The sequence below is a fragment of the Clarias gariepinus genome, chromosome 19 (assembly GCF_024256425.1).
Source record: "Clarias gariepinus isolate MV-2021 ecotype Netherlands chromosome 19, CGAR_prim_01v2, whole genome shotgun sequence".
NCBI classification, from domain to species: Eukaryota; Metazoa; Chordata; class Actinopteri; order Siluriformes; family Clariidae; genus Clarias; species Clarias gariepinus.
In genome coordinates, this window is record NC_071118.1 from 3,909,812 (window position 1) to 4,198,169 (window position 288,358).

The following is a 288,358-nucleotide window of genomic DNA, read 5'->3' on the forward strand; positions in this document are numbered from 1 at the left end:
CATTTTTAAAATCTTAAGGGGTTTGAGACCTTTTAAGCATTTTGAAGGTTAAAATAAACAGTTGGAAAATTTTGTTTTAATAATATTTGTTTACATTTTTTTTTTTCCTTTTCTTTCTTTTTTTAAATAGTACTGGGGTACAACAGCCAAGCAGGCATACAAATAACTACTAAAGTATTTCCCATTCCAGGGCTTAAACAACGCAAGAATATACATTAAATATAGTAATGCACTTTAATTAATTATATTATTAAGCCTATTTAATTAAGCTAATAAAATAGGAACTAATACATTTTCAATGTTTCGACAGTGAACAGCTTCCAAAGAGCAACTTGTTAATATCCAGTGTCCAGTAGATGGCAGTAGATCCTCTTGAGGCAGGCCATAAGCAGGCTGAAATCCCCAAATCAGTTAATGCTTACAGTATATTACTCAAACAAAGAATCTTGTAGTCAGTTTTCTGGTAAAAGTGATTAAAATATTGCTTATTCAAACATACTTCTTTATTTGGTCCCGATAATGAGCTCTAGAAGGATCCCTTAGATCATAAAACTTCATAAACAGGATCTATGTTAAACTTTTAAGGTTGTAAAGATTCTAGATTTCACTTTTTTTTTAATTTTATTTAAATGTGCACATCATCAGAGCACACATGAACAATAATTCATGAGAATTACTGCAGAAGTGCGGAAAAGCGTGCTGTTTGTGTAAGTGATCCTTCACCAGAATTATCGAATATTTCCAGGGCCATTTTTGTAAGTCCCGGGACAGTATGCTTACATTTGTTTTTACAGTGACTCAGGAAACAGAGCCAGCTACTAAGTGTCATGTGCAATCCAGTGCACCCAATTTAATATTTAATTACCATTGCGTTAGAACAGTACTTTTATTTTAGTAAATCTGTATGAAATGATGTATGACATCATTTGTTGCACCAATAATAACTTGCTGATTAAATAAGAGCTAATGATTTCTATGACCACAGCAAAAATATACAGCGGGTGATTTGTCTCAGAAGGGCTTTGTCAGCAGTGCAAGTGCAGCATGCATGGCCTTGTATTGTCTTCAGAATTGAATTGGCAGCCAGCCACCCTCCTGTGTTTCTGAGGCATCCCCGCAGTGCAGGACATATAGCAAAGCAGATTATCACAATCACCTTCCAGAGCTACTCACTAGCTGCATTTAGCAGTGGCGTTACGCCAGGATACAAGTCTGCAGCTGCTTTATCTGCCACCAGCTTCGGGGAAGTGGGTCAAAGGAGCTGCCATCTAAATTAATAGAATAAATTTTTGGCGAGGAGTCAGCAGAATGACATGCAGCGAACATGCAGGATCTAACCCCAAAGGGGTGGAATTGGTTCTCGGAAAGACCATCTCTCCTTTAGAGGCGTGTTGATATGGTGAAATGCACTCTGTGGTATTGTTCCTATAAAAGATTATGCCAGTAACTTATTAATTTTTCACCACACATACCTACACCTTCCAGTTTTTTATTCTTACAATCTGGCACTGAAATTAGCTTAATTAAATCATATGCCATAACTCTTTACAACATAGCCCATGACACTGAACTGGAAGGAAAAAAATCTTTTTAAAAAAATTATCAATAAAAAGGTAAATGTTGTGATTGCATAAATATACCATATCCTGTTGGTCTAAAACCCCTTAAATATTTCTGGCATTACCATTTGCTATCATAAATGTAATTATTTGCATAGAGTTTTATGATTTGTTAGAGATTCCATAGTTTGCTAGAGATCATACCAGGACAAAGTTATCTATGGGGCTGAGCTCAGATGCTCACTATGGTGAGAGTAATGTAAAATAAATACAAGGTGGACTTCCATATGCCCTTTATGTAAACATAATGTAAACATAGCTCATATTTCAATAATTATTTAATCTATTAAATAAATAATTAATTATGAAAATAGAAAAATATATGTCACTACAAAAGTCTTTCAACTGAATATTTTTTTAAGAGTGCCATAGTAACTCTGCAGTAGTGGAGATTACGAATCTTTGGGAAAACACCATCCAATCTGACCAGGTTTGAGCAATTTTTTCATAAAGACCACAAAAAATATCAGGATACAAAATCTGCGAAAAGAGATATATCTGAGAAGGAGATATATCTGAGAAGGGTGTATTTCTTAATCTTAACCTTAACCCTTTAATTCTAATCCCAACCCTAACTGTAAAACTAATCCTAACTTCTAACGCCAATTCCAACCCTAACACATAACCTCATAATAACCTAACCCATACCGTAGCCCCTAGCTCCAAACCCAACTCTAACCCTAATCCTACTGTACCACATAACCCCAATCCTAACCCTAATCTTCACCCTTAACCCCATTTCCAACCCTATCCCTATCCTCTAACACTAACCTAACCCCTAACCCCAAATATAACCACTAATATAACCACTAAATAAGAAACTTAAAAAAAAAAATTAATTACATTTCCAGGTTGTAATACTGCAAAATGTAAAAAAGTTCAAAGGAGGTCAATGAACTTATGCAAGGTACTGCTACCGTCAATCTGTTCTATGTGATCTCAAACCTTGTCAGTTGATTTATTATTGCTGACACCCAAATAGTGACTGAACAGTTATGTAATGGAGGGATGACAATAACCATTAATAATCGATAGCCTAAAAGCCCGCAACAGTAGTGATATCCAAAAAAGTAATGACAGAGTGTTGTCATACATGTCAACTTGCTTCTTCCAGGAAGCTAGAAAACCACCAATCAACATGTCAGCTTTCTAGGAACTGTGTTGGGAATTTTAAAGGGAAAAAAGAAGAAGGATGTTGATGTTGATATGAAAACTCGGTTTAGCTACTGGTAATAACTTAACTACAGTACATGAGAGATGGCTTCAAAGATATGGATTTGACTGTGACCCTCAATAAATTTAAATTAGCTAGATGATTTACGTAATGATAGAGACTGGTGTGAAAATTTGGTCCGTGCTTGAGCTCATATTTCAGCTGCCATAGCACTCAAATGGAGCCAGAGAAATGACGACCACAAACATTTCTTAACACCTTGTGCCAGTTCTCATTTGTAGGTTACACGCCCCTTTGTTTTCAGAACCACAAATCATGACATTTGGGTTTCCAGGAAACAAACAAAACCTGGAATGAGGGACTGAGGCAGGCATTAGATTGGCATTATTAACAGCTCAGTAGCACTGATTCTCATTTCGTCCATCATGAGTACGTCGGACGTGGTCTTAGAAGTTATGCTGCTGGGTCAGAGTCAGAGAAGGGCTGCTGTTCATATTAAATATCATATCGTCATATTGACAGATTTATTCTTTGAGGAATGTTGAGCTGATATGTAATCCTGCTATGTGTGCCTGCCTTTGTGCTAGGCCGTTCAAGTTTGCTCTAAAGTGTTCATTGTGTGTATTTGTGGGACCTGTGGCATCTTGATTTATGAGGTGTCAGTACTAGCATGCCTTTCCCAGGCAGCTGTACTGAATAAGTAGTGGATTTCTAAGGGTCTGCGGTTGTGCAGCGTATTTGGGTTCCATGAACACACTGCCGGAGCATGCACAAAACCTTACCTCCCTTCTGTGGGTAATGTCCTTTCAGTAGTGGTGGCATTCCATTGACAAGATAGTGACACAGAGAGAAGATGACAACGCTGCAGGGTGGATTTATTACCCCTGATTTAAGTAAGTATAAACGTAACTAGTTATGTAATCATGGGTGACATTGGTGGTGCAATGGTTAGCACTGCCACATCTCAACTTCAGGGTTCAATCCAAAGTTCAGGGTAGGGTCTGTGTGCATATTCTGTGCATATACCTCCCATATCAAGAGTTTCTTCCAGTTTCCTTTAATTTCTCGAAAAACCTGCCAGTATAGGTGGGTTGATAAAATTGCTCCAAGGTGTGACTGAATTGCCATTTTATAAAGAGCATCTTCCAATGTTACTGAGATCCAGATGCAACAAGACCTTAGTGCAGCAAGTGCTTACTGAAAGTATTGAATAGATATAAAATGATATAAGATTTAACTGACAGGTTTATAACCAGACTCTGATTTCATGTAAGATGGTTTAAGTATCAATATCCATGCCGATTCTTCCTCCCCACTGGGAACAAGCATATGTGGCATGGGGCATTCAGGCCATGGTCAAACTGATTGTCTTTCAACCCCCCCCCCCCCCCCCCTTCTCTCCTTGCTGTTTTTTTCCCCCAGCAGAGTCTCAGCTGCTGGAGCTGATGAAACATCCTCTCAGTTGTTAGATGACCAAGGGCGACAGGTTAATGAGTGGCGGGGTAGTTCAACACAACATACAACACAGAGGAATCCAATTAGGAGTGTGAGTAGAGCAACAATGTCAGTCAGCACTTATGCAGATCTCATTCATTAAGGGAGAGAACGCATGGCATCACTCATAATAATAATGGTTAACCTTACTTCTTTATTATAAGTTGACACTCTTGGTGTGTCTTTCCCTGTCATGAAATTTGGCCCCAAATTGTTGTTTTACACCTCTTGACACATGTCTTTCAACCAGATTGAGGATACGCACAGACACATACAGGTTTGTCAAACAAACCATGCAAGGACCTTCAATTGATATTAATACTATGCTAGATCAAATAAAATCATCAAATAAAATGTCCCTACAAGGTCAAAACTCTCCTGGTTAACCGAAAATATTGGCATCGTAGCATACACGCCATCATTCATCTTTAGCATAGGTAAACCTAAAACCAGCACTTAGTAAATGCTTTTTATTTAGCATCATAGATAACATGCTAATTTTCATAAAAACAGTTGCTTATACCAGCATCCCACAAATGTACATTTATTTATTAAACTGCAGGCTAACTGTTTAATTAGCATGCCTTTTAAAAGCAACTGCTTTCATAGCATGAATGCTTGTTATTTAGCTTGCTAAATAAGGAAACAACGTTTGTGGGTTATTTTAATATGGTACCAATAGTGATTGGTAAATGAATTGATATCACAAGTTGTTCAAATGAAGTACATTTTGTTTAAATAAACACTTTTTTAAGCTAACAGTTTTAGTTTACTCTACTGCCAGTTGTGTACTTAGGCTTCCCATCTTTTTCGACAAATCTTGTCTTCTGTATTAGACCCTTTACCAGTGGGCCCTTGAGCAAGGCCTTTAACCCCTAACTGCTCAGATGTATGAGATAAAAATGTAAGTAGCTCTGGATAAGGGTGTTTGCTGAAATGCCATAAATGTAAATGTGAATGCATTGTGATTGGTTAGATACTTTACTACATCTGAAATGCAAGCCAATCATTCAAAGGCTAAGTGTATTAAAGTCACTTGGCCAGTAAAGACAGGTGGGAGACAGTTGTTCTCATGGAGTTTACCGATTGGAAACGGAAAAAAAAATGTCCTTTCCATTAACTCATCATGTCATAGGTTCCTCTCTCCGCATGGGGAACACAGAAAGAATATATTTATTTCAAAAAAAGGGGAGAAATAATCAGATCAATGTTAACATGGCTAATATTAACCTACTAAACAGATTCTAAAAGATTTACACACTCATTCCAATTAAAAATTAATTCCATTCGGGCCAGATTGGGTCAGAATGTCCCGATAGAGGTGTTTACATAATGCGTTTTTATTCAGATTTGGCTATTGTTCTGATTATTAAAAACTTTTATTACTATTATTAGGTTATTATTAGTTCCATGCAAATGCACCCTAATGGGAGACACCGACAGAAGGTTGAAATTCCGGTATTGTATTGTCTCCAGAGTCTGTGACAGTTCCTCAGCCGCATCTACTGTATACAGTACATCACTCCAGAAGTGAGATTTCTTTGCTCTTTCCAGTTAATGTTTTTTTTTCTGTTTGGTTGTATATGTGTTCTGTTTTTGACAGTTTCAACATGATTTTTTTTTATAGAAATCTCACAAAGTTTCATATTGCAAATGAGTGACACAGAAGACACTCAGACTGACACTGTTTCATCAAAGCTTCTTATTCTTTTTGCACCACATTAGGTTGCATATTTTAAACCTTTAGAGAGGATATGCTGAATGCGAGCATGCTTTTGTGTGTCTGTTTGTGATTGTTTGTGTATGTATGTGTGTGTGTGTGCATGTGCGTGGGTGTGTGTGTCGGCGGCTGGAAGTGATTTGTTTGTGTATGGTCTGTGTAACAGTGGTGACCTCCAGAGCAGAGGGATTTCGACAGGTGGGTTATGTTGGTCAGAAATAATGGTGCTAATCTAATGCCTGCAAATGGAGATCTAAGCATCTAGCATCCTATCAACACCAATCGTTTTAGGCGCTGCCAATGGACACATACAAAAACACATACACACACATAGCGGTGTATAAACACATGCAACTCTGGCGGTCAAAGTTCAAGACTGTTAAAATAAGATACAATTTTAGAATTAATGAAGCCTTCTATACCAAATGTGACAAGTCAGAGGGAGATTTAAGTCAATCCCACACTAATTATCACTCATGTAACGCAGTAGTATACCAGAGAATTTCTCTGTCTTGTTCTTACACACTCTTTCTCTTTCTGTTGGCTTATCAGCTTAGCACAGTTCAGTAAGGTACGGTTCAGTCGACTCAATTAGAACGTAACAGATAGAGCAAGTTTAAATGCAAGGATAAGGACTTAATTGATGTAATTGTACTATTTCTACAGAGGTTTTTGTTTTTAGTAATACATGACGGAACATTTCAAGTAAGAGGAAGAGGAAATTGTTTCATTTAAATCATCTTTAATTCACAAGAACTAAGTCTCTGTTGGTTTCAGGTGTGTTCAACTTCCTTGGAATTGGATCAAATTTATTTACAACCATTAGACTTAAATAACAAAATTTCTAAAAAAAAAGGTTCAGAATCACCCTATTTTAGAGTGATGAGTGCATTAGGGTATAATGGAAAGCCTGTGAACCAATGCACCCATCATGCATAGTGTCCACTGTACAAGTCTCTGGATGCAGGGTTATGATCTCAGGTTGCTTCAGTTGCTCAGGTCTAGACTTAGCAATAATATAAAGTCAGCTGATGACCTGAATGTACTGAATGACCAGTTTATCACATTTATTAATTTTTCATTTTGCCTTTGGAATAAAATTGGACAGAAATTGTGAAAGAGTGGTTCTAGGAGCACAAGGAATCTCTCTTTTTACACATGGACCGGCCACCACATTATATTCTATGATTATAAAAGTTATAAGCAGTTGAATAAAAAGTGTAAAAAAAAAAAAAAGTGCATGAACAGTAAGCAGGTTGTCACACTAATTATGACATACATAAGTGTGAACCTGATGTCATGTTTGCTCTCACTTTCTGGTGAAAACGACTTAACTAAATTTTTGTGGTTTTCACATTTTCCATGTATGAAAAATGGGCCAAAACGTCATTGCTGACATTTAAAGACAACAAGAAAGCTGATAGATGATGTGATATGTCTATTATTTTAATGAAAGTAAATCAATAAAATTAAATAAAAATGGTAAAATTAATTTTTTTTTAATTACTATGTTTTTTGTTTTTTTTACATTGTTTTATTTTTACGTGCTGTCTGCTAATTTAGATACTTCTTAACTAACACTGGGGAAGCACTGTGTCATATTGAACCTTTTTCCATGACGCAAATCGAAACCTTTTATATGTGCATACAGCGCAGGATTGTTTGCATGAACAAATCTTGAGTTTCTTGAGTTTATTAACTGCTAATGAGCTTTGTGAGGATCTTATGTGTTTACCTTGTACAGATGAATGGGAAATAGGTAGCTTTATGGAAATGGAAAGCTTAAATAATTTCATTTAGTTTGGTAAAGTGAGATAAAAAAATCAGGCAATACCTCTAGTTTAATGCAAGAAGGTATAGATATGATGAAATATGAGATATATACCGTTGCATATAAGCGTTATACTGTAAGTCATGCAAAGTTTAATGCTAATTTCTTCTGAGAAATATCTTTCCTAACAGAAATTTGTTTATCGTGAGTATGTGATGTATAGCTAAACCGAAACCTGCTATTGAAAAGTCAACTTGTGCGTATATACACATATTAGAACAGTGCGTATCTAAATATATATATATGCGTTAACCAGGCTGGCTTTGACAGGAAGTCGTAATATTTGTCAAAACATACTGTATATTCATAGCATGTTTTAGAAATATAAAAAGAGAATCCGTTATGAGCCACTGAAATCTAGAAAAGCATCTTTGCTATATACAATCCATATATAAGTCTATTTTAGTATAAACACCTTTAAATAATGTATTATATTTCTATATATTTTTTAAAAAGTCTTATTTGTAATATTGGATTTATTTTCTTTTCAGTAAGAGCCTGAGAGTTTTAGGGTAAGGATCTTCAAAGGAAGTGCATATAGCAGAGTTTGAGTTTTTTCTTTTTCATTTTGTTTTTCAAGGCTGGAAATTACAATCCATCCTTATTAAAATTAATCTGCTGCTGATCGAGTTGTTATCATATACTTCCTGATTGGTCGCTCGAACCAATTGATTTTAATCTAAACCACAGAAACACAAAAATAAGTAATCCTTCTTTGAGCTGAAACCCTGCAAGTACCCCTATTCACGTGGTAATCACTCCAAAGTGTGTGTTCGAGTGCTTCAGCTGATTGGCTTGCTGCTGCTGATTCTGAACGACTGGCCGTTCAATAAACAGACATTGTTTATGATTCTTTCAAATTCCAGGGAGAAAAGTGTATTTATTGTACTTATAATAATGTTGGTTTAAAACTGTACTTTGTGTGTTTATGCTTTTCTCCACTATTTGAATTTTTTTAAGTAAATGAATCAAAATTCAGAAGACTCAAATCCGCATATGTGGTGGATGTTATGCAGATCTGTTAGGGTCAAAGTTGATCTGAATTGGAGTCGTTGGCTACCTGGGGGGTTTATTAGGAACCTGGATATGTCAAATGACAGCAAGGACCTTTTTGTCACCTTATTGCTGTGTGAGAAGCTCGCTCTCACTCACTCACTCATTGTTTATAGCGCTTATCCTATACAGGGTCACGGTGGCCTAGAGCCTATCCCAGGGCACTCGGGGCACAAGGCAGGGTACACCCTGGATCCATTGCATTGCCTTATCTGAATGTTTTTGGAATTTAAAATGATAAAGGGTAACCATTAAGGACAGAGAGAACATGCAAACATACTCAGACAAACTCTTAACCATGAAGGTGCAAAGTCACAGTGCTAACCACTATGCCACTGTGGCACCCTGTGGAAAAGTTGTGCAAAGTTCAGACTTTTAACTATTTTTAACTGAATAGCATCTGTATACCATGAGTATCTAGTTTGTTTGTTTTTTATTATTATTATACTGAGCTAATAAGTCCTGCATTAGCCCTAATTGATATAAATTACATTTTTGGACATTACACATCTCTACTGGTCCTGTTTTTTCTTCATGCAGATACCCGGAATATACCTAATGTGGTTCACCATGCACCAGTGCATCAGCACATCGGTGGCATCACACCATTAACTAGTCAGGTACAATGTACAGTATGTCTTAAAGTGGCTACAACATCATCTGAGGATTTCTGAAATGTACAACAAATTGTCACCACAGTTTCATAACTTTATTCTCAAGCTGCTTTAAACTTCATTTCAACATAAACTTGCTTTATTCCATTCTATTCCATTCTATTCTAAAGCTTCATTAGATTCAAAGAAATACTTCACAATGTTATTATACATACAACAGTGTCTTTACAAACCTGAGACTGACCTCTCTAATAGACCAAAAACAGATATATATCTCAGAAAACGTAAATGAACTTATATATGAATTAACAACTTTAAATCTTAGCAAGGCCTCATTTTCTAATTTAAACTAATAATTGAAATAGCTCTTTATTTTTGAGTTGTTAAAGTATTTTACAATAGCATCTTCTTAAGCCAAATTTCAGAGAAAAAGATTTTATTCTACTCTAACAGCAAAGGCAGTCGTACCCAAGTATTACTATGGTCAAGCCATCAAAAAAAAAAAAAAAATTGGAGTGATCTAAAAGCTGTAGGTGTATATTAACTCAGGATTTAACAGCGGTTGCCATGGCGTTTAACACATTAGAGCAATTACGGGTGTTCTACAGCTGGGGCAGATGAGTGGTGGGGAAATTGGACATGGGGAGAAAGTAATGATCTCAGTTGAATAGAAGGGCAGGTGGCTGAATAGATAGAATGTGATAAAGAAGATGACAGGCGAAGGCTTATTTTAATAGGAAATTGAAACTTTAAACAACTGTACACGCTAAAAAAAAAAAAAAACAATTCTTTGGTTGATTCTACTACCAAAAAGGGCAGGTTCCACGTAAGAACACCTTTTTCACAAGCCTAAATGATCTATATATCCAGAAAGTGGTGAAAGATGCTTTGAAAAAAGAAAGAAAGTGAGATTAATTGTTGGAAGATTTACCAATAAATTCATAAAAGCTTATAAAAAAAAATACTTACAACACTGCAATCCCTTTTCATGATCAAATAAAAAAAAGTTCAGATACTTACAGTGTAATAATTTATTTAAATCAATGTTTAGATCAATACAATTTTGCTTGATAGACAAGACATGATGTTCAAACGAACGTGGATCATTTTTCAAAATAGCTGACGGTGCAATGTCCAAAGCTTTAGTGAGAGCACCTGAGCTGCAACCAACTAGGTCAGGTATGAGTGTGAATTTTTTTAGAAAATACAGACAGCAAAGAAAGAATATATTTTTGCTTGTTTGCCCTGAATAAGCTTTGGTGTGAAGCATGGCACGCTCGTTAGGTTAAATGGGCTGGAATGCATTGCAGGCCTGCCTCCGTTCAGTGCATTAGATGCTGACTGGGGCAATTATGCAATTCTGGAGCTATTTTCTCACAATGAGCTGACAGGTGCTTGTTTTTTTCTCCGTCTTCACTCTGAAGACAGAGAAGAACCGAGTACAATTTTACTGTATGCCAGTATATAAACATGAGGCAGAGTTAAATGTCAATTTTAAAAAACATACTTGTGGGCAGCTTGAAAGATGCAAAAGCTGTTTCAGAGACCAATTTTGTTGAGACATTTGTCATCCATATGATTTGACGTCGATTGAATTTGCTACCGATTTGCATTTCCGAAAGCAAGCTCCATTTTGAAGTTGCATCTGCACTTATTTTTGACTTCCTGTAAAATCCAGTCACATTCATGAATTTTTAATGTCATCATAAAAGCAAACTCCATGAAAATTCCCCTACTGACTTGACACTATCCTTGGTCCCGACTTGTTCTGAGCTAAAGCAGAACAGAGTAGCGTGTTAAGTAACCTTGCCCGAGCTGGGACCCCTAACCCTGCAAATTCCCCATTCACGGGGTAATCACTCTAGAGTGTGTTTGAGTGCTCCAGCTGATTGACTTGCTGCTGCTGATTCTGAAAGACTGGCAATCGCTTTCGAAATGATTCCATCTCGGTGAAATGGTGTCATTTGTTACAATGGAGACTGATTTAAAAAAAAAGAGATTGAGATTGAGAGGAAAAGGCAAGAGAGTGTGAGTTGAGGGCTTGGTTGCTCTTGGTCCCTGCATGTAACGGTTTCACAAAGGTGACAAGGTGCTGACATTTAACCTGTAGAACGGCCAATAGAAAAATAGTTAGGTGAGGGTGAGAACCAGACACTTGTAAGTGGGGAACCTTTATAATACCTATATAAAGAGCAGAAACCATTTGAAACAACTGATGTACTGTAGATGCTCAATCAGTAATAGAAGAATAGAGTCAAGTCGTGTTTCAACTACTACTTGGAGTAAAAGCAGATTTAAATGTGAGCAGGAAACAGACTTTTTTTGTTAACTTGATTAGTTAGAATTAGTTTCCAGTCTTGTATGCCATTCAGATATAACAGTAAAGCCACCAGTCTTATGTTTAGTAGGTCTCCATTGTGCCACCAAAACAGCTGTGAGATGTACAGGCTGGGACTCCACAAGACCTTTGAAGGTGTGCTGTGGTATCTGGCACCGAGATGTTCCCAGCAGATCCTTAACGTTCCATGTGAGGTGGAGTCTTAATTTGTTTGATCAGCGCATCTCACAGATGCTCAATCATTTATGAGATCAAGGAAATTTGGATGGCAACACAACCTTCTGGACTATTTGTTATGTTCCTCAAAACATCCATAAATGATGTGTCTCAGGGCATATTATCCCGCTGAAAGAGACCACTGCCATCAGGGAATATCATTGTAATGATGTTTGTCTGCAACAATGTTTAGGTAGTTGGTACGTGCCAAAGTGACATCCGGATGAATGTCAAGACCCAATGTGTCCAGCTGTCCACGTGATAATCACTAATTGTGATTTTTTTTTTTTACAATATATTTTTAACCCAAAGGTGATTCAAGAGAGTAGGTTTAGCTGACCAGCATGACCAGGCCACTTTATTTCATTGCTCCATGTTCCAGTTTTTGTCGGAGTGCCCATGCTGGCCCCTTTACACCACCATAAGGACATACAATGGGCACTCTGACCGGTCTGCAGCAATGCAGACCCATATGATGCACTGTGTGTTCTGATGCCTTACTATTATAGTCAGCATAAACTTTATTAGTCTTTACTATGTTGCATGTCCTGTGCATTTTGATCATTGATAAGCACATAAGTAAGCCTTGGGTGCCCATGATACCAGGTCACCTGTTGTTCTTCCTTGGATCACTTTTGATACTGTAGGTAGGTATTAACCATTGCATACCAGGAACACCGCACCAGACATGCTGTTTTGGACATCTTCTGGTCCAGACATCTAGCTATTACAATTCAGCCCTCTGTAAAATTGGAAAATTTTTATTTCTGCTTTCAACACAATTTAAAGATCTGACTGTTTACTTGCGCTAGCTAATATTGTATATGTCACCTCTTGACAGGTTCCACTGTAATAAAATATACAATTTCATTAAAGTAATCTGTCAGTGGTTTTAGTATTATTGCTAATTTGTGTATTCTGTCATCACAACATAGTTTTTTGAGGTCAAAAGAATCTAATCAGAGCTAAACTTAAAACTGTGATCTCAAATACGCACATCATATACACTAAACCTAATCATTCTGAGACTATTTTTATAGTCTTATCTTTTTTTGAAAGGTCTTACCAATCTTTGGTACGAAATTGAAGAAGAGATGATGGTGAATGATTGTGAGCGTTGTATGCTATTACCTCCTGGAATGCTTGAAATGCAGCATGGGTCAAATCAGTAACAAAATGTGGTTTAGAAGATTGACTGAGTTAGAGGAAAGCAACAGAGAGATAGTGAGAAGAAAAAGTAATTGCTGTAGAAAAATACCAAGGTAATTTAGATTTTTGACTGAAGTCACTCAAGGTCCAGTATTAGAACATTATCAGGAAGAAAAGGTTCAACAATGAACAGTGCTCATTACAGTGAGACACTTATTGAATAGCTGAAGTCTCAACTTCTGATTGAATGCAGGAGACTGCTACCCAAGGGTGTCGTGATCTTGCATGACAATGTACGTCCACACACTTCTTCCCACATTGTTGACACTCTAAAAAAAACTTTGTTTTGAGTTGTTAAAGCACCCTACCCTCAAGTCCTGATCTCGATCCATAGGACTTCGGCCTGTTTGGTCCCGTGAAAGCAGTCCTATGAGGACGAAGTTTTATTCTGATTAAGAAATCAAGACACATGATGGTTTGTTAGCTTAGTTTAGCTTACTCTCTTGAATCACCTTTGGGTTAAAAATATATTGTAATGCAAAAGGACTTGAGAATGATCAGATACATCAGTGTACACTGTGTATAGGACTACTCCAGGGGGATTTACACTTCATGCTGTGTTTCAAATGATCTTCTCGATAATGTCTGCAGCCTGCTGCTGGGGAAATACTGGTGCAATTTTACATGTAGATCAGCTTTGAATTGTGTTGTCCGAATCTCGTAGAAAAACTCAATCACAATCCGATCAACACAATCTGGTCCTTTCTCCTCTCCATCGCTCTCTTTCCCCCCCTCTCTCTCTCTTTTTCTGAATCTACATATACAAAATATGATGTATGAGGTATAAAAGATGCAGTCATCAGAACAATATATATGTACATATGGATCAGATGTCTAAAGTATATGTGAGATTGACTCAGATAAATGTGTAAAGTTTATTTATTCATACATCTTAAAGCTTTATTCAAGTCCGGGTCGCGGTGGATCCGTATTCTATCCTGGAAACACAAGGGTTTGAACATACACCTGAATGCAACCCCAGTCCATCACAGGGCATCATTTACACACACTTTCACATGCTTACCTATTCACACTCAGTCTAGATGCAATTTAGAGTATCCAGTCCAAACATCCTAGCAGGAGGGAAGATCAAACCAGGAACCCTGGAGCTCGGATGCTCATTCATTCTGTCAACACAACACTGTCATTCCCTTTTTTCATTCATTTATTTGTTTTTTTTAGTAACCACTTTATCCTGGTCAGGGTCTTGTTCTTGGTCTGTGTGTGTTCATAAATGTAGATATGAAGTGATAGGTTTTCGTACGTGCACATGAACACATGAGCGCATACTCTCAGGAGGTCAGAAAGCAAATCATGATGTCATTGAACACTGAAGAAAGGGATGAAAAGTTTGCTGATCTAACGCTAATAATTTTTTTTTTTTTTTTTTTTTAAGTAACAAAGTAAGACATAGAGAAAAAAGTCTCAGGAGTCAGTGCTTTTTAACAGTTCACTACTGACATCCTTAATGGACAATAAGAGAAAAGTACTGAAACACAAAGCAGAGACAATCAAGACATATCAGGCTTTGAAAAAACAATTCATCGAAGAAAACAATATTTTATATGTTTTTGTCTCTGTTTTGGTTACAAGACTTTGATCTCATCTATTATTGGTTAAAAGCCTTAGCAGGACTCGAAATCCTCAGAAGTATATAAGTCACTCTGGGTTTAGCAAGATCTTGTAATAAAATGGGCAGCACTGTGACATAATGGTTAACACTGTGACCTCGCCCCGACAAAGTCAAGGGTTTGATTCCCGCCTCAGAGTCTGTGTGCGTGGAGTTTGCATGTTCTCCACTGTGCTTGGTGGGTTTCCTCCCACAGTTTAAATTGCGCTCCGTTTTGTGTGTGTGTATATATGCCCTGTGATGGAATGGAACCCTGTCTAGCCTCGTGCTCAAAGTCTCCTGTGATAGTCCCCTTATGACTCTGTACAGAATACATGGTATAGAAATTGACCTGTCTATAAAACCTTTCTGTACAGTCTGTAGTTTATATATATATATATATATATATATATATATATTATTCTACTTATATCTGATTATATTGTATTATTAATTAATTAATTAATTAATTAATTAATTAATTAATTAATTTTCCCCCTATTGTATTTGTATCTTTTTAAATATGCTGCCACTGGAAAAACAATTTCCTTCGGGATTAATAAAGACCTATCTTATCTTATCTTATTTTATCTTATCTTATCTTATCTTATCTTAAACTCTTAAAAACTTTTTTTCTTTCGATGTATTTTTTTCCCTTTTATGTTCCTTTAGGTGCGCCGTAGTTTACCAAGTCTCCAGGATAGGGCAGTTTGTGTCTTTTTCGTTCTAGATAACATAATGAAGTTGCATTTGTTTTATTAACTTCAAGAAAGAGGAAATGGAAGAACATTATCTGCTATATTGTTTACACTTCAGGGTGGTAATAGAGACACTGCCTTGTATTATGACCTACTCCTTGAGCTTGTTGTTAATTAGTTTCATATTACAGCATGTCCCATTATGTTTTTGATCGGGTTTTTACTAAAGAGTTTTATAAAAGCAAATGGATATAATAATACTGCCTTTTAAAACTGCTGTTTTAAAATTAAATGCATAATTAAATAAAATCCTATAAGAACCATCACAATAAATTTCTGTATTACATTTATATTAATTTGATAGATAGATAGAGGCATCTGTATTACATTTATATTAATTTGATAGATTGATAGAGGTTTAGAGGATTCAACTTAAATGTTGAATAACTTGCTTAATTCATCTGTGAGTTGTATTTCTCTTTACAATTTAGATTAATATTTAAATCTTTACTAAAAAAAACAGAGTACAAGTGGAATTTACACCTGGCCATTTTTTGGGACTTCTACACACGCAAGTCTCAACTGGTGCAGAAATCTCAGTGTCCATTTGATTTCAGTTATTCCGGTTCAAAGGAGCTGTGATTTACAAATATACTTAAGTCGAATTACGACAGGAATTTGCACCGTCTAAACCGTGTGTGGTTAAAAGGGGCGATTAGGGGCTATGCAGGCTGGGGCTGAATAGGCGCGAGCACTCTTAAAAGCACTCGATTATCTCTGATTGCTCCTCTTCACAAGGCAAGCAAACAGAGAGATACCTGTTAGTGCTGTCATTTGGACAAGAATTAACACGCTGCAAAGGAAACAATAATGGAGAATAGTGAGAAATCGATACGAGAGAGTGAAAGAGAAAGAGAGAGGGAGGACAGAAGGATATGGATAGAAAGCTTCAACAAATGGGGTCAGTATAACAGATTAGAGATGTTTTAGAAGAGCATTGTGAAAAGCATTGGGACAACAAAACAAGCTGTTAAACCATTCTTTTGATGTTTTCAAAAGAATGGTTTAAAAATACATTTTGTCGTATAGTACATAGATATATTAAAAATGAACATTTTGCAGTATCTCTTATCTTATCTTAAATATTGAAGTTGATTATTTATACTCATTAAAAGTTTTTTCCCCCTTTTAACTGCTATTTTAATCAAAGCTGATGTTTTTTTGTCATAAGAACAAAACAAAAAAATCATTGTTTAAGCTGAAAAAATCCACAAAAAGCAGGTCTTTGCTTGTTTATTTATGACATATTGTTATATTACATTGATGATCTGCAGTTCTTTTATGGTTGCTGATTTTTTTTTTTTCAGTAACTGCATCCATAGATGTATTAAAACCTTTATTACACAATCTTGGACAAAGCCGGTAATTCTTCACAAACCCACTCTTCATCCCTTTTTTAAACTCGAAAGAGCTCAACATCTCTTTAGCCAGGTAGTTATGTTATCTGAATTATATACAGTATGAATTTCCACCACATATCAGACAAAATAATATGAATTCTTCACCCAGGCCTAAACGTGTTGACTGACTGCTACCAGGCCTCAGTTCATCGAAACCTCTCCCTAAGCCTTTACACTCTGTTGTGCTCATTGTGTACCGAGACTTAAACAGAGAGACACCTGCGCTGAGCCATAATACCTTCACCATAACTCATCAGGCCTTTTTTCTCACCAGCAATATCCTGCCTCTGAAAATGTCCATTTCCAGAGAGCTTTAAGTTGATCACCCAAACAGATTAGTTCGATTCATTTGATTATGTTAATCTCTGCACCTTTTCACGAGCCTTACCCTGAATAGTGTGTGGGACAAAAGATTGTGTAAGACCTCTTTTCATAGGGAATTAGTATTTATCAGTTTCCTATTATTCATTGCATTGTAGAGGAGTGCGGCAGAAAAGAAGGTAGTTAGTGATAGAAATCCGCTTCGGTGACAAAACGCTTCTCTTGTCCTCTGAACTGAAATCTATGAAATGACAAATCACTTGATACACCGAACTAATTGGATGATGACTTAAGTGTGGAAGAATTACGTCGGTCCTGGCTTACAAGCGAGGGCCATTCATTCCGATAGCCACCTTTTGAAAGGGACAAAGCAACACCGGAGAAGAAAATAAGCTTCTTAATGTGTATGTGTGTGTGTGTGAGTTTAATTTAGACTATTTAGACTACATGGATGTCAGAGGAGGTTCTGAGCCTGGCACACATCATAAATAACATCACACTTTATTAAAATGCTTTAAACCTGCACAATGGGACTTCTTACACCATGTAGGGTTTAATGCTTTTCCTAATTCCACGGATACATATAATTCAAACGAAATAATATTAAAGCAATGAAAGGTGCAAAAGTATGCTTTTGGCATATTTGGACTTCCACTCTGCCTGTTTAAATTGTAAGACAGCACAAAACGTCACTTCACAGTTTTATTTTCATTATTTTCACACGTTTGGCTCATTCAGCAGTTAAATAGTGAAGTGCAGGTTTGTTTTTCCCTGAACTAAGTTTCTGGCTCACAAGATCTTTTAAAAAAGCATATGAAAGGTTTTTTTTATTATTATTTAAGAAGACTATTCATTAAAGCTTTTTCTTCTTCCCCACATACTGTATATTCTGTCTATCAATGTAATTGATAAATGCAGAATTGTGAAATACTGTACTGTATACACAACTCTATAGCTGATCAAATCCTTTGGCCTTTGATTCCATCGATTAAAGCCATCATGAAGCTTTTGTAGTCATAGAGCTTTTGAGGATTGTTTTGAGGTTTCTTCATGCTGTACTGCACTTTAGCTTTGGTCTCATGTCTTGAGTGTAACAAGTGAGGCATCAGGCCTGTTTTTCAGCCGTGCTAGCTGTGAGGACGCTGAGTTGGCCGATGTGAGCCGAGTGCTCCTTGGCTTTGAGACGCAGAGCCGCGATGCTGGATGCACGACGATCCACGGGCACAGAAGATGAACAGAGTCCAGATGAAGATGACGAAGGGGGATCAGGAATGTGAAGGGGAGGCAGAATTGGATTCTCTGTGGTGGGAACAGGCAGTCTTTGGAGTGCCAGTGGAGTGAAGAATCTGGCAAGATTTTGAAATGTTGTTGGTTAAGAAGAAGCACAAGTCAATGAGACCAAGAATATATAAATATATAACCCTATACCCCTATAACCCTCAGTTTATTTTTATATTAAAATGTCAATGTTAGCAAGTATCTAGCCAGCTAACTGTGATGAGTGATGTATAGTTTAAGCAAACTCTAGTGAGTTTTATATATTAACAAACAAAATGCCTTTATATTGGTTAATAATCATTGTGGAAATTGTAAGCTTTGATATTTGATGTGCTGAAAATTAGAAGACCTAAAAAGAGTTCTTTTTTTGTTGTCAGAGGTCATAAAATCATATTTACAAGTTTAACTAAACACAAAATATCATAGGAAGTCTCACCTGCCAAAGGAGGGGCTGATAAGGGCAGGGTGTCTGAGCATTGCTGCACCAAGCAGAGAGCAGATACGGTGTGGAGGTCCAGGGTTTGGGATGGGATGGGTAAATCTGTGGAGGGAAACAGGCCACCCTGACTCGATGCCTGGGTGCAGGCTGGGGCTAAATGCACCCCCACCCAGATAATGGCATAGAGGCTGTGCTGCAGTGATGGGTCCAGGAAATGGAAGACCTAGATGGTGAGCTTGAACCCCTGTCTTTTCTCGTTTTCTCCATTTTGCACGTCGGTTCTGGAACCAGACCTAAAGGGGACAAGGGTTAAATTTGGTATTATTTACTGAATTATTTGGGAAACTGTATATGGAAAAGAAACTTGGGAAAATTCAGGAATATTAACACACCCAAATGTGTGAGTAAATATTCCCAAACAGAGCATTGTCTACTGTTTTTTTCTTCTTCTAATTTTAGTAAGCTGTAAGTGTAAGATTTTGTCCTTAAAAGTCAATCTATCCCATTATCATAAGGTTACTTTCTAAAATGCAGGGGGAAACTGGCACATTTTTACCCTTTTCTTCATCCTTTTTGTTAGTTTCATTAACAACAATTCAAACATTATATAATATGTTAGATGCATTTCAGGAGCAGTATCTGCTGCAACCGATTCCAAAGCATTTAACTTTTATTTTAGACTTTAAATATATTTAATATGCACTGTTGCTTTTTTTGTGCAGAATTATAGCCTATTAAATACTCTGTGTTAAAGAAAGTGTTTTTGGCTAGGAACTAAGTAGCTTGATTATCACAAACACTTAAGTTAAAAATGGAAAAATTAGGCAAAGAGGAAATCAGGACAGCAACAGGACACGAAACCTACCAGAAACTAGAATTTGTAGTCTAATTTATACAATCTTTTAATTAGGACTGTCTTATTAAACTTGACAGTAACATTATGCACTCTTGTATCTCTTGTAAAATATTTTTATAACTATATGTAAAAATGTCTCAGAAAAACAATAAGTCAACATTTATTAACAAAATAAAAATAAAATTGCTTTATTAAATTATATTGAATATAAAAAACTTCCAGATTAAAAAGACTTTGTTTTATTTTATTTTATTTGATGTCATTATAAAACATTATATATTTATATATAAACCTTAATGCACTTACTTGAACGCGCGCTTCTGTCAGATCGAGCCTCATGGCTAATTCCTCCCTGAAAAATAAATGAAAATGAAAGAAAATTGTTATAAAGATTTAATTATTAGCCACCTTACAACACTGACTATCTCTTTTTCGACTGTTGGATTAATTTGTTTTTTTACTTCCACACTGATGGATTAATTGTGCATTTTGGTTACAAAACGTTTGTTTATTTATTTATTAATTGGGATGGAGAGAAATCAGTTTATTAGTTAAACCCATTAAAATGGAATAATACGGGCCATGATGCTGTAATGTCTAACTACATTAGCATTTTACGATTTACACCTATTTATTACAATTATTCACTGGGCACAAATTTGTAATGAAACATGGAGATGCGTAAATATTGAGTTCGTACCGTAATTTTTACAGAAAATAATGATCATAAGTCGACTCATTTAAGACTCGTATTATGCTTTTATAAAGCATAAAAGTTTCAAATTAAACTCAATTATAAGTACAATAATACAATTGTATTATTTAATTCTGTTTTTTCTTCATCATTTTCACATGTCTAGCTGGACCTTAGATTTGATAAATTATCTATGTTTATTTATTTTAATAATTAATAGATCAGTGAAAGTTTGCTGGCTTGGAGAGATCCATGCAGCTGTAGTTAAATCAGTTCCACAGTACCTCGTAAACACATCAGGATAGTGCGTCTTATGGAAAGCCCTCTCCAGTTCATCTAGCTGATAGCTTGTGAATGTTGTTCTGTATCTCCTCTGTTTACGTCTCTGTGTCCCATCTTCAGCATCACTACTCGGTGATACATACACACCGTCCTCGGTGTCCTTCGTGCATGCGTTTTTCTCTCTCAGTCCGTCCTCAGGTCCCGGTGAGACACGTGCGTCCCCGTGCGCTCCGCTCATATCCGCCTCTACTTTATCCTGAGCAACGCTGCTCTTTAGGGAACTGATGAGTGCTTGTTCAGGGTAGCAGGAATTCAGACCAGCTCTGAGCTCCAGCGCGTCTCCCTGTGCGCTCTTAGATTCAGCTCTCTGTGCGCTTTCTGGTTTATATCCTTGTGCGCGTTTGGGTTCATCTCCTTGTGCGCTCTCCAGCTCGTCTCCCTGACTGGGACTCAACGGGCGCCGCAGTTTGGATGGCAGGTGCAGGTCCGTGTGAGGAGGAAAATTTGACCCAGCTACACATAGATAAAAAAAATGTTAAAATTATTTTAACAAATAAAAACTGTGCCAACGTTGTTGTTTTTTTTTTTGTTTTTTTTTGCTGGATGTGTAATATTTTCAACACAACTGTGTGCATAGCACATTACAAAACGAAAGGTTAATTTTTTGTTTTAAATAGCATCTTATCAGACCAATTCAAATAAAATTAGGCACAAAGCACAAGAATTCCGTCCAGTACACTTGATGGACGTCAGTCCACCACAGGGCACCATGCGCAAACGTTTAGGCACAATTTAGCATAACCAGTCCACATACAGGATCGTGTTTTTGGACACTTGGAGGAAACTGGGGAACACAGAGGAAGCCATATAAACACTGGGTGGAACATGCAGAACATACTCCTCAAGATTGATCCAGGCACCCTGTTACAGTTTATAGGCTACATAATGTGTAATATTAATCAAAAAGTCAAGCATTCTTCTCTGTGTGTAAAAGTTTGACATAATAACTTTAACAGAGTTATTTATTTACAGTAGGCCAAGGACGTATTCATATTTCATCCAGTGTTCCCAGGCTGGACTCCAGGATCCAATTGTTTTTGAAGAAGGAAGAAAAAATGAATGATGCTATCTATGTAGAAGTCTGGTTAATTCGTTGCTCTGACATGATTAAAATAATTTAATAGCGATATGTATTTTTTTACACTTAAAACATATTTTATACATGCAGGGTTAAAGCTCCAAACCTCTCAATATATACCAGAAATATTTTTTTTGTTCTTATTTTTTGCAAATTATCATCTACATTATTGCAATTTCTTCCCCAAAAATGATGAACATCTGGTGTTAAGTGTTAACACATCTGGTATTATGCATGTAACTGCACTTTACACGAATTCCTATAAAATCAGTTGGTGCTGTATTTTTTCCTGCTACACCATGATAATTAGTATGGGATAGATAGATAGATAGATAGATAGATAGATAGATAGATAGATAGATAGATACTCAACAAGTTAGCAGAGCTTTGACAAGTGGGGAGTTTTTCCCACGCTTAGGTACATTACGGTAATTTTACGACGGTCCCTAACTCCGTAGCTGGCCATCTAAAGTTACTGATGGACTTAGTTAATTTCTTTAAAAATAAAAAATAAAAAACACGATCTTTACAGGAAAAACGCGGGAAAAATCTGCACGTGTGGTCTGTCATTTTTTAATTAGTGAAACCGCATTTTTAATGTAAATGACAGGTTACATTTTGTCAATTTATGGAGCAGAACACAGCGTCACATCAGCGGTGGTTAAAGCGAGTGTTTAATCAGCTGTACTGCAATGATACACACCTTGACGTTCCTCTGACCGAAGTGCTGCTGTCAGACTTTGCATCCCGAGGAGTCTGACTTTGAGAGGACTTCTGCTCAGAATGCTTTCAATACAGTAAGAAGAGAATAAAGTAGGCGACTTGCACTTGCAGTTGGCTCGGATTCCCTCTTCAGCCTGAGTGCTCATGTCTGGACCTCTGGACCTCTCATGGACGGGATGTTTCTGGTCTTTGAATCTCTCTCTCTCTCTCTCTCTCTCTCTCTGGTGCACTCACTCACATATGTAGGCTACTGATGTTTCAGCTTCCCGCTGCTCTTCCTCTGATTGGCCACCGAGAGAAAGGCTCGAGCTCGATTTCAGTCATCACATTCATGAGGATAATAGACAGCAGTGTCTGTCTGTGTGTGCGCATATGTGAGCGTATGTGACAGGTCTGTCTAAAAAACAGGAAAATAATAATCTATGCCAACGACACCACTGGGCGTTCCAACACTTTCTAATTATTTGCAACTGACGCTTGAAAACTCCATCATACCTTCCCCGCATTCATTAATTCTTTACAATAAAATAGTTTTGTCCTTTCAACTTTATACCTTTAATAGACTATGTGTGTTATTTTTTTCAACTAAAAATCTGATAAAAAAGCAACTAAATTAATAAAATGTAATAATAATAATAATAATAATAATCATGATGATGATGATGATGATGATGATGATTCTGTAATTACCTTTTAGATTAGATTTAAATCACCTTTCTAGATAAATATAAGCTAAATGTAAATAAAGGTGTACTCCTGTTTGATATGTTACCCTTCTGACAAGAAACCTTTAGTTCTCTTCATTTCTGAAAGATGATGATGATGATGATGATTAATTCATAAAAACAAGTGAACTAGTAAGGTAAATCAAAGTTGTATAAATAGGTTTATCTTGTCTCAGGTATCTATCTATCTATCTATCTATCTATCTATCTATCTATCTATAATAATAATAATAATAATGAATCAGAATTTTATTGTATTACAGTATCAAGATGTTTTATGTTCACAAAATTTCATTTGTAATAGCTGTTTCTGTATATGAATTTGTGCATGCAACTAATTTCAAAACAGTGACAATTTTCGTAGACTGTTACAACACACACACACACACACACACACACACACACACACACACACACACACACACACACACACACACACACACACACAGAGAGAGACAGTGCAAGATGCAAATATGGAAGACAGAAAAAGGAAACAGAGGGGAAGGGTACTTTTAAATTATGCAGTGTCAGGTATGACTCGAGAAAAAAGTTGCACCGTGCACACAAAGTGGAGCATTGCTTATACAAATTTTTTAAACAATTATATTTTACATCATTTTATTGCACAAAACAAAGTTACACATAAATATCTTACTCTGTCACAAATGTATTAAACTAAACAACAAATCATATGTCGCTACTATGGTAATCATAAACTTATTTGATGAAACATTTCAATAGTTCTGATTAAATTAGTTTATTTATTTTGAATGGGTGAAGTTTTGGTTAGCTGTTCTACTTGTTAGACGAGTAAAGGTTTCACTGGCGTTAGATTATGATTTGACTGTAAATGTGATTGATTTAATAAACACATGAAAACCGTGGTGAAATTGGTAAGTGTGGTGTGTGAGCGCCCCCTTTTGGTTAAATTGTCCCCACCTCCTTCAGGTCAAATAAGGAATGAGCTACACAGTAATATTATGAGTCTCCCAAAAATAGGAAAAGGATATGAATCTTAGGTTGTGCTTCAGATGAATTTATTTATACAGAATTATACAGCTGAAGTGACACACCCAGGCATATAGAAAAAAACTAAACAAAACAGAACAGATAAGTCATGGAAGAAAAGGATGCACATAAATGTTGTAATAAAATGTGTAAATAAAATGTTTTTTTATATGGAAATATCAATGTATAGATGTATAGATACTGTAGATATTTTTATATATAAAACATTTTATTTAAAAAACACACATCAATTATTTTTTATGCTATATATTTTTTTTCTTCTACAAAACATATGCTTTATCTAATTAATAATAAAAAGGTATGCTAACAAATAATAATATTTTCAATGGAATTTAGCATAACATTCTCACTATATGCACAAAACCACTGACTTTGCACAATAATATATAGGCCTACTTTTTAAAGGAACTTTTACCTATTTTTATTTATTTAGTATTTTTATTTATTTATTTTGTTTTTTTATGTATGTGAATTTCCCCATGGGGATGAATAAATGATCTATCTATTTATCTATCTATCTATTTTTTTTATACACTGGTTACCGTAAACGCCAGTTTATACGCGCCGTCTAGTTTAGATTACACTCATGACGATCATATTATCATATCGAATTGTTATGTACTAATATCTGTCATTAAAAAACGTCTAAAAATACCCATGATTCCTTGTGGGGGGAAACATTTGAGGGATTAAACAGCTATAAGTCTTTTCAGGGAAACACGTTTGATACAGACGACTTAAGTTGCACATAAACGGTCATTTAAACGTCTTTAAAATTTTAAATCCTTGTACGATAAATGGAAATGACGTCAGTTAAGGTTACGACAACCCCGTGGTCTCCGAGCAGGTGTCTCCATGGTGACAATACACAAAGGCGCGAAACAAACGGGGAAGCGCTGACGGTGTAAAAGTGACAAAATGGCAGAAAAACACGATACAGAATCAGTCGATGCGCCGTATTATCTGGAGAAAGTGTCCATTCCAGACGACTCGGAAGATGGATTTGAGTACGAAGAGATCAGTGTTGAGGAGGAGAGTGTGCTCGACGATGAAGATTTGGAAGCTGCCGCTGAAATCCTGCGCACCCGCACTAGTGACTCTGGGTTTGCGCCAGAGCGGCTGCCGTCCTCATCCCAAAATCTCAGGAGCCCCGTCCCTGAAGTGGTGGACGATTTTCTGCGCAACTTCCTTGCAAAAATGGGTATGACCAGAACATTAGGCTGCTTCCAGACCGAATGGTTCGAGATGCTTCACAAAGGCATGCTCAAAACAACCCAGGTGGGATTCGTGCCCGACATCTACACACACAACCAGCAGCTGGACACTGAGCTGAAAAACGTCCAAAGTGAGAGAGACAGCTACAAGCAGGCTGCCTTTCAAGCTGGAGAGACAATTGTGAAGCTTCAGAAGGAACGAGACTTCCACCGGCTGCAGCATAAGCGTGTGGTTCAAGAGAAAAACAAGCTGGTTGAGGAAATCCGAAGGCTAAAGAAGCACTATGAGGGTTATGGACCCGCATTGAAACAGCTGAACGAGAAGTACCAGACAGCTCTCAGGCAAAAGATGTTGGTTAGTATTGAGAAAGACAGAGTCTCCAGTCAGTTTCATACCCTAGAGAGTGCACTGTGTAATGCACGCTCTACCCCAGGTACCCAGAAGTTTGTGAAAGAAAATGAGTTTCACAATGGGCGCAGTCCAGAGCGAGGTACCAAACCATCAGCTGATGATGCGATGACTTATGATCCTGCCAAAGATCCAACCAAAAGCACTGGTACCCAACATTCAAAAGATTCAGAGTTCCCAGCTAGTACACGGGTAAATCCCTTCCTGCCTCAAATAAAAGCCTTATCAACTCAAAGTACAACAATATTTGAATTTGTAGTGACCAAGTCTATCCAGGCCCACACTATGGCTGTGAGTGATCTTGCTCTTCATCCACGCAAACTGCTCGTAGCTTCTGCAAGTGATGATAACCTCTGGAGGCTTTGGGGGATGAGAGAAGGGGAGATGCTCATGACTGGTGAGGGTCATACTGACTGGCTGTCTTCCTGTAGCTTCCACCCCAGTGGACAGTGTCTGGCCACCACCAGCGGAGACACCACAGTGAAAATCTGGGACTTTGCAAAATCCTGCTGCGTTCTGACCCTGGAGGGCCACACCCACGCCACCTGGGGTTGTTCCTTCCACTCCTGCGGGGACTTTGTAGCCTCTTGTTCCATGGACAACACAGCCAAAGTGTGGGACCTAAACAGTGAGCGCTGTCGCTGTACGCTGCGCGGCCACACCGACGCAGTTAACAGTATTAGCTTTGTGCCCTTCTCTAACATTCTGCTCACCTGCTCTGCTGATAAAACCATTTCTTTGTGGGATGCTCGTACCGGACTCTGTGCTCAGACATTCTATGGACACAGGCATTCGTGCAACAGTGCAATCTTTAACTCCATGGGAGACATTGTTGCTTCCTGTGATTCCTACGGCATTGTAAAATTATGGGATGTAAGGAACATATCAGCCCTGATTACGGTAGACAACGGACCACACCCAAGCAACCAAGTGGCCTTTAGTCCAAATGGACAGGTGCTAGCAATCGCAAGTAACGATCATGAGGTGAAGCTGGTGGAGGTTGCAACCTCATACATGTCCAGTCTTTTAGGACATAACGATGCTGTTCAGAGCGTCATATTTGACCATAAAGGAGAACACCTATTATCTGCTGGATATGATGGTGAAATTCTAATCTGGTCATAATACTACAAAGTAATATTGTAAGGTTCTGTAATATAAGTAGGTTCATGAAACATATATAATCTAAAAATATTGTGTGCGGTCTAAGGAATGTACTAATGTCTCACCAGGCACAGAAAAAGTGTCCATATGGAGTTTTTATATAATAAAAACCTACTGACATAAGCAACTCTTTTAAATTCACCTTAAAATAATCAACTTACATTAAGTATATTTAATATAAAATTTTGAAAAACTTAAAAAATTGAATTACTTAACCAAATTATTACTTATAGTGTCTTGATTTTTTCTATATTTTATGTGGATGGTGTAATGGGTCATCTAATCATAATTCCTTTTACTAATAATTCAGGCAGTTCAAAACCAAATCTTTCAAAAAAAATTTTAATGATGGCTTTGTATTCATTTAGCGCCAAGAGCATTAGAGAGGTCAAGCAAGAGAGATCACATGAAGAGACCTAAAGTGCAGAAAGTAATTTCCTGGAGTGCGGAAATTATGCGAAAGGATGTTTGTTAAGGATAAAATCGTGGCTCTGTGCAGGACATTTGAGTTCTTCTATCCCAAACTTAACACACTGTGTTTTCATGGAGCGTGGATTGTTGTCATGCTGGAACAAGTTTGAGCCTCTTAGCTCTAGCGAAAAGAAATAAAAATGCCAAGCAAATAAAGCCATAATATATAATTGTGTAATGGGATCTTTTACCGATTCCACCTTTGTGGCAGGATGGGAAAGAATCATATAAGTGTAAGATGGTCAGCTTTCCACAAACATTTGGCCATATGGTGTATCTTTAGCACATTTTGTTAGCAATCATAAGCATGTGTTAATTGGTCTATCTTATTATTATCATTATTATTATTACAATTTACGGCATTGGGAAGACGGCCTCCCTTATCAAGAGCAACTTACATTTTTTTCTCATTACATCTGAGCAGTTAAGGGGTTGAGGGCCTTGCTAAAGGGCCCAACAGTTGCAACTGGATGGTTTGCCCATTTTGCCTTCTGGAGTAATACCAGAGACTAGCTTTAGTTTTGCTGAGTTTTTCAATTCATATTATGGTCCTTAAAATGATTTTACTGTAATTTAGATTCTAGATTTATTAAGTGGACCAGATTAGATTAGAAGCTTTAAAACAGGTCCGGATTTGAGGTTTTGTATTTGACATACAGTACAATGATCAGCCATGACATTATGATTATCTGCCTATTATTGAATAGGTCCCCCTTTTGCAACCAAAACGACACACTGTATGTGTGTATGTCTGTGTGTATTCTGACACCTTTCTATAAAAACCTGCAATTTAACCTTTTCAGCAAATTGAGCTACAGTAGCTCTTCTATTTGATCAAACTACACGCCCTCGATCAAACCATGCTCCCATCAAATCCAAATGTTTGCAGGGAGGTTATATATATAACAACATTAAGCTAAAAGCCAAAGTAACATCTATACATGCATTTTTAGGAAAGGTTCTGGGTCGCATTTTTACCAATTTAAGCCATCCTACCACAACTGTTTTTGGCCAGGGACACAATGTTGCCGTCGGACCAATGTTTGCTGGGTGTAGCTACAGTCCAATTCAATTATTTCAATTCAATTTTATTTGTATAGCGCTTTTAACAATTGGCATTGCCCCAAAGCAGCTTTACACAATCAAAAGAATTATTTCTAATTATAATTATTATAATTATAAGTTTGTATGGAATTTGAATGTGTATGAAGTGACAGTGACAAGGGCCAAACTGTGATGGCTTGACAACTGGGTCAGAGCAACTGACTCTTGTGGGATGGTTCTGGTCTGCAGTGGTCAGGACATACCAAAGGTGATCCAAGGAAGAAAAACTGGTGAACCATGACAGTGCGATAGGTAACCTACTCAATATTGGGTGGGTGGTCATAATAATCGGTGTATGGGTGCTGTATTGTTCTCCAAATCGCTAGATGGCGCACTTGTTCGGGTAGATGAGCATTTCATAGACGGAGGGAATGCGAAAGCAAAACACACCTCCATGAAAAATCGCGGGAGCAGAGGTTCTACTGCGTAGAGTTCATATTTTGTAAACTTATTGACAGTTTTTAAACAGGCTTGACATGAAAGGGATATTTTGTTTCTGAGGAATTCTTTGCGCTTTCCGTTTTGTTCAGTAATTGCGCAGCAGGCTTTGTCGTTAGTGCCTGCGTATTAACTAAAGAGGCGTCCATTTTTATTTTGACGAAGGCGATCAGAGCCTCCTTATTGCTGCGGCTATGAAAGGCATAGGCATGCAGCGCAAGCGCGCGCCTTTCGTGTCGCGCATCGACAGGAGCAAGACGCGCGTGAACGCGCTCGAGCAGATGCTCGACGACAGCGACGAAGGGTCGTACTGCAGCACGACGACCAGCGACAGCGAGTACCAGGAGGAGTCGGATGACGCCAGCGACAGCGACTCGGATGTTCCTGCGACCAAACGCGAGGACACACAAGTTGTTGATGATGATGATGATGATGATGGCGGCGGGACGGACGACGAGCAGTGCAAGGTCTCGCGCAGACGCCGGAAGCGATCGGCCAGCGCGACCGGTCTAGACGACGGCACGAGCGACGAGTCCTCGGACAGCGACGTGGGAGCCGAACCTGTCCGGAAAGCGTCGGGGAAGAAACGACTGAAGCTTTCTGATTCCGAGGGTGAGAAGGAAGGAGAAGCGGAGGCGAAGGAGGCTGCTGCGAAGAGGAGAGAGAGGAAGAAGAAACTAATGGAGCTGTTGAAGAAGAGAAGGACGGCAACACCACTGCGCAGGCGCAGAACCCTGGTAAGAACAAGGCGAGGGAATCACTAGGGATCACACGGTACGATATTGTCACGATATGTAGGTGTCGAATCGATTTGCATTGCGATTCTGTGAATATCACAATAGATAGATTATAGAAAATGATGTAATCCAAAAATATTACCAATATTTAGACAAATAGAAAATATATGTACCATATGTCGCCTACATACGAAAATTTGAATTTTTAAATATTCTGACATTCATTTGCACATTTTTGCAACTGCAGTACAAACATAGGATGTCCGGAAGCAAGCGTAAAAGCTGCAGCGATAAAACAGGTACTGCTAAGAAGCACCAAGCAATAACGATGGAGACAAAAGTAAAAAAGAAATAAATTTGAGAGAATGGTGCGAGATTAAAAGTTGGCAGATTTTTACATAAATCATTCAACCATTAGCACGATTCTAAAGAACACCGTAATAGTCATATAGCCAATTATGTACAAATATCCCAGTACCTAGATAAAGTTCTAAGAGTCTCCGCGATGGATGAGAATAACAGGACAGAACAGGCCATAAATATGATCAGACACAGACCATAAATATTTTGAATGTCTTGTCTATGAATTGGCGATACTTGCTGTCACTGCTTTCACTATACCTCCACCACAACCACCAGATTCTCGCTTAGTGCTGATCTTCTTGTATAGAGGTAGAGTTTGGATTGAATTACAGTCAGTACTTTTGTGCCCCAATGGGACCTCTATTGTAATTTTTGTTTTCTAATAAGAGCCATGATTGTGACTTATAATAAAATGTTTTGTCATTGAAGTCTTCGAATATGTTCTTATTCAGGATTCAGAGACGGTTACAGTTGCAGAAAACAAACCTGAAGAAAAAGAAGAACCGGAAGACTCCGAAGAGTCTAGCGAGGAGGAGCAGAATGTCGCTTGCTTAATAGACAGCAGCGAAGAAGAAAAACAGGCGGACAGTGACAGCCTGAAGGACTTTATCGTAGAGGATGAAGAGCGGAAGGAGGGAGAGGAAGAAGAGGGAGTGAGTGAAACAGAGGACAAGAACTTCCGGTCTCACCTTCCACGCCAGTGTGAGATATCTGTTTATTATGTTTTTTTTTGTGATTAAGCAAAAAACGTAGTGTACAGGGGAAACTCAGTAATGCAACTGAAAAGGTGAAACTGATATATGAGAGTACGGTACATGCAAAGCAAGATAGTTCAAGCCGTGATTTGTCATAATTGAGATGATTATGGCTTACAGCTTATGAAAACCAAATCCACAATATCAGAAAATTAGAATATTACATGCAATCAACAAAACAAAGATTGTACATAGAACACATCGGACCTCTGAAAAGTATAAGTAAGCATATGTACTTAGTACTTGGTTTGGGTCCTTTTTGCAGCAATGACTGCCTCAGTGCGGCGTGGTATGAAAGCTATCAGCACTGCTGAGGTGTTATAGAAGATCAGGATGCTTCAATAGCGGCCTTTAGCTCTTCTGCATTGTTCGGTCTCATGTCTCTCATCTTTCTCACAGCTGGCCAATCAAGCACAGTAATCCCACGGTCATTAAACCAGGTTTTGGTGCTTTTGGCAGTGTGGGCAGGTGCCAAGTCCTGCTGGTAAATAAAGTCAGCATCCCCATAAAGCACGTCTGTGGAAAGAAGCATGAAGTGCTCCAAAATCTCCTGATAGACGGCTGCGTTGATCCTGGACTTAATGAAGTGGACCAACACCAGGAGATGACATGGCTCCCCGAATCAACACTTCAAGCATCTTGCAGTCTGTGCCTCTCCATTCTTCCTCCAGACTGGGTCTTTTGTTTCCAAATGACATGTAAAAGTTGCTCTCATCAGAAAAGAGGACTTTGGACCACTGAGCAACAGACTATTATTTTTTTTTCTTTAACTCGTAAGAAGCTTCTGACGTTGTTTGTTGTTCAGGAGCGGCTTGACGAGGAATACAACATTTGAAGTTCAGGATCCGTCTGCATGTGGTGGCTCTTGATGCACTAACTCCAGCCTCAGTCCACTCCTTGTGAAAATCCCCCAAACTTTTGAATGACCTTTTCCTGACAATCCTCTCCAGGCTGACACTTTAAGCCTTATATGAAACCTTTTTAGAATATTATGGATTTGGGATTTTCATGAGCTGTAAGCCGTAATCATCTTAATTATGAAAAATCACAGCTTAACCTATCTTGTTTTGCATGTAATGAGTCTATCTTATTTATTTGTTTTACCTTTTAAGTTGCATTACTAAAATAAATGAACTTTTGCATAAGTTTCACCTGTATGTTTAATAGAGATGGGAATCACCAGGGAGCGTCTGATACGATATTATTGTGATACTTAGACTGATTTGGTTTTTATTGCGATTCTGTATCACGATTTTATAAAAATCTAATTCAAATTTATACACACACACATATATATATATATATATATATATATATATATATATATAGGTTACAATTCTAAACAAACTTCAAGATCATTTGCTCCTATCAGAGTGGATGCTGTGCTGCCTGCTAATGTGTGAATACTTTACAGCACCACCTGCAGGATCATAGAGAAATGGCAACATTTTACCACCTCCAGATGCAAGCATAAAATAATAATAATAATCATTTCAATCGATTTTGGAGTCAGTGTGGTGATGTGTGAATCGCCACACAAACGAAATCACAATAATTATGAATAATTATTTTTACTCATCTATAATGTTTGGTTATTTTTTTTAACTTTTGATCAATTTTTAATAAAATATATATTCTGTATATAAACTGTACAGTATATACAAATGAACCTAACTAAGTCTTTTTGTTTATGCCTGTAGTCATTACCGGATCTCAGCTCACCCACTTTCAGGTGGTGGTCAAAGCTTTGTTGATCAATGCACTGGACACTTCCTTCCTCAAGTCACTTTATGGTATGATTTTTATTGAGTTTTTATTTTTTTTAGGAATTGGCCACAATTTTGACATCTGTGAGCGCATGTATCGAATTCTTCAGAAAGCGTTGCATCACCCTGTGACACTGCCAAAAGTTTTGCACATTTTATGAGTTTACTCATGCAGTCAGAATTTATTACAGAATCAGCTCAAGGCTTAAATGTCACTTTACTGGGTTCTTAGTGGGTTTATTAACAAATTTCTGCAGACGGTGAGCGGACAAAGCGATATGCCAAAGAGATGAAATCGTCTTTGCACCACTTTGATGAGCGGCTGGTGCTCCCCCGCCTGGAAAATCTAAAGCAGAGGAGCCGCTGGAAAGAACGATACAAAGTAGGAATAATTTAAATACTGTACTGTTCTCTGTACCACAGTAATTATGTACAAAATAATTTGAAAGTTACACTGAATTATGTATGAAATAATTTAAAACTTATACAGTATTTTTTTAAAAATCATTATAGGAGCGGGTTGAGTGTTATCCCAAAGTGCGAATTAATATGGTGAACGTCCGTAGTAAGGACTGCGAAGCATGTGAGCTCCACCGACATGCCCGCTTTTGTGTACGTCTGTCCGGGCAGCTGTATCACCACCAGACGCTGCAGGAGGACCAGTTCATGCCTGATGACTCGCAGGTAACAACCATCTTTATTTTTTTATAATTTTAGATGAATATGAGTCTTTTCAATCAAAATTATGTACTATAGCACTCAGTTATTTAACAGTGTTCAAACACCGCTTTCAAATGATTCATACTGTGTAGTCATATTTTAAACTGTAAATTATGTATTTATGTGTTTGTAATGTAAGTACGTTTAAGTTAAATAAAAATGATATGTCCTCATTTTTATTTGCTTATCGTTCTATTTAATGTTGTGGGATGTTAGGAAACAAGTTATTGACACACTGTCTTTTTAAATTCCAGGATTTTTCCCCTCTATTGAAGTAAATAATTTAAAAAAAAGTTCGAAAACATACATTAATAAATGCTGAGACTCATTTCATCAATGTTTTAAACAAACATCATCAGAGAAAACTTCACCATATTGATTGTTAGATGTTCTTATGTTAGGCATCTGCTGTCATTACGTTTGTATATAATAGAAAAGTTAAACATGTTGGTGGCTCATACTCCAAATCTAAATATCTTTATTACATATTACAGATGTTCATGGTCGGCTCGGTCTGCGCCAGCCGTACTGAGGTGTACCATGCGCTTAAGCACTACAAGTACCACCTGTTTGTGCGCTGCCGCACTGCTCTGGAGGATCAGAAAGAGGCAGAGCAACAAATACAGGAGGGAGACGAAGCCGAGTCGGTAAAGGACACGGTGAATAAAGTGTTCGCCAAGCTGATGGAGGAAGGCTGGATTACTGAGGTGTGTGTGTTGTGATGCTTCTGGTCTTTTTTGAATTAGTTAGAGAGATAATTTACGAGGGTTGTGTATTGTATGTCCTTGATATAGATGCATTAAATTAATTAGTGTCGTTTCTCTTCTTTATTTGTAGCAATATGACGAGTTTCAAGAGCGCCTTAATGCTGCAGATTTCTTCCAAGAAGAGAAGCTGGACTGAGAAGCGGATTTTTTTTTTTGTTTAAAACATTTTTGCCAATATGTTTAAAAATGTAATATATATGTACATATGTTTTTAACATACAAGGTCTTATTAAGTTCATTTTCAGTTGCTATGCATTTTCTTTTGTAAAATCACGAAAAGGTTTTTAATTTTAGGCTTGAGAGAGCTTACAATATTTAAAAAATTCTTAAAGCTTGTACAAGTAATCAATGAAAACCACACAAAAAAAACGTTAAATTTTCTTTTAAGAAAAGTCGGTTAAGGGGTTCAACATTTTCATTAAAAGTCTTGTATCCACTAGTGTTATGGAATTTTAGACAAACCTAATAAACACTGTACAAATACAGGAAACACTCAAATGTTAAATTGCTTTAAATTTTTATTATGAACAGGAAAAAACACAAAACAGGACAAAACTGTCCAAACTTTCAGTGACCCAAAGGGAGTCGGCTCTGTTTCTAATAAAAACTTAAAGCATGTTGTACATGAACAAAGGCTTCACAACAGGCCAAGTTTGTACTCTGTCATGATGTGAGGCTCGCCCATCAGCTCACACTGTGCGGGATCTGAAACACACACAGAACAACACAAAAGATTAATATCAATCAGGTTTAATAATACAACTGTACACAACAGTAACTAAGCAAATATAAAAAAAATCAATCATACATCGATTACTTAATGTCAGACAAAAAAAATGTATACACTCTTCAGGAAAAGATTGCATAAATATTTTAATACTAAATTTATTGCAATACTTGTATTTTGACCTATATGATGATAATATATTATTACAATATCCATCATACTATTTTTCTTTTCCTAAAGTGTGTATATATTTTTGCCGGAGACATTGGTCATAATTGATAAAGGAACTTTGTATTTTCAAACATCTGTGTTCATAATCTTATAAAGTTTTGTTTGTGAATACTAATTACAGTGCCTGCTAAAACATTCCACTATTAGTGTTCTCCTTAGCAGAAGTGTACGCTCAAGTGTATTAGATTATATTTATAATTCATAGCTGCATAGATGTGAATATGGAGTATGTTTATTTTTGTAGCCTGATTTATTAATTTTTTTGCCCCATTACACGCAACACGCCCTTACCGTTAAGGATATCCTCAAACCCGATGGACTCATCAGCACCCCTGAGTGTATCCACGGCCAGGTTGGAGCTCGGCAGAAAAGGCAAACGCTGAATCTGTAAGAAACAGGAGCTTAAAAAAAAACGTGCTACACAAAGTATTCTGCGTGTTCACAAACTAAGTGCCATATTAGTAATAACATTTTACATAATGTTTTCATATTTTAACTACACAATATTTGCCATTTTGTGTATTGCCTAATCATGTACAATGTAAATATAATAAATATATAATGTAAACATAAACATGTATAATGTACTGGACACATGGAGGATGTGTGAGTGAAGTGCTTCCCACCTGTCTGGCTGCTCTGTACTCCATCTGGAGCTTTAGGGGTGCATGAAGTCCTTGGATGTTCCTTAATGTGGAAAAGTTCATTTTGTCCTGGTTAAGTTGGAACTATAAGTAAAAACCACAAAGCAAACAGTAAGTCACAGAGAAAACCAGTGATGAAAATGATGCATGTATTCTTTGCTTGTATCAAAGTGGGACTAAACTAAAAGACTTTAACTAAAGGGAAAAAACAAATTGTATGAAACAAGGTGTTCATTTTGTCATAACTTTCCGATTGCTTATTTAAGGGCAAAGAACACAATATTTACATGAATAAAGCATGGTTTCATGGCATGTGTCAGTAGTTGAGAGTCAAACTCAACTAGTCTCAAAATCTCATCAGTAGCTCTTGTTTATTTAGATTTTTTCTTTTGTGTAATCTGTATTTTAACTGGTTAGCTAAGTCTATCTAATTTTAGTTTCATAAAATGCTTTTATTTGTGGGAGTATAATAGCATAAATATTCTACCTTATATTGTCAAAAGTATAGGAACACTTGATCAATTATATACTTAAATTTTCTTTATACATGCCATTCCATATTTAGCCCTCCTTTGCCACAATGACAATCTCCAGTCTTCTGGGTACATTTTTGCTTGTCCACTACATTGTTAAGTGTGGCTGAGAAAGCGTGGCTGCACTGGCAAGCTAGAACAGGTTTGGGTCTTTTCGTTTCAGAAAAGTCGATTTGTCATGCTACAGTATACAAAGACATTCTAGAAATGTTTAGGGCTGCATGATATTATCGAAAAACTCAAACGGCAATCATTTTCACACATACTGCTGTTGTGGTTTAAGCTATACTGTACTGTACTATGACCTATAGTATATACACTACCAATCGAAAGTTTGGACACACCATCTAATTCCATGGTCTTTCCTGATTTTTATTTCTTTCTACACTGTACAACAATGCTGAAGGCATCCAAAATATGCAATAATCTACTTTGAACAGTTTAGATTAATTTTTTATATGTATCTGCTACTTATGCTCTATAAAGCTTTACAACGGCTCTAATCTGAGGTGCTGTTTGTTAATTGGTGATTTCTGAGGCTGGTAACTCTAAATGAACTTCTCCTCTGCAGCAGAGGTCAGTTTTAATCTTGTTTTCCTGGGAAGGTTTTCATGAGAAGGAATTTTATCATGGTGCTTGAGGGGTTTTGCAATAGCACTTGACAATCTTGTTCCTGACCTTCTTAAAATAATAACTGACTGTCATTGTTGTGACTTAATTACATAAGGCTGTATGTGTTATTCTGTGGTTTTGAAAAAAAGAAATCCAGTATTTTTCCTAGAACGTAGGAAGTAAATCCATACTTGTGTTCAGACTTTTGACGGGTACTGTACAATTTTGTATTTAAATGTATTGATCTAGCCTAACAGCAAATACCTGAACAAATTATCTCATTAAGAGGAAGTTATAAAGTTAATATATATATATATATTGACAAACTATGTAAATTGCAGCCTATGCGTATATTAACTGTAATAAATATTGAAATTTTGCGATTAAATAATTCCACCAGCCCATAGTTTTTATTCTAAAATAGAACAGTATGACTGCAAATCAATTCCTGCTATCGTTATCACCCAAATGAGGATGGGTTTCCTGTAGAGTCTGTTCTCTCTCAAGGTTTCTTCCTATTGCCATCTCTAGGAGTTTTTCCTTGCCACGCTCACCCTCTTACACATCTTCATTCTCATATTACTAATTTTCTTTTGATTCTTTAAAGCTGCATTGCAACAATGGCCACAGTTAGGAGCGATATATAAATAAAATCAAACTTGAAATCGAGTTGGATATTGCATCATGTCACAAAAATGCACAATAGTATTTTTTTTATTATTTCCCAGACTGTAGTTTTACAGCAGAGTAATAAACTCACGTTTTTCTCAGAGATTTCTAAAGGATGAGAAGGGAGAAGCTCATTTTTGACACTGGAAAACCTGAAATCAGAACAATGCATTAATACAATCTTAAAAAAAAAAAACACAGAAAGTCTAAATAAGCTCACTTCAGTATTAAAAAGCAGGTGAAAAAGTATTTACCCCCTGCGCAGTGTATCAGGGACACCAAAAGATCCTGCCTGCGGACAAAGCCCCGCCACAGGGACACTGTCTTTCAGCTGAGAGCGAAGACCACGAGTGTTCTGTAAAGGAAAACAATATTCAGGTCTTTTTTTTTTAAACAAGGCTTCTATTGCAAACATTATAATTCATTCAGATCTTGAATGACTTGTTACTAGGCAATGCGACCGAAACAGAAAGTAAACGCAGCTAGCATGGGAATGACACATCACAAACACATAAAGCTAGCACTTGCTTTCTAACATGATGCTAATTAAAACAGCTTTAAAAATTGCCTAACTTTATCGTACATTCAGTGTAATAAAACAATAACAAACAATAATGTAAATGTCTTAGGTTGCCGGTTGCTGTTGATTTTCCCATGATGCTCGGTTAGCGCAATGCTACACGTTACTAGCTTTAGCAACAACTCGACAAAAATATATAACTCTCACAAATAAATAAAAAACAAAAATATATGATATATAATATCCATATATATTAAGAAATATTATGCTGTAAAACAGTAAACATTAAGCAAATAATATCCATGAATAAAATATGTTATTAAAAAAAGGCTATACGCTACCATTTTCTGCCGAGCTCTTCCAAACAGTTCAATGTTCTACCTACTTCCGGTCCCAACCCGGAAATAACTATGACGTGACGTGGTGTCACTTCTAGCTAGACGTCTGAAGATTCATACGGTTTATCTTATTTTTAATATTATATCATTTGTTTAAATATGTTTGTTAATATATTAACACACAGAAAGGTCATTATAACAAAGTACATATATAAGTGAAATCAATGCAGACCCGTAACCCGTATCTTAAAAAGGATAAATCTTCGCGTATCTTTCGTCAGGGGGTATAGCTCAGTGGTAGAGCATTTGACTGCAGATCAAGAGGTCCCCGGTTCAAATCCGGGTGCCCCCTAATTTTCACCAGGCTTTAAATTTTAAACTACAGTACTGTATTATTAATACAAATTCATTTATTTTCTGTTGATGTCAAATAAATAAATATAATAAATAAACAACTCTTTAAAATGTTATAGTCAACACACCTGGTAAAAAAACGTTAATTATTATTAACTTGTTAGATAGATGAATGGTTACCACATGTTAGTGAGTCAGAAAAACAATTGCTAGAAAACATAAAGAATGGACTTTAGAGCAATAGAAAAAGGTTATGTTATCAAGATTGAGAGGGATGGGTGCATCAGGGTAGGAAGGGAAGAGCATGAGGCGATGCACCCATCATGCATAGCACTCACTGTACTGAAAATTATTATCTACTATATATATATATATATATATATATATATATATATATCAGATTTTTTGGATCAACTTTATTGTCATACTGTGAGATAACAATATATCTTCACTTGATTACCAGATCATAATTAGATGGATGTACGTGCACCAGGCTGCAGATAACCTCTAGTGTGGCAATAAAATTAAGTCAGCTGACTACATTTAATCAAATCAACGGAATGTTTATTTCCTGATGGCACAGGCAGATATTTCAGGATGGCAATACCAAAATCCATTGGCCTCAAATTGTGAAGGAGTGGTACTGATGAATCATTTTCACATATAAATCGGGCACCACATAGTTCTGGCCTTAATTCAACTTATTTGGGATGTGTTGGAGAAGACTTTACAGAGTAGTTGGGCTCTCATTCCATCAGTATAAGATTTTAGGCAAAATTTAAGTGAATCTGAGTGGAAATAAATGTTGTGACATCGCAGAAGGTTGTTGAAACATGCTGTGTGTTTGCCTGATGCCCTGTGATGGGCTGGCATTCCCGGGTATCTGTTGAAAGATGGCCTGTCTGTCGTTACATTTGTTACCTGGTGTAAAGAAGGCTTTTCTTACCTGATGCAAAAGTCACTTGCAGGCATGGGAAATGGAAAGTGGGAGCACTAAGGGTGCTAAGGGTGCATATCTGCCGCAGTGGGCATCTACAAACCCTTGTTGCAACTCCCATTGTGGACCACTAGGTGTAATAATAACTCCTTAGAACTAAATAGGGGTAGTGAGTAAGCTGCACCATGATTGCGCAACGTCTAGGACATGCAAGTGCATCAAAGGAACATTGAGGTTTTTTAAAGTTTTTTTTAAATATTGCCATGGCAACGTCCAGTGGACTTTCCTAGACCAGCACAATAGACTGTTAATTCACTGATTTCTAAAAGTGATTTGTAAATATTAACAGATGACAGCAGAAGAAACCAAGAGAAGTTCAAGCAGATTTATTGTCCCATTCCAAACCACAAGTGGAATCTGTTTTAATACATAAGTGCAACAATACTATCAACTTAATATAAATAACAATTAAAAAACTCATTTTACATGACATCCTATCTGTGCTAACGAACTGCAAATATATACAAAGAAGATTTCTTTACAGAGAGTATAAAGAGCAGATAATAAGAACGGTGCTACATGAACACAGTAGTTTTATGACCGTTTCTCTGACAAATGCTCATCTCGGTGAAGAAAGGTTATGCTGAAAGTGTTGTCCATTCCTACCCATGATTTCACTGGTGTCTTGAGGAAACCTGAGTTTGTTGGTGTTGTAATGCATGCTTAAGGGAAAGGAGCAGTTGCATATCTTTGTTGCAGCGTCATATGACTTTCTCATAGTGCCATTCCAGTGGCCAATCGACATGCGCTGGAGATTATTGTTGTACATTCAGTTTTTGTGACGGTGGAAAAAAGAATCAAGACTACAGGTCTTCTTTATTTAGAGGTTTCGGTGTTGCATTAGGGTTAGGGTTCTATCAAAAATGCATTTTATCCCAGGTTATAGTAATGTGTTTGTTTTATATATATTGGTGCCCGTGGCAAAGCCTTTTCTTCTCACACATGTGCAAATGCATGCAACTGTGCCACCAAGCATCAGCGATTAAACAGCACAGCCAATTAGGCATTTTTTTAGCTTTTGGAATTTACACATGTCTGGCACAACGTTTTAAAGTTTTGAAGCAATTCTTATTTAAACCTGGTGTTATCTTAATTCGATACATCAAAAGACATCAAATGTCAGCTCATGCCCCTATCCTAGATATGTGTTTTTTAATGATCAGTCTCCTTTATGTTGTCTGAGTCTCAGAACATTAGACGGTTGAGAAGTAAAAGAGAACATTTCTTCTATTTGAACACAAGCGACCTAAATTACAGTAGGACCTGTCTAACGTCTAAACACTTGTCATACCAGAATCAGGTCACTATCCTATACATTGATGTTTTACCTAATTAATAAAAAGTCACATGCTGAGACACGTTATTGCACACGATCCTGTACTTCTCCGGAGAACGTTCGAAAATATTTTTGGGATACACAGGGATACAGTTCTACGTTCTCCAGTTTCCAATTCACCTACACTGACCTACTGGAACATCAGACATAATACATTAGGCAATATCTGTGCTAATTTATTTAAAGGACAACCCTTGTTTTACTGTGTGTATATATTTTTCTACTCCATAGACAAGAGTGGAATGTGAGAGTGCAGCACCTTAGGATTCTTCTTTAATAGATTAGATGTTAACCTGCTGTAGTCAGATATGTATGAACCTTAAAGGTACTTGCAGTTCTTCTGTAATTTGATTACGGTTGTCTGGGTGGGGAATAGTAAGCAATTTGATTTGACCTCTTTCATCGTTTTTTCTGTACATCCCTAGATTATCTGTCGCAACCTGCCCCAAAACAAACCCGTCACTTCATGCCCTCTTCTAATCTATGGCGCAGGAACAACAGGAGGTTTATTTCGGAACGTCTCAAAAAAAGCCAGCATGCCTTTCTTTATGCCAGATGAAGCCATTTTGGGTTGCGTGTATCCCTGATGGCAAGGCGGGAAGGTGGAGCCATCCATGGAGTTGGCGCGTTTGACTTTGGAGCCGGCTCGCCACATTTTGGACCTCAAAGGTGGTGTCTGGGCGACCAAGCACTTTTGGTATTGGACCTAAGCACAAATCACAGATGCTTAATTATGAAAGCTAGCCTTAAGCCTTACATCTTACAGCATAAGTATAGCTGTGCATTAGTTTAGCAGTACTTTAGTAAATATATATATTGTAGCCATCAATTATCTTGCATGTTCAATACCACTTACCATGCATGCTGCCTGTACTGCCTCGGAGATGATCCCAGCATCAGGTTCACACCAGAAAACATGACACTCAAAGCGCTGTGTGCCGGCATCTACTATCACCGCGAAGGTGTGTGTGTCATGTCCGACACCAAGGAAGGTCAGGTAGCGTACCTGGCATTCCCAGAAAGGGTCCTCGCCATCCTAAAGCAACAGACAGATTAAACATATGTCATTAAATAGTCTTTTACTGCATGAAAGATTTCTCTATCAGGTCATATGAGTTGACACGTGTCCTTGCGTACCTGTCCCCGCCACAGCGACAGCACCGTGTCTGACACGTGAATGACAATCCGCTCCCATTCGTCTCTGTCTCTGGAGTGCATGATGCTCTCGATGGCTCTGTTCAGCACCTCCATCCCTGCTGGGACCAAACACACAACATTAGAAAGAAATGAGATTGAAGAGCCTCTAAACAATCAAACAAACTATAAATTTTTTTCAAAACAAAAATAAATCTTGGGATATTTTCTGGACCCTAAGCAGTTTTCATGAAAATAATGGTAAGTATGTAAAAAAGTGCACCCACGGCACAAATGATCAGGTGTATGAAAACAAATGTGAAGAGGTGGCTCTAACAAACAGACCAAGAATTTATCAGTAAGTATTTCAGTCAAATGTAATAACACCCCTAGCTCTTTTACTATTAAAAAGTAGGCAAGTATTTGTCGCTGTCACCTCCAGTGTTGGGGCTCGAATCTCGTCTCCAGTTTGCATGTGCTGTGTGGGTTTCCTCTGGGTACCCTGGTTTCCTCCTACAGTCCAAAGCATGCTGTTTAGCTTTGTAGGCTGAATGGCATTTCTATTCCATTTCCAGTGTGTGTGTGTGTGTGTGTGTGTGTGTGTGTGCTTGTGGCTTGAGATGGGTTGGCACCACATCCTTGTGCTGCATTCCTGCTGTTCTGGAACTGTTCTTGCAAGGACAGTATTGCAAAACCCGTCAAGCACCACGACGAAACATGAAGACTCTCATGAAGACCTTCCCAGGAAAGCAAGACCAAGACTTACCTCTGCTGCAGAGGAGAAGTTTATTTACAGTCCCCAGCCTCAGAAATCACCAATTAACAACCAGCACCTCAGATTAGAGGCATTATGGAGGATTTACAGAGTGTAAGTAGCAGATACATCTCAATATCTATATAACTATTCAAAGGAGATTATTGCATATTTTGGATGCCTTCAGCATGATTTTACAGGTGTAGAAAGAAAGAAAAATCAGAAAAGACCATAGAATTAAAAGCTATGTTCAACTATTGACTGGTAGTGTTGGCGATGAGAAGTGGGGAATGACAGGAGCAAGAAAAATGATGTCAAGTCAAATGATGGGATGATTAGGGAAGGAGGCCATTGACATTGTGGCTTGTTTTCAGAGACACACCATTAGCTGTTACAGAGCCGCCGCCGCCTCTAGGGAACCATGATAAATATGTCTCCTTAACAGTATTCTTCTTGATAAAAGATCTCCTGTTCTCTCTGAGAGCGGTCATGACACACTAACCCTGGGGCAAACATAGCTGTATGACTGTGCATTTTCCTCGTGCCGCAGCATCACTTTTCCCTCCGTGGTGTCATTTCAGTTTCAAAACTGTACCTGGTAATATTTAGAAGGACTGCGTTGTGTACAAGGTCAGCACCGGATTGTAGAATTGCAGCATTAGAATACAAATAACTTAATAATGGTCTAAATTATTCATAATTTAATCTGACCTGACCATAACTATGCATGCTTTCAATACTTTGTTTGCTTTTGTTCTCTTACAACTAATGTCTTTCATATGTAATATATCATAATAATATGATATAATTTTATTATTTATTATATATAATATGTGTCATTAATTCATTTTTTGGTTTGTTTTCATGCATAGCGAAGAGTTCCAACTTTTTTTAAGAATTCTGAATTTATTCTCAGATAAAACCGTCTGAGATTTAAGTCAGAATTCCGAGAACAAAGTCAGAACTCAAATATTTTTTTCTTCATATTGGCGACATTCCGGGAAAAAATATGTTGTGGCTTCATCTTAACAGCGTAGCATTTAGCTATTTGCAAATTATGGGAAAAATTTATCTCGGAATGAATTACAGTGACATACTTATAGACATTTAATTAGTTAATTGATGTAAAATAAAAAAATTAAAATTTCCGAATGTCACCAGAGGGGCTTTGTACTGTACATACCTTCTCCCAATAATCTATTTTTTCAACTTGATCTGAATAACAGTCACTCACCCATTGCTCGGGAGACGGGCAGATTTCCGATGTACTCCACCTCAAACTTTTGAACCCTCTTCCTCACTGCATCTAAGAAATTCACTTAAAAACATAAAACGTAAAATTCATAATAAGATTCATGTGCATATAGGTGGTCAAAGACGACTATTGATCGAGGACGTATAAAAGTGGCCTGTACCATGGTGAGGCAGGTCCTCAGGAGAAATGCTCTCCATTGTAAATGAACGTGGTACAGATTTTGGTGTTGCTGCTTTTTCTGCCATTATCTACAAGCACAGACAAAATAATTACTTTTAGACTACACTCTAGCAACAACATCATCATGGAAAGGGATGTGTTGAAAAGCCAAGCAAGCCTTCATTCTAATCCTAATCATGTTTCCTCCATCATATATCACCATTCAACTATGCATGTTCCTAAAATGACAAATACAAACCCACACACTGATCCGACCATCACACAGAACACACAGATCTCTCACCTTGGAGCACATCTCGTGCAGGGCAGAGGCGATAGTTTTAGCTGGTGCGTTGCAGCGGAACACGTGACACTTCAGCATGCACGTGTCCTTATCGCTGGCCACAAAGGCAAAATCCCTAGAGCAGGATGAGCAGACCAGAGCAGAACCTCATTAATCCAAATACGCAGAACTACAAGCAGTGTCTAAACCTGCTCCTGAAAATCTACGGTCCAGGATAATCTTTCAGAAACATTATAAATATTAATCTATATTGTTGAGTGGATTTGAAGGACAAGGGTTGTGCCTAGAAATTAGAAATGTGGGTCTTATTACGGATAAAATAAATGAAGTTATTAGCTTTATAAAGACGACTTGTTCACTAAGACTTCTTTTGCAGCATTATTATAAATTACACAAAGTTAAAAAGACAGAAAGAGAGAGACAAGCAAATAAAACACGATAAAAGACATTGATAGAGGAAAAGCGAGGGACCAGAGAGAGAAATAGGACAAATGAAAGAAAAGAGAATGAAAAACCAGAGTAAGAGAAACCAGAGAGAAAAGAAAAAGAAAGAAAAAAATAAAACAGAAGAAGAAAAGAATGAGAAAAGAAAACTGAGGAAACAGAAGAGCTGAAAGGATCAAAACCAAAAAAGAAAAGAGGAATAAGAAAAAATAGTAAAAAGGGAAAACAGATAGGAGGAAAAAAAGTGAAGAGAAGAAAAATGAGAGAAAAGACAGAAAAGAAAAATATAGAAATAATTAAAAAAAAGAGGAGAGGAAAACAGAAGAAAAAAAGAAAAGCGAAAAAAGATAAAAATCAGAGAAGAGATGAGAAAGCAAGGAGAAAAGAGGAAAAACAGAGAAGAGAAAAGAAAGTAAGAGAAGGAGGAAATGGAGAAAAGAAGAAGAAAGAAAAGGAAATAGACCAGAAGAGAAAGGGAAAAAGAGGAAGACAAGAATAGGGAAAAGACTAAATGCTATGAGAAGAGAAAAGAAGAGAAGAAAGGGGATAGAGAGAAGAGAGAGAAGAGAAAAAACAAAGAAGAAAAAACAGAAGAGAAGAGAAGATGAGAGGAGAGAGGATGAGTCGCTATGTCTCAGTGTTCCTTTTAGCACCGTTGTTGGTTTCCTGTGTCGCATGCATTACAGCACTGTATGACTCAATCACACAGTAAAATAAATTCCCATCAAAACAAAAAAAAAAGTGCTTCATTTCTATTTTAGGCAACTAAAACTGTAGGGGATTTCATTCTGATGTTAAAGTCAATTGAAAAACTATGGGAAGACTGAAAAATCTCTTGCGGATGTCCGACAGCTTGATGACGTGACATTTACGGTCTTATTCATACCAAGAGAGGAAGTACTGAGGGATCTAGTAACATCATGTTTTTTTATGAATATTGCCTTGACGTTGCTTGGGGTATAATGTCTACTTCATATGCTATATATACCAGCATGTACTGTAAAACAGGAAACCGCAACCTAAACGATCGATAAGTACAGCATACATTTTTCATAAGACCTTCATCTGGTTAATGGCATCTGCAACTTGCACTATTGCTGAATATACAGAATGATATTTCAAATATGAAAAAGTGCAATCGCCAGTTAGGTCACATCCGTTTAAAAAATCTCACTGGACATCTGATATGACGTGCCTTGTCATGATGCTGGGCTTGGCATGGTGTCATGGCTGTGCAAACACTATGACTCAACTCTACTGCACTGTATTACGCAATCTGATAATTATGGTTTGTTTTGTTTTCATGCGAATCATTACAGTTCTGCAGATATCTTGAGATAATCCAAGTTATTTGAATGAATCCTTGACCCTGTTGTGCAACAAAGGTTATCAATCAAACAGGCGATCCCCCATGCGTTCATCTAAAACCACAAACTGTGCCCTTGTGTTAACGCTGCTGCCATTATTTTACACATCAGCCAATCCTGTGTTTTGCTCTCTAGGGATTTAATCAGTGGTTTGTAATTAAATCTGCATGGATTTGTCAGGATTAATGATGGCAGCATCCCAGTGGGCCTGGCCTATTATGAATTACATCTTCACAACATTAGAGGCAGGGACTATTATTGATTTACCAGGCCAGGGTCATTTGTATTTAAAAAAAAAAAATGCATGCATTTGCTGGTTGAATGAAGCATAACGAGTTTGCAGATTACATTTGTTGGTAATGAAAAGGGAAAATGCTCAGTTTGCTTCATGCACTGGAAAGAGAAGGGGAAAAAAGCAAAGAAGCAACAGCACAGTTTCCTAATCGATCTATTCGAAAAAGCAAACATAGGTAAAAGAAGCCTGGAAAAACATGGAGAAGTATAGAATAATAAAAAAAAGAAAAGAAAATACAACATGAATGCCCAAGTTTCAAGATGCCATATAAAATGCTAGAAATGATGGATTAATAACCTCAGAAATGATTGAGCTGGTTAGGAAAAGAAAAAAGGTGCAGTGATTACCTGTCTCTGTATTCACGAGTGTGGATTTAAAAAAAAAAAAAGGGAAAGAAAAAAAAAGTCATTGTTATGAATTCTTAAATAAAATGATGCAATTGTTGCAATTTATTTATATAAATACATCACTTTTCTTAAACAAATACAGTCACACAGTGGATTTAAAATTAAGCAACCAAGATGTGATTTAAATGCAGACCTTCAGGTTTACTTTAATTTCCTTTTTTACAAAATGTATTCATTTTTATTAATTAATTTTTATTATTTAAATCTTTTTTGTGACAAAAAGCTACACAAATAAATTTGAATTGAACTGAATTTTATTTTAAAATATTGGATTAAATGTTTAGAAAGGACAGACATTTTTGCAGGCTTAAAAATAATTGGACAAACTAACAATTACAAGATTATTTTTACTACTTGGATGCAAAATATATTGCAGTCAACGACTGTCCATGAAGTTCAACAAATGCTGAGTTTTCTCCTTTGATGTTTTCTTCCAAGCGTTTACTGCAGCTGCTTCTCCTTATTCGTAAAACCTTCCTGCCTTCAGTTTTATCTTCAGCAATTGAAAAGCAGCTGTTCTGGTTTGAGGTCAGGTAACTGACTTGGCCCTTAAAGAACATCCCATTTCTTTTTCCTAAGAACATCACCATCTGTACTGTGAAGCATTGTCAAATTGGTTTGGCAGCATTTGACTGAATCTAAGTAGAAAGTATGGTTACAGTTCAGAATTCATCCTGTTACATCTCTAGGTCTCACCATCTCTCAGGGATTGAGGAAGACATGCATCTAGACTCTTTTCTAACCTAGTAACACAGTGTTAGAATCTATCCAATGATGGAAACCACAAAGCAAAGTTTCACTGGATAAGAGTGTCCTCCGAATGTCTAAATGTAAACGTAAATGTAAATATTTGACTTTGGCTTTGGAACATAAGCCATTTTTTCCTTCTCCTTATTCTTCTTGTAATCGTTTATCAGAACTGGACTGTTTTTTTCTTAGCAAAGTCTAGTTTGGCTTTTCTATTCTTCAGCGTTTCCACAGGTTTGCATCTTAAGGTAAACCCTCTGCAAGGCATCACTTGATCATGGACTTTGACAATGATACACCGTTCTCCTCAAGAGTGGTCTAGCCTTGGCTAGATGTTGTAAAGGGGTTTTTCTTTGCCAATGAGAGAATTCTGTGATCACACACTTTTAGTTGTGTTAAAATAAAAATGTACCAAATTGTTGATTTTTTTCCCAGCTTAATGATGGCCTCCTTATCTTTCAATGACACCTCCTTGCACTGTTTATAGACCGTTACCATGAATGCAAATGCAAAGTCAAGGCTTGAAATCTAAACCTTAATTTTCATGAAATTCCTAAGACAATAAGGGTAGTCACTGTAGTTGTAGTCTTAATTACTTTTGAGCCTGTTAAAATGGAGGAACTCAATGGGCTAACTCTTAAAACCCAGAGCATTTTAGCCATTTCTTTTGCATTACTATATTTTAATAAATATACTATATATAGGGGTCAGGATTGTGCAATATAGAGTGACATTTCCTTTTTTCCAGCACAACCTAGGCAATATAATGAAATAAAGTTTAGTTTATTTTAACCAACTATATAAACATACCCGAGCAAAAAATTAAAGATTAAATAAAAAATACGTCACATAGGAAAAGTAATAGGACAGACATATGATCTTATGGTTGTTTCCAATTGTTTCTATGACCAAAAAAAAAAAAAAGAGCATTCGGTTAATTTGACATTTTTGTGACGTTATTCACATATTTCCATAATAATAACTTAATGATTTACACAACATATTAAAAACCCAAATGTACAGTTTGGTGTCTGAAGCCTCCCCGATACACACATCCCTGATCAGTGCTGCGTTTTAAGGGTTAAACACCTTGAAATAAGCTGAAGGTCTATACCTTTATTTCTTGCTTCATTTCAAATCCATTGTAATGATGTATAGAGGCAAAAATATAAATATTTTTTTACTGTCTAAATACTTGACCCGACTGTATATTCTGTAGATTCCGGGCACAATTGCTAATAATCCTAAAAATACCCACTTCATAGAAATACAACACATTTTTTTTCCGGGCAGGGAAATAAATAAGAGCAGGATATGTCCGGATGATAAATATAAATCAGACTTGGTCTTTCCCGGAAGCTCTGCTGAGTGTGACCAGAAATAGCAGCACTTAAATTAACTCTGCATGAGCATCTGAGCATATCGTGAGCAAGCTTGTAGAGCTAGCCTGACCATAACCATGGAGACATACTGAATAAAAGCACATCTCTAATAACAAATCTAATTTTGCTATTGAAATAAAATCAAGGATATGGTGTGTTTCTAAATTTTTCAAAGGCAGAGGTTCATAGCACTGACACTGATTCGAATATTCTGACCTAAATGAAAGAGAATAAAATAGAAAGAGGTGAGTTAGTGGCACAGAGTGTCAAAAATGGGGAGAAAATACACATCCGTTACTGACCTGCCGTTGTTGCAGCCCACTCCCCACACTCGAATGCTGATGATGGGTTGGCAGTGGATAAGACTGCGGTCTATGGGGTCCAGGAGGCTTAATGTATCCTTTTTGAGCACCATCATCATGTCCTGACCCTTTGAGCACACACACATATAGATACACACCCAAATGTTCAGGGATAATACCCCTTTAACCCATAGGCTTACTACTACACCTTTAACACACACACTAAATTCCTAATGAAGTAGCTATTATAAATATCAAATGCATACTCTTGTTACTCTTGCGCTTTACAAGCTGGTTCTTTTAACTTTACATGCTCACAATGAGATGCTCACCTCTCCCCAGGCTCCGACAGCATCACGGCCCTCGGCTTTACTGTGAGATAGCTGCTGGATACAGTTATTGACCGCCAGGCTGCTCTTCCCTGGAGCCAGTTCCTCCTCTGGGATCTCCACCCATCCCAGTGAGCGTACTGCAAAACACTGGGCCACACAAATGCACCGCTGAAAACATCATGGAGTCGACCTGGGACACTCTTTTGATACTGACCATGACACTCGTAAGAGCTCCCACCCATGGTATGTGTTAAGAGAAGCTCTGTTCTTCTGGAAAGGCTTTCCACTAGACTTACAAGCATTTTTATCTGGGGATTTTATTCATTAGTGATCTCAGGCATTGATGCTTGGATGTAAAGAAGGCTGTTGTTGCAGTTCTTCCCAAAGGGGTTCAGTGGGGTTGAGGTTATGGTTCTAGTTGGGCCCTGTAGTTCCAGTGAAGGGAATTTAAACTGTTCAAGCATACAAGGGAATTCTATACAACTTTGTGCTTACAACTTTGTGGCAAAAGTTTGGGAAGGACCATATATGGGTGTGATGGTCAAGGGTACACAAACCTTTAGCAGTATAGAAGATCTAGAGAATCTAAAACATCGTGTTAAAGTTGGACCAGGACCATACAATATCACGTTGGAGCTGCAGAAACCAGTGGATTTGAGAAAAATGGAATACAATTTTCCATAATTTAAGTTATAAAGAGAAACTCTGATATATTCTAGATTCACTACACATAAGCCGAAATATTTCAACCCATTTTTTGGTTTGGAAATAAGATATCTAGTATATCAAATCATTAGGATGTTGGAAAATGATGCATTTATGCACTCAAGACTTGGTCAGGGCTCCTTGAGCAACAATTACTGCATCAATGTAGCATGGCATGAAGGGCAATCAGTCTGTGGCACTGGGTGTTTTGATAGTTACTTACTGAAGACCAGGTTGCTTTGATAGCAGCCTTCAGCTCGTCTGTTCTGTTGCGTCTGGTGTTTCTCATCTTTATCTTAACAATACTCCATAGATTTTCTTACAAACTAAAAGGCTTGAAGTATTTCACTTTACATGTAATGGATCTAGAACCACGATTTTCAAATTTTTTTGTGATGCACTCTATGCACATTTGCAGCAGACAGCAGATGCTGTATGCAGGGTGGACCCTTGTAGTGCAAAGGCAAAAGGAAAATAAAAGACATATACAGACAAGAATTGTGAGCTCGAATTCCAATAGAGCCCCAGGTCTCTGTAACCTGGAGCCATGGAAGTAAAAGTAGCATGTGATCTCTATGTGTCAATCACACTCACAGTATCCCTAATTAATTGTCAAGTGTAAACCCGTTTACAGAAGCGGATGGAGTGTGTTATTCTGCTCAGTGACTCAGCAGCAGATCAAAAAGGTGTCTGGCTTCAGGTGTTTCACTGTAAGCATGTTTTTAGCCTTCTGCCTTGCTTGTTAGGTGACATATGATGAAACAGGGGAGAGCTGGCTGGTGGCCAAACATAAGCCAAAGTAAAAATCCAAGGATATAGGCAAAGATTTTGAAAACAGCTTGAAATTATATTTGATGTAAAAAGGGCATATGGTTAATATAGAGTATAATAAGAAAGATTGGGTGATAGGTAAAGAAGGCAGGTCTTCATCAGTATTTCCTAGGGGAATACAAATCTCAACTGCATAATTACTGTATAATTCATGATGTTATATACAGGATATAAGCATTTTAACAACCATATCCCGTTTTATCTTGATACATGTATTTCCCCTAACATCTGTACAATATGTGATTTGAATATTTATTCAACCTATTTGTGTTTGTCTTGGCGGCGACCTTCATCCTTTTACACCCACACTTAATGGAACAGTGTCCTCAATAATGCTTCTCTCATCTTTAGAGAGGAGAGTAACCACATATACAGTACATCAATATCATTTCCAGTGAGGCAACAAAAGCTGATCTGGGCTCTGCCCTTAATCTCACCTTCTAACAGACTATATTGTGAAAAATGGCCTTTCATCTAAGGGGTTCGTTAACATTCATTTGCACATGAAAACAAGATTGTAGCGTTACCTTGAAGTCTGGGTCCATGTCCGCACAGAAGAATTCTTCCTGCCAGGACACTCTGGTGAAGACAGGGAGAAAAGCGTTCGGCTTAAGGAACTAAAATGCCATATCCATGCCAAGAATCAGCTGGGTTTTTTTTTCTCTCTTTTTTTTTGACCAGAACAGGCAGAGAGTCCTGATTATGTATTGATTATAGAAGCCTTAATCAGCTCACTGTCGAGTATGTATCTTTATCACCTTTCATTCCTTCTATCTTCAAGGAGCTAGGAAATATATTTATTTAATTAGACATTAAAAGAGTTTATTATATAATCAAAATCTGGAAAAGAGAAAAATGGAAGATCCCGTTCAGCATGACATCAGGGCAATATGAATATTTTATAATGTCATACGGGTGGTTTAACGAATTTTTCCACATATCATGAATCTAATCAATGATATGAAAAGGTATGTGTTGGTGGAGCAAAATAACTGGTTAAATAAGTAAACACATCATAATATGTGGATCATAAATGATGTAGGTAGAACTGTTGTGTGAAAGCAATAATAATAATGTAAGTGATAATGAAGTAATGTCTCACTTACTGTAAAGGTCATGCTGTTGTATTGAATATTAACACGGCCGTGATGCAAAGGCGCTCAATATATATAAAAATACTGAAAATATAACATCACGACCTCAAGTGTGATATTACTTAATTAACACTTACATTACAGTAGCAATAGACAGACATTTGCTTACCAGTCTGTAAAGTGTTTTTTCTCTAGGCGAAAACAATAAACCCACGCTTGTCAGAAACTACAATCTGCCCTGTCCTGAAAACCATATTGGCTCTGCTCTGTCCTGAAGTCTTACAAGTTACATAATCACGTCTCTTTTTTCAAACATGTTTTGGAGAAAATAAATTTATTATTTATGTATCAGCCCTAGATTATGTGAGCTACTGGAACATGGGTATTAACATGTTAGAACGAGTGCACGAGTAAAATCCTGCCTGAGCTGCTGTTAAATTATTAGATGCGCACCTTTTGATTTGAGGTTATAACAGGCGTATAAAGAAAAATTATTTGTTTATAAAGGTAAAATAGTTCATTCTCTATAATGAACCATAATGATCTAATAAAAGTGTTTCATGTAGAACCATTAGCAAACAGATGATTGTCTTCCTGGCTTATTGACCTTCTCTCCCTCTCTCCGTCTCTCCCTCTCTCTCTCTCGGTCTCTCTCTCATACACGGCCGTCTGGCTAAAATAAGATTCTTGTTCAGGTGCTATTACTATCCACGTGAGAGGACATCTGCTGACTGGAGCACCAGGTGTTTTCTCTCCTTTCTCTGTCTCCTGGGCATACAAGTGGACTCTACTGTCACTGGCTTCATTACAGCCAGGTAGTGACACACAAGGTAAACACAAATGCCGGACATTCTAAAGGACAATTCCAAAAACATGTTTACTCTGCAATTACACTAGGTTCTACATAATTGCAAGTCTCAAAGGCGTGCATGTTGCAATGATCCTAGTAGTCTTATATGGGAGGTGTATTAGGGATGCAGCGTATCTGATCTTTTACATTTATGGCATTTGGGAAATGCTTTTATCTAGAGAGACTTACATTTATCCCAATACACATATGATGTAGTTGAGGGGTAAGGGCCTTGCTCAGGTGGTCATGAGGTTTGAACCTGGGACTTTCCAAACTTTCTTAACCAATACTGACCAGTCCATTTAATGTGAACCTGATGATTTTTTATGTTTGTGTACTCAACATAAAACATTGAACAAATTGCAAAATACTATATTTTTTTTTGAATGTTGTGTAGATTACATAAGGTGTAAAATTTCTCATGAATGAAGCCGTAAAATCGACATTTACAGAAGATTTCAAGTACAGTACAGTGATGAGACTCTTAGCCGCAGTAAAACGGCTACATGCCCACTGCAGAGAACATTCAGTGAGTGGAAGAGAGACTCACCAATATCACTTGTACATTACAGGACCTTGACTGCAAGTTACTGCCAGATTCCTGTACAGTCCTGATCTCACTTCAAGTGTTATCTACAAGTTTGGGCCATTAGGAGTTCCTGGGATACCAACGCTTCAGACGTGATGCAGGCTGTCCGATCACGGCTCTGCCATACTGAGAAAACTTTCTTCCTTGATGGTACTTATGCAAGAGTGAAATGCTGGGATGAGTGCATTAGTGTATTAGGGGATTATATAGAGAAATAAAGAAGGTTTTTACTTACAAGACTCTAATGTAATATCCTGCACAATCAAAAGTCCCGGATAGACCTGAATGCCGCTCATACATCAAAGTATTTAATTTTTTATTTTTTATTTGGAAAAGAAACTAGCTTTTCCTAAGCCAGTTGTGTTAAATCTTTTCCAGAAAGTTTCGGTGTGTCCGCAGGTTTTCATATCAAACAAGCAGAAGCCACACCTGACAGTCTATTGAAAGCCAAGAATGACTAATTGAACAGGTGGAATCAGATGCGGCTTCTGCTTGATTGGGATGAAAACTGGCACCAACACCGGCCTTTTCTGGATAAGATTTGGCACCCCTGTCCTAAGCAGATGCTAGCATACTAATCAGAGCTAGGTAGCCTTTCCTCACAGATTGAATACAGAGTTAAAATGCAATGACCATGGTGATTGGTAAACTCATCGCTGCAGACTTGAGCTGTACATGGAGGTATCGTGGAGAATGTAAGATTCCAAAACATGTTTGAGTTCGAGAGCGGCATTGATTTTGACAACCAGCTAACAAGCAGAATGAGAAATAACTCATACCCCTCAGTTAAATCACAGTGAAAATGGGTTCTTAAACCAAATTGGGCTAGTTTACCTTTCCCATTGATGGTATTTCATCTAAATCTGTTATTCAGAGTGAGTTACGTTTATCACATTTATATAACTGAGCAGGTGAAGTTTAGGGCAGCATAGTCAGCTTGGTGTTACTGGGATTCAAACTCACAAACCTTTCGACCAGACCTTCAGTGTCAAAGCATTTTTCTAATACGTGAACTTTTTTGGCGTGTTTTTTATGCAGTTTGCCATCTTAAGATGTAGTTGGGGTGGAAATTCGGTTGAGATCTGGCAACCTTGTGCAAAGATGTGGCCAGAGAGCTAATATTTAACTAACCCATGATTTAATTAATATATTTACTATATAAAAAAGCTTCAAACCTTCTGTTCCTTTGTACACTGCTAAGCATTTTAATGAATCACATAAATACAATTTCATAATTCAATTTCAATTAATAATGCTATAATGAATTGAAAATGGACATCTGGGTTACATAGTATTTTTTGCGCTTACTATATCAAAAATGTGTCTTAGTGAGACTTTGCTATATACAGGTGAAATTCGAAAAATTTGAATATCGTGCAAAAGTTATTTATTTTAGTGATGCAACTCAAAAGGTGAAACTAATATACAGTATGTGAGAGAATCACTACAGGCAAAGTAAGATAGTTTAAGCTGTGATTTGTCATAATTGAGATGATTACGGCTTACAGTTCATGAAAACCTTAAATCCACAATTTCAGAAAATTAGAATATTGTGAAAAGGTTCAATATTCTAGGCTTAAAGTTTCCCACTCTAATCAGCTAATAAAGGGTTCAACAAAAGGGTTCCTAAGCCTTTAAATGGTCCTTAAATCTGGTTCAGGAAAATGCCATTTAAAAGTGTTGGGGACTTTCATAAGGAGTGGACTGAGGCTGGAGTCAGTGCATCAAGAGCCACCACACACAGACGGATCCTGGACTTGGGCTTCAAATGTTGTATTCCTCTTGTCAAGCCGCCCCTGAACAACAAACAACATCAGAAGCTTCTTACCTGGGCTAAAGAAAAAAAGAATTGGTCTGTTGCTCAGTGGTCCAAAATCCTCTTTTCTGATGAGAGCAACTTTTACATCTCATTTGGAAACAAAAGACCCAGGGTGTGGAGGAAGAATGGAGAGGCACACACTGCAAGATGCTTAAAGTGTTGATTTGGGGAGCCATGTCATCTCCTGGTGTTGGTCCACTGTGCTTCATTAAGTCCAGGGTCAACGCAGCCGTCTATCAGGAGATTTTCTTCTGCAAATGAGCTTTATGGGGATGCTGACTCCATTTTCCAGCATGACTTGGCACCTGCCCACACTGCCAAAAGCACCAAAACCTGGTTCAATGACCGTGGGATTAATGTGCTTGATTGGCCAGCAAACCCACCTGACCTGAACCCCATAAAGAATCTATGGGGCATTGCCAAGAGAAAGATGAGAGACATGAAACCGAACAGAAGAGGTCGCCACACTGAGGCAGTATTTGCTGCAAAAGGGGCCCAAACCAAGTACTAAGTACATATGCATACTTATACTTTTCAGGGGTCCGATGTTTTCTATGTACAATCCTTGTTTTATTAATTGCATGTAATATTTAAATTTTTTTGAGATTGTGGATTTGGGGTTTTTATGAACTGTAAGCCATAATCATCTCAATTATGACAAATCACGGCTCGAACTATCTTGCTTTGCATGTACCGTATTGAGTCTCTCTCATATATCAGTTTCACCTTTTCAGTTGCATTACTGACATAAACAAACTTTTGCACTATATTCTACTTTTTTGAGTTTCACCTGTATAACGACTTTGTACGTGTTTCTTGTACGTGTGTCATGTGCACAGCTAAGCTGCTACAGAAATAGAGAACGTACCCATCACTGAGGGAATGCATGGGGCTTTCTGTTAGCCTCCCTCTAGACTCACAGCTCCCATCTGCGTCAGCGCTCTGTGCCAGGAAAGACAGAGAAATGTCACCTTAAAACATACACGTCATCGTTCTGTAAATGTATCCGTGTCGGTATTTAATGAAAAGGTGTTTATCGCAGTTGGATGTGTATTTGATTGACATTGACCTCATTGGTGTCCGATCTTTATTAAACAGTGTAGTGTGTATTTAGAAAGAACACTGACCTTGAGCTGGATAGCTGGGAGTCCGTCGCTGATGTTCTGTTCGTTCTCTGTGCTGTATGAAGGGTGTTGCCACTGTGTGGTACCCGAAGGCACATGCCAGTAGTAGGTACCGGTGCTGTCCTGTATAGTGCGCCATCCTGGAGGCAGGTCTGAGTCCAACGACAGGCTCTGGTCATTCCAGATATCATCTGTGACCAAGCATATGAATTATACTATCATACAGTAATATAATACAGTGTATTAATCCTTCAACTTCCTGAAATGTAAACCATAGTCCTTTGTTGAGGATGAAAAGTGGGTTACGAGTGACATAAAGTGGAAGAAAGAAAGATTGGAGGAGACATCATTCATGCCAAAGGGTTGTTGGGAAGAAAAAGACAGCGGTTAATCCAGCAAGTTGTATGAGAGCCATAAATGTGCAACAAAAGCTGACAAATGTTGACATTGTGCTTTAGCTCCAGGATTCATAAAAGACAGATGTTTCATACAGTCACTCATCTTCTATACCGCTTATCCTGCACACACACGCACAGACACACACACACTACAAGCAATGCATGTCTTTAGACTGTGGGAGGAAACTGGAGTATCCGGAGGAAACCGATCAATCACGGGGGTTGCACACCAACCCGCGGCGGGAATCGACCCTCGACCCTGAAGGTGCGAGTACTAACCAGTACGCCACTATGGCATTGAGAGATATTTCAAGAAATCTATTAAACATACACACACACACAAATTAATTCAGTAAATGCTGATCCAGGTGGCTAATGTGGAAGAAATGTGTTTCCTAATTTAGTTTAAAAAACTTTTTTACACCTACAAAGACCCATAGACAGTTATAAGGAGCAAAACTCTACAGGTCAAGCTCTTATAGAAAAATAATCCTCTTGTACTACATCAATTTGCTATAAAAGCTGTCATATAGCCAACTTGGACTTCATTTCCCATATATAGATATCTTAGACATAAAGTAAATTGGAAGTACTTGTTGCATTTCCAGCATAATGAATAGTGCTGAAATTGTAATGCAACATTAACATTGAATTGAAGGATCAGTTTAGAATAAGACTGATCAGTAGAGTGTGAGTCAGTTTTTCTTTGGGCAGCACTTAAATATTTAGGTCTGTTCAAATACAATTGACAGCGCTGAGTTCATTCTACAGTAGTATTACAATGCATGCATTAAGATGTCATTTTTTTCCTAAAAAATCCAGCCTTTTGCCTTATGACTGATTAAAAGAATTCAGTCCAGTCATGTACATGATTGGTCAGAACTTTACCAAGGGGTAAATGCAAGCTGATCATAGAGCACAGAGGCCAGATGTGGCAATCTAATTTCTTTGCTGCAAATTTGCTAAAACTGAAAGCTTGCTGCAAACATTTCATTTTCGTATGGGGAACAAAATCCTTTTGATTTTGATCCTTCTGCATTAGCCACGGCTTTACTTTCAGTTAAAGCTGCACTATCCAGGATGGCGGTGATGCTCGACCACTGGCGCTAATGCAAAAGATGGGGTATGTCCTATCGATTCTATAAGATATCTATATCATTTCCCCTCATCCACACAATCCACAGCCAGATCACATGACCATTTCCCTGGTTCACTGCAAGGTTTTTATTGTTTGCTTGTTTTTTAGCTTGTTTCATGGTTGTTTTTGATTTTTTAATTGTGACTGCATGTTATACAATCACAGGGAAGTCCTTTTTGTTTATTTTGAATGTTTTTCTTATACATCCTGCAGCAAAGCATAGTAAATCTACAGTATGGCAAAATCCGTAATCCAGGTTTAATCTGAAATAATGTGTGCAGTGTCACAACCATCAGCTCTTATTGCCCCAGGCAGATTTAATCCCCAATTTCTGCATCAGGAGGATATTATTGCTTAATTTCAATTTTGCGTTCACGCTGTTCCCATCACACATCTCAGTTTAAAATCTTCAATCTCACACATCATTAACAAGGATGCTCTGGAACAGATTATTTGTAGTACTCGTTTTTTTTTATGTGCATATTGCACCCTTGCACATTAACACTTTAAATCTGGTGTGCCCTTGAATTGATGCTAAAATATTCAACCTGCACATCATTCTAAATGCCTCATTGGCTGTCGAAATAAAAATTCTACCCATCTTATTCCATCTGATTATCTCTCGGGTCTTTGAGGTTAGGATACATCTGATCACAGTGATGCACAGCGTTCCTCCACGTCTTCTGCAAAGGTTTTTCTCCATTTCTTTGTTCTTTTATATTTACAAGAATTACTTACACAATACAGATATTCAATTATTTAATATATACAGACCTATTTTTAGAGAGATTAATAATTCGAGAAGTGTCCGAAGCGGCTTTATTAATTCTCCGCCAGAGATAGAGAGAGAAAGCTAAATAAAGTAAAGACAGTATAAAAAGGATGCTTTGTAAATTATGCATGATCCCTAGACAGAAACAAACCTCCATTTTGTGATCAGGTTTCTATTAGTAACTGCTGTTAGTAACCCGTTTTCATGTTTTTAAAGGTTTTGATATTAGTTCTTACAGTCCTCCTGAGGAAGCACCGTTATAAGCAAATTAAATATGAAGTCCAGCCATGTCTACTTTATTAGGCAAATCCTGCAGCTTCATGCGGGTATATAATCAGGACAGGACACATAAAATCAGCAGAATGAGAGCAGAAACAGTCACCCGAATCTAGTCGAAGCTGGAATTTACATATAGAATAATATTTTTTTGTGAATATGTGCATGCATGGTGTCTGGCGTGAATTGTATTTCCGCCTTACCCCCAATTTTCCAAAGTTCGACTTAGAATCCACCGACTCTGTCTCTTATTTTTAATGGCAGAAACAAACCAAAGAACATGCAAACTAAAACCTCCAGTCATAAAGGTGCAAGGAGCATTAAGCCACCATGCACCATGCACCTTTGCGAACAGGGTCTTTTTTTTTTAAACAACATTAATCACACTGCATCCCTGCCACTTGATTGCTTGAACCTATTCCAAAAATGTAAAATTTATTTATGCAATCTTCGTCCAACCAAACATGCATACATAACAAAGCCAAACCCTAATCTCCGGATAATGATGTTGGAGCTAGACGTTTATTTCACCGTGAAGACTCTGGCAAGAGAAGGCCTTTATTGTTGGAATATCTTTTTTATTTATTGATTCATATACTTCATTGACCGAAGTGGAGTTACTGTAGCTGAAAAAGTACAGACGCTGTATAATACTGTACAGTACAATGTGCAAAGTAGTGCAGTTACTCTTAGGGCACTTGTATTCTGCGCATCCTTCATCAGGGCGTATATTTCATTTTCAGTACATTAGGGGACTCTCTGTACACTCTGTATTCCCTCTCTAAAGGACTGAAAGATCACACTGTGTGTGTGTGTGTGCCTTGTGATAGATTGTTACCCCGTCTATGGTGTTCCCCGCCTCCTGGCCTGTAGAAGTTACGCAGTGTGACTTAATGACTAAAAATAAAGATGCATAAGCCTTTAAACCTTTTAACAGTAAAACAAAAGGTGTGTATGATTGCATTTATTCTAATATTCTGTATAATCTCTTTCGTCTCTGTGAACACTTTGCTTTGTGCCCATGACAAACCTGCACGGTAAATAATTCACGTGGCGAAGTTTACAGAATGGTAAAAGTTGTTCCAAAATAAGGTTGATTTAAGTGCTGAGTATTAGAGCATGAGAGAGAAAGAAATATAAGATGTATAGATTGTCTAGAGGCTAGGGCTATCACACTAAGCAGAGTCTTAAAATAATGCTCATACGATCAGAAATCAGAACACACTCACTTGAACCTAAGCTTATTATAAGGTTTGAGCTGCTGTTAATCTGCCAAATACAACTTTTGTTTTGTAATTCAGTGAGAGCTTTATAATATTGTCACAATAGAAATATCACAAAATGCACACACACAGTACAACTATGTTGAATTGAAATGCTTTCATTCTTTTTGCATCAATTTGATGCAATAAAAAAAAAATTCTATTCATTTTCTAATTCAGTTTCTCTAAAAACGTTCTCTATTTAGCTGCATGTGAACTGTGTAAGTGTCTTGAAGTACTGTTAATACATTCAATCATCTCATATAGTGCTTATCCTCTTAGCCTATGCCAGGGGACTCAGAGCACGAGACGGGGTGGCAATCCATCCAACCCAAGGGCACACTGAAACACACACACTCACACATTATGGGCAACTTGGAAACGCCAATCATCCTTATCTGCATTTCTTTGGGAGGTAAGAGGAAACCGGAAGAATCTGAGGAAGCGCATCAAGCATGGGTAGAACATGCAAACTCCACACACACACACGCACGCACAGACAGACCCAAGGCGGGAATCGAACCCCAACCCTGGAGGTGCGAGGCCACATTACTAACCACCACTCCACTGTTCCACCTACTGTAAATACAGAACAGACATATTTCTAGTTTGTTCCCTACAAGCCACTAAGACACAAGAAGGTGGCATCTACTTCCCTCTCAGCTTAGTCTCTATCACTTTCCCTAGATGCTGGCTCCACCACAACAGCAATCAGAAGAGCTAAACCTTCCGGAGATGGCTTTTGAGTGGCTAATCTGTACTCACCACCTAGTCCCCAGCCGGTCCACTGGGACAGCACTAATAGAGCTTAATTATGCTGATTCTGGTCAAGAGCTTTATCCTTGCAATCCTGTCCAATCCAGTCCTTACATCTTAATCCCATCTCAAACTTGACAGCGGTAATGATGGCAGGTGGTTGAAAAGCAACACTGGTGTAATTAAGGCTTTAAAATCATTGTGATGGGAAAAAATGAAGTTTGAATGAACTTCTAAACAAACAGCAATAGTGGAAAAAAAATGAATTGCACAAGAGGAAGATTTAACAGCAGTATAAGATTAGATGAGACAAGCGCTTTTTGATTGCTTGGTGTGAACGAGTGCATCTGGAGGAGAGAGTAAACCCTGAGGCAGAAACAGAAGAAGATCAGATTAGAGGGATTAAGGGTCAGAAGCAAATCCGCCTTTAGTTATTAAAGAAGAAAGTAGTGTCATTATACTGTACTTCACACATGCATTCAAAGTTACTTGATGAACATCACAGAAAGCTCATTAACTGATGACAAGTTCAGCGGAACTGGAATTTAGGGAAGGCTTTCTTCCTAGAAAGATCTCAATACCCTGAGGTGGTGCCATCCTGGGTCACTCTCTAACTGCCTCTCCCTCAGTGCATGTAATGAAAGTTATTTTAAGGAGCTTTGCTTTGGTGAGGCAGAGACTGACGAGTTTAAATATCCATAATTTTAAGATAATAGCTAACTACAGGGTGGCCTGGATCCACAGCAATTATCTCTACATGAAAGTTGAAGGTATTTCAGACCCAAGCTGACAATGGAAGATGAAACAGAATCAGACTTCACAATACACGGCTTCTTCTTTGGGCTGATCTGAAATCAGTAATCTATTGCAACTGACCCAGCACAATCGCTGAAGACAGGAAATAATTCAGTCTCCGTCTTAAAGGAAAATCTATGTGCATGAGTCTTGGTCGTTATACATTTTCCTGATCTGCATGCAGACCGTGTCTTTTGAAATGCAAGTCCAATGTAAGTAATCAGAGTAAAATCCCACAACCCTAGTTCTGTGCAAAAAGTGCATTCCAAAATTCCAAAAAGACTCAAATAAGCTTCTGTGGTCCCACTGAGATAAATGGAGTCGGTATCTTTCAAGGTTCTGGTGCATTTAGTACGAATTTAACTCTTATCATATCTAGCCATTTAACTAGTTCCTGATTTCAGCTTGTCATCTGCTATAACATAATAAATGCTATAGCTGCCCATGTGCATTTGAATATGGATAAGCCATGGCACTGCAGTGTAAGAGTTACGACAAGCACCTCTCGCCCTACCTAAATAAAATGTTCCAATATACTGGAGCAAGCAAAGTCTTGTAATGGACTACTGATCACAGGTTCAAACCCCAGCACAATCAAGGTGCCACTGTTGGGTTTTTGAGCCAGGCCCTTAACCTGCAACTAAGGGGATAAAATGTAAGTTGCTGTGGATAAGAGGTTCGGCTGAATTACCATTACCATTACCATTACAACTACCATTCCATACAAAAATTACATAAATATACCTACCCGTTCAGCTGCTCTTATTTTGTTATACATTCTTTAAATATTTTCTATATTGTCTATTTTTATCGTACAGTTATTTATTTATTTATTAACTTTAGTTTTATATTTTATTTTATTCTTTTCTAGTTTTATTTACCCTATATTTTAATTCTCATATTAATCTTCTTTTTTAGGTCATGAGCAGTTGCCTAAGCAATTCACTGCATATCGTACTGTGTATGACTGTGTATGTGACAAATAAAAATTTGAATTTAAAATTTGAATTTGAATTCGAATGATGAAAATTTTCATATGACATGTCCTTACCTACCTGAACTTTTCTTTTTTAAAGCATGTTTCACTAATTCGCTAACTTTAACTAGCTATATTATAAAGTTAGAATTTATTTCATAAGCTCATTCGTAGTGGGAGTATTTCCAGTATTTTCTTGCAAAAAATATGGCTTGATTTCCCCAGCCATGTCACTCCCATACATGTAGATCAGTGCACTGACATTGCCGTGCCAGGCCCGGATAAACTAGGAAGAGCGCATTAGGAAGGGCATCATTAAAGAGGAACAACAACAGTCCTAACTGGCCTAAACCAGTGTTAGATCCCTAAAATTAAGTTTTCACATAAAACCATGATGGTATCTACCAAGTAAGAATATACAGCTAAAAGTTTGGACACAAGTTTGGATTTGTTTTCTATGTTCTAGAACAATACTGGAGATTTCCAAACTATTAAATAACACATTTTGCAATACATAATTATGATAACCACAATGACAGTCAGTTATTTTAAGACATGAATGTCAGCTGTTCTGGAACACTTCCTGCAAGAACAGTATTGTGTCAAGTGCTTTTGCAAAACCCATCAAGCACCATAATGAAACTGTCTCTCATGAAGACCGTCCCAGGAAAAGCAAGACCAAAACTTACCTCTGCTGCAGAGGAGAAGTTCATATAGAGTCACCAGCCTCACAAATCACCAATTAACAAACAGCACCTCAGATTAGAGAGGGCATACAATACCTTTGGATGAAATACCTTTGGATGCCTTCAGGTTTGTTTTACAGTGTAGAAAGAAATAAAAATTAGAAAAGACCATAGAATTAGAAGGTGTGTCTAAACTTTTGACTGGTAATCTATTTAAAACTAGACTCAAGTATATATCTTGGCTAGATACTTCCACTTTAAACTAAGTTTTTGGCACAATATCTATATTTTCATCCATCCATCTAGGAACCTTTGTAGTCCAACTAGTGGCTGTAGAGACCAATGGTGACCGTTGTATTTATTCCCATTTTTACAAGCATGGTAAGACCTCTGGTCAACATTCACACACTACGGGCAGTTTGGGAACGCCATTTAACCTAACCTGCATGTCCTGGGACTGTGGGAGGAAACTGGAGTACCTGGAGGAAACCCCCCAAGCACGCGGAGAACATGCAAACTTCATGCACACAGACCCTGGGGTGGGAATCAAACCCGAACCCTAGATGTGCAAGGTGACAGTGCTAACCACTAAGCCAACGTGTCACCATCTATACTTTTACTTAAGTCTAAAAGCCCCTCACTTCTTCCACCCTGCCCTCCTCCTCCTCCTTCCTGATCATTAGTGAAGGACATTGCTATGTGAAAATCATATATAAAACGCTCATTACCATTTGGACAAACTGTACAGAGACCACAGTGAACAGAGAAAAAAGAGACAGGAGAAGGGACGAAGAGAAAGAAGCCCTGGTGTAAGTTACAGTCCTGACCTGCATTAGAATCTCATGAGCATCACTTTTCAGGGCATCACCAAACAATTTTGACACAAACAAATTTTTTATGTATTTTTTTTTGTATTTTAATAGAAATTCCCCCAAAAGACCAAATTCTCTAGGCGTTTGCCTAGCAACTTAAAACTCTTGTGCAAGGCAACAATGGAGCAACAGTTACCTAGACAACCCACCTACAATGTGGCAACCCCATGTCCCCAGGTCTTAAAGCACACCTTTGACATGAATGAATGTGTGCGTGTGTGTACTGTATGTGTACGTGTGATCATGCATGAAAGAGATAGTGATGGAGCAAGATTATGGGTCTAACGTACATACACATTTCCAGAAGTGCTGTCTACAGAATCAGGAAATTGCATTTAGCTGACAGCTGCCTCTATGTGCAGTGATGGACTGGCACAGGAACTGCATGCATCTCCTGTTTACAGCTGCTGCTTCTGCTTAATGTCCCATGAGGGCATTACACTGATATGTTTTGATGATCCCACCAACACTATTATCATCATCGCTCTTATAACTATGATTGTTTGCACTTTTTGCAGACTTGCAGACAAGAAACAGCATCCGAGGCTCGGATGTTTGGAAAACTTGCCAGGCATTACAGGTTGCATGGGACAAAACAGGAAAATAACGCGTCAGGATTTTTCCCCCTAACTCACAAGCAAAGATAATCACACACCTGCAGAGAAGAACAACCTGAACACTATCGTTCCTTTTCCTGCCTCATATACTATCATGGTACTGAAAAGTGAGAGAGAAGAGTGGGTTGTGCACTAACCTTCATAATTGACGATGATGATGGCAAGCATGTAGTCCTTTCCCAGCATGGTGAGGTATATGTTCTTGAAGGTCCCCTGAGGTTAGCTGAGACACATTCCAGACCGAAATGTCCCGTTCATCTGCACACACTCAAACACAAGCCAGGGACACGGTCGCATGCCAAGCAGACTGCAGGACTCCCTATTCTTTACTCCCTTTATATCTTTTCCCCTCTTTTTCTCTTAGTCTTTATTAAACATTCTTCCCTAACACCTGCACTGGCTCAGTAATAGCAGGCACAACCACTCCAGCTTTGTCTGACTGACTGACTGACTCCTCCTCCTTCTCTCTCTCTCTCTCTCTCCTTCTATCTCTTTTTGGTTGAGATTAAAGTGATGCTGTTGGTGAGATCCCAAGGTGCCGCCACCCCTCCCCTCATTCCCTTGTCGCTATTGCTTTCAATAAAGCCTGCAGCAAGCAGCAACATCCCCTTCTTCGCTTTCTCTCTCTCTCTCTCTCTCTCTTTCTCCCTATCTCCATAGTGGTCATGGTGATGCCTTAAGGATGGCTGAGCATCACTCACACACAAGAAAGGATTCCTGTAAATGATGCACAATTGAGTTGTCATGAAAATTAAAAATATCGAACCCTAAATCTAAATATTAACCCCACTATACTGTACATGCCTTCCTGTAGTCCATTAGGAGGAAAAGAGTAAGTGGGATTGAACTTTGATGTCATTAGTCTCCCCTGTTATCAGGATTAATGACTTCCTATTTGACTCATCCACACAGAGGCGCAGAGACGGAAAGTAACCACCATCTGACAAATCATGCAACGGGAATTGCCCTCTTTTCTTCACTTTAAACCCTGATCCTTATTGACTGTGTCTGTGACTTAAAAATTGATTGCACACGGATCACAAAATCAATGCAAATACAGTTATTTTGTGAAACACGCATAGTACACGGGTGTGGACACATTGTGATGCGCTCTGATATCGAGTCCTATCACTGAGGAATTGATTACACATATTTAATTCTCACTTATTTATCACTTTATCCTGTATTCAGGTTCATGGGGGGACTGGAGCCTATCCCAGGTGACTTAGGGCACGAGACGGGGTACACCTTGTACAGGGTGCCAATCCATCGCAGGGTACATCGCAGGGTCCAGAAAACCGGAGTACCAGGAGGAAATTCACCAAGCACGGGGAGAACGTGCAGACTCCATGCACACAGACCCTAGGTGGGAATCGAACCCAAACCCTGGTGGTGCAAGACTCATATTGATTGAACTCATCACCATGCCATTCATTTTTTGCACTAATTAATTAATTAATGTGATTTTGTTCTATACAGAATTTAGTTGTTATTCCTTATTTTTCCCTCCCAACTCAATGGTTATGCCATTGAACAGGAATTATTTCTCTCTCTCTCCCTCTTCCTATCTCTCTCTGTTGAGCTACACATGCCACTCCTGAGCTGCCAGTGATCCAGACTCTCGATGCCCTCTGGACTTGTCTGACTCATCCTGGTGCCCCGTTTCTGGATGAAGATCTCTTCGCATGGATGTGGTCTGTTTGGGATGTGTGTGGTGACTGGGGACGGTTCCACTTTACCATAAAGACGGTCCTGTCCTCGACTGATCCAGACAGCTGTTCTCTGAGGACTTGTGACTGCAGTCGCTCCATAGTTCAGGACTGGAGTTTCCTACAGCTGAGCCTCCAATAACAAACTGGGCTCCATATTAATTTAAAGACATCACCTGTTATATTAAACTTCCAGCCTCCTGACACATAGCATGACTGCAGATCAATCCCTGTTATCCGTTATCACCCAAATGAGGATGGGTTCCCTGTTGAGTCTAGTTCCTATGAAGGTTTCTTCCTATTACCATCTCGTTTTTCTTGCTACCGTCGTCCTTGGCTCGCTCATCAGGGACAATCTGATCATTTTGATTCATACACATTTTCTTACATTTCATAAAAATTTTCATATATATTTTTTTTTAATTCCATAAAGCTGCTTTTTGAAAAGTGAATTGATTTGAATTATTGAAAACAATAATAATAATTATATATATATATATATATATATATATATATATATATATATATATAGTGTGTGTGTGTGTGTGTGTGTGTGTATATATATATGCGTTTTATATGCACACACACACACACACACACGCAATCTGGTCCACCTTAATTCGTGTCACACCGTCTAAGGTCCGACATGCACCAGCCTCCATTTGCGTCATCATGCTCGTCGTCAGTAGGTTGCCATAGCAACGACATCTCCATCTCAAGCCTGATTTTTTTCTGCCAGTGTGGTTACCTCTTTTACCTCTTTTCTTTTTTTCTTTTCTTTTTTTTCACATAATCATATATTGCTTACAGTTTAATTAGAGTCTTGGAAATTTGTATTAATTTATATTATGGCAAATAAATAAATAAAAAATTATGAATGAATCACTGAGTGAATAATTGAATAAAATATCAAAAGATTATAAAATAATATAATCTATCATTTAGGGTTAGTAAAGATTAAAAATTAAAAAACGCATGATGTTTATTAAACATGACTGGATGGTTCTGTTTCTAACACTCAACCCAGACCATATGAATCAAACTCAGAGTGACTCACTTACCCCGCCCTGACTGGAGCAGTTTACGGGTTGCCAGATCTTTTATTTCTGCATAATTGAATAGTTGTCAGGTTGACTGTTCTTTTCAGTGCGTTTTTATTCATAACAATAATGAGTAAAAAAAAAAAAAAAGATGAAAAAACCTATACAGGAAATGCACAAGTTATCACACACAATATGTTGAATAGAAAAGAAGGTGGACATAATGCAATAATAGTACATGCTCCCACTGACCTTCTGATCCACACTCACAACTTGGCTCAGGTTTTACTTTAAGTGGCCTTCCTGGCAGGAGAGGGAATTGAACCTGGGCCCCCCACAAAGCAGGCAAGAACCCTACGACTAAGCCAAAAATTCCCACTAACACAGTAACTACATTATCTATGTATCAATCTATATCTAAACCTAAAAACCCTTGCACCTTCAGGGTTTGGGTGTTCTCCTGTACTTGGTGGATTTCCTCTGGGTACTCCAGTTTCCTCCCTCCAAAGACATGCAGGTTAGACTTTTTTTTTAAGTGATGTTACTAAAGTGCCTGAGCATTTGTATGTGTGTATCCAGGGTGTCCAGGGTGTACCCTGCTTTGTGCCCTATATATAAATAGGGCACTGGTGACTCAGTGGTAGGTGTCTTGCTTGCCATTCAAAAAACCTGGGTTCGATTCCCAGCTAGTGCCCAAACCACTGGATACAGTGCATGTCCAAAGCCTGGAAAAAATGGGAGGGTTGCATCAGAAAGGGAATCAGGTATAAAACATGTACAAGGGAAGACCAACTATGTGTATATAGACTAGAGATGTTCAGTGAGTGAGTGAGTGGAATCGGAGCCTCCTCACCCAACATCAGTGTCCTTGTAGCTAAATATAGTGGAGGTTATTATAAGACTAATTTTGTGTCCACAAACTGTTTTACATTTTCATATGATATATGTTAATGTCATTTAATTTATACTGGTTTAATTTTAACATTTTTCCCCACTTTTGAATAGCAATTGAAATGCGTGTTTTCTCTCATGCAGATCTGGCAACCCTGACGTGACCGGCTCTCACGCGCAAACATGGCGGACGATAAGGTTTGGTTATTTACTGAAACGTGGAATAATTAATGTAGTTACTCCGGTGTGACGTGTTTGCTTAGGCTGTTATATTTTGCTACACGTAGCTTTTATTGTTATAATCTAATAAATAACGCTTTTAAAACTTTATCTTATTGTGTTTTATTAGTTTGTGCAGGGTTCCGTGTAACATTGTAACACTGAAAGTCAGTTTGTGCTAGAACTTTATATACAGTCCCAAAGATGTTGTTTAAATGTTGAAGTATTTTTGTCTGCTTCCAGGTCAATGTGCTGATAAAAAATGTTCCTCTCTTTGAATAAATTGTAATAAATATGTTCCTGCCACTTCTGGTTATTTCATATTTTTTGTAAGAAGTACCAGCAGTTGTTTCTAGTGGTTTAAGGTTTCCCCCTGGTTTATTTCTGCCATGTTGTGTGCTTTAGGACCCCTTTAGGCAGCTGAAGGATCTGACCCTGCTGAAAGGCCAGCTGGAGGACATTCGGCGACGTTTGGAGGGTGAGGTTCAGGATGGAGTCCCCCAGGTAAACCAGAACCCGTCACAACTTTCGACCTAAAGTTTTTCTTTGTCTATGGTATCTTTATTTTTTTGTCAAATTAAACTCTTTGTACAAGGTTAACCTTTGTACTGGTCAATAAACCAGGATGAAGGTCCAAATCACAGAAAGATCTCATGACATACACTATATGGACAAAAGTATTTGCCCAAACCTGGTAATAATTGAATTCAGGCTCCTTATCCCCAGTGAGGGGCAATCCTAATGCTTCACCATACCAAGACATCTTGGACAATGCAACAGTTTGGGGAAGGCCCTGGCCTATTCCAACATGACTGTGCCCCAGTGCACAAAAAAAGCGAGGACTATAAAGACATTGTTCAGTGTGTTCAGTTTAAGAACTTGACTGGCCCACACAGAGGCCTGTGACCTCGATATCCTTTGAGCACCTTTGGGATGAACTCAAACTTAAGATTGTGAGCCAAGCCTTCTCGTCCAACATAATCATTCTACAGAATAAATGGGTAGGAATTCCCACAGAAACACTAAACAGCCTGGCAAGAAGAGTGGAAGCTGTTATAGCTGCAACAGGGAGACCGACTTCGTATTGAAGTATACGTATTTGGATACAATGTCATAGCAAGTTTGGACAAATATTTCTGTCCATATAATGTCGTATTTGAATTATTTTATAATTTATCAAATATCCTTAAATGTGTGTCATGGGTAATGGTAAGACTTAAACATAATAGGTGATTAAACACATGACCAACCCTTAACCATACTCCTCAGCTGCTCTGAGGTCAGTTGAAAACCATCCACTGGGTCTCCATGGAAACGTCAAAAAACCTTAAAATCATGCACATAAAGACCAAGGCTTAATTTATTCCTACTATGTTAATTTCCGCTGCTGTGTGCAACCACGCTGATTTGACCTCAATTTCTGAACCTAGAGAATCTATGAGTTGAGGATCATCCTGAGTTCTTAAGTATTCCATATTGAGAGGGTGTTTTTTCTTTAGTTTTTTCCTGGTTGAGGGTCAAGAATTATGGCTGAATGTCAGTCATGTGGCCTGAAACTTGAAATGAGAGGGGGAAAAAAAAGAAGACCGTATCCCATGAATATAATTACATTTTATTCTTACATCAGTGAACTCGCACCTTAAAGCAATTTAGGATCAGGACAAACAAATTAATCTGAAAAGATTTGAAAAAAAAAGAAGCTGAATGTAACAACATACCTGTTGTTTTTTTGTTTAGGGTGGAAGTCTTCTGGGCTCTCCGTTCCTCAAGGGCTTCCTGGCTGGATATGTCGTAGCGAAGCTGCGTTCGTCGGCCATCTTAGGCATGCTTGTGGGAACCTGCACGGGTATCTACGCTGCACAGCGATATAACGTTCCCAACGTCGAGCAGACCGTCAAGGGTTATTTAAACTCTTTTAGGAAAAACAAATAGTGCCACAGATGCTGCTCGGGAAGATTCATCAGCAAGTTTAAACGAAACGTACACTTTAAGCTTGAAGGTTTTTTTTTTTTTTCTTTCTTTTTCTTTTTTAAAGAGATGTAACACAGGACTTGTAAGTGTAGAGCTGGGGTCAGGTTCTGCACGTTCGCTGATATTTAAGATGGTGAGCTAAACATTATAATACTTAACTGCCTACCTTTTTTTTTTTTTTAACATTCCTCTGTTGAAGTTTGCACTGCAGTCTGGTTGAATTATTCACATCATCTCAAGTGTCGCCAGTGTCTAATTACACAGTCGGCACTGATTCGAGGCTCTTGGTGTAGCAGACAGGGTGATGACCAGACACGTAAGCACTGCGCACAAGCGTTGCTGCATTTCTGATGCTGGAACACATTTGCACGTTATTCATGCTGGTTTGATGTGTTGTATTAAATGAGGGAGAACGAAGTTTTATGCATAAAAAATATCAAGCTTTGAATCATTTGACTGCTATGCAGTTGGATTACAATTGCTGACAAATAGTAATTCTGTGCTAAAATAGTGTTACGAATCCAAGTGCCATTGTCTTTCATCTCTTATTGCCAAAGACCAAATGTAATCATTCACTCTTAATGCTTAAATGTGGTGTTCTGTATGCCGGTTAAGAAAAAGAAAAACTTTCCTTGCATATCATTTCTGTTACATGGTGGTGGTGTAAAATTATGATGATAACTTTTAGCAGTAAATTTTTTTTAGTCGTTTCTTGAATTGTTCACTTTATGCGCAGCTCTTTGGAAAAAGTTAGTTACTTGCACTGCGCCTCTTAAAATCTGTGGGATTTCAGATAAATAAATGAAAAACAAATGCCTAAAGTTGTTATTATCTGGGATGTCTGATGTTTTGTCATTGACAAGCAGCTTAAAACTAGGCATTTCAAAGCCTTCTTGGAAATAAAAATAAAAAGGAAAAATGTTAAGTTTATGTATGCTTCCAGATTCCTGGTCAGCCAGAAACATTAAAAGCACTGACAGGTGATGTGAATAACATTATCTGCTTACTGTATTTTAAAACCTGTCATGCGGTGTGAGATATTAGGAACAATTATTGAACATTCACTTCTCCAAGTTGATAAGCTAGAAACAGGAAATATGGGCAAGCATAAGGATCTGAGATGCCACAAAAAGATGTAATGGTTAAAAATCTGGTTAAGAGCATCTCTTAACGGATGTGTTCCTGGTATGCAGTGGTTAGTATCTACTGTACCAAAAGCAGTACAAGGAAGGACAACCGGTGAACTGGTGACAGTCATGAATGCCCAAGGCTCATTAATCTGCGTGTAAAGCAAGGACCAGTCTGTTTGGGCCAATCCCACTAAAGACCCCACTTTGCTTAAATAATTACAGTATTTTTGGCTTTCATAGAAAGAAGTCAAAACCCACAGTGCATTGCAGCTTGCTCTGTATGGGGCTGCATAGCTACAAACTGTTCAGGGTGCCCATGCTTGCCCCAGTCCACTGCTGAAAGCTTATACATTGAGCATGTATTGACACGTACCCTTACACTTACCAAAAATAGTTGCAGACTAGGTTGTCCCTGATGGCAGTGCTCTCGTTTACTCGGATAGTGCATTACATTCAGGAATGGTTTGCAGAACATGACAAAGAGTTCAGGGTGTGGACTTGGCGTCCAAATTCCTCACATCTGATTCAGCATCTCTGGGACGTGCCCGACAAGCCTGATCAATCGATTTGCAGGACTCAAAGGATCTGTTGCTTACACTTTGGTGCTTAATACCAGAGCACATCTTTAGAGCCGTTGTGGCATCTAGGCCTTGATGGTTTGGAGGTGCTTTGCTGACACGAGAGGGAGCTACACAATATTAGACAAGTGAATTTGTTATTGATTTTAATAACTGTTTCTGTTTAAATAAAAACTGGATATTTTGCCTCATCATTAAGCATCACACTACCCTTGTTACTTGGACAAACTCACATTTTATCATGCCTGTTCTAAGACAGGTAAATGTTTTGCTTAAGGAAAGTAGAAATGCGTGTACACTAAAGTGAAGGCAGAGGCAGATAAATGCAACCTTCATTTCCTATTAAAAAAACATTTCATGACGATATTTGGCTGGTTTTAGGCTTGTAGTATATAGGGTTTGGACAATGAAACTAAAACACTGGCCAATTCAGTGTTGAAGGTTTCATAGCTAAATTTGACCAGCCCTGCGGCCAATCTTTTTTGATTGCACATTCCACCAGTAAGAGCAAAGTGTGAAGGTTTAATTAGCAGATTAATAGCACAGTTTTGCTTAAAATATTACAATGCACACATTATAGGTGACATATTAAAGTTCAAAAGAGGACAAATTGTCTCGTTGGCGCATCTGTGACCAAGACAGCAAGTCTGTGTGATGTATCAAGAGCCACGGTATCCAGGGTAATGTCAGCATACCACCAAGAAGGATAAATCACATCCAGCGGGAGTAACCGTGGATGCAAGAGTCAGCTGTCTAAAAGGGATGTCCGGGTGCTAACCCGGATTGTATCCAAAAAACATAAAACCACAGCTGCCCAACTCACTGCAGAATTAAATGTGCACCTCAACTCTCCTGTTTCCACCAAAACTGTTCATCGGGAGCTCCACAGGGTCAATGTACATGGCCGGGCTGCTATATACTAATGAAGTATTGTGGTCTAAAACCAGGTGTTTCAGTTTCAATGTCCAACCCCCTGTATGTATGTTTTTTTATTTGGAGACCTGTCAACCCTGAACAGCTTATGCTTGATTTGTTCCAAATAAACAGGTTTTGTCGCCAAGAGTCTAAACGGAAGTACCAGTTCCCCCTTAAAGTTTCTGTTCTGGTTCCCTTTCTCAGTGTGCATACTACAGGCTGAACTGGCGATATAAGGAAGATGGAATTATGGATGGCTTTCCTTCTCAAATCTTCAGGCAGTTAAAGCTTGAGTGTGTACGAGATTAAATACTGAGCTGTACAGTTTGATGCCAGCACTGAAACAGATACACGTCGACGGGGGTTTATTTTCTGCCTTACTTAAGAGCTGCATTTATTGTATAATCCACTGAAGCCATCAATCATCAGGTGTGTGCCAACTTTACACCTCAACTTTGTCTAAAAGAGCATTAACTATTTTTAATCCAATACGGGTTATGGATAAACTTAATGTTTTTCAAAAACATGGGCAAATCTGTTTGCCACTATTGGTGATTAGATATAAATGAAGAAAATAAAACTTGGTCACATTTCCTCATATATTTATGCTATTACAAAAAAATTGTTTTATGGCATAACTCCTCATAAAAGAATGAAGTGACTGAAGGCGTGAACCTAATTGATATTTACAGTAGACTTAAAGCACTGTACGGTGATGAGACTCTTAGAGGTGGCTCGGAGCCCACTGCAGCTGTTACTGTGAACATTCAGCGAGTGGAATGACTGATCTTGAAAAGTGACAAATAACTTATTAACTTGCGGAAAAGATGCATCTGTCTGTAGGAACTGTACACACAATCATTCACTAACCACTTGCAGTAACTCGGCTGGGAGTTATTGCCAAATCTTCCGTACAGTCTTCAACTCACTTCAAGCCATTTCCAGATGTTTGGGCCATAACTGTGTTACTCTGTGCGATTAAAAGTCCCTGTTTGACTTGAACGTCCCTCATATTTTTAGGTTATTGTAAATTTTAGGTCTACTGTATAATTTTTGTAACATTTACAAAAGTTTATTAAACATTAAGTCAGTTTTCCATTAGTTTTCTTTTAAATTTTTTTATCATTGACTCACTAGGAATAAAGTGTTTTACTTCAAACACTTAACTTCTGTTTGAGAACGGGATAAAGGGAGGGAGTGACAAAGACTGACTCACATACACCAAAAAAAAAAATCTAATCCACATGTACAGTATCTCATTAATCCTCTGCTGGTTTGTGCAGAATAAAAACTCATCACACACACGTTTTGTTAGTAGAAATTTATTTTCACCAATTCTAGCTGTTTAAACCCAGAATACAGATATTCTTGTTAATCTCATGCACTGCTTGTCGTCGTCTCATGCAGTGCAGGTTAAAAATTAAAAGGATAGTAAGATTATACTGTTAAAATATGACGAAAAAAAAAAGAACAGTTTCTTGCGACAAATGCCCAAACTAGCCAAGTCAGTGCATTAGGCTTATCGTAATAATATGATGCTTATTATGAAGCTTGATTTTAACCAACTATCCCAAAAATGCGTAATGTCTCAATGCCTGCAAATAATAATTAAAGTTGCGCACTACTTTAACTTATGAAAGTCAGAAAAAAGCTGATGAAAAAGGATTTTCATGTGAAGGTGGGTTTCATCCCTCAGTGCTTGTCGGCAGATCCTAAAAAAAAAAAAAGGTTATTCAGTAAAATATTCATCTTTGTTAATGTAGCATATTAAACAGGACATGCTGTTATTTCCAAAAGATCTGTGAATAAACAGCTTACACACAGAAAGGATCCTAAAAATTATTTATTAGCGTGACTAGATGTTTTGCATCACCTACATCTACGCGGCATTGCACTGAGCGTGGCCCTCCACCACCGAGTCAGGCACTGGAACACCATCCTTGTCCACACACCAGCAGTGAGTCTCCTGCCAGCACTGCTCAGGTGTGTAGGCACCCTGCTCGTCACACTTCGGCTTGAACGATGGCAGAGAGATCGGGATCAAACCTGCAGCTTCCTGCTGGCACCTAGTCAGGGGTGCTAAAGACAAAAAAAAAAAAAAATCAATTCAACCTTCAGACACCTAAAAAACACAACTACTAGATGATGTCATTTCATATTTTAACCTTTCATGGGGATTTTTTTTAACATAACGGATACTGTATATGTTATTTTATATAATGCCAGATTTTGATTTCACATAGCAGTCCAGGATACAAGTTTTTAAATGATAATTCTAAATATATTAAATAAAGGTTTAATGGACATTTAAATAACTAAATTAAATTATTTTAAATTGCTTAGAAATACACTCTTACTTGGTCAGTGCTCTAATGTAAACTTTCTCTTTTTCCCTTAAAAATGAATTTTTCTTTATTAATTTCTTTATTTATTGTTTTATTATTGCCCGAAATTATTTTTTTGCTATTTATTTCCATCTTAATTATTGTTCCATAAGTTTAAGGGAAAAAAGGAAACAAAAGCTTGTGTTTGGGGAAAGATACAGTAGAAGTGGTAAATATTTTCCATAAGAGCATTTAATAAATAAGAGCACTCAATAAACATCAGCAATTACAGTTAATGATAAGTTGTTTTCCTGTGCATTTCAAGTGATCAATTATGAAAAATATATTGAATCCGGAATTATTATTTTTTTAAATATGAAAAATTGTGAAAGGAAATCTCGCTCTCTATATAAAACAGTATTATAATTACCAAACATAACAATCCAAAGGTTATGGAATTAATAAATTATGTTTAAAAAGTTAAATCGTGTAATTATGTAAGCCGAGGCCAGGTTACAGTCTTATATCTGAACAATTCTAGTCACATGACTGACTATTTAAAGGACACCCATCAAGTGAAGAATGAAAGTGAATGAAGGAAAGCTCTAATCTACCTTTAGTAGGAGGTGCGTCTTCCACCTGAAAAAAATCATCAAAATATAATATCAAAGCTAATAAAATATAAAATATGAATGTTGTTTTTTATAAACAACCCTTTTTTTTTAATAACTTAAACCCACATTTAAAAAATTCTACACACAAGATGAAATAATGAGTCTAGTGTTTACATAATTATGTTGAAATAAGAAGACAGAGTGTTTTGGGATTCAGTCTGTTTTGTCAATAGGGAGTGAGAATTAGTTCAATCCTGCCACATGGTGGCTGAATTTTCTCATTGCACATTAAGGGTGAAGTATCTGTACCTTCTTATCTGAGACATCAGCAGAAACCAGAAGAGGGAAGGACCTCATTGGGACGGCCATCTTCATTGGTGTGCGATTAGCTGAATACAGAAAAGGGAAGTGAAAGGATTAAAACAGGCATAGCTTTGTCTATTGGTATTTGAAAAAATATACAAATATTTTTTACCTATAATAATAATTACGTCTAAAAGTGCTTGTGTCATATTAAATACCAAAATGCATTAAAGGGGCAATAAGTAACATCTGATTATTTCACTGCATAAATCACAATGAAGGAGTTGTGGAATGTTGTGTATCGATCCGTTGACACCATGAAAAACCACGTCTCTGTATACAGTGTGTGTCTCACAAAGCTGTCTCACCTCTGGCCTTGATGGTCAGCTCCTGCAGGCGGTCCGAGCGTCTCTCCAGCAGACTGAGTTTCTCGCTCTGGTTGTACACTGAGTAGGCAGTGAAGGCCTGACCTGCGATCAGCAAGGCAGCCAACACCGTCAGTCCGGCCACCTTCAGCGCCTGCTTGTTGGAACCCCTGAGACGAAGAAACGGAGAATTAGAGCGTAAATAAACTGATTCTCAGTATACCGGAAATCTTTTTTTCTTTCCTTCGTTCTTTTTTCACTTCAGCCATATTGAAAACCTGCTCTAGGTGTAACTTATCTTGTCATATTTACATAATATTTTATGATTTAGAAATAAATGCTGGTTTAAAGGTAATTTTCCAGACTTTGTCTTAATGTACATTAGTTTTTGTTTTCACCACAATTTGTCTAAAATACATAAGGATTTGATGTAAACATTAAAAAAAAGCAATGTTGCAGAAAATTATGGTTGCAAAAATAATTCATCTTGAATTGCTTATATGTTTACATACATGCTAGAAATAAGATAAATAATACTATATAGATAATTGATATTATTATTATTATTATTATTATTATATTTTTCTCAGCTGTTTATGTAAACTTAAATAACTTATTTGTTTAAGCTTTCTAAAATGCTCACTTTAATAAAACAGAAGAAATACAAAAATATTTGTCAACATCATTTATGTTTACAAGTAACTAAAGTAAAACCAAAACAGATGACTCTTTATAAAAATAGAAACATAATGAAAATATAAAAGTCAAAAAGTTTCTCACCCTGTTGATCTCATGGTGATGCCAGGCTGCTCACTTGGAGCAGAAACAAGATGTTCCTCAGACATTCTGCACAATTCTCAGTGAAAAACCTCCACAGCCAGACAGAGATATCAGAACTGAAGCAGAACTGAGCAACACAAAAGAGGAAAAGTCCCAAATCCGAATCGTATTAATATTCATGAGCGATTCCTTTGTTCTGATTGGCTGTCGCGCTGCTGCGTCATCAGTTGCCAGGAGCAGACTGGATTGAATCAGCGCTGCTGTTTACCATCAGCAAGTTTCTACACTTTCACTTCTGTTTAGTTCTACGGGAAAAAAATAAAACAACTCCTAATGTAAAAGTCTTTTAAATGTGATTTATGCTTAGACATGTGGAAAACTGTAGTACTGATATAGAAATAACTTCTTTTTTGAGGCAAACCTTTTAGAGGTAGTTGTGTGTACGGGTGGTGGATGATGGAGTTTATTTAGATTCATCTTCTATACTGCTCATCCTGTACAGGGTCATGAAGGGCCTGGATCCTATCCCAGGAGACTTCCTGCACACACACGTTCCTCTGGGAGGAAAACGCACCAAGCATGGGGAGAACATGCAAACTCCACACACGCAGACCCGATTTGTATACAATTTACCACAGGTTTAACACCGGATGCCCTTTCTGAAGCAACCCTCCCATTTTATCTGGGCTTGGGACCGGCACAGCATCCAGTGGCTTGGGTTTGGGTTTGGGCATTGGGTGGGAATTAAACCTGGGACTTCCACACGGCAGGCGAGAAACCTACCACTGTTGTTGTTTCTGGTCTTTTGGCACCTACCGACAAGGGGTCGCCACAGTGGACCATCCGGTCCGCACATACAAGCTTGGCACAGGTTTCAGACCGGATGCCCTTCCTGACGCAACCCCTTCCATTTTATCTGGGCTTGGGACCGGCACTGCATCCAGTCCCTGGGGTTTGGCCACTAGCTGGGAATTGAACCTGGGCCTTTTATATGGGAGGCGAGAAACCTACAACTGAGCCACCAATATTATATATTCAACATATATAAAAACAATAAAAGTAACAAAATAGAACCAAAAAGAGTGTTTAAGTAACATGTTCCTGGTCATTTTCCCTGTTCTAACATACAGACTGATGAAACATTGGGAAGAGAAAAGAGTACTAAAGTGCACTTTTCTTTATTTCCAGACAAATGCTATCAAGAATAATACTTCTATAGATTTAGATTTTATTATTGAGTTAGAAAGGTGCACATCTCAGATCTATTTAGTCATTTAATCTACCCTAAACATACACTTACCTACATATAGATTCTTTTGTTCTAATTGGCTGTCAGGGTGCTGCGTCATCAGTTGCCAGAAGCAGTCAGGAGTGACCAAATACACAGGTAACAGGTATACACAGGTAACCAATATACTATATGGCTAATAGTTTGAATCCTAAACACACCCATGTGCAATTCCTCTCCTAATCATTGTCAGAACACAATTGAACAGAATGTGTGTGTGTATGCTGGAACATGACAATTTCTTTTTTACAACTGACCAGCTGAAACCTGTTTCAGCACGACAACGCCCTGGTGAACAAGGCGAGACCCAAGAGGACATAGTTAGCAAAAATTACAGGGGAAGAATTTGTCTTGCACAGGTCTGATGTAAACCTTATCGAATATCTCTGGGATGAATTGAAACAGTAAATGCAGACCAGGCCTCCTTTCCAGACACGAGTATCAACACCCTTATGGCTGAATATACACCTTACCACAGATACACTCTAAAAGCCAGTGCAAAAAGTTCCCAGTAATCAGATGTGACTGAAATAAATGTTTATTTAAGGCAGATGGGCGTCCACATACTTTTGACCATACAGTAACAAATGCATATGGATAAGGAAAGGTAAATTTTTGTCCTTTTTTTCACTGAAATATTAATTATCTTTTTAACAATTGCTTGCTTACTACAAAAATACTGCACACTAAACTAAATCACATAAGCTAAAAACTGTCCATGCAACTTCGTGGAACACAAATACTCTTATATATTCTGTAATTAAATTATTGTAGTTGAGTTATACTTGTTTTTGTTTCTCAATTCAGTCATCAGGAAACCGTGTATGGACGTTCTGGCATTCCCCTAGCCCCAAACCATTTAAAGCATCCATGAAAACAATGCACGGTCAAACCAGTTAGGCAAAACTGTAACCAAGCATTTAATAGAAATATCTCGCTCCACTAATTTATGAAGTCTGAACCAGATCAAAACCAAATTTATTGCCCCACTGCTCAAAGAAATGATGAAGTGACAAGAGGAAGTAAAAGTCTCAAACATGCGTAAATGTTCCCCATCCCACATACTCCTGTTCCGTATATTTTTTCCTGTAATACCCATTCAAGACCAAGAAACACTTTCTGGTTCCTATGGTTAAAATTGTGCTTGCGCAGTACTGACGTTTCTACATTTAACACGAATGAAATAGACCAAGATACGATGTTAAAATGTTGAAGTAAATCATTTTTGTTCATACTGAAGTCTTATTTGAATAAGCAGTCATGTAATATTTGTATTTTAAAAAATCCCAAATTTACCATAGATAACTAGAAATTATGAAACCTCTTATTCTGAATGCTTGAACATAAGAGACAGGAGTCAAAAAGCACTATTTGACTTTTTATTTTGAAAAAAAATCCATAACAGTTTACAGACGACGCCCACGGCGACCTCCCTTTCTGCGGGTGCTGTCTGATGGAATTGGGGTGACGTCCTCTGGAAGAAGGAAACAAAGCAAAGAGGCAAAATGAAAATTTACTCCTGTGCTTTAACATGCAGCTTAACAAAACACCAAAACCACATACACAGCTACTTCTACACCTTTACAATTATTTTGAGTAGATCCCACCACCCTGGCTGTAACCTACTGCCTCTACTTCTAACACAACAGTACAAAATGTGTAAAAATTACATGGATGTCCACACACTGTGTCCTTCACAACAACACTGCAATCAAATAAATGAAAATTAGTACACCATCAGATTCAAATGTTAGAGACTTCTACCTACCGATGCGGCCGATCTTCATGCCAGAGCGAGCCAGAGCCCTAAGAGCAGACTGAGCACCGGGTCCTGGAGTCTTGGTCCTGCGGGGGGATGATTTAAAAATTAGGACCAGAGTCAAACAGAATGCCACAGCGACTATTTAAACCTTAAATCTCTCCAAGTACTTGAACATTTTTAAGGACTATAACAGACTGTCAAAACAGAACTATAGAAATAAATGTATAAAACACAGCAGGCCAAACGTTAATCCTTACAGCGTCCTTAGACGGTATCTACGTCAAAAGCCTACATTACCACCAGGCTAACGTTAAGAGGATCAGAAAACAAAACCACACAGCAAACAAATTAAAAACATAGCGGAAAAGTTGCTTAACCTGCATAAATATTTATCCATATAGTACTTATTTACATTTTGTGGCATCAACAAATATCTACAAAATAAAAATCCTGGAGGAATAATCAATATAGTGCACAAAATAACTTAAAAAAAACATCAACCCCCCAAAAAAAGGCCCTCGCACCAAATGCTGTGAAAACCTTAAAGTGGTTATTTGTACAACAAGCTCTAGTCAGTTTTTTTGCTCTATGCTGCCCCCTAGTGGAAAAGCAATTTATTCCATCATTACAATTTAATCCCAAAAGACAATATGCAATTAAAATAATTTCTAAATGTCCGAACATCTTGATAAAGACGTCATGGCCGATACTCCCGAAACAATCCTGGTCAAGATTTTTTAGTATATAAGATTGTTGGTAAGTTTTATACTGTGATGTTTCAGTGGCAAACGTTCTCATCTGTAACTGACCAAGAGGACAACACGACTCGAACATGAGCATGCAAACATGCTAAACGCTCACTTGCGTAGCACACACAGGAGAGAGAGAGAGAGAGAGAGAGAGAGAAAAAAGTCTCTCTTCAGGGGTCTTACCTGTTTCCGCCAGTAGCCCTCAGTTTGATGTGTAGAGCGGTGATGCCGAGCTCCTTGCACCTCTGAGCCACATCCTGAGCGGCCAACATGGCAGCGTAGGGAGAGGACTCGTCTCTGTCGGCCTTCACCTTCATTCCACCAGTCACACGGCAGATCGTTTCTCTGTGAGCAAAAGCAGATGAGATGCAAGATCAGTAAGTGAACTTCATAGCTTTATATATCCTAGTCTGTCCACTAAACATAGACGTCAAAGTATTTTGTGAAACCAAAGAAACAAAGTTCTTATTCCTCAGTTGGTCCATTTTTAAACAAATACTGCACTGTGTAGTGGACATATTACACATTGTGTATCATAAACAGTATTAAAAAGTATATATATATATAAAATTTACATCTTTCAGTCAAATAAGTCTGCACTGTTTGTGTTTTTAATTCATCAACACCTTCAACATCTCATCCAGAGGCTGTCCATGCAGACCACCGCATCACTCATTTTGAGGTTCCTCCTTTGTTTTTCTAACAGTTTTTCCCTTCAGAAGATGTCTGCGAGTACGTAATGTCACTTACTTGCCGGAGAGATCAGTGACGTGCACGAAGGTGTCATTGAAGGATGCGAAGATGTGGCAGACCCCGAAGACGTTCTCGCCTTCAGCTACCTGAGGTCCCAGACTGATCACCTGCTCCTCCTTCTTTTCTTTACCCTTGCGTGGTGCCATTGCTGGAAAGGAAAAACAAAATCACATTCATAATTAGATTGATGAATGGATCATGAGACATTCCAGATGTGTGCTTGATCATCTATAGTCTAATTCATTATTTAACCTATGAAGGACGATTTGTGCATCAGTTTCCTGACACAATTAGGTTGAACACAAATCTAGTTTATCAAATTAAACAATACCTTTATTACATCCTCTAGGATGTAATCTGGGACAAACTTAAATTAGTGATAAAAAAATCCACTAATACTAGAGTCTCTTTTAGATTTTAAATTCAAATGTTATGTCATTCAGTCATACACAGTACAATATGCATTAAAATGCTTAGACAATAAGTCTTAATTTAAGCAGATTTACATTAAACAGAATCCTCATCTACGAAAGAGAAATATAATGCAACATTAGCATTACAAGCTTTTCAGCTTTAAATCCAGACACGCCGTTACCAAGGAATTCATGCAGCGTTAAAATCACCAACGTTAACACACCTCTAACACACCTCACAGTGAAAAAAAATACTGCGTAAATTAAATAAGACTAATAATAATCTCACTTCTTCAGCTTTTTAGCTCGTGTGTAATAAACAGCTGTAGAGAGCGGGCTCTGAGAGCCACACTGCCTGGCCCTGAGTCGCTAAACCCCGCTTAGCTCCACACCAACAATCCGCCTAAACTACCCGCAAAAATAACGCTATTGTTTAACAATACATAAGTAGAATGGTTTATTATAACCTAAGGAACAAATTTATATCCCAAATTTAAACACATTTAACAAAATAAACAAGGATTCGTAAGGATTTCAAGTTGGGATTCAATACCTCAGTATAGCTCCTATCGAGGCCGAAACAGGAAAGGAAGAAGAAAGCGCTTCCGGGTTGAAAGATTACGCTGGGAACACGGAAGTGTTCGAAACTGTATAGAATAAAAGTCTAACGGTAATCTTCAAAATGGCGGCTTACATTTGTGCGATTATTTTAATTTTTTTCATATGCAACAATCAAAGACAGCAAACTGACTAAAAAAAACATATATTTTTAGAACAAACCAAGGAAAAATTCCAAATAACTTTAAGGTGTAGCGTTTAAAATAAGTAGAAATTAATGTTTTAATTAACTTTTAACTTATTTATTAAGTAGTCGGCTTGGTGGTTAGCACTGTTGCATTGCACCTCCAGGGTAGGGGTTTGATTCCTGCCCAGAGGGTCTGTGTGCATGGAGCTTGCTTGTTTTCCCGTGCTTGGTGGGTTTCCTCCAACAGTCCAAAAACATGCAACCGAATACTGATTAAACGTTTAATAATAATAATATTAATAATAATAATTCCATCCGTTAATAAATAAATGCAAATTTACAAACAATACACCCTTTTGAAATTTTACATTAATTTAAAACCAAATAAAATAGTCCTATATCTGTGTTACGTATATGTCTACAGTAGAACATGACTACAGTAGATTGTAATTGTATAATAATAATCTGTTCAACAATGTAGGATGTACAGTACTTTTTCGTTTGGTCCCCCACATTTTAGGGACAAGGAGAATAGGACAAATTAACAACTGTTAATTAAAACTGTCATTTTTAAGAACTAGGAAGAGTAGAATTTAATGTTAAGGATCCTTTAAAATGAAGAGTGACTGGTCAGGGAATGAAGCATTTGATGTTTTTGAGGAAGACTGGACTGGAAAGGTGGCTTTTAAGGACAGCGAACCTGAGCAGAGAGATCTGTAGGTAGCGGTGATGCAACTTACAGAACTCCAACTAGATGAGTACTAAAAGGAAACGTGTTAAGAAGAAGTATGTAGAAGTACCAGATAAAGCAGAACCCAGGATGAAAAAATGCTAAACATAAATGATAGAACGAAAAGAATTGGGTCAAAAAATAAGTGTACAGGTACCATCTGGTGGATTGAGTGGAATTATTTCAGGAGTATGTAACACCCAGCATCCTGACTGGATGGAAGGAAAGAATCTCTTTAGGTTTCATGCAATTTTGTCAATGACCATATCAACAAATTCAGTTTTCTGCTTTATGGTTTGCAGTGGTTAGTTATTTTTCAATTGATCTAGGTACACATTCCACCTAGTGCATGGCGTTGCCGCCCAGTGGCTGAAATATGTTACTACACCGACTCTATAACAGATCTAAATGAACCATGTCTATACAAATACTGTATTAGGGCTGGGGACAATATTACTGTATGTGCAGAATAGCACACCATGCATAGATGAAGGTTTACCAATGTTTGCCCTAGTGCAAATATCTTTTATTTTATTTTAATTACTATTTTAACTATAAGTTGTGACATACAATTATTCACTTATAAAAATAAACAATATGAGCAAAGCCAAACTGAATTTCAGTGCTCTAAAATAGCAAAGTAATAGAATTAAGCACGTTATAAATAGTTAACATTTAAAATCTTTATAAACAAAAGGACATAAATCAGATTAATGAACATTTTAGTGGCAGAAACACTGAGCAGACAATGGAGCTACTGCTGTTCTGACCTGAGCGCGCCTCTAGTGGCGAATAGTGGTATTACCTCACAGAAAAGCACGTTGCCATGACGATGACGGGGACAACCACAAAAGCTCAGCTTTGGAAAAAGGAAAATGGCCGCTAAATTAACAGTGTTCATATTTCCGTGGTGCTTAACACTCACTTTTTATTAAAAGTATTAACGCGATATTTTCACAGCACTAATACATTTATAGAAATTTTAAGTTGGACCTAAAGACCTATAGATTTAATGTAGTGACATATTTCAGCCGCTGGGGGGCAGCATCACTGCTGCCTTCTTGCAAACTTCGCCTATTTTCTGCCCCCTATGAGAGAGGGAAGCTTTGGGTGCTGAACACAAGAAGTTCTGAAGACTTTTCTCAACTTACAGCACTAATGTAAAATGCAATCCTGTCACATTATTTATTTTTGGAGTGAGAGCTTGTGCTTGTAGTTTACTAACACTCAGGGACTCGGGGTCCAAGCTGTTGCCATGATTACAGGCTTGGCTTGGTGTTTGAAATAAAAAAATTGAATTAGAACACAGTGACATCATCAAAGATAGCTTCAGAACATGCACAAGAGAAATCTCTTCAGACCATCGATAAACAGTGACAGAGAGTGTTTAGCAGTGGTTTACTTACATCAGTGGTAAAATGATTAGGAATTTATAGTTGTTGTGATTTTATTGAAGATTCCTCTGATTTCTGTAGTGAGATGTACTTTGTAGTGTAATTATACTAATGTTTGTGTGTTTAAAGCAGAACATTTTTGTATTAATAAACCTGAGAAATATTCAGTTTGATTAGCTTAATACTGTATTACATTTACATTTAGGCATTTGGCAGACGCTCTTATCCAGAGCGACTTACAAAAAGTGCTTTAATGTTTACAACATTGGATACATACTTACACTGGGTTAACTAGGTTAATAACTAAGTACCATTAGTCCAACACAACTGAGAAGAGTTTTTTTTTTTTTTTCCCCCTCGGGGGGAGGGGGGTTAGTCCAAGTACTGGAGAAACAGATGCGTCTTGAGTCGTCGTTTAAGGATAGTCAAAATCTCTGATGTACGGACATCTAGAGGAAGTTCATTCCACCATCTAGGTGCCAGAACAGAAAAGAGCCTGGATGAATGCCGCCCTCGATCCCTGAGAGATGGTGGGATGAGGCGAGCAGTGCTGGAGGATCGGTGGGAACGTGGTGCAGTGCGTGGTGTAATTAGCGCAGAGAGGTAAGTGGGTGCTGGGCCATTTTTGGCTTTGTAGGCAAGCATCAGTGTTTTGAATTTGATGCGGGCAGCTACAGGAAGCCAGTGCAGGGAGCGGAGGAGTGGGGTGGTGTGGGAGAACTTGGGGAGGTTAAAAACGAGTCGTGCTGCTGCATTGTGGATCAGTTGCAGAGGACGAATCGTGGACAGAGGCAGGCCTGCCAGGAGTGAGTTGCAGTAGTCCAGTCTTGAAATAACAAGGGACTGAACAAGCACCTGAGTAACCTGTGAAGAAAGAAATGGGCAAATTCTTCTGATATTGTAAAGAAGAAATCGACAAGAGCGAGTAAGGTTAGCGATGTGTGGGGAAAATGACAGTTGATTGTCCACGGTTACCCCAAGATTGTGGGCGGTGGTTGAGGGAGTGATTTGGTTGTTGTCCATGGATATCACAAGGTCTTGACCTGGAGATGAGTCACAAGGGATAAATAACAGTTCGGTTTTACTGAGATTGAGCTTCAGCTGATAAGCAGCCATCCAAAATGAGATGTCTGCCAGACATGCTGAGATCCGGGTGGAAACCTGAGTGTCAGAGGGAGGAAAGGAGAGGACAAGTTGGGTGTCGTCTGCATAACAGTGGTATGAGAATCCATGCGATGATATGACCTTACCAAGAGACCGGGTATAGAGGGAGAACAGAAGAGGACCAAGTACTGAGCCCTGCGGGACACCAGTAGAGAGTCTACGTGGGGCAGATGTAGATCCCCTCCATGTTACCTCATATGACCTATCTTTAAGGTAAGAAGCAAACCATTGCCACGCTGTTCCACAAATTCCAAGGCTTGTAAGAATAGATAATAGAATCTTGTGGTTCACGGTGTCAAATGCAGCTGACAGGTCCAGGAGGATGAGGACAGATGAAAGTTTAGCAGATCTAGCAGCATGGAGCTTCTCAGTGACTGACAGAAGGGCAGTCTCTGTGGAATGTGCCACTTTGAATCCAGATTGGTTTGGGTCATTAAGGTTGTTCTGTGAGAGATAAAGAGACATTTGATTATAAACCATTCTTTCAAGAATTTTGGAAATAAAAGAGAGCAGTGATACCGGGCAATAGTTGGTAACTTCTGATGGGTCCAGGCAGGGTTTCTTGAGGATGGGAATAACCCTCGCCTTCTTAAAAGCGGCAGGAACATGACCAGATGATATGGATTGGTTGATGATGACTGTGGTAAAGGGAAGGAGGTCTCGTGAGATGGCCTGGAGCATTGTGGAAGGGATTGGGTCTAATGAACAGGTGGTGGGGTTAGATGACGAGATGATCTGTTGAATCTCGTCAGATGACAAGTTGGAAAATTCTGCTAAAGGAGGGAAGGAAAGGTCCTGAGGTTCTGCCGTAGGAGTTTGGTTGAGAGCGAAGGACTGGCGGATTGCTGCAATCTTCCCATCGTAGAATGTGGCAAAATCGTCAGCAGTCAGAGAGGAAGAGGCAGGAGGAGTCGGTGGGTTGAGTAGTGAGGAGAAGATGTTGTGGAGTTTGCCAGGATCATGTGCAGACGCTTCCAACTTTTGTCTGAAGAAGGTAGTTTTGGCAGAAGTCACATCACATGAGATGTGTATTCAGTCTTGCACCTCCAAGGTCTGGGTTTGATTCCCGTTTCTGTGTGCATGTTTGCATGTTCTCCCCGGTTTCCTCCGGATACTCCGGTTTCCTCCCACAGTCCAAAAATATGCAGTTTAGGCTAATTGGAGTTCCCAAATTACCTGTTGTGTGTGTGTGTGCCCTGCGATGGATTGGCACCCTGTCAAGGGTGTACCCCGCCTCATGCCCTAAGTCTCCTGGGATAGTTTAAGGATAAAAAGTACAAAAGATATATAAAAAAATTACATTTGTGGAGTAATCTCTCTCTCTCTACATTGCGCGCGCACACACACACAAACGCAAACATACTATGTACTGTATGTAGACTAAACCCATTCTTTATTTTTCTTTCAGAATAACTTTTTCAACAGCAACAAGAAAAGAAGGAATAAGAAAAAGAAGAATTATTTTAACTAACATTTCATCAGCACTTAAAAAAAACTAACTATATTGTATATAGAGTATATGCATTGTATGTATATAGTGTAATAATACATTATAAATTAATTAAATAAATTGTTCTGGATTTTCCAACGAACCTTTAGAATTTATTATTATTTATTTTTTAACCAAAATATTTTAATCACCATAATATTTAATAATTAAATAATCACCATAAATTTGCCTTGGGTCTTGTTTATTTTCAATTTAATTAGAATTGAAAGAGAAACCTATTGCTACTGATTAAGAACAAGATTTTCCAATAACTATATTGTTGTTGTTTTTTTACATGCTTTTTTGATGCCTGTAGTCCTGTTTTAGCACTTTCGCCTCGTCATTTATGTAATTTCATAAAACATCCCTTGTACTTAACCTATCTCTTATGTTAATGGGTTGGTTTTGACCCGTATCTTTAATCAGCCATATTACTCTCAAAACCATTATTTATCATCCAATTTTTTCCTTACCTCTTGCTTACTTTACGCTTCCTTGTCTATTAAAAGAATGTTTTTTAATATTTTTGCTGTGACCTTATGAGCTTTTACTTTAACAGAATACCTTCAATTAAAAAAAAAATATTAAATAAACCTCAAGAGAATTTTTAAAATAAATAAAAGGTTGTTATGTTACCTGACTATTACTGGGGGGTCCTAGAACACATCTCGTAAATACATTTGTTATATTTTTTATTATAATATTAATAACTATAGTAATGTCTATGGTGTTAAGGGTCAAATTTGACCCATATATATATTCATTTCAAAGAAAAAAGCAAAAATAACTTTAATATAAATAGAAAGCTAAACAAGTAAATCTCAAAATGTGAATTTGCGAGGTCAAACAAACAACGAACAATCAAGCAAATCAAACCAATAGAAATGAGGCACTAGTTCCAAAAAAACCTCTTTGTGTGCATGAACATGCATGAGCATTTAGATGCATGTGTGGCAAAACGTGACACTTTTAGTATGTCCTTTGCAAATATATTTTATGCAGTAGAAGCAGAGTACGTTTGTCTTTCTGTCTTTATTGCTAGGGCAGACCTGACACCTCTTTCTTTTAGACTCAGGTGGCCTCAGTGGGGTTGTGACTGTGGCTGTATAGGTTGATGTTGAGGCAGTGCTGGCCCAAGAGAATGTTGGCACTGATGCTCTTTGTGTTGCTGATGGTGTGGAAGGAGTGCTACGTGAGCTCTGCAGCTGTCTGACCAAGGCTGCAGCGGCTGGGTCCCGGGGCACCCGTTCCCTTCGCTCAATGTGTGCCAAGAAACATTCTCCGCTTGTTTTTTCTGGTTGAGTTCCACCCTAGGTGAATGTGGGTCCACAACACAAATGCATTTTATGCAGACACATCTAGAATGTTATAAAACACAACCATTGGCCATCTCCTGTTTTTTTCTGGCAAGTGTAGGTGGCAGTCAGCTTGTCCAGGTTGTCCACTCCACCTTTGTGTTTATCATAGTCCAAGATAATTATGGGCTTTTTGTCACTTGCTGATGACACAGCTGCGTCTTTGTGAAAAGTAGACATAAGCATCACATTCTGGTGGTTTTTTTTGGACAATATGAAACAACCGTGGTGGTGTCTGTAAAAGCAAACTTTAAAGAAAGTGGAGGCCTGTCCCTCACTTGCAAAATTTCGGCAGGCAACATTTTTTTTTTTTTACTGTGCCCACCATGGTAAGTTTCCACCTGAGAAGTTCTTTTCCAAGGTCATAGCTGGTAAAGAAATTGTCACATGTGATATTGTGACCCCGCAGTCCAGTAGTCATATCGAGGACTACACGTTTTCCTTGATTTTTCCCAGGAATGCCACTTGCATGTTTGCCTGTGTAAATCTGCAGATTCCATGCATAGCTGGTTTTTGCATCACAGGCTGCCCAAATTTTTATGCCGTATTTCCCTGGCTTACTAGGCATGTACTGCCAGAAAGGGCATCTTCCACAGAAAGGGATAGAACGTTCATCTACTGTGACCTCTGACCCTGGGTTGAACATCAGTGGAAGGAGCTGCACCCACCTTTCCCAGACATCACTGACGGGAGCAAGCTTGTCAGATTTTTCTCTAGTTTCTCTGTTGTCCAATCTAAGGACTCCTGATATCATTCGAAATGACTCAAGTGACTTTGTTGCCTGGAAAATATTTCTGCCTGTCGACGCATCCCAGAGACTATCAGTGGATTTGTAAACACCAGCAAGAAGAAGAACACCAATATAAGCATTCAGGTATTTCTCAGCAATGTCATTCCACATGTCGCCATGAATCTTTTTTCCTTCAAGGTCATAGCAATGTCATAGCAATCATGACTTTCTTTAGTGACAATGGCATAAACAGATCAAAACATGTCTGGATGTCACTTACTCTCGTCACAGCAAACATTGTGACTCCAGGGGTCATTTTGATGACCTTTGCATCAGCTGCCCGGCCATGTAAGTCAGGAGGTACTGAGCTCCACCAGATGTTACCACTTTTGGATTTGAAGGTTTCAGCAGGAGTGAGTGCAGAGCATTTTACATTTAAGTACAATTGTTTTTTTTGTTTGTTTTTTTTTCAATTAAATACAGATTCCTGACAAAGTCAAAATGCAATGCAATAAACAAAAACCTTTAAAAAGAAAAGGACATAAAGCAGATTACTGGACGTTCATCCTGAGTAGACACTGAAGCCACTGCAGTGCTGCACTCTAGTGGCCAATAGTGGTATTACCACACAGAGGAGCACGTTACCATGACCTAAAATAGATTAAATGTAGTGACAAATGTCAGCCACTGGGGGGCAACACCACTTCCGCCTGCCCGCAGACTCCGCCTACTTTCTCCCCCTGTGGGAGGTAACTTTTAGGTCCAAAAGCACAAGCACATGAAGTTCTGGAGACTTTGATCAACTCAGCACGATTGTAATACCCAATTCTATCACGTGACCTTGCAGAAAGCCAAATCTTACCTGCTGAAATATTCACTAAATATATCTTATATCTTCTATAGAGCTTCGACCACCTGAACCACTATTCAATTTAATTCTACAATTAAACAATTGTCTTTGTCACAAAGCAGCTTTAGAAAAATCAAAGAAAAATGAGGGAAATGTTTATGAACTGTAAGAAAATGTGTATAAATCAAAATGATTTCGGATAACGGATGTGATAAGTGATAAGTTAAGTGATAACGGACAACAGGAATTGTTGTGCAGTTCTACTATGTGTGTGTGAGCTGGAAGTTCAATATAACAGATGATGTCTTTAAGTTAATATGGAGTCCATTTCATTATTGGAGGCTGAGGTAGACTGTAGAAAACTCCAGTCCTGAACTATTGAGTGACTGCAGTCACATGTCCTTAGAGAACAGCTGTCTGCATCAGTCAGGGGCAGGACCTTGTTCACGGTAAAGTGGAACCCGGCCCAGTTAACACACGCATCCCAAACAGACCACATGGTCCTCCATGCGATGAGATCAGCAACCAGAAGCAGGGGAACCAGTCAGACAGGACCAGGGGGCAAGAGAGGGTCTGGATCTGCTCCTTGCTTTCTAAACGCTTAGCTAAATAAATACGTTTTCAGCCTAAACTTAAACACTGAGACTGTTTCGGATTCTCGAGCATTAATTGAAAGGCTATTCCATAACTTATATGATTACTTATATAGTGAAGACAGACAGCACATGCTCACATAACACCAAGTGCGATGAATGTTTGCAATAAACTCTTCTTTTGGATTATTCTCAGTCTGAATATTTGGGTGGTTGTAATATTATCTATTGTCTAATTTAATTTTTAAGTACCCTGAACAGCTGTAACATATTGCACATGATGGAGGGAAATATAATTAATTTATTTTTATTAATTAAAAGATTCTTCACTACTGTGTTTAGGGTGAGGCAGTTTCCTTTTCTTAAACACAACTTCACCAGCTGAACAACACCTAAACTCTAAAAGGTAGAATAGAAAATGGAGTAATGGCAAGTAAAATACGTACTAATTATTATTTTATATCACTATCACTAATAAGGAGGTGAGAGTTTGATGCCTGCCTCGGGTCAATGTGTTTGTGGAGTTTGCATGTTCTCCCCGCTTTCCTTCTATAGTCCAAAGACATGCAGATTAGGCTTACAGGCATAATGTCCGTGCCTGCAATGGATTGGCACCCTGTCCAGGGTGTACCACACCTTGTGCCCAGAGTATACTGGGAGAGGCCCCAGGCTACCACAATCCTGTAACGAGACAAGCTGCAAAGAAGATGAATAATTATCACTGATAACCCTAACACTACAAATCACATAATGTCTGTTAATTGGAACAACAGGCTGACTAACAAGATATTTCAAATATTTTATTTATCTATACATATAATGAAACTGTGAAGTTGGTTGAAAAAAAATCGTAAAAGGTAATTTTGGGGGAAGTAACATGAGTGTAACTATTGGATGGTATTACATAAAAAAATTAGAAAGTTAAACAACTAGTGCACATCTACACTTTCTGTGAAAAGGAACTATGCAAATTACGTCAAAATCAACTAAATAGTTAAGGAGCAGTGGCGGATAGCAGATATGACCCTCCTTTTGTTATGTTTACTCACTCACTCATCTTCCATACCGCTTTATCCTGTATTCAGGGTCACTGGGACCTGGAGCCTATCCCAGGAGTCTTAGGGCACGAGGCAGTGTACACCCTGGACAGGGTGCCAATACATCGCAGGGCACATACATATACACACACTCCGGGCAATTTTTTTGGGAACGCCAATTAGCCTAACCTGCATATCTTTGGACTGTGGGAGGAAACCGGAGTACCCAGAGGAAACCCACCAAGCACAGGTAGAACAAGCAAACTCCATGCACACAGAGACGGAAATCAAGCCTGGCCGGGAATTGACCCTGAAGGTGCAAGGCGACAGTGCTAACCACTACACCACCGTGCCGCCTTGTTTTGTGAAGAAACTGAAAAAATAAAGAATGAAATAACTAGTGCAAATCTATACTTTCTAATAAAGGCTCTGTTAAAGTTTCAACAGCGAAACTTTCAGAATATAATGTGTGTGTGTTCATATCTGTAATATCAACAGTTTCACAAATAAAACATAAAACATTTGGTATATTGCATAAATACAATCATTACTGCAAGTCCTTGACAAATAATTTCTAGAAATAATTCAGTTTTCTTCTTTATCTGGAGTGTGAGTTGATGCTAGAACCTCATCTGCAGCTGGATCAAAACTGGGACAATATCTAGTGATGAAACTGGGTCTGCAGCTGGGACTCTTACTTTAGATATAAGAGCTGGAAGTGGAACTGTGCCTGCACAGGAACACTATGTGCAGGTGTTGGTGTAGTCATGTTCATAAACTCTTATAAAGCAGTTGCAAGTGTGATGGTGCTATCAGTCTGGAGGTTGCAACACATGAGGCATATTCAGAACCATAGGTGATTTTAGACCCTTGCTAAAGCTAAAGCTTCTGTACTGTTTCAGTTCACTCTTGCATTGAGATGGAAGTGCTTTTATAGCAAAGCATCAGACAGACCTAAAGAGTTTCAGAGAGGAACTTTATTTACACTTAGCATCTGAGGGCATTGGTTACTGATTTACATGGTTGTAATTATTGCGTGTTGTTATTAGTGTAAATCTAAATAAATAAAAAATGATATTCAAATAAAATGAATACAAAAATAATAATTGCTTTTAATAGCAAGGTATTAACCACACAAAACAAAAACATTTAGTTATAGGCTGCATCCTAAAACATGTCGAGCTATGCTATTTCTAGGCTAGTTTGGAGGTCAACAAATCTATACCATCAACCATCGATATAGAATTCAGATAATACTCTGTGTTTCAACTTGCCATACTATTATATATAACATACTATTATAACATGCACATTTCATGTACGAGTCTACATCTACACCTCTGCGTCCACGCTGCCCTCAAGAGGGCGCCAAAGATCATCAGCGGTGTTGGAGCCTCTCTCTCTCTCGTAAGGCTGTAAAGTTGTCTGAATTAGGTTTGGACATGTTAAAGATGATCATACTTACACACTTACAGTATAATTAGAAGTCGAGGTGGAGTGAGTTGTTGTGAGAGGGTGGTTAGCCTTCCTCAGTTACTAGCAGCGGGGTTTTCAAGTAAAACAGGTGGTAACCCACTGATCTACACCATCATCAAGGTTCAGACCCTGGAGCAGGCAAGAGTCAGCATAGTGCGTGTGTGTGTGTGTGTGTGTGTGTATAGTCAGTCTTCTTTTTGAGTGTGGTCTGTCTCTGTATTTTAGTTCGTGATCAAAACAGGTGTACTTGCTTATTGGGGAACTCCTCAGAGGACAAGTATCCAGTGTACCTGGATTCCTACAGCACAGCATTTACAGCCTGATGTTAAATTACCAACTAATAACACAAAAAAAACAAAAACAAATGTTAAACATTTACCAGCCTAGTCATTTATACCTGGCATACACATTCGCCTTTAAGCCTCTCCACCACCAATCTGATGCCTCTGCAGATTCGAAGTGGACCTAGCTGTACTCTTTCAATCCGTCTCATAACGTGCAACCTTCTGGAGAAACACTGCACGTCATCACACACACAATTTTTTACCAAGCAGAGATACAGGCATGCAGTCGTTGTCAGTCTTTTGGCACATCGACTCGTCATGATATGGTCACAGACAGACGCTCTTCCTGATGCACCCCTCCAACTTTATCCAGGCTTGAAACATAGGCTTGTACACAATAAAATATCAATGACACATGTAGCCTTAATAACGGGGCATCTGCCAAATGGCGTAAATGTAAAAAAGCCTATAAATGTGTATTAAATGCAAAATCAGAACGTGGAACTAGCATTCTCTAGTGTTCTGTATGGTTTGCATAACTGTTGCCCACTTCTGAAAGTTAATGCAAGTGTAGGTCTTCCTGTATCGGCCCGACTGAGTGAATGTGCTCTTTAAAAATTGTTAACAGTGGAGATAAGCACCAAACATATGTTTAAAAACCGTTTAAAACTGTAAGCATCAAGAACACAAAGTGTTCAAGTAAAAACAAAACTCTTAAATGCACAGAATAACAGAACACAGTTCTAAAAGTAAAAACTCCCTTTATTTCTCTATATAATCTCTACATAAGCTTTCACCCACCATCGAAATACATTCAGAAAATAGTCTAGCGTCTGCATTCATAATACAATTGGTTGTTTAAATTCAATGAATAAATTAAAAAACTGTACGCTGTATACTGCCTGGCCCAACAACAACAACAAAAATGTTCTCACACACTAATATTTCATTGAACCCCCCCTTTGCTTGTATTACAGCATGCATTCCCAGTGGCATTGTTTCAACAACCTTATGCAACATCAAGATTTATTTCCATGCGCAGACGCATTTATTTCTCTCGAAGTGCGGTATATCTGAAGGATTTGGTTGCAAAAATTTACTTATAAACTACAGAGGCAGGTGAAAGGATAAGACTTTCTCCCTAATTTCCCACTGTGGCCATAGACATCCGTGATGTCACCAGTAGGTTTTATGAAGGCGCTCTGGTCATCGCTATCTTGGCAGGAACTGATTCCACCTAAACACCTTAGTTAATCCATAAATGGGCAAATGTGCGGAACAGTGGGCTGTTTGGAACACACCTACTTAATGAAGTGTACCTTACCACCCACAGGCTTTGCTAAAATGCTATGGTAGCCAAAGTTAACTTGTATGCTAATGGATTTGATTGAAATTCATCATCATACTCTACATGTCATTCTGTGGCAATTCCTACATTTATTGTGATAAGGTCAACTACAATGATTCCAGTTAGCTGGTTAGCTTAAGTTATAAATAGCAAGCAGCTAACGGTTTAAAACCTGCCATGTTTTAGCCGTCATTTAAACTGGCTATGTCCCAATTTACGCATAGCTTTACGGCCTAATATAACTTTAACTGATAAGCAAGATAAAAATGCACCATTGACGATTCAGTACAGTTGTCTTGAGAAGGAACTCCAGGTGTGGAAGCTGTAAAGATGTTTATTACGGTTGTAAAGTTGGGCATTTTAACACTGGGGGGGAGGGGGGGGGGGGATCTATGGGGATTGACAAACTTTTGAAGTCACCCAAAGACATTCGACATTTAAAGAACAGCATGTTTTGGGACTTTAATTTCGGCTTCATTTCTCAAAACTAGACGTTGTCCCTCCAGCAGTCGTCTACACTGATTTATCCTGAATACAGGATAAAACTCACTCATCCATGTCTTTATGGACCTTGATTTGTCATGTTGGAACAGGTGCGTGGTTGTTTTTCAGGAGTTGGGCTCATCTCCGTACTTCCAGTGAAAGGAACTCTTAATGTTTCAGCGTACCGAGACATTTGGACAGGTTCATGCTCTTTGCTCCAGCATGACTGCACACCAGTGCACAAAGCAAGGTCCATAAAGACATGGATGAGTGAGTTTGTTGTGGAAGAATTGACTGGCCTGTACAAAATCCTGACCTCAACCTGATAGAACACCTTTGGGATGAATTAGAGCGGAGACTGCGAGACAGGCCTTCTCGTCCAACATCAGTGTCTGCCCTCACAAATGCACTTCGGGAAGAACGGTCAGGAATTCCCATAAACACACTCCTAAACCTTGCGGAAAGCCTTCCCAGAAGAGCTGAAGCTGTTATAGCTGCAAAGGGGACGGGGATAACATCATATCATACTTACCCCTATGGATTAGGAACAGAATGTACCTCAAGTTCATATGCATGAGAAGGCAGGAGAGCGAATACTTCTGGCAATATAGTACAGATCATGCTTGAAACACACTCATTACACTAAGCTTAATAAATGTGCACTAAAGTGACCACGCCGAAGACATAAAAAGACAGTGGTTTCTTTATTTGCAAATTAATCACAAAAATATTGGCTACCAACAATAAAAAATATTAACAATGATAGGTTTGATTGTACAGTCCAGATGATTATTTTACCTTACAATTTATTTCATTTACATCACTATCTACTGATATCCTACATTATAATACAGAAAGCACAAGATTGGCAGTGTGAAGTTCATGGGAACCGCTTCGTGTGTGTGTGTGTGTGTGTGTGTGTGTGTGGTGACTCAAGTATGGAACCCAAAAAGAGGGAAAATGTCTTTAGTCTCTGTCCTCTTATTCTTTCTTTTTAAACACACGCGCACAAAAAACAACAACAACAACAAAAAAAAACACCCACATGATTTTGTGCTTGGTGCAAAATGTCAGACTTTCTCAAGAAAATATATTATTGCATTATTATTACAGTTAGAAATACTAAATCAGGACAGGAAAACAAAATCAGTATCGTCAATATCATGATGGAGATCTGAGCAGCATGATTGTGTGTGTGTGTGTGTGTGTGTGTGTGTGTGTGTGCAAGGTGTGTGGATCAGTATTACAGACAGTGTGCGCTTCAATCAGATCCCTCGGACAAGCGTTTCACTCAAAGAACACAAATCATAAGCGAATACTTTAACTGTTTATTAATACAGAACCTTCACGATCGAGCATACATTTAACCGAATGCATGTAACCGTTTCCGAAAGTCCTTTTTCCTTGAACTGAAAAATGTTTAAAAAGAAAAAAAAAATTGTGCTTATTAGGCATCATTCTGGCAGAAATGTTTTCGTACATTTTGGGTTGTAATACGTGGGGAAATAAACAAAAACAAAAAAAATAACTCAATACTGTCATGTCAAATTTAAAGCGAATCATAAGCTTGACCTTTCTACTTTTTTTTTCTTAATGATCTTTGACTCTCCTCCAACATCAAATTAGAGTTTTTTTAAGAATTGAAAAGAATTCCACAAGATAAAGACGGAGTGATCAGGCTTCCTGGTCTTTAATTTATCTCATCATTTGAGTTATTAATTTAAATCTAAGCTGGTTAGATTAGTGTCTTGGCTATTAGCTGTAGGATGGTGGCGTAGCGGTTAGCACTGTGACCCCGTGCGTCCAGGGTCGAGGGTTTGATTCCCATTTTGGTCTGTGTGAATGGAGCATGCATGTTCTTCCTGTGTTTGGTGGGTTTCCTCCGGGTTCTCCGCTTTCCTCCCACAATCCGGAGACATACATATTAGATTAACTGGTGTTCCCAAATCCCCCCAAAATAGTCTCTAGTCTCGATGAATGATTTCAGAAATTTTAAATAATACATTCCCTATATCGCTTATCTTCTACAGGGTTGCTGGAGGCCTGGAGCCTCCAACCTGCCAATCCATCAAAAGGCACAAGCTCGCACATATTCGCTCGAAATGCGAAACTGTTTAAGATGCATGTCTTTCGACTGTGGAAGAAAACCAGAGTACCCAGAGGAAACCCCAGGCATTTTGAGAACATGCACACCCCATACACACAGGCCCGAAAGGCGAGAATCGAACCCTCGACCTTGAAGGTGTGAGTCCAGACTACTACACAGTGCCACCACGTAGTTAAACACGCATCCAAAACCTACTCCTTGGTATAACCAGAACGTTGTGGCCATCTGACCATCACAGCCACATGTGGTTCCTCTGCAAACTGTTGCAACAAATCTTAAATAGCACACTTATTTAGAATGCTGTAGCTTTCTAGCTCAATTTCCGTGACTGCAACTAAACCCCATGCACAAACGCATAACTAGCTTATTCTCATGTTAGCTTTTGTCTTTTTGTAGTTTTGTCAGTTAGGGTCGACTCGCTCACACCGAGTAAGAGCTTTATTCCAGTCAGGGATGCACTGGCTCCGGGGTCTATCCTGGGAACACTGGGTTGTCCATGCCAGTCAGAGCTCCAAACACACATACGCACCGATACACATTCATTTACAAGTTATTCTTTCTACTGGGATATTTTAAGGATGTTACAGGAAACCGAAGAATCTGGCGAAAACGCATACGAAACTCCTGGAGCTGAGAGATGGCAACACCACCCCCTCTACCAGGTAGAGTCCTAGACCCAACCACAATATTGCCCCGTGGTTTAGCTAACGAATCAGACCATATGGAAGACGTGACGGTGTAATCGTTCAGTAATGTGCTTGAGGCTAGAATGGGTTGAAAATACATCACTTATACTATGAGCACCAAATAAAAAAAGGGAAGCGGTAAAGAAAAAAAAAAGGTTTTGTCTATTATTCGAATTGCAGCTGGGAAGAACTGCTCACTTCATTATGGGAAATAAGACCAGGAGGTTTCCCACTGTGTATTCAAAAGCCTATGGTGTCTGTGCTTACATTCAGGGGTGTATTTAAAGCTCATCATTTTTTTTTTTTTCAAAAACAGTCCTTATGTGCCAAAGGAAGCGATACGCCATACATTCTCCGATACGTCTCGACTTGAGTTATTCGCACACTGGCATATCATGTGACTTAAAAAAACAACACAAAGGGGTAAAAAAAAAAAATGATTTACCGAATATGAAATAAAAACAAACAAAAAAACCCTTACTGTTAACATTCCAGTAATACTCTTACTGTTGGAACACTGCTTCGTCCTGGGATCATTTCGACGGTGGCTAATGAATAGCTCGGATCGTCGAGGCGTGTCCAAGCACTTTCTTCCGGTCAGGGCGAATTAAGGCGATATTTAATTTACTGCACATAATACAGAGTATCAGGATCCCTGTGTACTGTACATGTCCATGTCCATATTTACACTCACATTTACTCTGGATGTAGCTTATTATTGTTAATATTATTATTATTTGTAAGAAGAAAAAAAAATAGTACCATCGTTTGTGTAGTTTGTAACACCATAAATACGCAGATGCAATAACGTGTCCTAGGGTGTGTACCTACAATGTTATGAGCGGGAAAAACAAAAAAAATAAAGGTACAACAGAACAAAAATAGGGTGACTTTAGGGTGAGACTGAGTCCTGTTCCGCACAAGACAGAAGGACTTAATGAATGAATGAATGAATGAATTAAAGGATGGATGGATGGATGGATGGGAGAAAATAAATCAGAGCTAAAGGTTCCTTCCTGGTTTGTGTTCAATCGTTCTCCTGTGTTCAAAAGTTCTCTTCTCCGATATTGTGTCTGAGAAGAACAAACACAGGAAAAGCGCAGTCCGTGCATTTGTTTATGTGTGTGTGTGTGTGTGTGTACTGACAAACATCCCTGGGTGCCCACGCTCTTCCAAAGAATGAAAAAAGCAAGGGAATGTCACCGTCTCCGCCGCCGCCCCGCACCTTGCCCCCCTCCTCCCCTCTCCGTTTCTTTTCCTCTCGCGGCCCAGACCTCTGGAACGAGACCTCACCGGGCCGCTGTGCCTTTATCCAGCTGCCGTAGCTGACTTGAGGAAATCGGAGAGGTCGAGTCTCCTCCGGAGCAGTGCGAGTGTGTCAGCTGCGTTCGCCCCCCAGCACCCGTGTTTTGGTTTTTTTCTGTTCGTGGTTTTTTTTGTTTCTCCTTTTCTTTTCCGGCTACCTGCTGTGGAGCAGTTCCTCACGGAGCCAGCTTGGCAGAGGCTGACCCATCTTGTAGAGCAGCTTGGACAGCTCGATGTTGTGCTCGCGGTAGTGTTCTCGTAGAAAGCGTCGTGACTGTCAGGGAAGAGGAAATAAATCGAGACTTTTTTTTTATTAGGCGGCAGGCACGGGTGATGCAGATTTATAGCCACGAATCTGATGCGATATGACAGGACTGTGTGACGGTTCTGGTTGCTATGGTTACTGTGCATTTGCATTCGGTTCGGCTGGAAAGGGAGATTTCGGGCTCGGGAGGGAGGGAGGAAGGGAGTGCAAATAATAATAATAATAGAAATAATAATTCACAATAATTCAGCTCCTTTTTGCATGGAAATCATTTAGAAAAAAAATCGTAAAAAAAAAAAAAAACGAACTTGTGCTCCTAAGCCTAAAATTTATCTTTATGAGATAACAACAAGGTTTAATAGCAGCTTGTATTTTTGCTGAATGTCTTCAAGCCTTCTGTAGCTACGCTGCAGCTGATAAAATGCAACCTGCACAAAATGAGCTTTCATGCTTTTCTGCACACCATGGTTGTAAAGAGTGGTAATTTGAATTGATGTAGGCTTCCTCTCGGATCGCACACACAATCTAGCTCTTCTACATCGAGCTCTCTGATTATCAAACGCTCATACTCTATAAACTAATAAGGTAATTACCTTCTGAATGACTAGACCCAGATGAACAACTCCCTGAGATCATAGCGTTCCCCAATCTCTTGGGTCACTAGTGATCAGGAATGTCCCGGTCGTTTTCTCATGGAGACCCTTTTTAATTTAAGGGTGTGTGTTTTTGGAGCGAACGAGTGCTGCCGTTCAGAGCACCGCAGTACATAGAGGACACACATCAGCATGTCCTTGCACCCCTCATTAGCTTTGATGTTCCTGCCAGGATGCCTCAAGGTGTCGTCAAGGGCATCAACGCCGCACTAGTCAGTGTCAGTCTCTGTAAAGCACTCGACACCTATCGCGCCTGAGGTCTCGGTCGGGCCTCACCTCAACCGAAGCGCCACATCGTGAAACCTTAAATCTTATAAAAAAAGTAATGATCTAAAGTAACACTCACGTCCACATCCATGTCAGGATACTTCCTGCCTTTGCTCTTCCCCAGACATTTCGTCTTCCCCCCGTCCAGCAGCTGGCACCAGAACCCCTTCTTGGGATCGAACCTGCAGTAAAATAAGAAGGAGAAACAAAATGGAGGCGGGTCAGCAGGAACGAGATGAAGAAGTTTCCACATCAGCCCGAGAGAGAGAGAGAGAGAGAGAGAGAGAGAGTGAAGTGGAATATGGTAGACAGATGGTGTACAGCCAGGTCTGTTTGCAGAAACAAACATGGGACAAACCGGGCCTATTGTCCACTGGGGGATGGGACGAACAGATGTTGCTGCTTATGAGTCTGGTGTAGTGATTATGTGGTCAGGCATGAAAGAATGAAAAAGGCAGAGCGGGGGATGAGAGAGTGAGTCAGAGTGGAGGTAGTAAAAGGAGATTAGAGGAAAGAAAGAAATGACAAAGAAGGAAAATGGACAAAAAAAACAGCAAAAAGAAAAAAAAGACAGAAAGGGGAAAGGCGAATGTAAGGTGTAAAACTGGAAATAATGAAAGGAAAACTAAAAAAAAAGTAATAGGAAAGAAAGAAAGACATACAAGAAGAAGTGAGAGTAAAAATTATAAATGAAAAAAAAAAGTCTTGTAGCAGGTGTAGAAAACAAGAAAACATGGAAAAAAGCAAAACGAAAATAATAAACTAAAAAAAGAGGCACAGTAAGAATAAAAAAAGAATAAAGAAAAAAAGAATGATGGGAAGGAAAGAAGGACGGATGGCAGGAAGGAGGGAAAGATGGAGTGAAGGAAGGAAAGAAAGAAGGATTTATTAAGAAGATGTAAGGAAAGATGGATGGAGGGATCGAAGAAAAGAAAGAAGGACAGAGGGGAGGTGGAAAGGAAGAAAGAAAGGATGGAGGACAGGAAACAAAGATGGCGTGGGGAGGAAGAATGAAGGGGTGAATGGAGGCATTGAGAGAAAGAAGGACAGAGGTAGGGACATGGGAAAGAAATGAAGGCTAGACAGAGGATGGAAGAAAGGAAGGAAGAGACGAGGGAAATAAACCGTCCATTCCAACAGAACAGATGAAAAAAAAAAGAGAGAGAGGAAAATAGAAGAAATGAAAACAGGTTTAAAAAGAAGGAAATGAAATAAAAAGACTTGACGGAACAGAGAATAAACGAGAGGCAGAGAGGTGAATAAGATCCACAACGTGAAACACATCAAATCCAGAGATCCCAGTAATCAGTCCCACAGCTATCACTGGTCTCCGCTGACGGGAACTGTGCGTTACAGACGGAAGGCAGGTGTAAGTGAAGTTCAGGGAGGAGACGTCAGATAAACGGAGACACTCACGCTAGGATCTTGTGGTAGTTGAGGGAGTTTGTGAGGCCAAGAAACTTCTGGATCTTATCCATGACGGCAGCCGGCTCCGTCCTCAGCATCTGACCGTCCAGGACCAGGATCTGAGTGAAGAGAGAGTTTACACCCTGTGTAAATGTGCATGGACACACACACACACACACACACACACACACACACACACACACACAGAGACAAACATGTGCACACACCTGGCTGGGGTGGTAGTGGCTGAGCCATCGCTGCAGGTGTGTGGCGTACAGCCCGGGCACGAGGCAGCGGTTCTGGAGCACCTTCAGTTTGAGCGGCGCGTCATGGCCGGCGGTGATGACATCATGAAAGGTGTATTTCTGGGCCACGGGGTCATCATGGGCTCGCTGGTGCTGGAGCAGAACACAAACACCACCATGATGAACGCAACACACTGAGCCTCACCCAGTTTACCTCGTCAGAGCCTCATTCACTCACCAGACACGACATGATCCGCGTTCATTCCTTCTCTTTCTCGTTTCTGCACGTCTATTGATTTACGACTTCACGCCTGTCTTTTTCTTTCCTTTTTCATTTCGCCCGTCTTATTTTTGTTTGTCCTTCATGTCATTTTTTCCCCTCCAGTCTGTTTCAAATCTTTCTAACTTTCTTTTCTCTTATTTCTTACTCTTTCTCCCTTTCATTTTTTTTATTTTTTCCCTCTTTCTTTTTTTTATTTTTCTCATATCTTTCACTTTCTCCTCTTTTTTTTATTATACTGTTGTCTATTTTCTCTATGCATTTCTTTCTCTCATTTACTGTATTGGTCTTTAAATAACTGGTCTTTTTGTTAGTTTTTTGTCATTTTCGTTTATTTTTTCTTCTTTCATCTTCATTTTGTCTTTCTTTCCCATTTCCATTTTTTTTTATTTAGTTCTTTGATTTTCTTTCATCTTTCTTTTACATTGGCCATTATTTTATTATTCCTTCATTTTATTTATTTATTTTTTTTACATTTCCCTCTTTAAACTTTTCTTTCTCTTTCATTACAACATTTCTTACTTTTTTTCTTTCATGCATCTATTTTCATTTTTCTTTCTTTCATTTTTTTCTCTGTCTGTATGCCTACCCGTCTTTTTGTCACACCACACTTGGTTCACAATGTCCTCATGTACAGTAGTTTGCTTTGTGCTTTGTATCATGCTGCAACAGATTTGAGCCTCTCGGGCAACGTACAAGTGCTTTTAAAAACTTGAGGCAAAGGTTTTGGGGAGAAGCACACATGGGTGTGACGCTCAGGTGTCCACATACTTTTGGCCATAGAGTTTTTACTTGCTTACTTTTATATATTTATAAGAAAATTAGCAGTCACTCATTTGATTCAGTCTCTAAACAACCTTCAAAATGCCAACTGAGTGTGAAGACTGTTCCCTGGCCCAGATTAATAAAAATAATAATAACACTTATGAATATGATGACGATAACAATAATAATCTTGTGGAGCGTTGCTGATTTTATGAACCACTCCATTAACCCAAACGTCTATTTCCTGTTTAGTGCTGCAAAGCCCAGTGCGCCTCCTGCAACAATAAAGCTAATGATGGTCATTAAAAAAAGAAAGCAAAAAAAAAAAAAAAGGTCATGATTATGGCGTAAGAGCCGATTTCTTCCCGAGCCGAACATGAACGATTGCTCCGTGTTGTTGTGTGCCTGCTGAGAGACTGACCTGGTACCAGGAGTACGCCCTGTCAGCAGGATTAATGAGGATGGTGATGATCTTGGCTTTGGGAAGGAGCGCGGCGGCTCGCCGGGCCGCTACCTCCGAGTCGAAGTAGTTGGCGCTTTTCTCGAAGTAGAAATCTGAGCTAGTGTTGGAGGGCAGAGGGAAATACTCCATATACCTGAGAAACACAAACCATGAGATGAGTTGAAAATTGAGGTCACTTAAGTAGAACAGCAGCAGATCCGAGCCGAAGGTCTCACGTCTAGCGGCTGTGCGCTTTCGACACCGTAAACAACACTCCGCCTCGTATACCGAACGTTACTCACAACACGTCTGAAAAGTGACAGACACAGCCTCCTTGTGTGTGTGAGTGTACTCCATGCACGCTTTTTACTAACTATGCTACATAGTTACTGTTTTTCTTTTGTAATCTCGTTTCAAGTCAAAGGAACATCGGCGGTTCACGCGCCAGACTTCAGAGCTTTCCAAGGTTTCCCTATCTCTGCCTTTCATAGCGGTTTGCAGGGGCTATTGAGCTTAACTCATGCATGCTGCCTCCAAAAGCGCTGAAAAAGAGGGGGAGGAGAAGCCATCGAGAGAGAAAGAGAGAGAGAAAGAAATGCTAGAAACACACCAGTCAATGCCCTTGTGATAATTACGACCGTTGAAGAACTGGATCTCCTCAAAAGTCTCCTTGCTGGGATAATTACTGGTCAGGTCAGGATGCATTCCCAGAAACAGATAGAGCGCCGTCGTTCCTGGAAACAAAGCAGATAAGAAGAGTTCACGGCAAGGTTTTGCATTTATTTTATTATATATATATTTTTTTTATCTGTGCATTTATTTATTTAATAATAGACGTTCAATAATAAATGGACAGGTCGGAGAACCGCGGTGGTTACAACATGTTATTTGTTTACAGAAAAAAGGGTTTAACTTAAAGGATTAACGCTGACATTGTAGTACCGCCTGCAAAACTGGGCTATGGCTCCCACAAGACACGGTTTAAAAGTTTAATTAGTCGGCGCAGTAAACCTGGAATCCACATTTACTGCTGACGTACTGATCCGGGTTATGGAACGGAACGGTTTTGTGATACAGCGTCAGCTCTGGACCAGGTCGCATCTGACGACTGATTGAAACTACAGGGATGAAGACTCCGAGCATTGTTTTCAGTAGTCTGTCAGTCGTTTGACCCACAACAGCTAGATGGCGCTACTGTATACTGCTAATCATATGGCAAATCCCTAAACTTACCGGTCTTCTGCGGGCCTATGATGAGCAGCTTAGGGAAGCGATCGCAGGTTTTCTCTTTTGACCAAATGTCTTTATGTCTTTTGTCTTCACAGGGGTCCTGTTGGAAAAAGTGAGAGAGAGAGGCTCAGATTTACAAAAACTCTCAAAACAGTGGCACGTCAGATCAGACTCGAGTCCTGCGACCACAAGCCAACATGGTGGCATAACTCATGCACATGCAGGCACATTTATATTCGCAAACCCTGCTATTTAAATCCTTCGCACCATGAGTCTGGCAGGGGAGAGGGACCGCTATTAAACGTTAATATATCACAGAGAGAGAGAGAGAGAGAGAGAGAGAGAACAAGAATGCCTGTAGAGTTATTGCTGTTAAACAGACCATCTTACTCTATTAAGCTAAATAAAACCACTCCCTCCGCCCCCGAACTCCCCGAGCTAATAGAGCGCTCACAGCCAGAGCGGAGAAATCGGGCAGCGGTTTTATTGTGGGATCAAAATAACATCTAATTAAACCTGTATATATAGTCAAGAAAAACAGAAATAGAGACTTGTTTAGTAATTAGGGGGGGGGGGGGGACTAAACTCCAGCCGTTTTAAAATATAGTTTTATCTTAAAGCAAATACATTTATTATTGATTTACAGCTCATCCAGAAAGTATTCGCAGCGTTCCATTTTTTATGACAATGTGAAAGAAGTTTGTTTGAAATCTTTGCAAAATTATTATATATATACAAATTACTTGTACATAAGTATTCACAGCCTTTGTCATATGGCTCAAAATTGAGCTCAGGCGCATTCCGTTTCCCCTGATCATCCTTGAGATGTTTCTGCAGCTTAATTGGAGTCCACCCATGGTAAATTCAGTTGATTGGACATGATTTGGAAAAGCACACCCCTGTCTATATAAGGTCCCAAGTTAACAGTGCATGTGTTAAGTGCACAAGCCAAGCCTAAAGTCCAAGGAATTGTCTGTAGACCTCCGAGGCAGGATTGTACCGAGGCACAGATCTGGGGTTACAGAAAAATTTCTGCTGCTTTGAAGGTCCAGATAAGCACAGTGGCCTCAATCATCCATAAATGGAAGAAGTTTAAAACCACCAAGACTCTTTCTAGAGCGGGTCGCCCGGCTAAACTGAGGAGGGCTTTAGACAGGGAGGTGAGCATGAACCTGATGGACACTCTGAAAGAGATCCAGTGTTTCTTTGTGGAGAGAGGACAATCTTCCAGGAAAACAACCATCTCTGCAGCCTCTCCCACCAATCAGGCCTGTATGGTAGAGTAGCCAGATGGTAGAGAGGCTGAAGGCACCTGAAGGACTCTCAGATCATGAGAAACAAAACTCTCTGATATGATGAAACAACGATTGAACTCTTTGGCCTGAATGCCAATCGTCATGTCTGGCAAAAACCTGCCCAATACTGTATCATCCCTACAGTGAAGCACGGTGGTGGCAACATTATGCTGTGGGGGTGTTTTCCCGTGGCAGGAATTGGGAAACTAATCAGGATAGAGGAGAAGATGAATGCAGCAATGTACAATGCTCTGGACCTCATCTTCCATGAGGTTCATCTTCAACAGGACAGCGACCCTAAGCACGCCGCCTAAATAATATGGTGGTGAATTGTGAATGTCCTTGAGTGGCCCTGCCAGAGCCCAGATTTAACATCTCAGGAGAGCGCACTGATGCTCCCCATGGAACCTGATGGAGCTTAAGAGGTCCTGAATACTTTCCGGATGTTATTACAAATAACAAAAGACTTTGCACATTACGTGTAATTGGGATATTTCATACATTACTATTTTCATTATATTTTATTGTACTTTTTAAAATTTGTACATTGAATCACAAATTTTAGTCTGTAAAATGTTTATTTATTTATAAATATCTTTAGTTTAATTGTATTCTGCATGAAAAGTCTGTCCATCATTCTATTCTATACCATCTTTCCTTTTTAGGTGACGGACAGTCGTATAAGCATTTCATTGCATATCATATTGTGTATGACAAATAAACATTATTAATAATTTAGAGTTCATAATATATTCATATTTACCAAACCAATGTATTTCCTAACTTGTACGGTTATTTCAAGTAGATTGTATTTAGGAGGTCTCCGTTTCGTCCCATTCGTCAGATGTGGACAGGAGCAGTAATCCGCAACCATTCGAAGACTTGACCCGAACTTAGTCACTCAAGCTGAGGTCGGCACATCTGGATCGAGTTGTCCAGATTAATGAAAAGTCCTGTAAGTTCTTCCTAATGCCTCAGGGGTAGCTCAAGATAACGGTCACGCATCAGCCTCCTTTACGATCGCTATCTGTCTGCCTTAACAATCCAGGGCAGGGAGCTGCGCTTCTTCAAGTATTCTGTTCCTTTTACGGCATTTAGCGGACATGCTTATCCAGAGTGACTTACAAAAATGGCAAGTTCATAGCGCCTTATGCTTTCTAAAATGGAAAAAGTGTGTGTGTGTGTGTGTGGGGGGGGGAATCTTGACACTTATAGTGTCCTACGACAAAAAGTATTGTACGGACTTTCTGGGAGAGCAAGTACACATAAAAAAAGGCGTTGTTCACAGCCGGAGGGAACCGCTGGAACGCCGGAGAGCGGAGTGAAAGGATGGGATCTCAACCTTGACAGGAAACAAGGAGGATCAAAAAAGGATTTAGGGCTCTAAGAAGCAGTCTCTATATTTCTCAGAGGGTAAAAGAAAATGCGACAGTCAGACAGAGAGAGAGAGTTGAGCGGAAATAAGGAGTAGGATAAACTGAATGATAAAAGAAGAAGTAAAAGACAAAGAGATATACAAGGGTGGTTTTCGTTTATTCTCCTGGCAGATACAATTTCAGATAGAGCGTGGTCGGTTTCGGGGCAAAGCGCGAAAGTGCAAAGTCCTTTCCCGCTCCGATTTACAGCGTGCTTGGTCAAGATGTGATGTATTCTAGCCAGACGTGCTGTACTCTCACCTGCCAGATTGGGTCCCTCTCCTCGGGAAAGATCTGGAAGTATTTCTGCGCCAGCTGCACGGGTGGTAGCGTCTGCAGCTTCAGGTTGGTCCACGTCTGGACGAACTTCACCAAGTTCTTAAAGGTGTACAGGCCCAGGCGGTCGTTTCCGTAGTTCGAGAGATGGGTCATGAAGATGCTGATCTGGATTTGGACAATGATAAACAAATCACAAGACGATCTCTTGGAGCACGTACCTAATTTCAGATGCATTTCAGCTTACAGGGTTGAGGAGCACGGTGAGGAACAGCTCTCCTCCGTTGATGATCTTGTCCAGCTCCTTTGGGCTTCCAGGATACTCGTTGTAGAAAATGGTGTGTGTGAAGAGACCGCACGTCTGCCGGGGCAACACCTGAGGAGAGGATAAACACGACGTGTAAATTGATGCACATCAAAATGATAGGTTAAACACTGTAGTTGGAAAGCCTGCAGAGATTCTACCAAACGGTGCAACCTGAGACATATAAAGCTCCCGTGTCTTATATTCACAGTGACAAATTAGAGAGGGGGGGAACATATTCGGTTAGCCACAATATGCAGTAACGTTTAAACTCTGTCCTGGGCTGCTCTGGAAACCAAGTGGAAACTAAGTGACCTCAGCTTAGAAAAATGTGGCCTTAGCACAATAAAGGGAGCAGAAACCGCTCCACTAGAGATAATCTATAGAGAGAGAGAGGCCAGAGTTAAACTCAGGTCTAGACGACTGCGAGAGAATATTAAACACTGAAAGCTGTCAAGAAATCAAACTTTAGAAACTTGATCAAAGTTTTTTTTTCTTCTGATTTCGTTGCACATTAGGTTGAAGCAGTGGTTCCTCAGCATACTCCTACATTAGAAAGGGTTTCAAGAATCGAATACTGAACAAGTTGCACATCCTCCAACCTGTAGCCACATCCTTTCTATGTGCCTCGGCAATACAATCTTGATTTTGAACTGGTGCGATTCTCTTAAATGCGTTGACTATTTCTTTTCCACCAATTTAACACAAGTCTTAGAGTTCGTTTGTTTCAGCTCCAACTAAAATATCCAATCAGTTCGTACTGTACATCAATCTCCCTTTGCTTCATTCCTTCTTCTAGTGTGCCATTTTAGTGTTTATTTAAATGAGCTCCTGTAAAGCCACGACAACAGAGTTAAATAACTAGTTGGGGGAGGTTATCTTCTTATATGACATCACAATAGGGGGAAAAATTGGACTGTTAGTCCTCCATCACGAAATCTGGAAATAAATTTGTTTTTGTAGACTCACACTGGAGACCGATCTGAACATATAAAAATTACAAAAAAATGAAGTTTGTATAATAGGTCACCTTTAACATTGCTTTTTATTTTTTGTTTTGGCTTCTTTACAGCCAAATATTCATGTACAATTTTACAGTCACATTTTCCCAATTTTTGGAGTCCCCTGCCACTAATTCCTCCTTCTCCAGCCAGCCTTCACCTAAACCCACCTACCAACAGGACATGTCATCTTATCACATTTTTGACGTCCCCTCTAAAGAAAGTGCTAGCCACCGCCTCCTTATGCTCAGAAGAGCCGACAATTGGATAGTGTCATTGTGATTGACAGGAGAAAGTGTAACGCCGTCCATCCCACCCAGACACCATCTACTATATCGTATTTTTGTCCTGATTTTTGCTTAGCAACCTTAATAAAATGAAGATGCTTTATAAATAGTGATTACCAGGGATGGGAAACCCACGAGTTCCTGATATAATGACATCATGATACCTAGGTGCCCATTTAATTTGTATTACGATTCTGTAATATATATATATATATATATTTTTTTTAGGTTTTGTTATAATTCTAAACAAACAAGGCAAATCATTTGGATGATGCGCTGTGTGAATAGTTTAGATCACATCACCTGCAGATAGAACAGCAACATTTTACCACCTCAAATGCAAATATATTTATTACATTATTCATAATCTATATAGCTTTATCCTGTATACAGGGTCGTGGGGGTCTGATGCCTACACCCGGAGACTTTGGGAACAAGGTGGGGTACACACCCAATATATCGCATGGCTCACACACTAAGGGCAATTTGGGAACGCCAAGTACCCTAATCTGAATGTCTTTGGACTGTGGGAGGAAACTGGAGCACCTTGAGGAAACAAACCTTCAAAGGTGGGAATCGAACCCTCGACCCTGGAGGTGCAAGGCCACATTGGCACCCAATGCAAACGTATAAAATTGTCAAATTAATAACAATATTCAAAAAATTTGTTTTGGAGTTGATATATGAAATGCAACGTAAAAAAAAATTGTGACTAAATACATTTCTTCCCAATTTATAGTGACTACCCAACCCAATAAAAAAATAAAGAAAGAAAGAAAAAAATTCAATAAAATTCCAAATTAGATCTGTGCTTATGTTCAACGCTAAAGTTTTGGATTCTGGATCTTATACTCCAACGACACAGTGTGTTATAGCACATTATGACACACAGTTACACCCTCCCATGCAAAGCTGAAACATTCTATAATTCTGTCCACACATTATTCTCTTTCCCTCTGTCTCTTTTTGGAGATCCTCCCCTAGTCTTACCCGTGCACTTTTAGCTTTTTAAAACGCATAAAGTTGTTATTTGGCTTAGGCAGTGATTTCTTTTACCATTTGATGTTGGAATCCTGAAAGCAAGTTAAAGAGAAGCAGGATATGAAAGTGCAAAGTTTTTCTTTGCTTTAGGCAAAAAAAAAAAGAAAAAAAAAAAAAATATATAGAGAGAAATATACATATATAGAGAGACAATTGCTGAATATTACACGCACCCAAGATTGTGCATGTTTATTTCTTTTCTTCTTTATTCCAAGGATCAAGATATCCACCTAATGATTATACAGTTCCACACTGTTTTCTTTTCCTTCTAAACAGTTCTATTCATCTAGCAGGATAAACAGTTTTTCTGATGAAAATAAATACAAATCCTGTTCTTTACTGAGGTTAGCCTGAATGTCAATGTCAAGTCAATAAAAGTACCTCAAAGACAGTTAAAAAATGTGTGTGTACGTGTAAAAGAGAGAGAGCGAGAGAGAGCGAGAGAGAGAGAGAGAGAGAGAGAGGAGAGAGAGAGAGAGAGAGGGGAGAGAGAGAGCGAGAGAGAGCGAGAGAGAGAGAGAGAGAGAGAGAGAGGGAGTGTATGAGAGTGTGTTTGTTGGCAGGCCCGGGCACTTAAACTGCATCTAGGGATTAAAGGATGTCTGTGCTAAATGGATGCATCTGAAAGCAAGGCCTAAACACAGAGCAAGAGACAGACATAATATTTTTTCAATCCTTTTTCGAACAAAGTGGAGCGTCTCCCCAGAAGATTCTCCTAAAGGTTACTCGACTAATCTGCAAGTCAAATAGTAAGCAGCTCGCCGTCTATTGTAGCGCCGGACAATTAGACAGTAGCTGAAGCTGCCGTGATATTTTTCACCCGTCTCATTATTCCGCGCCAGACCAGTGATACCTTTTTTTACCTTTCATAAAGCTGTACTGTATGCAACAGATCTATTTATTACATCTTTTTAATGCGCGGCAGCTGAGCGCGATGGTAAACCTGATGTTAATGTGCTGGTGTGAAAAAATTCACAGGAAACTGCTGCCTTGGTCTTAACTTTTTCTCCCTCACCTTCCTCCTTTTATGCTGCTGCTTTATTTTTGCCGCAATCAACATTTTTGTTCCTAATTAAGGATATAAAAGGAGGGAAGTATGAACCTAGTATGTCTCCTAACACTGCGTTCCAAGCCTGATGGAATAAACCCAGAGCCATAATGATATGATTCCATATATTTGATATGATATATTTCATTTTGTAAAGGAAAGTCAAAATGTAGTGAAGCATGACGACCACCCCCCCGCTGTATCTAAACAAACTTGATAGTAGCTTTAATAACTCCATAGGAAGACCATAGAAGAGTCTAATCAGTGTTATAGTGTATACACACCACATGTTCATGTGGAATGAACAACTGAACGCTCATCATTACATATACACAATCACACAGTGGTGATGGAACCATGTGCACCCAAGACTCACCCATGCCCGTGGGCACCAAAGGCCAGCCACACTGATCTGATGCAGCACAAATCACAGAAAAAAAATAAGTCCTATCCACGAAGGGCCCATCCCGCAACATACAGCACCCAACGGATCCATGGTCAATGTTCTGGTGTCAGACACCACGGCACACCCAGCACCCCGAGTCCCTGCCGATCCACACCCAGAGGGCCTGAGCCACCCAGTGAGAACCCAATGTGATGTTAATTTAAAAGGGGTTCATTGTTATGGCTGATCAGTTTATATGAGGCATCACTACTTGGCATCTGAAGTTGGAAGATACACTCATAACTAACATTATTAATATTAATTTATTAATGGATAACTATATTGATCATTCATTAATCCACAGCATTAATCTGGGACTGTTCCCCATGTTCCCCATATATATATATATATATATATATATATATATATATATATATATATATAGAGAGAGAGAGAGAGAGAGGGGGAGAGAGGGGTGTGTACATATATATATATATATATATATAGTATATAATAGTATATTATGTGTGTGTATATATAGTATATAATGTGTGTGTATACATATATATATATATATATAGTCAAGATATTCTGAAGATAATTCCATATATGGTGTTAAACTTTGACTCTGCGTATTACAGATATTAAAATGTTAGTATTCAGTTGTGGATGAATAGCTCGACAGAATAGATTAAAATGGTACATGCTTCTATAAAAAAAAGCAGACTTATAGGAAACGCAGCTGCTCTCACTTCTTCTTTGTCTCCCTCATATCCGCGGATGCTTCTGCATTTCTGCAAACCTTATTTCTTCTCTTAAACATGTAAACAGTCTAACTGTGTGTGCTGTTCAAGAGGTGACTGTGGAGACTGTGGTGACGCCTCTAGGGACGGAGCAGACCCAATCTAGGGAGGGGTTTATCAACACTTAAAAAAAAAAAAAAAAAACGTGCATGTCTGCAAAGCTACTTTACGTTTATTGTCCCTTAGATATATAACCCATATTATAAATTCATAAAAAAAGAATGAAAAATGAATGAGGAAAAAGGTCTGAAACACAGATGATGATCCTAGAGACTCTTTAAATACACCGTATTTGTACAAATGTGTAGGTTGGGTTAATAAGCAGGCAGTCTGTTCACAATGAAACACAGCTTGTACATGCATAATTGTACCCTGACACTACACACACACACACACACACACACACACACATGTGCGCGCGCACACACAAAACTACTTGCTTTTCTGAGTTAGTTCGGAGGTGTGTACAGGTCTATCTGTCCAGGAATGTGCTCTTACACTGATGCCGCTGTGGATGAAGCCCCGGCGGAAGCGTGCAGGTTTGAGATGAGGATATTCCTCCGTGCTGGTCACCTTGATGCCCCACACCTTCTTCCAGGCCTCATAGAGCTGCAAGTGAATGGGGTAGACGCCCGAGTGGTGCGGTGCCACCGCGTAGCCCATGTTAGTGGGAATGCCATGTTCCTGAGAGTCAGAGAGAGAGAGAGAGAGAGAGAGAGATGATAATGAAGCCTAATAGAGTAAATGTGTATGAGAGATCTCAGAGTAATAAAAGGCCGTGTGTGTAGAGTCCTCATTGACATGTTAAGTAAAACTAGAGTTTGGTTAAAGCGGGACTACAAGCAGTTTAAAAGAAAAATACACATTCTAAAAAAAAAAAAAAAAGTTCAAAAAGAAGATCAACAACAAAAGTTCGTTTGATCTGAACTGATCAAAGAAGGTGTCACTCATAGGAATGAATCTATTCCTACTACGCTGCCTGCAGTCCTCAGCCTCACCTCCGCAAACTTGTGGTTGAGCAGCATCTGTTCGGCCAGCACCGACTGGTTGTGGAAGAGATGAGGCTGCATGTGGCTCCACATGTGCGGAAACCACCAGAACTTCTTACTGTAAGAAAGCAGCAGATCGTCCCCCAGATCCTCCTCATCAGTGCCTGAGGAAGAGGAAACACATGCGCATACACACAAACAAACACATAGTTAAGTTGCAGTGGTTTCCATTTAAGTGAGTTTTTCAGAAAAAAAAAAAAAAAAAAAAGAATCCTAGTTTCCAAAATCTTAGAGTTTCTTTCAACTTTTTTTTTTTCCTTCTTAGTGGGACAAAAGTAATATTATAATATGCAATGTAGAAGCTTATGGGTTGAAAGAGTTTTCACTAATGTAGTGTTCTCAGAACCGCCTGGAACATACTAATAAAATCCTTTCATGTTTTTTAAGATAGAAGTACACATATGTTCTATTTTAAGGGAAAAAAAATTGAGAAATTTATAAGCCTGTAATCTTACAAGGTACTACGGAGCGTAAACACCAGGAAGCTCCTGATACGAGATCACGATAACTAGGTGCTGATTCGATTTGTATTACGATTCTATAAGTTTTGCAATTTTATAAATATTCAGATTCTTATAAATATATATACTTTTTTAGATTTAATTAAAATTGTTAACAAACTTGACAAATATTGGTTACTATGGCACAGGACGCTGTGCCGCCTGTCAGTGTAAATAGTTTAGAGTGCACCACCTGTAGGATTATAGAGGAACTGCAACTTACTACCACCTTAAATGCAAACATACTGGATCAGTCAAAAGTTTGGACACGAATATGGATTTATTTTCTAGATTCAAAAAAAAAAAAAGGATCTTTTTTTTATACTATGAAGTAACAACAATAACAACAACAGACAGGTATTATCTTATGACTAGAAGATCAGCTGTTCTTGCAAGAACAGTAAAACTAGCTCTCATGAAAAGGAAAGCAAAACTAAAACCTACGTCTGCCGCAGAGGAGAAGTTCATTTAGAGTTACCAGCCTCAGAAATCACTAATTAGCAAACAGCACCTCAGTTTAGAGCCGTTATGAAGCTTTACAGAGCATGAATAGCAGACACATTTCCCCTTTTAAAGAAGATTATTGCAATTTTTGGACGCCTTTAGCTTCATTTAGCTTTACAGTGTAGAAGGAAATACAAATCAGAACGACCATGGAGTTAGAAAGTGTGGCCAAATTTTTTTTATAAAACAAAATAATATATTACAAATATTTGATTTTGGAATCAATGCAGGTTGTGCCACACAAAAGAATCACAATGATATAATTTTATCGTAATCTCATTTTTCTTTTTTTAAAAAATTAGGCTTATAAATATTTTTTAAATAATATATAAAAAAAAAAATCTACCCCTTATAGCATATACAGTATGTATCTCTTGGTGAAATCTATATTATCCATGCTATATATATATATATATATATATATATATATATATATATATATATTTACCAGTCACGCTGCTTACATAACTTACATTTGCAACATTTCATTTATAAAGCATAGAATTACATATACTGTACTATATTTCACTTTTAATCACTTTCCTTCTCAGGAATATCTGCTTAAGCCCGTCTTATTTCTTTGGTCTGAAGGCCGTATACGACAGGGTTAAGGCTGGTTGGAATAACACAAACACGACACTGGTCACATTTCGAAGTTCCTCATAAGCTGAAAAACGGTGCAAAATAATTACAGTACTGCCGCATCCAAGCAGAATGAGATACACAATCAGATGTGTGCTATATGTTTTTATGGCCTTGCCTTATATCATGCTGTTTTATTATTATTTTTAAACATACAGTACATGTGCGAGCGATCTTTAGATAAGTAACAGCGATACATGATATTGAGATCGTCCAAAGCATGACTGAGGACAGAGCACAGCTGTACTGACATGAAAGAAATCCCGAGACATAACTGCATCATAAATGATAATGGCCACTGTCACACTGTATGCACATAATAGTTGCAAATTTCCTTTTAAATGGGATTGGAACTAAAAGTGGACCGGGATGCTGAACAAGGACATATGTACGTGCTGATAAGGTGTCCACATACTTTTGACCGATGTAAGCCTGCAAAGATGTAAAAGAAGTAAGATTTAAGTGTAAATGGTGGATATTAAACACTTCTCAGCTTTTGTGATATGAAGAACACGATCGTCTTGACGGTCGAGACCGAATAAAACTTACATTTTATATAGTTTTTAAAACATCGGGCTGCTGCAGGAGGTGATTTCATTATGTAATGCATTTCTTATCTCCTGTAAGAAATTCGCCCATTTAATTTTACTGCTCGGACTATGCATATAAGTTCTCTGTAAACCTATCTATTACAGCCAAATTACAGCACATTAATCTTTATTTAGTGTGCGGGCCATTAGGAGCTGAGGGAACCGATCTTACCAGCATGAAAGAATTTTCCAGAGAAGCCCAAGTTGAAGGTGAAGTTGGGTACATGGTTTCGGAGCTCGTTCTGCGTCTCCAGCAGGGCCTGGAGAACAAACGAGAAAGGATTTACAATCATCCAACAAATACAGACTACCAGAACACTGAAGATAAACACACATTTGTAATCTAGCCTGTTTTATCAGGGTGGTCCGATACATGAATGTCAGATCACGACTGGCCCGAATCCAGGATTTCATGCAGTACAGTAAAAGCGGAATTCATGTCCCGTATATTTCCATGTGCTCCAGCGTGCATGCACACATCACCTTCGTCATTACAGTATCTCGTGTCAGCAGTACTGTACACGTCAGCCGGAGCCAACTCGAAAGAGGAGAAAGCTGGCAGTAACGGCTGCGCAAACAAAAGGCAAGGCATCTGGCGTTCTCCTTCTGAATGTAATCGTTAACAGCTGATGAGCTGTCAGTAAACCTACAGACTAACATCATCTACAGGGTCAAGGCTTGAAGGAAGGAAGTCTGGGAAGACACCGGTATCAAACATCTAATATGCCTGCATCATTGACTCGAATTCGATTTTTTAATCCTGATCTCAAAATCTCCAAAACGAGCAGATGTGCTGTATAAATAACACCAACGTCAAATTGAATATGCTGGGGAATAAAATAAAATGCTCTATGGCTCTATTAAAAACGTCGGAAAAAATACTGCGTGTCTAATATTTGAACAGTGCGATTAAGTTCATGAAATAAATCTGCACTGAAAGGAATTTATTTTACAGTTAAAGGGAATCCTGGTGGGCAAGTATTTCAAAAACCTCAGTTCTAGGTTGTTTCTTTTCTTTTCTTTTCGAACGCTGCTGAAACAATCACAAAATCAAAGTGAACAAAAAGGCTTTTTTTTTTGGGTGATGTGAATGCATTCTGTAGGCGATGGAACGTCTTTCATCTTCCAAGACATAAACTTCTCTTTTGTGTACGTATTTTTGCTCAGGGTTTCTGCGACAGGCAACGAGAACGACGAAGAGAACCAGTCAATAAGAGTCTGTGAGGAAAGCATGTCACAGATAGCAGATCCATAAGCCTAGTTAATCAGTGATCTATTAATGTAGGGCGATGAGGGCAAAACAAGACTGCTTGTGTAAGAGACTGGTTGGTGTTCAATCCAGCCAAAAAATAAAGTAAGAAACATGCTTTTTTAAAAAGTAAAAAAAAAACTTTTAAAGTATTAAAAATGCTTTTTTTGCCCAAAGTTCCCCCAGTTCTCAATCCTTCTCACAATTCTTCATTTTTTTCTTGTTCCCGTATGAGAGACGGTTGTTGTAATTTTCAATGGAAAAAAAACAAAACAGGATTTGGGAATTTACACTCATCAAGCAGCTGATTGCAATCTACTAAAGTCAAGTAGCATGAGACCAGCTTTTGTTTTAATAGTTGAAGTCAAACCGGGACGCGTGTAGGTGGAAAACCGATTGACCGATTGACATTTACAGAAGAATTCAAGCGCAGTACAGTGATTAGACTCGTCACTCGAACGGTACAAATGTTTTAAAGAAGGCTGTACTTCCATGCAAGACGATCAAGACGAAAGAAGTCCACTGCAGTCGCTCCCGTGAACGTTCAGAGAGTGGAACACCTGATGCCTTGAAAACTGACGGATAACCTGTCAACAACTGTGCAAGAGACGTATCTGTCTGGGTGAACCGTACACACGATCCTTCACCAACACCACTTGCACATAACAGGATCTCGACTGAAAGTTATTGCCGCATCCCAGTACAGTCCTGAGCTCGATCCAAGCCATTTCCACATGTTTGGCTCATTTAAAGGAGTTCCTGGGAGGCCAGCGTTTCAGACTTTCTATCTTGATGGCATCCAAGCACTAGAGAAGCGCTGGGATAAGTGCATTAATGTAGCAGGGGATCATATAGAGATATAAAGGAAGTTTTTTCACTTTCGTAACCGTGTTCTATCATTCTGCACAAACGCCCTTAATATTTACAAGACTTTTTAACTGCCTACCTTCTGTCAAGCTGATTGAGATTTTTACATCTACAGCAAAACAGGAAATATTTTATTATGTCTGCTCCATTTCCCTTTTATCTCACAGCACTTCCTTTAAACCCCGAGAGCAAGACTGAGGGTGGAGCGAAGAAACGACACACAAATGCAGTTTGGGTCTGTACTTTGTTTGAACTGAGAAGCGTCACCCCATAGAGAGAGAGGCTTTGGATCTGGAGACGGCAGCTAACTAGCAGGAGCAGCGACAGCAACACAGGGCTGTCACCCGATGCAGCGACTGATCGATGGCGACGCCGGCACTCTCCGCATCTCGCAGTTGCTCTTTCTGAGTTAGTTTTTTTTTTTTTTAAGCAGAAGACAGACTCATTCTCTTGACGCTTGGCTGTCTCCCAGGCTTCAGTTCCCCCGACCCCTCCGATGTCCATCCATATTTCACTCGGAACATTTTTATCATTCTCCCCAGTGCATCTGTCTCTCTATTTATGTATGCAGCAGGTTCAGAGCCAGAAGGCCATGAAAGAGTGTGAAAGGAAAAAGACAGACGCAAAGAGCGAGAAAGAAAAAGTAGTGTGGGGAGGGGGACAAAAAGGGAGAAGGAAGTAAAGAAGTAAAGAAAGAGACATTCGGGCAGAAAAGGCAAGGAATGTAATATAGACGCAAGGACATATCGCTCTTTGTTTCCCGCTTTTTCTTTTCAGGAGCTACAGCAGTATGATGTCATACGATCTTCACATGAAAGCAACGAGGGGCCTTTTTTCTCTCTTTTTTCTTCTTCTCCTTTTTCACACCACCTCTTCATCTTGATAAGCACGCACATGGCACATGCATACACAGCCTCCTTAGCCCACCGGCCAAAAAATAAAAGCAGCAAATATTTCCTAGAAATTGGCAGTCATATTATATGATCATACTTCGGATCTTAATCTTTTGTATAATATTATTTTAAATAAGTTAATTAATAAATTGTTCCGGTTGAGAAAAAGGTTTGGCAATATGGCATAATGATATGATATAAATTATTGTATTCATCAATTATGCACATGGAAATCGCAAATCTCTTTTTAATTTTAAAGTTCATCATTTTCATTTATGTTCCTTAATAAAGAACGAATGTTTTAGTCTCCAAGCCATGATCATCGCTCCAAGCCATTTCCACATGTTTAGGCCATTAAAGGAGTTCCTGGGAGGCCAGCGTTTTAGACTTCGGCTCTGGCACACTGAGAAAAAGGAAAAGGCTCTTGAAGGCCTGCTATTTGACTGTGATGCATTTTATAACCATGATAAAAATATCCAGTTCATCTTTACACATCCACTATATGATCAAAAGTTTGTGGACGCTTGGCCATTATGCATCTACAGTATATGTACTTTTAAAACGTCCATTCAATGCATCCATTATTCCTCCTTTTACTGTTTTAATATGCTCCGTTCTTCTGGGAAGGCTTTCCAATAAAACCTCCAGTGTGGCTGTGGAGATTTGCGTGGGTTGGGTGAGGAGGAGGTCTGGGTGCAGTCAGTGTTCCAGTTAATCCCAAAGATGTTTTGTGGGGCCGAGTTTAAGGCTTTGTGCGGGAAACTCGAGTTCTTGTACTGCAACCTTCGGAAAAAATCGCATCATCAAGAAGCTTGTTGTGTGCAGAAGGTGTTGTTTTGGTGGAATCGGTTTGAAATCCTTGGTTCGAGTAAAGGCAAAAGACATAATCATGCTTTCAACATCATGTGGCAACAAATTGCAGGAGTGCAATGGTTAAGTGTCCACACATTTCTTCCATATTTGCGCATGTATCTGAGAAACTGAAGTATTGACATGAGTTTTTTTTTTTTCTTCCTGTCGAATTGCCGACTCCCAGTTTGAAAACTTTTAAGACAACATGAAACGGAAATTCAAGCTCATTTTTCTTCTGACCGATTTCCAAGTGAAACAGCATATTTGGGTGGAGATAAATGTTTCTTTGATTTGTTGCCTTACGGCTACAACTCCAAGAAGGAGAGTCCGGAAAATTTTGCCAATTAAATGGATAAAACAAGTTGGAAATTAGTTTTTTATCCCCTGGCATTATATAACTTATAAACTTTGATATTAGAAAAGTTGGCTACAATCCAAATCTTATTTAGCTCGTTGGATAAACCCTATGAGGAGTACGCATTCGCATAGTATTTAGAAACAAATACCAAACGGCATAAACTGGTCAAACTGGGACGTTTAATTGCACAGAACAAGTGAAGAGAGTGAAGTTACGAGATTAAAAACTTCTCTATATAATTATCTGCTACACTAATGCACTTATCCCAGTGTGTCACTAGTGCTTGGACACCATCAAGATAGAAACTTTTCTCAGTACGCCGGAGCCGTACTAATCGGACAGCCTGCTTCAGGTATGAAAATGTCTTGAAGCGAGGTCAGGACTGTACGGGGGGATGTAGCATGAACTCCCAGCTGTGTTGCTGTAATGTGCAAGTGCTGTTGGTGAATGATTGTGGTCCCACTCGCTGGATGTTCACTGCAGCGAGCTCCGAGCCATCTCGGCCAGGATGGTCGTCAATCACGGACGTACGGCCTTCTCTAAAATGTTTGCACTGTTCAAATGTTTCTGTTGTTAAGAGTCTCATCATCGCACTGTGCATGAAGTCTTCTGTAAATGTCAATCGGTTTTCACTGATAAGAACTTTCAGCACAAGTCCAGGTTTGTCTCGACAACGCCCCTTGCAGCATTGTGCTTAAGGGGAAGATCACTGACAAAGAAGTATTTTGTCACTTAAATGGTTAATATGATGAATGAGGACAATCTGACCTCGGACCTGGAGTTAAAAAAAAAAAAAAGTATGCATAACCTTATTTCCCATTGTTGATGTATTCATGTTTGGCAAATCATATTAACTTCTATACTTTTCCACACACTTTTGACCTACACAACATTCCCGTTATCTGCAAATCCTTCTGTCCTGCCTTTCTTTAAATTTCTACAGAAGCATCTAGTTGTTTAAAACAAGATGTCAATCTTTAAATGATTTCACCAGCTATACAGTTTATTCAGGACTTCATTCTTTCAATTATTCACGCATCTTGAGTAATTGCTTGTCTTGCTGGAGATCACTTCAGTCAATCTGGGAAAAGTGGGCCAAAACAGGAGAATTCACCCCTGATGGGACTTAAGTAGCTCATAGAAAAATTACTAGGTACTTGTAGTAACTAATTATAACTAATTACTTTTAGCAAAATAATGTACAAATGCATAACTCTATTATATGCGTTTTCTACTATAACATGTTCCAAGTACCGTTGTTTCTTCATTTCTACCCTCTATACACAACATCCTGGTTTTACCCAACATTTATAAAGCGTTAAAAGTCTTCCAGTACAGCCCAACATCACCCAGCACCTACAGACTCCTGACAGAATCTTAGCAGCTACCCACCTTGACGTCGGAAACCTTCATCCGCGTGCCTTCCTTGCCCACAAAGATGTCATCGATGTCCACCAGGACGTAGCGCTCCAGTGCGAGCGACAACCGCTTGCCCGTCAAGAAGCTCACGGCGTCCACCAGCACCAGCTTGTGCAGCCAGAAGTTAAGGTTATTGCCAAAGAGTACCCTCTGGATACCGTCGTGAAGCCCGAGGTCCTGGACCACGGCGGCGTGCAGGGGTGCAGGAGGACCTCCGGCTTCTGTCGTCCTGCCCCGGGCCAACAGTACGGGCTCGTAGGTGGAGTGGTTGGACTGGAAGACGGTCCAGTCGTCCCCGGGCAGGGGCCCGCGCTCCACCTCGCGAGCCTTAGTGATGAGCAAGAGCGGCGATTTGGGATTAACGCTGCAGTCTCTTAAGCCGAGGTTAGAGTGTAAAAAGAGGGGAAATCCCTTGAGTTGGGCACTCTGTAAACTGTTCTCATTTGCCTTTATTAGAGAGAGATAGAGAGACCGGGACAGACAGAGTGAGGGAGAGAGACAGAGACAAGAAATTTCATTATCGCTTTATTGAACATGAGTGAGAACAGATGAGTGAACCAAGAACGTTCATTGAAAGTCCTAATGACTAAATCATTGAGCTTGAGCTAAAATGGACTTTCCCTTAAATCCCTAAAGACGAAGACTTCAGCCTTCACCATTCATTCGCATTCCTCCCTTCATTGGCAGACGGACAGTGTGGGTCAAAAGGTGCTAGAATGTTTTTTGGAATGAAAACAATAAGCCTTAGATTCCCAGGGATTTTTTTGTAAAATCGAGGAAAAACATTTTGCAACTATCAGTAAACCTAAACTTGATTAATGACTCTTATTTTTGCCAGTACAGGGATGTGGCTGAACCTTTCAACATGTAATTCTGTTACAGGATGCAAGTTGCAAGACACACACACTTGAAGTTTTATGTAATAAAAAAAACATGAGCCGGGGCAACTTAGTGGTGGTGGTGGGGTTCGAACACAGGACATTCCAGACTGTAGTCCGATTCCTTGCTACCCGCGTTCAAGGTGAAATAGACCTTAAATGCAATCATCAATGAAAATACATAGTAGCCTAATGTTGGTTAACAGTCCTTCTGTCATCTACTGACGTCGTCATGGAGATGACACGTGACATGCAAAATAAAAAAGTTCAATAACAGATTATATGCCACAGCAAGAGGAGGTCAGTAGCGCTGTATTGTAGTTAGCGAGATGTTACTTAGTTAAGTAGCAGTAGTCGATTGTAATGCTAGAACGAAACCTTTCTAAACAAAGATTTTTTTTTTTCTGAAAAAAATTTTGTTGCATTTTAAAAGTACCTGACGTGAACAACTTAACCTGGCTTTGCAACCCTGCGATCGAGTTACTCCCAAGAAGAAATGAAACTACCAACCTGCTTTGTAAATAAACAGCAATAAACGAGATCACGCCATATATCAGAATATTAACCTTCCTATCCGTCTCCTCTGCTTTATATTCCCAAGTCAGTTTAACCCTGTACGCGACACGGAAAACGTTTCAGAAACGATCCAAAGGTGAGGAGAGTGAGCGGAGGAAGGAGGATGCCGAGAAGACTGTGCTTAATATAGCCTCGGGAGATTGCACCGAGCCAAGTCCTGGCTGGCTGCAGTCGCTGCTCTCCCTCATGGGAACCTGGTTTTCGGAGCCATGTTTCTCCAGGATGTAACATTAGAAGTGCTCAGAGCTAAAGGCACCGAGGCAGAACAGGACACGGCAGAGAACGTTCTCAAGCAGAAAAGACAGGACGAGCAGCCAACCAGAGGTCGTGTAGAAGCAGAGCTTTGAAGAAAAGCTTCATCTTTTTTTTTTTTTTTGTAAATGCTCTTCTAATACGCCTTTAAGTCTGGTTGATGCAAGCGCTCTCGCTGCACATCCATTAAGAAGGAAGATCTTAAGTAGGATACACTACTGTAATATTGCAGGATTTGGAGTACTGTTAAAAAATATTTATTTGAAACAGGAACATTATTTCCATTTTTTTTTTTTTTTGTAGAAGAACTCTATATAGATTTGCTAAAACAAGCTTTACATCATGTTACGGGAACAAAAGGGCAGTATGTCCTTCCAAAGTTCAAAAGAAAATTCTCGGTGCAGTTTAACTTTAATTAAAATGCTAAAACAAACCGGAGGAATTTTTATAATAGTTTAATAATTAATACTAACTATAAATTACATTCTTCAGTAGCTTAGTTATTAATTTCATACTGTAATTTACTCATCATGTGTTTATGGCCTACCCCTTCATGTGTGGTAAAAGTGCTGCTGTTAAAAGTGTATGAAAACGTGTTTATTATTAAAGACAAGAGAGGGGGGGGGAAAAAATAATGTATCGCAATATTAACTCCAAAATCGATGTTTAAATGATTTATTACATTTTTAATCATAATCAGCAAGTGACCGGAATTGGATGTTTATCAGCTTGATCAGCCACGACCGATCACAAACGCAAAAATTCTGCACTCGCGAGCGGTTCAACACAAACGCATTTTTATGGCGTTACATTATCAAAAGCTGCGCGCATTAAAAAGTCACTGATCAGCCTTTTTCTCCAAACTCGCATAGCGAATTAGTCTCGAACCACCACACACGTTAATTAGTCTTGTAAGAAGCTGCGCACATCCGCGCACTAACAAACACTCAACATCCACTTGTGGAGACACTTGAGGCGGTAAAACGTCACGGTTCCTTTATAATCCTACAGGTGGTTCAATCCTACTCTGAACTACTCACACACTGGCACATCCCTTGTGGTAGGATTGAATTATTTTAAGTTGGGTAAAAATCCTAATCATGGCGGATATGAGACAGAAATTCACGCTGCTCAGTAATGATGTAGCTGTTTGTTTTTGTTTAATTTGAAGTTAAATGTTAAACTCGTGTATTTGAAGTTAGTCTAGCAGTCTTAATGCTATAAGGAACGGGCTACATTTAATTACTGAGTTATGACGATGTTAAATGAAGCTAAGGTTTAAAACTTTGGAGTCGACTTTTTTTTTTTTTTTTTTTAACAGTTCAAGGTCTTAAAATTGTAACAAAATTGGAAAAAATTTAATATCGAATCGGCGTATTTATAACATCATGATATGAACAAAATGATAGAAAAAAATACTTTAGCATCATCTAAAAACATGCGATGGTATAGCGCATTCAGAATGAATTTGCCCTGCAGTTGACTCGCTGTTTAGACCTGTTACCAGATCAGATATTTCGGAACATAGATTTCAGGTCATGCCTAAGGACACCCTAAACCTGATAAACTCACCCTGACATCCGTTAAACATCATTCTTACTGCAAAAATAGGCATTTTGGTCAATTTAAAATTTACTTAGAGACGTTGTTTCTCTCTTTTTCTTCTTCTTCTTTGTGCTCGATTCAGGTGTCGGGCGGCAAAAAAAAAAGTTGTGTTTTATCTGGTTGATAAACATACTATTTTTCAGAGATGCATAGATATTTTTCTTTTTTGTGCTGCCTTAAAAAAAAAAAAAAAACTGTAATTTAGGATGGTTAGTAACGTTAAATCCTCACCTTAAAGAAACCAATAATCCCTACGCCGTACTCCACACAGTACTTATCGAGAAGTTCCCTATTCCAGGCATCCAGGTTGACATACTTGAGGATATTCTCGTAAATGACCAGCGTGAAGCGGCCCCGGTTCTTGTCGGTGAGCGTGGGCATGTCGCCCTTTCCGGGGGCGATCTCAATCTGGTAGCGGAAGCGTCCCGATTCCAGGATGGCCACGATGTCCTGGCCCAACTGTGAGTAGAGGCTCTCGACAAAAACCAGAACCACAGGGTCCGTGCGGAAAGTGTCTGCTGGCTTGGCAGTTCTCGCAGGAAGTATCCTGGCTGACGGAGGGGAAGGGGTGGCGGCTTGCGAATCCTCCCATTCGGCGGTGCCGTCGTCGACGCCTTCCGAACCGCTGACGCCTGCAGGCTCCAGTTCGCGCTTGACCCCATACAGGAAGTAGGCCGAGATGAGGACACTTACCATGCAGAAGAGAAAGAGCAGCAGTAGGCTGGTCTGCAGCGTGAGCTGCCTGTAGAGCCGTCTTACGCGTCCACACACCAGCATCGTCACCCTACGGCCACTTGTTTTGAGTATATACACACACCGCCCTCGAGTCAGTAACAAATCGCCAAACAACAGCGCAGAGAAAAGGGAGCGACGAAGCGGAGACCTTCCATGACGCGGACCATCACGTCACCATTGCAGAGGGCAGGAGGACTGGTGCGGGCAGGGGACGGCATGGGCGAGGCTGGGCTTTCACTCACCTTCGAAGATGTGTGCTGCCCGCCCCCCGTGCACCAGCAGCCCCCTGCCCAACACCCTTACACCCCTCCGGTTCTGCCCCCTCTAAGTTCTTATCTTCTGAGCCAGTTTGGAAAAGATGATGAACTGGAGGATGGGTGAGGAAGATTTATGAAGGACAAACTCGTCTTCCTGGGATGAGATCTTCGCATGGGTCATGCCCAAGGAAACGTCAACCAGGTCTTCATTTGGTCTGCGGAAGAAACAAACAGGGGGAAAAAAAAGGATCAGCTTATTACAAGTCGTTTTCCAATAATGAGACGCAGTCATAAATCATGTGAAGTGCATAATTAATCATTAAGAGAAATATTGTTGCTAGGCCACCTGATTTTTACCCACTGCACAACCTGCACCGTAGACAATGGATCCTTTCATTAAACGGCAAAAGGATCTATGCGGGCAATGAATGGATTACAGGATAATGGCTGTGGCTTGCATTGATTAGCTGTGGCTTTAAGACTGATCCTCATTCTCTATGCACTTCAAAGAGCAAAAGTCATTCTTTTCATCTCAAACGAAGTCCTGAATACCAAAATGTCGCGTAGGTGAGTTAAAAAAAAAAAAAAAAAAAAAAGAGAGATTTAGACCGACACTGACTAAAAGAATGAAGTCGTGAAATGGAAAGGTCTCCGAGAGGGCATGCAGACGAGGCTTAATAAATTGACCAAAGAAAAGGCGACGCAGAGAACAGCCATTAAGAGACAGGCCTGCGATATATCGGTGTCACACGCTTTCTTTTCACTACGAACGTGTTTCCGCAGTCCTACCCGAAAATACGGTTTAAAGGATGGAAAGGAAAAAAAAAAAAAAAAACGAAGAAAAAAAACCCTCCATCAATCCCTTTTTACCACTTTCTAATCAAAATATAAAATGCCTGCTGGGTAAACCTTTTAGTGCTTTCAGCTCCTGTGAGGTCTTGACTCTTTTTTTTTCGGGTATACACAGCTTATGCACACATGATGACTGTCGCATAAGAGGCCTGCAGGTCGTTTAACTACAGAGAGGTGTCGACAATGGTGCAGCGACAAGATAGGGCTTGTTTTCAGGCGAAATATAGGTCCAGTTTCAAAGGCGGCGCAAATATCTACGTCACATGTGGGTTATGGAACAAAGAATCAAAAGGTACGGAGAAAGAAGAAGAAGAAAAAAAAGCATTAATACAAGAGCAAAGCAAAGGCAACAAAGATGACAAGGATAAGAAAAGCTATTTTATCACTTCAAAAGAAAGTACGACCCTGTAACCTTTCAGATTCGCAAGCTGAAAATCGACGGCTTGATCGTTCATACATCTCCATCAGGTGGAGGCAAAGCGGCTACTCGAAAAAAACTAAATTTCACAAGGGATAGTCTGGATGGTGTGTGTGTGTGTATGTGTGTGTATATGTATGAACCCCCAGACTTCGGTATTCCCTTGCTTTTCCACCCCAGGCTTAATCTCCAAACCACAATGCCTGTCACTGGAGCTCTATTGTGTCTAGAGGAACAAGAACAGCAGCCTGAGTGTCGTCAGAGGTCGGATTACGGCTCCAGAACTTTCCCTATTCACAGGCTAGTTCTTTAATATGCATCAGCCACCTCAAGCTGAGACGGCAGAGCCGGTCTTTTGTGCTCCTCGTCGTCTTAACGGTAAGATTTGGAAGGCAAGAGGAATTTATGGTGAGCAAGAGAAGGGATGCCATATTAAAAAATAATAATAATAATAAATAAAAAAAAAACAACAACAAAGATGAACACACTAAAGGGTTCAAAAAAAAAATTAGATCTGTACTTGATCTAGAAAATAGGCAATAAAGATTTATTTCTTTTTCTCTGAGAGGTATTAGACGGAAATGATCGGTGGGCAGAACAAGATACCAAGCACAGGTAGAGTTCAATGTTGAATTAAAATACAGCATAAAAAAAATAACAATAATTCTTTGCATATCAGTGGCTATATAAAAAAAAAAAAAAAAAAAAAAAAGTAATATATGCTGAATCCAAAGCCATTTAAAAAACGAAAACCTTGACATTTACAGGACCGTCCCCCATCTTCCATTAAAGTTCTTTCCGTCCCAGAACCTTTTTTTTTTTTTTTTTTTTTTTTTTGTTCCAGCAAAGAGATACGAAACCTATTTTCCGATGGCAGAATAGCTTTAACTCTTTAGCTCCGTCTCGAGGGCATAGCGTACTGCGGCATACCTTCGCTTCGTGCAGCTGATTCTACACCGCGAGGGTTAGCTGAACTTTAAAAACATGATCTACTTTGCACCTGCACTGTAAGAACAAGGGCATTTTACAGTAATGCAGACCTGCTAAACCCAGTCTACCCTCCTTCTCTTTGTAAAACCAGTTTGTGGTGTGTGGAAGCTTATATTTAATAATAAGCTGGAATAAAATTGTGCAAAACAGCTAATTATGTCTGTTTTAAAAATCCGTGAAAACCCTGTAGACCGTGTGTTTTTTTTTTGTACTATTCATCAGTTACAGTAAAAACCCGGCATCTGTTTCGTAGCTGCTCAGGTTTGTGCTCCATCTCCTCCAATTATAAGGTGACGGAGAAAACAGCTGTAACAGCTCTGAGAAGCCGCAGCTATATAGTTGGTGTGACCCGCCATCAAATCACACTTGACAGGACATTAGGAACTCACATATTCAACAAAATGAATTTCCCAGAGAGTGCAGAAAAAGAGAAAGTTTTTTTTTTTTTTTTTTTTTCGGCGATGGGTTAAACCACCGCTTTGGCAATTAAAGTCCAAAAGAAAAAGCGCACAAAGATCTGGAGTCGTCAAAGCTTCCCTGCGCTATCCCGATCCTTTCCTTTCTTGTTTGATTTCAAAGTGAAGAGATGGTACGGAGTGACCGGAGGGAAAAAGATTCAATGAGAAATGGAACACGCCCGAGGGGCTGAGAATATCTCGCTGCCGTTCAAAGCCGATGGACGTTTTCTGAACGCGTGTGTGTATGTGTGCGCCAATGTGACAGCAGCTGGAAGTTAACCTTGCCAAAGTGATACTGATTTCTCCCAAATCTCGCCTCGGGGAAAACCTAAAAATCAAAGACTAACAAATTTGAATTGAAAGCGACACATTTTTCCGGAGCTGTGATGATGCAGCAGGTGTAGGACTCACACCGTGACTTTGATTTCTGCGCTTTCAAAAGAAACCTGGTCCGGTTATACCCGTCCCTGTGCCTGCTGCCCGGCATGTTGCTCAACCACACCCACATGCTGTACTGTACATTTTAGCCAACACATCAGATCAGATCAGGTGTAATTTGGCAAAAAACAAAGTACTCCTGGAGCCTGGAACCGGGAACCACCAACCATCAAGGACAAACCAAACTTTGACCATATCAATGCACTATTAATGATGTGTCCTTATGGGTGGATCATCAAATAGTCGGATAACTGTATATCTTAATATAGATACGAACGGCCTACGGTTCTATAAACTTTTATAGATGCGACCAAATCATGGTAGTAGCTCACGTGTATTGCACACACACTAATTTTTCTCACTTAAAAACCAAGTGGGTGGTGTAGTGGTTAGCACTATCGCCTTGCACCTCCAGGGTCTGGGTTCGATTCCCGTCTCTGCGAGCCTGGAGATTGCACGTTCTCTCCGTGCTTGGTGGGTTTCCTCCGGTTTTCCCCCACAGTCCAAAGACATGCAGATTAAGCTAATTAGCGTTCCCGAATTGCCCGTAGTGTGTGTGTGAGTGTGTGTCTGTTTGTGTGCCTGGTAATGGAGTGGACACCACTGTATGCCGCAATTCTCCTGGGATAGAAGGGCTCCCCCACGACTCTGAATACAGGATAAAGCGGTATAGACAATGAGTGAGTGAGTGAGTGAGTGAGAAAAACACAGAGCATTTAAACAATGCAAACTAACTACAAATACAAGGAGTTTAACATTTAACCTAAAATTAAATTCAACAGAGTTTAAATTTTTATTAAGCAGCATGCATCACAGTTATGTCATCCACCATATTTATTATTTCTAAACAAACTTATAATGTAATGAGTGGGTCTGAGTGGGTCCATAACTTTTGATACCATAAAACCATAATAAAGTGTTTTTGATGCACCATTCGGAAGCTCATGCACTCGGCACATAATCGGTTACGTTCAGGCTGATTCGGTGATCAAGCTAAAAACCAGAAAATTCTGGTCACTGGCTGGTGGACCGGTGCATCTCTAATATAAATGTTATTGAAAAAAATTTGAGTCAGTGTATGATTCATAACTCAATCGATTTTCCCTCTATTTCTATTAACAATGCCACCTATCAGTGCTTTACCAGTGCAACAAAAAAGACTCCAAGTAGCGTGCTTTTCCTTTTAGCAAACTGCTTTTTCCTTTGGTTGAAGTGGACTCACTGGTGTGCTGCTTTAGTCAGCGAAGAAGAAAAAAAAGGAACTAAATCTCACACGGTGTTTGGATTTCACCATAAAAAGTGCTTAAAGTCATAAACGCTCAGGTTAAACCACAAATCATGGAGCCGCTGTTTTCAAACCGCTTTTCATTTTAATAGGCGTATATAAAGCGATACCTCGTTACTATTGAGGGGAGAACATTACAGTGCTGAGGGATGCGAGTCTGGTCTCGAGATATGTTCTGTATCGATTGGACGTGTCTAGGTCTTGAGTTTGAGGAGCGGAAAAATTATTTATTTCACAAAGTTTTCAAGAAGTAACTCTTTCTTCTACAAAACAGCATAATTATCAGTGAGAATAAAGGCTTAGAATTGAAAAGGATTTGACAGAAAGGGATTTGATTTTCACTCCTGAGCGTAAAACAGTCCTCGCTTTTTTTTTTTGGGGTGGGGACTTGATTTTGACTCGACCTAGAACACTTTAACACTCGTTCTCAGCTAGTCCTGGTCTCGATGTTCTCACAGACTTAGGGTTACATCCACACAGTGAGTGGATCTCTGAATGGAAAGACCTGTAAATTACAGATTAATTTATTAGCCTCAGCAGTAATCCATAATCGTTCTCATTACACTCCGATTGAGTAAGTGTTTCCGCAGACTTTTAATCCAAGGAATAAAATGATTCTGTGCTAGAAATAAGTCCAAAAAATCTCTATTTAATAAGATTTTGCAGTTGGTTTGCATTCGGCACTTTAGTTTAAGCAGATTGTTGTGTCTACCAACCTGAAATCTCACCAAAACGAAGAACTCTGCTCATCAACAAGGCTTGTAGATGAGCTTTTCAACCTCTACACAAGACTATAATAGTGGGAAAAACAACAAGAAGCATGTATCTTGTTACGATGGACGTTTAAGCCAAACCTTGTGATGAAATTTTTTATTGTAAAAGTGATTGAAATTCACCGAAGACTTTAAGCACAGTATGGCAATGAGAATCTTAGCCGCAGTTAAACATCTGATCGGTGCGAACATTTTTAAAACGGCTGTACGTCCGTGAATGACGATCCTGGTCAAGCTGGTTTGGCGCTCAATGCAGTTGTTCCTGTGAACATTTAGCAAATGGAACGCCTGGTCGTGAAAATCGATGGATAGACGCATCCGTCTGTGAACTGGGACTCGCCTTCATATAGTCTTAAACTTGCACCAAGACGTTTCCACATGTTTGGGACGTTAGGGGAGTTCCTGGGAGGCCAGCATTTGGAACATGGCGCCGGTGTACTCGGTTACACTTCTGTTCATACAGACAATGCCAACATCATTAGAAGGGATTATTGTTTTCTAGAAAGATGTTAGAGAAAAGCTGAAATTATTGAAATGATAAATGTTGGCTCAGTGAATATCACGCTGTTTAGTCATTTCAAAGTATTTGCTTGTTTACGGGGTTTAAGGTCTTTTCATGCACAACGGTTTTTGTTTTTCAAGGACTACACAAGAGATATTGCTGACAGATTCGGGGCAGGCGGTGTCGGGTGTGAGAGTAAGGTGTGAGCGCTGGGTCTGCTGCAGGATTTCACTGTTGTCCACTTGCTCCAAATATTGAAGCAATTTTTCTCCACAACAACAAAAAAATCATCTATTTACAGAGGAATACATTTAAAACTTATTTTCTGGGAAATCAGTTACTACAGGTCTAACCGGAATTTAAACAAGTTGAAGCTTTTCTATTAGTCAAATATTAAAAATTATAAAGCAAGCATTTCAGAGTCTTGAGCAGATTATGTTTGCTAGACAAGTTAGCTTGGGTAACATTCAGAATATAAGGGTTTACTGTATTAATAACTAAATCAGAATGATAATGGAAGGTTCTTAACACACAGCTCATTAATACTGTACCTTGTGTGTATTAACATAAATACATGCATATAAACGCCCCTGCCTTGAGAATTTTCACATTAAGCAAGAAATTTTAGTGAAGAAAGTTAACTTTTTTTGTGCAAGATTTAGAGAAGACGTAGCACCATGGGTCCCAAGAATTTTATTAAACACGGTAGCAAGAAGAAAAGGGAGCCGCTTTCAATTGTGTTTTTAAAGTAGCCGGTGTCAAGATAAATTAAAGTTTCAAGTGAGGTTTACTGTCTCTTTATTTCAGACTTTACTTAATTTACAGGTCTTTTTAAAATGTTTTGATTGGTTTTATATTTTTTAATTTTATATACACAAAAATATGATTATAGAGTTGGCAATATTTTTGGGTGGCTGGAACGAACTATCTGCATTTACATTATGGGACAACGCCTCTGGAACGGATAAAATTCATATGCTGAGGTACTACAAAAAAATCTTAGCATCTTTAAATCTTAGGAAGTGAAATATTCTTGAGTCTGGACAAATCTAGCGATAATTTCTTAAAATATGATTAAAATAAACCACAAATAAGTTTATTAAATTTATTTCTGGTCAAGCTTTACTTAAATTAAAAGTGAAAAATATCTTGTTCTACTGGAAGATAATTTCGAGCAATAAATAATAAATATAAAAAAACATTTTCTGCCAGTAGAAAAATACATTTTCCGCTTTGAATTTTAGTAATGCTTGACTAGATATTAGACAGGTTTTGCTAAATTCAAAAATATTTCACTTTTAAAATTTAATTTTTTCAGTATAGTGGCACACAAGCGAAATACTGAATTTAGCAAGACTCTATAATTTCCTAAAATAAGAGAACAACAAACCAAATATAAGCCTTTTAAGTTTGTTTTTAGTCAAATGTAACTAAAGCTGCAGACAAAAATATCTTGTTCTGTTGACAAAGAATTTTGCTAATTTTTAGGAATTTCATTCTAGAAACAAGCGACATTATCTACCAACAGAAGAAGAAATTAAAGTCTAGTGAACAGCTTAATAATTATTTTAACAGCTTATATTTATTGGAATCTTATTTAAGAAATTATAGATAAATTTGCCTAGATTCAAGAAAATAATAATTTCTAGTGGTTTGTTAAAAGATCAAATAAATGAAATGTTACATAATTAGACGGTTACATCTTATTTTGAAAAAATTTCACATGGAAAGGACAGCGAAACAAAAAGTAAGGACATAAAGAACGGGCAAATATATAACTAATTCCATGTACACTTAAGTTCATGAGATTAGGACTGTTTATCAAATAAAGTCAGAGAGGGAGTCATAAACCGACCGCATGGCCAGACACAAAATCACTTTATTCAGCACATTCTTTAGAGTTTAAAGGGTAAAAAGACTAGAAAGACTCCGACTAGAAAGATATGCTGCCAAAAACACACCGATGAACCATGTTTGCTTGTGTAGAGTAAAACCCGGCTCATATATTAAACATAAATGATAAAATATACAGTAGACAAATTTACATTGTAGTAGTGTCATATTTTGTTCATAAGAGATGCAAGAAGAACAGGGTACACAGCAAAGGTTTATACCTTAGCAAGTGAAAATATCGAGAATCTAGTCAAAGTTATTAAAATTATTTAGTATAAGAATAAAATAAACCAACTGGAAGATTTCTAAGTCTATTTCCAGACAAATTTTACTAGTTTCAAAGCATAAATTTCTTGTTCTATTGGCAACTAATGTTGGTTTATCAATTAATACAGTAAATTATTTGCTAATAGAACTAGATTTATGCTTAAAAATATTAAAAATTTGTGTGTAGAAAGACCTTTAATTTTGAATTGCTATAATCTTATATATAAATATTGTACATAAATATGACTATATTTAAGACATTTTCACATTTTTTTATAGTGTAATAGTGGCTCAACAGTTACCGCTCTGGGTTATTAATGAGAAGGTCAGGGGTTCAGGCCCCAGCCATGCCAACCAGCCCTGATCGAGGCCCTTAAGCAAGGTTCCTAATTACCACCCCCTTTGCTCCAGGGGTGCTGTATCACGGCTGACCCTGCACTCTGACCCCTATCAAGCTAGGATATGCAAAAAAGAAAAAAAAAGGTCACTGTGTTGTCACAAATAAAAGCTTCTTTTAAGTAGAAAGACGACTATAGTGTTCAACGTGGCTATATTGTAAGCGTTAAAATTAAGCCTGACCCCTGGGCTCGTCCCTGGCTCTCACACTGGCAATTTTATTCCACGTTGTTCGATTGAAACGATGTCCTGCCGGTTCAAGTGTTACATGCTCAACGGCTTAGACGCTAGACAATCTGGACAAGGTCAGGGGAGTGTAATCCTAAATCCCTAATCCTGTTTATCTCGCCTGGACCAAATGCACACACAAATGGTGGACACATACTGTACGCATATCTACTGTATCTCAGTAGCTAAGATATCGTGACTTGGTGTTAAAGTAGGGAAAAAAAAAATAATAGTGTGTGTTTAAATACTAAAGAGTGAACAGAATCTCAAATATTAGTGACCTGCCAAAGTGTGGCAGCTTACAACACCCAAAAAAATCAGGAAGATCTGAAGTCGGTGCCGTGTCATGTCGAGTTACGGAGTGCAGGAGCCGGAGGAGGAAATCAATCTCCCCTGTCAGCTCAGAAAGTCTCTGTAGCATCAGCCTATATTCACTCTGGCAGGCTTGTCAGTGTGTGTGTGTGTGTGTGTGTGTTGGACTTTATCCTGAGCGCGTCTGTGTGCTCTCACACCCTGCCTTCTACACACATGGCACTCGGTCCAGTGTGCTGGTAAACAGTCTCGCCGGCCTGCACACAGTGTGCCTCCACCGTTCTGTCGCCCTGCCATCTGCGGCTAACTCTGGGATGGGCGGAGTTGGCACGGAGCTTAGACAAACCCCCCACGCACAACATGGACAGCATTCAGCCTGAGCCATGTACTCAGTACGTTGCTTATCTAATGTCCATTCTCATCTCAATCTCGTGTTGCGCTGGTACCACTGGGCCCCAAAATCTCAGATCACCTGACCCTGGGGATGGTGGATTACGGGGAAAAAAAAACAGAAAGACAGGTGTTCTACTTGAATTTGGAAAATGAGGGTGAAATAATGCAGTAGAGGAAAAAAAAAAAACAGCTAAAAGAATACAAAAAAAATTTACATTTATACAGAGGGCAGCAGGGTGGCTTAGTGAATAGCAATGTCGCCTTGCACCTTCAGGTTCCAGTTCGATTCCCGCCTCGGGGTCTGTCTGCATGGAGTTTGCATGTTTTTTGTGGGTTTCCTCCGAGTACTACGGTTTCATCCCACAGTCCAAAGACATACAGATTAGGCTCATTGGCGTTCCCAAACTATCCATACTGTATAAATGAGCATGTGAGTGTGTGCCCTGCGATGGATCGGCACCCCATCCAGAGCGCTTCGTGTCTCATAACATCCAATCTGTATAAAGGATAAATTGAGGCGATGAAAGACGAAATTTGGGTTCGAGAGTCTTTGACCACTAATGTAAAGACCTTTATTTTTCTTTTCATCATCATAATTTAATTACATCATCAGCATTCACATACATGAATTTATTCAAATGTTACCGAGTCGGATTTTCCAAGCAGACCCCCACTATAAATGTTTTTCCTCAAAGACCAAAAAACACCTCTAAAAAGCTAAACCCAAATTTAACAGGTGTTGCCCGAAGGCGTCTATAATCATCCAAGATTAACCCATCACTTAGACTCCTGGCAGAACAAGATATAAACAGATGGAAGGGGAATCTAAAAAAAGCAACAACAACAAAAAAAAAAAACCTTTATGTGTCGGCTATGCGGCAGAGATTGCATATTTGTATTCATTTCATAACAGATATGAATATCCACAACTTTTATCCTCAGTTACCGAGAGCCAGGCTGGATTAAAGCGAACAAGGAGCTCTGTAAAAAGGCCGTGCTTGGGTCAGCTCGGAGACGCGGGTTTGATGCAAAAACACCTTTTAGACGTCAAGTCTGAAGGTGCTGCTGTGTAGGTGCTTGGCAGCGGAATAAAAATAAATCGCTGAACTGTCAACCTGAAGCAGCGAATCTCGTCTCAGTTCAGCGGCGAGAAACACGGCACTTGTTTGGGCTTGGATGCTTATAAAGCTGTTCTTTTACCCGACAAGCCAAAACAGCGTTTACACTGCAAAAAAAAAAAAAAAAAAAAAAAAAAAAAAACATTTGCATCTCAGCGAGTGAAATACTCTTGAAACTAACCAAACCATCTAAAATTTCTTAAAATAAGATTACAAATCAAATATAAGATTATTAAGCTTATTTCTATAAGTTATTTACCTATTTTTTAGGGTTTTTTTTTTTTAAAGAAGGAAAATTCCCTGGCAAATAAAACAAGACATTGTTCACATGCAATTTTAGTAACATTTACCTATAAAATAAGTTTAATTATTCTATATTTGGTTTGTTGTGAATGTATTTTAAGAAATTATAGCTAGGGTTGGCTAGATTTAAAAATAGCTCACTTGCTAAGATGCTGATATGCTAACTTTTTAACTAGTTGTTTTAAGATTAAACATCCGTATTACATCGCAAAAAATGACATCTTAGCAAGTGAAATATTCGTAAATCTAGCCAAACCTAATTTTGTGCATCTTACAGCAACAAGTACCCTATTTAGCATCTTAGCAAGTGAAATATTTTTTTTATCTGGCGAAACCTAGCTATATCTAGGTGTGTGTGTGTGTGTGTGCAAAACTGTTGGTTTAGTTGTGATCACGTGACACTCGGCATAAAAAACAAAAAGCGCATGCGTGATGCATGATACTCTGTACTCGTAAACCAAGGTTTGCTCGTTTTTTAAGTCAAAATTTATTAAAAATCTTTGCTTGTCTTGCCGAACACTTGCAAACCGTGTTACTCAGAATCTGAGGTTTTACTGTTTTTGTTTTGTTGAAACACGTTTTTAGAAATGATAGATACATTTGGCTAGATTCATAAATATTTCACTTGTTAAGACGCAAATCTTTTTCCAGTGTTTGATAAAATGATCATGATTTTGCTTGTAAAAAATGAAGATTTTAAGATGTTTTTTTTTTTCTTTTAGATGCAGAAACATGAAGCATCAGCTGACAACCATACCTATTCAATATTACGTGTAAATAACAACACAAGTCATTTCTTACAGTAAAACCCGTTTAAAAGTGAATGTTTCCAGGTCCAAAAGAAATCTTTCCAAGTCTAATTATACTCTTTTCCAATTCTTGCTGGATTGGAAGAAATTCCTCCTTTCTTATCCAATACTCAACCCACCATTTTGTTTTGCTGGCACTTAGGTTTTAATCAAAGTCTATCATTCAAAATTCACCGAGAGGGCCAAAAGCTGAAAATGTGGAATTTGGAACAACGGATTTCCTGTCAGGCAGCCCAGTTCTTTAACCACTAAACCAACCCTGCTCTTGTTACTTTTAACCGGCGCTCAGAATAATCTACTGAATGCTAATTCTAGGTGTTTAACTTTCTTATTTACTGATCCTGATTTCCATGGTGTGTATACAAACTTGAAACTGTTCGCTGTTATGTTGGGACTCTTGGCCCTTACCCCTTCCTTGTATTCCCATGGCATGTCTGCACCTGCTTCCTCCTACAACTTGTGCCTATCCCTCCCTCCTTCCAATAGTGCCAACCCAGCAGCGCGAATTCCCAAAATAAAACGATGCAGCCTTGTTTTCATGGTGGCATTCTGAGAAACACAAAAGTGCTTATGCAACGTCTGCTTTCTCGCAACAAGCATTTTCAGGAGTTTATTAAAAAGAAACGGGGGGGAAAAGTTTTGATTTGTAGTCAGTCAGCTCCTCTACAAGTCTGTGAAACAGCCAGAGGATAATTGGCAGAGGTGTGCATCAGCTAGCGATTGGGAACAAGGGCAGCACTTACATACTAGGCCCAGATGCTTGGGAGCACCTTCGTCCCTCTCCTCTTAATTAGGCTGCACAACACGGTGGACTATTTTTAGACTCTCAGGCTACCAAAGGCGCACAAAGAGCTGAAAAGGGTGGGGGAAGAGAGAGAGAAAGATAAGGAGAAAGAGAGAAATAGAGGCTTTGTTTTAGAGGACAGTGGAACGTCGTCTGTTCCATTCAATGTGGAAAATACGCCTAGGAGGGATTTTTTGGGACAGGATGAATTAAAAGATGAATTGTTTCGGTTGGAGATTCATGGAATATGTTATAAAAAGTAAAAGCGTATAAAATGACAGCTGTTTTTCTTGACTTTTAAAAGTGTGAAAAGTTTGTTCGGGATGGGTTGCACAGTATCTGCTTAAAATCTGCAACCAATGAAGAATCACAAGGCGCCGATATCCTTGATATCCCGTTAAAATGTTCTGCCAAACCCGGACAGCAGTCGCCGTCGGGTTGCGGCTCGGTTTAAAGGCCCGGTGCCATTAGATTCCCCTTCGCCAGACGAAACGTGTGCCTACTTGGATTTAAATCAGAACACTTGGCCGGTTTGAAATTTTCCATATTTTTCCCCCTCCCCTGATTAATGCCGAGCACATGCTACACGAGTTTCAAAATCTCAGAATCGCTGACCCGCTCATGCTACACGACTTTAACCTTTTCTGATCGGTTGTCTGGTGGACATGGGGTCACGTGAACTACACAGGCGCTCACAGACGAGGGTCACGCGCTACAAGAGCTTTGATTAGTTACAAAAATAACCCTGATGGCTGTCTATCTCTTGAGGTTTTGTGAGCATTTTAGGTAGAGAAAAAACCTAAAACCATTTTCTTATAAAAACGATATTATTCTGCTGATCCCCGCTTCCCACAAACACAGATAGCTGACTAACAATTTAACTAATACAACTTCCCCTTGGGACTAAGAAAGTACTCTATCTATCGATTAACTGGATTTAGGGATCTGCTGCACGTCACAGCAAATGAATGTGATTCCTTCTTAGACCCCTCATTGGCTTTTTCTCAGAGCTGTTCAAACATGCTTAACCGAATCAGAGTCTCTGCGATTGCTTCACGCTGAGTAAATTATGCCCCAGAACTTTTAGAGCGTTAAGATTAAATCGATTTTGGCAAGTTAATCGTTACTATTGTTGGTTGATTCGACAATTCTTGGTCTGTTTTCGATTCAGAATTGGCTCGTAATCATCTGAAATTGTTGCATTTTTCCCCCCAAAGCTTTTTGCAGAAAATGGACTGCTTTCATTTTTTCGTTTCCGCCACTCCTTCTTTTGAAATTTATGGCTATTTAATGCAATATCACCACCTATTGGACTGGAGTGTTGACCAGAAGACGAAAAAAAATAATGATCGTGACAGAATAAACATGATGTTTAAACCAACAACACAAAACAAAGTTACAAAGCTTGCTTGTGTCACTTTTGTCTATTGTTAAAAATAAAAAGCTAAACAAAATAAAACTGAAATTACGCAGAATTTCAGTGTTTATTAAATACTTTCAGTAGTTGCGAATACTTTAAAAACTGCAAGGGACATAGTTGATCAAGACAAATATTAGTGCTATGGACTCAAATCATAATGCCCCCCAAAATCAAATCGCCTCCACAGTCCATCAATGCTTCACGGCTCTAAGTGTACGACCATGTGACGCGAGGTAAACCTAGTGTATGATGTTCTGCAAACTGCAGCTATTTGGATTTGGAATCCTAGGATAAGGATCATTTGCGGTCTGATTTTTCTCTGAACTTTTCCCCAGCGATCAATCGGCTAAAGGTTTCACCTCATCGCTCGATAAAACTTTACAAATTCCAGTCTGGCCTTTCTGTTCTTACTGCTGATGAGATGTTGGCATTTGGAGCAGAAAAGCTGTATTTCTTCTTATGAAGTCGAAGTTTTTCTGGTCTTTTTGGAGATTTACTTTGCCTGTTACCTCAAGTCCGATGAAGTCATTATCTTGAGAAATAGACATATTAAAATGAACTAAAATTAACCTAATATTAACAAAAATCTGGATCCTATTTCGATCCTGAGTGTGGGTTACAATCTGTAATAGATTCACATTCTCCGTCTGTCTCTGTTTTGGTTTCCTTGATGTTCTCCAGGTATAAATGTTTGTATATATACAGTATGTCCATGTATAGGGCCCTGCAATGGCCTAGCATCTCATCCAGGATAAATTCTCCTGTCCTGTGCGCGGCATTCCTGGGATAAACCCTGGATCCACCACAGCACTGACCAGGATAAAGCGGTTACTGAAAGAACGTACAAACTTTTACACTAGTTATTACAAGGATTAGCTTTCTCTGGGCTCATCTCCATAACCTTCTGCCTCTTCCTCCTCCTCCAGGCCAGCTCATTCCTTACAGACATAGCCCACACTGCTGTTCTGTGGCTTGCGCCGCGTGCCAACCTCTGCCTCGTATGGCCATCGCAAACATGCTGCTATAGTTCCATCAAGATGGATGTAACAGATGTGTAATCTTCAGCTCAGCCCGGTGCACTATTGATCCAGGACGGCTGCACAACCGTCGGTTTAAATGTCGAGAAGTGCAGGTTTTTATTAGGTGTGATTAGATTAGACATAATATGATTGAGGCTAACTGGATTGCACTCGGAGTGATGGAGTGGAGGGATGACAGATCTGAATTGCTGTCCAGAGTTTGCTGCCTAATAGGATGGCTGCATAAAAGCTCTGCTTAAGAGACAGAGACTGGCCTGTTTTTTGTGGTTTTGCTCTGGCGTGCCAATTAGAGTTGTCTGACTGACAAACACTCTTTTTTTTTTTTTTTGCTTGGCAATGGCCTGTCACCAATGTCAAGTATAAAAAAAAAAAAAAAAAAAACGATGCCCCATGGTAAGCTAGTAGTGGGATGATTATCTGTATGCCATAATTGAGAAAGAGAATTTCAGAAACCTTAGGCACGTGTATGACATGGTTTGGTCGAAGTTAATAAATTAACACCATCAGTCTAAGAGTCTACCTGCTGTACTAAAACCATCTACTATAGGACTAGGACAAAGAAATAAGCCCCACCTCCATATTAAGCTGACTTAACTTTGTAAAATAACCTACTAAAGGAACAGATCTTGTGTTTTTATGGTCAACTGATTAAGTGATTTATTTTAGGATTTTAGCCTCAATTTCCATGTGCTCGTGTAATATGATTGGCTGATTAATGAGATTTTCTCAGAGCGTCCAAAAAGCTTGGCCTCCTCGAAATTAATTTGCATAGTAATAACAACAACGAGCCAATCAGAGTCCGAGACGTAATCAACTCAGTCTGTTGTCACGCGCAGAAGATCCCTAAATCCAGTTTATCATCTACTAATCAGAGAACAAGGCCAAGGACAAGATGTAGACGCAATAAAAATGCTTCTATAATAATCTTTTTTTTTTTGGCATGTGATACGTAAACGGTTGCTATTAACAGCAAAAACAGCAACAATCATTTTTGAGATACTATGATTTACTTACAAACGTCTCGTCCTTTCAGAAGTAGCGCAGAAACTCTTCGTTTGGGTTGAAATAATCCAGTGCTCTCTGACGTAATGCGAGAACAGAGATGACACGGATTCAAAAAAGAATGTCGAGTGTATGGAGCACATGACTGGAGGCTTGGACTAAGTAACCAGGCTGGAATAAGATGATGAAAACGTAGCCAAGTTCCTCAGTAGGGAGCCTCGCAGCAGGGCAAAAATAACTAGTGTCAATCTTTTTGGCATATTCTATATGGCCGATGGCTCTTGGAAAATGAGAATGGAGGAAAGAGAGGGGGGTAGGGAAGAAAAAAGAAAAGTAACAAGGGGTGAAGGAGAAAGATGGGAGGAGCGAAAAAACAAAGCGAAATGAAAGCCATGCATAATGCATCACGCTGACATTAGCAGGGAGGAGTAGGACGGGAAGGTGTATTTACTCTATTGGATTTCAGTGGAAACAAACAGAATTCACCATCCCTGAGATTTATCACATCGACTACCAATTACATAGGCAGAGTCGTCCAGTGGGTCAATCGCTAAGGGGGTCAGGCGCAAGGGTACACCATCAAGGTCATCATGGTCCCCTGACCACTGAATGTACGCCTTTTCTTTTTCTTTATTTTTAAACGCTTATAAAAGGGAAAAAGTGATGTTACATAAACTTTTTCAAAGAAATATTGATTATTATTATTTATTATTATTTATTTATTCAAGTCAGAGGTAGTCAAAATAGTTATTTTGCTTGATGATGTCATTCATGACTATCAAGATGTTAAATACTTTTCAAGGAGTTTATATTGACATCATTCTCTCTCATTTTTGAAAAAAAAAAAAGGTACTGCACAAGTTCTCACGTATGATTTACAAAGAGTTGCGTATAGCAAAAAATCTAAGTAGTAAAGTAGTAAGTAAGCAGTAAAAGTGAGACAACGCAGACGACTGATACGGGACAATAGACTACTACTTGATCCCAATATGTCGTCTACGTTTCAGGCACACACACAAAACAAAAAGTACCTCACTAGTCACTTTACTTACTAGGGCTGAAACAGGATCACTCAATTTGTCCATGTGTCTGAACTTCGTCTTTTGAAGATCCTGTGATTGCTGAGTTCTTACTGCATTTTTATTTATTTATTTATTTAGTTTTCATGTCTGGTCCACAGACACATGTGGCATGGACGTCTCTGCACGAATAGGCACTATTACTCCTGTTTAGCTCTGATGCAATTATTCCTGTCTGGCTTTCATGCTAGGAATGTCAAATCTGTTTTTCCATGCTCTCAGAGCTCTGCCAACATCCGCATTTTCAGCATGTTTTCAGGGGGAAATGAAATAATCAGTAGTAAAGCAGATGGAGCAAACATTAGCATGTCTACCTGAACTTGGCTGCTAATCTGTTTTCGACGAAACGTTCAGCGAGTCTCGCGAGCCCCGAAGCAGGCCAAAGTACCAAAGGCTTTTGATTAGCTTCGCCTTCAGAGTGAACGCGCTGCACTTTCATCTCAGCTTTGACACGGGAAGATAAGAAGTAAATGCCGGGTTAAACGGTCTCAGAGGTTGCCAGCAGGTGACTTTTGGACTTGTTCAGGGTGAAACTCGGCCTTGTGATCGTCACCTGTGTCCCACAGCACCACTCTGCTTGACTCCGCTGGCAAATGGAAAGGCATGGTGCTCTGATACCCCAGCAGTGCCAACAGCACCAGATGGTTAAAGTCAGGGGTATAAACCTCTCCATGAGGAAAGCTTTGAGTGTGTGTTTATGGCTTAGTGGCTAGCACCGTCACCTCAGACCTCCAGGACTGGGAGTGAAGGAGAAAGATTTCCAGGAAATCTCACTTTTAGTCTGTGCGTGGATTTGCTTGGTGGGATTCCTCCAGGTACTGTGGTTTCCTCCCAGTTAAAAGACATGCGTTGGCGTTTCCGAACCATCCACAGCATACTGTATGACTGGGTGTGTGTGCCTGTACCTTGCAACTTATAGGTGATGGGCTTCACACCCCCAGCAATCATACACAGGATACACAGCATACATACTGTAACTGACGGAAGAATGGACTGCTTTTACACAATATGGCTGAAAGTTTTTGGACACCTGACAATCACATCCATATGTCAGTAGAGCACAATTGCCAGAGGAGCACAAAAGCGTCCATGTCTGCTTTCCGAATTTGCAGCAACAGTTTGAGGAATTGCATCAGCGCCTCAGGGATTTGTCACATTTTCAATATGGGTTAGGATTATACAACTCTAATCAAGGCTTTAGCAGCTCGCCTCATTTATGCAGCGGTGCCTTGAAACCCTCGTCAGACACCATTTTCTGTTTGACTAAGCTTTTAACGATAAACACCGTTCAAGAAACGCATGAGATTTCTCACACTTACAAAGCCAGTCGCTTGTATAACGAGGCTCGTCAGTGCACATGTCCTCCAACACATTTTTTGACACCTCTTCATACTTTTTTTTTTATCCCCATCAGGATGCATGATGGATCGCCTTCGTTGATCTGCATGCATGACCTCGATTACCGGATCGCCGCGTACCCAGTGGTCAGCTTTTCATAAGTCGGGCCATGACTCCTGGGAAAGTGATTTTAGAAAAGCATGCGGTCGAAGGACTAAGTGCTGTGATGTCTAACCGGGGATTCGGGCTATATCATATCAGAGGAGGATGCGGCAAGAGCGGTGGAAGGAAATTAAATTAACAGCTCCTCTCGTGAATGCTCAGAGCTCACGCAGGTGAAGGATGGCTCTCGGCGAGCAGGCCCGAGGACCTCGCTCTACTGCGGCATGCCAAGAATACCTAATGCACAACTCCATTATGAGAGGGAAAAGAGGTTACTCAGCGAATCAGATGATTGAGTTGGGACCAGAGAGGTTTAGAGAGAAAGAGCAGCAGCATTTTCACTGAACTTTGCAGGAAAAATGATTGGGGGAGGAGGATTTTATTCTGTACCTGTCATGGCCTCTTTTCTTCCTTACATAAAGAATGGCGCAGTTCTCAAAATCTACATGTGGCCTGCCAGCCACTATAGTGATTTATGAAGGGAGTGGAATTGATTGTTTAAACCGCTGAAATAACATCGAGGTCATCCTTTTAATTCTGTACATAAATGTGTTTACCCTTGTGTTGGTGTGTTAGGGTGGATCAACACGCTTCCACACCCTCTTCAAGTTGGTCAACATTTTAGGACTTTTATTAAGCAGTGCAACATGGATGTCCTTTCGTTTCTTTCCTGCTTCTTTCCTTGTTTTCCCCATCTCAACTCTTGTTTCCTTTCTTTATTTCCCATTTCTTTCTTCGCCTGGTTCTTATGTTCCATAATCATTCATTCCTTCTTGCTTGTCTTCCTCTTTTTATTTATTTCCTCAAATGTGCCTTTCCTTTTCCCATTTAATTCAACCATCTTTTCTTTCTCCTTAACTTTTTTCATTTTATTCCTTGCAAATATCCCCAGGTTTCCTTTCTTAACCTATTTTTCTTGTCTTTCCTTTCTTGACATTTCTTTCTTTCTTTCCTTGATTCCTTTCCTTCCTTCTTTACTCATTCCTTTCGAAATTTTATCTGCCTTCCTTTATACGTTTCCTTACTTGTTTCTTTCACTTGCATCCATGTCTTTTCCTCGTTTATTTTCCTTTTATTCCCTTCTTTTGCATTTTTTTCAGTGTCTTTCTTGTTTTTTTTCCTTCCTTCCCTCTTTTACATCTTGATTGCCTTCTTTTGTTCATTTTGTTGTATTTATTTTTCCATATTTCCCTATTTTACACATGGTTTTTCTTCTTTCTTTCCATCCCTTGTTTCTTTTATGTGTTGTTTTCTCTCTTTTTGGTTGCCTTCCTTCTCTCTTTCTTCCATTTTTTTATCCAACTAATTCAGATAAAAAAGCAATTTTTTTTTTAATTCAATTTCCTTCCACACAAAAATCATTAATAAGAGAAAAAATTAAAAAGTACAAAAATGTTTCCGTTATTTACTCATTAACGTGAGCGCTGATGACTCCTGATATCAGAACCCAATCATCATGCTGGGGTCCATAATGCTAACGCATAAAATGTTTCGAGTCAGAAATTGTAATCTTGTTCCTTGTTCCGGATCGGGAAATTGAACATCAGGTACTTTTAGCCGTGAATGACTATGTGCGAGTCAATGTGCAAATCTTGACACCAGCACTCGCACATCGGCTCCGAAAGGTTTCAACACCACGGGGTCAGTTCATCACGTTCCCCACAAACAGCACTTCTTAAAGATTCCTCTCCTCCAATCAGCCAGGTTTTACGAGCCTGCCTCTGACGGCTTGGGTTTTAATCTGAGCAGATCTTCGTGAAATCTGCATTACTCAAATGCCACCAGTCTTCCTTATCGAGTCAGGCAGCTGCGTTTCATTTCTATTTCAGCGTCGCTTATTCCGTGCGCCGTCTTTGGTGGAGTTGTCTCGGTTAGTTTGACAGAGCATATAAGAAAGCCTTAGACAGGAAAGTACCCGAGAGCCTGACTTTGATTCCTTACCGAAAGAGCAAACGTTTTAGTTCCTGTTCAGGTTCGTGCAACAAATGATTTATATTACAGAACGGTTGAATCAGAGTATGATGCAATAAGGCAGACGCCTTTTTTTTTTTTTTAAGTGAAGGAAGAAAAAAAAGCATCTTTCATTCATGATCATCCAAATGAAATATAATTTTAACCCACTATAATTATAAGTCAATGGGTCTGGACTAAATAATTCTGTACTTACGCAATGCTGGCCGGTAACAAATTGGCTGCACTGAGAAACCAGGCAGGTCCACAAATTTTAATAGGAGTCTGATCAATACCAGGTGCTTGCTCCATTTATGGAGCCAAAAATGGACATAAAACAAGTAAAAGCACTTTTGAAAGTAGGTCAGAGTCCCATTGGTTTTCAGCACCTGGCCAGTTGAGGTAGAAAACAAAACAAAACAATAAAATAAAAGGTGCTGGAGGAGCATTGGACCGTCCCTTGTCCCACAGGTATTGCTCAGGACAAGTAAACCGATCTATTCGAGACGGAGCCGATCAATGATGTGGGCCATGGGGGGAGCCAAAGGCCAGCAGACGCCAGCAGTGGGCACAGGCTGGCATTCCTCCTGTCACAACCACGCTCCACATGGAAACGGACCATCTGGCAGACTGGAGTAAGCTGGCTGGGGTATCTAGAATGCTGCCGCCCGACGTAAGCTCTGGGATCTCGCCCATCCGTCATCCTGGTCTGTTTTAAATAAACGTCACGGGGACTGATGTGGTGTGGAAAAGTCTATTAAACTCCACTTAAATAATTGTCTGTTGTACAGAAAGTGCTGTGATTTATATACAGAGCAGCTCCAGTAGCTGGCTCAGATAAAAGAAAATCTTCATTTCCTCTCGCGTTCTCCTTCACTCTTCATTCATAGAACAACTAACGGTACTTCTTCGGCTGTGTGATTAAGATGCTCGGCTGACGAGGTTGTCAGCCGCTTAATTGCAGCACGATGACAAACAAGAAACGGTGATGAGTTTATTCAAGACCAGCGGTTGTGCTACAATCAATCATGATTGGTCCAAGTGGCATATGGGTTTATAATAATTGTCAATTTTCCTTTTTTTGTTTTTAAACAAGTCAAAATACATTCATTCTCTTTTATTGATCATATGCTGTGGAATTATAAAATTATATTTACGACCTGGTATGTTTACGCTATTCAAGCTGGCTTATATGAACAATGATGAGATGAAAAGAGCTTAATGATGAGTGCCGACTTGTCATCTAAGCCTTTGTATTATATCCAACCTTTGTTAACGCTATATTTATCTAATATTATCCAAGTTAACACATATAGATGGACTACCAATCTACCTTGATAGTCAGCAAGGCTGCCAAGCTATAGGTCCAGCTGAGAGCATCTGAGATGAATGGGGGTTCCTGGCGATGTTGTAGAGTTCAAAAATAAACATCTTTCACTGATTCCACTTTTCAATATCTTCCAGAATATCGTTACACTCAAAGCCGACATACATCTTGCTTACATTCCATAAAGTTCGCTGTAGATGTAAGTTTGCTCAATAAAATCAGTGATGATTAACAGGCCGTGTTTCAAGAGCTCTCTGGTCTCATGTGCATGTGTCAGTGGTTGTGGAAGGAGGACATCTCAGACGGTTGCATAAGCCAGATTCCGAGCAGTGCTTCATGAAATGGCCTTCGTACAACTGCAATACTTTTCCCCCCTCCACTTCCAGCTTAGTTTATTCAGCTAACGTGTAATCCAATCCATCTCTTAGATGATCTCTTTAATCTGTATCTTTTTAAGTATGGGCCACATGCCAGTGGATTATCAAATGCGTGTTTGTTTATGAGTTGCTACGATGGTTGAGGCTCAGCCAGGTTTACGCTTTGTCAGAAGTGCTCCTGAGATCCACCCAAAATGATGCGGGCCATAAAAGGACTTGAGCAATTCCCTGTCTGGCTATTCTGAGAGCAAAAACAGGAAGTCTTGTGCAAGAGATGTGAGGATGATGAAGGTTTTTGGTGTCACTGAAGTGCGATTGTAACTCAAATACAGGTAGTCCACGAGCTGCAAGTTTTCCAAGATGCAAAAAGGACCACAACTACAAACCACGGCAAAGTAGCTCATGTGTATTGTAGAAAAAATAGACACTGCAGTGCACCAGATACCAATATTTACAATTATATACAATATTTTCAGTTTGTACGTGAATGTATATAAAATGTCTAAAGTCTGGTATATTGTACTGTATGTGTGTGGAAGAAATGAGGAGGTCTAATTCAGTCCGGAAGCACGATGATAGAATATGGCTGCCCTGTAAAGCTGCTATGATAGTAAATAATCCTAATTCCGGAAAATCCTCAACAAAACAGAGTTCACAGTCCAATACAGTGGAAAACAGCCCCAAGACAAAAATGGCACCAGGAATTCCCCTCGTGATTTAAAGGCGCAGAGACAACACCGTTATCTTTGATATGTGAAATTAATTTTCTTAGGTGAGATTACGTATAATTGCTATGCTTTACATTGTATATTCGTGTCAAAGGCGTATAAGACTTACTTGGTCAAACTTAAGAACAAATCTGACTTATGAATGTGCTCCCGGAACAGAACTCTTTCGCAAGTTGGGGGCCACCTGTATCCTCTTTACAACCGTAGTGGGTAGAAAAGCATTTTAGAACAGACTGAACATTGAGCTGGATTGGGTTAAATTTCTTGTACAATTCTCAGTGTATCCTTAGATTTCCTGACGTGGTCTTCTATTGCAGTAAACATTGCTCCTTGCTCTGTATCGCTACCTGTATACTTTTGAAAACCTATTCATTATCCATTACTTGGTCCAACTACGCAAAAAAAATAATAATAATAAATCAGCCAAGATTCAGTTGGTAAGAGGGGTACAGAACTTGGTGCTCCTTTTACCACAGGCAGGTTTCTGTTCAGACAGTAATGTCAGCTCGGGTATTGGGCTGTCAGCAGGAAGCGTCACACTGGGCCTTGCACTTTACAACCGTCACACTGCGAGAGAACTGTTGCCACCTGCGTCCTGTCAAAATGCTCCTCGTACAGAACATCTTAGTGTGTGTGTGTGTAAGACTGAGAGTGTGTGTATATTGTGCGTAGGGTGATGATGAATCTGTAAGGCTGAACGACACCACTGAGAGACAACCAGGTACATCTGTCTGATGAGCAGGACAATATGCACCAGACAGGCGAGTCACGTCGGACGAACCCGAACCCGCCGTTAGACCTTCAAAGCCTCCAGGTCGAGAAGACACGTTTCATAAATACAGGTTGCCCATGTATTACACAACAGAGGACATAAAAAGGAAAAATATAATACTGAAGGTGTCAGGACAACTAAAGAAGACTAAAGACTAAAGAACATAAATCTGCGTCCACCTGTCAGGAGCAGCGGGCGCTCCTAAAGCAAGCGCCATCAATTTTCTGAAAGGGCCGCCGTATTAGTATTCACGGACATGCCCTGCTCCCTGCCCCTGAACACCTGCGAGTCTTCATTACATTTTTGTGATTAAAAACAGGAGAAAAAAGATGAAACTAAAACAAGAGGACAACACCCAGTGTAGCTGCATTGGTGATCTAGGCATAATGCCAGGACCTTTATAATAAAAATGGGGAAGGGGGGTTTGTTTGGGGGGGGGGGTGCTCTTTTATCTTGTTATTTTATTACCAAGAGTACTTATCATTTAACTCATATTTTATAGCCTGGAGTTCATAAAATCTCAAACAAATGGAACAAGCTCAAGTACTGCAATGTATACATGGCAAATAAAAGCTTTCTTTATATGACTTTATGTTTGAATCATAAACAGTGTGGAAACAAGCTTTTCTTTAGAGTGTAAGTTTTGTTATACAGATTTATTTTTCGATTTTGCGTTAGTGAGTCTAAAAAGAAAAATATGGAACATAAAACATTTTTTTTGTTACTTACTGTAAGAAAGCAATAGATTACCAAATGTGGCAATATTTCAGTCTCCAGAAATATTAGAGCAAATTCTCCAAAACTTACCAGGTGAAATCATTACATAAACTGCACAAATTGTATCTAAAACTACAAAACTTTTATAAGAGCTAAGAACTTTCACCGCGAATGCTGACTATTTTTTAGTTTATTATGGTTTATTGCTCAACATGCGTTTTTTATTATAAGGAATGAAATTTAAATACATTTGCTGCGTGTTTTGCTTGCATCTTTTTAATTTTTTGTTTTTAACTTGGAAAAAGTCAGCTTTTTATGTTAACATAATAGGTGATGGTTTTTACATTTTGGGGAGAAAATTTAAAATAAAAATGTTGTAAAATTCTAATCTCAAAAGTATGAAAGTAATGTAAATTAGGCCAAAAGGTGAATATTTCACTTTTCTGTTGGTGATTGTGTTGTGATGATTGTCTTCTGCAAAGTTTTTTTTTAAGATTAGCACCGTTTCTTCTTCTTTGGATTTTTATGGCCGGTAGGTGCAGTAGCGCCTGCTACAGGATTGGCGTGTGAAGCATTAACAAAAGGTTTTTGCTTTTTACGAGGCGTGATACTTAAACAATTAACAATTTAACTTTTGCACTTTAATAGTAATAAAATGCTTTTAGTAGTCTGCAAATCTGTAAAAAAAAAAAAAAAAAAAAAAAAAGATAGCTGCTTGCGACAAATTTGAAAAACATCTGTACTATTGGGTTGAATCCCAAAAATCAAATTTAATTTAATTAGGAGTCTACCCATGATTTACAGCTCTAGAAGTCAGTTATCTGGGTTAGTATGTTTTTTTAAATGTATTTATTTTTTACCAGCTTCAGGGAAAACTGGCCTTTTTTATAAACACGATATGGACTATGTCTGGAATTGGTCAATCAGCAAGCATTTACGAGTATGGCAATGTCCACATACTTTTGGCTGTATAGCATACCAGAAAATTGCACCATGATCATTTTTGCTGCATGACTCACATTTTAGTCTCACGCTTTTTCCTTAATGAATTTGCTTGCATGTCCATAGGAAAAAATGACTACGTGCAGATATTTGGAAACAGCGTCTGAGTCACTTCCTTTTTGCTTTCGTGTGCTTTCGTTACACACTTCGAATGGTGGTTTGATTGATTTACAGGAAATAAACAGGCTGGTGAACAATTAAAAGGAAAACCAGAATAAAGGGTGTTAATAATGCGTCCAGTCATCGTGTGCTACCAGGAGAGCTTCGGTATACGTCGGCGTGGATTATAAAACTGCCTGGACATGTACTGGAGGGATGAACATTGTGATGGTGGTGTTTTGATCGTGGTGGTAAAGAGAGCACTGCCGGATCCTTGGCTTCAAATTCCCTGTAGAACTTTAAAGGAGTTGAGATGTGGAGAGAGTAAAGGCCGTGGCATATTATTGGTTTGTTCCGTATTATTATCCATTCAGTGCACTGTAACGTCTCCTGACTCCGCCCATCAGAGCTTTGCATTGCTTTGCAGTGACCCAGCATAAAATGTATCAAAAACAACAAAGCCACTTTATATTCCTATAATTGTCACCCATCTAATGGCAAACATGTTTCTAAACAATCATCACCTCCCCCTCGGGGCCTTCGAGAGCCGACGGCCGACCCACACCGAGCAGCACGCCGAGATCCTGTGTCTCTGCTTGTAGCATTTTATCTTTCATAAACCTCTTCTATTTCTCCCTTCACGGAGGGAAATTGCAATAGAAGATGAATTATAAACTTAAATGAATAATTCAAAGCAATCGGTGCAATTTGAATTATTTATAGGTGAGAGAGGCGTCACTTATCGCTGGGCTGACGGTGTAATCTGCATCTCATCCTCCTGGCTGGAATCACTTTGAAGGAATGAACATTCAGGTCTTGTTGCTCTTTTTTTGTTTGTTTGTTTTTTGGCACGCTGCATGGATGCATAATAAGAATCTGTTTGGGGCGTAATCTTTTTAACATAGAATTGATACCTGACCTTTAATGTACCTAGGAGATTATATGTGGTTTAAAAAGGAATTTAATATGTTTAAAATATGTATACATTAAATTTAATAACCTTTCTTTTTTAATCAGTGTTTTTGGTTTTCCATTTTGGTAAACTTTGATAAAGATGATTCACAAAATTAATAATAAAAAAAAAAAAACAGCACTCTAAATGCAAATCTAAAAAAAAAAATATACAGATTTTATGCAAAGTTAGGACCCAATTAAAGCATCTAATTAAAAGCATTTTTGAGATCATTAATTTAAAAATTAAGTTAATTTTCTTCTTTAACTTAAAACTTTTGACTTTAAAACTGTCTTAGCTCATTCTCTGGTCAGGTGCTATGTAGCTACAATCAAAGTATGAATCCAAGTCAATTTTACTATTAAAAAAGTAGTCAATTAACTATCTGGGTGACATTCTAAATAGTCAGGCTATGTTAAATATTTTCTTTTTTCTGCTTAATAGAAATTTAACCTTATTGGGATCTGAAAAAAAAATTATATATTTTATTTTATTTTATCTGTACTTACATTATCATGGTTCTATTTCTTGTTTCTGCAAAGTTTCTTCTTCTTTTGATTTTTATGGCCGGTAGGTGCAGTAGCGCCTGCTACAGGACTGGAGTGTGAAGCATTAACAAAAGGTTTTTGCTTTTTACGAGACGTGATACTTAAACAACGCAAGCAATTTGTATTGTCTATAGGAAGCTGTAAAAGATTTTTAAGGAATTAGTCAATTTTAGAGCAACTACTGTTTGTGTTGTAAGTTTTAGCGAAATAATTTGTAAAATGTGAATCGATTTTTTTAAACTCACTTTATTCAATGAAATGAACAATAAAAAAGATAACTTTTATTAATTTATTATTTACATGGTTCTATAATTAACTAATAATAATAATAATAATAATAATAGAAACAAAATTTTTTTTGGAACTCCAAGTACACGACCAGTATATAACTGCAACTAGTTTTGCAACCATTCCAAAATATTAAAAAGCACAATTTATCGTTGATTAATAAACAAGAAAAACATAAGAAAAAATGTATTGGGCTTAATTGTTCCACTCTGGTCTGAATTAGTGCTGTATAACAGCATAACATTAAATATGAATAAATAAATGGATTAAAAATGACAATTCTATAATTTTTGCTAGAGAACTGCGATGGTTTAAAAGAAACAAAACACTTCGACCTGCCTTTGATTATTTCTCTGTTATGGCATGCCTACCTGGGTGATGTTCTTCTCTGCAAAGCATGATGTTCCTCTAATTTCTTACAATATTAATATATAACTGCAAACCATTTTTTCACACATACAGGAGCCATCAAGTGTCGCGAACATTTCTTCTCCTGCACGTTCTGTTCTCATGCAATGCTTTAAACCTCACAGCTAGAGAACGACGAGCGGCTGTGCGTTTTTTTTTTACCGTCTCCCTGGCACACCAAAGCGAAAGATCTTAGAAAAGCCTTTTAGGAGATAGCACTCCTCGTACAGACCTTAACGCCGACGCGTCAGTACACAGCCCCGTGTGAAATTTGAAAGCACCTGGTTACACATTTGGTTTTCTGGAACTCTGTGGGGACGGATTACATCGCTGGAGGATTTTTCGTCACTTTCCGTGGAATTCTCATTACAGATTCACAACCGTTCAGCAAATACAAATGTAAAACAAATCTACTGATGTTTCATTATTTCTCATTGTTACAGGAAACATGTAAGAAGTGCATTAGCCTACAAGGCCTATTAGGCATCCTCTTTGCTGTTGTGTCTGGGGTTGGTCAAGGAAGCGGCAGAAATCGTATGTAGAAATAGATGTAGTTTAGTATTAAAGCTCAGCATCGTTCAAGCGCTTTACGACATCAGAACGAGGGGAAAAACACGTGATTGTCTTAAGTTGGATTTGGACCCTTTCAGAAACTGCTGATTATGGGTTTTGAGGCACAACAGGTATTTAAAAGTTATACTTCTTATATGAAGCAATGGGAGCTCAGAAGTTCAAGAAGATGCTGAGGTTACCAAGGAGAGGGTCAAGGGTTGGGTTCAGGCTCCAACACCGCCAAACTGCCACTGTCAAGAACCTTGAGCAAAGCCCTTGAAGGCATCTGCTTCAGGGGTGCACCATCATGTCCAACCTTTTCTGACCCAAAAATTCTGTAGTATAATTCACACGTACCAAATAAATAAATGCTTCCTTCTTTTTCAGATGGTGCAAAAAACAAAAAACAGCAGCAGTTCTGCAAGTAGAAACTGACTCAAGTTGACAGCAACAGAAACAACCACTCTTTACAAGCATGGTGAGCAGGAAAACATCTCACAAGACATTAAATTTTGATGTGGTTGGGTCTGCAATGGGCAGGAAACCTCATCATGCCCTGATCCTGGTAAAATCTTTATTGAATACATCTCTAATCCTTAGTAAGTTTGGGCTAAAACATTAAAAAGGTAAATTCAACAGTGCTTCCATAAGGCCCTGTATTTGTGTGTGTGTGAGAGTGTGTGTGTGTGTGTGTATCATCAAATTTAAGTCTCGTATCGCGCGATCATCTATTTGTTACCGTGAGCCACAGTAATAAAAAGAATCCACAGCACTCTCAGCAAACTAATTCTCAAATATCATACCCCTCAGCGCTATCCCAAACCAATAAAACTATTTTTGTCGCTGAGAGAGTCGCCTACACGTCGGATCGGTTAATACGTACCTTTAGGAGGTCCTTCTCTTTTTTGCAGATCTCATCAAAAAGGGCTGCTTGTGGAGTCCTGGCTCTGTACTTGAGCCCCGGGAGCCTCCTCAGGCATTCCTGCAACAGAAAAAAAAAAAAAAATAAATAAATAAATAAATCACAGGGCATCGATTAAACAAGCAACTACAGGAGTACACGCAGGAAAATCTGGACGGACTTGAAAAAGCATGAAAAGATCTGTAATACTGATGTATTTATGAGGCATCACGGCGATGCCCCTGTCTTTGTTTTAACAGCTGAAACAGAGAAACTGTTGGTGATCAAATAAAACGACGGCACGGCGTATAAATCATGCTGACATTTACAGACCGAACGCTGCAGATTTGCACCTCCGAATCTCATCGAGATCTAGGCACTACATAAACAGGACCCGGGACATGAGGAACGGTTAATAATTCAGATCTTGTGTCTTGCTCTGATGCTCAACAGCAGCGACAACGACGGGTCAATTTCTCCCCTTCCCAGAGAGCGAGCGAGCGTGCCTGCCATCTAGAAACGGTTTCAGTGCCGGCTTCCTTCTCCAGCCATGAAAGCGAGACGCTGGATCTCCAGAGGGAGGAGCGTTTATCATGAAAAAGATACATCATAGACGGGCCGCATTACACACAAGTAAAAGGAGGGAAAAGCCAAATCCGAGCTGCTGGATCAGGGCCATGGATGGATTGGCAGATTCACTGTAGCATCGGTGACTCTGGAGAAAAGCCAGGCCTGTTCTCACATGGAATCTGGCAGTGAGGTAAGATCATCAAACACACACTTGATTTACTATCCTTGTGGGGACATTATTTTGACACAACTATTAAAGCAGTCAAGTGTCTCTCCAAGGATTAGGGGTTTAGAATTTCATTCCCTGGTCAGTGTGTATGAAGTTTGCATGTGCTTTGTGGATTTCCTCCTGTTACTCTGGTTTCCTCCCACCTGCACATGCTGTGTAGGTGGACTGCGGTTTCCAAATAGCCCCAAGTCACAATGGAATGGGTGCATTGGAACCCCATTGTTTGATAAGTTCCACGGTATAGGTTTCAGTCCCCCATGGCCCTACATGAAATAAGTGGTATACATGCTCAAACTAACTTCAAAATCACACTTGGAGGAAAGCGCCATCTGCCTCCTTACGCATACACGAGCTAACACACAGTGTTGGCCGAAAGTATCAAGACTACATATGCCATGTCTTATAAATCCAGTGATGTCGCTAATTAGTTCTAGCCCATCTAGCTGAAGAGTTTCTACTTGACTGAAAACTAGTGAAAAACTGTCTAAATCCCAATGGTACTGAGCTTTTGGAGCCATGGCCTGGGTCATCTCCAGACCTAAACCTGATAGAAACCTGTTGGACAATGGTGACGCAGGTAGTAGAAGTAAAGAAACTTCTGTCTTCTGTACATGTTCTTCAGGAAGCCAACAAGCAGGTATGAATTGAGCAAATGACCCCAGAGAACTCTAAACGGTTTTTTGACTGTATGCCCAGTCGGATCCAGCAGGTTATTGAGGGGTAAGAAGGTATGCTATCCCTCCCAGCCAGAGACCATGGATGTGAATGCAGTGGCATGATCGGGATTTCAATTCTTGCTGCACAGGCGATGTGATATGGATGACCGCTTTGCGGGTTTACGGGTAAACCACTTGGAAGCGGGGGAAAAAATGTAAGATAGAAGCCAGTGGGGTTCAGGGGTCTGTGACACAAAGCCAAATGCTTCAGCCTAGTAAAAGAAGAAGAAAAACACAGACACCAATACCGCAAATATTGGTGGAAGTTGCAAGTACAAATTGTTCCAGAGGTTTAAAGAAAAACGTAATAAATAAAATATTAAATTGGAAAATTCGTAGCTGTAGATACTAGACTTTACTAAATATAGTAGAAAACACAAGATTTAAAAATACATATAGTGCTCCAGAGAGCTGCGTGATTTTTGACTAGCAAACAACAGAATCGGATTTCCATTTAGCATATCGTTACACCGCTACCGTCCTGATGAGGTGCTTTGCACGCGGTACGACTCTTAATACAGTTCTCCCAGTGCCTCAGGATGCAGCTCAGTGTTTGATGTATTTGGAGTGACGTTTCTGTCCCCTTTTCTGAAGTTCGAATAAAAGTGAAGAGGCTCGGTCAATGGTTATTGCAGCTGCCCAAGGGTCTTATATCTTCAGCTGGCATGTGTCACAGCTTCAGAAAACAGTGAAGGTGAGCTGGGAGGACAGCCAACAAAAACAGAGTCACACTTCACTGGTGCCTGTCTGAACAGCTGAGGCCATCCTTCATCCTACACACACATATAGTCACATGCACACACACACACAAAGCAATGCAGCTGCTTCAGTTTGAGCACAAGGACCAAAAATGCAGGTCAGCTTTGAAATTCCACTACGTCTGAGCTAAATCTCGTCTCGTCCGCCAGAGTCTAAAAATTATCCAAGGTAATGAAATTAAACACAACTTTTATTTCCCAGGAGAATTCGTGCTCACTTAAGTCGGGCTATGCGTCGTTAATCGGGACACTGCTGAACAGCAATTAAGGCTGAGAGAAAAGAAACCGAATAACAAATTAAACATAATCCCCGGGAGAAGTTGAGATTAAGAGGATGAGCAAAAACTAAACTCCTAACAAACAGCAACAGTCGTTTTAAATACGAGCTTGGACATGGATGTTCTGAAAAATGCAAGATGTGTTCTCGTTAAATTAAGAAGCTGGAACAGAATTAACGCCACAATCAGATCACGCGTGGGTCCGCGCGACGGCGTTGGCGTTATCAGCTATTGATGAGCAGAAGATGAGAGAAAGCACTTCACTCGTGTTACAGCTTCAGATTAAGAGTTTAGACCTGGGATACGGAATGTTCTTTCGCTCAAGGAGGATTGTTAGAATGCAGAGTTTGTGGATGCACACTGGATACTCTGCATACATATTGTTTTTTGTGTGTTTTTCTATACGTTATTCAAATCAACAAGGACTTAATAAAAAAAAAATGTATTCCAAAATAAACTAAAAAAAAAATAACTTTATCGCTAAAAACATAAAAAGCACGTTTTTTGGGGGGGGGGCATGCTAGTGCTGCACAATTAATCTTATACAAAATCACAGTATGGACCTGCACAATTATTTAATCACAAAATTCTGTAATTTATTATAAGTGATATACACACACACACGCACACACACACACAGTCAGAAACTTATGTGGCTTTTTAAAAATAATTTCCTTCCTTTCTTTTTTTAAAAAAAAAAAACGGTATTATAAAAAAGTTTATAAATAAATATTAGCAAACATCCTTTTAATGAGATCATTTGTGCCATTTTTATTTTCTCTGAGTCTAGATAAATGTTTTAATACATCATGGAACATTTTAAATATAGTGCAGTATAAATCACAAGTGTGTATTAAAATAAATACCTCGACATATAAAAGCCCCAGCCTTGAAAATTATTGTTTTGGAGGTTTATACATTTTGTGTGTTTTTTTTGTTGGCATTTTGTGTAAGATTTTGTGAAGACATGGCACAATGGGTCCCAAAAATGTTAGCAAGGACGGCAGCAAGAAGAAAACCGAGACGTTTTCGATTTGGTTTTTAAAGCAGCCGGTGCCAAGAAGAATCCTAAATTGAGATTAATTAGGGTTTAAAGATGATTTATTTCATATTTTACTTCAGTGACTTTTCTAAATGTTTTGATTATTTTTATATGCAAAAACATGATCATAGTGTGGGAAATTGGAAATATTGGGGATCATTTCTGGGGGGCTAGAACTGATTATCTGCATTTACATTATGGAAAATGAGTTTATTTAAATAAACAGTAAATCGTACGCAATTTTTGCCTTTTTTTGTAAATAAATAAATAAATCGGCAGGAGACCTGTACAGGTTGAAGAGATATTTAACTACAATCAGAAGAAATGTTTAAAAGATTTAAGGAGTCAAAAGATTTAATTAAATGCGCAAGTCCACAAAGTTGTTTCATTTTTCAGATTTTATCACCATCCGTTAATAAAATAATTTTTTTTAAAAAGAATCTACTTCAATTCATTAAAAAAAACCTGTCATTTAAAAAATTGGCCCATGCTGCAGACAGACAGACAGACAGACAGATACATAAGTTCTCGAATAAGGGAAATGCTGGATGAGCGCATGTACAATCCATAAAAAAAGGAAACAAAAAAGTGAAAAATATGACCCACTTTTTACAAAACAGACGCCAATACTTTTTAATTATTTACAATCATCATTATTATTGTTTGATTGTACAAACATGCCGATAAATTGCCGTACTGATTTACTGTAAGACGGACGCTGGAATCAGAATCCAACGTCTCTCGGAGCGAATGATTAAACCGCCTGTTTACCCGTGCATGTTTTCGAAGATTCTGAGAACAAGGAGTTTAAATACAAAGCCAAAGTAAAACCATCGAAGCTATCACGCCTGATCATTTCCTTAAAATACATCCCCTTATTACTCATGCAGCATTTCGAAGGCGCAGCTTTCCCCTGCTTCGTTCGAACCGAGGCTGAAAAGGCAGTCTGGCAGATGTCTCCGAGGGGAGTGGGAAAAAAAAAAAAAAAAAAAACTAGTTTGGGTGCAAAAGCTACACCGCGCTCTTTACAACGGCATCAGCAAAAGCATCGCCTCCAGCAAGACTTACTGTGCCTTTGCACATCAGAAAGGCATTTTAACTGACAAAACTGTCATGAACGGTGTCCTCGGGCTACGATTTGAAATTCCATCCGCAGCGGGCCGCGTTTTTCATTACCTACTGTATGACCAGAGGACAGCGCTGCAGAATGGGGACCGTGAAGAAATTCACAGCGAGCGCCCCCAATTTTTTTATTTTATTTCATTTTATTTATTATTTTTTTTTAAATACTCATTTTATATACAGTATATTATTCCTGCGGTAAGAAACTTGTCCGCAAGCACGCGCATGGGAATACAGACAGACGCGGATCTGTGGCGTATGGTAACTTGTTCCCGGTGCAAATAGCAATCTCGGATATCAGCTGTAGGAAAAGGTCTAATGGGTTCTTCCCCCAAAGCCAGTATGGAATGCATTTCCCAGTTGTCTGGGGGAATCTGCTCCATTTCAGCTCCGTCAAACCCGAATTCGTTTATGATATTTTCCCTCTTTTCCCCTAAGAAGCCTCGCACGTTGCCTTACCCAGGTGTTGAAAACCATTCTGGGATATGAGAACATCGACAAAATGCCGAGCCCGAGCTCTGAGGCGCACCCAGGCGGAGGTCACTTTAGTGCCGTACACGTCAACAGGGCCTCAGCATCCCGTGAGTGTATTACTACAGCAAAGGATAATCATAAAATAGGGCGGTTGTTTAGTTTATTATACTGGGGATGTGGAAGAAACAGCACTCACAACCAGCCTGCTGAACAGAGGTTAATATTCAGCATAGAAAAAAAAGATAGAAAAAACTATTCACACATCAGCAGTCGGCACAGTGTCCTGTGTGGAGAAGCGAATTATTTGTAACGTTTGTTCGTTTTTCGGATTTCATCTAGTAAAATTTATAGCCAATAGCTAATTTGGCAATGCTGCTGGTGGATGTGACCCAGCGTAGATGTCAAGCCATCTGCGTCAGGTTTCTATGCATTCTGAACTGCTCTTCTGCTCACCGCGGGTTTAAAGAGTTGCTATCTGACTTATTGTTTCCTTCCCTTTAATGCAAGGACGTCTGACAGTTCGGACCATTCTTCTTTGGCCAAGCAGGCGAAGACGCCGTGGCATTTACACCAAACACTATCAGAGTTTCACTTGAATTTCCATCTTCAGCTTCCCATTTTTGTTGCATCGAGTTTTCACAGCACATTTGGCAAAAGGCTCGGAGACATACGCGTAAACACGGGTAAATTAAAAGCCTCGCCTGGACGCGCGTTCCCGAACGACTTTGCTTTCAGTAGCGCCGGACTCGGAGAATAGCGGCTCGCCGCCCACGCCGAGCGTCCCTGCAGAAATTTTTCCACCGGATCACAGCGGTGCGGTATGATTAAGCACCGCGGGACACTGGGGAACGGCCAAGACCAGCGAGCGCTCTTCTATTAGCTAATGCTTCATGGAGAAGTTATAGATACGGACTTAATGTCTGCCCTTGCAAATGAGTCATTCCTTTATTTTTTTTCTCCTTTCCTTGCCACATATTCAATGACCACACATTTCATATCTCAGGCCCATTCTTTTCCTTTTTCTGCAGATTTATACCCTCTGTAACAAGAACAGGCAGTGGAGGAAGGTGATAAATGAGCGTTTCATGCTGATGGTGTTACAACAATGACAAAAAAAATGTAAAACTTCAAGTGTGAGAAAGACAACCGTTCTCGCCTCAGCGGTTTTTAGACACATTGCAGACAAAGGGGGGAAAAAGGGGATAAAAAGTGACTCAGACAGCTAACGTAAAAAAAATAACTGGCATGTTAGATTTTGCAGTGATACAATATATATATTTTTTGCAATAAATCCATATTTCATTACGTGTTTCAGCACGTTTCACTCATGTGATGTCATAGAAGGTCTAACAAGGCCACAGTGCCGAGTCTCTTCGCCATCCTCTGGTGAGTATTTTGCTGTGATCTTTTTGGAGTACAGCACCGTGAAAAAGTATTTGCCCCTTTCTGTTTTTTTTTTCTTTAGTTTTTTTGCATATTTGTCACACTACTGTATTTATCAAAGTCCAGGTTTAAATATGATTAAATCCATAAACGGGCCGTTCATACTTGAAAACCATCCAATGCGGCCGAATTAGAACAATTCTGCAAAGAAGAATGGATCAAGTTTTCCTGGACAGTGATGTGACAGACTCATTGCCAGTTATCACAAACACCTGATTGCAGTTATTGCCGTCAAGGATGACGCAACCAGTTATTAGGTTTAGGGGGCAAATAATTTTTACAAGGTTTGTACAGCTTTTTTTTTTTTAAATGAACTTATAAATAAATAAAAAAATTGAATGAAATAATATTAAAATTATTTGGATGATCATTTAAATGTGACCCAAAAAATTAAGCAAATAACTTAGCAAGTGAGAATATTTTAAATGTAGTCCAATTTATTCTAAATTTCTTAACGTATGATACAACAATATATTGTCTAATACTTCAGTTTATTTCTTGACAAAACTTACTATTTTTTAAATATTTTTTTTCCTTTGGATTTTCCTGATTTTCTTACTTAACTTAATTGTAACCAGTTCCCACCTTTCATTAGGCCACCCCCCCCCCCTTCCCCGCCCCGCCCCGCCCATCAAGGCTACAACTACCAACCAGGGAGGGCGATAACTAGCACATGTTTCCTTTAAAACTGAAAACCGTATCTTTTCGTGAGCTCACAGACACCCGTGACTGTCTAGAGCCGCGATCGACGTCAGGACGCTAGAGTGCCACTTTCAAGGAATAAATGCTTAGCTACCTAAATTATCTGCCAACAGAATAAGAAAAATAAATAAATAGATAAATTTAAATGATTAGATTTTAGGTTTGTTGTATCTCACATTAAGAAATTTCAGATAAATTTAAGTAGATTTAAGACTTTACTGACTTGCTAAGATATCATTTTTTCGCATTGCAGCTGTTGCCATCTGCAACGCCGCAATGTGTAGGTACATTTTTAGAAAAGTATGAATCAGGCTATAATGCTAGTGCAATGTGTTATAGTAGCGAAAAAGACTAAAATAGCAAGTACAGTTTTCGTTTAATTGTAACTTTTAATTTATTCTGTAAAATAATCGAATTAAACTTTTGTTTAGTTAAAAATGTTTCTCAACCCGAAAAATAAAATAAATAAATAAATCAGGTTACCCCATGTAAGGTGTTTTTTGTAAAAAAAATTTTTTTCATATTCGAAAAAAGCAACTAACATTCAAATTCTACAATCTTGGAAATCTGAACACGGAATTTTGAGCGCATTCCAGCTACAATTTATTTTATTTTTTTTATAAATAATGCATGTCTTGGTGAAAGCGTGCACTTTGTTGGCCAGGTAAGATTACTGAAACTGAGCTTATGATGGCTTTACTTTCTTAAAATACAAACAGTCAACTGTCCAAGTTACAGATTTAATTAAATATTGTATAATATTTGCTTGGCACTGTTAGCGGCCTTTTTGACAGGATCTGATCTAAGATTAATGCCTTTCACGGGAATGTTTTCTTAGTTTTTGTTGTTGTTTTTTTTTTGTTATTTTTCCTCCCATAGTCTAATTTTGGAAATTCCTTTTCAGGAAATTTTCAGCCAACAGGAAATCTCAAGTGATAGCAGTAAAAAGAGTTGTAGCGATATAATCCGGAGATCGAGATCACCTCTGCGTGATTTGAATCAAAATTTCGCCAGGAGTTAAGTGGAAATGAAGGTCCTGCTAAATCCAGCCTTATTGGGAGCTCTGAAATGCCCCGCGCCTGTAGCAACGTCCCTTTTAATACTCGCAACCGGCTTTCTTTGTGCTCGGTGCTTGCACAGCTTTTAAACTACCCGGCGTTAAAGTGAGAGGTGTAGGTTATGGAGCGGCATGGGAGAGACACCAGAGGAGCTCCGTTGCAGAAAAGAGCAGTGGACTCGAACCGCCTTTCATCTCGTGCTCCAGCTCAGCATGACAATTCAGCGACTTGTCAGCTCTCTGGCAAAACATCGGGAGGAAAGGCAGAAAAACAGGCCACTAGTTTCGCCAGCGCTCTTGACATCTGAACTTCAAGCTTCCCCTGTGCCAAAGTAATCAAAAGTGCGTCCGTGCCAAGATCAAGCGAGAGGTCTCGACACTTGGCCTGACGAGCAGGGGGAAATGCTAAACGATGAAAAGAAAAAAATAAATAATTTTTTTTTTTTTTTTTCGATGGCAAGAGAAGACCGACTGCTTTTTTTCCGGGCTCTTTGAGAATAATGATGCGCATTACACTTTATTGGGTTATTAAATATTTGAACAAGCCGCTGGAGATCTGGCGCGCTGTCCTTTCGATTTGGTCTTCAATATCCACTTACTTTAACAACAAGTCCATTGACCTTTTCCACCACTGCTTGGGATGCTTCCTCATAGCTCTACACACACACACACACACACACACACACACACACATGGATTCCAAGTCAAAGAAGGACTTGTGCAGTAGATTGTGCAGTATAACAGGACACAGCTGTACATAACCTATAATTGCTCTTTTGCACAATATTTATTATTCATTATTTGCACAAAACTCTTCTCCACCTTCGCTGCTACTTACAAGGAATGTTTTACTGTGTATTCTTCCTCCTCCTGCTACCTCAACTCATTACCTCATCGCCACGAAGTAATAAAATGTATCATGTTGTCACTTTGTCGCTTTTGTTTGCACATTTGCACGTACACTTTATGTTGTTTCTTTCGTATAAGACTTAGATTTAAAAATGTCAATCGGTCTCGTCTTGTCAGCTAATTAGGTTTCTTAGTTAGCTAGTTAGTTTTGTTAATTTACGCATGTTGTTAGTTTATGTTGTATGTAACACCTTGGTCCTGGAGGAACGCTGCTTCGTTTCACTGTGTACTAAACTATACAGTACATGGTCAAAATGACAATAAAGGCCTACTTGATTTGAGCAAGTAGAGCAAGAGTAAAAACTCTTTATTTCTCTATATAATCCCCTGCTACACTAATGCATTTATCCTAGAGTTCGACTAGTGCTTGCATACCATCATGGTAGAAAGTCTTCTCAGTATGCTGGAGATATGATCGGACGGCCTGCTTCACACCTGAAACGCCGGCCTCCCAGGAATGGCCTTGTTGCCATAGTGAGCACAATGAGGTCTACTGAATGCCTTTGGTCATTAACCAGACTACCTATATATATAAGGAGTTCCTGGGAGGCCAGCGTGTCAGACGTGATGCAAGCAGTCCGATTATGGCTCCGGCGCAGTAAAAATATTCCTTTTTGGTGGTATCAAAGCGCTAATGAAACAATGAGATAAGTGCATTAGTGTCACAGGGGATTATATAGAGAAATAAAGGAAATAGAGTTTTTACTCCCATACCTGTGTTCTGTTATTCTGCACAATCAAAAGTCCCGTTTTGATGTATTCTTGAATCTAATTGGTCAAAAAAGCTCAGACTCAAATCACAGTTGTTCTTGTTCTAGTAACTATACCGTTTCTTCAGCAACAGATTATTCAGGGCACAGACAAGCTGCGTAACCTGTGTCTATCCAAAGACACACTGCTATTTGACATAGACAAAAAAGTTTTAGAAAAGAGTCTAGCTTTGTGCTAATTATGTAGTTTTTAGCAGAAAGTAAGTATTATGACGAGGAAGGAGTCCCCGGTGTCATCGTCAGGAGGTAACCCCCCCCCGCCACAGTACCAAGGACTCTGCACTGCTTTAGGGATTATTTTCCAATAACAGTCCACTTTATTGTTAGTTATTTTTTATTTATAAGATCTAAAAATGCTTCTTTGCTACACCGGACGGAAGCAAATACAGAGATCTGACATGCTGATCTCTGAGATATTGCCTCTCCAGACACCCTTGGTAAGAAAACAAGTCACCGCCATCGGAGCACTGGCAACAAATGGCCTGAGAATATTTCATCAGCTTCAAATTAACGACGGACGACTCGTTCGAGATCTAATATCGCGGCGCAAATGTAAAAAACGAGTCTGAACAAGTCTCTGAATAAAGCCTTTAGCAGTATGAAGGAGAAGGTGGAGGAGCAAGCGGGGGGGGGGGGGGGGTTGGGGGGAGCTATTATACACCTGTCAGTGAGGATGATGGCGGAGGGGGGGGCAAAGGTGTAAAATGAAAGGGTGTGTGTACTGAGTTTTTTTTGTAAATAAATGTTCTTTTTTTCCCCCCTTAGCGTTTCACGTCAAGATTTAGCTTGAATGCGTAGGGGGAATGCTAGGATGCTAGCGTATTAACTCAAGTAGAAGAAGAAAGTGCTCTTAGGACAAACCAGCTAGCTATGATCGGATTGATTACGCATTTTAATTGATCTTTTGTCGTCAATACGATTAATTGATCGATGTAAATGAACTTTCCAGGTGAAAAAAAAAAAAAACATACTAGGAAATATGTGAATAAAACATAAGCCCCTTTCATCTTCTGCAAATACTTGTTTATTTCCAAAAATAATGCTGCTTCTTCTTTTGAAATTATAGGCAGGTTAGAGCAAAACTGCCACCTACTGGATTGGAGTTAATCTAATAAAAGATTAATCAACAATACAATTTACACCAGTTATGACCAGATATAACACTTTTTTCCAGTTTATGAAACATATTTAATGGGCCTTTTTTAATATAAGAATTATAGCTGCTTAAAACAAATAAGGCTTGAAATTCAAAATTCAAAACGTCCCAAAAATCTAATTGACTCAACAGTCTAGCTCCAACTCACTGCTTGCAGGTTGCTTGTGTCATTTGGTGAGTTTCCTCTCGCGTTCGAGTACCATCCATCAAATTCTGACAAGAAACAGTAGCAGCTACAATGTACAGCCTACAGCAGCACACGGTTTGTTATTTGTCCCATTATAATGCCTAATATTTCCTCCACACTTCTTTTCCAGGACATAATGTCTCGGCCAGGCGTCTGAACATAAACGTTTCTGTGACTAACCTGGGTGTGTCTCTTCTGGAACCTACACGTCTGACTGCATCGTTACTAAACGAAATGCGCATGCATGAGAAATTTACAAAAAGAAAAAGGGGGGGGGGGGGGGCTCGTATTTCAGCTGGGAAACACATCACTAATGCTTGCAAAAAAGGGAGTGGAGACATTTTACTGCATTAGATACGCAAGACAAATTGAATCAAACACCCTTTTCCATCAGAGATCAAATACCATCGGTATTCGCATAATAAATCACGGGGAAAATTGATGGAAGTCCAGCATGACGAAGATGACCTAGTGTGGGTTTCCGGTGTCCAGATCAAAAATTAAAAAAATTATATTATGTTGACCCATGAATATTAAGGATAGATCATTTTAATTTGATTTGAAGCTGTGCTTTTAAAGAGCTTGCAGGAAACAAGAGGAAAGAAACCTGAGGACCAGATGGCATCATTTGGATGCCATTGGAACGTGTGGATGAGGGAGGGGACACAGGATTTAGAAGCAGTGCTCCCACGGAAGGAAGGGGAAAAAAACAAAAAAAACTGTTTTACGCTTCCTTGGTTTGGCATGCTCCTCTTGAAGATTAATTATTCTTTCCACTTGTTCAACAGAACGTGAGCTTGAGTAAAGGACCAGCCACGGGCGCTGCCGGTCTTCGGGCACCTGTGACCCAGTAAGACAAGCAGGTGCGCTCGAGAAATGATGACAGCCAGCACAGGATCTACAAAGTGCTTTGGAATGAACAGTATGTGGATGTTACCAGATATTCATAAGAGATATTTAGTCACGGACGGTTACCTCGGTGATGACCGACTAATACGGGTTTCTGTCCATTTACATCTCCCTGTTCAGTTTTAAAATACAAGAATTGTTCAAGTCAAAAATATCTTTATTTCTCTATATAATCCGCTGCTACACTAATGCACTTACCCCAGTGTTTCACTAGTGCTTGGATACCATAAAGGGTAGAACATTTGTTTGTTTGTTTTTTCTCTGTACGTTGGAGACTGCCTGCTTCGCTGGCCTCCCAGGAACTCCTTTAACGACCCAAATGATGTGAAAATGTCTTGGTGCGAGGTCTGGACTGTACTGACGCAAAAATAACTCCCAGTCGAATTCCTGTAACAAGCAAGTGGTGCTGGTGAATGATTGTGTGTACAGATGCGTCTCTTTCGCATGCGTTTAACTCGCCGAACGTTCACGGGAACGACTGCAGTGGGCTCCGAGACACCACAACCGTGATCGTCATTTACAAACGTACGGTCTTCTTAAAAACGTTTGCAACATTCATGTGTTTCACCGCGAGTCCCATCTCATCATGAGTCTCATTTTGAAGTCTTCTGTAAATGCCAGATTTCCATCCCAGATCGATCATGTTCTGGAGAAACCTCTCGTGAAGAGAACGAGAACACAATCTTCTATTGGTATAAACACAGCACACTGCAACCTCTGTAACATCATCATACTCATTACCTGGCAAACACACTGAAAATCTTGGCTTTGATAAAAAGAACACAACATCTACAATACCTACTCCTGGCTAAGCAGTGCTGCACCCTGACACGCTCACTAGAATTTACTTTACACAGGAACAGCTTTCCTTTTTTATTGCTCTTATTTATATAAATCTTGACATCTAACGTCAGAATGACGAACAAATCTCTGGAGATGGCACAGATTGGTGCGACGAACAAAAAGCAGTCTAACAGCTACTCTTTACAACCGTGATGAGCAGAGAAGCATCTCAGGATGCACGAGAAAACTCAAGGAGGACGGAAAACAGCAACTGAAGAAAACGCCAGGTTCCACCCCAGGAATATGATACTCCAGCGGGCACGGACTCAAACAACTGGACAGTTACTACACAAGAATGAAAAATCTGTCTCGCTATACAAAGAGATATTGTATTAGAGACCAGCTCCACCTCTTTTAGTAAAATATCCTAGTTATACAATATTAGATGGAAGGATGACAAACAAATCCATTACAAATTATTTATTTATCTATAACAATATGCCGTGCTGTGGTTGGGTTTTGCACATTCTGCAAGAATTCAGGTTGCAGAAAGACCTGAAGAAGGAAAAAAAAAACAACAACGGTTAATTAGGAAATCTCTTCAGCGCCTGTTTTACCTTTCAGAAGGTTTGATGTAACAGCAATTGTTGTACAAAATCAGATCTCCGTTCCATTCATTAGTCGAGCTCGAGTGAGACTTCAGATCTCAGCTTGGCTGAAAGTCCCCGCTCGTACAAAGCTGCTTTTAATTACCGATGAGCAATTAAATCATGTCAGCATTCTGCCACAACTAATCAGAATGCCAGTAAAAAGGGAATATTAATTAGAAAAGAAAGCGTTGCATTATGCAATGGGCCGACGGGTTGTTGTTTTTAATATTTTATGTCGGAAAAGAAAAGAAACCGGCAAGAACATGTTCATCTGCCTACACCGGAAGAAAACTGATGGGCAGAACGCTGATGAAACCAAAAACCTATAACTTATGTAGGAGGATCCAACATCTACCCTGACATCGTGAAGACTGATCATAGATTCATGGGTAGATATAAAGCTTTACTAAAGCTTCTCTGTGCTGTTTTGGAGGGTAGAATCTTTACCATGGATCAACAGTTTGTTATTTAACCCCGAAAAGAGCATCGTTAAATGTGATTTTAGTGAACTTTTTATACCAATTACACTATTAACACATTGTTAAACAAACATTTTAGTATTGCAACCCGATAAAGTTTGTTCGGCATAATATTTCTCTGTAGCTCACATCGCTATTAACACTCGCACCCTAAAAGGGTGCGCACTTGCATTTTGACGTTGTATTGTTAGAAGCCTTAGTTTGAAATAAGGACAGAGAAACAGTAGCGATATTTTCAACAGCTTACCGGTATAAGCGGGCAGGGTTGCCAGACTGGGCAGATTTCCAGTAACTGGTTTCCTTTTATTCCCTTTGGCTGGAAAATGTGTCTTGGGCTGGTAATCAAATTTAGGCTAATTTTATTCAATGAATGTATGCGTATAAATGATCGCGCTATGGTATGGGCAGGGTTTTAGAATTAGCAATTTGTTTACCGTGTGATTTGGCAACCGTGATGAGCACAGAAGGTTTAAACAAGCAAAAAATATCATCGAAAATCCAAACGGAGATTCCGCTCAGTAACGAAGACCGAGTATAACGACATAGAGCAGCATGAAAACTATATTTCTCAGTATGATGATTAAACTTAAAATTAATCTGTGGTTCGTGCGCAGCGCCAAACCGTGAGGAGAAATCCCACGGATCACGGATCAATCATGGTCCGTTACACCACTGTTATTACGGTTTTCTTTTCAAATAAAAAAAAAAAAACTAAAACAAAAAAGGATGTGCATCTATAAAACTATTACAGCGAGTAATATCAGCAGAATGTCATGCATTTGCCACATTGAAAATATTAGCTAAATCAACAAGACGCATGTTTTGTGATTAAGTACAAGTAATTATATCCGTAGGAGCCTCTGAGAATGACTCACCAACAAAAAAAAAAAGAAAAAGTGAGAAAACTGTAACTGGATGATTACCGTTTATAGAGTTATGTAAAATCTGTAATTATAAACTTTTCCGTTTTCTGAACGAACGCTCATTAGGCAGGGTCTCAATTGTCACAAGAGCAATCCAGATTCAGATGATTTCCTGTCTCTCTCTTACGCAACAGCCTTTTATAAATAATCTCAGTGCGATAGATTGTTCAGCAGACAGCCAGGGAGAGAGAGAGAGATAGATCGGGAGTTATAAAGGGAGCAGCGGGAGTCTCGGGAAGCGTTTGGATTCCCGATGCCCTGTCCAATTTGTCTGATTGCTCATGGCGGACTTTCCCCCTGTTATCATAAGGGCTGAACCCCGTGGTGCAGCACAGCACGAGCTGAAGAGTATTAGCTGCGCTACAGATTGCAGGGCTGCCCGAGGTCATCCGACTTCAATACGCTATCAAAGACAGAGAAGAGGAGGGGACACGGTGGGGTTACCCATTACCCTTGGGGAAATGTGATCAAAACAATCGCAGTGCTGTACCTGAGACGCTTTATGTACTATGCGGGATAAAACGGACAGGAAAGCAAAGTATCGACCCACCTAAAGCCGAATCAATGCAGTTCAGAAGCAACAGGCGTGACCTGGGGAAAAAAAAAAAAAAAAAAAAAACACCATGCGGGCTCAAAGTTCAACCTTTCACAGGCCTGTGATACTAACCTCAGGCAGTATGGAAGCTCCCATTATTGACTCGGGGTCTTCCCCTGGCACCTTTGACATCCTTTTTTCCCCCTCAGAGTCGAGGCATTCATTTCTAGGCTCGGTCTCACTCGTTCACCTTCCTAACCGGGAAGATTTACAGCCTGATGCGTCTATTCAAAGAGTTGGTTTGTTCTCACCATGAAGTTTGTTAACCTTTATTTAGCTTCCACCTTAAAGAAACGCGAGAGCTTCTGTTGTCCAAAGTTGGTTTATGTGGGGGGAAAAAAAAGCTTTAAAGCCTGTTTAGACTTTGTATTTTTAAACACTGTGGAATGTAACGCCTGAGAGATGAGATTTGTTTTGTCTGCCCTACATGGCCTATTTTATTTAGCAGGTTTAAAACTCAAACCTTATAACTAACTCCTCTTTGTCTTGTAAGCCACTTAAGAATCGTTAACACTCTCCTTACTTCATCAGCACTTCAACCGTTTATTGCCTAATACAGCTTAGGCTTATTTCTCAGGCAGCCTCATAAGCAGAACAATTAAGCCACGTTCTTTGGTTTCATTTCGTTTGGTTATAAACACCTCAGTGACCTCATTATGTCAGCCCCATCCCACTCCAAAATGTACGTTTAGCGATTTAGGTCACAGTAATACAGCTATCCGCTTCGCATCATGCTACACCTGAACTGACAGATGACGAGATGATCACGTAAAAGCTACTGGTTATAGACGTAAATTCCCTTCTCCGAGTCTGGAGCCTAGCGTACACCAGAAATGATTCTTGCCTCGATTTCCCAGACGGCAATTATTTTTGGCCCTCTCCGACTTCCCTCTGCCCATTCCTACACGAGGCTGAAGCATTTCCAAGCATGTTTGGTTTTTTCTCAGTGATGGACGGTGTGTTGTGAGATAGATCTGTGAATCATACTGTAGCTTCATGTTTGATTAAGTTTATAATGGACCATTTCCATTTTTAATCCGATTCAGTAGCACTAATGTTTATTGTCTGCTTGGTCCAGAGCAGCTATATTGTTTACAGAATTTAAGAATGAAACAACTACTAAAAGTATTTAAGTGCTGTGTAATTTGGTTTGTAAATTGTTCAAATGTCTTGCCTTGTATAAAAGTGATACACTTTTGTTCCTGCCAGTGTATGATAATTATCGTATTTGTAAGATAATTTCAGTCTGTGTACCAGGTACGAACAATAATTGAAAAAATTCCCATACGTACGATAATTTAAATTTTTTTTTGCTTAACGGCATGGGACTGATTTGGAACCAGTCTGGTTATTCATTTTTTATACACATACATACACACTGCATCTTTTGTAAATGAGACAATCCACATCTCTCCTGAGGCAGTTGCTGTTGCCTCCTAGCTAGCTAGCGGTGCACAGTGTAGCCCATGTTAACATAATAACTGATGGTTTAAAACAATTATTTAAATAGTCAGAGTCCATTGAAGTTTGTGTGGTAGATTTACATTTAGGCATTTGGCAGACGTTCTCATCCAGAGCGACTTACATTTTTATCTCATTATACGTCTGAGCAGTTGAGGGTTAAGGGCCTTGCTCAAGGGCTCAACAGTGGCAACTTGGTGGCTGCTACCCCTAGATATTGATATATACGTTGAAAACTAATCATCAAATTAATCATCAATTTAATGATCAATTTATACAATCTCTTAATCATAACACCACACAGGACTAAACTATTTTTGCACATTACAAATTTATAGACATTGCACATCTGCACATTTAGGCACAGTGGCAGACACCCTGAACATTTCTATTTAAATTCCATTTTTTTTCACTGTACATAATGTAAGACTTAATTTTTCCATATTACTATAGCTAATTTTTTATTTTATTTTATGTTCCTATCTTCTATAGCTACATTTTGTATAGCTAAAGTTTTTTCTATATTTCTTATTTTATGTCATATATTATTTTTTTCCGATGGTCGGTCGTATAAGCATTTCACTGCATATCATACTGTGTATGACTGTGTATGTGACAAATAAAATTTTAATTTGTATGAGTTTAAACTACTCTATATTCCACCCATCTTTATTCTGTATACCGCATCATAGACATTCGTATATCTACATATGTTTATCATGTTGAGCCTGTTATCTTCTTGACTTGTCTTATCTAATGCACAAGGTTTTGCACATCACCATTATACAGTATATTACCATGTATACCATATCCTTATAACCTACTGCACCTCCTATACATAAATCACTTTCACCTCTGTACATATGGACCCACACCCTCATTTACCACATTGTTATTTATTATAAATAGACCACTTATCCACTTCTGGTTAGACGCCGACTGCATTTCATTGGCTTTGTACATGTACTTTGTACAATGAAAATAAAAGTTTAATCTAATCTAATCTGGTCTGATCAATCTGTATTGTGAACCTCCTGCATGTAGTAGTAACAGTGGTGTTAAACAGCAAATAAGAGTTTGAAAATAAGAAAAATTAACGTTTCTGCTTCACACGCAGCTGATCCCTGAATTCCAGGTTATCATCTATGTTGAAGTGTAAATGAATAACGCTTTTTTATCTAATGTAACAAAAATAGGCACTTTTACACACCATAGTTTCAGTTCTTTTTTGTGGTAAAACAGCAACCCTCATTGTTCGCAGTTCCCTAATCAATCCCCCTTCCACATGTTTTTTTTCCTTCTCTTTTTTCTTGTTCATCATATCAAACATAACATAATTTAATATTGTAGCTCCTGCCCTTTATCCGATATAAATAATCAAGTCTCAAATACACAGTGTATTTGTCATCGTCGTCATTTTTTTATTTATTTTTGGTCCTGCGTATGGCAAAAGGTTCCTGTCTGATCTTGTGGCAATCAAGGGTAGACTACAGATGCTGTGTATAGGGGATTAGCCTAAAAAAACCATTAGAGTATTGATTTAGCTCTAAACACACCACACACAGCAGCCGTTGTGTGTTAAGAGTTTCACTCTTGAAATGCTACACCACAGCACTGCCAAACGCTCTGTGCTGATTGGTCAGAGGGTGGCGATTATGTCTCCTTTAATAACACAGCATATTGTGGTATGCTATTGTTTCTAAAGTAAAAATGAATACAGTAATGTGTACAGTGAACTGATTCATGATGAAAAATCTAATGGTTCATTTGTTTTCTTCGAGGAAGGAGTCTCCAGTGTTAGCCCAATATTACAATGAGGGGCAAAGCAGTAACAATATTTCATTTATTAATGAACATGCGACGCATCTTAAGCGTTTATAGTTAGACTTAATGTCGTGGAATGTCTGAGAGACATTTAAGTTATTTCCTGTTCTCGTTTTTGTTATAGCTTAGATAAACAGTCAGTTTCTCACCAGACTCTCTCTCTCTCCCTCTGCACAGTTAGTGAATTTTACCAATAAAACAGAAAGCGTACACTTCAGTCTCTTGACCCGAAGCACCCAGCATTAAAGTCCCTGCCTATGAGCTGTTACTATAGAAACCATAACGTATTAGAATGATTGCATTAACCGTAACCCGACGTTCATGTTATTGTAGCCAGATAGACCTTCTGAGGTGTGCTGTTACACGAAAATAACACACCTCCTGCCAAATCAGTAGGGATCAGAATCACCAGGGGGCCACACGATACGATATGACAATACTTCAATGTCAATATGATTATTTTTTATTTTTGATATGATTTTATAAATATCCTGATTCAATATTACACCTTTTCTCAGATTTCTTGACAATTCTAAACAAACAAACAAAACACACAAATAAATCACTCCGACCACGCGGGACGCTACGCTGCCGGCCAATGTGCAAGTAGTTTAAAGTGCACCACCTGTAGGATTATTGAGGAACTGCAACAATTTAAAACTCTCAAAAGCAAACATGTACAAATTAAAAACGTATTTTTAAAAATTCAGATTTTTCTCTTATTGTCAAGTGTATCGAAAAGACTTATGTTTATTTCTGAAAGCATATGATTATAGCTAAGACTTACAAAACTGAGAGTCTTACCAACATTATAATCATATTTTTGCATATAAAAACAATCCAAAATTTCGAGAAGACACGGAAATGTAAATGCCATTCGCAAAACAGGTAAACAATGTAAAATATGATATGCAAACAAGTTTTAAATAGCTCCCTGAAGTAAGCGCATTATAGCCGGCGGTCGGTTCGTTCATATGCTGATGCAAATTTTATGCAAAATTTCAACTTATAAGGTGAAATTTACTAAGGGAGGGCATTCTTATACCAAGGCCCCACTATAATTTAATTTCAAATCAACTTTAAAGATGTGTTTAGGTTAAATATTATATAAAATATCTACAAATCAAAATCTTTCCCTGGTAGCACCTCAGCAACAAAGACACCTTTGGTACTGTAACTTTATTTCTGAGAGGATAAAATATAGCTAAACTACAAAACTGAAGTGTTTAAATAAGTGCTAGTTAATGTTAATTTTTTTAAAAACTGCTTAACATTAAAACCTTTTTAAACTATTTAACTTAAGTAAGTTAGCAAATTAGGTACTAGTCATACTAGGGAAACTGGGGGGTTTAATTATGATGCCTGTAAATTATTAATCATTCAATATTTATTTTGTTAAGAACTTAAGTGAGAAAATAAATGAGAAACAAACTAGAAATCCCTTAATTCTTTGACAAAAAAAAAGGCAAAATACGTCATTAAGCATATTTGAACTATTTTTTAAATAAGCACTGCAACTAATATCTGATAGACACAGACTATAGGAATAACCAGAAAGTGCACTTTGGTATAGATTTCCAAGCGTAGGAAAAAGGTAAGTTCTTATCTTAGAACCTTTGGTACTTTATAGCAAACAGTTGGAAACAAACTAAAAAATCTAAGGTTTTTAAAAATGAATCTGAACACTTATTTAAACACTGCTCAACATGAAAGCTTTTCTACACTTTCTAAAATAAGTTAGATATCAAACTAGGTACTAGGGGTACTAAGGGTTTAGAGCTAAAACAAGTCATCAACTTCAAAACAGAACATATAACTTTATAGGGTGGTTATAACACCCTATTGTTCTTAAGTTTGTAAAATTAGAGATTTAATCAAGAGTTTGCTAGATAAGTGTTTGGTGTTAGCTCAGTAATAAGACCCATTTAACCAGTTCATGCTACAGCATGGAGAGAAAAACAAACAGTAACAGACAGCTAGTTCATTTGTGTACTTCTACATACATTTGCATATAAAAGACTTCTAGTTTGTTCCTCATTTGTCACTGAAATACTTAACAAAATAAATATTTGAACTTCTATTTAATTATGGCACCTGTAAATTATTAAATCATTTAATATTTATTTTGTAAAGAACTTCAGTGACAAAATAAATGAGGAACAAATTAAAAGTCTTGTGATTCTTTGACAAGAAAAAATAAATAAAAAAGGCTGAATACCTCTTTAAGCAACTTTGAGCTATTTTCTACACTACAACTAATATCTGATAGACACAGACTATAGGTTTAACCAGAAAGTACACTTTTGCATAAATTTCCAAGCGTAGGAAAAAAGGTAAGTTCTTATCCTTGCTGAATGAGAAACCTAGCTCTAAAGTTGAACAGAGAACCTTCAAAGGTTTTGGCAAGAAGTGAAGCTGAAGAACCACCTCGGCAACAAGGAGAACCTGTGGTACTTTATAGCAAAGACTTGGAAACAAACTAAAACATTTAAGTGTTTAAATAACTGCTGGGGTTCATTTAACATTAAAAATGTCATAAAACACTGCTCAATATGAAAGTTTATCTACACTTTTTAAGTTAAGTTAGTTATCAAATTAGGTACTAGGAGTTTGGAGCTAAAACAAGTCTCCAACTCCAAAACAGAACATATAGCTTTATAGGGTGTATAACCTAGATTCATTAATTATGTGTTGTTTTTATGTTTGTAAAATTAGAGGCTTAATTAAGAGTTTTCTAGCTAAATGTAGTGTTAGCTCAGTCACCAGACCAATTTAACCAGTTGGTGCTACAGCAGGGAGATAAAAACAAACAGTAACAATAACAGACAGCTAGTTATTAGTTCATTTACAACTTACTAAGTATTTATGTGGTTATTTATCTGTTTGAAACATGAAAACCTTTTAAAACTATCTAACTTAAGTTAGTTAGAAAACTAGGTATTAGGGGCACTAGCAGGTTCGAAGATCCAAAACAAAGGAACTGAATGTATAGAGTTTTTATAACCTATATTCATTACTTTTGTGTTGTTTTATGCCTGTAAAATTAGAGGTTTAATCAAGAGTTTGATAGCTAAATGTTAAGTGTTAGCTCAGTAATCCGATTTATTTAACCAGTTAGTGCTACAGCATGGAGATAAAACATATATTTTTTAAAAACAGTACAAGACTGCAAGTTAGTTCATTTACTACTTACTAAGTATTTATGTAACTGGAGTTATTTACCTGTTTTAACTGTTCAACTGTTCATAAAAAACCTTTCAAAACTAGTTAAGTTAGTTAGCAAACTAGGTGGTATTAGGTGGTTTAAAGCTAAACAAGTCCAAAACAGAGGAACTGATGGTATAGGGGTTTTATAACCTAAATTCATTACATACATGATGTTTTTTTGCTTTTGTGTAAAATTAAAGAGTTTAATCAAGAGTTTGCTCGCTAAGTGTTTAGTGTTCGCTCAATAACCAGATCCAATATAACCAGTTAGTGCTACAGCATGGAGATTAAAAACAAACAGACAGTAAGAAGTAAATGAACTCATAACTAGCTGAATATTTATGCGGTTATTTGAATAAGTAATTAATTTTAAAACATTCGAAACAATCCAACTTAAGTTAGTTAGAAAACTAGTTTTTAGGGGGTTTAAAGGTGAAACAAGTCCAAAACAGAGGAACTGAAGGTCTTGGGTTTTTATAAACTTAATTCATTACTTGTGGTTTTTTTATGTTTGTAAAAGTAGAGAGTTTGCTAGCTTAGTGTTTAGTGTTAGCTCAGTAACCAAAGCCATTTAACCGGTTAGTGCTACAGCATGGAGGTAAAACAAACAGTAACAATAACAGACAGCTCGCTAGTTCATTTGTGTATTTATTAAACTGAAGTTGGTTGTTTCACGCTGCAGCTAGACAGCTAACTGTAGTGTAAGAAGTGCTCCAGCAGCTCCAGGCTCTCTCCTGTGCTCCTGAGATCCAGCTCTCTCTCTCCCTCTCTCTCTCTCTGTGTCTCTGTCTCTCCACATGGATTCCTTCCGGTTCCTGCGGAATCTGTTTGCTAGTCGCTAGTTAGTTCACTAATAAGAACCCCAGGCTGGACGTGTTGATCTACCGACACATGAAACAATCTGATCCGCTCACATAAGCTAGCTGCAACAAGGCTAGCAACAAGGCTAGCTAACGTTAGGATGATGATGAAAATCCGTATAAAAATAACACCCCGTGCACTCACCCATTCAACGCAGGAATGTAGTAATGCAAGATGATCGATCCGGTCTCCCTCCTTGTTCTTATTATTTTTACTTTGGATTTTTGATTAATAAAGCGTCTGCGCGTCAGACTCCGAGCCGAAGTGCAGCGTCCCGGGTTTTAACGTGGAGCTGATTCCGTGCTGCTGGAGGAGCACACGATAAACTCGTCTTTCCCCCACTCTCTCTCTCTATCTCTCTCTCTCTCTCTCTTTCATCCACATTGAGTGCACTATATCCGCCGCTAGAGGGCGATCACACCCCCATTATTAACCATTATAAATTGTTTTCTCTTTTGCAGACTTGTGTGTCTTTTCTTTTGCAGTTTCTCAGCAAATCCACGAGTATCAGTGCTGCCAGATTGACCATAATTATAATATTGTTATGATCATGATATGGGTTTGGCGTAGTGGGTGGCACTGTCATCTTGTACCGCCAGGGACGAGGGTTCGATTCCCACCTTGGCCCTGTGTGCATAGCATTCCCGTGCTTGGGGGGTTTCCTCTGGGTACTCCGGTTTCCTCCCACTGTCCAAAAACACGCAGATTAGGCTAACTGGCGTTCCTAAATTGCCCGTAGTGTGTGTGTGTGTTTGTGCCCTAAGTCTTCTGAGATGCAACCCGATACACAGAATAAAGCGGTATAGACAATGAGTCAGAAAGACCATCGTTGGTTTTTTTTTTCTTGTTTTTTAGCATAAGCACAACTTTTTTTTCAATGTTGCTCTGTACGATCTACAATCAATATTTTTTTCAATCCATAAATGTACATTCATTTCAAGTCATAGTTTTTTTGGTGTCATGCGTCTAATTTGAAAACAATCTGTCATCACAAAACTGATCTGTAGTTAACGAGCCAGTTAGTCTTTCGATCACCACAACAAGGCACTTTGCTACTGGTTTTACACCTGACGCAACTACTATTTTATCCAGGCTTAAAACCAGCACTGCAACCACTGCCTGGGGTTCAGGCATTGGGAGGAAATCGAAATCTACCACTGTGCCATCAATGCCTAGTAGATGAGCCAGACTACTCTAATGAGATCTTGCCTCCTAGCTAGGTAGTGGTGTACAGTGTATCCTATGTTTTGATTAAATAAGTGGAGTTTATTGCAGTTTGTTTGGTAGACGTATTTGTATACATGACAGCACGATGGCTTAGTGCCCGCTCAGAGTCTGAGATCTGTGTGCATAAAATCTCCATGTTCTTCTTGTGATTAGTGGGTTTTCTCTGGGTACTCCGGTTTCCTCCCATAGTCAAAAGACATGCCGATTAGGCTAATTGGCGTGAATGAGCATATATGTGTGTGTGCCCTGCAATGGACTGGTACCCTGTCCAAGGTGTACCCTTCCTAGTGCCCTAAGTCTCCTGAATAGGCTGCAGGATCCCTGCAACCCTGTATACAGGATAAACCAGTATAGACAATGAGTGAGTGAGTTTTTTTTATTTTTTATTTTTTTTTTAGGGTCTGGTTTGGAATAACCAGTCTGGTTATTAATTTTATATATACTCTGTCAAAGAAATAATAAATGAGCCAATCCATATCTCTAATAAGCTCTTGTAAGGCAGTTGCTTGTAATAGTCACCTTCTAGCTACCTAGTAGTGTACAGTGTAGGCATAATATTTACGCTCAAAAATATTTGATTAGATGGAGTTTATATAGTAGATATACAGTAGGTATATATGTGTTGCAAACTAGGTTCTGGGAGTGCTATAATTATATTTTCAACAAACCCTGAAGTACATTTATATTGAAGTAAATTTGGCAGACACCCTTACATTTTTTATCTTAGTATACATCTGAGCAGTTGAAGATTAAGGGCTCTGCTCAAGGGCACAACAGGGACAACTTGGTGGTCATGGGATTTGAACCTGGGACCTTCTGAACCATATTCCAATGCCTTAACCACTGAGCCTCTGATGTCTTTGATTATGAGCTGGCAACACTGACAAGTATCAGTTTCTGCTTTCAACTGGACAAACACAAAAACTCCATAGATGTGATGGCCGTGTCATTCAGGTCATCAACTGACTTCATTTTATTGCCACATGACGTTACTGAGCATAGACCTGACCAACTGAAGCAACCCCAGATCACTGTCTCCAGAGGCTTGTACAGTGGAAACTATGGATGATGAGTGCATTGATTCGTGCTCTTCCCTACGTAATTTTTATGATGTTAACTTTTAGCTTTTAAGTTATTTACATTTATAATTTTTTTTTGGACCATATTTCTTTGACAAACTTGATGGTTCAGCACTATCCTTCCAGGTTTTAATAATGTATTGAACAGTTTTTTCCCAATTCAAGTCAATTCAAGTCTCCATAATTGATTTCTTTTCTTAATGGGGACTTGAGCCTGTCCCAATGAATTTAGGGCACAAGACAGGGTACACCCTGCTCACTCATGACTGGCCACAAGCATACACACTCACACACCCATTCACACAAAATGGGATGTGTCTTGTGAAACTGAAGTACCTGGAAGAAACTTACCAAGCACACAGACAACATGCAAACTACACACACACAAGACCAGAAGCGGAAATCAAACCCCCATCCGGGGAGGTGTGAAGTGGCAGGGCTAACCACTAAGAGACCATGCCACTTGGTAAAATAATTATATTATCAAACCACTGCAGTGATAAGAACTGCTTGGACCAATCCAATACAGGCATTTATACACTTTAGCACTTAGGGGTTAAGTGCCTTGTTCAAGTGCTTAACAGCGAGAGCCTGGCAGTACTGGGGTCTGAACTCACAGCCTTCCAATCATTACTAGAATATCTCAACCACTGAGGTACTCATGCTCACTGGCTGTGTTAAATTCCCCCTTAGGTGTTCGACTCACATTTACAAGGGATTTCTTTTGTGGTCTGTGGTATCTTTCCAAACGTCCAGAAATCAATGCAAAGGTTTTCACTGTAAAAGAATTGACGCTTGATGAGATGCCACTCAGTTACAGGGCACCATTTACACACATTCACACACACTTATTCTCACCTAGGGGAATTTTAGAGTAGGAAGTCAGAGCGAGGAAACCTGATTGGGTTTTGTTTAAAATATACCGATTCAGAAATAAGCATTTTAACTCTGTAAATTAATCATTATAAAATATTACAAATTACAGAGGACAAATTAAAAGAGTGTTTAAATGTGTGTGTGTGTGTGTGTAAAGTGCCATGGTGGATCCAGCGCTAGACTCTGGGTTCACCCTAACCCTGACCCGAATGAAGCCCTTCCGTCAAAATAAACAAATGAACGATGATTATGAATAATGAAGTCTAATTCATTCAAATTGATCAGATGTAAATAATGCACAAACTGACCACTGTTTTTTTGTTTTACTTCTTTTTTTCAATTCTGGTACTGAGACGTAGTTCACCAGCTGGAAATGTGTTAATAATAAAGAGCAGGTTTGCATGCGTTAGCCTACATTTCACGTCAGGTCTAATTACTGTCAAGACGTTCTAATAACTTGCAGAGTATAATTAGACTGCTTTGTATTTGGAATCGTGACTGGGTGGAAAAGAAAATGACTGGTGTTGCCCACACCTCTTCATGCACCATAGTGAGACTTTTTTTTTGAGTTTTAAGTAAATCATTAGAAATATGATTTTGCAAGATATTAGAAAACTCCGTGGTTGATTAAAAGAGGTTCAGGTTTGAGTCGTTCAAATCTCAAAACTAAATAACAATTGAGGAAAACTATACATTTCAGACGTCATGAAGGGTATAAGAGCAAAATAAATAAAAAATACAAATGCTGGTGAGACTGTGTTACAGTACAGCTCACTCTGAAGAAAAACTAAATAAGGAAAAGATTTCAGCTATTAATTTGGGATGCAATTCTCAAGTCATACAATCTAAACATTGACCGTAACTTCTCTCTAATCGTATAATTTGGTTGTAATTCTTTTATTTAAATATACAATAAAATATGCTAACCTTTTTCATCATGCGTTATGTAAAGTTTTCATTTCAAAATGTTTTTCCGTCACTATAAAGTACATCTTTAACTTTGTAGTTCTTTTAGAAATAACAGGTTCTTGTTTTAACCTTGTAGCTAAGGTTCTTACTGTGTTTTTATTTTTTTGATCTTTATCAGTTTTGTCCTTTAAATTATGTGAACTTATTACAATATAAAAACAAGCCAAGCTGAGGCTGTACTGATAAATGTTCTTGTTAGTTTCGAAGGAACATCGGGCTATTTTATACCTCTGTATCATTAGTGGAGGAAATGACTGTGTGATTTGAAGTATGCATCACTTCTCTACATATTTAGATGTAAAAAAACCAGACAAAAAAACACAGATCTTCTTATGATTTCCAGACCAACCAAAACACATGTGAACTTAATTCTGAGCATCATGTACTAATTAATCACTTGAGCTTGGAAGCCAAAACAGGTGATCAAAATTGTATTTAATCATAAATTTACAAACAGTCAACACTATTTTGGAACGCCAATTACCTTAAGATGCATGTCTTTGGACTGCGGGAGGAAACCCACCAAGCACAGAAGGAACATGCAAACTCTACACACACAGACAGAGGTGGGAATCGAACCCGGACCCTGGAAGTGCAAGGCGACAGCACTAACCACTAAGCCACCGTGTCACTGATTTAAAATAACCACTTGTAATAACACTTATAAATCAATGCAGGCCAAATTTCATTACATGAATAAGTATTTAAAATATTGTTAATCTGTATCACAAAAAATCTTGAAACTTAAGTAATATTCATTCATTTATCCTCTTTACCGCTTATCCTGTATACAGAGTTGCGGGTGGCCTGTAGCCTATTTCAGAAGACTTTGGGCACGAGGAAGGGTACACCCTGGAAAGGATGCCAATTTATCTCAGGGCACACACACACATGCACACACACACACTACAGGCAATTTGGAAATGTTAATTAACCCTTAATTTGCATGTCTTTGGACTGTGGGAAGAATCCAGAATACTGAGAGAAAACCCACTAAGCATTTGGAGAACATGCAAACTTCATGCACACAGACCCCAGGGCGGGAATCGAACCCTTGACGGTGTGAGGCCACGATGTTAACCACTATGGCACCGTGACATCCCATTAAAAAAAATAAAATAAACACAACCAGTACTGAAAACTGGAGTGCGTTATTTATAGTGTTAAGTTATCATTTGTAGACAATAGAGAGTGCACTTATTAAGGGAAGAACATAGTGATGGCGAGATTAGGCCTCGTTTAGGTTTCACTCAAAGTTTCCATGAAGCCTCATTTAAGAGCTTGTTGTACTGCCATCTAGTGGACAAATTTGATATAGCAAATAGACCCGTGGAATACTTAACATGGACCTGAAGCTCCAAATATTATTGAAGTAATTACTGACATTTTGTCAGTTGTATATGTGTGTGTGCTGTAGTTTAAAAATCAACTGTGCAAAGGAATGTTTATGCACATTACTACCTTTTCTAAATCATAGTGGTTAACACTATCACCTTGCACCTCCAGGATCGATACCCCTCTCTGTGTGACTATGTTTGCATGTTCTCCCCGTGCTTGGTGGGTTTCCTCCCACACTCCAAAGTCATGTAGATTAGGTTTATTGGTGTTCTCAAATTGCCCATAGTGTGTGTAGTGTGTGCCCTGCAATAAATTGCCACCCCCTGCGATGGAACCCCAACTTGTGCCCCAAATGTCCTGGGATAGGCTCCAGACCTCCCGCGACTCTGAATACAAGGTGAAGCGGTATGGATAGAAGAGAGTGAGATGTTCTTGTAAGCTACAAAATTGTTGGTACCCTTTGGTCAATGAGAGAAAAACTTCCAGTGGTCACAGAAATAACTTTAATCTGACAAGTAATAAAAAATCCTAGGAAATGTTAACCAGTAAAAGTCAGACATTGCTTTTTAAACATGCTTCAACAGGGCTTTTTCCAGACGGCATGTTTCAGCTCCTTCCCAAGATGCTCAAATGGATTGAGGTCAGGGCTCATAGAAGGCCACTTTAGAATAGTCCAATTCATTTTCTTGGGTGTTTTTAGCTGTGTGTTTTGGGTCATTGACCTGTTGCAAGACCCATGATCTGCGACTGAGACCAAGCTTTGACACTGGCCAGCACATTTCTCTCTAGAGTCCCTTGATAGCTTTGATTTAATTGTACCCTGCACAGATTTAAGAAACCCTGTGCCAGATGCAGCAAAGCAGCCCTAGAACATAACAGAGCCTCCTCCATGTTTCACAGTAAGGACAGTGTTTTCTTCTTGATATGCTTCATTTTTCCATCTGCAAACAGAGCTGATGTCCATAGGACATTCTCCCAGAAGCTTTGTGGCTTGTCAACATGAGGTTTGGCATATTCCAGTCTGTCTTTTTTATGATTTATTTTTCAACAACGGTGTCCTCCTTGGTTGTCTCCCATGTAGTCCACTTTGGCTTAAACAATGAAGGATGATGCGATCTGACACTGATGTTTCTTGAGCATGAAGTTCACCTTGGATATCTTTTGAAGTCTTTCTGGGCTCTTTTGTTACCATTCGCATTATACGTCTCTTTGATTTGACATCACTTTTCCTTTTGCGGCCACATCCAGGGAGGTTGGCTACAGTCCCATGGATCTTAAATTTTTTAATTATATGTGCAACAGTAGTCACAGGAACATCTAGCTGCTTGAAGATGGTCTTATAGCCTTTACCTTTAACATGCTTGTCTATAATTTTCTTTTGAATCTTCTAAGACAACTCTTTCCTTCGCTTCCTCTGGTCCATGTTGAGTGTGGTACACACCAAGTAATAAAACCACACAGTGCCTACCTGGAGCCCTATATATAGGCCCACTAACTGATTACAAGATTGTAGAAACCTGTGATTTTTTCACACCTTGAATACCTTTGGTCACATTATAGTCTTTTCTAGGGGTACCATCATTACTGGCTAGGCCTGTTCCATGATCTTTTTTATTTTTTAATAATTCCATTGAAGCATGGTTGAAAAGCAATGTCTGACTTTCATTGTTTAACATTCATAGAATTTTTATTTAATATTACTTTTTTCAGATTAAAGTTATTCCTGTGACCATTGTGAGTTTTCCTTTCATTGACCGAAGGGTACCAACAATTTTGTCCATGTGTGTACAAAATTGTTAGGAGAAATTACTTTAAAATGTTCCCTTCTTTCTTTTTATTAACAACATGAACATTAATCCATGTAACAGGCAACTGTTTGCAATCTTGAAACAGAATATATATTTAAGGAATCAGCACACAAATCAAATGATTAAACACACAAGAAAATTAACTGAAGAGGGAAATAAAAAAACACAACCTAAACACAATAAAACAGATAGACTGAGCTCGTCAATGTAAAATATTTTTTTGGGGTGCGTTTTTTTCCTTTTTTTAATGCATTTTAAGTTTATTTTTTAACGAAAAAAAAAAAAGCCGCGAATCCATGTGTACGGGCTTTTACTTCAGTCAGTCACGTGATCCCGACCAACGCGCGGCATTTTTTTTGCCCTTGGTTACGTCACACGCAGAAACACGTCACAGAACCCCCGCCTCTTCCGCTCGGCAGTCGGCACGAGCTCCGGCGCTTCAGTCTCATACGTCACGTATTCTGCGCTCGCGCTGATCTAAAATGGCGACTTCCTTAGGCTCTAACACGTATAACAGACAGAACTGGGAGGACTCGGTAAGTCTAATAGTGGACATTTTCCATTATAAAATGTGAAATTATTGTTACATGTGTAGCGATACTGTTTTTTTTAAGTCAAAATTGCAAGGATAATTGGCCATGGGTGTGTTTTAGCTGTGTAGGCTAGCCGTTGCAGGTGGCCTCCTGTGCTAGCATGCTAACGTAGCGCTAGGTAAGCTAGCTAGTTAGCTAGTTAACAAAAATAACACATCATTAATGAGCAATATATTTGATCATAACATTTAATTTCAGTAAAAAAAAATATTAGTTTTAAATAGTAATAATATTTTTGTTTTAATTTAAATATGTTTGTTATTTTGCGTAATGAACCTGTAGTTACCGTGAAATATGCTATCTGTAGCAGGAGAACATTGTGTTTTGTTTTGGGAGTCAAAATACCTTCAATTTTTCCTTATAATCCTCTCCAACACTAATGCACTCATCCCAGTGTTTCACCCGTGCTTGGATACCATCACGTTAGAAAGTTTTCTCAGTACACCCTGAGCCATGATCTAATTGCCTGCTTCACGTATGGAACACTGGCCTCCCAGGAACTGCTTTAACGCCCCAAACATGTAGAAATGGTTTGGAGTGACGTCAGGACTTTACGGGAGATTTGGCAATAACTTCCAGACGACCTTTGATTATTTGGAAAGGTTTTTGTTGAATAATTGTGTGTATAGTTCCCACAGACGGATGCGTCTCTTGCACCACACATTGGCGACAATTAACTGTAGATTTCCAAGAGTCTGATGTTCCACTCGCTGAATGTTCACTGCCGTGGAATCCTCATTTATGGACACAGGCTTCTTTAAAATGTTTGCACTATTAAAGTGTTTTACTGCGGCTAAGAATCTTATCAATGTACTGAAGTTACAGGAAATGTCCATGCTTTTACGCCTTCAATCATAAAACATTTTATCACAAATCCCAGATTGACTGGAACATCTTTGCACAAGGAAATCCTGCACAAGTTACCCAGCACAAGAGTTTTCTGTGAGTGGTAAACAAACAGGTTTTTCTTCCTAGGGAAGGAAAGTTCTACGTTTAGATATCAAACATGTGAAAATTACTTGAAGTGAGGTCAGGACTGTACGGAGGATGTGGCAATAACTCTAAAACAGGTTACTGTAATGTGAAAGTGTTTTTGTTGTGTTTTGGTAAATGCTTGTGTGTACGGTTCTCAAACAAATGTGTGTCTTCCGCATTCACATGTATATTATTAGGACACCCTTACAATTTTATCTCGTTATTCATCTAAGCAGTTGAGGGTTAAGGGCTTTACCCAACAGCCCAACAGTGAGAACTTGGTGATGCTGGGGTTTGAACCTGGGACCTTCCAATTAATAGTCCAACATTAAGCTACTCCTTCCTGTATGTTCACAGGAAATGCAACTGTGGGCTCTAAACCACTTCAGCCAGGATCGTCATTCCTTCTTTAAACTGTTTGCACTTTAATATGTTTCACTGCGACTGAGAGTCTCATCAGCGTACTGCGCTTGTAGTTGTGAATGTCATTACAACATTTCAGTACAGCGTTTGTGAAGTAAATTAGGCAGTCCGATCATGGCTCCTATGTACTAAGTACTTTCTACCCATCCAAGCCTTAGTAAAACACTGGGATAAGTGCATTATTGTAGCTGGGATTATGTAAAGGAATAAAGAGTTTGTATTGTCATAACTGTGTTCTTTTATTCTGCGCAGTCAAAAGTCTCGGTTTGACTTGAACACCTGTGCATGTATCTGATTTAAATTTTGCTAGACCAGGCATCGTGTACAAAGTTAATTCCTCCTGTTCAGTGCTCTATTGTTTATTATACATGTCGCACAAATCCTGAAACTCTGACGACCATCTTTTCACCAATGAGAACAGGATCAACAGGGCGACATCACTAATTATATCACATGCGCAGTGTCTATATCCAGTAGATAGAAATTTGTAGAGATTACTCCTCTCTGCTTACCCTAACAACCCGCTAACAACAAAATGCATGTTTAATCACTGAACGTTCTATCTCTTGTCTTTTCCTAAACAGGACTTCCCTATTCTGTGTCAGACATGTTTGGGAGAGAATCCATACATCCGAATGGTAAGTATGCAGATTTCAATATTAAGCTGAAAGTCACAAAGCACATGATCACAAACTGACTAACTTTCTGTGGATTATTTGATATACAAGATTCTTTCTGCCTCGTATTTTGTACAGACGTGTTCAACAGGTTTGTGAGCACTTAAAGGGCCAAAAGCTGTACACGTATACACAGATCTATTCTCAGAAAATGTTTTTTAATTACTTTTGATAATGAGTAAGATGTTGATCTCATTGTCTTATAGATATGTCGCACATATAGAACATCCGTTTTAACTGTTACTTTAGTCCAGTAGAGCGCTACAAGTCATTATTCTTCAGTGTTTTTCTTTTTAACCTTTCCCTGTTTAATTCTGTAAGCAATTAAACGCTGGACTTTCATGTAATTGGGAATTTTAAAGCTTTCATACTGTATAAGAAAAATGAGTTAAGTTTTAGTAAGATCATTATATTAAGAGTTAATCTAAATAGACACAAATGTACAACTAAAAATGTCGTATTTGTCGAGCCTCCTTATCTTCAGTGTTTCACCAACCCCATATCAGCAATCTTTTGAATATTAGGCAACCCACCCCCCTTTTTTTAATAAAAAGTGCTGTGGTGTGGATGAAATCCATGCGACATGAATAAGATTAAAATGTTTCAGTTTAAAATTTCAGTTTAATATCGCCACACCAACTCAAAATTAGATCTTTTTTTTCAAATCTATTTGAAGTCGTAAAAAACGATGCTGTTCATCTGTAATCCTGCAGGTGGTGACTGTACACTGTTCACATAGCACAGCATCCTAATGTCGGAGCAAATTATCTGCTAAGTTTGTTTACAATTGTAAAAAAGAAAAAAAAATTATTTTATATGTGTGTGTGTGTGTATATACATATATAAAGGATTACAGATGAAGAGCATGGTTTATCATAACTTTAAATGCAAACATATAAAATCAGATTTTTTTTCAAAATCGCAATACTTGCAGAATGTCAATACAAATCAAGTCGGCACATGAAGGATACTGTATCGAGAGGTCTCTTGTCGCTGATTTAAAGATTTCAATTTAATCTTTCCAGTGTGAACATGTTGGGGAGTAAAAATGAGACAATGGGATCAAGTATTAATACCAAAAGCAAAATGCAAAAGAATGTTTTTTTTTTTAAATAAAATATTACATCTAAGCTATATTTTATTTTATTTTTTTATTTTGACAGACCAAAGAAAAATATGGCAAAGAGTGCAAGGTAAGATAATCGACTGCTTATTGCCTTGTTTACATTATTATTTTTATTCAATATAAAATATTTAGCACATCTAATGTGGCTGGTTCTGATTCTGGCTCTGGTTTTGTCCCAGATCTGCGCCCGTCCCTTCACCGTGTTCCGCTGGTGTCCCGGGGTCAGGATGCGCTTTAAGAAGACTGAAGTGTGTCAGACCTGCAGTAAGATGAAAAACGTTTGTCAGACCTGCCTGCTGGACCTGGAGTACGGTACTGAACATCCTTCAGTTTCACTGAAACACGATTACACAGTTGATTACATTCCACACACATTTACACTCGCCCTAATAAGGTGCTCATCTTTTGCTGTTTTTTTTCCACCTCTCTCTCTCTCTCTCTCTCTCTCTCTCTCTCTCTCTCTCTCTCTCTCTCTCTCTCTCTGCAGGTTTACCCATTCAGGTCAGAGACACAGGACTGTCTGTTAAAGATGAGATGCCACGATCAGACGTGAACAAGGAGTATTACACCCAGAACATGGAGCGAGAGGTGAGGCTTATGAGTTCTTGCTGTTAGGTCTTATGTTATTTGACATGTATTTAAAAAAAAAATGGTCAAGAAATATGTTCTGATTGAAAATGTAATTTAAGACCAGTTTTAATTTCGACTTTATCCGAACGTTTAAACACTGATATAATCGGTAGTAGTAGTAATATTGGTAATATCGGTCTTAATCCAGACATTTAAACACCTGCAGTATATCTGTAGTATTTATAATTTTCAATTTGTTGTCATGGTAATATAGATAAAGCAGCATCAGACCAAATTTGATTTTTTATCTTGTCTGTTGTTTTGCTTTTAAGTTATCTTTTTTTAAAAAGGTGTGTCTTGTGAATTTTCAAGCTCCTGGTGTCTTTGGGCTGTGTGTGTGTTTTAGTTTTTTTTTTTTTTTGTTGCTCGGTGGATATTGGGGTGCATTTTTAAAATCCCAATAAATTCTTCTTAAATCTCTTTTTTAAATTCATTATTCTTTAGGTATTTTTATCAGACAAAAATACCTTAAAGCTGTGTTTATAGCAAAATGCTAATTAGGTTAAACTATTTTAGAGCACACGGACCTGATTTCTAACTCCGTCAGCTTTCGCTGTGAGGGAAGTACTTGCAGTCTGTAGGAGTGTGACGAGATCTTGTGGTACGAGATCTCGCGAGATCAGATTTGAAAACGTGACGATACCCTTGCGTTATTGGCATGATTGAGTGTGAGGAAGAAGTAAGGATAGAAGATGCGCCTGCAACATTTAAATCGTTGGTGTCGCAATATTTTGGATTCCTTGTGGAAAGAAGAAACAGCGAAAAAATGACAGACAAGACAAAGACAATTTGCAAGCTCAAATTGACAATTTGCAAACTCAAACAAGAAATTAATACCGTACACCTCTGCCTACACAAGCACTATGCAAAAGCATTTAAAAAACAACCACAGCTCGTTACTAAAAGCTGCGTCTGTGAAGAAAACGCAAAGCATTTCAGTTCACATGAAAGGGCAAACAACCATAACAAATGCCTTTGCAGCTAAACTTCCACCATACAATGCAAGAGCCATGGCAATAACAGGACACGTTGGCGTTTTCATTGCAGCCGATATGAGACCATTTTCTGTGGTGGAAAATCTGGGCTTTCGGCGACTCATCCACACACTGGAACCAAAGTACGCCATCCCTTATTCTTAAAAAAAAGAACATGATCATATTTTAGGCGGTTCTTTATGGGTCATTACCTCATTACCTAGGTCTTAGCTCCTTTTCCATGCTTAAGAAAATTTTGTTCATTGTTGTGCACTCTGAGTTTTAAGACAGCACTACTTTGATAGTTACACTAATTATGGTTAATTGCACGTAAAGGGATATTTGTGTTGTTTATTATTTCTTTTTATTTATACTATTTAATTTGATGGTGCAATTAATTCCCTGTCAGTTTGTGGCAAAATATTTTGCAATGTTTACATGTTATTATTGCATATCATTCATCAAAATAGAGGTTTTATTTCATAAAGTTGATTTCAAAATGGAAACGCATTTCTTTCGCCTTTTGTGTTATATGCTATTTTTGCTATATATTTAAACATTGAGGATTTCTTTTAAAAAAAAATGTCTAAAAGTCTCGTCTCGTTCTCGTGAACCCAGTCTCGTCTCGTGGAAAAAGCGTCTCGCCACACCCCTAGTGGTCTGTGTACGATTTAAAGAAAGGAATGCGGAGTGGTAAATTACTTAAAATAGTTTGTGGAGATAATCACTGACCGGAAAAAACTCAACCTTGTACGACCTTGTTATAATATTAATTTAGAAATATATCATTTAAGCTCAGTTCATCGGTTTAATGACTTCACCTTGTATGGCTGGGATAATCAAGAAAGGACTAATAATTTTTTTTTCTTCTTATGTTTGACTTTGGACAAATCCTTCACCAGCTCGTGTCTCACATCTGCAGACTGCGCTTTTCCCTTTGTTGTTATTTAGAGCGAATATCATGAATAAAGCCTTATGTCTTTGTGTCCAGTCTCTAGGACGTTGACAGAAGATGTTAACACCCTTAAATAAAACTTGTTTGTCGTTATTTATTCCTTCCACAAAATGCAACACGATGACATTCACATATAAGATGTCACTCCGGCATACAGCAGCCTTGATGTAGGCTTGACTGTGAGAACAGTGGGGCTGTGTGTGTGTGTTGCGTTCAAAGACAAATTTCCATTGTGCTCAGGTGTTTTGATAAATTGCCTCCTTACAAAAAAAAAAAAAAAAAAAGTGACGTTTGACAGCAAGCGTTCTTGTCCTCTATTTTCCTGTCGGCTTTGTCCTCTTTACCATCCTTTCTGTTCAGTCAAGGCTGTGTGTGTACAGCTGCTGGCATTTCTGTAAGTTTCAACTTCACAAGAGAAGAATATAATTTCTAACACAAATGTCTTGTTTCCAGATCGCGAACTCGGATGGCACACGGCCAGTCGGCGCGCTGGGTAAAGCCCCCAGCTCTAGTGACATGCTATTGAAGCTAGCTCGCACCACTCCTTACTACAAGAGGAACAGACCTCACATCTGCTCTTTCTGGGTAAAAGGAGAGTGCCGTAGAGGAGAGGAGTGTCCTTACAGGTAAGATGCAATTTTTATTAGAGTCATTTAGGAAATCTTCTCAGAGTTGTTGCCAACAGATTGTTGTAATAACTACAGGCATGAGAAGCCCACAGATCCAGATGACCCGCTGGCTGATCAGAACATTAAAGACCGCTACTACGGCATTAACGACCCGGTGGCTAATAAGCTGTTGAAGCGAGCCTCCACCATGCCTAGGTTAGACCCACCCGATGACAAGTCCATCACCACACTATACATCGGAGGCCTCGCAGATACCATCACAGATTCAGACCTCAGGTACACAAGATGATGAATTTATAATAACGCCATTAACGCGGTCATTACTTCCCGTCCTGCCTGCTCGAGGCGACCAGAGATGGTGTATGTGAACTTTCCTACTAAAACTTGAATCCTGACTTGCATTTTTGTTCGTTTATTTATTTTTAAAGGAACCATTTCTATCAGTTTGGGGAGATTCGCACCATCACTGTAGTGCAGAGACAACAGTGTGCCTTTATCCAGTTTGCTACGCGTCAGTCTGCCGAGATGGCCGCGGAGAAATCTTTCAACAAGCTCATCGTTCACGGCCACCGTCTCAACGTCAAGTGGGGCAGGTAAGAGTTTAAAGCACTCAAAGTTGTCTTTGAGAAAACGTCCATGTATAAATGATACATACGTATACAATGGAACCTTGGATTACAAGCATAATTCGTTCTGGAAGCGGGCTCATATTCCAAAACACTCGTAAACCAAATTGAATTTTCCCATAAGAAATAAAGAAAACTCAAATTATTCATTCTACAGACCAAAAAAATAAATACATAAAAATAATTAACATTAACGGCAGCAGGGGCGACGATTACCCACAATTCCTCAACATGATACTCGGTACTTGTAAACCAAGACTTGTTAGTTTTACAAGTCAAAACTTGGATACTAAAAATCTTTGCTCGTCTTGCGGAACGCTCGCTAACTGCCTTACTCGGAAGGTTTCACGGTATTAACTGTTTTTTTTTTCTTTTAATGTAATAGGTCCCAGGCAGCACGAGGAAAAGATGGAGAAAAAGAAGGAGTGACTGAGAGTGGAATCAGACTGGAGCCTGTACCCGGACTCCCTGGAGGTACATTTTAGGAGAATTAAGCTGGCATCTCTACCTTAAAATTCTTTAAAGCACACAAGGGCACTAGATAATAATGCCCCCAGTAAAAAAAAAAAAAAAAAGATGTTCGTCAAGAGTGTGTGTCCTAGATTGGTGCATTCATCCCTTTTCCCTCGTTGCTCCAGTTCAGTAAATATATAACGTGCTCGTTAATATTATAAACATGCGTCATTGTTATATTTGGTCACATAAACAGTTTGTTTAGTTTAGAGTTGTGTGGCTTCATGTGAATTTTTAAAAGTCTAGATTTTTAAGCAGCAACAATACATAGAGCGGTGGCCAAAAGTTTTAAGACATGTGCCATGTATTATAATTCTCCCTGTGCACTTAACAGTTGATGTCAGTAATAAGTTCTCGCCAGTCTGGCTGAAGAGTGGTGTTAATAATTAGGATCAGCTGGTTTAGATAATGGAAAAAATAAACATGTGGCAGGTGTCAAGTGAATTGCAAACTTCTGTGGCAAATTTCTTCAATGGATTGAGCAAATGACACCAGGGTATTACAAACGTCTTTTTGATTATAGATCCAAATACTAAATAGATCAACAGCACAGACTGCAAATTCTAGTACTTACTGTATTTTGTAGCGTTTCTAGGTGGAAACGATGGACATGCTGCACAAAAGTAAATTTTTCTTCAGAACCTTTTATGCACGGTGTCCACATGTATAGACAAACATTAAAATAACATGAAAATCACCTTTTAAGTGGTACTGAATGCAAATCAAGATGCTGATTTCTTTTGCTCTGTAGGCTATTTGCCTTTCTTAGTGCAGTGGGTCTTTGTATTCAAACATTTAACTTCAAAACATTGTATTCAAAGACGTCTGCTCAAATCTGCATACAAATTTACAGTATTCATACTGTTCGCTTTCTAAAATAAGTGCTATTTAGAATCATTTGTTTAAGAAATCTAAAGTCTAAAATCTAATTTAAATAGCGTATTCATAAAAAGGTTAAAAGCCTGCATTATGCACCTCCAGTGATCAGTGGAATGATTACTCTAATGATCATGACTGCATGTTGGTCACGACTTTGTTACGGTCTGCTGTAAAATGGGTGATTATTAAAACTCCTTACGCCTTTTAAAAATTTTCTAATAACCTGACGCTATTTAAAACGTGATCAATATCAGATATATAAAATGTGATAATATGCACAAATTATACGCAAAGACTGTTAAACACAGATCAATCTCTAATTCATTTCTAGTTTATTCTTTATATTTAAATTTTTTTCTTTTTTTTTCATTTAATTTTTTTATATAAATCAGTCCATCTGTTGTGTTTGTGTGTTCGCGCAGTACAGGTTTATTATTAACCTCTGTTGCTGTGTTTGTGCAATGTGTTTATTAATCTACAGCAAACTGTGGCGCAGGGTGTTAAGAAAAAAATTGTCTGAGCCTGCCAGTAAAATGTAGTGAATAAATTTCATTGTGCCTCGTAAGTGGTTTACTATGAAGACGGAAAGATCTGATACTTCTGTGAGGCTTGCGTGTATAGTATGTGCATGTGTCATAAGTGCCACATGGAGAGAAATACAGATCTTTAATGACTAAATCAATGTCTGCACTATATTTGTTGGTGTATATCTAACCAAGCGTGTTCTCGACAGCACTGCCTCCACCGCCCGTCTCCACCGATGACATCTCAGCCAATTATTTCAACTTGGCGCCCAACCCTGGTCCTGCGGTCATGAATTTAGGGATCCCCCCTCCTCCTGGTGTAGCCATGCCTCCACCTCCAGGTACGACTTCATTCTTTATTGCAGTTTCTCCTGATTTTTAAAAATGTGAAGGAAAAAAACCCCTCTATTACTACGCTCTCACACTGTCTCTGCTGTGCTCCGTAGGTTATGCTCCACCCATGTACCCGTCCATGGATCCAATGGCCCCTCCTATGCCACCTCCAATGGCCATGAGGCCTCCAGGCCAGGTGCATTATCCTTCCCAGGATCCTCTGCGTATGGGTGCCCACGCCAGTCGCCATGGAGGCTCCTAGACCGGGGAAGAATCTACCTCAGAATATAAAGTTGTGTACAACAGCAAAGAAGACTGCTCTTTTTTTGACAATATCCCCACCCCAATTTCTGGAGTCTTTTTATTTCATTAAACTTTAAAGAACTCTGTGTACATGTAGTGCTCCTGATATCATACAACTAAATAAACTTAAACATCTAAACGAATTATAGCTAGTTTAAAGTGATAGTACGCATCTCATTTTGTAACGCTTTTATATTTAAATTTGAGGTTTCGGATTGCAAAGAGGGATAGTGTTTATTTTTCTTTGAATGTGTTTTTCTTTTTATAGTCCTTGTAACAAGCAGAAAATGACCAATAAACACCACATGAGGCCACTGTGGACCTCTCTTGTAGTCCGTGTTACCAACCCAAACAGTGACCAGTGTTAAAAATGAATTCAAAAGAGGCAACAAACGAGAAATAAAATGTACATTGTTTGTAATGTTTATCGTGTTCTGTTTTAACATTGATGCCTGTAAATTTGTAAACCTTAGTTAGAAGAATCCTCAGTGTTTTGGCTCAGTTTGCAGTTTATATGATTTTATGCATGCTGATGTGGCTGTAGGGATGTTTAAATGCAGACCACTGATGCTTGACTGTTTTAGGGTCTCAGCAGTGCATTTAAGCCCTCCAGGGTGTCGGTATGCGGTTAAAGTTGGGTCGATGGCACATTCTCTCCCAGTTAAGGGAGGGCTCAGTGTAGGCTTGCATGAGCTCAAAGCCAGGCAGAGGCAGCGTCCGGGTACTACCTGTTGTCCCTCCGAATGGAATCGGGGCTCTGTGAAAGCAGTGTGTTCTGATCAGGGTGTGTTTCAGCATCTCGTTTACATAAAATTTTTTTAAAAAAAAGCCTTTCTCACACATAGAACTGTGGAGTCAATAATTTTATATCAACTGGACTTTGTTGCGACTTGGATTGCCACAATGCATGCTGGTTAAAATTTTTAATCGGGGCTTCATCTGCACCACCCATGCACGACGCAGTCGCAATGTTCTGAGAAAGGTGGCTAAGTTTTAATCCTAATTTGATAAACTCTGCCAGCAACCATCTTTCTTCTGTATTTCATTATATGTTAGATTTTATTGCTCATAGGCTACACTGTGTTGAAGTATGTTTTTGTGTGTTTATCCAAATAAAATGGATAAACAATGTTGGCAGCTCATATTTATTGAACGATTTCTGTTCCCTTATAAGTATAAAATAAAACAAAATGTTATGGAGCAATAATAAAAAAAGTGGTGTTATGTTACACCAAAACCTCTTATTAATTTATATTGTACATTGAGCTGTTGTACATCTAAAACTATTACATCTATTGGATTATTATTATTGTTGCATCTATTACAACATTGCAACTATTAGACCAACACAACATTCATACATCATAGCAGCCTTGCCACCATCCTATCACTTTTTGTTCTCCTATGTTTAAGTTTAAAAAATGCTAAATCATAATAGAAAACTAATTAAATGATGTCTGGCAAGTTTAAGCTAAATTAGGAACTGCAAAGTCCACCATTCTGACACCGCCATGCCAGAAAACCTACACATCTGTGTGTATGTATGTACAGTATATGTAATATGTGTTTACATATAAGAAAATTACAACATTGATTATTCCTACTGGAGCGGTCAGGTGGACTGTGGTCTAATGACATTTAACCTGTTTGTGTCAAAGAAATCAATTGTTCATTGAAATGCAGATATTTGGTGACCTTTCTTTCTGTTGATTATTCTGACATTTCAATAGTTTCAAAATCAGTATGTACCTTGCATTTTTACATTTTTAGTTCATATGTATATTAGGTCTTTCTAACATATTTGCTATTGTTCAAGCTTGCACCTGGTGGCAGCACACGACAGGAAAGACTTAACTGGTGTCTCTTCCTCTTGGATCTTGACTGCAACCATGAACTTTTCTCATTATCTATTCATATATATTTTTCCGTTTATTAAACATGCCTATAATATCCTCTTTTCTATGTATGATGTATACAGTCTATTATTATTATTATTATTTAATCTTTACATTGACGATCATGGTTCGTCTGTGGCCTCTCTCCTAGCGACTGCTCGTGTTTTAGCTAGAGGTGCTAAGGATTGCCGCTTATCTCACCAAAACCTTGTGCTTTATTACACCATTTATACGAATCACTGACTTAAACACATCGTGCTGCTTCCTAATGCTCATTGTGTGAGATTAAAATACAGCAAAACAATAGACAATTATTTCACACACACACAAAAAAAAGTTCTTTATAAAATTTGTAGACAAGAGGTGTTCAAGTCAAACCGGGTCTTTTGATTGTCTTTTGATAACAGAATACAGTTATGAGTGTCTCTGTTTATTTCTCTATATAATCCCCTGCTGCACTAATCTAAATCAGTGTTTCACTGGTGCTTGGATACCATCGAGGTAGGAAGTTTTCTCAGCCATGATCGGACTGACTGCTTCATTCTAGAACGCTGGCCTCCAAGGAACTCCTTTAATAGCCCAAATATGTGGAAATGGCTTGGAGCGAGGACAGGACTGTACGGGGGATGCGGCGATAACTCTCAGCCGAGTTCCTGTAATTTGCAAGTGATGTTGGCGAATGATTGCGTGTACGGTTCCCACAGACAGATACGTCTCTTCTGCAAGTTGACAAGTTAGCTGATGATGGTGTTCCTCAAGCTGAATGTTCATGAGAACGACTGCAGTGAGCTCTTAGCCACCTCAGCTAGGATCGTCATTCACAGAAGTATGGCTTTCTTTAAACCATTTGCAGTGTTTAAATCGAGTAAATATCAATCGCTTTGACGTCTTCATACACCAGAAATTTCACCAAGTCCCGGTTTGACACGAACGCCCCATTTTTGGTATATGTAAAAGAGATAAATCAGTTTTAAACATTGTTGAACGCTGACCTGTTAAAACATTTGTAGTTGGCAGGGGCGAGTTTGAAAGGAGGTTCGGGCAGACGGGAGCTGATGTCAGCCAGCAAGGTTTCATTATTGCTCCGTTCCTCCCATGGTGAGCAGTAGGACTTGGGGATTACTGTAACATTGAACTTCTCAGGAGGAATCTCCTTCAGCGGCCCAGAATATCCTGCGGCAATAAGATTGTGTGAGCCTCATTATTAATCAGATTTTATCTCTTCTTTCTGTCTTTCTTTGCAAATATTTATGCACAGACTGAAATCTGGTGTAGTCACCTGGTGCCAGAACGCCCGGGCTTCCCTTTTTGGCTACGGTGTGCTGAAGTTTGGCCAGCAGCGTGTTTCTTTCTGCAGGGCTGACCTTCGTGTCGTAGTGAGCTCTATCTGTCAGGCCTTCTGTAGCCTGATGAGATAGAGTCTCACTTCCCTAAAGAAGACAGAAATCATCATCTATATAAATAAAAGAAAGGTGTTGGAACATCATTCAGGACTCACTCTTTCAATGATACGTTTCATACATTGAAGGACCAGAAACCAGTTTAGGAATTTTTTTTGTTCAGACAGATTTAGTCAAAACATCACACAAAACTGGCTAGACAGAATTGAATGGAAGTTTGGCAGTACTTTGGTATTTGCCTGAAGTTAAAACTGCAAGAACGAAATGCAGTTGAGAAGAAGTGAAGTAATGAGCAGTTATGCGCCAGATTATTTTACGCTTTTTTTGAATGAATATAGCACTTTTTCTCTCAAGGAGGGCGTGGCTATACATGGCACTCAACAGAGCCAATCAACAAGATATTCTTCTGTGTATATACAGAGTATGCGGAAGACACAGAAACACAAAAGTCTCAAAAACATGAATCCTCACGAAACACAAATAAAAGCGCGTCTCCAAAAAAAAAAGAAAAAGAAAAAGGCAAGTAGACTATGAAAGCTGTACCTTCAAAGATGAATGGAATAGACAGATTGTATGTTTATTCTTTCTGCGGGAAGTTTAAAACTAGTTTGTCTTATATGTTCCAAACTGAGAGCCCAGGGTTATGCTCTAAAGTCTAAATGTTATAAGTGAAGTTATGAGCAGTTAAGGGCCAGATTTTATCACAGCATCACACAAAACTGACTGGACAGAATTGAATGAAACTTTTGCAGTACTTGGATATCTGCCCGAAGTTTCACCTGCACCATAAGGCGATGTTATAAACAGTTATTTGGCGGATTCAATACCTTACTTCAAAATGAGCTACTAATGCGCTACTGTCTCAATGTAAACAAACACCTGCACCAATAGATATTAATTGGAAAATCTAAACTGAAGATTTTTATTGGGATTAGTTAATTATTTTTTTTTTTCGCTGAAAAAACAGTGCTGAAGTGGTACAAGTAAATTTGAACATGCTGGAATCGTTTTAAGACAAAACTGGTCAACTTTTGCGATTTCTCACCTGTGATTACCGGACAGGGAGCGTATTTGGGTGGCAACGAAAGAAAAACTTAGCGTAAACAAGCGTAAGATACTCAACCTTACAAAATGTTATTTCTTCGTACTAATAACAATGGGTTCTGCCATACAGAAAGACTTCAGTCTGAAATAATAATATAACTTATTACATTACAGCTGATCAGATTATTAGCTTTAACCTTTTAACCATTTCTACAAACACTTTAACCATCAACAACGTGTACAGTACTTACGCTAGTCACATATATCCTTTGAATCATGAGGATGATGCGAGCAGTAAAATCTCACCTCCATGGCCTGTATTTGTTATTCAGATTCAAATCTGTGCACAACTAATGCATTCAGGAACCGTATAATTTAACTGAACGCATGGGTTTTTCAATTCATTGTTTGCATTACATAAGTGTGTGATAATGACACACTACAGCGTTGGCTTACATTGTCAGCTTGCTTTCCGGCACCTTCGAGTGTGAACTTCTCCACTCTCTTTTGTCTCTGTTGGAACATTCTGGAACCCTTGTTTGAAAGCAGGGTCAACTCCTCCATCATTACATCCTGAGGAACGCTGATCTTCTTTCCCAGATCCAGACACTCTGTCACGCGCAGACACACATATGCATAATTGATGAGTACATTGTGATTACACTGTAAGCATATATAATTACATGGGTGCACTCTTTCTATATTAAACTTGCCCGAGTTGAACAAAGACAGCGCTTTTATCAGTCACGTCCCGAAAACCATTAACCAGGATGACTGAATACTAATGCATGATTTTGAGGTTATTTTGGGTTTTATAATTGACTAAAAATTTAAGGCAACTCATTGTGTGATTATTTAGAAGTTTCAGAGGCTATGGCTCCAACAGACATGGAGATATTTGATTGACAGATCACACCAGTGGTGTATGTACATTAATCAGCTATAGCATTGCAATCATCTGTCCACCTTAATCTGCCAAAACAGCCCTCACCCATTGAGGCATGGACTCCACAGGACCTCTAACGGTGTCTGTCTATAGAGTATGTTGTGAGGTTGGGCTTCCATGGATCAGACTTGGATCAGTTTGGTGCACATCTCTCCCAGATCTGGGAATTTTGGAAGCCAAGTCAACACCTTGACCTCTTTGTCATGTCATAACATTAAAACTATAATAAAAAATATTACGTCCAATATTGTGTAGATTCTCCTTATGCCGCCAGGGCAGATCTGACCCCTAGTGGCATGACTCCACAAGATCTTTGGGGGTGTGGCACTGGGATGTTTGTGGTGAATCCTTTGTGGGTGCTGTAGGTTACAGGGTGGGGCCAATATGGATCGGTCTTTTGTTCAGTGCATCCCATGAATACTCGATCAGATTAAGATCCGAGGAGTTTGGACACTGGGGAGTCAAGAAGCTTGTCATGGCAGGCTGTGATACACTGGGTGTTCTGATATCTTTCTATTGTGGCCAGCATTGAAATTTCTTCAGGAATTTGTGCTGTATTGGCTTTTCTGTGGGATCGGATCAGGTAGGCTGGCCTTTGGTCCTCATGGGCAATGCGTGCCTGTGATCCTGTCACATGTATCATTGATTATCAATGTTATTAACTTATTTAACTCACCTAGCGGTGGTGGTAGTGTTGTGGTTGATTGGTGTACATACTTATATACATACCTATGGTATACTGTAGTTAGATATAGATATAGATATTGATGTAAATGTATAATACATCATAATCCGTGGACATTTTAAAGCTTATAATCCAATCTGTTGAAACTTGTACAAGTAAACCAAGCTGAATAATTTAGACCAGCTAGCCTGATATTAAACAAGCTACAGAAACCCCAACAGCATTTGCATAACTTACATTAGCTAATCACTTAATGTTTCTTTTCTTTTGCATCATTTATGGATAACATTTATGGGTATAATTGTTTTTTTCCAGACTTATTGTGTGATTTATCAACATATAAAAAAATAATTTGTAAAATAAACGCTCAAGCAGTTTTTCACCAGATGGCGTTTGCTTTCGAGGAATTTTCTTCACTCTTACTTCTAATGAATTATTACTGCATTCCCACTTTAACATTAGTACTTTTATGAATCCGGGTGCTTTATACACGTTTCATGACTGCCTATATTGCTTATGTGTGTTCATGGTATGGTTTATGTACAGTACCTAGAAGATACATCAGCTTTCTCTGTAATCAGTATATACACATGCAGTGTTGTTTTTATGCCTTTTGAAAGGAAATCCACCCACATGTAAAAAAAAAAAAAAAAAAAAATAGATAAAAGAAACTAGAAAAAAATATAAGAGCATATTATTTTTCTGCACGAAGGTGTCTAGAGGTTTTGCTCAATACACAGGCTTGTTTTCTTAACAAGGCTTTTACAAATGTCAGTCCCTTCATACATACAAGCTGTGTGAAGTTAATGAGGGTCAGGAAGGCATAAATCATTTTTGGCCTCGTGCTCCATGTGCTTATTGTCAGCTTTCTTGTTTATGTGGCGTCACATCCCTATCAGCGTGGCCGAGATTTTATTGTTCATCCCTCCCGAGACAGACTTTGAATAATTCTGCTCTAATATTGACCACAGCCGCGGTTCTCCCGAAGCACTTCTTTGTCCTCTTCCACACTCTGTAGGTTGGTTTTGAATTGTGCAGGAAGAATAAAATTGTAAAACAGCATAAATCAACAGGATGTTAAAGGGTTTCATCTGTACAGCATGTAGCCCTAATTATTTCAGATTGTACTGCAAGGTTTGATATAACATCAATTGTTTTTTATATACTCCTGAATGTATGCTTATGGAGTACGTTATCATGAATATGCTATAAATGTACTCTCAAATAGTTATGGTTGAAATCTTGGGAACTACTAATTAAATGAAGCAATGAATCCACCGAATTATAAAATATGACACTGGGCTTTGAACGAGTTCCAGTAAACTGAGCAACTGATACACTGACTCATTTGACACTGGGGTTTGGATTAATTCTGATGAACTGAGCCCCAGATTCACTGAATCATTAAATTCGACCCTGAGTAGGTAAAACTGGATGAATTAAGTAACTTAATCCGTAATCCAGACCCTGGAGATTAATTCTCAGGAAATGAGCAATCAAATAACTCACTCATCATATACACCACTTTATCCTGTATACAGTTTTCCTTTGGGATTACCAAACCATTGCAGGGCACACACACTCAAATGCTCATTCACACGTTATGGAAATTTGGGAACACCAATTAGCCTAACTTGCATGTCTTTAGACTCTGGGGGGAAACCGGAGCCAAGTATGCAGAAAACATGTAAACTCGATGCACACAGACCGGAGGCGGGAATCGAACCCGGACCCTGGAGGTGCAAGAAGGCAGTGCTAACCACGATGATTCAACGAATCAGTAAATTTGAATCAGATTTTTGATCAACTGAACAATTGATTTACTGATCCAGTAAAGTTGACATTAGTGTTCGGATAAATTCTAATTACCAGAGCTTTCTTTAAATCTAATTGTGATGTGATTTCTGACAAACTGTGCAATTGAATCACAGAATCAGTAAACCAGACACTGGGCTCTGGATAAACTTTTGATGAACCGAGCAACTGATTCACTGAATCAACAGATCTGACACTTAGGTTTGGATGAATTTTGACAAACTGAGCAACTTAATCATTCAATCAATAGGTTTGACACTGGGGTATTGATGAGGTCCAATAAAGTATTGGTTCAATCACTCAATAAATTCGACTGGATGAATTCCAACCCAGACGTTAGACGTTAAGTGTATGTCTGTAAAGGCTCTTGTTCTCGCACAGTTGGTCATGCGTGATGGAAAAAAGCTTTTAAAACCTTGCTGGGATATTGCATTACAGACAGTCATTTTTCTTCACCAATTAAATTCCATAACAGTGAACACTTTGAATATTAAATGTTTTAATGCAATTTTATTGAGAAAAACAACCTAAACTAGATTTTGTAAACATGTTTCTGGTTAATCATAATAGATTTGTTTCCTACTTGGAAAAACTATTATAAAAACGAATTAATTTGCAATCGTTCTGTCTTACCTCCTCGAGCCTCTAAGCACATCGCCACAGACTGTTGCTGTCTCTCTTTAGCAAGGTCGACAGGCATGATGATCCGATCCGTCTAGACACACAGCACAGCTTAATGTTTGTCTTTCACTACGTGCACAAATCTTTTGAATTAATGACACATGCAAACATTTCATGCAGCTCTTCTAAAGCCTCTTGAAAAGTATATATGAGTTTTACATGCTGTACCGAGCCTTGCCCGGCTTACCGGTTTATGGAGAAAATGGCTTTTCCTATATACACAAGGGACTGAAGCAATCTCCTCTGAATCAAAGTCCAAAGCAGGGAACTCTTATATTTGCCAGGGTTAGAAATGGACCCTTGAGTTTCTCCCTGCTTAGATCATAGGCTTATTATAGAGAAGTGGGTGCAAGAGCTAATGGACTGAGATTAGCATGACTGTTTTTCTGTATCCACACTAATAAAAACATGATCCTCAGACACGCTCACAGATGGTTTAGTAAATTTGAGAGGCAGCTCTGTACTCTGAGTCATCCCCCAGTCTGGCATTCGCAGAGTTTGTAATTATGCCTGAGGAGGGTCTCAAAAAGTGCAAGGAACTAAAACCTTTCCCCCTGCTTTATCTAACTGTTAGGTGTTTTACAAAGGTTTTGGTATTGTCAGCATTTATGTGAGAAGAAGAAAGAAAGGACAAAAAACTTTGTCTCTTCTGGCTATTCCTCCAGTTAGGTTTAGAACAGAAGTTAAGCTAGACTTTCTAGTTAGTAACCTAGATATCACAGCATTTTGCCAGGGCTGCCAACTTTTCAGAATAGCTTATAGTGAGATTCTGACGATAAGGGCGTTGGTTTTGCACGTACACACATATGACTCCTCTTACCCTGCATGCCACGGGTTCTGCATATTTAAGCAATGTTAAACAGTCATAACACAGTATTGAGGCTTTTTTTTTTATGTTATACATATAATACAGAAACTTTATGTCCCACATAAGCTACTTCTGAGTTTATGCTAACTTCAGCCATTTTGGAGAGATGATTTTATAGGCCTCCCAGAAGTGGCCATTTTTCAGCCTTATACTGTCTCGCTTTAAGCAATTATGATTTAAAATGCAAATTATTCATACTTTATATTTCAAAGTATTGTTAATAAAATCAATGTAACGTTTAGAAGCATATGACCTGTAAAAATAGTTGCTTAAGTAGGTTTTTGGTAAAAGCTTAAAAAGCAAAAAATCTGTAGTGTCTGTAACCATATCAATTTCATGCTGTAATATCATAACAATCTTGCATTTTAAAATAATACACTTTTCAGGTTTATGTCTGTTTATGTGAAATCTAAATTGCCAAAGTTTAATCTGAGTGACAGTTAAGATCATTTAAAGTTTTAAATTTTTAAAAAGTTACAGACACTACATAAAAAAGGCATGAAATTGTATTTATCAATTGTCTTTCTTTTTATCTGATAAAAATATACACGTGTATGCAAAAATGAAAAACAAACTAATTAAAATTCAACAAAATGAAACAACAATTAAGTGTGACTGTATTTATTTAAATTTTTACAAATTGAAATTGGAAATATTCATCCAAGCAAATGAATAAAATACAGTCTACCTTACCCACCATCCAAATCACCTACATGCTTTCCACCAGCTTAATGTAGGGCAGCAGCTCTGAACTCTGAGCCATAAATTTAAGCAGTCTCATTAAGGCCTTTGCTTTCTTGATCCACATCTCTCACTTTTCTTTCCAGAACTAAGAGGACCCTCCCGTCATCGGGGCCCTCGGTAGTCAGTCCCACTCCCTCTCATCCCCCACATCAATATGAGGGCAATACAATCTTTTTACCCACAAGACATACAAAATGACAAAATTTGCATTGCGTTTAATCATACACAAAACTATCTATCACTATTTATATTCATAAAATACACTCAATACTGATTTGTATCATTAATCACTCTTTTTTTTCAAACACATCCTTGCTTTACAACTTTTATTTGTGCATGCCTAAGACTTTTGCACAGTACTATGCTAAGGTTCTTGGAAAAGCTACTGTAATGAAAAGAATGCTTGCTTTAATAAAGACATTTTATTAGGTTATTTGCCTAATGCATTTAACTCAATTTTCGAATTCTATATTTGATGTGAATATTTGGCAATAAAATAGCTGTAACGGTAAAACCGTTGGTGGTAATTTTATAGTAACATACTGTTTTCCGGTGATGTAGTATTGTAAAAATAGATTTGCACTCTGTTTAATAAGACTCTACACTACCCGATGCCAATACTGTAACGAAATATGACACAATAAATACAGCAAATACTGTATAAATCACAGTTTACAAACCAACCAAGGGTCATTTGTGAGGCAAACTATCACAAATCATTCAGTTAATCTTGCTAACATTTCCAGAGTAACAAGATGAAATAGTAAAATGGAAAAAAATCTGAAGTTTATAAAGGAAAACCGAAAAGCTCTGTCTGTTATTTATGAGGGGTGTCCAACTCAACCCAGGGCTCGTCGTGAAACTTCTCATGAATGAAGGTGTAAAACGGATTGACATTTACAGAATACTTTAAGCACAGAACGGTGATGAGACTCCTAGCCTCAGTAACATTTGAATAGCGCAAATGTTTTAAAGAAGCCCGTAAGTCTGTCAATAACAATCCTGGCTGAAATGGCTCGGAGCCCACTGCAGTCATTCCTGTGAACATTCTCCGAGGGGAACGCCTAATCCCTGAAAATCAACAGATCACTTGTCACTCACTTACAGAAGAGAAGCATCTCGGTTTGGGAACAGTACACAGGATCATTCACCAACACCAGTTACACATTACGGAAACTCGGCTGGGAGTAATTGCCGTACCTCCCCCCCCCTTGTACAGTCCTGACCTCGACCCAAGCCATTTTCACATGATTGGGCTATTAAAGGAGTTCTTGGGAGGCCAGGGTTTCAGACTAGAATCAGACAGGCAGTCTAGCGTACTGAAAAAAAATGTATGGCATCCAAGCACTAATGAAATGTTGGGATAAGTGCATTAGTGTAGCAGGGTCACTGTATGCTGTTATTCTGCGCATAAAAAGTCCCAGTTTGACTCGAACACCTTCTACTTCAACCTGTTCAGCAGGTAAAGTTTTTTTTTTTTTTTTTTTTTGGTAACACTTTCCAAATATTAACATATGTTTAAAAAAAGGTATACATACTTGCTGGCCACTTTATTAGGAATATCTGTTCTTTCATTCAGTTATCCAATTATGCATGATCATAAATCAATTTGCTTTAGACCTATGTTCTACAAGGTTGAAACTGCAATTGTATGTGAGGAAATGTGTGTTAGTTTAAATCATTCGGTCATGTCGCAGCCGCAGCAGTAGCACTATGTATAATAATAATAATGCAGAAAAGTGTCGAGAACATATTCCCTGGTCTGACGTTTAACGTGATCTCCTATTGCATGGATTAATAACCTGTTGCTACATGATTGGTTGATTGGATAATAAGGTGTACAACTGTTCATTTATTGACAGAATAAAGATGCTTTAATGACATAACAATACAGACACAATCACAATTTATTAAAAACAGTACAAGAACTAACAAATATAACTCAGAGAACAAGAATTCGGGTCACGAATGGAGGTTCTATATTTGAGACGGTTCCTCTAGCACACAACTTATCCAGACCAAACTATATAGAAAACTCTAACTAATGTATGTATTCTCTAGTGAATGCCACACTTGGACAAATGACTCATTCCTTTTTAGGCTGCAGCTCTGTTTGTATCACAATGTGCTGCTAGTGTGAGTCACAGAGATCCTGTTATAAAGAATTCTAAAATCAAAAACCATAAAAAAGCAGTAATAAAAGGAGAAGAAAAGAAACAAGCAGACACTGCTTCCCCCCTCCTCCTGTGCTCGCTTTTCATTTTGTAATAATTCCCCGAAGTGTCTGGAGAGTTTGTATACTGTATATCAAACAGCAGAACACTTACTGATGTCAGTCATTATAAACTCAGTATACAGTGCCTTGCAAAAGTATTCATACCACTTAAACATTTCCACATTTTGTCACGTTACAACCACAAACGTAAATGTATTTTATTGGGGTTTGAATGTGCTAGACCAGCACAAAGTGGCACATAATTGTAAAGTAGAAGGAAAATGATATATGGTTTCTAAATATTTTTTACTAATAAAAATCTAAAAAGTGTAGCGTGCATTTGTATTCAGCTCCCTTTACTCTGACACCCTTAACTAGAATCCAGTGAAACCAACCATCTTTAAAAATCACTTAATTACTAATAAATAGAGTCCACCGGTGTGTCATTTAATCTCAGTATAAATACAACTGTTAAAAGTTTTGGCCTTAATGCAAAACGCTACATGTGGCGGTAAACTAACACTGTGCATCACCCTAACACATCATCTCCACCGTGAAACATGGTGGTGGCAGCATCATTGCATCAAAATTATGTGCCACTTTGTGTTGGTCTATCACATAAAAAGAAATCTCAATAAACAACACTGACATTTGTGGTTGTAATGTGACAAAAAGCTCAAGTTATATAAATACTTTTGCAAGGCACTATATGTACTGCATAATGTATAAAATATTACAAAACATTATCGTTGAAGAACGTCAATCTGATCTGAACTTGCATTATTTACTTGTTCTTTTTAAATACAAAAGATATTTTTCGAGCTGCTTTATTTCTTCCTATTTACAATATTGTTGCTGATCCAGTTCATTCCATCCTGAGAAAAAAAAGGAAAAATAAAAGAACACTGTTTTGAACACAAGCTTAGGTTAAGAAAAGTTTCGTACAGTTTTATTCACTTTTTTGTTGTTAATTTTATGTACAGTGACTACAATAAAATTACTCCACATGCTGGGATAATGTTGTCACAAAGTATACCAATCCTAGTTTTTGGTGTAGATCTATAAGGACTCACCCACACTCCTTCGCCAGAAATAGCCGAACAGGCCTGAATCTGCCACTCCCGGTCCCGGTAGGTGTGCAGGTTGAGCCCCTCGGCGATCTCGCTGGCTGTAGCCGCTGTGGTCAGATCCTGCTTATTGGCAAAGATAAGCACAGGCACTCCCTTGAGGTTCTCCTCATCGATCAGTTTTGAGAGCTCCTACATGGGTTCATAAAAATAAATAGCTTTTAGATTGTAAGTTTAAATTCTAGATCAGCAACAGAATCACGGCCTTGAGTGAGACCCTTAAGCCTCGACATCTCGGCTTGGACGGTGTCCTGTTTCGATCATAAGATGATTTGGATTAAACCATCTGTCAGATGAGTGAGTAATAAATGACTGTGCTCATTTTAAGAACCATGGACAGCTGTCCATGCAAAATTGATAAGGTTTACCTTATGCCATTTCAGATATCTACCGGTTTCACCTCCCACATCCTCCCAAGCTTGTTTTTCTCCAAAATGGTTTTCAGTTTCTCTGGGAACATTTTGTACTATGCCTAACCTTTATCATGTACATATACTGTTGTAAATTGGTTGTTCTCACCAGCCCTGTTTCTTCAAACCTCTTCTTGTCTGCGCTGTCGATGACATAGATCTGTCAGGAAGAGAAAAGATTCAGATATTGCGTACAGGATGGTCTTTCTTCTTTGAACACTTTTTGTATGAAAACAATTGTATGTTGTCCTACATAGGTGTGTTTTTTTCCATCAGGGTTTCTGACATGTTTTTGAACTCTGTGCAGTCACGTAACAATACTCATCTGCTTATACAAGCTTTTATTGTTTCACTCCGTTTTGTCCTAGCCTAAGTATATATATATATATATATATATATATATATATATACTTAGCAAAAAAAGAAAAAAGAAACATCCTCTGACTTTCAACTGTTTTTACTTTCAGTAAACTTAATGTGTAAATATTTGTATGAACCCTAAAAGAGTCAACACCATAAGACATAAACTAAAAATGTTTCCCAATGTGTCCCTGAATGAAGGGAGGCTCAAAATCTAAAGTACCAGTCAGTATCTGTTGTGGCCACCAGCTGCTTGAAGTACTGCAGTGCATCTCCTCCTCATGGACTGCCTATTGCGGACAGTCTGAGCACTGATGGAGGGATTGTGTGTTCCTGGTGTGACTCGGGCAGTTGTTGTGGCCATCCTGTACCTGTCACGCAGGTGTGATATTCGGATGTACCGATCCTGTGCAGGTGTTGTTACACGTGGTCTTCCACTGCAAGGATGATCAGCTGTCCCTCCTGTCTCCCTGTAGCCCTGTCTTAGGCGTCTCACAGTGCGGACATGGCGATGTATTGCCCTAACCACATCAGCAGTCCTCATGCCTCCCTGCAGCATGCCTAATGCACGTTCACGCAGATGAGCAGGGACCCTGGGCATCTTTCTTTGGGTGTTTTTCACAGTCGGTAGACAAGTCTCTTTAGTGTCCTGCGTTTTTAGAACTGTGACCTTAAATGCCTACTTTCTGTAAGCTGTCTTAACGACCATTCCACAGGTGCATGTTAATTAATTGATTATGGTTAATTGAACATGCATGGAAAACATTGTTTAAACCCTTTACAATGAAGATTTGTAAAGTTATTTGGATTTTTACAACATTACTGTTGAAATACACAGTCCTGAAAAAGGGACATTTCTTTTTTTGCTGAGTATATATATATATATATAAACACCACCGACAACAAAACTCCACTAGCTTCAAAATCCAAAAGCAGAAATAATAAATTCAGAAGTTGCATAATTAATTGAATGTTTAAAAAAATCCAGAGTCACATGACCTAAATATGACATAACTGAGACTCCAGGGTAGTAACAAGAGTCATGTATAAATTCCTATTATACTATTATAATAAGGAGTCATTAAAAAGCTGGGCGGTTTGAGAAGAAAGTCATACTGAAACCCGTATGTAATCCTCTGTAATAGCCTTAATGTTAAATCTATCTTAGCTTAAAAATGTTAAAAAACAAACAAAAAAAAAAAACTGTTACAACCTACCAACAAATCCGTATTCTCCAGATACTTTTTCCAGAAGGGACGTATCTTCCTCTGTCCCCCGATGTCCCAGACATTCAGTTTCATGCCATGACAGGTGACACTCTTAATGTTAAAGCCCTAGAATATTATACAACAGACAATAAAACAGTTATACTGTACTGTTACATACAATTGTTTTCATACAAAAAGTGTTCAAAGAAGTTATACTATACTGTGCTAACTATTGTATATTTACCGAAATATAGTCGGGCATCAGTTTTTTGGTTAAGTAATGACTATACACAGAACTAAAGACACTGCTTAATAATACACTGGCCTCATAATTAGGTGCCTGTGTGGTAGCAGGGATCCTGCTCATTATATAACTGGGTGTTATATTTAATCCTGAAATTGGGTCTGAAATAGAAGTTAAGGTGCTATCTGACCAAATCGCCCGAGTAACAAAGATCCAGTTAGTGTGGACCGTCTACTATTATTAATAGCCATACGGAAGTCATTATTAGGTCAGCTAAATATGGCCTTTGCTGACTGTACTTTGGTTCAGAACACGACATAAATAGACCTCAAGGCCCGTCATCAGCATGAAGATAACAGAGTGTGTCTATGATCTTGTTGTTTACACTTTAAATGCAAAGGGTTAAAGGATTAGTCTGGACGTTCTTTAAAGTAGATGAATTTTATTTGCAAAAGTCTTTCAGATAGAGAAATATAGAAGTGTACAGTATTTTGAGACAGCAACTCGTCTCATTTTATGTCTAACTAAGTGTGTGAAAGCGTGCCCGATAGAGTATATCCATTATATCTTCAAAGTATCTTCACATGGCAACATGTATCACTTTTCTACCCGATTATGTACAATACAGTGCTCGGATACCATCAAGGTAGAAAGATTTCTTAGTATGCCAGAACCATGATCGGACTGCCTGCTTCAAGTCTGCAACGCTGGCCTCCCAGGAACTCCTCTTCAATGGCACAAACATGCAAAAATGGCTTGGAGTGAGGTCAGAACTGTACGGGGGACGTGGCAATAACTCCCAGCTGAGGTTCTGTTATGTGCAAGTGCATACAGGACATATGCATCTCTTCCGCAGGTTTAAAATGTTTGCATGTCTAGGAAAAGTGCTGAGCTTATGTTCTCTTCACACTTAGCTTTAATTCAAATCACAATGAAGGCCCCCTTTTTTTCGTCTTAATCACAGTAACTATTACCTTCCACTTTAAAACGAGAAATACTAGTTCCAAGTTGAAATTAGTAGATGTCGAGAAAGAGGTTTAATAGTTAGATATTTGGTTTATTGTAATATTACAGTTAAAAATATTGCATACTGTAGATGTCAAGTGCTGCACAGGCTGTCAAGATATTTCAACAGCATTTATTTGCAGTCTAAAAAGTAATATATTTGTGTAATTATGCTAACTATTCTGCTAGAATAATCATTCCCAAAATATAAATTTAATTTTTTTTTTTATAAAGGAATAGATCACTTATGCCATATATGTGTTAATATGTGCCTTATGTACTGTATCTCAATAAGCTAAATTGTATTACCCAAGGGTTTGGTGTACAATGCATTTGAAACCAGAGCTTAGACAATTTTTGATTGCAACCGAATTTACCTGAGTTGGTGTGATCATGTTTACATCTTCTGAGGCCAGTTGTTTCAGTAGGGTGGTTTTCCCAGCATTATCCAGACCAAGAAGAATAATCCGGAGCTCCTGCTCTGTCGTGCCCTTTAGTTTCTCAATGATGGAAAATAGACCCTGGAACAGACAGCGGTCTGATTGGTTAATAGAAGGATAAGATGGATGTTTTTGAATATATATATCTCTATCAAATATATATATATAAAACCCAAAATAATAATAGAAATAAAGAAATAAAGCTACAAAAAATACATGTATACATGTAAATATTTACAGAATAGGCTTATATATTTATATTTGATTTAAATAATTAATGTACTAACATATACACTATGTATATTAAATATATTCATAAAATATTCTGAATATTTTTACTTGCCAACAAAAATTCTGTGTCCTGTAGATTTCCAAATGCAGTTCAGAACCTACTAAAATTTTTATCCCAATAAAGATCCCAATAAACCAAACCAAATATTAACCAAAATATTGTTAAGCCTATTCCTCGCCAAATGTATTAATTTTACAGCTCTACATTTGAAGTACACCCAACCATGCTCATTAACCTGTGAGCAAATCCCTACAGTGAAACACAGTGGTGGTAGCATCGTGGTGTGGGGATGTTTTTCTTTACCAGGAACTGGGAAATTGGTCAGGATTGAGGAAGGATTGTAGGACACTTATTGTAGAAAACCTGTTCCAGTTTACAAGAAAATGTATTTAAGGGAAAAATGTTTTCAAGCTTAAATTAGTTTAGTCGTATTGGCAGAAAACTTCACTAATTTTAAGCTCGAGAAAAGGAAAATAATCTGTCAATAAAATATTAAAATGTTAAAGCTTAATCTTATATTCATTTTATTATTATTATAGGTAGACTTGACTATGATTCAACACATTCATTTGCTATGATGTCGTCTTACATCCAAAATACTACAGTAGCTCATTAGTTAAAATAGTGGGAAGTGAATTGTCACTTATTTGCCTTAGATGTGGCAAGATGAAATTTTTGAAAAAGTAAATCTGAATTTAAATTAATTTGCCATTTTCTATGCCTGAAATAACACTTACAGAAGCATGGCAGTATAGCAGAACCCTGGGATTTAGGCATACATACCTTTTGGATTTCACCCATGATGTGACTATGCAGGCAGAACAGAGAGAACGAGGAAAAAGACCCCAGCTACATGCTATCCAGGTGAATCCAAGCAGAAGTGCCTAGGTCAAGTGCAGATCCTCACCATCCTCAAGTCTAACCTCACCTCTAACGCTTGTTTAGCTAGTAAAGTGGAGTTTTGTTCTGGCTCGCTTGTCTTCAGTGTAGGAGACAGGGGGACACGGATTGGATTAGTCTTCCACAATTAGCAATCTCTCCTGTTCCTTTCACCTTCCCCCAGACTTCTCTCCTGCATTAAAGTCTTACCTGGATTATCCCTCCTCACCACCTGCTTCAGGAATGCCCTGAGACTTTTTTCTCTCAGTCTTGCTCTGTGTTTCTCTATATCTCTGGCTCTCAAGTGCAAGAAATCCATTCATCCATTCACCCTTTCTTCTTTCCCCATCTCCTGGCTCTGTGGTTTGGGATTTATCTTCTGCCATGCCTGTTTATTTACAAATTTGCCTTAGATGTAGTACTGCTCCTTTTCAGCAGAGGGCGATAGCATCCAATTTGAACTTCTGGAGTTTTTAGTCCTAGGATTGAGAGGCTTGTGTGTAAGGGAAGTCAGACGCCTCAGTTACTTCAAACATGTAAACAATTCGAAGTAAAATTACCGGTACTCCGGTTTTCTCCATAGTCTAAAGACTTGCATTGTAGGCTGATTGGTGTTACCAAATTGCACATAGTGTATGAGTAAGCATGTAAGTGTGTGTCCCTGGAGGTTGGAAGAAGCGTGCGGCCTTTAGCAACATCTCTTGAAACATACAGCAAAAACCGATGGAAGGAACTCAAAGGTCATTGCAGCCGACCATCTTTCATGATGACAGCTTGGATAGATGGCTGGATAGATGGATGGATGGATGGATGGATGGATGGATGGATGGATGGAATCTTATTTTTATTAATGACAGTTAGTGGAAGATATACAGGGGTTTGGTATCTTTGGAACTTGATAACAGAAGCATGAAGCAGGAGATCATTTATCCCAGCGTCAGGTGTGGCCTGGAGTCAATCCCAAAAGACTCACGGCACAAGGCAGGGTAGACCCTAGATGAGGTGCCAATCCATTGCAGGGCACACATACTCACATGGCAGGCAATTTGAGAGTCAATTAGCCTCATTTGCAAGTCTTTAGACTGTGGGAGGAAACTGGAGTACCCAGAGGAACCCACCAAGAACCGGGGAGAACATGCAAACTACATTCAGACCCAAGGTGGGAATCAAATCCAAAACCTGAAGGTGCAAGTTGACACTAAAACCACTAAACCATTGTACTGCCTATATCCTTTCCTATGTAGTTTTAATTCATTGTAAATATTAATAATTTTATTAACTTGTTTTAAAGAGCTAATTTAGAGTCTAATTTATAGTTTTTAACTGAAAATACAAGATAGCATTAAATAGCAGAGACCCATTGTGTTTGAACAACAGTTTAAAAAAGAAAGAAAAAAGGCAGAAAAAAAAATCACTGAAATTTAATAATGGACCCATGCACATGTAGTAGCAAAGCAAGCTGACATTCAACCTCACATTCTGGTTCCAATATTGTCCTTTTAGTTAATTAATACGCAGCCAACAAAAACAGATTTCAGTAAAACAAGCCAGACTTGGAGAAAGGAGTCGAAGCGAAGACAAAATACTTTTTAGCACTAAATTTACAGTATCTGAGAAACAGAATACCAGATGTATTGAAATGTAATCTATTTTTCAGCAAATAATTATTGCTTGGCAGTCTTTGCCGCTATCTTAAAGCTGCAACATAATAGTGTACGCAATATAGTTACAGTATATAGTGTTCTTGAATTAGCACCGCTTTTTTGTGCCACACCCATGTGTATTAGTCATTAGATACATAACAACTTTGTAACTACATAACAACACTTTGGGTTTTTTTTTCTTCTATTGTGTGATCTATCATTCACGCCTGAACTTTAAAAATCGACAGATATTTTGTGACTTAAGAGAGACCTGTCCAGGAACTGTAGACACAATCATTCACCAATGCCACTTAGAGGACATTAGAGGAGTTCCTGGGAGGCCGGCGTTCCTGGGAAGCTCCGGTTATGGCTCCAGCGTACTGAGGAAACTTTCTACCTGAATGGTATCCAAGCACTAGTGAAACACTGTGATAAGTGCATTGGTAAAGTGGTGGATTATACAAAAAAATAAAGGTTCAGAGAGTTTCTCTCTCAAAAATTCAAAAGTTAAAAGTCCCAGTTTGACTTGAACAGCCAATTTATATGTGTATTTTCCAAACATTTAGCGCTAAGAAAAACATTTAAACTTAAATTTAATAAGATCATCCATCATTATTTGTAATCCCTCTGCCTTATTCTTCATCAAATTTTCTTGTTGTATGTGGATTTGGAATTAAATACTGAATCACAATAACAACAATTAAACATATTTCAGAATCTGGGGCACTGGTGCGAATTCTGTTTAACACTGGTCACATCACGAGCTTCTGTGCCACAGCCACAGTGATGACAATGGCGCCAGCATCATTGATTACCGTATTTGCTCTCCAGAAATGCACAGGAAAGCAAATGCTTGCGTTACCATCCAGCCTCGGTGCACTAACTGAAACACAATATGGCATGGCAAACTGGTTTAATGCTCCACACATGGCCCAATGCACATATGATCATTGAGGAACAGGTGTTAAATTCAGGACACAGGAACTGAGGTGAGAAGAATCCGGCTGCCTCTGGTTGGTTGGCCGGTCTTGACTTGCGGAGGCTGGTTCAGCTCCATGGCGCACTCAGGGAAAGCATTCATGTGTTGTAAGGGAATTACACACCAAGTGCTGTATACACTCGAGACCTTTATGCATGCTCTCGGAGGGTAGCATTTTCAGAAAAATATACATACAGGCCTTCACTAATTAATGTACAGTATATATAAACACACAAAAAGGTCACAGTTCAAGATTCGCATGTAATAAATACAATATTGGAGTCTCAGCTATGATTTCTAAAATTGACACTTCAGAACGTGAAGATGAAAGGAAAGGAAGAATGTTGCGTTTTCCACTAACCTGTCCATGACGGTCTTTAACAGGATCACTTGCTTTGAAAAGTCTGCAAGGTTTCTCAGGTCACCAGTTGCACGATCAGTATGTTTTCCCACTGAGTGACTTTTATACCCAGCCGAGCTGTGTTTTACAACAGGTCTGGTGTTTACACAGTGATAGGCGGCTCATGTGAGCTGAGGAACTTGCCATACCTCTCTCCTGGTCTTCAACACAGCACGAGCCTACTCCGCAAGCATGGACACATCTGTTTCCTTCCAACACAGACCAGATTTTACGCCAACTTCCAGAGACAAGGTACGTGGTTTCCCATTGCCGCATCATAACCATAAGGTTTTTAACGATTTGTTCGCATAAGGGTTCCTTCACATTTCTTCAAAAGAGTTCAAGCTTGTTTTTTCTGATCTATGAATTTCAGCAATCTTTATTGATCCATCAAGCAGATCTTTGTATCTGTGCACAGTGCGATAAATTCTGTTTGAAATCTGCCATTGATCACATCATAGTAGCATTGAATTCTAAAATCTATAACAAGGGCCAGCTGTTAGAAAAATAGGCACAGTTTCTATAGTAATTCATATAGTCTAGTAGCTCATACACAGGGACTTCTATCACAGACACTCCATGTAATCCAAGAGTCAAGGTTTCTGTAATTATAGAAGGAGTCTCCAGTGCAATCCAAAGCAAGTTTCTAGTCTTCTCACCTTTCGTTTCTTGGTAACATGCCATGTTTTGTCTTATTAACATAGTTTGTCAGTCACACTTAGGGGCAATTTAAAAAAGTTAATCCAACTAAATGCTTGTTTTGGGGAGATCAGAAGAAACTAGAGAACCCAGAGGAAACCCCGACAACACCTCAATGTTCAAACCAGGCACCCTAAAGTTGTGAAATGGCAACGCTTTCAGCTGCAACACCATGCTGTAAATTAGTTTCAACATAAAAAAGTATTGGTGTGAGATGCTTTTTTAAATATATTTTTTTTAAAGTGTGGCTATTTGAGTTATTATAGCGTTCCTTTCAGCTTGAACCAGTTCTGTTTAAAACCTGGTGACCGCTAGACAAGAGAATTCTGAGATACTTAAACCAGCACACACAAGGTGTTTTCCCTCTTCCTGAGAATTGATGTGAACTTTTACTGAAGTTCCTGACTTTTCCCGCCCATTTTTTCCCCTTAATTTAGTCGTAATCAATTCCCACTTGTCTTGTTAGGACACTTCCCATTTAGCAACAGCAACCAAGCAGAAAGTGCGTGGGCTAATGCCTGCTTCCTCAGAGCCATGTAAAGCCACCAACTGCATGTTTTTGAGTTGCTGCTCATTAGGGTGTACAGTAATACACTCTAAGCAGCTTGCATGAACTCACAGGCGACCGTGATTGGCTAGGTTTACTTTGATTGATGTGGGAATGCAAGTACACTACTTGTCCTCCCCCAAAAGAACATGACCAATATGCTCTCTAGGCTCTAGGCTATGAATGGCTGTAGAGTCACCTGGGAATTGAACTTGCAATCCTCGGATGATATGGTGAACATGTTTCCATTGCGTCATTGCGTTTCCATGAGCGGAGTGTAAGTGACATTTTGCATTGCACTGTTGTCACATGATTGGCTGATTGAACAATGCATGCATGAAAAGGGGCAGGTGTGAGTATAATATCAATACACATATATAATTCTGTACAAAAATGTTAATACTCTTGCATCATGTTCAAAATACTGTTTAAGTCTCCTACATAGGAACATTCGAGTGACGAACTTTCAAAGATATGAACAATGGTCTTACAACGGATATTGGTCATTCTTTTAACATCAATCATTCAACCATCGGCATTCTAAAGAACAAAGACAAGAACATGAAACATGATCTTGCTTTATATAAAGTTTTATACTGTGTATAGCCATTTGTGTTAGTATCCTGGTACCTAAAGAATTGTTTGTTGGACTTACGAACAAGTTGGATTTACGAACAAGCTCTCAGAACAGAACTTGTTTGTATGTTGGGGACTTATTGTACTCAAAAATACTCTGAAATATTTTTCCACCTGGTACCAATAATGATGCTACAATCAAAGTAATTGAGATCATATTTTTCTGTGTCTAATGATTGATGTTAAAAAGTTCCTGACGTATATGTTTAAAAAAAATCAGCATTGAATTTTTCTTATATAATTGGCTGATTGTATAATTTCATTGAAGAACAATAAAGCGGTGGGTAAGTGTATAAAAACAATACATATAAAAGGAAAAATCTGTGCCAATCAAGATGGTCAAGCTTCATGTTAAACAATCCATAGATCTTAGATTTTTTAGGGTTAAAGATGTTAGGATGTCTGAGTCCATTTTTATAATGATTCACAAATTCAAATTCATGACTTCTTAATTTACATTTAGGCAGATGCTCTTATCCAGAGCGACTTACATTTTTATCTCATTATACATCTGAGCAGTTGAGGGTTAAGGGCCTTGCTCAAGGGCCCAACAGTGGCAACTTGGTGGTTGTGGGGTTTGAACCTGGGATCTTCTGAACCGTAGTCCAATGCCTTAACCACTGAGCAACCCCTGACCCCTCTTAATGAAACTAAGAGAGCTTTATAGTTTTGACCTTAAACTATTTTCCCACAGAGAGCCATGCCTTTCCAAGAGATCACCCGAGGGTTCTCCCACTTTGGCCTGCGGGCTTCTCTGCGTAGACGTCTGGGAAGACAGAGTGTGCTGACACCGAGCAGGCCTCTCGGCCTCACTAAGGTAAAGAAGCCTTGGTGTAAACCTTCAGCTTTAACGTTGCTCATTTCATTACCATCTGATGAGCTAGCGTCAGTCATTTTAAAGAGGGAACCTCTGGGCTTTATGGTTTTTTTTGTCCTAATCAGCAGTAAACCACAGTACTTTCAATTCCTTGATGCTTTTATTTACATAACTGTTTAGCGTTCACTATACCTTATGTAAGACAGCTTTTGTACAGCTTCAGTTATATCATATATTGTATATTTCCCTTTAATAATACATATATTAAAATGATCAGCACTAAAGTTGCTTCCCCTCAGCATTCTTATTCTCATTTTTTTTTTTTTTTTGGTGAAGTACGCACACTTCCTCCTGTGGCATGTTGCTATAGCAAGACTTCCTGGTCTACTAGGAAGTTTCACTTTAGTCATAGACGACAGAGTTTAGACATATATCAGAGACAACTCATGTTTTTGTAAAGTACCTAACGTTCTTTTCGTGCTAAGACTATGTCTCTGAAACTGAGCGATGCCGGCGCAGCTGGTGGACATCAGGTAGGATTCGAGAGGTCCCATCTCTTTTGTTCCTTTTTGTGAAAATATGAAACGTTTTCGTGCATGAAAATTCTTCTCTCACACCATGCGTGAGATTCAGCACGAAGAATAACTGTCTGGAAGAATAGAACTTGATTAGTGAACAAATAGTTATATGATGAGGAACGGTGCTCATATGGAACACAGTTTAATCATTACATAATGTCTTTCCATATATTTTGCTCACCTTTCTAAGGATAAACAGCGTTTGTGCAATGCATCTTATAACATAGCTTTATTCCATGCTTTTGTTCGGTCAAGTATGTACTGACATTATTTGGGTTACATTTTTTGGCCTAGTTCTCAGTTTCTTTAGCTGTTTTGTCTTTAACCCAAACACTTAAAACATTAATTATATAAATTACAAGTTAGAAGTTTGTCAACTTGGAACTTGGAAGCTGAAAAAGTTTATTTCAATTTTATGTAGGTCACGTTGACGGCACGATGGCTTAGTGGTTAGAACGGTCTCCTCGGGGTCTGTTTGCATGGAGCTTGCATTTTCTCCCAGTGCTTGGTGGATTTCCTCCGGGTACTCCGGTTTCCTTCCATAGTCCAAATAAATGAATATTAGGCTAATTGGCGTTCCCAAATTGCCTGTAGTGAGAACATGTGTGTCTGCTATGCTATGCAATAGATTGGCACCCTGTCCAGGGTGTGCCCTACTTCAAACCCTAAGTGTCCTGGGATAGGCTCCAGGCTGTTAGCAACCCTGGACACCGGAGTAGGAGGTATAGGTGATGAGACGATGACAGGTCACATTGAATAAAATTATTTGACTTTCTTTTTTGTATTTAACAAATTTACACTTTTGTCAATTTTTTTAAAGAAAAAAAGTAAAACAATTACAGTCTACAGCTTTAACACTAAAGAACTATCAGAACTCTAAATACAAAAATCTTAAAAATTCTGATCTCAGAAACAAAGATTTTAAAAGAAATGGATCATCCAGGATTCCCAGGGAAAAGAAGAAAAGATGCTTTAAAATGGGCCAACAAATCAAATACATGTGTTTACTTAAACAATGTTTCTTTAATCCGATTGAAATCATTCTGATTAGAGATTCTAGCTTAACTGTTAACACGCTGATCTGGTAAGATGTGTGTTTACGTGCTCAAAAAAACATTTATTCAGACTTCAACTTTAATCTTCTGATAATATAACTGAAGAAGAAGAAAAGTTTTTTTTCTCCAACTTTGAGCTGAAGCTAGGATTCCCATATTTTCTGACTAATTCCACCTTCTGTGTTATAAGTGGTTACAAGAACTTAATCTCATCTGTGATTGGTTAGATGCTGTGAAATGTGAGCCAATCAGTGCACTTCTCCAGACAAAGACCCAAAGACTGGTGGGACAGAGTTGTTCTCATAATGTTTTCCAATCAGGAATGGAAATGGACAATTTGTCATGTCACGTAATCTTACCCCAACATGGGGCAAAAATACTTAAATAGAAAAATATTCATTAAAACTATTAGATGAAGCCTTTACTTGTCTAATATTTTTCTAATCAATGGATTATTAAAGGTTTACACCACCCCTCTCCTTCTGATTAAAAATTTACTCCACATCTGGAACAGGTCGGTCTGGTCTGGTTTACATAATGTTTGCATTTTTATTCTGACTGGACTGTTACTTCCATTATTAGTGGAATATTAGGGTTCACGTAAACACTATTCTATTGATGTTCAACACTCGATAACTTTTTCAGTAACATTATAGCTAGTTAGGATGCATTTATGGTGACTTTTAAGTCGCAAGTGCCAGCTATAATAATTTACTTACTATTTTCTATCTTGGCAGTTTTTACACTGAAAGCAACAACAACAAAAACTGGACCATAAAAACATGTCTTTTGTTTGCAGTTGTTTGTGGCATATAAAGCTCATAACAAGCTCTTATAGGCAATTCTAAGTGCCAATTCTTATTGTTCTACATAGTGAACTATATATCCATATCTATAGAGAATTTCAAAATGTTCACGCTTCATTTTAGACCAAAAGAAATTGCAATCCAGTAACAACAGTGGACCATAAGACTCTAATAAGTAGTGCTAGCCTGCTAATTATTAATAGTAACGCTAATGTTGATGGTTACATTCTGATTAGTTGTATAGTATTATCTGGTACATGAAGGATGCACTGCTTCATGCACTTCCCATCTTACCCTGACGCGCCCATCACTCTGGAATAGAGCCAAACTAACAAATTTAAGCTTTTTCTTTATACTGATTAGTCTCACTAACTCGTGGTTTTCTTATGGCAACACAACTGTTCGGTCCCAATCCTGTGAGTTCTCATCACATTGCGTGTGGAATGCTCTTACTTTCACTATTAATTTTTAAGTGCTCTCCAAACATGGTCATTCATGACTTTTTTATTGTACCACCGTTTTTCCATAAATCTGACAAATCGGTACTATCCTTCCAGGCTTTAAAAAAGTTTTTAACCTAATTCCAGTAATTTAAATAAACTCCTTAGTTGTTGTCTTTGCTCGATTCAAACTAATTATTTGATGTTTCTGTAATACAGTAACATCTTTTCTGATACTCACTGCAACAGTTAGGGTTAAAATGCCCTAAAAGCTAGCTAAAACATATCATAATCCTTGCAGTAATTAGCCAATCAAAAGGCACTTCATATTCTTCTTTCTTCTTGTACTTTCATCTGTCTCCATCTAACCCTCTCTCACTGCATCCATAAATCTCCTCTTTGGCCTTCTTTTAGACCTCCTGCCTGGTAGTTCCAACCTCAGCATCCTTCTACAGCATATATTCACCATCTCTCCTCTGAACATGCCCAAACCACCTCAATCTGGCCTCTCTGACTTTATCTCCAAAACATCTAACGTGGGGTGTCCTTCTGATAAACTCATTCTTGATCCTATTCATCCTTGTCACTCCCAAAGAGAACCTCAACCTCTTCAGCTCTGCTACCTCCAACTCCGCCTCCTGTCTATTCTTCAGTGCCACTGTCTCTAAGCCGTAGAGCATCGCTGGTCTCACCACTGTCCTGTACACCTTTCCTTTCATTCTCGCTGATACTCTTTTATCGCACAACACACCTGACACTTTTCTCCACCCATTCCAACCTGCCTGTACCCGCCTCTTCACCTCCTTTCCACACTCTCCGTTGCTCTGGACCGTTGACCCTAAGTACTTAAAATTCTGCACCTTCTTTACCTCTGCTCCCTGTAGCCTCACCGATCCTCCTGGGTTCTTTTCATTCATGCACATGTATTCTGTCTTGCTGTGACTGACCTTCGTTCCTCTGCTTTCCAGAGTGTACCTCCACCTCTCTAGATTTTCCTCCAAACAGCAACTTTTTGGCTAGGTAGTGGTCAAAGTTAACTGATTAACAGATCCAAAACTGATCTGAACACAGAGAAGAGACATGTTACACTGTTCGTAGAGTGATTGGTAAACAGGGAAAGAACTTATATTGTAGATAAGAAGACTACCCAAAGTTAACAAGTTTCAATTTGGTCAATTTGGGTGTAACTGGTTGAAGGCCGGAGTTACAATGTTTAGATCAATTTTTCCTTGTATACAGTATGAGGATAAGCAATCTTTTGTATTAGGTTTGTATTTAGGGTTATTATTTTCTTTCTTAAACGTCAAAGCTGTAATGCATATTTTCAAAAAAGCCTTTTCAAGTTTTACACCTACTGTAGCAAGATCAAAACAAAGGAAACAATTAAATAAATAAATAAATAAACAAATAAATAAAAGAGATAATTTTACAGGACAAGTGTGCTGTGATGTTTTTATTTACGTTTACTACAACTCAAATGTTATTTCAAACAATAACACATTTCCATACTTTTCGATTCTGTAAAGATGTTTTGCAACAATGACCACTGTTATATAAATAAAAATCAATTCAAATGTAAACAAACTTCATATTCAGATATCCACTTTTATCAGCTTCCAAGCTCCATATAAGCCATTGTATTTCTGAATCAGGCTTCACTCTGGGTATGAAACCTATTTTAATCCTCATCCTAATCCTCCCTAAAATCTCTACCACATCTCGCTCTACTACGTCTCACTCGCTTTCTGTCACTTCATTCATATACTTTGTGGTTGCTACTTTAAAAGAATCTGTTATGAAGAACAATGCAGTGCTTTTTTAGAAGTGTCTCTAAACTCCTGGGTGTTTCTGAGCACAACAGTAGTGCGTGACGCTTGTATGAGATTGATGACTATGATTATTACATTGACATACAGCTATGACTCATCTAATCTCGTCTCATTTTATCCACTGTAATTTTCTCCCCACCTACAGACACTGGCAGTCTCGGATGGAGGTAAGTTATGAATTAATAATGCATTAGCAGTGAGAACAAACAGCATGAATACCCTGTATTGTACTTCCACTACACTAGGAAAAAATCATCAGCGAATCATTAACTCTAATACTGTTCATGAGAGAGCATTGTACATCCGCATGACGTGAATCGATCTTAAGTAAACAAAAAAATGTATAGATTCGAACCATCAGAATTTTATTAGGAAACCTTTCAAACCTTGGAGAATATCATTCAAACCTAGGTGTCAGTTTTCCAAGAGACTACTGTATAAACGTGTTTTTTTCTTCTTTCTACTGCACAGATAACACACAGTGTTTTTGTGTTTCATATGTGACATCCGTTTCACATGCTGGAAGTCACAGTATGAGCCTTTTAGTCTGTCATTGACCTGTTTACATCCTGTTTGGGGTGCAGATGTTACCACAAAGACTTCCTCTGTTAGTTCATTATGAATGTAGGGGACCGTATAGCAGAAAGACTGGAAGTCTGGTAGAGCTAAAGGAAACCACGTGACTCCCCAGAAATGGATTCATACGTTTGAGTCGCCATGCTGACGTTACTGTACTATACGACACTCTATCATTTCACTTATAAAGTACGTCTACAGTTTGAGGTTCTCATGCAATACATAATCACATTGCTGAATAAAGAGCTTTTGTTCTGTTGCAATGAATCTGACATACTGACCTCTATTAACGTCAGGCTTATCAAAGCATGCTTTTTTCTTTCTTTCATTTTTTTTTTCTAACAGCTGTCGGCTTTAATCATTACTTCCCCAAATGAAATCGTAAACAAGCTTTCTTAGCATGCTCGAATCGAAATATCAAAATAAAGAGGCGAAGAGAATTGTATAACAAGGGCATACGGCGCACATTAAAAAATAAAAATAAAATCCTTTGAAAGTAAGACATCAAAGCCAAATCAAAAATCTAAAAATTGTACTGTAATCTAAAAAAAAAAAAAACACTTAGGTTGCTGTTAAACAATTTATTAAAGTTGTCATTATATTCTTTTTGCCATTAAAATCACTTTGATCTCAACCACTTATATATATATAAATAAATAAATAAATAAATGGCCACGCGTGATAGATCTCTACTTGAGAACCACAGCCTTCAGGAAGACTAGGTTTTCATTTCTCCTTTTCTGTTTAGATTCACTATAATTACAGATTAAGTCATTGTTGTTATTAATAAATAACTGAACAACAAACCAAATGGGGTTTAAGGGCTTTTTTTTTTTTTTTTAAATAAGAGCCATTTTACAATGATGTCTGAACTACGTTGAAAAAAAGCCCACTGAGTTGACCTTTCTCCCTTTTTTCGCCAGATCTGAATGTCTTAGACCTGGTAAAGCGCTCGGGTACACAGTGTTCCAACAGCAACTCCAGCCTTCCCAGCGTGCCGAGCGGTGGGGCCAGCGGGGTGGGTCGGGTGGCCAGCTGGGCTGTCAGCTTTGAAAGGCTGCTCGAAGATCCACTGGGAGTCCATTACTTCACAGTGAGTCCAAGACCTCTGATTGTTTTTTTTTTTGGTGTGCTATGAAGAATATCTCGCAACTACTACTGTACGTTTTTTCCAGTAACTTAGTGGTTAAAAAGGGATGTGAGCCTCCAGGGACCGGTTGATATGATATTATTGTGATATTAAGGTTCTGAGTGGTTTTGTATTGCGTTTTTGTAAAATATCACGATAAAAACAAACTTAGCAAATAATTTGCTCCTATCAGGACTTTAGAGTGCACCACCTGTAGGATTATAAAGGAACTGCACCAACTGCAACATTTTACCGCTTCAAATGCAAACGTATATACATTTTAATTTATTAAAAAAAAAAAAAAGATTTTGGACTCAATTTGGTGATACATGATTTGCCACACAAAAGAATCACGATACTTACCTGAATCTCTAGTGGTTACAGTGGAACTGATAATACTGGACTTAACAGGAGTCCTCAAAAGGCTCTGTGGCTCCAGATAAAGGCCTGTTCTATAATTTACCAGCAATTTCGTTAATAAAATGTTAAGCTGGCAACAAATCTGACTTTCTCAAATCCTGGTGCTGATGTAATGTTGTGCTGCAGAATGCTTTCCATATATTATATATGATAGGATATGATGATTTGAATGTCAAAAATGTAAAGAAATTTTGAGGCGGATAAATAAAATATAAATAGCCCTGTCATTCCAGTATCAAGGCATTGCCCGGGATGTCATTATGCAAGAGAAAGGGAATGTACTTTAATTTAAAGCCATAACATTAAAACTAAATTAAAATTAAAATTAAAATTTTACATGCAGGGAAAATTAATGCACTTTAAATTAGGACCGGAAAAAATGATCTATGTCGTGACAGTACTGTGTCATAGTATTGAGTCTTAAGTATTCATAAAAAAATCTTCTTAACATGAATAAGAAATACACTTTATCTTTTAACTCAGCGTTCAGCCAAGGACATTTCCTCTTCAAAGTGAGTCAGTACTGACTTTCAAAATGACGCACTTGCCTACAATTCGCCACTTCATACTGTGCTCCTTTTGATTCATTTAAAAACAGAACTTCTAAGCAGGAATCTGTGATGCACTTTACTTTAGACCCTGAAAATCTTATCGCCATTGTCAAATATTTCCAAATGAGCCATCGTTGTTATTGTTCAAACTCACGTACATTAACTACATACAGTATTACAGAGCAGGTTTTTAGTGGTTGATCTTACTCCCTCCAAGCGCCTGGTTCAGAAGATGCTCCAGGACTGAAAACATTTACACTCACTTTGGTTTGCGTTTTATAAGATTGTCAGCATTTTGTTCCTCGCTTCCTCTGAGCTCTAGTCAGTGCTCACGGGTTTCTGTGGTATAACACATCCTTACGTCAACACAAAAATGTATGTCATTCACTGTCACTTGGTGGTCTCTCAAGTTGACGAATGCATATCAGTTCATGCAGCATAAACGTTGTAGCAGGTTTGTATCAAGGTTGTCAAGGAAGCACGAGGGGGTTGTCTGGCTGACTCACAGCTCTCAGAATCCTGTTCTGATTCCTTTGATGGATGGATGGATGAAATGATGAATGGGTAGAACCTTGCATGGTCTCATTTTTTGCAGCATTTGTATGAGGTTCCTCAAGGTTCTTCAGTTTCCTCTCACTTCACAAGAACACTTTGAGAGCTGGATTTGGATTGGTTCATCCAGATATCCACATATCCTCACCTCACATGCAGTATTCCTAGAGTAGAGCTTGGATCTACAGTGAACCTGTAACTGGGATCTTTCAGAACCCTAAAACCTCAAGTATCAAAAAAAGATGGTACTCTGTGGTGTAGGTTTAGCTAAGCCTGGGTTCTTTGAATACAATAAAGTGGAGCAATTTTATGGCTGAAAAAAAAAAAACCTTTATGAGCAGGAAGTGGAGATCGATCGGCTTAATTCATTTTAAAGTAAGCATTAGAGGTGAACGGGGCACTTGCCAAGAAAGCTTCCTCTTCAAAGTGAGTCAATACTGGATTTCTAAATGATGCACATCTCCATCCTTTACCACTTGATGGTGTGTTAGTTTAGAGCTGAGATGTTAAGAGTAGCTGGTTTCCCTGCTACTCTCATCAGCAACTCTTTCAGCTTGCACATTAATGCACGTTTGCTTGCCGAGCCTCACGCCTTAGGGACATGATGAGAAGCCTTTTTTTTTCCAATTCAAACAGTGAGAAGAAGAATCAGCCCACATTATGAGTCATGTTAATTGTCGAGGTGTGTGGAGGTGTACAGATTGCAGGGGCACCTGTTGGGCAGAAAACAGGTTTGGTGTTCAAGTCTTGAGTCTGGAGAACGACCAAGACTAGTTTTTTTTCAGTGTGTTAAAATCTATTTCTGTTGAAGCTGATTATACACTGCTGCACTATTTATTTAGGTTTATTTACAGATCGTGTATTAGGGCTGTATATACTCAATCATGTATAATGTAAGTATGGTTTATTATAACTCTCTGCAGGAGTTTTTGAAGTCTGAAGTCAGTGTGGAGAACATTCTTTTCTGGTTGGCGTGTGAGAATTTCCGCAAAATACCTCCCAACAATACTGAAAAGGTACGTTACCCTGACATCACGTACAGTTCCTTATGTAGAAGAAGGTGGATAGCGCTTTTCTATGAGTGTCCCATACTTTTCACCCATGCTTTATGAGCGACCATTTGAAAAACAAAACACTGTGTGTATGTGTGTGTATGTATGTGAAGCTAAAGTAAGAGGAGAGAAAAAATCAACCCCTTCCCTTCTTTTCATCATACACAGTAACACTTCCTCCTCTCATTTGAGTTTCACACACACACACACACACACACACACACACACACACACACACACACACACACACACACACACTAACGGAAAGACAATTTTATCGGAAAAATTAGCAGGGAGCATTGCTAACAACTCTCGTGTGAGTGCACGAGAACCACGGAACCACGCACGAGAAGGGGGGTGGGGTGTGAAGGCGAGAGGAGGAGGGTGTGTGTGTGTGTGTGTGTGTGTGAAAGGGCACAGTGTCAAATTACATGTGCGCACACACATAACAGCATGCTGACCCAGGGAGAGATAAGAAAATGAATCTTTAACCTCTCTAATGAGACTTTCTTTTATAACACGTGTTATAATAAACAGTACATGCGCACTGTACACACGCATACAAACACAAAATAAAAGATGTTTTACATGCACACATGTGGTCACAGTGTTATAGTACACGCATGCACGGATGTTGATTATACCAGTGAGAGACGAGCACTAAGATTGAAGATGGGAGCTGATTACCCACAATTCTACAGGGCAAGAGAAAGAAAAAACGTTGGTTTAGTTGTGATCACGTGACACTCAGCGTCAAAACAAGAAGTGCATGCGTAATACATGATACTGTACTCGTGAACCAAGACTTGCTCGTTTTCCAAGTCAAAATTGTTACAAATCTTTGCTCGTCTTGCGGAACACTCGCAAACCGTGTTACTCGCAAGAGGTTCCACTGTACTGTATTACAAAACTGCAATAAATCGACTAATTTGCTTAATTTAATTTTTATTAGTTGACCAAGGAGGCCACGTCAATCTACAACATCTACCTGTCCAAATCCGCCTGTAATCCTATCAACATTGACGACAAGGTTCGAGTCGAAGAAAAGGATATACAGCAACCTCATCCAGAAATCTTTCAAAAAGCTCAGACACAGGTAAATTTCTTTTAGATGAAGTACCCTAGACTCTTATACAGTACATCGTTTCATACATAAGCTGCAGTTTCTCAAAGAACATTAACAGAAAGGTTTAATCATTTTTACCCTTAATCATGCTCATAACGCACACACACACATACAAACATGCACACACACATGCATACACTACTATTTCTTCAGGACTCCCATATTTGAAGCCCATATTTGATACTTTGTCTCATTTTTATAATGTTTCTTTTCTTTTCTTTGATGTTCTTCAATATTTGCTCCTTTTGAGAACTGTTCAAAGCTTTGAACGCTTTTATCACGTCTGACTGCTTAAACCTGTCAGATAACAGAGATATGATCAGAACAGAGCAGCTGTAGAACTAATACACAGGGTTAGATAAGACTCTGACTATCAGTCTCTTGTGTTAATAGGGTAGTTCAATACCATGTTTTTGTAGATTTTTAAGTTCCATCCTGAACATACTGTATTTTCCCAAAGAGCAACAGCCTTAATAATTGTAAATACAGTAATCATTGCATTGGTGGCTCAGCCAATGCCCAAAACCAATCCATTGGATAAGGGGGATCCTTAGTGCCAATCCCAAGCTTGGATAGAATGGAAGGGTTGCATCAGGAAGGGCATCCGCTGTAAAACCTGTAGCAAGTTGTATTTGCGCATTGAGTGGTCCGCCTCATATACATATGTTATTTTTCTGCATGGTTTGGAAAGATGATTTTACATAGTTTTTTTGCAATTGAATCTATCTTGTAGATTTCTACCAGGAGCGTTCAGGTCAAACCGGGACTTCTACTGTGCAGAATAACAGAACACAGTTATTTCTCTATATAATCCCCTGCTACACTAATGCACTTATCCCAATGTTTAACTAGTGCCTGAATACCATCAAGGTAGAAAGTTTTCTCAGTATGCCGGAGCCATGGTAAGACTGCCTGCTTCATGTCTGAAACGCTGGACTCCCAGGAACTTCTACAATGACCCAAACATGTGGAAATAACTTGGAGTGAGGTCAGGACAGTACAGTATAGCAACAACTCCCAGCCGAGTTCCTGTAATGTACAAGTCTCATCACAGTACCGTGTAAATGTAAAATTAGTTTTACATGAGAAATTTCATCACAAGTACCCGTTTGACCTGAAAGCAGATCATTATCAAGTCTGAACTAAGATGTACTCTATATAAAAAGCAATTTACAGCTTACAGCTAGGATTAAACGCCTTGCCTGTATTTGGCAGATTAGCAGTCCTGGGGATGCAAATTTAAAACATTCTGTATCTTAATTTAAGAGCCTTAACCACTGAACCACCACTTCCTTTATGATTGCAATAACTCAGCACGCATACAGTGTCAATTTACACTGAAAAACCTATACTAAACATTAAACTAAAGGGAATACATTTGGCACTAATATATTCTATAGCATTTCCATTCATGCAATCATACTGTACTTAGATTGCATTGTATATATATATATATATATATATATATATATATACAAATATAAAAGTCTTAACTCAGTGTCTCTGCTATAAAAAGACTGAAACTGTGCTAGACATTATCCGAGGTAACCACTGTTTTTTTTTCTCCATCCTCTCCTTCTACCCACAGATCTTTAAGCTGATGAAGTTTGACAGCTACACTCGCTTCGTCCGCTCACAGCTCTATCAGAAATGCATGCTGGCTAATGTGGAGGGAAGATCCCTGCCAGAGCTCGGCCAGTACACTAAACCTCCGCTGACTGCTAGACACAGCAGCCCTGCAACCAGGGAGCTGCCGAAATTAAAAGAGGTAAAAGATAAAGCCATGAGCTGTGAGATGTCAACAGTGTTGGGGGTCAATACTTTTTAAAAGAACTAATTATATTTCAAAATTACTGTGATTAGACAGTAATTAGTTACATTACAGTGTTATTTTTTTGATAAAAGTAACTAGTTAAAGTACTTTTCCATTGCAGAAAATGAAAACTCCTTTGTGATTCCTCATGTATGTTGTTTTAGTCAAGACCTTTATAATTATTCTAGAATCATCACTTAGCAAAGTTTGGCCCTTAATCTGTTAACTACTAATACCCCTATCTCACCTATGTGGTTTCATGTGGCCGTATGTACAGTGGAACCTTGGATTATGAGCATAATTTGTTCCAAAAGCTGGCTCGTATTTTTAAAACACAGAAACCAAATCAAATTTCCCCATAAGAAATAATAGAAACTCAAATTTTTCGTTCCACAGCCCCCAAAATAAATTAACACATAATATAAAATAAAAATAAAACAAATTAACCTACATTTCACACACACACACACACACACACACACACGCACACACACACACACCAGATTGGGAATGACTGCTGTCTGGCTAACGGATTACATTTTTTAAAAAGTTACTAAATAACTGAGTACTTAAATGGCGGACCTAACAAGTTAGATTACATCAAGAAAGTAATCCAAGTACTCTACTTTGTACAACCAACACTGCTGGTAAAGGCATGGATTTTGATTCACAAGTAAATGGAAAATTATATAAAATTATAAGTAATATAATTAAATATAATATTTAGATTTTTTTATATAGCTAGAGTGGCTTATGATTGTAGATTCTAGTGAAACTGGATGATGTTACAAATGGCATACAGTTGGACCACGCACACAAAAATCACACTGAAAAAAAGGATCCTTATAATAGATTTAATGGCAAATAATAACTTTAACATTCACGTAAATATTTCAGTAACTTTACGTTTGACACAGATTGTTGGCAGTGATATATAACATAACTTGTCATGAAAACTATTGTTTGGAAGTCCAGATGTTATTACACTTGATTTACATATGCCTTAAAATTAATCACAGTTTATTCATTATTTAATAAGGGGGGCACTTACTTTTTCATTAGGGGCCAGGCAGGTTGGACAGTTTTATTTTACTCAATAAATGAAATCACCATTAAAAACTAAAGAACAATACCACAATTTTGTACTTACTTAAGTTATTCTTTTGTAATTTAAACATTTTTGATAAGCTAAATCATTTATTTCTGAGATATATAAAAAAAATTATAAAGGGGCAAATCATTTTTCACAGCACTGTAGCTACCTAGAAATCAGTCCAGATTAAAAGTATGTAATCAGTTTATTTTTCATTTCCAATGAATTATAAAATTAATTTACAATAAGAAATTCAACATTACATAAAGCGACACAGTATGTGAAATGAACACAAAATATATTTGTTAGATATTATTATTAACTGTCCTGCGTAATGTCCCTTGCTAACTCATCAATAAATCATTCTAGAGCTACCAAGGGGCAGCATGATACTTGCCCCAGTGGGGATCTTTAAGTGCTTGTTGTAGTTCTTACATCAACTTATCCCAGTCAAAAAATGTTTTATAAAAAATAATTATAATCAAAACAGGTTAGTGGTATTCAAGTGGTATTTACACATTATGGAGTTATGCGTGAGGACTTGAAGATTGCATGAAGATTAGGATGTATTTAATGATTTTGTACAAATTTGGCCTCATATGGTCCTATGAAAAGGCCACCACTGGATATTTTTTGTTGATGCACAGATTAGCGAAATTCTCTGTTTTTTTTTTTTAGAAGGCAAAGGTGAAGTTTGGGAAGAGTGCAGGAGGAGAGTCAGATGATGTGGTAGAGAGGAGGAAGCCCGGGCAAGTAAAGATGAGCTGGGAGAAGCGCAAAGAGAAGAGAGGATCCTGGGGAGGTGAATTATCCTGTAAAATGCCAAGGAGTCCCTATGACATACTAGAGCATCAAGGCGAGATTAAATAATATTCATTCGTCTGTTTTTTACATTTCAGAGCCACAAATGACTGGGAGACCTGGATCTTTTCACAGTGGAGAGGTGACCTGATATGAACTTCTCAATGCATGTGACCCATCACATTAAATTGCATTCTGGGGGATTTGAGTTATGCATGTTTTCAGATTCCTGGCTCCGTTCTGATAGCAGGTTGATTACCATATCATGCCCAGATGCTGAGATATGGCCAGTGTGAGTTTGTTTACGGGGAACGACTCAGTCTGAGTTTTATCTTTAGAGTATTTAAATGAGGATTCCGTGTTGTAGTAAGAAAGAGGGAACCCTCAGCCTCATTTCGACACAAGGATTTCCCCCGCTACCCCTAAAAATAATTCCGCCAGCTGCGTGGGTTTAGAATGAAAACAACCTGTGTCATTCTATCATAACTGGAGTAACCAGTTTGTAAAGTGCTTTAAAACAAAGTTTAGGCTGTAAAATTTCTCAAATCAGTTGAAGGATCAGGAAGATAGGCTATTTATCAACCAATTTCTTCCAAAATTGCGAATTTGATCAATTTCACCTACTACACACTTTTGGCCGTGGCGCGAAACTAATCTGACTTATGTGACTTATTTAATATGATGGGTCACATATAACGATGTCAGGCATTCTAAAAGTCAGACCTGTTTGTTGAGAGAGACGTTATACACTGTGACAGCTATGAGTGTGTGTGTGGGTGTGTGTTGGCGCAGGGGGAACAGTTAGTTGCTCGTTCGGCTGACTCTGCAAGTGAGTTAAAGACCACAGCTGATAAGTACTGCTGCGTGTTCTTGCCGGATGGCACAGCCTCGTTGACCCCCGCCCGACCTGGTGTCACTATTCGCCGTATGCTCACAGGCCTGTGCGAGAAGCGAGGGCTTCCTCTGTCCGACATCATCATCTACCTCCAGGGGAAAGACAAGGTGGTTCCTTTGTGCAACTTATCCTCAGCTGCTCCCTTCCTTTTTTTCTTTTCTTTTTTTTTTACTTTTTTTTTTTTTTTTTACTTTTTTAAATGTCTCATTGTTTTGCCAACTTCTCACACATGATCTAAAATTCCACAGCAACCACTTTCTCTGGAACAAGACAGCTCGGTGTTAAAGGATCAGCAGGTTGTTCTGGAGCTGCGGGTGACATTTGCGTAAGTCTATTTTAACTTACAATTATTTATTAATTGAGCTAGTAGGTTAGATCAGTGAGTAGATCAACGAGAGAAGGCAGACAGCTGCTGCTTCTGTAGCACTGGTCCAAGTCGTAGTGCCGTTCCTACAGAGCAATCAAATTGAAGAAGATCGTTGTGAGTTAAACCTGCTGGTTGTCTGAAAGTGAAACATCCTGGCTATGTCTTTTTTGGGGGGATTTTTTTTTTTAAACCACATTTACCACACTGCTACCAAACAAACACATTTTCACAAACACATGCAACAAAACATCTTTTTAAGTTCATGCTCACACTGCGTTATATTACAGCTACATGCACTCGGAGTAATGTGCTACCTGTCTTCTCCTGCATGCCTATGATTGGTTTCTGTCACTTTAATGGACAGAAGAGAGAGCGTATGCCATCCATCCCCACATATCGACCAGGGCAAAGTTGCTCCCTTGGATATCTTGCCCTGAATGGCTGTGGCATTGCCAGGGTTTTAACTTGTGATGCCACTTATACTGCATGTCCATTAGACTATTTTACTTTATGCTTTATATGACTATATCTGTTACAGCAGCAAATTCCAGTCTTTTGGTATTTAATTCAATCTGGAATTAATTATAAAATAAATGATATTAAATTTATATATATATTCCATACCGCTTAATCAGCTGAGGACACAAGGTGGGTAACACCCTGGATGGGGTGTTAACCCATTGTAGTGTACATACACACACAGACACACACACACACACACACCTACTGTACACTTTGAGAACATCAAACAGCCCACAACATATACTTTTGAACTGTTGGAGGTAACCAGACTACTCAGAGGAGACCCACAAAGTACAGCGAGAACATGGACACATACCAGAGACAAGAGTCGAACCGCCAACCCTGGGGGTGCAAGAGAACAGTGCTAAATGTCACTTTCTCAGGAGCCTCTCTGTTCTTTTGACACTTCCCCACATGCTATTTGATTGACAGGTCTACCTTATTGACAGTGAAAATGCAAATGCCACCAAGATTGCGAAGGCATCTTTAATCTGTCTGATTTGTAGCATGAGTGCAACGCAAACAAGAGGATTAATAAAATATTATTTTAAAAAATCGACATATTTGATCGAACTGTGGCATGGTGGTGTAGTGGTTAGTACTGTGGCCTTATGTCTCCAGGGTCTGGGTTCGATTCCCACATTGGGTGTGCTTGTTCTCCCCATGCTTGCTGGGTTTTCTCTGGGTACTCTGGTTTCCTCCCACATTAAAAAGACACGCATGGAAGATTAATTGGCATTTCCAAATTGTACCCCTCCTGGTGTCCCAAATCTCCTGGGTTAGGTGGTATAGAGAACGAATGTGTGAGTGAGTAATTGATCAAATCAAGTCAACTTTAATCTAGTGTCCAGATGGAAAAAAAAAATTCCAATATGAAACCATAAAATTTATATCAGAAAATTATATTTAACTTATGCAGTAAATTACTGAATCCAGAATATAGGTCGCCATTTATTGAAAAATTAAACCACCACACAATATACACTTTATACACAATATACACAAAATCCATAACTTTTAAATAGATGATTATTAAGTAAAAAAGTCATTAGGACATACAGTTATTATGTCATGTACATATAGAGTACTGTAAATTACACCAGACCTAAAATCAATCCCTGAGGTATTCCACGTAACTACAGTAAGACTGAAGTTTTGTCCACATGTGCATATTAACTTCTGTGTGTCTGGATAGAGGTACACATTTCCTCATCCAGTCTAATTCAGGGTAACCGTTTCAACGACAGTGAGTGTTCACTGAAGTGAAATGCCTTAGGGCAGAAATGTTCCATCTGGGGAACATTGTGTCTCTGCAGTAAAGCTGCTATCTCCAGCTCTCAGAATCATCGCATGTTAAAGAGGTAGAAATCAAGCAAGCACCTGTTTAATTAGGACTTGACGTAACGTGTTGACATTGACTGATAATTATTCCGATAATTTTATTAAATACCAGTACTGAGGTAGTGTTAAAGGTGTAATAGTTAATGAAACAGCACAATGTGGACATCAGGGATATTGGCCATTGTCGATGCACTACAGCAAATTGTATACTGCATATCATTTAATATAAAACCTTGTTATTTAATATTTCACTTACTAAATAAATACTTGCAAAAAGGCTTTGAATGCAAACACTTGTATTTCTAACATTCAAGGAAATTAAGGGCAGTGATTATCTATTCACCAGCCTGTAGTTTTATTGCAGTGTACTCTACCGACTAGATCATTATTCAATAAATTTGTGAGACTGATTTTATAAGGCGTAAGCCAGGATTCTCAGCCTAAATTATATTTTTTTAATTATGCGTCACACTGTATCAGTAGACTGCACCACAGAGCATCTGATGCTAATATCTACTCCAGTGCACATATGGGATAACATCAAATCATGATCTGGATGGCAGATTGTCTCATAGCCGTGCCAGAGTTTCAACCATGTGTGCGGTGAAAGAAATAAAAGAAAAAAGGCCTGACGTTATCGCTCTCACCACCATCTTTGCTGATCGTACAGTTTTACTTAAACTCTTTAAGTTTCTTTTAGACATTATTTAGTTTTTATTTGTGCCCATGTGCACAGCAGCTGAATTCACTGCACGTTAACCTCCATGAATGTACTTAAGTAAGTAACTTAGCCGTGTTACCTTAATGTTTACGCAGCTGATTGTTGATTAGACTTGTTATGGGTGTAAGTGCAGGTGTGCTCCGTGTGCAAGGATTTTCATGGTTCTGATTTATGGTTGAGGTAAATAATGAGCTACGACCCTTTCAGTGCTGATGTGTCATGATATTGATATGACCAGCATTTTGGCTTTACTGGTTAAGCTCAAAGTGTTTATTAGGTACATTAGTGGGCACTTTGGCCCTAACTAGTTTAAATAGGTAAAGCTTTCATTTATTTAATATTGATATGTGATATTGATATCAAGCATTTCGTGATCAACTAGTTGACGACTGGCATGCACTGGTTAACTATTAACAGCCAAAATGCTTAACTAATAAACTAGTAAAGGCCAAAATAGCCACTCCATTTTGGCCTTACTTGTTAACTAGTGAGCCTGTAAGCCACTAGTACCCCTTAAGAGCCATTTAGTTAATACTAGTTAGCAATTTGGCACACTAGTTGAGTAATTTTTTTATTTTTTATTTTCACATACGGAACATTTATGCTTGCCTATGGAAATTCTTCTAGCATTTATTTTGATATATCAAATAAATGCTTGTCCTACTTTTTCTTCTTCTTCTTCTACTACTACTATTCCTGCTGGTATTACTACTATTACTGCTAGTAATAATAATAATAATTGTGCACAGATTTATGAAACTACTAACGTCCCACATACTGTTAAATGTAATTTCTAATCATACTGTATATGGATCGTTTAGAACAATAGTGTTAGTAACTACGTTCCAGGTACTGTTATAGATCATTTATAGTCCTATACAGTATAGATCGTTAGGATCATAGGGTTATTAACTACGCCCCAGGTACTTCTTTAGATCATTTAAAATTTTTTACCCTAAATTTATTTAGATGGAAAATTTGGTGAATTGCTTTTGTCTTTTTTTCTATCCTAATTTTGGACCAAGCAGTGACCAGACAATAGAAAATAAGAGCAGCCAATTCAAAAACCAGTTTTGTGACATATAGTAGACCAACAGAAAACACAGGCAGCAAACACAAAATGAAACTTGGCGAGAACGCCTTATAAGAACCCACTGTTGCCAAATAACAACACCTACACAAAACCCACCTGCTGTCTGCGGTTTAAGTCAAAGTGCAAGTAAATGCCAGGTCATGATGAAAATGCCAAATTCTCCAGTTAGCAAAGTTAGATTAATAGATATGTCTTTGAGGTAGACTCACTTCTTGCTGCTTGACACGCCATTTCTTTCTCATCATCCTTCAGTTCTTTTCAGCCGGCTCACCCGCCCCTCAGGGGCAGAGTAACACACTCAGGAGAGAGCTGCGCTCTCTGTCATCTTCCACATACATGAACAATAAGGCACCCTTGATTGGCTAGGGCTACCGTGATTGACAGGATGACAGAATGTCTCTGCCATTTAGAGAGCACATCGTAGTACAAGTGCTCCGCTCCTGTCTACACAAGGGTGAAGATTTGAGGCGGCAGATTCCCAAAAAGGTTTTCTCTGATGCCTCTAAAGGAGCGTAACACTGCACTTCGTAAACACGCTTGGCTTCAACTGACCATTGCATGACCAAAGAAGTCATGTTTTACGTTTCATTACGTTATGTCATGGTTATACCTACTGTATTGTTCTGCCTGTATGTCCTAGAAATTGTTTATTACGCATAATAATTTCATTGCACTCGGAAGTACATGCTGAATTCTATAATCTTTTTAACCCTGTTCACCCTCACAAACAATTAATAATGGCTCTTTATAAATGAAATAAATTTTTTATATGTAAATCAACTGCAAATCACATAAGAGCTTCTGTAGCTTTTTTTTTCATTCTTTACTGAATTTCTACTTTAGAAATACTTATAATGATAGTTTATGGAAAAGTTCTGGACTCTATCGATTACCTTAGATTTTAAAAATAGATTTTTGTGTTATTTATTTATTTAAACCTCTTTAAATATATTCGCATTATCCACAGACTGTAAACATTTCTTATGTTCCAAATTACATTCAGATAAAAATTACTTACATATTTTAGACTCTGTGTGCATGGAGTTTGCATGTTCTCCCTGTGCTCGGTGGGTTTCCTCTGGGTACTCCGGTTTCCTTCAACAGTCCAAAGACCTGCAGATTAGGCTAATTGGCGTTCCCTAATTGCCCGTAGTGTGTGAATGAGTGTGTGAGTGAGTGTATGTGTGTGTAATATATTTATTTAAACCATTTATAAATATCCTTATTATCCACAAACTGTTAAAATTTCTCATGTTCAGAAATTATATTAAATTAAAAATGACGTATTTTACACCTAAATGTTACAAATGTTTTTCATTATTATTATTATTATTATTATTATTATAATGTTATTTATTTTATTGTTAACTGATGGACAACTTTTATTTTCTTCCATAATGGCATTTTTAGTGAAAAAAAAGGAAAAAAGGATATGCATGTAAATGCTATAATATATGCATGAATATCTACACTGATGACTTTTATGTATTAATGTTGCACACTGTGTGTGTCTCATCCAGTCTGGAGGTAGTGTTCACAGGTAAAACTGTGGCTATGGTGGTGAAAGCCAGCAAGACTCTACAGGAAGCGTTGGCTTCTCTTCTCCAAAAACACCGTCTCCGGCCCCAGGATGTCTGTGTCACCATGGTGAGTGCTGCCTCTATCAATGAGTCTCTTTGCTTAGGATTTTTTGGTTGTTGTTGTTGAAAGAAACGCAGTCTGCTTATCAATATTTTATGTGAGGAAGATATTCATCCATATTCATAATGTTATTTGTGCTTAACCTGAATTTCAGTCTATTGCCAATGTGCAGTTTGCACATCCTTTAGCGAAAAGTTTCCTTTAATAAAATATAAAAATAGCATAATTTAATTTAATAAACATTGCAAGAAAGCAAAAAGAAACAGTTTAAAATACAATTATATAGCAGACTTGAGATAAGATTTGAGTTAACAAACTTCCTTTATTGCTGAATATAATCTCCTGCTACACTAATGCACTTGTCCCAGTGTGTCACTCGTGCTTGGATACCATCAAGGTAGAAAGTTTTCTTAGTACGCCGAAGCCACGATCTGACTGCACACTTTATGGCTGAAACGCCGGCCTCCCAGGAACTTCTAATTGAAATTCTGTCTTCACTTGACATAAAAAAAAGCTTTGATCTCTACAGGGACTATTAAAATAAATATTTAATAAAGTCATAATGTCATATCTATATATTAAATATCATCATCAAACCACCCACATGTTGTGATAATATGTCCAAAACAAGAGTGAAATATAATTTTTTTATAGAGCAGGAATGATGAGCAAAAAGTCAGGGGTGGGGCTCTTCTTATATGAGGTCACATTAAGGGGAAACCCTAATTGGCCCCAAAGAATATGGAATAAGATGTTCATAAATGCCCACTAGAGACCAAACTGAATGTCTAAAAATCATTAAAAAGTTAATGTTGCATAATACAACCTCTTTATTACTGTACCTGAGTAGTCCTAAATTGAAGCTTCTAAAACAATGCATGTCAGTCTACATACAGCTTAAAAAGATTGTTTAGTGATTGTATATTTTTTTTGCTTATTAGATATCAGAGCTTCTATATGAAACAAACTATATGTATTTTATTTGTAATTTACATTAAATAATGTCAGTATACACATATGTGAATTCATCTACATCTCATCCTGTCATTTGTGCTCTTTCAGAAAGAAAGCCAAGAGCTGATAAACATGAACACAATCGTCACCAATCTGGCCAACAAGACACTAATCCTGGACAAAGTAAAAGGTATCTGTTCGCTCGATGCAACAGAATCTGTTTAATATCTGCAACGTGATCTCATGATCTTCTCGCAGAAGTCTTACTCACAGGCATGACTAGTTCTGAGAATAATCACAACATAACATGGATCCTTTGAGGTTTTATCATCACACACATACAGTACACACTTACTTGGGTTGCGTTGTCTCTTAACATTTTCTCTTCATCTCTTGCGTGAGTGCGCCACTTACACAACGACTGGATTGTTCCCACCATGCAGGAGGTCAAGTGTCTGTGTAGATCATGTCTGTATGAATTTGTGTCATCTGGGGCTCTGCCACTGTTTCTCAAACCTTAAACACACTTAAATGTCCAGTGGATTCTATTGCATGCTGTTGTACTATTGTAAAAATTATTTTCTTTGTAATAAATGTTTTGAATTCAAACACATCTTTCCACAATGAAACACAATTCAAATCTATTTATATCTAATATATTAATGAAATTATCTTTCATGATCAGGTTTGGAACAGAGTCTTGCCTCGAAGATTCCAGTTTCTGCATTACAGGTGATATTGTATTAATGGAAAAGTACTCGTGACTGTTATTAAAAATATAAAATTCATTTCCAAATGTAAAGCCATGTTAATAGGGACTCCCTTACCAATGCTCATTAATGTAATTAATAGTGTGTCTATGCTTATTTCTAACAGACATTTCTTATAAGTACAGCGTTACCTCTGCATATGAATTTAGTCTGTTCGGGGGGGTCCTTATGGTGAAAATTCGTTTAGCAAAACACATTTTCCCATAGGAAATAATGTAAAAGCAGATAATCCATTTCAGCCACCCAAGTATCATATCAATATAACCAGTTTTCAACACTATAATCATATTTCTGCTTATAAAAACAATCAAAACTTTTAGAAATGACATGCAAATGAAGTCAAATATGAAATAAATAGACCTTAAACCTCACGTAACTTTAATTTAGGATTCCTCTTAACACCGGCTGCTTTAAAAACCAAACTGAAAGCAGCTCCATTTTTTTTATTGCTACTGATAACATTCTTGGGACCCATGGTGCTACGTCTTCACTTAATCTTGCACAAAATGCTGAAACCCCCCTGCCCCCCCCCCTCCACACACACAACGTATAATAAAATTTATTTCGATTGGCTTTCCACTGAAGTTTTGAACGGCGCCCAGACGTACGCACATCTTAGTCGGCATTCGGTTTGGACCTCGTTTTCTTGTATGCCAAAAATTCTTCACATGCCAAAGCAAACTTCTTGATAAATTTTAGTTCTTAAGTTCATATGCCAAGGTACCACTGTAATAAGCAACATGGCAAAAGAATCTTTCATTATGCGATACAGAGTAAAATTCAAAAGTTTGGACACAAGTTTTTTTTTAATACATTATAGAACAATAATGGATTATTAAAAAATTCTGATATAACACATATGATATTAGGGTATTAAGTTACAACAAAAACAGTCAACTGTTATTTTAAAACATGAAGCTCAGCCTTTCCAAAAAGTTCTTGCAAGAACTATATTGTCGAGTGCATTTGCAAAACCCATCAAGCACAATGATGAAACTGTCTCTCATGAAGACCATACCAGAAAAGCAAGAATCAAAAACGTTACCTCTGCTGCGGAGGAGAAGTTCATTTAGAGTCACCAGCCTCAGAAATCACCAATTAACAAACAGCACCTCAGATTAGAGCCGTTATGAAGGATTTACTGTACAGAGCAGAAGCAGCAGATACATCTCAATATCAACTGTTCAGAAGAGATTATTGCGTATTCTAGACGGCTTTAGCGTTGCAGAAAGAAATAAAAATCAGGACCAACCATGGAATTTAAAATTGTGTCCAAACTTTTGACTTGTAGCATACAGTATAGGAAACTGGATAAATAAATGGAATATGTCTTGACAGCTTGCAATATTTTTCTCCAGGCACGCCGAGGCGCAGTGGATGTTGATCTGAGCGCTTCGGGTCTCTATCGATCAAATCCCAAACAGAAAAACCCTGTCATGAGAAGAGCATATGATATGGAAGGTAAAGGTTTAGTGTTCGTTAACTGCCTCGTGGAGTAGCACAGTAACACACTTCAGGCTGTGATGTTTTACTCTCCTAATCCTTTCGGATGAAACTGTTCCAGGTCTGGTGGAGCTGTTGAACCGAACTCAGTGGAGCAATGCTGATGACCAACGTGGCCTTCTGAAAAAAGAGGACCTGATCCTGCCTAACTTCTTGCAGCTGCCTCTGGAGGAACCTACTGAGGAAGAGGAAGATCAGGAGGAGCAAACTAGTGAGACAGTGAGGTCTACAGAAAATCTCACAGAACCCGAGTCGAACACGGAAGGAAACGAGGAAGCGGATTCTTCCACGGCTTCACTTTGCTCCACAGAGCCTGGAGACAGGAATCTAACTAAAGAGTGCTCTAACCCAGCTCGGGAAACAGTGGTTTGAAGTGGAGCTCTTCCATAATGGATGTATTTCTATTTCCAGAGTGCTTGCACAGAGCATGAAGGCTGCTCGGGGGTAAAATGGACGACACTCGGCTCAAAGACCTTTTATGACTTGATAAGTTAAAATGAAGGACTGAACAAGATGTTTACAGTTTTTGTGGATCAACACAGTGTTAATGTTCAGCGAAATTTATTTATTTGAAAATGGATCCTCGAATCTCAAATATATATTAAATGCTTTAAGAAAGACCCAGGGTTCCTATCATGTGCACATTTTATTTTCACTTTTAATTAATTTTTCATAATTTGGTCTTTGGACTTGGTTCCCACTCACCAGCCAGCTCTTCCCTATTATATGAAGGCTACCAAATGGGAGAACGGAGGTTAATGTGCTTCCTCCGAGATACAGGAAGCCAGCTAACCACATCCTTTTGATCTGGTTGCACATACTGTATAGTTTGTTATCTAGCAACGATGCCTCTTAGACATTATCCTCAATGTCGCTTTTACTTTATTTACACATAAACACACATGTCCATCAATGTTTAGTGCTACGCTGTACTTTCATAATGTAAATTATCATCATAAAAAAAGAAATCCGACAGTACTTTCAAATACGTCCCCAGGTGTTTGAATTCTTAAGTTAATGCTACACATGCTTTCATTTGAAGCATTATAAACCAGATTGATTGAGCTCTGATGCTTAAAATCTGTCTCCACAGTCTCAGACGTTGCTGCTGAGTATGGACACATTGAATAGAAAACTGTTTTTATTTTGATTGGGTTTTGAAATATAATTTAATAACTTTATACGGTGTACTGTACAGTACTATGCAAAAGTCTTGAGTCTCTTTTTCATTTCTTTATATTAAATGAAATGAAATGATGTGAACAAATGTTTTAATGTAACAGGCTGGACAATGTGTCTAAATATACTTTGGTAAATAGGTTAGATAAGTTAGTTATTTATGTACCAACATCAGCAGCGACCTCATTTCCCCTCTCATCTGTTCCAGCCACTCAGCATTAAGCATCAGCAGTATACTGTACTGATCTCCCTGATCACTGATCATCATCTGCACCTGTTTTTAACTGGTTCATGCATTAAGTTAGATGTTTGTTTTTTTTTGTTTTTTTTAGATGACTGTGTGGCTTAAGAAACGAAAAACTCAGATCTAGGGACTGGAACAAAAATGAGACACATGGATGTCTGAAGAACTATTTCTTAAGAAAGTCTGTCCTTGAGGAGGGGGGGGGGGTATGAAGAAATAAGGGAGGGTCAAGACTTTTGCACAGTACTGTATTCACACGTATTAAGTTCCAGTCTGTCTTTCTGCATTAACTGCATTATTATTTGTATTTTTTTCATATTTAATATTTAAGAAAGTGGCCTGATCCATCTTAATTTACTGTAAGATCAAAGTGATCAGGTTACTTATTGAGATCTTGAACGGTGCCCCAAACCTAAAAATCTTGAGGAAGGGTTTACATATAGTTTTTTTCATGTGCTTTGTAGTGTCTGGTTGATAAAGGACTTTGGAATGAGAATGAAGAGAGTGGATGAGATAATGGATGGTGTGTGATCTGTTTGGCCTCCTGACGCTGATGGATGCCTGTGGCGCTTTTCCTGCCTCGTAATGCATAAAAACACACACACACACACACACACAAACACAGGCTCTTGAATAGAGGAATGTAGACTCACACGGATGCATCCTTTTCTCTGCACCTCTCCTACTCTTTCTCATTCTTTTGGGCAAGTCGCTTCCAGGAGACGTACAGTATTAATAACCTCCTGAACAGACAGTGAAGAGGAGGTAAGGCTTAATCAAATTCAGAGCAAGAATCAGCCATCACAGCTTAGAGGTCCAAGCTGAAAGAGGGAGGGATGGAGATGGGGGAGAGTGAGGGGAGTGCGAGAGAGGGAGAGCAAAAGAGAAAGAGAGAGCGAGAGAGAGAGGTGGGGTGTTAAAGTAGAAAACGGGAAAGAGGACAGAGAGAATAAGAGGTACAGGAAGGAAAGGAGTGTCTACAAGGTGGGGCTTCGCTTTCTTATCATTAGACATCTTTTTTATGTGGAAATCTAACATTTATAAAACCATCTGGTGCTCTGTCTGTGTGTGTGTGTGTGTGTGTGTGTGTGTGTCTGTGTGTGTGTATATATATGTGTGCGTGCATATACTCAGTGGGGTTTTCCTGTTTACTCTGCTGCCTCCATTTACTTTTCACCAGCGGCAGGCTAGACTTAACAAGCATCCTCGGTCTCAGCAAGGTAAGGGTTCATTTTCAAGCCCTTGTGTGATGCAATTACACGATTTGTTCCTGCTGTAAGACGCAGACTTTCGAGTGTTTTCCAGCAAATATGTTTACTGTCATAATTGCTTGTCTATAATTGCTGCATTGAGTGGAACCACGCTGAGATGAACCGATTTCTGCAACGTTGCTCACTGCCTCACTTTTCTCAAAGTTCACGGAGAGAGTTGAGAGATGGAAACCGTCGACATGTTTTAATCTCACGTGAGGATGAGCAGGGTCATTGTTGATGCTGGTCTTGCTAGCTGGTCACAGCGTAGACCGCGTTTTTATTTTTTAGTGGAAATCAAAACTATTTTACTGGCTGTAGAATACAGAATGCAGAAGATCTCCAAAATGATGTTATATTCCTATCGCTGAAGAAACTCTGAGCTTTGGAATGGCTTCATTGATCCTAACTACTGGGATACTGGGATACTGGGGTATCATAAACAAGCTACTGGTTAATTGTAACCACTAATTATATTGAAGCAGAGAAATCACATGGGGATGAGTTTTTAATTAGCAGACAAATCAATGATGGGTAAAAAATCTGGAAATGGATTCAATTAACTAAACCTGGGTTTGGATGGACTTACTTACATATAGAAGTAAATTTCCAGTAGTGAAAAGTCTTTTTTTTTGTTACTCTTAAAAGAAAAAAAAAATTCTAATATATATATAAGATTTATTTTAGAAGGACATTTCGAATTGACACTGAAGCTTTCATCGATGCTTGCCTTTGATCACTTGGGTTAACCGTTTTATAAATCATCCACAATGCCTGATGATGACCTGTTGATATGAAATGTGGAATGAATGAGAGCTTGCCCTTGCTTCAAGGAGCTACTGTATACAGTGTATAATTAAAAATAATTCCACACGAATTGAGAGATAGAAACAGACAGATATAACTGTCAGATTCTGGTGGCAAACCCATCCTGGAGGAATTTGGACTCTGGACCTAAAGCAGCCTAGAGGCAGTTCTTCAGTTTGCCAGACTGGAGGAACCCTTAATGGTAACTCCTTGTAGATTCCTCGAACATACATGTTTTTAAAACTAGAAATGTAAAATAGCTTTAAGAAGCTACAAACCTACATCACTCAAGTATATAAATGTATTATATCTTCATAATAAGAGATAAAAATTAAGTAAATAAAAAGACAACTAAAACAAAAACAAATACAAAACCATTTTACGAGTTCTCAAAACTCCCCATTTTTCCCCCATTACGAATGAACTGATGTTTACGCAGGAAAATCATATTTTAAGATCAGGCAGGTGGTATCTAAATGTGCCACGGAGGGACCATGCCTGACACTTCCACCACTTCATCTGTCAGTTTCTCATTGCCTTCTTGTTGCCATGGCGATACCGGCTGGTAATGCAGACTGTTCGGAGAGTGGTGGAGTAGCGCCTGGCTCTGTTCCTTGGTTGGCTTTTGTATTGATCGTTAACCTGACATACCCACTGAATGGTTTGCTTGGCACCTGCTGTGCCGACACAGAGACCAAACTAATGAATGCTACAGTAGATGTGTGTTGCATGAGGAGGTGATGGACGGATGAGTCATTTCCTATATATCTATTATTTTTTTTGAATGCTGACATACTTAGTCACCTCCAGTCACTGTTTTAACCCGATCAGTGTGACATGGCACGAAAACTGTACCATCAAGTCTACTATTTAAACAAATAATGACTCATTTACGACATTAACTAATGTCACATGATCCTTCTGTTTACTTCCTGGTTTCCTCCTGTTACAACTAATGATCATATAACCACCTGTCGCTTGACTTTATTCTGTCTGTGTCTTGGGAGTCAATATTACAGAAATGGTAGTGTACTATACCACACAGTCTCAATCACAGAACTGCTGATGACTTTACTGTGATGTGACTCTGATGGTAATAGATGGATGGATGGATGGATGGATGGATGGATGCTTTACTGATCCCGAATCGAAATTCCAGGAATTCCAGATATCCAGCAGCTACGGAGACAGTAACACAAAGACAGATTGTCCATGTGATCAGACACTGTACTGTATATCTTACATACAGTCAGTAGATACAGTTTATTGTGAGAACCGACCAGAAGTTACTACTGCATTGCTAAGAAAAAAAAAGCTACAATATATACGTAAAATAAATAAATAAATAAATAAATAAATAAATAAATAAATAAGTGAAATGAAGTGAAATTCAGTGCAACCTTAATGTGCAGTTGTAATTACGACAAAGCAACCTTGAATTGATATATATCATTTAAAGTTGCCCAGGTGAAGATGAGCTCTCGGGGAGTTTTTCCTTGTCACCTTCATAGATGAATGAAAAATTCATATCTCTTGGTTTTGAAAGACTTTCAAAAGGTTCATTGTGAAAATAAAACGGAATCAGACTGAAGATGATGGTGGGACCAGATAATATTCGGGGCGCAGGAATGTCTTGAAAATTGTCAGCAAATCGTAATGTGTGTACCACACTGGTGCACGAAAGAGGTGTGATAAACGCACTATCTCGAAAACCAGGCCAGACCTGTGGTGCGTGGTACGTTTATCTGATCCAAAGACCTTGAGTACAAACAACAATAGTGAGTGGAGATGTGAATAAAAAATAAAACATGACAGGATGTGCAAATAATCAAAACTATAAAATTCATTATTTTCCATTAATCGCACCATCCCAGATGTTTTATTCCTCTTATTACTCAACAGCAGTACTGGGATGGATTTCTCTAAACCAAGACAAGGCTTTTTTTTATTCATTTGTAATTGCCATTAATATTGTAAAACACTCTCAGGTTACATTATAGCAGCTATAAATAGTCCTTCCCCTTACCAGATTATATTTCTTTTTCTCTTCACATTAATAAGATTTAAATAAGTGCACTGGTATACTTACATTTTCCATAAACCTGGCACGTTCAGAGCTACCATAGTAAATTTATCAGCACCTACTGACCCACCACCATTGTGGTATTCGTCCGCTTTGTTTGTCTTGTAAATGTCATTACTCATATTTTCCTTATAGATATTGATTTTTGAGCCAGTGTTTACTTTGCTCTCATAGGTCCCTACCTGGTACTGAGGTTACTAGACTATAGGATCTCACATGGACGTTTATTATTATTATTTTCATTGTCACAGATTGAGGAGGTTTTAATCGAGAGCATGATAACATCAACCCAAGTATGCAATCAAACATTTCACTCCAAGTTCACTTAAATATACAAGGGGCGTTCAAGTCAAACCGGGACTTGTGATAAAAATGTAAAAGAAATTGACATGTACTGAAGTACAGCACAATAATGAGACTCTTAGCCGCAGGGTTAGAGTCAAGATTCGAATGTTTTAAAGAAGGATGTACGTTCGTGAATAACAATCCTGGCCCAGGTGGCTCAGAGCCCACTGCAGTCGTTCCTGTGAACATTCAGCGAGTGGAACGCCTGATCTTTGAAAATTGATTGACGGAAAACACACGTGTCTGCATCCTTCACCAACACCACTTGCACTCGGTCCATGCCATTTCCACATATTTGTGCTATTAAAGGAGTTCCTGGGAGGCCAGTGTTCCGGACATCAAGCAGGCAGTCCGATCGAGGCTCCGGTGTACTGAGAAAACCTCCTACCTTGATGGTGTCTAAGCACTAGTGAAACACTGGGATAAGTGCATTAGTGTAGCTGGGGCTAATATAGAGAAATAAACAGAGTTTTTCTTTTCCTACTCTCATAACTGCATTCTGTTATTCTGCACAATCAAAAGTCCCACTTTGACTTGAACGCCTTTCGTAAATGTAACTTGAACTTTAAAAACTCTTCATAAAAACTGAAGCTTTGAAGAAGTTCCCATTTCAAACCTTCCCCGGGTTATAAAATGATATCATTCTGATTTATTGCTCCATGCAACATTGATGAGGGTTTTATATTTCCGCTAGACAAATTCAAAGCTCTTGAACTGCAATGCAAGAAAAGCCAGACCACGCCTTTGGCCTGACCAAATCGTTCAGGTCAAAAAGGCAACGCCGGGATATGACGCAGGAGTGGCTCATAATGAGTTTGCATCAGTGACAAAACATTCATTACATCATGCATTTATTCAGAGTTCTGCTTTTTATGTACACTATGTGTTTTTTTTTTCTTTCTTTTTTCCTTTCTTTCCAGAGAACTGCCTGCTGGGAGCACCGGACCCTCGACTGATTGAGCTGTACTTTGATAGAAGCCATGGAACAAGCTGAGAATAAAGTCAGTGGTTGAGTGTCTGAGTATATTATGTAAATAAATAAAAAAAACACAAACAGTTCAAATCAGAGCCTTATTATGTTGTTATATTGTTTATTATTATTTCTTATGAAACAGACCACCTCGCCACAAAAGCAGACGGTCAAAAACAGGTCCAAATCAACGGATGAGGTCCAGCAAGCGAAAAAGGTAACAACGTCCGCTATTCCACTCCACCTCAGACTTTATCTTCCATGCAAACTCACTCACTTCCACCTACGTACAATCTAACATCTTACTGTAACTTAACTTACATGCATAGCCCTACGTTTTTACTTTGCTCTCAGACAAATTGAACGAGCGTTCCCTTAAGATACCCTGTGTGTGTGGTCACGCAGTGTGTGAGAATAATTCCAACGGCTGTCCAGCACCACCTAGTGTATTACATCAAACCTCCCATGCTGTGTGTGTACTGTATGCGTATATAAGAAAAATTAAAAGAGAGAGAGAGAGAGAGAGAGAGAGAGAGACACTGCAACAGAGCATGCTTCTCTTTAAGTCTCTTTAATGCTTACTCTTATTAACCTCTCGGTTCAGGCTTTTCACACGCCGCAGAAGTCTCTTCCAGCTCAACCGGAGACGGAGAAGCTGGAGGTAAGATACCGCACATTGATGCATTTCTGTTACTTTAAAGAAAAAAAAATAATAATAAAGGAAAAAATAAAATAAAATCACACCTGCACAACCATGCTGCTCTTGGATTTGTTGGTTTTCTGTACACACGCCTTCAGCATTCTCAATCTTAGCCTGGAGCTGATTTATTCTGAGCCTGATGTCTGTCTGCTCTGTTTCTCTGTGTGCTTCAGGACTAATGATGTGTCTGTCTTGCAGGCGGACACAGCAGAGCTTAGCGCTTCATCCGAGGAGCTAAAATAATGGCACCGCTCAGACTGGGGTTATAGGAAGATGTATAGGAAACAACAAAACACATCTTGTTTACACACCTGGATCTCCTACCATGTCTTCTGTCGTGAGATACGTGTTCCACATGCATTAGTCAAAAAAAGTCAATTAGATCACAACTCTGTTGTTAAACAGTTTCCTGCACCCAGCACAAATCCTAGCCCTGGTCTAAAATTATTGTAGCCATGATTTTTTTATTTATTTATTAGGATGAGGAGAACAGTCATCGCTGGATCCTGTCAAATGTTTGTCTGTAATGTGAAGTGCATAAAATCTGTGCTTGGAATGATGGATAAAGAATTGCATCACAAACCTGTGCGCCTTTTTCTTTTTCGTTTAATCTTTTCACATGCTAGTTTAGAAAAAGTGATGTCGAAAATGTTGATAGATCAAGTGTTTAAAGCTTGATCTGCCCCGTTGGTCGAGTGCAATAGCCAATTAGGAAGCATTATTGTTTTGAGCTCAGCGCCGCTTCAAGACAAAAGCAGTTTGAGGCTCCTACAGGAGGTAAGCGAAGCTGTGAAGCCCAGGCTGTCAAGTCTCACACACACACACAATCAGAGAAAGAGAGAGAGAGAGAGAGAGAGCAAGGTGGGTGGCGCTCTTATCACTGGGACGTGGAAAGACTGACAGCAGGGAACTCAGAAACCTGTGGGGTTGGGATTCATTCCTGCCGGTTCAATATTACAAAAAGTGTGTGACGTGAATTAGGTTGATCGGTTCAGTAAGAAAAAAAAAACGATTATGGATTTCTTAAATAATTTAGTATTTGGGAAAATGATTACAACTTCAGTTTCATTTCTCTTTCATCAGTTTTGACGGAATTTCCACACCTACAGTACAACATCCCCAGTTCCTCCCTACAGGGCGGCGGCGGCGGTCTCTAGGTATCTGGAGCAACTCAGAAAGTGCTCAAAACACCAGTTTCTACAGTTCCACAATCATTCTATATATCATGCACTGTATATGCAGTTTTCTCCCATTTTTGCTCCAATTTGGTACCCTACCAGCATGCCACGCCATCATCCAGTGCTCTTTTATCATACTACATTTAACACAAGGTAACACATACTTCTGTCAAGATACGTGAAGATAGGACACAGCTAAGCTCCACTTTAAAAAAAGAAAGACTGCAAGTCCTCCCACTGACAGGGCTGTGGTATTGTCAGGGTTCAAGCTTACCATCACCAAAATCATAGATAAATACATTTCTAAATGGACCATTATGGGGCATCACTTGCTGGACCACATTCCTGTTGACGTAACAACAGGTGTCTTGTGGCAGCTCAGTGGTTAAGGCATTAGGCTGCAGTTCAGAAGGTTTAAACCCCATGACGACCAAGTTGCCACTGTTGGGCTCTTGAACAAGGAACTTAACCCTCTGATGTATAATGGGATAAAAATCTAAGTCGCTCTGGATAAAGGCATCTGCTAAATGTAAATTGTTATACAAATTTTTGTTTTTTTTTTAAAGCTGCATGATGGTGTATCTTTTACAATGTAAAAACAAACAAATCGGCCCGTTGCACCACGGAACAGCAGTGTGGATGTTGTAACCGGTGAAATGCAATCCACAATCACACAATCACACAATCACACCTAACCATGTGATACCTCGATGGGACTGAAGTTTATAAATAATACCAATTGACTTTTTTCGACTCAAGCCTTATTGCCTCCTCTAATTACAATTCAGAAAAGTCTTCAGTTTGTATCTCGCATTCGCACGTTTCACACATGCAACAGACATTCAAGAAAAAAACAAACAAATGAATGTGTGATTTGAGTAACGAGGGATCCGAGCCCCAGTAGAGCTTTATGCCTAGCAACACGGCTGCCTTTAAGCACTTTTATGGAATAAACCATAACCACTGAAAATCGTCTTATTTATATCTCATGGGGGAATTGGTGGCTCATGCAGAAGGCCCACGTTTGATTCCTAACCAGTGGTCAAACACACACTCACTGGATGCAGGGCATAATTAATACCAGTCCTTAGTTTTCCTGAGTGTTGTAATGATACCTCTCGGTTTAATTTTCTTTCAGATATATTACCATGAAGTGCATCATAGCTCCCAAATTACTGTACTGAAATATGATGTTCACATCCAACTACATCCAAACTGCATCACGAAGGAGTTTTTTTTTTTTTTTTTTTCTATTCTGCTGCTGTCTGATGTAATGTTTTGGTAAATTGAAGTCATCTAGTATTTTTTAACTTGGATGAGTTATTTTGTAGAGGTCTTTGTTTGACACGGCAATATATGTGGATTTAACAGCCTCAGCACCATGTTGCCTAGCAGTGCAGTGGTAAGCTCTCTCGACCCTCTCACAGCAGCACCGGAGTTTAAGTCCCACTTGGGTCATTGGCTTGGTCGCATGAAAGAAAGAAATAAACCTATCATCTCCAGGATAAGCATTACATAGATGTATTTGAGTTGATACATTTAAAACACTAGAAATAAAAGTGGTTTTTGAAGTTGTATTTGTAACATTGCAGTACCGTTGTTTGTTCAGTGTTGTCTAAATGTTCAAATGTGCACATTTTAAATCGTCAATATTTGGTTATAATATTTGAGAAAGAATAGCCAAGTATTAATATTTATTTTAGATTTAATTCAGCTTTTGAAAAATTCAAGGTCACTACTATTTTGCAAGTCAAAATGGCATCTTTTTTTATAATAATTGTATGATTTTCTAGAAAGGTTTTCTTTTAACCCTAAAAACTTGGTCTGCAAGAATAGCACTGTCCTTCAAGTGTGTTACGCCGCCCCCAACGGTGCATGAGCGAGCAGTTCGAAAAGATGCAGCTGGCAGAGAAGCTTCGGAGAGTCTTCGGCCCTCTCTGACTGGTAGTACTGTAGTAGCCTTGATGGGGAAACGCATGGCGGGTGGGAATTGGATATGACCAAATTAGGGGCAAAAACTGGATCCGTGTCGGTGTTCTATAAATTCATTCTACCTCTCACTCTCTCCTACCATCGGTTCATGCTACTACTCCAAGCAACGATATTGCTAGTGTTGAAGCGGTATATATTCTGATAACGTCAAAAACATGTCATAAAAGTGCTACCTGTATGTCAGGGGATGTTACCTTTGATAAAACTGTACTACATTATCGCAGCACTTCAAACTTTCCAAACTATCAATATAATGATATATTGAGAAAGTAGAGTTTACTGATCTAACTATAAATTCCTGCTACTGGTAGGACATTCTGGCAGGTTAGGAAAAAATTACGCAGCAATACTGCATTGGTCTATGACCAATTAAAAAAAAAAACTGCTTAAATTCAAGTTCTGCCAGTGTGTGTCGACAGGGGGAGGTTTCAAGCGTTAACCTGGACATTTGGGTTTATGTCAGGTAATACCAAAGTTATCGTTACTTTTAAAAGTTGTAAATCATACCGCAAAAAAATGACAAACTCACCAAATACTCATATTATTATTATTATTGGTCATAAAAAAACAAAACAAAACAAAAACAATGATGAAAAACGTAAACATACAGTAATGTGCAAAAGTCAAATATTATTTATAGTACAATTGTTGGTTAATATTGTAGCGTTTTTACGCCGGGAAGAATGCTGGAGAGACGAGTGAGCTTATTTGCTACCCAATGCAATGGCTGGGAGTACTTTATTAAGCACACAGCATGTAAGGCATGAGCAGCACCTTCACTCAGGAGCCTAAATCCAATTCACCACTAGCTTGAACTGGAGCACATTTCACACGTCACACCCCCTCACACAAACAGGGCCGAAGCCACTAACCAAAACACCTTTCCCCATCATGGTGAATACACCGACATCCCCGCAAGGCATGCTGGTCGTCAGCCGCCGCCCCGCCCACGCCACAATATGTTTATCATGTCTTTAACAAAACCTCTCACTATTTTCAATCATATATAAAAAAAACCCTATAAATAAATAACATTACAGAAAAATATTTGCATGCCTGTAAAGAAAGCAAAATGGTACATATGTAATGTAGGTTCCTGGGTTCTGCACAGAAATAGAAAGCAGCGAGTGTGATAAAGTAATGTATGTATCTCTGCTATTCCTTGACCTGTGTAACCCATTTGCATTTTTTTTGCTAAGTCATGTGTGTGTGTGTGAAATAAAATTCAGTTCATCATATTATCCTAGAGAGGATATGTCACTGTACTGTATGTTGCACAACTCTGACCAATGCAAAAAAAAATCTAAAAATGTTCAGGTATTAAGGGCTATGAAATGAAGGTACAGGTTAATCTTTCTGCAATTATTTTGATAATGCTCACAGTGGATAGTTTAAGTAGACTCTATGCATCAGCAGCTGTATGTATAAATCAAATGCATGCCCCATATTTATCTAGCTTTTTAAACAAAAACTGCGTGAAAACTGCAAAATGTCTTTTTTTTTTTTTTTTTTTTTTTGCAGTTTCTTATATCTGTCCCTATTTTGCTTAAGCACACATTATCTGTTATCATCCTAATAGAAAGTCAGACATTAACTTGCCTAAACTGACTTGACTTGATGTGCTCAGTCCATTTGCTCCTCAAATCGAGCTTGTCTGGAAGATTACAAGCTGGCTGATTGGAATGAGATCGTCAAGCTCACAAATTCGAGTCTCTATGAGGTCACGACAGCAACGTATGCATCTCTTTTCACAGACGCCGTTCTAAGTAAAGTGCTTTCTGAACTGTGCCATTTCCAAATGAAACCAGGAGAAATTCAGGGCAATAGAAGAGGAAAAAAAAAAAAAAAAACAGGTGGCATATAATCCAACTCATTATTCTAAAGTATTCATTATGGCCTGCAGAGATTCATTACGACAAGGGATTTACTCAGTAAATTTACTGAGTATTAGTATTAGCTTGCTTTTAAAACAAAACACCAAAACCATTTTCCACAGTGCACATTTGTCTAGACATGATTACAGATACATCGACAAAATGAGAAATGCTAATGCATTACCTGTGGCTTTGAAAGGAAACTTGACATTATACCACAAGTGCATTTATGCATGATAAATAGCATTTGCAGGAAATAGAGCTAAATAGTAGTCAGCCTTACAGCTCCCGAACCTATAGTAATACTCGAGCACCTCCTAACCCTGAAGTTGACAGTGACAGCACTAAATGTGAAATTAATTCTCCAACCCTTCTCAGTGCCAACGCATTTTATGTACATTAATTAAACACAGCATGTGCACCTTTTATGGAACAATCTTAAAGTACAACTATGATGCCATTTATCATTTAACCATGTTACATGATTCACTCTGGTGTCCTGTTTAAACACACAATGCTTTAAAAAAAATCATTACACAAATAATACTGTTTACACTGTCTATTGCTTTTGATACATTACATGATTTGTATGTTGAAAATATAAGAAACAAATATAGTTGCAAAGCAACGATGATCAGGCTTAAGCATCTGTTCCCTCGCCACCACCTGCAAAAAGAAGAGAAAAAAGTATTGGTATTAAGACACCAGACTATTTTTGACACCAACCGTATGTTAGAATTCTTGTTCTTATGATCTATCTTATATTATGACTTCTCTCGAAACTTTTATTTATTATCTTAAAATCCCAAGATACATGGCACAGATGCAGGCAGGACAATCTGAGGACCCACTAAAGCTGTATCCATAATTTCCTGAAAGCATTTTAATGAAGTCTTCTTTAATAAAGACGTCTTCCTCTTTAATAATATCTTTATTTCATGAAGATGACCTAAAGATCTCTCCAGATGACCCGAGGGCTTGTTTGCCCACCCACTGGCTACTTATATCTTAAAATTCTGACTGATCTCTAACTTAGTATCTCAGAATTTTTTCTTTCAGTACTTAAAAAAAATTCAGAATTATTATTATCTCAAAACGCTGAAATAAAATTTGCCACAGTTATGACCAGAGCTGAAAGCAGTTTTAAATTCTTGCTGGTTCTGCTACCATAACCTTCATTGCTTCATACCATTTACTTCTTTTCAGCTTCATGCATCCTTGAAAAAAAAAAGTTTCAATATTTTAATACCTGAATGGAGCAGACAGAAATAAGAAACTCTTGACAGTGTATAGAGCAACACACATCGGCTTGTCTGAGCTGCTGTCTGTGTTGCTGAAATAAAACAGAATATTATAAACCACCACAATGATACACGCTTTACTTCGGAGATTTTGCAACAAACATCTGCCTGCCAAAACCCAACCAAAAATTATCAGTTAGCCACAGTGTATTGGCAGGAAAATTGTCTGAAATCTTTAAATGTAAAAATATGACTTAATTTCCTATAATCTATTTTTTTTTTTTTTTTTTTTTTTACATTTCAAGTCAATTAGGCTTTTGTTGTTATTTCAACCATATACAGTTCAGTACACAATAAAAAGAAATAACAATCCTCCAGGACCAAGGTGCTACAGATGACAAAACAATGTACTGTACATGTTAACAATGTAAATTAACAAAACTGCTAAAATATTTTTAAACAAATAGGTTTTAACAAAAAAAAAACAAGATACTAATAAAAACTTTTGAGATAATACAACCTATTTTTACTTTTTTTTTTTTAAAGGTAAAGTGCAGGTTAATTTGTTTTATTTTTTCTTTATATTTTTATATGAATATTTTTAAATTGTGGAACGAATAGTCTGAGTTTCCATTATTTCTTATGGGGAAATTCACTTTGATATAAGAGCACATTTCCAGAACAAATTATGCTCACAATCCTAGGTTCAACTGTATGGTACTCTATATATTAAAGGATTTAAATAAGCCTTATACATGTAGCATTACTTTTCCATTTGTGTAGTGCCTCAGATTAACAAAAAAACAAGCCTCCATTTTAAAACTCCTTTGTTAGGGTAATAATCTAAACATTAAGCACCTTTGGATTCTTGTACTTTCTTTGGTCCATCAGTGAATTAGGCATGCTTCCGAGATATTATCAAAACAGCATATAGGGACATTTCTGTCTCCACTTTGGGTCAGATTTTAGTTACCTCTTTAGTTTCAGAAAATGATGGTGACTTAGTGCAGAAAATGCACAAGAGTGCTTCCTGTCACCAAAACATATTGTGTGGATTTGTTGTAAACCGGCATAATCCTAATCTATGCAATTTCATCAAGTTATGTTAAAAAATGTATTTTCGCTGATTATGTTTTGCGGGTAAATAAGATCCCTTATTTAAAATAGTTGTATTCACACACACACTGCATGAATAAGTTTTGCTTTAATAAGCAGATCTAAGTCTTTCAACGCACATTATTTGTAATATGGAGGAAATGCATTAAATTGGGATAATAATGGTAATCAGTTTTATTCCAACAGATGTTATATTGCATAATTTATCACCATACATCATGGAATTGATTCAACTGTCTCCCTGTTTGGACAGCTCTTTCTGAGTATGGTCTGCATTTTTAATGCAACTTATCTGAAAGTATATTGAAAAACGGGGGTGGGGCAGAACCCAGCAGCATGCACAGAAATTTACACAAACAAGTCCAAGCACAAACTCGAATCTGTACCGTGTAAACATTTTAAATCTGATACACAGGTGTTCAGAGGGAGACGAGAGAGATGAGTTAATGCAAAGCAGAATAACAAGGAGACAAGTCAAGGTCAATAAACACACAAGGCATACATAAATACTCAATGAGTAAACTGCAAGGTTTTGGAAAAATCTGGTGCTTGAAATGAAATTATTTTAAAGGCTCATATAAGACTAGTTCAAAACTTTATCACTTAGGTGACAGAAACCACTGGTTAGGAATTATGGTGGCCCAAGGTTACGATTCTGCTGCGATGGGAAACATGACAAGATTTTTAATATGCATGAGGTAATAATTAAATTCACAGAATTTATTTCTGCTGGATTGTTCTTCATTTAAACCTGCAATAAAAAACACCACACAATTTATGATTATATTAAAAATCCAGATTTAAAAACAAAAAGAATTGTGAAAACATGTGACACTTTTTTTTTTATTATTGTTGCTACCAGAATTAATGAAAGATTTTGCCAAATCTTTTGATTTTTTTTGTAATAAAATTTTTACCTTTATACAGTGCTAGCTGGGCATATAAACTTAAGTATTAAGTATTTCCGCCATAAGAAATGGAATTTTGCAAGAAATTTGCCTTGGCACATAAAGCATTTTCGTCATACTAGCAAACTGAGTTGTTTTTTTTTTTTTTTTGCCTTTCGTGCAAGATTTAGCGAAGACACTAAATGGGTCTCAAAGCATTATGGGTCCCAAGAACATGGAAGCAAGAAGAAAAAGAAACCAATTTCAGTGTAATTTTAAAGCAGCCGGTGCCAAGAGGAATCATAAAGTGAGGTTAGTGAGGTTTAATGTCTATTTATTTTATATTTTACCTTATTTACATGTCTTTTCAAAATGTTTAGGTTGTTTTTATATTAAATAATATAATTATAGTATTGGAGATTGGTAATATTGGTAATATTTTGGGGCTGGAACAGTTTACCTGCATTTACATTATTTTCTATGGGAAATTGCATTTCACAAGACAAATGTTCTACAACTCTGCTGTATTTCTATAAAACCTCTGACTTAAGAAGAAAGTTTTATTTTTATAAAATTAATAAGATAAAATAAGATTTTCTCCCTAATTTAGTCGTGGCCAATACCTCTGCGTCACTTGAGGGCTCCCACATTAAAGCTACTACTACCATTCAGCCGGGAAGACTATCATGTGTTTTCTCCGAACTGCATGACGCCAGCCGACCGCATCTTTTTTCGAACCGTTAAGGGCGGAGTAACAGCCCTAGTCGCTCCTTCCGCATGCGCGAGCTCACAGACACCCCTGATTGGCTGTAGAGCTGTGATTAATGTGGGAGCACAAAGTACCTCTATCCCCCCCTCCCTGAGAGAGCTCGGCCAATCAGGTCTCTCTAGGCCTCCGGCTGTGAGAGGTAACAGAGGTAACCCGGGAATCGAACCAGCAATCTCCGGATGATAGGGCGGGCACTTTACCACTGCGCCACTTGGAGGCCCATTAATTAGATTTTGACTTATTATATTAATGTTTTGCAAATGTTAATATAATGTTTTTATGTATTAATGTATCTGGATCTGATGTTTTCCTAAAAAGTTTGGCGTGTTATCTTAAAAATCTGACTTTTTATTGTCACACATTCAGTGTGTCATCAGAGAACTGAATTTTCCAGACTACCATGCAGCCTACAAACACGGAACACATAACACTCTGTTCTCCAGTCAAGTTCTCCTAATTTACTTCTTATATCAAAATTGTGACTTAATCTCCAAAGTTTGTGACAAAAAAATCTGATTTTATATTTAAATTAGGATCTATTATCTCAACATTGTGACATGAAAAGATTTGACTAGCGATTTCTTATTAGATTTTGACTTCTTAAAATTCTGACAAATGTCAAAATTGCAACTTATTTTCTAAAAGATTTGACATAACTCTTCTTGGAATGCCGTCCACAAGATTTTAGAGTGTTTTTGTGGGAATTTCTACCCATTCATTCAGTAAAGCATTTATGAGGTCAGGCACTGATGTTGGACGAGAAAGCTCGCAATCTCCATTCCAGTTCATCCTAAAAGTGCTCGATTGAGGTCAGGTCAAATTCTTCCACACCGAACTTATAAAACCATGTCTTTATAGTACTTACTTTGTACACTGGGGCAGAATCATGTTGGTATAGAAAAAGGCCTTCCTCAAACTGTTTTGGAAGCATAGCATTGTCTAAGATGTCTTGATATACTTATTCATTTAGATTGGGCTTTACTGGGGATAAGTGGCCTGATTGAAACACTTGAATTCGATAATTAACAGGGTCAGCCAAATACTTTTGTTCATGCAGTGTAAAAAAAAGGACCCAAAATACACATTATATTATATGTATAATATACATATTATTATAAGATGTTTACTTGTTACACTGTAGATGTACTGAGATATACACAGATGTACACTGAAATTATGGTAATTAGTAATGTATTATTATTGTCAGGTTATACAGTTAAGATCATCTTTATAGTGCAAGTCATGATACAGTATACAGTGTAACCTTGGAATGACGAGCATAATTCGTTCCGTAAGCGGGCTTGTATTTCAAAACACTCGTAAACCAAATCGAATTTTTCCATAAGAAATAATGGGAACTCAAATTATTCGTTTCACAGCCCAAAAAAATAAAAACATAAAAATAATTAACACAAAATATAAAGTAAAATAAAACAAATTAACAGTTACAGGCAAATCCTCCTTTTACAAACCCACTTTGACTGAGTGGATGTCTTTAACCCAGTTACCCTTCCTCAACTCTTTTCACACACGCGTGCACAAAAGAATCGCGACAGAGCAGTGTTTCTGTGTAGAGCAGAGAGAAAGAGTGTGTGTTGTACAAAGAGCAGGTTGATATGGAAAAAGAAAATGAATTTTACACTGTTACAGCAAGACATGCTTCCAAGTACTGTAATAAGAGTATATATAGTTTTTCAACTTTTCAGTGCATTTATTTTTATTGATCATCACTGGTTTATCTGAGGCTAATTGGCCCCAAATGCGTATGTGCACAAGGGCAGTGTGGGGTCTGGCGCTCTGCAAGAAACAGGCTCAGACAAGAAAAAGGAAAATTTGAAAGAAAAAGGGAAAAAGAAACTTGTTTCAAATAGACATTTGGGAATAAAGGTCAAATACGGTGTTGAAACGATCAGCTCATATAGTACAGAAAGCTCGACCACTATTTTAAGGACGTTAGTAAGAACAGATGGCAGACGTTGCTCGTTCTTTTAACATGAATTGTTCAACACTGAACGCTAACTTGAATTTTATATTTTATTAATTGAATACTCTTAATTACATTTTTAATACAAATTTGATTTAGATCTTCAAAGTAGTACAAATCACTGCAATCTCTTCTTCTACTTATTCTCTCATCCAGCCAGGGACCATATGCTACGTATACGTCTATATAATAGATTGGGTTCAGTTTAGCATCCACTCATGTTCACTGAAGCAGAAAAAAGTCAAGAATCATTTCAACTTGTCATCATGTTATTACAGTCCACATTACGTTGTATTGGGTAAGCCACTAGCCTGTCATGTGGAACTTGGGGACGTGTGCCCCTAGCCATACCTCAGGAATTTAAGGTAGCTTGATAAAGAGTCACATTTGAGTCCATAGTAAATATGCATTCTTTATTCACGCTTTTTCTTCTTATACATTCATTAGCAAAATACGAGGTGTGTGTTACTAGAAAACTTACAAAGATGTTGAATGATGTTTATAGGCATTACAGTTTAGTTGTTTCAATTAGAAAATAATCATCTAAACTTACCAGTCTCAGCCAGACACATCCTTAATGACTTTCACCTATAAATCTTGTTAAGCACTATATTTATGTTCTGTTGGCTGTGGGTTTGTCTAGCTTTTGTCATGTGCCAAGCATGATCCGGTTTGTATCTTGGTCAATGCCTAGAATCTAGGGCTATAGTCTACACAGGCTATGTTTATGGTCTTGTTTTGGTTATCAGTTTGTGTTTCACTTGATAATTTAATAAAAGTTCTGCACCCGCCTTCACCTCATATCCCTGACAGATACCCATGTTATGGTTTGTGCCTCGGCCATTGTCTACAATCCAAGTTTATTTTTATTGTCTTGTTTTGGTTATCAGTTTGTGTTTCACTTTTTAATTTAATAAAAAGTCTTCAATTGCATCTGCATCCACCTTATATGCCTGAAAAATGGCTAGACTGAAAAATGGATGCAGCAGGAATGTTGCTATGTATGTGATCCCAGGAAAAGCAGATCCAGAAGAAAAAAAGGCATATTAATTGGGTCCGCACTCAACTAGTAAAATTTTTGAGGGGATATAGCTGGTGTGGGTGGCACGGCATAGTGGTTAGCACTACTGCCTTGCTCCTCCAGGGTTCGATTTCCACCTTAGGGTCTCTGTGCATGGAGTTTGCATGGATGTTCTCCACATGCTTGGTGGGTTTCCTTCGATTACTCCTGTTTGCAAAGACATGAAGATTAGATTAATTGGCATTCCCAAATTGCCCATAGTGTGTGAATGAGCATGTGACTGTGTGTATGTGCATGTGCTATGCAATGGATTAGCAATACATCCAAAGTCTCCTGGGATAGGCTCCAGGCCCCTCGCAACCTTCTATACATGATAAAGTGATACAGATGAAAATGATGATAGCTGGTGTGTCAGACATGCCCAGTGACTAGACACTAAATCCAGCAGAGCTCAAACCAGATGGCAGTGAAGGGATCTCTCCAGTGCAGCCCAAGCCAGAGGCTGACGGGGCAGGCTTTCTTTCCCATCCCAAGCCTGAGCCTGAAAGGGTGGCCATGCAAGCCATGACCAAGCCAGAGAAAGAAGAGAAACGTTTGAAGGGTGCAGGCAAATCCTCCTTTTACAAACCCACTTTGACTGAGTGGATGTCTTTAACCCACTACCCTTACATAATTTTGGCTCAGGATCTTGCCTTAAGACCGTGACACCTCAGATTTTGCTTTGTCACCCTGCTCTACTTGGAGATCAAACAGTCTCCTTGCTTCAAAAAGAAAGTCTCTCTGCCTTCCAAGACCTTTTCTGATTATGTTTTGCGCTTTTGGAGCCACATGTTAAGGGGATGGGTTCCCTCATGGTACCACCATAAAGGTACAAATGATCTCATCAACCCCAGCAAGTCACATATCCTCGTTCACTTTCAACTGTATATTGTTTGGTTTGGTTGAGCACTCTATTAAAGTTCTGATGGTGTTTCCTCGTCTGGCTTTTCTCATGTGCCACCCATGCTATGGTTAATTTTTTTGGCCATTGTTGAGAAGGTTGAATGTTTATGTTCTTGTTTCGGTTAGCAGTTTGTGTTGAACATGTTAATTTGATAAAAACAAAGCTGCACAATCTCACAAATTGAGCGTGAGACTTACGCAATAACTAATTTTTACACACTCTCATGCCAATTTCTCTCATATTCATATTCAAAACAACTGTCTGTGGAAGACATGAGCAAAATCACTGAGCTCTAGTACTTGTTCTGATGAGTCAGATGTCTGTATAAACCACGGCTCAGGTGCCCTCGATACACTGGTGTACTGGGCCCAAGGCGCACCACCACTTTGTTCTCTCCAAGTGAAACAAAATAATATTCACATAATCCAGTTAAAATTAATTTCATTTATAGACGCATGAAGGCAATAATCAAAAACACAGAATAGAGAAAATTAATACAATAAATCAAAAATGAAATGCATTTACAAACTGTAAATTAAATATGTTCAATGACATAAAAATATTTGTATTGAGTTTAATCATATAGCACGTTTATATTCATAAGGACACTCACAGGTTAACAAACATGATTTAAAGTAAACTTTTTGGGTGCGAGGAAGAGATAAGCAGAGAGAGAAAGAGCGAGAGAGAGAGAGAGAGAGAGAGAGAGAGATTCGCAATCATACATACACTTACACTTTTCCTTTTCTTCTCTCTTCATTGTATCAATAATGATTCTTTTTTTAAATGTACTTTCTCCTCTAATTATTATGATTATTATGATGATTATGGTCATTATTACTTTTGCTTTTTGCTTTCCTTCTTTTTTAGTAGTGTCGTGTTTGTGTATATGTATGTTTATATTTACAATATATTAATATAATATATTAATTAATATCTTTCTATTGGGGTGGCACAGTTTCTTAGTGGATAGCACCGTCGCCTGGCACCTCCAGGGTCCCACTATTGGCCATAGTGTGTGAATGAGGATGTGTGTGTGCCCTGTGGTGGATTGGCACCCTGTCCAGGGTGTACCCCTCCTTGTGCCTTAAGTCTCCTGGGATAGCCTCCAGGACTCCTGTGACCCCGAATACAGGATAAGGCGGATAGGTTATGAGTTATTGAGATATTTCAGTTGTTATTTTGTAATTTGATTCTGAGCTTTGTCAATACCAATGTCCACATTTGTCATGCCACTAAAGCACACTGTAAATCTTTGATTCTCTCTCTCTCTCTCTCTCTCTCTCTCTCTCAAGTGGGTGATTCAGTTTGGTGGACGTTTTATCCTGCAATTTATAATCTCCTGATTTTTTTTTTATCTGTTTCTGCATGGCCGAGGTTTGTATTGTCTCGTAGCCCTTAAAACTCACCGTATTTTAGCCATTATTTGTTTTGCTGTTTTTTAATTATATAATTATTATAATTATTATATAGGACTCAGGATTGAAGGGAATGGACATATCCTTGTCTTTTTAGCACAAAACAGGCAATATGATGAAGTAACTTTTAGTTCATTTTACCCAACTATAAACATGACTGAGCAAACATTGAAAAATGGGTCACATAGGCATAAGAATAGCACAGGTACACATGATCATGTATTTTTATGGTTGTTTTTGGTTGTTTCTATGACATATAATAATATACTTTCTACATTTCGACATTTTTGTGACATCACTCCCATATTCTAGTAGTAGCAAAAATTTACCTTATATAGAAGTAATGATAACTTTGGTTGTACCTGACATATCTGAAAACGCAGGGTTAGGGTTAGGTCTGAAGCCTCCCGTTAATACACACTGGCAAGGCTTCCATATACGAAAGCCTTTTTTTTTTTTTTTACATACACCTTTTTCATATACTTGTTTTTTTTATTGTCATTGATCTACTCTGTGTTGCTGGCGTGGATTTGTGCCGCTTGAATTTTAAGCTTAATAAATTTCTTTTTTCCCCCTGAGTGTTTTTATACATATAAATAGTGATACATTGTTTTGTTTATTTTTAAAAATCTATGCAAGTATTGTAATTTATTCTGTTTTGTGTGTAAATAATTTTACTGCCTTCAGGGTGACTGACCGCCCAGGGCCATTGTAACTGTAGAATTAAATATAAGAAATACATAGACCCCAGAGTTTTGTGCTAGACCCCCTGCTGCCCTACATGTCACTTGTACCAAAATAGATATAGTCACATGCATCTGTTGCATCACTTTAACACTGTAATGCCAAAATGTATAGAACCTGAGACATGCAGGGTAGGGTACAGTATATGATTAGTACTAGCCAAAACAGCAGGGTATGGACAATACTAGCATCATGTGTGTTTGTGTGTGTGTGTGTGTGTGTGTGTGTGTGTGTGTGTGTGTGTGTGTGTGTGTACAGTATGTGCAGAACCAGTGTCGTTATTGCCCGAATCTCATTCCAAGCTTACCTGAAGAGTTAGCAGCTTTGGATAAAGAGTTTGCACTTACTGTATGTCCTTTCAGCTCATATTACAGATATTTATTAAATACTGTATCAGCCTGTTTACAAACTTGCACTTGGGTGCATTTTTATCCCTGGATGTTTCTTTACTACCTATACTTTTACTTAAGTGTACTCACTCCACATATTTTCACCCATGAAAGGAAACACTGCCAAAGTCCCTATGAGAATAGCAGTGACTGAATGTGTTTTTATTATTGTTAAGCATACTTTTCCCTCCCTGCTACTACTCTCAGCCTAAAACAATTCTCACTAACACTATATATATATATATATATATATATATATATATATATATATATATATATATATACTCAGCAAAAAAAGAAACGTCCCTTTTTCAGGACTGTGTATTTCAACAATAATGTTGTAAAAATCCAAATAACTTTACAGATCTTCATTGTAAAGGGTTTAAACAATGTTTTCCATGCATGTTCAATTAACCATGATCAATTAATTAACATGCACCTGTGGAATGGTCGTTAAGACCTTAACAGCTTACAGAAAGTAGGCATTTAAGGTCACAGTTCTAAAAACGCAGGACACTAAAGAGACTTGTCTACCGACTGTGAAAAACACCCAAAGAAAGATGCCCAGGGTCCCTGCTCATCTGCGTGAACGTGCATTAGGCATGCTGCAGGGAGGCATGAGGACTGCTGATGTGGCTAGGGCAATAAATCACCATGTCCCCGCACCGTGAGACGCCTAAGACGGCGCTACAGGGAGACAGGAAGGACAGCTGATCATCCTCGCAGTTGAAGACCACGTGTAACAACACCTGCACAGGATCGGTACATCCGAATATCACACCTGCGAGACAGGTACAGGATGGTCACAACGACTGCCCGAGTCACACCAGGAACACACGATCCCTCCATCAGTGCTCAGACTGTCCGCAGTAGGCAGTCCATGAGGAGGAGATGCACTGCAGGACTTCAAGCAGCTGGTGGCCACACCAGATACTGACTGGTACTTTTGATTTTGAGCCTCCCTTCATTCAGGGACACATTGTGACACATTTTTAGTTTATGTCTTATGGTGTTGACTCTTTTAGTGTTTATACAAATATTTACACATTAAGTTTACTGAAAGTAAAAACAGTTGAAAGTCAGAGGACGTTTCTTTTTTTGCTGAGTTTATATATATATATATCTTCTTCTTTGTCTTTCGGCTGTTCCCTTTCAGGGGTCGCCACAGCGAATAATATAATAGGTTATGGAAAAAATAATACATGTATATATATATATATATATATAATACATGTATTCTTTTTTCCATAACCTCAGCTGAGCTATATTCCTCAGAGTCCATTATAAATACCCAGTTTGACTTATGTTTTATATTTTCACTCCACTGTGCTTTGATTAAACTTTACAATGTATCATTAACCCAAGATGTCTTCTGATTAAACAGGCCGTGTGTGTGTGTGTGTGTGTGTGTGTGTGTGTGCGTGCGTGTGACTAACCACCCATGGGAATGAAGCGTAATGTGGGCATTTGTTCTGCAACAGCAGACATTTCAGTGTGTTCCTATACAGAATTTGCGGACAGATTAATTTGCCATTGTTATAGAAAGGAGAACCTGACAGTCCAAGAACAATACGCTTCCATCCAACTTCCCACTGGATTACTTGCAGATAAGGAACCATGTGAATTCAGCGATATTCTGTTGGGAGCAAATCCCCCATTATTGTGGATTTCCCATTCATTTAAAGCTTACTGCATGAAATGTAAAAAATTAATTTATAAAATCCTTCGACTGCTGCTTTGAATGGTGTCGCCTAATAATAAGAGTATAATCACCAGATAATAACCAATCACCAGCCAAAAACATGGTAAATGCCAATCATCATGTGACTGACACATTCAGGAACTGTAAGCCATATTGAACAATGAGATGTGTGTTTGAGTATGTTTTTTTAATAATTAGAGCAAATATTTTTAAAAGGTAGTTGTAGCTACAGAGTGCTCTAGTAGCTCTAGGGCCAGGTGTAGCTCAGTGGTTAAGGCATTGGACTATGGTTCGGAAGATCCCAGGTTCAAACCCCACAGCCACCAAGTTACCACTGTTGGGACCTTGAGCAAGGCCCTTAACCCTCAACTGCTCAGATGTATAATAAGATTTTTTTAAAAATGTAGTCGCTCTGGATAAGAGCATCTGCCAAATGCCTAAATGTAAATGTAGTGGTTCAATCGGTTAAGGCTGTTACTGGGTTATTGATTGAAAGGTTGGGGGTTTGAGGCCCAGCACTGCCAAGTTGAGCCCTTGACCCTGACCTCTTAACCCTATCTGCTCCATTGGTGCTGTATCCTCTCTGACCCTAACTGGGATGTACTGTAATAAAAAATAATTTCACTGTGCTGTAAGGTACATTTGACGAGTAATTGAATTATCATTTTGTACTAATTGGCAAGAATTTTAAGGTAAATGGCAAGGTAAAAAGCTAACATGGTGGAAGAGCAGCTAAGAGCAGCTCCCACTGTTTGTGTGACTTTTCTCCAGATTCCTCCCATGTCCCAGTAGCAGGGCTGGCAAAAATAAATTGCCAGTGTGTACTCATGAAGCGCTGCAATGGACAAGTGTGTCATATAAGGTGTATTCCCAGGATCGGCTTTGGATCTACAGCAACCCTGACCTTTTACTGAACAGAAGTGAGTGAATGGAAAGGCTACCACTAAGTGATGGAAATGCCAGTAAATGGATTTGAAATGGAGCATGGTGTGTGAATTCTGCCTTTGACAGTTCCTCAATCTCAGCTACATTATTTGAGTTCATAATTGGTCTCAACTGGGGATGTGTGGATATTACTTTTGTTTTAACCTGCCTAGGATATTGATTTTTTTTATTTATTATTTTTTAAATATGAATGAATTTGGTTTTCCAAGAGTATAAACACATTCCATCCATTTATCTAGGAACCGTGGAGGCCAATGGTGACCATTGTATTTATTCTTATTTTTACGACCGTGGTAGGGCCTCTGGACAAAATTTACGCATGTTTTCACACACTAAGGGCAATTGGGACCATCAGTTAGACTAATCTGCATGGAGTACCTGATAGAAACCCACCAAGCATGGGGAGAACATGCAAACTCCATGCACACAGACCCTGAGGTTGGAATCGAACCCGGACCCTGAAGGTGCAAGGTGACAGTGCTAACCACTACGCCACCCATAAACCACCGAGCTGCTTTCTGACAATGATCATTAATTGTCAGAAAAGGAATTAATTGTTAAAAATGTAGATTAATTAGTTTTTTTATTATTACTTTCATTAATTAATTTGTTTATTTTGCATCCCATGAGACCCATTGCAAATGGAAACCTCTAGTCTCCACCAGATGCCTGATGAAATCCTCCTGCAAGCTTTCTGAAAATAAATAAATAAGTAAACAAACAAAAAAAATACAAAAGTGAATAGTGCACTTCTATTCTACATTTACATTAACAGCCTGAAGTGACTTAAATCAGATTTTTTTTAAACTAATGTAACACAGATCTGAATATTTTATGACTATCTAAATGCACAAATCTAATGTTGTTTTTTTATTTATTAATTTTTTTTTAATCAGATCTGAGACACTTTCATTCGTACTGTAGTCCTTAATCTGGTACCTGGTCAAGAGACCACGTGACATTTTGTCTCTGCGCATTTGTATGGTGCTCGCTGACGTCAGTCAGCATCGGCAGCGCGGGGATTCCATAGCAGCGCTAGCAATAGCTGCTAAAGCAGGTAAAGCGAGGTGTCTGGCGTTCTTCCTTTTTCTGGACCTCAACAAAAACAGCTGATTGAAAGCTTGCCATCCTCCACAGTGAATGGATTTTTTTGGCTATAATGCCATCAATTGTTTCAAAGCATCAAAGCAACGACGTATCGATGTGCGCATGCGTGCCATTTCAGAGGACAGGCGTGTCCACAATAAAAGATGCTTGTTATTATACATGTGAACTGTCATGACATCTGAACTGAAGTTCTTTTAAGATTTAAAGTTAATTTGCACAGTCTATGTACATGATTTTGTTATCTGTCTTGATTTAAGAGCTGCTTCTGTGTTACTGTAGCTTATCTGCTTCTGATTCCTGCTACTCAAACACTTGCTCTTATTAAAAGTCTTAAAATAGTCACCTTTGGATCGTCGGTCATCTATAAAGAAAAGGTTGAACGCTTTAGAACTAAATGTCACAGACTAGTTGTAAGGCTATTAATAGAAAGAAACACATACATTAAGGTTCACTTGGTTGAACTCCATGCAGCTGGTTGCCCCCCTACATGTCCTTCCTGATGGGAATATGGATTTTAATTTATTTATTTTTTTTACCATAGTGATTAAAACCCACTATCAAATATTAGCATTTATGATGGATGCTGGCATGGTGTGAAGTTTATTAACTGTTAAAAAGCAGTATGATAGTAAGAGAGACTTTATTAAAACACACTGGCAAAACTAACATGTGTATATCAAGCTGGGATGTCAGAAACAGGCTAGGGTCAGGCGATATGCAATCAGGCATGAACATGATAGGAAGTAATTGGAAAATGTTCTTGGAAAAAAAAAATCCACAGAAATAGCAAACCGGAAATATATAAACAGTGTATACTGCACATCGCAGTGATCTTTAGAATTCAGAGTTTATTTACAGTATTGTGATTGTGTGTGTGATTAAATGTGATCCAGGTGTACCCATAAATGGTCCTCGTTGTAGGATGGAAAGTGGCAGAAGAGCTTCCCTGAGTGCAACAGAGAGAGAATTCCATTATTCGATTGGCCGAGCATCCCATCAGGATGGTGCAGCTGACGGGCATCCTCCACCATGGGGTTGATGTGACAGAACCATGACAGGTCCTGCATGATGTACCAACACCCATTGATCATAAGGGGCTGGTAAAAATTCTCCGGATTCATGCTGTAGTCCGTTATCATCTCCTTTTGTCTTTCTGACATTGTTCTCCAGGTTTTAATCTCAAGCTGGAGATGCCATGCAGACATAAATGTACTGTACAGTGAATATAGCAGGGGACTTAGGACACAACTTTGGGGGGCTCCAAGGCTGAGCGTGAGGGTGAATAAGTCATGCCTGCCCAATTGTACTGCTTGTGGTCTACCAGCCAGGAAATTGGACACCGAGAGACAGGCTAAATTCTCCAGTATGGTGGTATGTATGGAGAAAATTATAGTCTTAAATGCTTACCTGTAGTCAACAAACAAAATTTTAACATACTGTACAGTACTTCCCCTTCCTAGTGTCTGTATGCGATATGTAGTATATTATTATGTTAAGTTAATCTTTTTCTTGCACTCGGAATGCTCTGTATTAAAGGAGATCCTTTATAGGATTCAGTCATTCATAATCATTCTATTATAATGCATTGGTTAGCATTGAGCATTGATGAATTGCTTGACAGAATTCTTATCTCCGTAAGAGACAGACTGCCTACTACCTCACAAATTGGTCTTTAACAGCAAGACTTCCAAGTTCACGCCAATCCCCGCTTAATTGCTGGACTTTTCAGAAAGCATGCAGTCCAGCTTGTAGATAATTAGACTCATTTAACATATCTGTTGTCCCGGTATGGTGTAAATGAGTTTCCTGTATGGTGTGCTCCTGCTGCGAGAACAAATTTTGGATGCAACTTTTTGCTAAAGATGTTTTATGCAACCAAAGGATATGAAGAGGATGTCAGGATATGAAAGGCTGCTGAGTCTTAAGGTATGCAAGGAATAGACCAGCCGAAAGCAATGATAAAAACTGTCAAGTGAATGCCTGAACAAACTCAATTTCCTGCAGCTTTAAAGTTTTTTAGATGATCTTTGCCAGTGCAACACTTTTAGGGTTGGACACAGAAGCAGCTCATAGCCAAAGATGTTGTTGGGGATAGATGTCACTTTTTGAACTGACCCAATTTATAGTAAAAAATGTAAACCTGCTATTAACTGTCCTGTCCTTTGCTCTGCCTTTGAGCATTGGGAATATTAGTTTTGCCATAACTGCCCTCTATTAGTGGTTGCTGCAGCTCCTATTTTTGTCCACTAGGTGCAATAATAACAGCATCATGTTTAATAGGGAACCCTGCAATTGTGCAAAATTTGCAAAGACAAATTAATCGATAGAATATCTTAAATACTTAGATCCATTTTTTTAAAAGAAGAAGAAAACTGTCACTCAGAAGAGTTCATTCAAGTTAACACAATAAGTGCTAAATGGATATTATTGGCATTTCGATCATATTGCCATTTCAATTATACATACTGAAATTCGCTGTTCAGAATTTGTGGCCTCAAACTAATAATTGTTAGTGGAAACCCCCACAACTTTGCAAAAACCGCATATTATCCTCCTGAGTTTTATTATGGCTTTTTTTCATAGCAATATACTATTTTTAAATGCATTTTAATGCTAAAATATTAAGAACAATAAAATAAATATTGTTGTTATTTATTGTGTTATTATTTTAACATAAAATAATCTTTAACGTCAATTCAGCTAAATTTCCATATAAAGAATAATACCGTATACATTTTTAGTACTGTAGAAAGAACACAAAGCGACCGTAGAGGAAAACGTGGCTTGCGATGGTGAATTAATACCGTATTTACCCTACAGTACTTATACTAAAGAAAACAAAAGCGCATACCAAAGAAAACATGCCTGCATGAATTATAGGATTATAGGAACATTTGTATTTTACAATATAGCACGGTTGGAGACACAGCAATACAGTACTGTACAATATACCGGTTTACATTTGCATTCATTTTTTTAAGGGTAATGTATTAATCTGAGTTTGAAATGATATGAAAGGGTTTTGGGAGCATATTTAATTTAATTTATTGGCATTTTTGTGAGCACAAAATTCGTGTTTTTTCACAATTTACATGTGCTATAGGAACATAACCGCCGCAAATTTTAGGGGTCGACTGTATACAGTACACAATGAAACGAAACGACATTACTCCAGAACCAAGGTGCTACATACAACATAAATTAACACCATACATTTTTACCAAACTAGCTAAGAACTATACAAAAAGACAAAGAGACAACATAGGGAACACCTGTGCAAATGTTCAAAGAGTAACTAACACTAAATGATGCAGTAGACTGTGATAATGTAGCACCGACAAGTACACAGAGCAGAATTAGGGTAGTGCTCATAAATTGTTCATGAAATGGTACTGTAGATGCAGTAAACAATTTGTGTCGTATTAGCAGCAGAAAATAGCAGCAGTAAATATTGTGAAAAAATGTGCATGTCATATTTTAATGCAATTTAAAATATGCCTTTGTAAATAAGAACTTAATGAAGATTAACATTTGTTGCATGCAATGGTGGTCTTGAAAAACTTGTGTCTTGATGGCTTAATTCTTAAAACTTTCAGTAAAGCATTCCATTAAAATAAAAATAAAAAAGACTAATATATACAGTACAGGTTTTCTTTAAAAAACATTCTGTACAGGCACACGTGGAGTCACAATGTTTACAGAGTTATTGGCACCGGTGGTTTAAGGGGCAATCTGGTGCTCCACTGCAGCATTTTTAACTATGACGTGATGTTCCTGAATCCATTTTTGCAACTGGTGACACGATAAGTGCTAGTGAAATGAAGCTGGACGAATTTCGCTGGTGCACTGAGCGAGTTTTCCCAGCGAATGAAGCAAATAGCATGTGTCACCAGACTCCAGGTTCCATTACCACCCAACCCTGAACAGTGATAAATCTGTACAACTTCCAAATCAAGTAGCAGCCACAGAACATGGGCTTGAGAAGGAATATGCCTGAAAATAACTGGCTCTTGATAATTAAAGAAAAAAATTGCAACAGCTATTGTGTTGTCCTTTTATAGATTATGTCACAATTAACTATCCATATGGAGCGTTCTATACAATAAAAACATCGGGAGGCATTACAATAGGGGAAAGCAAAAGGCTAGATTCATTATATACATGTCAGGTTAAACACCATTAAAGTCAATTAAATGGATTTATATGTTACATCCTGATGCTCTACTGTAATTTGAAATAAGGTCAACCTTATTGCTCTCTGACGTTTTTTCTTCTTCTTTTTTTTTCTGGAAGATGTTAATAAAGTGGGCCTCGGAGGAATAACCTACAGGAAATTGTGTTCTTTAAAAAGTTACACAAATTAACACCTAAAAATAAGGGTGTAAGTACAGTCCACTCAAAGTGCTACTGGTGGAATTAAAACTGATGGACCAAAATCTAGAGATGTACGTGTTAAAGGAAAGTAAAGCGAGCCATGAGGCCATCTGTTATCGATGCTCCTGACCCCTTCTGACCTCCGGACCTGCCTGATCCATTCTGATGCACTACTTCTGGTTGGAATTCTCATCACACAGAGACCAGTCACTGCTGCCGAGGATGAACTCATATGGTCTGCCTAAAGATTGATTTGATAACTGACAAGGGTTCCACTTAAAAACCCATGAGGACTGCATTGATTGAAACAGTTGGCTTGTGACTGCAATTTCTCTGGTGGTTCAGTGACTGAAATTGCAAGAAAAGGGCTGACTAAAATACATCTCCTTTTATACAAATGCTCATGTGAACATATAATGTATTTATTTATGGTCATGTTATCCAGTATCACTCAATGAGCATGGGGTCGTCTTTGAGTCTGGTTCCTAACCAGGTTTCTTCCTTAAGTCATTACAGGAAGTTTTTCCTTGGTCATTAGTGACAATGTGGTCAAGCTACAAATGTATTCTTTAAAACAAAGAAATAATAGAAATCTATCCATCCCATCTATTCTCTGTTCCGATTTTTACGACCATGGTAGGACCTCCGGTCAACATTCACACACACACATTCACACACTACTGGAAATTTGGAAATGCCAGTTCGCCTAGTCTTTATGTTTTTGGACTGTGGGAGGAGACCACAGTATCCAGAGGAAACCCATCAAACACAGGAAGACTATGCAAACTCCATGTACTGTACACAGACCCCAAGGCGGGATTTAAACCCTGGAGGTGCAAGGTGACAGTACTAACCACTAAGCCACCGTGCTGCCAAGATAAAGCCTATAAAGAATTTTTATTTCCTGTAAAGATGCTTTGTGACAATATATATTGTTTAAAGTGTATACAAATAAAAGTCAGTTGACTTGAATTGAGTGTAATTAAAACTGAATACTTGCACTCTTGTTCTGGGGCAATGGTGGACTGTTGAGGCTCTGGGCCGCTGGTTGCCACTGTTGAGCCCTTCAGGAAAGCCCTTAACCCCAACTGCTCAAATGCATATCCAACCACTGAGATTCACGGCTGGTCTCAAGTCTGGAAGAATTTGGTGGGTTGTTCCAGAAAGAGCCTCCGGTGTCAAACATGTGGCAGATCTTGCAGGTCAAATGATCTGAAATGGCGAATCCTAGGATAAAGGGGAAAAGCCCAAGAAAAAAACATTTTATCTGCTTGCTCCATTTTGTTTGGGCCTTCAATACTTCTACCAGTAGAATTTCTGCTTCTATTTCTATTAGGATCTTTTCTTCTAATCTAATCTAGTCAATAGCGGTATGCATTTTATTTACATTTTAGTTTAAATCATAAAGTCAAGTTAATCAATGTGGAAAAAACCCCATAAAATGCTGTGGAGTTCATCTGCGGTGACCTTACACCTCACACACTCCACAAAGAGGTAAATGTTATACAGTAGTTATCCATGCACAACTAAACATACTGTATATAATTGACCATACTATACAGTACTGTGGTATGGACAAATATAAGAGCCTTAAAATTGATAGTGTACACTCCATATAAAAAAGAAGCTACCTTAGGAGAAATGAAGCCCATATACAGTCGTACCTCAGCATACAAATTTAATTCTTTCTGGAGGTAAGAAATGCATTTTCCTATAGCAAATAATGTAAATGCAGATAATCCGTTGCAGCCATTCAAAAATATAACCAATGTTCAACACAATAATCATATTTTTGCATGTAAAAACAATCAAAACATTTAGAAAAAAAAAAAAAAAAAAGGACATTAAAGCTCACGTAACCTTAATTTATGATTCCTCTTAGCTGCTTTAAAAACCAAACTTTTTGCTTCTTGCTACCGTTCTTGCTGACTTGGGACCCATGGTGCTATGTCTTCACTAAATCTTGATCAAAATGCAAAAAAAACCCCACAATAATATGTAACCTCGCTTCGCTAGGCTTTCCACTAACGCAAAAAATATTTTGAACGACTCCTGGACGTATGTGCAACTTAGCCAGCGTTCAGTACTACTTGGTTCATTCGCTCGCAGGCTGGAAATGCTTTGTATGCTAAGGAAAATTACTTGCAAAAGTTCAGTTCTGAATGCAAAAATTGACTAGACGTGTCATTCGTATGCTGAGGTACCACTGTAATTAAAAAACAAAATTAAAGTAAGTTTTGCTAATTTTCTAAAGTTAACTAGTTATATTTAACCAAGTTTAATCAAGCCTGTTTTTTGCTACATGTAATGTCAGGTTAGATTAGCATTAGCATTAATTGGCTAGGCAGCAAGTCAATTTGCAGATAATGGCAAATGATAGTTATTTACAAAAAAAAAAAAACATTTCAGGCATTTGACAGATATTAAATGTTGTCCCCAGACATTTTCCTGTTATATTTCTAGTGAAAGCTGTCCTTTTAAAAAGCCATCTTGTCCAATTTTAAAAGAGGCTCCCACCAGAAAGCTGGTTAAACTCTGAATAATCTAATCAAATTTGCATTTAGTCTTGGCACTCGGTTGTGGAACTTAATTGTATGTAATGGCTCCCTTTATAATTCATTTTCTTACGCTGATAAGTCTTAGATGAGGATTGAATGAGAAATGAAAATGTAAAAATTGCTCAGCTGTGAAATTTTTGGTGACTATGATGAGAAAGGCTTCTCGGCTCTTATCTATAGCGACGACACAAGGAATGCCAGATGGGATCAAAAATTAAATCAATCTACACTTTGCCTGGCAATCGTATTAAAACGTTTCCATCAATGTAGCATTGAATAGACTGGGACGAATGAAAGGGTGAAGAAATAAATCATATTGTAATATCTTTCCTTTTCTGCTTTTTTTTTTTTTTTTAAAGGGGCTTAACGGAAATTGTGGAAATCAATATGTGGGCTGTGATTCATTCAAAGCCACAGTTTTAAACGAAGCTGTCAAAAGCACAGAATATACATTATAAAAGTTGTTTACAATTAAATAACTTTTCAGATTTCTTCATGTCTTTACCTGTAACACTGTTATCTGTTATATACCACATTAATGATTTTTCCCTATTTTTAATCTCTATGTCTGTATCCATGTGACTGCCCTGGAAAGGCTCTTGGCAGAAAGGATTAGCATGCTAAATATTGGATTAGCAACTGAGCTGAATCAACCCACTGGTGCCTGCAGTCTCAGCTATCACTTCCCCTCATCCCACACCGCACACTACATTCAAATCATCCACTCCTCAGTAAACATCATTTCCTGATCATAATATGGTGATCTTCATAATTAATTATGCTACGTTGATGCTGGTATGGTATCGAAGCTTCAAAATTTCTCATTAGCGGTGTCGTTGACCTAAATCTGACCGGAATTCTGTTTAAAATTCCGTAGGGATTTCCTGATGAATATGAACTTCAAGCTCACAGCGTTAACATTAATCCACCCTATCACATATTATGTAAGTTCCCCTTGTGCCAAAAGCTCTGATCCATAAAGACCGGGACTCCACTAGACATCTGGAGGTGTGCTGTGAAGGTGTATCTGGCACCAAGACTCAAGCAGCAGATTATTTAGGTCCATTAAGTAGTGAGTGTGAGTCCTAAATGAATTGGATTGGTTTGTTCAGATTGGTTTGTTCAGATGCTCGATTGGTTTAAGATCCGGAGAATCTGGAGGCCAAGCCAACAACCTTGAACTCTTCGTCATGTTGCCCAAATTGTTCCTGAACAATGTTTACAGCGTGTCAGGGCACATTATCCTTCTAAACGAGGACACTGCAATCAGGGAATACCTAATGACTAATGATAAAAATCATTGATATATATATATATATATATATATATATAGAGAGAGAGAGAGAGAGAGAGAGATGTGAACGAGGACTTGTAAAGGATACAATTTCTTGAGCAGCGATAAAACCTACATTTACATTTGGCAGATGTCCTCATCCAGAGTGACTTATTACACTTGGCAGCAGTTGAGGGTTAAGGGCCTTGCTCAAGGGCCCGAAAGTGGCCCTTAACAGAGACCTTCCAATCAATAGTCCACAACCTTGACCACTGAGTGATGCTGCATACTCCTCTTATTAAAGGTTTATTAATGACCTTTTTCTTGTTTCCACGATACCATTATATACCACCGGAACAGCAGGCAATAACAAAATAGGATATTCTAAGTGCTATATTTAAATGTAAATAATTACATGAATTTCATAACATCCTGTGCTGTGTCTAAAACCTGCTCCATATGAAAGTCTTAATTTGCCACTGAATGCATTTCCTTAATGGAAAACTTGGGTGGTTTGGTCCTATCAATTTCACAGCTGTTTTGGTTCATTACTAGCTTTAACTCTGAGAAATGATGGGATTTAAATGGATTTAAAGTTAAAAGGTCATTTCACAGCATGATACTTTCCATGTGAGTGGCTTTAAATGAATATCCAAACTGCTTTTTTTGTTGTTGACTTTTTTTTTCTTTAGAAGTTGAACCTGTCTAAAAGATTCAGTGTCTTGTAGGTTTTTAGTAAAGACAGGATGAAGGAACTGTTCTGCTCTGGTGATCCCTGATGAAGGTGTTGGGTGATTTTGTAAATGACTACAACATATTCTAGCCAGACACGATGCATACAAATGAGAGTTGAGATTGCAGGCCCCATATGGAGCTCGAATCCATGATAAGCCTGAAACTGCTCTTATGAATGTTGCATATCGACTTGACATACATTAAAACTAAGTATTTAACTCTCTTTGTTTGCACTTCTATTTATTTTTACTTTTCTCTGTTTGGTAAGGGGGAAAATTACTCATTCTATTATTTTTTTTAGTGGCACACAGGTTTGTTTCTATAATGAACATTTTTCACAGAAATGATTATTTCAACATCTCGTGGCATATAAAGAGAGAAATAAATGTTTTTATACATAAGAAACAAAAATGTGCTATATAATTGCTACTATTTAATGTATAATATGATAATATAATAGTATAGTTTTACATTTAATATATTAACATAAAACACCCATAATATTAATGCTTTTCATATGAGCAAATACACTGGTGATCATGCCTGCCACAGACAATACTGCTAAGCCGAACGTTGATGAATCGCTGGCTAAATTTACCCAGATGGATTTTACTGAACACATGACGAAAGAGCAGATAACAGTGTACTGTATGTGGTGAAACCTCAGTCACTGGATATTACTGATTTTTATCAACTCCAGCTGTTCTTTACAGCATGTTTGCAGACAGTGAACTGCCAGATTTATAATATGGCAATATGTACAGCTATGTCATTAGGTACGATTTAATGTTACACTATCAAGTATCAGAATCGAAACACTGTCCAAGCAGAATTAAGCGTATTTTATATTGTGTTATTAAACATGTTCATTTCTTTCCTGCTTTTCGCCATCCCTTGCCATGCACATGTCACACTGCTATCTGTGCTAATGGATGTTTCAGACAGGTGACTGAGATCGCTGCGCGTGCACTCACATCCAACTGATGTTTAGATATGTGCATATGTTAACCCTGTGGCAATTTAAAAATTAGACTGGTAAAAACCTTATCTAATTTAAGTTTCGAGAAAACAGTGATTTAACATTAAATATGTAGCAAATGCTAATTGAACACCATGAGAAGGTTAATAATGCAAATAAAACATAAGGACAGCCCCAGCACAATTTAACCCTTGTGTGTGTTCTCAATTAGCAAACAGAATACAAAGACATCAGGTATATTAGATATAGTCTTAAAATGATCAATTTCATGATATTTCATTATAAGGATTTTTTTATGGTCACTACATACTGTAAGCACCAACAGGCAGTCTGGATGGCTGATAAGCACAAATCTCTGGCTTTTTCTCAAGGGGAGACTTTGCGTCTTTTGATTTTGTATGGTGTGGCACTGCCATGCACAACAACTGTCTGGTTTTGTAAAATTGCAGACAGATTGCCTGACAAATTGGGTGCTGGTTTGATTTTACATCAATAGCTCTATAATCATCATATTCATTTTTTGTGATAATATAAGATTTTTTGTGATAATCATGACATTTAATAATCTGAAAAAAGATCCACAGTTAAGGCACTCTTCTCCTCTCTCATTCATCAGCTATCCCGACAAAGGGTTTCTACAAGATTTGTCCGTCTAATGCTCAGTTCCTTCTGTTCTAAATGCTTCTTTATGTACATTCCCCATCCACATTTTCCTTTGTCCTCCTCTATTTCTCTTTACACTTTCACTTACACTTTTCTCGGCTGTTTCTTGTCTTTTATTCTTTCTACGTGACCATACCATCCAAGTTATTTCTTTTGTATTCTGTCACACAATGTTTATTGTGTCCCCGTTTTCTCTCCTGATGACTTCATTTCGTATCCTTTGTATTCTGGATGCACGCAGAATTCTCCTGGCGAGCCCATTTCTACTGATGTGATCTTCTTCTAAAATCTTAAAATCACAAAACACTTTGACCTTTACTGTTAACAATATACTGCAAGAGCTTCCAATCTTACTGATGACTGTGCTAGTCAGATACCATACTGGATTTTTGACATCCTGCTTCATAACAATATTAAAAAAAAAAAAACGGAATCTTAAATCTATAATTTAAAACCTTCAAAATCAAACTCAGGTTCTGGAGGGTGACAGCTGAATGTCTAATCCAATCCTTTAGGTCAAGAATGAATTGAGATCAGTAGTGACGGGTGTGAATTGGCTGCGACTTAATTAGGGGAGAAAAAAGAAAAAAGAAAAAAAAGAGTGCTTCTATGACACTTTTCTTAAAACCACGAACGTGAGGTTGGCATAGAAACTCATAGAAATGATAAAATGTGATAGAAGCTTTGGCTTCGACATAAAAAACAATACAACAATGTTAATGGACAACAAATATTTTTATTACATCAATCTCACTGAATACGGCACCTCCGTTAGTCCCGGTCTACTTATTTGAATAAATAACCGATGTTTCAGAAACTCCAAAGTTGGGGGTTTAAATCTTCTCCCTGTAATGGGTTGGCTTCCTTTGGGTACTAAGACATGATTAGTATTTGGCCATATTAATGGGTGTGTGAGTGTGTGTGCTTGTGCCCTGTGATGTGTGACCGCCCTCCAGAGTATACGCCATCCTGCGCACTGGGAAGGGCACCACCTCCCCTGAAACCCAACACAAGATAAGTGGGCTGGATGAATGTAGCACTGGTAAATCACTCCTTTTGTCTATGCCAGAAAGAAATATCAGAAAATAAATATAAATTACTGATTTCAGGAACAGTATGTTACAATAACAATAAAGTTACTACATCTACTATGGGTTATTATTCATTCAATGGATGGATTTTCCTTACATGATATTGCTTAATTGTGGAATTTTTAAAATCAGCTGGATTTTAAGAAATAATAATGTAATCAGAACGCAGTTATAATCAAACATTCTTTTGTAAATGAGCCAATTTCACTCAACTTTCACTCGAACCTGGCCGGGAGTCTGGAGGTGCCCTGAAGGTGCAACGTGACAGCCACCATATCTTTCTTTCTTTCGGTAGCTCCTGTCAAGGGGTTGCACAGTGGACCATCCGATCCACACACAACTTGCCACAGGTTTTACACCGGATGCCCTTCGTGACGCAACTCTTCCATTTTATTGCCACTGCATCCAGTGGCAATGGATTCCGGATCCTCAGTTTCCCAGACCATTAGCCACATGAGCCACCTTAACGTCATCTGTTACCTTGAAACTAAAATATCTGCCATTTGCACAATGCTACTGTCACTAAACATTTTTTTCAATTATCGTTTTTCCATCTCAGTGTCTGTCTACACAATGACTCATTAGTGCTACTCTAGTGTTTGTGTCTCGGCTCAGACTGATGTAGTCCCGTTTTATCTCTTTGATCTCCAGCTTGCTAATAACTCTATATATTACAGCACAAATAAAACCCACTGGCGCCACTCAATCCTTCACAACCCTGATATCAAGATCTGTTACACAATGATCTCATACACACACACAAAGCTGAACACAAGTTGTTTGCTTTGCTTCTGAAGCTGCTCTTTTCAACTGAAACGACTAAAAGTTTTTTTTTTTTTTTTTTAAAGAAAATTGGTTTGTTGTGTTTTCACTTTAGCTAAATATTTTTTTGCTAATTGCTTAGCCTCCGCACTAGAATTCTACCACTAATTGAGAGCTAATTTTGTGCTTGGTAATGGACCAACCAGTCAATTTTGGCAGTGAGTATATAGGGATGCTAATTTCCCTGAAAGCTGTTTTTTGCAGTTTGCAGTAAAGCGTGAAAGACCTAAACAATAATCAAATAAACATGGAACAGTGTATAATGCCAGGCTAATATTAGGCTAGCAATAAAATACAGAAATGAGAAGCTTAAAGAAATTACATGAAGGTTTTAAAAAGAAAATTTTGCCTGTACATTGGTTAGGACTCATTTTTTTTTTCAATTATATCTTTATATTTCATACAGAAGACCCGAAACCAGTCCCAGAAAACTGAATCCTCAAAATTAATTTAAACTTTAACAGTACTTTGTTATTTGCGTTAGTTAAACCTGATCAACTGAGAACTATAAACTTGAGCCATAAGTGAAATCTAAATGTTGAGTAAAAGCGATGTTATGAACAGTTATGTGCTGGATTTAATAATCTACTTTAAAATAAGCTACTAATGAATTACTTGCTCGATGTAAACAACTTGCACCAACAGATATTAATTAGAAAAGCTCAAGTGAATATTTCCACATGAATTAATTATTTCACCACCAAAATAACAGCGCTGAAGTGGTATAAGTAAATTTTAACGCACTGCAGTCGTTTTAATCCAATCTACGTTTTCAATTTCTCACTCTCCGATTACCGTACAGGAAATGTATGTGTGAGTGTCGGAGTTCTGCAGTACAGAAAGACAGACAGTCATGTATATGGACTTTAACCTGAAATGATCAGAATATAACTGATTTCACTGATCTAGTTTTAGCTTTAACCTTTTAAGAGACTTTACATGAATTATAAAAACCTTGGTCAGTGTTAAAAAAAATGACACGAATAACAACATAAATGACAGCAGTATTAACATGTTTATTACATTAGTGTGAAGAGAAATTACATTATTTGCAATAAAATAACATGAATTAACAAAGTGGATATTCAACAGAAATTATGTGAGCAGCAACATTAACAGAGATGACATAAATTACAATAGAATTGACCTGAATTAAAGACGTGTTGCCCAGGGGTGAAAGTAGGTTTACATCCTCACCGGTACTATGTCGCCAGAAGTTGTGGAGAATAAATCACAGAGGTGGCGGACAGTCCAGTAAATCTCTAAAGCTAACTAACTAAGTTGATAGAGAAGGCCAGCTCAGCTCTGGGGATTCCCCTGGACACAGTACAGGAGGTGGGAGAAAGGAGGACGGTAGCTAAGCTACAGTATCATCATTGCTGGAGAATGACTCTCACCCTCTGTATGAAACAATTTCATCTTTGAGCAGCTCCTTCAGTGACAGACTGCTACGTCCCAAGTGTCTTAAAGAGTGATATAGAAGGTCTTTCCTCCCTGCTGCTATTAGACTGTCCAATCACAGCTGCTCCCAGTGAATCAGTCTCCATAATGCACACTGATATTACTGTTATATACCGTTGTCACAATATCTTAAATCTTAAAATATTGTAACTATTGTAACTATATTGTAAGTATGGTCACAATATCTTACAATAATGTTACAATATCTTACATTTTTGTGCAATAGCAATTGTACAATAAAACCATTTTAAACTGTGCAATATTATCCTAGTGCAATTTGTTTGGAAGTGTAACTATTGCATTGTTTTTCTATTGTATTTTTACACTGTTCTCTCCCTACATTATATTTGCAAATTTTTCTTTGCTGCTATAACATAAAAATTATTCAAAAAATCCCAACTGTGAGACAAGTAAAGGTGAACTACAGCTCAAAAGTTTGGGATCACTTGCAAGTTTTTTCATTTTTGTTTTGTTTTAGTGGAACTATGAAATAAAAACCGCCTGGACTTCGGTAATTATGTAACAACAACAACAGCAAACAGTTGTTATTTCGAGACATAAGGGTCAGCCTTTCTGGAATAGTTCTAGCTAGAACAGTATTGAGTCAAGTGCGTTTGCGAAACCCTCAAGCTCCATGATGAAACTGGCTCTCAGCAAGACCAAAACTTACCTCTGCGGCAGAGGAGAAATGTATCTTATCTTAACTATTCCAGAATTGTTTATGTTAATTTAAAATATTATAAAATGGAAAGCTAGTGCGTTATGTAGAGTGCATAATACAGTATGTAGGGTTAGCGTTGTTGCTCCTGTTAGCTCTGTGGTAGCTCAAAAAAAACAAAAAACAAGACAGAATACAAACGATTCAAATGTAATTCAGAATGATTTGGAAAAGATTAATAAGGAGACCAAGTGTTGTTGAAGATGATATAACATTGTTACTGTAGATGTGTTTTCTTGCTCAAAGTGCTGCTGGTTTTGAATGTGTGTTTTGACAGAGAACTTCTCTACCCTTTTCCCAGGACTGTGTGACAACGCTGAATCTTATAGCCAGACACAGTACAAGACCATACCGGACTACAGTTTCAGCCACAGTGTTGACAGAAATTAAATTGACAGCAAATGTAAAAAAAAATAATAATAATAAAAATTAACAAGAACAGGAATGACAGGAATTATAACAAAAATTACATAAATCACAGCAATGTCAGTGGAAATGATATGAATTACAACAGGAATTACATTAAGTGATCTGTCTGTCTAGGGCTCTGGAAATGAATGTGAAAGAGTTTGACAACCTCAGATTACCTTTCAGTGGTGACTTTAATTGCATCTAGGCCATGCCTTTAAAATAAGCACGTGCCTTTAAGCCCTCCTCAAAAAAAAAAAGATAATTACATTTTTGCTGTCAATTACAACATGATTTATCTTAATAGCCAAAGGCACTTCGAAAAATGTTACACTAGTAGGATAATAAAAATGATGAGAATAAGTTAAATAATTTTAAAAAAAATCTTTTAATTAATTACTTCATTATTAGAATAATTAAGTCTGAATATATCGTGGTTGATAGTTATGATTTATCCAAGTCATGATAATGACAGGGAGTTGGCATCTCCGCCAGTTTGTCTAATTGTAGCATTGTGTAATCCACTGAAATGACCTGGTTGCTAGTCCACTGAAACGTGTAGATACAGCAGGTAATGATGAAAAAGAATAACTATAAAAAGACAGGATTAGGTTAATATTTAAATGATCTGCAGCAATTCTCATGCTTTAGGGTAATGTCTTCATAATATTACCTTTCTACAGTACGTTATAACATGCTATGCATATTTAACATTTTAAAAAAGTTTCATTTTTAATGTAACTTTTCATCTAACTATTTCAATCCATTGCTCTTCCTGTCTGTAAAGTCCTGCAATTCTTCTACCCCAATTTTGTTGACCTTAATTAAATTAATAATTTAATTCATACTTAAATTTAATCTACCTGAATTTTGGCAGTATTTGGCGGAAAAATTGTGTCAGAATTTCTGCATTGAATTTTAAATGCTAGAATTACACTTTCATTAAAATAAACAACCTCAATAAATTGCAGTACTGACAATTTCAAACATTGATAATGCTGTTAATATTTTCCTTCTGTTTAGATCAAATTGCAATGCAAACATTTTTGTTTGTTATAAATTTTTATTTGGTTCATGTAATTCAACATGGTATTTAGCTTCATGGATTTTGGCACCGTTATACTTCCATACAACTTGTGAAGTTCAGTGAGCCGGGGAATTTGGCTGCATATACTGTATTAATGAGGAGGAGAAGAAGAAAAAGAAAAACAACCATCATTAAGCAATTTGCATTTGGCTGCAAAGCAACTTGTGAGAGTTCCTCTGCTGCATGAGGAAACAGTTGTTTGGTT

The 288,358-nt window shown here is 38.4% G+C and overlaps 13 protein-coding genes, 1 long non-coding RNA gene and 1 other non-coding gene across 18 annotated transcripts; 7 read left to right on the forward strand and 8 right to left on the reverse strand.

Moving 5' to 3' along the window:
• Window positions 1-18,461: 18,461 nt before the first annotated feature.
• On the reverse strand, window positions 18,462-23,272 carry arxb (aristaless related homeobox b). The gene is made up of 6 exons (XM_053478745.1): window positions 23,262-23,272; window positions 22,747-22,922; window positions 20,908-21,418; window positions 20,236-20,281; window positions 19,071-19,366; window positions 18,462-18,702 (listed from the first exon to the last, which is right to left on the reverse strand). Exons 1-6 carry the CDS (start codon window positions 23,270-23,272, stop codon window positions 18,462-18,464), a joined length of 1,281 nt encoding a protein of 426 aa, XP_053334720.1.
• A 2,160-nt stretch (window positions 23,273-25,432) lies between these two features.
• On the forward strand, window positions 25,433-27,369 carry LOC128507903 (sperm-associated antigen 16 protein). The gene has a single exon (XM_053479048.1). The coding sequence runs from the start codon at window positions 25,439-25,441 to the stop codon at window positions 27,266-27,268; it is 1,830 nt and encodes a 609-aa protein (XP_053335023.1). The 5' UTR covers window positions 25,433-25,438; the 3' UTR covers window positions 27,269-27,369.
• Window positions 27,370-29,230: 1,861 nt separating this feature from the next.
• On the forward strand, window positions 29,231-34,837 carry ccdc82 (coiled-coil domain containing 82). The gene is made up of 7 exons (XM_053479139.1): window positions 29,231-30,057; window positions 30,873-31,122; window positions 32,876-32,968; window positions 33,199-33,323; window positions 33,455-33,625; window positions 34,156-34,368; window positions 34,499-34,837. The coding sequence occupies exons 1-7, from the start codon at window positions 29,515-29,517 to the stop codon at window positions 34,562-34,564; spliced, it is 1,461 nt and encodes a 486-aa protein (XP_053335114.1). The 5' UTR covers window positions 29,231-29,514; the 3' UTR covers window positions 34,565-34,837.
• A 91-nt stretch (window positions 34,838-34,928) lies between these two features.
• On the reverse strand, window positions 34,929-38,784 carry pomp (proteasome maturation protein). Its single transcript, XM_053479140.1, has 6 exons — window positions 38,706-38,784; window positions 38,099-38,199; window positions 37,936-37,996; window positions 36,013-36,114; window positions 35,678-35,771; window positions 34,929-35,133 (listed from the first exon to the last, which is right to left on the reverse strand). The coding sequence occupies exons 1-6, from the start codon at window positions 38,706-38,708 to the stop codon at window positions 35,066-35,068; spliced, it is 429 nt and encodes a 142-aa protein (XP_053335115.1). The 5' UTR covers window positions 38,709-38,784; the 3' UTR covers window positions 34,929-35,065.
• Window positions 38,785-38,982: 198 nt separating this feature from the next.
• trnac-gca (transfer RNA cysteine (anticodon GCA)) lies at window positions 38,983-39,054 on the forward strand. Its single transcript has one exon. It is a non-coding gene; the product is annotated as a tRNA-Cys (tRNA).
• Window positions 39,055-40,380: 1,326 nt separating this feature from the next.
• Window positions 40,381-66,506, reverse strand: apbb3 (amyloid beta (A4) precursor protein-binding, family B, member 3). Of its 2 annotated transcripts, none has more exons than XM_053477926.1 (12): window positions 65,969-66,506; window positions 57,287-57,474; window positions 57,028-57,101; window positions 52,335-52,386; window positions 50,272-50,418; window positions 49,940-50,067; window positions 44,996-45,110; window positions 44,693-44,780; window positions 44,512-44,595; window positions 42,527-42,642; window positions 42,246-42,425; window positions 40,381-42,095 (listed from the first exon to the last, which is right to left on the reverse strand). In XM_053477926.1, the coding sequence occupies exons 1-12, from the start codon at window positions 66,015-66,017 to the stop codon at window positions 41,871-41,873; spliced, it is 1,446 nt and encodes a 481-aa protein (XP_053333901.1). In that variant the 5' UTR covers window positions 66,018-66,506; the 3' UTR covers window positions 40,381-41,870. The 2 variants fall into 2 exon arrangements, with proteins under 2 accessions (XP_053333901.1, XP_053333900.1); XM_053477925.1 differs by having other exon boundaries at window positions 42,527-42,645.
• Window positions 66,507-69,615: 3,109 nt separating this feature from the next.
• LOC128507720 (SLC35A4 upstream open reading frame protein) lies at window positions 69,616-72,637 on the forward strand. The gene is made up of 3 exons (XM_053478794.1): window positions 69,616-69,669; window positions 70,096-70,194; window positions 71,428-72,637. Exons 1-3 carry the CDS (start codon window positions 69,655-69,657, stop codon window positions 71,620-71,622), a joined length of 309 nt encoding a protein of 102 aa, XP_053334769.1. The 5' UTR covers window positions 69,616-69,654; the 3' UTR covers window positions 71,623-72,637.
• Window positions 72,638-75,590: 2,953 nt separating this feature from the next.
• On the reverse strand, window positions 75,591-78,829 carry cd74b (CD74 molecule, major histocompatibility complex, class II invariant chain b). The gene is made up of 6 exons (XM_053477835.1): window positions 78,671-78,829; window positions 77,894-78,060; window positions 77,532-77,611; window positions 77,223-77,247; window positions 76,162-76,363; window positions 75,591-75,996 (listed from the first exon to the last, which is right to left on the reverse strand). Exons 1-5 carry the CDS (start codon window positions 78,733-78,735, stop codon window positions 76,164-76,166), a joined length of 537 nt encoding a protein of 178 aa, XP_053333810.1. The 5' UTR covers window positions 78,736-78,829; the 3' UTR covers window positions 75,591-75,996; window positions 76,162-76,163.
• A 2,494-nt stretch (window positions 78,830-81,323) lies between these two features.
• On the reverse strand, window positions 81,324-84,297 carry rps14 (ribosomal protein S14). Its single transcript, XM_053477903.1, has 5 exons — window positions 84,189-84,297; window positions 83,220-83,370; window positions 82,653-82,814; window positions 81,727-81,803; window positions 81,324-81,432 (listed from the first exon to the last, which is right to left on the reverse strand). Exons 2-5 carry the CDS (start codon window positions 83,366-83,368, stop codon window positions 81,365-81,367), a joined length of 456 nt encoding a protein of 151 aa, XP_053333878.1. The 5' UTR covers window positions 83,369-83,370; window positions 84,189-84,297; the 3' UTR covers window positions 81,324-81,364.
• Window positions 84,298-97,998: 13,701 nt separating this feature from the next.
• On the reverse strand, window positions 97,999-180,358 carry ndst1b (N-deacetylase/N-sulfotransferase (heparan glucosaminyl) 1b). Its single transcript, XM_053478402.1, has 16 exons — window positions 180,177-180,358; window positions 156,910-157,008; window positions 127,286-128,261; window positions 123,717-124,190; window positions 118,278-118,365; window positions 115,819-115,973; window positions 115,319-115,504; window positions 110,199-110,327; window positions 109,937-110,119; window positions 106,969-107,065; window positions 106,346-106,469; window positions 105,715-105,889; window positions 104,231-104,401; window positions 104,013-104,122; window positions 102,676-102,778; window positions 97,999-101,685 (listed from the first exon to the last, which is right to left on the reverse strand). Exons 3-16 carry the CDS (start codon window positions 127,829-127,831, stop codon window positions 101,566-101,568), a joined length of 2,661 nt encoding a protein of 886 aa, XP_053334377.1. The 5' UTR covers window positions 127,832-128,261; window positions 156,910-157,008; window positions 180,177-180,358; the 3' UTR covers window positions 97,999-101,565.
• A 7,374-nt stretch (window positions 180,359-187,732) lies between these two features.
• rbm22 (RNA binding motif protein 22) lies at window positions 187,733-197,579 on the forward strand. The gene is made up of 11 exons (XM_053479231.1): window positions 187,733-187,865; window positions 189,905-189,958; window positions 191,161-191,190; window positions 191,303-191,435; window positions 191,611-191,711; window positions 194,136-194,308; window positions 194,387-194,587; window positions 194,740-194,904; window positions 195,323-195,411; window positions 197,063-197,194; window positions 197,300-197,579. The coding sequence occupies exons 1-11, from the start codon at window positions 187,812-187,814 to the stop codon at window positions 197,446-197,448; spliced, it is 1,281 nt and encodes a 426-aa protein (XP_053335206.1). The 5' UTR covers window positions 187,733-187,811; the 3' UTR covers window positions 197,449-197,579.
• Window positions 197,580-197,945: 366 nt separating this feature from the next.
• On the reverse strand, window positions 197,946-206,213 carry LOC128508037 (myozenin-2). The gene is made up of 6 exons (XM_053479232.1): window positions 206,143-206,213; window positions 205,908-205,989; window positions 202,285-202,439; window positions 200,664-200,814; window positions 200,377-200,557; window positions 197,946-198,246 (listed from the first exon to the last, which is right to left on the reverse strand). The coding sequence occupies exons 2-6, from the start codon at window positions 205,972-205,974 to the stop codon at window positions 198,090-198,092; spliced, it is 711 nt and encodes a 236-aa protein (XP_053335207.1). The 5' UTR covers window positions 205,975-205,989; window positions 206,143-206,213; the 3' UTR covers window positions 197,946-198,089.
• A 3,201-nt stretch (window positions 206,214-209,414) lies between these two features.
• Window positions 209,415-215,889, reverse strand: arl3l1 (ADP ribosylation factor like GTPase 3, like 1). Its single transcript, XM_053477922.1, has 6 exons — window positions 215,652-215,889; window positions 214,514-214,657; window positions 212,897-213,013; window positions 211,429-211,479; window positions 210,856-211,041; window positions 209,415-210,657 (listed from the first exon to the last, which is right to left on the reverse strand). The coding sequence occupies exons 1-6, from the start codon at window positions 215,667-215,669 to the stop codon at window positions 210,610-210,612; spliced, it is 564 nt and encodes a 187-aa protein (XP_053333897.1). The 5' UTR covers window positions 215,670-215,889; the 3' UTR covers window positions 209,415-210,609.
• A 5,978-nt stretch (window positions 215,890-221,867) lies between these two features.
• Window positions 221,868-245,722, forward strand: rgs14b (regulator of G protein signaling 14b). 2 transcript variants are annotated; one of them, XM_053479030.1, is made up of 15 exons: window positions 221,868-222,001; window positions 226,322-226,343; window positions 227,676-227,845; window positions 230,328-230,420; window positions 231,409-231,552; window positions 233,171-233,350; window positions 235,167-235,290; window positions 235,388-235,431; window positions 236,082-236,291; window positions 236,433-236,509; window positions 241,749-241,875; window positions 242,932-243,013; window positions 243,509-243,555; window positions 244,952-245,054; window positions 245,158-245,722. In XM_053479030.1, exons 1-15 carry the CDS (start codon window positions 221,957-221,959, stop codon window positions 245,466-245,468), a joined length of 1,779 nt encoding a protein of 592 aa, XP_053335005.1. In that variant the 5' UTR covers window positions 221,868-221,956; the 3' UTR covers window positions 245,469-245,722. The 2 variants fall into 2 exon arrangements, with proteins under 2 accessions (XP_053335005.1, XP_053335006.1); XM_053479031.1 differs by lacking the exon at window positions 236,082-236,291.
• Window positions 245,723-247,420: 1,698 nt separating this feature from the next.
• Window positions 247,421-253,243, forward strand: LOC128507848 (uncharacterized). 2 transcript variants are annotated; one of them, XR_008355837.1, is made up of 6 exons: window positions 247,433-247,503; window positions 247,654-247,739; window positions 251,925-252,005; window positions 252,120-252,191; window positions 252,579-252,635; window positions 252,873-253,243. It is a non-coding gene; the product is annotated as an uncharacterized LOC128507848 (long non-coding RNA). The 2 variants fall into 2 exon arrangements; XR_008355838.1 differs by lacking the exon at window positions 247,654-247,739 and having other exon boundaries at window positions 247,421-247,503; window positions 251,927-252,005.
• The last annotated feature ends 35,115 nt before the right edge of the window (window positions 253,244-288,358 follow it).

Bases quoted from the DNA above. Each gene is read 5' to 3' on its own strand.
- arxb (XM_053478745.1), bottom strand. The intron at 19,367-20,235 runs GTAAGTGCATTA...TGTCCCCTTTAG, and splicing joins TGACAGAAGCGCGCGTTCAA to GTCTGGTTCCAGAACCGACG. The intron at 18,703-19,070 runs GTGAGACTTCCT...AAATCTTGCCAG, and splicing joins ATCAGCCCCTCCTTTGGCAG to ATTCTTCACTCCACTGGCAC.
- apbb3 (XM_053477925.1), bottom strand. From the start codon at position 66,017: ATGCTGGGAAAGGACTACATGCTTGCCATCATCATCGTCAATTATGAA. The intron at 50,068-50,271 runs GTGAGCATCTCA...GTGTGCTCAAAG, and splicing joins CTGTCGGAGCCTGGGGAGAG to GGTCAGGACATGATGATGGT. The intron at 45,111-49,939 runs GTCAGTAACGGA...ATCCTGCTCTAG, and splicing joins GTGGGCTGCAACAACGGCAG to GGATTTTGCCTTTGTGGCCA.
- LOC128508037 (XM_053479232.1), bottom strand. From the start codon at position 205,974: ATGCCTGTCGACCTTGCTAAAGAGAGACAGCAACAGTCTGTGGCGATG. The intron at 200,815-202,284 runs GTAAGCCAACGC...TGTCTTCTTTAG, and splicing joins CCGGAAAGCAAGCTGACAAT to GGAAGTGAGACTCTATCTCA. The intron at 198,247-200,376 runs GTCAGCGTTCAA...CTGCTTTCACAG, and splicing joins AACTACAAATGTTTTAACAG to AGCCCCGATTCCATTCGGAG.
- cd74b (XM_053477835.1), bottom strand. From the start codon at position 78,735: ATGTCTGAGGAACATCTTGTTTCTGCTCCAAGTGAGCAGCCTGGCATC. The intron at 78,061-78,670 runs GTGAGAAACTTT...TCTTCGTCTCAG, and splicing joins ATCACCATGAGATCAACAGG to GGGTTCCAACAAGCAGGCGC. The intron at 76,364-77,222 runs GTAGATTAGAGC...TTTTGTCTTTAG, and splicing joins AGACGCACCTCCTACTAAAG to CACCCCTGACTAGGTGCCAG.
- ndst1b (XM_053478402.1), bottom strand. From the start codon at position 127,831: ATGCTGGTGTGTGGACGCGTAAGACGGCTCTACAGGCAGCTCACGCTG. The intron at 107,066-109,936 runs GTGAGAGTACAG...TTTTTCCAACAG, and splicing joins AGAGGGACCCAATCTGGCAG to GACCCCTGTGAAGACAAAAG. The intron at 104,123-104,230 runs GTGTGTGCACAT...CTCTTCACTCAG, and splicing joins GCCACTACCACCCCAGCCAG to ATCCTGGTCCTGGACGGTCA.
- rgs14b (XM_053479030.1), top strand. From the start codon at position 221,957: ATGTCTCTGAAACTGAGCGATGCCGGCGCAGCTGGTGGACATCAG. The intron at 231,553-233,170 runs GTAAATTTCTTT...TTCTACCCACAG, and splicing joins TTCAAAAAGCTCAGACACAG to ATCTTTAAGCTGATGAAGTT. The intron at 243,556-244,951 runs GTGATATTGTAT...ATTTTTCTCCAG, and splicing joins TTCCAGTTTCTGCATTACAG to GCACGCCGAGGCGCAGTGGA.
- pomp (XM_053479140.1), bottom strand. The intron at 35,772-36,012 runs GTGGGAAGCACT...TGTTTCTTACAG, and splicing joins AGTACAGAGCAGCCAGACAG to ATTCAGCGTTTGCCTTTTCT. The intron at 35,134-35,677 runs GTAAGGGCGTGT...TGTGTGTTTCAG, and splicing joins GTTTGAGGATATCCTTAACG to ATCCCGCACAGTGTGAGCTG.
- rbm22 (XM_053479231.1), top strand. From the start codon at position 187,812: ATGGCGACTTCCTTAGGCTCTAACACGTATAACAGACAGAACTGGGAG. The intron at 187,866-189,904 runs GTAAGTCTAATA...TTTCCTAAACAG, and splicing joins GACAGAACTGGGAGGACTCG to GACTTCCCTATTCTGTGTCA. The intron at 191,191-191,302 runs GTAAGATAATCG...GTTTTGTCCCAG, and splicing joins AATATGGCAAAGAGTGCAAG to ATCTGCGCCCGTCCCTTCAC.
- ccdc82 (XM_053479139.1), top strand. From the start codon at position 29,515: ATGAAAGGCATAGGCATGCAGCGCAAGCGCGCGCCTTTCGTGTCGCGC. The intron at 33,626-34,155 runs GTAACAACCATC...TACATATTACAG, and splicing joins TCATGCCTGATGACTCGCAG to ATGTTCATGGTCGGCTCGGT. The intron at 34,369-34,498 runs GTGTGTGTGTTG...CTTTATTTGTAG, and splicing joins AGGAAGGCTGGATTACTGAG to CAATATGACGAGTTTCAAGA.
- LOC128507903 (XM_053479048.1), top strand. From the start codon at position 25,439: ATGGCAGAAAAACACGATACAGAATCAGTCGATGCGCCGTATTATCTG.
- arl3l1 (XM_053477922.1), bottom strand. The intron at 213,014-214,513 runs GTAAATTCGGTT...ATAATATTCTAG, and splicing joins ACATGATCACACCAACTCAG to GGCTTTAACATTAAGAGTGT. The intron at 211,480-212,896 runs GTAGGTTGTAAC...TCTTCCTGACAG, and splicing joins TGGAGAATACGGATTTGTTG to ATCTATGTCATCGACAGCGC.
- LOC128507720 (XM_053478794.1), top strand. The intron at 70,195-71,427 runs GTAAACCAGAAC...TTTTTTGTTTAG, and splicing joins TTCAGGATGGAGTCCCCCAG to GGTGGAAGTCTTCTGGGCTC.
- rps14 (XM_053477903.1), bottom strand. From the start codon at position 83,368: ATGGCACCACGCAAGGGTAAAGAAAAGAAGGAGGAGCAGGTGATCAGT. The intron at 81,804-82,652 runs GTAAGACCCCTG...ATCCCCCCGCAG, and splicing joins AGGGCTACTGGCGGAAACAG to GACCAAGACTCCAGGACCCG. The intron at 81,433-81,726 runs GTAGGTAGAAGT...TCCTTCTTCCAG, and splicing joins CATGAAGATCGGCCGCATCG to AGGACGTCACCCCAATTCCA.